Source organism: Oncorhynchus tshawytscha, linkage group LG13, assembly GCF_018296145.1.
Source record: "Oncorhynchus tshawytscha isolate Ot180627B linkage group LG13, Otsh_v2.0, whole genome shotgun sequence".
Lineage (NCBI taxonomy): Eukaryota > Metazoa > Chordata > Actinopteri > Salmoniformes > Salmonidae > Oncorhynchus > Oncorhynchus tshawytscha.
The window spans coordinates 40,396,572-40,684,929 of NC_056441.1; the positions used below are offsets into that span (position 1 = coordinate 40,396,572).

The window sequence follows — 288,358 nt, forward strand, 5'->3', positions numbered from 1 at the left end:
AATTATTGAAAGCAGCAACTTCCCTCAATGTACATTTCAAGACTAGGGCCAAGAAAGTGTATTCAAAATAGCCCGATGTCTCATAATTGTGTTCTCGTTAATGGGAAATAAGGTATTTTTTTCCTGAACATGTTTTCATCAGATAGTGACGATATAAACATGACTAAAGAGTCAAGGCATGTTGGACCAATACTATTTCTATATTGTCAACATAAAGTCTATAAATTCCATTGAGCAGCAAGTTTTCCAATATTAGTCACTGTAGGAGGTACTAAGACGTAGCAGATTTTTACATTTTCTTTATTCCTGCCGAAGCTGAAATCACAAAAACCCCTTGTGTCTCAGTCATGATGTGTTTAGTAGGCTAACTTAGGTCGCATTTACATTATCAGACTTAGCACTGGTGTTTTGGCCTAAAGACAGAGGCTTCATCGTTACCAAAATGTTTTAGATAGCAAGATAACATTTAAATGTTATCTGAAGGAAGGCTAACATTTGGCATTGCATTTGGAATGGTTAATAATTTTTTAAAAATGGACATCAAAAAGGATTCAACACCAAATTACATGGATGATAATACACAACAGGAGACGAAGGCATTAGTAGAAAGAAACAATCCCATTGTGTATGGAGAAATAATCTGGAGGGAAATAAACAAGTAATTGTTCAGAATTATCAGGACAACACAAAATAAGCTTCAACTATAATCTCTCTGGAATGATGATTCTGACATGGCAGACAATGACATACCAAGTGACAGACGTAAATATCTCCTAGAACAGGCAAATTCAAACCTGGACCTCAAAGCCAGTTCCACTGCTGATTTCCATTCTTCCCACCTAATCAAGGACTGATTTAGACCTGGGACACCAGGTGAGTGCAGGTGATTATGAGGTAGAACAGACAAACAGCAGTACTCTGGACCTCCAGGCCTGGATTAAAACACTCCTTTACTAGAGCAATAATAATGATTGGATACACAACAGTGCATGATAACAACCCCACTCAGCAGCAAAACCAAATCATATTTTTACTAAATAATTTTACTAAGTAAATCAAAACTTGAATGTCAATTCATTAAATGGCTGCCCTTGATTTTAGCAAAGTGGACAGCATTTGTATTAAAAAAAGAACAAGCAGAGGACTAAAATTAAACATTTCAGTCTATGGCTGAAAGTGAATAGCTTCCAGTTACATTTTAAATCCTTCAATGGCACGGATAAAATGATTTACTTGTATCCATTAATTGTTGGTCAGCTCTGGATAGGTATTTATACATGAGAAACAGTAGTATTAAAACCTGTCTATAGCTAGGTTTCCATCCAAATATGAAAAAAACCTGCATTTAAAAAATACTAAATAATTCCACCAGTGGTATGTTTCCACCAAACTGACTTGTTACTTGTTGATAAAAAAGAGGTGCGCACACAAAATGTACGTTTTCATGTAACAAATAAAAACCTAAAGTACAATGGGTTTCCATCGCATTTTCAAATACTCTAAACTCTCCGATAGTCGTCACAAAAACTGTTGCGTTAAATAGCAAATGTGCCTACTCTGGTCTTTGTACGTACCAACATTCGGCAGATACAGTGCGGACAGGCTGTGCGGGTAGGCTAGTCCACATGAGATGATTATGAATAAGAGCGAGAATCTGTTAATTTGTCAAACAACATTCAAGCATTGATCATCATGTCACCAGAATAAGATAAAGCATCAATTTCACCTTGCACTTTCACAATCCTGTGAAGTTCATCATTTATAGCCTAATTTATCATTTGTAGCCTAATGAACTGCACGGTTTCTCCAAGACGTAGTGGGAGGACCACACACCATATCATCCCAAGTTGACTTCGATATGATGATTGTCAATATTTGCCATTTCTCGCATTATTAATTTTAGACACAAAGATCCCACCTTGTCGAACTAGGAAATGATCGGTCAGCATTTATAAAATTGTACCGACCTGTCCTGTTTCCATCACAGCTGTCATGATTTTTGTTTTAAATGATATGACTTTAAATCACATGAAAGCTGTGGATGGAAACATGGTTTTTGAGTTTCATAGGGCCACTTTCCAAGTCAAAGTATAAGCCCTGTCCAGGACTCTCTGCATTCTCTGGAGATCTCCGTTGAGCATGCTTTTTAGTCGAGGACTGGGCTTCTTCTGTCTCTCTGAAACTGGCCATTAATGTGTTTGTTTCTTACTTCTAAGGCCTGGGGACAGCCAAACTGGATGAATGTGTTATTGATTCAGTCCCTGATTAAACAAGTCTTGTCACATGATTTAGTGGAAAAACATACCGGTAATAGCAGCTCCTTCAGCAAACCAAGAAACTAGATCAATAATTTTAAAAATCCCCTGCGGCACTGCATCACAGGCACTTACATCCCCTTAACCAGGACACAGCAACTCAATGCTCCCATTACCCCTGGAATGCCTTTCCTCAGCCCTTACAGAACCCCCCCATCAACCCTTCTGGGCCTGGAAAGGGTGTTCCATCTTCCATCCCTGACGTGATCACCCAGCTGTGGTTCCTGGTGCCTAACTAACTGCATTTGTCCACACAGTCCTCAGACTGTGCAAATATGTGGTAAATGCTGACCAGGGGGAACATGGAGAGGGCTCCTATCAGTGAGCCAGCCTGGATGAAGACACCGCACCACAGCAGAGCAGCATGGCCAGCCTCGTGGAGCAGCGTCCCTATAACTACCTTCAGGTAAGAGAAGAGACCAGTGAAGATGATCCAGGACACCACCTGTGTAGAAACAAAGAGGTGACCGTGTGGAAATCGTTCGGGTTACAGATACTCTAAATCTGCTACACATTGTGTTGATCACACCAGACCTGGGTGTTATTTTCATTATTTTAATAACTTTCATATACATTTTAAAGTAAGCATTTGAATTTTTTGTTTTTTGAAAATAGAAATAGTTCAATATTGGAATGTATTTTGGTATGCATTTTCAAATACACTTGGAAAGTATTGGCATGCATTTTAAAATGCAAATATTAAAATACTCCCATAAAATCGATATCGGGTCTCTTTGGTCCTAGGGTTATTGGAAATAATGTATTTGGAAACAATTATTTGAAAATAGTTTCAAATTGCTGGTTATTTATAGATAATTAAATAAAAAAAAGACTTTAAAATAGTTCAAATAAAAGTAGTTGATTTGGCAATACATTATTTGAAAGCACTCAAATACACAGAATATAAGTATTTAAATGACAAATAGTTAATACACATGTATTGGAACTCAGGTCTGGATTACACCTAATCTAAAGCGATCTTAATTTCCTCATTACAGGTACACACACACTACACAAAATATTGGCAACCCAGCAAGTGAATGCACTTCAAGACAAAAAGTGATTTCATTATTAATAGTAGCCTCAATCAATGTTGTAGAGAACAAGGTCCACAATGATAGCACTGACGGGCCTAGTAGTTAATAGATGATGGTTGAAATGACTTACCACCAAGGATACACCAGCAGGGCTCCACAAGAGAGGAGGACAGGGGCTGAGCACTGCCAAAGCCATGAGGTAGGCTGCAAAGACCCCCCCTGCTACAGACATGAAACCAAGACCCACAGATGACCTGCAACACAGAGTGGGAAAACACACCCACAAGTAAGATCTCCTGACTTAACATTAATAAACCATGTACAATTATTCCAAACCATATCTAGGCCTAGTGTCCGTCCATACTTACATTATAATATTCATACATCAATATATTTCTATCAATAAATTACTGTACATGAGGGTGCAACACACAAGTGTGGTATAGGCCTACACACTAATCATGCAGTCGAACTCAGTCATATCCACTCACCTGCAAAGGACAAACATGGCCACAAAGCAGGCCAGTGGGTTTGCAATGTTGCCAAGGACCACAGAGAGGTGATAGGTCATGGTGCCGTAGGGCAGACAGGAGAAGCTCTGGACAGAGGGAAGGACTCCGTTGGTCAGGGCGTTGGACACACCTAGTAGCACCAGCAGGTAGATGTTGCGTGGCGTCCAGAAGGTTTGGACCGGGGATGCTTTCTCCAACTCCACCTGGTCCTCAGACAACAGTGTTCCTCCATTCTGGAGCGGGTGGGTCTCCTCCCCATTTTCCTTTGTCGTCACCACTTCAGGCTCTGGGGTCTCCTGTGATGCTGGCTCTGTTATTTCTCTACGCGTCAACGCCATGAAGCAGAGGGCTGAGATTGTCAGCATTACAAACAGGAACCAAAAGAAGTCCTGGGCAGGGAAGTTCTCTTCCAGGTAGTGTGCCTGTACTGTGCCATTGTTCAATTTGCACTCCAATTTCCCCACACCCTGCCCCAAAGCCACAACACATGGGAACAGGGCACTGAGCCCCTGGCCAACAAAGAATGTGCGGATGTATTGAGGGGGGTAGCGGAACATGAAGGGCAAGAAGGTGACATTGGATGTACAGCAAACCAGAGCCAAAATGAACGTGAGCAGCAGATATGGTACAGATCTCACTTCCCCTGCCACAGTGGCCACCTGTGACCAAAAGATGGCTAGGAAGATTGATGCCACCACTGCTAGAACCTGGATACTGTGGATGACCAGGCGCTCGTTTAACTGTCCTGGGGCACAGTGATGCATTATGGTCACAGCAATCGGACCTATATTCCCAAAGGCTATCAGTACTGACAGATAGACTGGCAGGCTCCACCCTGCATATATAAAACAATGGTCAGTGTCAATCAGAATACACTGCCGGATTAAGCTACTGTCTTTTAGCCTAGACTTCATGCAACAGTGCCTGTACTCAATAGTAATACTGTGAAAGGACAAAACAGTATTTCTTATAGAATGGTATAAACGAAGAGGGTACCATGCATTGACAACGAAAGAATATCAAAAAAAGAAAACATATTTAGAATCAGATACTGACCTTCAGGCAGAACTCTGACAACCACGGGTAGCTCAACCCAGAGACAGTTCACGGAAATCCAGGAACCCATACCGAAAAGAGCCACAAGGACGTGAGTAAAAGCGGCACTGTTCCACCAAGTACCCGCCATTTAGCCTCTCTGACAAAGAAGACAGACAAAATGTACGTTATGTATCGTTTGAAAAGTGGGGCCGATGTCTTATTAAAATGTCAGCCAGAAGGATGTTCGAGTTGAGTAAATGCGTCCGCAGCCTATGATTTGTGGCGTGTTATGTGAAGAGTAGATTCTCCTCCCCTTACCATGTAGCCATTCAGAGAGCTTCTAGGGATTGTGAAGGCGGGCATTCCTGCACATCAGAGGCTAAATACAGTGCATGCGATTTAGTTCGACGCGCATGGCACCGGAGAAGTGCGGCACATTTCCCTAGGCAGAGTGAACACTGATCCACCCGCTCGGTGCTTCGATTTAGTGTGCTGGTGTGAATATCGAGTGCACTGATACGTATTAGAGTTACTCAACAAGATGTGATCGATCATTTATAAATGCAATTGTATTGTAGTACGGTCTACATAAATGCACTGACATAATTGACTACAACTGCATTATAGTCGGTATGTCTAATACGCATTCCCTTCACCTTCCCAATACACCTTCTAACAAATAAATCATTTCATAATAATGAACTAATTGACCTACTGGGCTATATAACCACACAAACAAACCCTTCAGAATGTCCATTGATCCCTATAATAATATTCAGAACTGAGAGTTGATTCAGTAAAAGTGGCAATCTGCGTTTGGTGCATCTATGTGAGTTAAATGAATGATACCCATTGATTCTTGAATAATTTTACCTATTAATGCCTCATGACCTTAGTTCAACTGTCCTACCCTATCAGAACCCACAATAAGCTTGTTTTACTCCGTTTGTAAACAATATCATTTTAAAAATGACTAAAACTATCATTTTGATCTCATGCGTGGTCAGTCTGTATCCACAAGCGCACTATGAATTTGAGTGTGGTTACATTACTCCAGCCCCATCCCTCAGCATTTTTCCAAAACAGTGGCAGGTTGTGCTTTGTTCATATCTAAACAGCAGATTACCCAGTGTGACATAAAGGGGAAAACAAATTGAATACAGACACCCACTGTGCACCCTCTAAAGAATGTTTAAATGTTCATTCAATACTTTTAAATAGTCCAATATAGGTTGCATAAAAGATAAATGGCATCTCAGTGTAAAACCGTCAAACCTTACACCTGGAAATTGTGGCCTGATATTTATTTTTTTCCACAATGTTGACTTTTGGGGCAGTAACTCCCAGCACCACAAACAAGATAAGCTTGGTAGTGTGTGTGAGTGAACTATTCTATTAAGTTATAGTGTGGTAGACAGAACAAATGTAATGTTTTTGCTCATCTTTATCAAGGGTGCCAATAATAATGGACCTGACCGTATGTGCATGTATATCAATTAACACTGTGACAAAAGGGAAAGTATACAAAACTTTATTATATTGCATTCCATCCTCTCTTTCCAGGTACAAAATATACATCTAGGTGAAATCATACAAAAACTTTCACATCACATTTGATTAGAATCCAAACAGAAATATTGATGATTTATAAAAATAAAAATAAATTGAGGGGGGGGGAATAGAAAACATGTCACTTACAGGAGTTGCAACACACGTGATAATGTCTGTTCAGATTAAACATCAAACATACAATTTTATGATGGTAAAAACATGTCTTGAACACACATTTCCCACAAAAAAAAATGTCCCTGCCTAAAATGGCAAAGGGCATATAGGACCAACCAATACAATTGGTGTGGGTGACGTATTGGGCATGTACCATTTACAAAGAGCAATGACAGTCATCAGCGATCAATAAGCTCTGTCAAACTCAGGGAAGATGCTTTACTTGCTTCTGCTCCAATATTGGGGACATATCAAGCTGGCCTCAACTAACGAGATTCGGGCGAAGCTAGGCTGTGTGCTATGGTTCTGGATGGCCAGATAGCTAGCAACAATGACAAGAAACTGTCATGTGGTGAATTGTAAGCTCGTTTGATCTCATTCTTGATACCATACCATGCCTTGTTTTGAGGTGTTTTGACTGATGTCTAATATATGCTAATATGGCTAAAATATTCTACCTAGCAGGCGAACCAAAAACTAACTAATGTATTTGAGACAAGTGCTCACTGAGAGACTTTGTTTTCAATAAACATAAGAGACAAAATATAGTTGACATGTTATCAACAGTCTAAGAAAACCCATCTGCTTTTCCCCATAGTTGCGCATGTGTCAGTTTTGTTGCTAACTTCCTACAATATCTATGGAAATTCATCAAAGTTACCTCTGTAGCTCTGGTAGGAAACAATGTTTTTGTTTCCACCCAAGTCAATACTTCTTTGACCCTTTCCCAAAACCCCTTTGTTGCTTTCATAGTCAACATTCTGTCCAGATTGAGCATCAGCAGGGGTTATAGTGACAGTGTCATGCTCGCTCTGTTGTTCATTGTCCTCATTGGCATGCTCATTCTCTTGTACAGAGGCTGAGACATCATCCAAACTACACACGTCGCCAGGCAACACACTTTTCAGCTTAGAGATCATGTCTGCGAGTGAAAAACCAATATGATTCAGGCTTGCGTCTCTGGAGTCCAGGACCAGTTTTTGGTAAGTGATCTCACAGCGGATTGCTTCGCGCTTTTGAGCATGGCTTGTCCCATCTAATCGGGCCAATAGTCTGTCTACATCTTGCTCACAGGTGCAAGGTCCTCCGTTTTTTGCAACAGCAGCAATGACCGTGTTTCTGTTTGTTTCGTCTTGCTGGTCCCTTGTCAATGAACCAGGATATTTTCTCGGACGTCCTACTGGCCTCTTCTGGGTCTTGCTTTGGTCAAGAGACTTTTTCTTGGAAGGAGGAGAGTACTCTTCTCTTGGAACAGTGTCGGATGTTGCCCTCTCTGCATTTGTTGCAGCAGCAGGAGAACCACTTTCAGATGGAATAGAGTGGCCCTCTGGTTCTTCGTATGTACTTGATGCAAGGTTCGTAAGTCGATCTGGCCTCTTCCTTTTGTATGGGTAGGCATGACCAAAGGGGTATTCGGCCATCAAGACGCAAAATGTGCAGGTTGTCAGCTGTGTGGAAATTTCCAGAGGGGGGTTGTGACAATGTGCGCCTCCAGGCAAAAAATCACTCAGATTGACCTCAGTGACAGCCGCAATTACTTTCACCATCTTCTGCAGACAGACCCTTATTAGGTCAACATGGATGTGTCCCGTGCCAGTTGTGAAGTATGAAAAAACCCCATCAAAGGTCTTCTCTTGCAGAGGCAACTGGAGAAACACATTTGCAATGGTATCTGGCTCAAGGAGGGCTGAGGCATCCTTAGCCCACTCAAGCAGTTTTTGGTAGAGGCAGAGTATATACTGGCTAAAAAGTGAGTACTCTCCTCCGCTCTTCAGAAGTTGCCAGTAAGGCCCCAGGATTTTGCAGTAAACAATGGCGAGAACGCATACAAGTGACTGTATGACGTCATCATTGGCATCATCAGTAACACTCTCCAGAATGACATTGGGGCATTCATCGTTGTTCAGTAAGAGCAGGTCGGAAAAGAAAAGGGCAATCTCACCATGATGGTGAATGAGACCCGCTGCTGCCTCAAAGTAGTTATTAAATCGGTTTGAGCGGTTGACTGTTAGTTTGGAGGGATTGTTCTTCTCTTCACAGAAAGCTATCCAGTGTTTTCTGTAGTTTTGCTTTGATGCAGCACGAGGACTCAAGACATCACAGGCCATGTGGATGTAGCGTGACGTAGCACTTTCAGAAAAGTTCACAAATCTTCGGAATTTTGGGTTCCTGTCACGGCCTAGTTTTTCTCCAGTAGACTGCATGATCTCATTTTCGAAGCTCATCATCTGCTGTTCAATTGCGTCATGAATGTCAACAAGAAAATGGGCATTGTAGTGTAGAAAACGCAAGGGTGATGCCATGGAATGTTGATCTTTAAGAGACGCAACTTTCTCTTCAAAGAATTTCATTGCTACATTTTCTTTACATGTTAGTGTGTACTGGTTTTTGAGAAGATCAAGGGAAACTTGTTTGGAAGCATCAGTTTTTCCACCATACACACTTGACAGTTTTTGGACAGAGAGCATAGCGATGTCAAGCAGTGTGAGGGCTTCTCCTTTGCTTGCATCAGGATTCTCTAGCAAATTGAGCGAGTTTTGGTTCATTGCATGAGGACTTTCTTCATTTGGAGACTCGTATTCTTCTTTCACTTTCACCTGAGAGTAAGGTTCCCATACACTCTCTTCGTTTGGTGTTATGGCAAAAGTCTCATTTTCTTCTTTGAAGACTTTCACCACTGGCGTATCAAGTTTTGACAAAAAGCCTCTTTTCTTTCTTCCTCTTTTGCCTGATTTCTTTCCGTCAGTTGGGTCTTTAACAAGTTCAAATGGACTTTGAAGGAAGGTTTCCATCTGAGCATTTCTTCTATGTCTGGTTGTTTGGTAATTGCGGTAATGTAGTCTGAATTTTTTTAGCTTTGCCTGAAGGATTTTGCTAGCTTTCTGGATGTTACCATCACTACAGAACTCTGGGTCAAATTGACGTAACCAAGACACCAAGACAATGGGGTCAATTTTCTCCCTGATGACAAAGTTACTCAACTCAAGTATTAAACCATTTGTGACCTCAATAGACTCTGCTTGCTCAGAAAAATCTGTAATTTCCAAAAGATCAGCTCTACCAACTCCAATGCTGTCACATATTGGGCCAACAAATTCAAAGTTAACATTTGACTCAAGGAAGGCTTGTCTTGCATCTCCACTCAAACTTAAAGTTGTTGCAATGCCTCTTTCAATCAGACAACGGAAATCTGCAGACTGATACATTGGGAAAATCTTTTGAAGCCAGTCTACCACTGCCCCCCAAGAGAGTTGGTTGTCTTCTCTCAGAAGTCCCACTTGGATCAGAAGTCTGTTTTTACATGGTTTTTCATTTAGATTCAATGTTTCCCCAGTCTGAGATCCAAAGTAGTCTGCAGCAAGCTTATCGAAGTTGTCATCCCCTGAAAGAAATTGATTTATATTAGAACAGAAAGTAATAAAATACAGATTCTCAAAGATAGTTCTTTAAAGTGGTGGTTCACTCCAAAATCAAAGATCGTAAGACATAGGGGTGGGCGATTTGGCCTGCATTTATCAGTGTTCTGCAAAGCTGAACTTCATCAGAATACACTGAAAGTGACCAGGAAGTAGTGACTTCCCCCTCAGACTTGTAATTGTTCAACTTTAGTACTTTTTTTGAATGGATCTTTAAATGAGCAAAAACGTAGCGCAGCGGCCTAAATGCACAAAAGCTTCATAAAAAGGCATCTGGTAGAAGTACATTCATCCACAAACACATTATATACACTACCGGTCAAAAGTTTTAGAACACCTACTCATTCAATGTTTTTTCTTTATTTTTTAAAACTATTTTCTACATTGTAGAATAATAGTGAAGACATCAAAACTATTAACTAACTCATGGAATCATGTAGTGAAATAAATCAAAATATATTTCATATTTGAGCGGGTGTTGAGCGTTCGTCAGTTATTCTGCGTTCTGGCAATCAGACAAAGAGTGCTCTGAAATCTGAGTAGATAGCCAGAGCGAATTTACCAGCTACCGTCTATCAACAGTTGTCACAGTGACATCAACATTCTATTGAAATAGTTACTTGCATAGTGAAGTCTTTTGTTTAGACATGTAGCTAGCTAGCTAAACAATTAACCATAATCCCAACTCATAACATTACCCTGTATGAATCTGCAGGTAGCTAACCAACCAGGTTCAATGTTAGCTAGCTAACATTAGGCTATAACTAGCAATGCAAATGGCTCTGAGCTAGCCAGTCAGCTAACATTAGCTAGCTAGCTAACATTACACTAACTTGAAATGAAAACGAATGACAAAATTAGAAACATGTAATATCTGAAATTGTTGCTAGCTAGACTATTTTACATGGATGGACGCTTCACCCTCTGTCACGCATGCCATGGTTGCCCTTAGTTTGAAGATGTTATCCAGAGACATGTGTTTTATACAACAGCTTTCTGCGTGTTCTCTTTTCGACTCAGTCTTCATATTTGCAATCAAACTCCAGAATTTTCTCCATCTCCTTAGTATCATACTCTAATTCCAATGATTTCAAAACTCAGTCCTCCAGTAAGTGAAGAGCAACAGTTATTCAGTTCTACTACATGATATCTTTCAAAAAAGCTGCATTAAAAAGGTACACATACTGACCATTTCATGACTATAGACAGAAGCATGCTACATGGCAGAACCATCCGAACACATCTCTCAGCATGTCCAGCCAATCATGGCTAGCGGGAAGGTTGTCTTTTTCCATGGCTAAACCAACTTGGCTCATAATTTAACAATTGTATTCGTATTTACAGATGGCATACAGGTTTCTTATTAAGGCACATGAAAGTTCACAAGTTCCAGAAGGCATTTCTGCCAAAAATCAGATTCTGTTAATGACATACGCCTAGTTTCCTGAAACAAGTCACTGATACACACAACCGTGTTTTCATGAATTTGATGATAAAATCCTGGTAGCCCATTCAAATCAGCAAGGGAAACTAAGCAAAGAAGAATTGGCTGTCACATTCACAGCTAATTATCAGTTAAACAAAACACGACAACCAATCAGAAGAGGGTCTCATTAGCTATCTTTGACACAGTGCTGGATAGGCTAAAACAAACAGTGCCGTTTTGAATGCTGTTCAGAAGATTCAATAAGTGATCTCAAAGGTGGTCTCGTGTCAAGAGGAGTCCACGTCCCACTCCATCTGTGGTCTATCCAGCACAAACCTTTCCTATTTGTTTGAAGAACAGCTTGAGCTACAAACTTGATGGACTACTATTGAGGTTTTAAACAGGCTGACACATTTTGATTTTGGAGCGAACTATCATCTTAATATAGTTAAGTACGTTTTCAGTTATTAACTGGAGCCTATAAGACTTGTAAAAAAATACTTCACTTGCTTTGAGGATTAGCTACAATAATTTGATTAATTTAAAATAGTACTTAAACTATATGCATCATGACATTGGACATTAAACTCTTAAAAAAGGCAATATTGTGCAACTGCAGTCCGCAATTAGGGGTTTTCCTGCATGTCGCCCCCGTCCCTTCTTCTGCGGGGTTTATAGGCGGCTGGCATTCAACTTTATAGTGCATTAACGCCACCTACTTTCCTGGAGCGCCCCCGCCTGTCCTAGTTTAAAAATGGACCAATACAAGTACAAAGAGGGATTCCTGCTTATGCAGTAATGCACCGAATTGCAGGCCGCAATTGCACATGTAGTTTGTCTTTAGCTAGATAAATCCATACTCACTCAGATCAGCATCAATACTGGCAGCATTTGGACCGCTCAAAGTAAAGTCCTGTTCTTCCTCCATGATATCTCAAGAATGATTTGGAGGCAGCTATACAAACATCTGGAGGAAAACCGAGGTAACTGTCACCTTTCTATGTAGTCGTGAATATGAGCTCGGCCAAACGAGCAACATAGCTAGTTAGCTAACTACACACGCCTGTTGACCAAGCTAACTGACTAGCTACCAAACAATGCTAGCTAATATACTAGCGCTACAAGCTAAAGGGGCAATAGCATGGGCTCACCTACTTAGCTGGAACTATATCGTTAACTATGAAAATAGCTTTATATAAAATAAGGAAAAAGCTAGTTGGCTAACGCGCTAGGCTACATACAGATAACTGTTAGCTAGCTAACGTTACCTTGAAATGTATGTGCGATTGTATTATTTTATATGAACGAGAACAGATTTTTCGGAATATCGACACTGCACTTCAAGCATACAATTTAGGACAAAACCGCTTACCGCGTATCTCCTTTTTAATTTTAATACTCGGGCGGCAGACTCGTCAATTTTTTCCATGAGTTTCAGACGCAATGCTAGTAACAGCTGCTGTGTTTCCCCTCCACAGAGTTAGCTAGGGATATCCTTCCTATGCCAATGCATGATGGCGTATGTGAAGCAGTGTCTTCTTCGATGAGGTTTAACGGTGGTCGGCATCCAATATGCTGCGTTACTGCCACCTACTAGACTGCAAGTCGATTTGTTAATAACCAGGAGGTTAAGAATACAAACAAGTTATAAATACTATTTTCTTCTGTTTTTGTTTTGTAAGGTAAAGTCCCACATCAAACTCCCTTATACTTTGCTTGAAAAATAAAGAAATACCCTACCATAACAATACTCACAACAAAAAAAAAATAACCCCACTATTTAAATCTATTTAGTCCTACCTCAGGCCAACAACCTGAAAGGATGGGACACCACCACTTAACACACCCTGAAACTCTTCTGATGTCAAGTCTCGCACACCCAAATACCTCTCTGCAGCTGCCACCACAACCTCAATTTCCTGCAATTTACGTTCCATCCCTGCAGTACAGTTGATAACCATTGCTATAAATGTTAAAAATCCAATCATACTGACACATATCACTTTTTGGTTTATCCCGCTGTACTGGTACAGATCTACTACTCACACCACTCTTCTCAGGATCCATCCCCCTTGACCCATCTTCCTCTACTTTCTTCACTGCCTCAGCATATGACAACTTCTGCACTACTCTAACCCTGGAAACCTCAACTTGCCTCTCTCGCACATTTCTGATCCCCAGCACCATGGGTACCCCTACAATTAACACGTACCACTACTTTCCCCAATGCTACACATTCCTTTGTCTCATGCCCTTCGACACACTTCTCACACCTAGGAACCTCCCTCCTACACACTGCTGCCACATGCCCATAAGCTTTACACCTGCAACAACGTAATGTAATCGGCACAAAAGCTCATACAGGATAACTTACAGTTGAAGTCGGAAGTTTACATACACTTAAGTTGGAGTCATTAAACTCGTTTTTCAACCACTCCACAAATTTGTCGCTAACAAACTATAGTTTTGGCAAGTCGGTTAGGACATCTACTTTGTGCATGACACAAGTACATTTTCCAACAATTGTTTACAGACAGATTATTTCACTTATAATTCACTGTATCACAATTCCAGTGGGTCAGAAGTTTACATACACTAAGTTAACTGTGCATTTAAACACCTTGGAAAATTCCAGAAAATTATGTCATGGCTTTAGAAGTTTCTGATAGGCTAATTCACATCATTTGAGTCAATTGGAGGTGTACCTGTGGATGTATTTCAAGGATGACCTTCAAACTCAGTGCCTCTTTGCTTGACATCATGAGAAAATCAAAAGAAATCAGCCAAGACCTCAGAAAAACAATTGTAGACCTCCACAAGTCTGGTTCATCCTTGGGAGCAATTTCCAAACACCTGAAGGTACCATGTTCATCTGTACAAACAATAGTACGCAAGTATAAACACCATGGGACCACACAGCCGTCATACCGCTCAGGAAGGAGACGTGTTCTGTCTCCTAGAGATGAATGTACTTTGGTGCGAAAAGTGAAAATCAATCCCAGACCAACTGCAAAGGACCTTGTGAAGATGCTGGAGGAAACAGGTACAAAGGAATCTATATCCACAGTTAAACGAGTCCTATATCGACATAACCTGAAAGGCCGCTCAGCAAGGAAGAAGCAACTGCTCCAAAACCGCCATAAAAAAATTCAGACTGCAGTTTGCAACTGCACATGGGGACAAAGATTGTACTTTTTGGAGAAATGTCCTCTGGTCTGATGAAACGAAAATAGAACTGTTTGGCCATAATGACCATTGTTATCTTTGAAGGAAAAGGGGGAGGCTTGCAAGTCAAAGAACACCATCCCAACCGTGAAGCACGGGGGTGGCAGCATCATGTTGTGGGGGTGCTTTGCTGCAGGAGGGACTGGTGCACTTCACAAAATAGATGGCATCAAGAGGGAGGAAAATATGTGGATATATTGAAGCAACATCTCGAGACATCAGTCAGGAAGTTAAAGCTTGGTTGCAAATGGGTCTTCCAAGTGGACAATGACCCCAAGCATACTTCCAAAGTTGTGGCAAAATGGCTAAAGGACAACAAAGTCAAGGTATTGGAGTGGCCATCACAAAGCCCTGACCTCGATCCTATAGAAGATTTGTGGGCAGAACTGAAAAAGCGTGTGCGATCAAGGAGGCCTACAAACCTGACTCAGTTACACCAGCTCTGTCAGGAGGAATGGGCCAAAATTCACCCATCTTATTGTGGGACACTTTGTGGAAGGCTACCTGAAGCGTTTGACCGAAGTTAAACAATTTAAAGGCCATGCTACCAAATACTAATTGAGTGTATGTAAACTTCTGACCCACTGGGAATGTGATGAAAGAATAAAACATTCTCTCTACTATTATTCTGACATTTCACATTCTTAAAATAAAGTGGTGATCCTAACTGACCCAAGACAGGGAATTTTTACTTGGATTAAATGTCAGGAATTGTGAAAAACTGAGTTTAAATGAATTTGGCTAAGGTGTATGTAAACTTCCGACTTCAACTGTATATATCCTAACATCATTGTCAAGCAAAGACTCAACATCAAACTCAAAAGAACAGACAATTACTCTTGTGTTTCACCACTCATGCCACCCTGTCTGCATCGCACCAAACGACGAGCGTCACAAACACTGACAGTCTTCCCCTTTATGTTGGTCAACTTTTACATTTACTGCTACCCCAGTATTCACTCCTTTCAATGGCACCCTTTTCTAGAGAGCAAAACAATTAGCATTTCTTGCCCCCATTAGTTTAACGCGGAGTGCCTTCTCCCTCTGACCAGCTGAAACACAAACAGTTATCACAAGACCACTTCTGGTTACCCTCACAGATTCCACAGTACCCGATTCTGTTTTCACCCAACCTGAAACCACAAATGGATCAGCCAAAAGGCAAGGGTCCACTTTTTCGCAAAAACTTCACTCCTACTGTTAGACTCATCTTTATCCTTACCCTCAGTGCAACTTCACCATACCTTCCACCTCCAATACTTCGCCCTCATTCACTTCCATTTCTCCTCCAGTCTTCAGCTCACTCTGCTTACACTTTCTACCATTCTTCTTTAACAAACCATGTCCCTTTTTACCGCCATTTTTATCCGACTCAAGCTCACCCTCTTAGACCTCCTCTGCCGCTCTTTTTTTCCTCCATTATTCCTTCGTATTCATCTCCTTATGATAATACTGCACTTCTCCTGACAAACATCTTGTTTTTGCCTTCCCAAGGGACACCATTTAACCGGCTATCACACTCTCCGTACAATCAGCACAAACTGAAGCACTGTCTCCTCAGAAACACAAAATAAGCACCAAATTTCATACATTTTCTTAATAAAAGTCCCCCACATAATAGTAGAAACGTGTCAATAACCTGTTTTTATTCCTGATATATTACAAATATATTCATGATATATTTTTTCATATTTAAGTGACATTTGTATTAAATGTGGGTTGTAAAATGTTCCACGGTCAAATAAATGGCCACAACGCGAATCACTGTATATGGAGTACATATTGGCTTATAGAGCAAAACCTATTCTGGGTGACACACTCATGCACACTGACACAGATCATGTAGATTACTACTGCCAGTTAGGCCTAATATTTTGGTGGTATATTGTATGTTCATACCTACTATAGTAGTCTAATTGGGGAAGGGGGATTCTGGGGAACATTTAGACACTAGGCTACTTGCAATATATCCTAACAAGTCATTAGATTGGCTTTTAATACATCGGTAAGGCAATAGCCACCTACTAGACCTTTAATCAGTGCTTTTTACTAAACACAAGTCATCATGTTTTACAATAACGGTACATTCGTGGACTGTGTTTTTTAATTGTGCTAAAAAATAGCCTATGTTAACGTTTGTAGCCTAAGAAACAAGGTTCATGAAATCGATAGCTTGCTAGTAACAAATGACATACATATTCTGACTATCTCTGAAATCCATGGTAGCAATACATGGTTATAACATCTACAGAAAATACATCAATGCCAATGGGGGCGGTGTTGTTGTCTATATTCAGAGCCACATTCCTGTAAAGCTTAGGATATTATCTCATGTTAAATGCTGTTGAAGTAATATGGCTACAGGTTCATCTGCCCATTCTTGTGGGAAGCTGCAATGGGTGACCTAAATATTTACTGGCTTTCATCAAGTGGCCCACCGTGTGGTGCAGCGGTCGAAGGCACTGCATCTCAGTGCTAGAGGCGTCACTATAGACCCTGGTTCGGGTTCCAGGCTGTATCACAACCTGCCGTGATTGGGAGTTCCATAGGGCGGCGCGCAATTGGCCCAGCGTAGTCCGGGTTAGGGTTTTGCCCAGCGTAGGCCTTCATTGTAAATAAGAATTTGTTCTTTGTTCTTAACCTGAACTGACTTGCCTGCAAGCCTGTTATCAGTCAACCTACCAGGGTATTTACAAACAGCACAGGAATGAAATCATCAACATGTATTGATCACATCTTTACTAATCCTGAAGAAACAGAACAGTGGGTTAACTGCCTGTTCAGGGGCAGGACGACAGATTTGTACCGTGTCAGCTCAGGGGTTTGAACTTGTAACCGAAAGGTTGCAAGTCCAACGCTCTAACCACTAGGCTACCCTGCCGCCCCTGAACGTCGTATTGCCCTTGCATCTGCACGGACCCGGGTCCCACTAATGAATTCGTACCACACCAATCTTAATTTAATATTTATTTACTAAAAAGCTAAAATGATGATAAAAGATACACATGGACAAAACACATTATAGGCTATTGATTAGAACTTAGTATAACGGGCCAACACACTATGGCGCGTGTTACCCACAATGGGAATTTCAAAAGGGGTACACGAGAAATATACATTTGGGTGAATTTGTCAGCTATGCTATTCTAACTCTAGCCTTGCCTCAAACTGCCGACCCTATGGGTGAGAGAATATAATGATGTAATACTGTGGATTCTCTGTTCGATGACGCACTTCTCCTGCGCACCTCCCTGCTCGTCCTCCCGGTGTCAGTGTCCCTTTTGGCCTAGGAGTCTGTTCCCTCACCCCTTTCTCTTGAAGGGGTCTTCTGAGGACAGACAGCTCTGTAGCTCAGAGCTCACAGCATAGGAATGAAACCCTGTAGATACCACGATTTGATGGGAGATGGAGGCTAGGTGGTTCGACTTGAATTCACCCGCTTAGACACAGCTACTCATCCATAGCTTGGGTAGAAAAGGATTTCTTTGTCCTCAAACTTGCGTTGCGTTCTGGGTTGTTTGACTTTTCAGACCCTGCTGCAGGTTTTATACCCTTGGGTCAGAAGTGGGCGTAACCGCCTTGAGGGCAATTCTCTGGACGTACCAAGTTAATGAGGCAAGGCTAGATTTTCTCAAATCCCATTTTAGACAACTAACTTAACATTTCATCTTCCCCAAAACATTCTCTTTGATTTGGATATTTTCCACACAACGTACAATGTGTAAACATTAAACATGTATTAGGAAAACCCTTCACATTACAATGTTTTTGTAAAAACGTCATCTATTAACCTTTAATAACAGAACAAAAATTACATAGTCCACCTATCGTCATGACCACCATTGTGGCTGACGGAAACCATTATTCCAAAGTCCCTTTATTTCATGTTTAATGTTCTGAGGCTGGTTCTCCATAGTGACAGGACAAAGGAATTTGTCTGTGGCCTGAGATTTACAAGGGGCGTGGGGCCATAAAAAACACCCACGTCTTCAGACCCACAGATCTCTCCTCCTCTGTTGTGGTAGCGCGTAAAAATAATCTGTCCTCGGTTGCAGCACCCACTATCAAGTTCTAAACTGCCCCTGGAAGCAGCCCCCCGTTGACTTGTCAATTTGCACTCTCGTCAAACAATAGCATGGTATATTTTCATTGCAATAGCTACTGTAATAGCTACTGTAAATTGGATATTGCAGTTAGATTAACAATAATTTAAGCTTTCTGTCCATATAAGACATGTCTATGTCCTGGGATGTTTTTGTTGTTACTTACAACGTCATGCTAATCACATTAGCTCACGTTTGCAAAACCGTCCCGCTGGCGACGCCGTAGAGGTTAATTTGTGGATATGATTTCATATGATATGTTACGATTTACAATTTGTATGAAATGTTTTCCAAATTTGCAAAATGTACAATATGTTACAAATTTCCAAAACATATATTTTAAGAATTCCAATTTGGTTAACGCTAGCTAGCTGGCTGACCTTAGCTAGGCTAGGGGTTACGGTTAATGTTAGGAGTAGGTTAAAGGGTTAGGGGAAGAGTTATATAACATGATAACAGATAATAGTTGCAAAGTAGCTAAAAGTATTAAGTAGTTCAAGTTGCTAATTAACTAAAATGTTAAAGTTGTCCATGACAAGATTTGAACACGCAACCTTTGGGTTGCTAGACGTTTGCGTTATACATTCACCCCGACCAACCACCCTCCTTTAGATTTGCCTTAAGTAACCTTCTGTATAATTAATGTAAATATACCAAATATAACATATCATCCTAGTATGATTATCCCAGATTTACATTTACTATGTTACTTCTGGCGTTACCAGACCAGTGAGTCACAGCTTGCTGTGTAGTCAGGTGGGTCGCATGTCTGCCAGGCTAAAACTATATTGAACAAAAATAAATGCAACATGCAACAATTTCAAAGATTTTACTGAAAAATGAATTAGGCCCTAATCTATGGATTTCACATGACTGGGAATACAGATCTGTTAAAAAAGGTAGCGGCGTGGATCAGAAAATCAGTCAGCATCTCGTGTGACCACAATTTGCCTCATGCAGCTCAACACATTTCCTTCACATAGAGTTGATCAGACTGTTGATTGTGGCCAGTGGAATGTTGTCCCACTCCTCTTCGATGACTGTGCGACGTTGATAGATATTGGCGTGAACTGGAACACGCTGTCGTACTTGTTGACCCATAGTAACCAAAACATGTTTGAGTATGCAGGCTGGGACATTTTCAGCTTCCAGGAATTGTGTGCAGATCCTTGCGACATGGGGCTGTGCATTATCATGCTGAAACAGGAGGTGATGGCGGCGGATGAATGGCATGATAATGGCCCTCAGGATCTCGCCACGGTATCTGTGTGCATTCAAATTGCCATTGATAAAATGCATTTGTGTTCGTTGTCTGTAGCTTATGCTTACACATACCATAACCCAACCCCACCATGGGTTCACAACATTGACATCAGCAAACCGCTCACCCACACAACGCCATACGTGTGGTCTGTGGTTGTGAGACCGGTTGGACGTACTGCCAAATTCTCTAAAACGATGTTGGAGAAGGCGTATGGTAGAGAAATGAACATTCAATTATCTGGCAACTGTTCTGGTGAACATTCCTGCAGTCAGCATGCCAATTGCACGCTCCCTCAACTTGAGACATCTGGCATTTTGTTGTGTGACAAAATTGCACATTTTTATAGTGGCCTTTTGTCCCCAGAACAAGGTGTACTTATGTAATGATCATGTTGTTTCATCAGCTTCTTGATATGCCACACCTGTCAGGTGGATGGAGTATCTTGGAAAAGGAGAAATGTTCACTAACAGGGATGTAAACATTTGTGCACAACATTTGTGATAAATAATCTTTTTGTGAATATTGAACATTTCTGGGGTATTTTATTTCAGCTCATGAAACATGTGACCAACACTTGACATGTTGCATTTATCTTCAGTGTAACTAGCCGTGAAGGGCTCATCGGGACTACTGACTGGCCCGAATCTGTTAGCAAAGATTTGTATAAGCCTATCGTTTCCAATGGGAGCAAATAATTATAGTGGGCAGAACAAGCAAAGGAGGTGAGCAGAGCCAACCACGAGCTAGTGAGATCCAACTGGGATATTTTAGCATTTATTTGAATATTTCAGTTAGGGAACATCTACTCAGAAGTGCGTGTGTGCAATAACTCATTTTGCGCTCCTAAACAACGTCTACAAAATAGTCTACTCTCTTACAAATTCTATTTTTGGAAACGGAAAACTGTATGGAGATCAAATGTTTAATCGATGAGAAAAGGGGCAGAATTTGGGCCAAAATCCATCTCGCGCTATCTTCTCCCACTGCCGGCAACTGGGCTTCCTCCTCATCGCCATATTTGGTAGTGAGTGCAAACGCCAACCAGATGCTTCACATTAATACATCCAGTGAAATATCTGGCTCATTGTTATGTCTGTCTGGTGCTTTCATGACAACTGGGAACTCGGAAAATACGAGTTCAAATCATTACATCGGTGATCTTCAGGTCGGAAACTCTGAGCTCGAGAAAGAGACCCGAGTTTCCAAGCTGGAATTTCGAGTTGGGTGGCCATTCAAAATAATTTTCAGTCGGAGCTCGTTTTTTCGGGAGTTCTCAGTTGTTGTGAACGCGGCAGTACCCCCCCACCCCACTCTCGCTGCGCGACGAACGTAATAAATGTGGGCACCAGGCAGGCGCGTACTGTATTTATAGCTTCTCCTTTATTGTTTACAAGTAGCCTAGCTAGCTACTCCACGACGTACCTCCTTTAGTTGATTAATTTAAGTAAAAATGTATGATGTGGCTCATTTAAAGGAAGATACATGCAGGTATGTCCACTAAATATTGGTTATATAAATTTGTAGCTTACTAGTTGTGCGGTTATGTTCAGCTAGCTAACGTTAGCCAGTTACCGGTAGCTACTGTAGCTAGCTAATCGTTTCTACTGTCGGTTCTATCTAACCCTGTAATTATTGGCATTGTTTTTAGCTAACTAAATAAACAATAATACTTTTAATGTGATATTTTAAATATTGCTGTTACATATGTTTGTTTACACTTACAGATTTTTTTGAAGATAAGTGAAGTTAGGAAACGTCAAGTGTTTGTGTAGACAAGGTGAAGATTGAGGACGAGATGGAAGATGGTACACCTCCAGGACGATCTGTGGGAATTGCAGACGCTGACGATGCTCCCTCAAGCTCATCAGCAGCATCAACGCGAAAGAGAAAGTCTGATGTGCTCCGAGATGCTAAGCCCAAGAAGAAAAAGAAGGCCAAAGTCAGCCGCCCCCCAAGGCTTGGCTACACTGTTGAACAAGGAGAGGATATGCTTCTGATCATATCGAATACAAATCAGTATGATAACATATGGCGGCCAAACACGAAAGGAAGAAAGAAAAAGAAAATCCTTAAAGGAAAAGCCAAAGTCACTCCAGCAAAGAAGAAGAATACGGTTCTTCCAAAGGGTAAAGCCACAAAGAAGCCACTGATCAAGAAAGGTGAACTGGAGCCCACAATGCAACACCACCAAGAGGAGGGCTTTGACAGCTGGGGTCAGAGCCTACCAGTGGAAGTGTTAGTTAATATTTTCAAGATTGTAGTTCACCAAGATGGTGCAGTACCATTCCTGTGCAGGTAATGCGATGTTTCATGTAGCCTGCCCTTCTCATGTTGCATTTCATTGGTGCCCCTGTCTCATCTCTCTTAAATGGGAGATTCTAGACATAAAACTTAGATGAAATAAACAATCAAGCTCAATACAAGCTGCAATGAACATGGAAACTATCTGAGCTAACTGATATGTACACATTCTGCACACGGTTTTAGGGTGGCTAAGGTGTGCCACCTATGGAATGCAGCTGCAGCCAGTCCTGCTCTGTGGCGCAGTGTGTCTGTGGGTTACTGCTGGTTGGAACCTGGTAAAACCCACTTACCTAAAACTGTACTGAAGATCAGGAACACTGTAAGCTGGCTTGCACAGAACAGGTCAGTACTATTTGGTAAAATTTCAAACAGAATAACATAGTTTCAGACAGTGTGGAGGACTCTATGTATGCCTGCTAAGTAAAATGTGGATCGTATAGGCTAGTTCTGGGGTTTCACGGACACTGATTAAGCCAACTCATGGAATAAGAAGCACTCAGTCCAGGGCCTAATTTGTCCATGAAACAGACTTGGGGCGGCAGGGTAGCCTAGTGGTTAGAGCATTGGACTAGTAACCGGAAGGTTGCAAGTTCAAAACCCCCGAGCTGACAAGGTACAAATCTGTCGTTCTGCCCCTGAACAGGCAGTTAACCCACTGTTCCTAGGCCGTCATTGAAAATAAGAATTTGTTCTTAACTGACTTGCCTGGTTAAATAAAGGTAAATATAAAAAATAAAAAGACTGACCCATAGAGTAAATGTATTCTAAGCCCTAACAACAATTTTAGTAATTGAAAAAAATAACATTAACTGACTTAACTATGCCTATAAATAAGTAATAATGGTACATTTCTCTTATTTTGTTTTTGAAGATTCTCCCAATTAAGAGACTTTTCTCTTAATCACTGGAAAAATAATGTTGACCATGTTGTGGAGGTAAGTTCTGATCTACACAATACAACTGTGATGTTACTGTTTTGCCATTTAATGCCTCAATGAGCCTGTTTGTTGCTTCATACCTGTTCTACATTTTTTTATTGGATCCATGTACTCTACTAATGTAGACTAATTGTAAGAAATAGTTTGACATAGAAAGGAAAGCTATCACTGTTAAGTGTTTGATAATAACTTCACACCATGAAAGTCTGTATGAAATTTCCTGTTTAAGTCTGATTGTGTTTCAGGTTTTCTTTATTGATTAACATCCCACTGTTTACCTAACAGGTTTTGTCCCAGTCCTGCCCCCATCTCCGCTCACTCAAGCTGTCATACTGTACAGGCGTGACTGAGAAAGCCTTTCAGAGCCTCAGTGGCAGCTGCCAGTCCCTGGATAGCATTAACGTCCAGTACTCTGAGGTAGGCCAAAAAGCATGTCAGTGGACATAATGATGGTTCACTCACACTATAGCACACAAAGGTCCAAATATTGCACCATAGGAGGCCAGATACTGTGCCGTCTGAAAGTATTCACACACCTTGAATTTTCCACATTTTGTTGTTTTACAGCAGGGGTTCCCAAACTTTTTTTTGTCCCAATTTGATTTAAAAAAATAACTATTTTCAACCCCACCATATAAAAAAAAATACTTCCTTCAGAATTGACCTTTCAGCAGGACAATAATCTAAAACACAAAGCCAAATATACAGTGCATTCGGAAAGTATTCAGACCCCTTGACTTCTTCCACATTTGTTACATTACAGCCTCATTCTAAAATGTATTAAATAGTTGTAATTATTTTGTATTGTGTGTAGATTGATGATTTAAAAAATAATAATACTTTTTTGACTAAGGCTGTAACGTAACAAAATGTGAAAGAAGTCAAGGGGTCTGAATACTTTCCGAATGCACTGTACAATGGAGTTGCTTATCTAGACAACATTGAATGTTCCTGAGTGGCCTAGTTATAGTTTTGACTTAAATCTGTTTTAAAATCTATGGCAAAACTTAAAAATAGCTGTCTAACAATGATCAACAAACATCTTGAAGAATTAAATTTGATTTCTGTATTTCATTCTCAATACATTTGCAGACCTTTATAAACATGTTTTCACTTTGTAATTATGAGGGGGAAAAAATGTATTTTATACATTTTGAATTCAGTCTAACACAATGTGGAATAAGTCGAGGGGTGTGTATACTTTCTGAAAGTACTGTACATGACAGTGGAGTGAGCTTATGATCTATACTTCTGCCTATTGATTGTATCACTTTTCATTAGACGTACCGTCATTAAAGTAGGTAGAACTTCTTTGTGTATATATTAAATGCCTAAAATCTTATACTCTCTCTTGTTGCTATAGATACAGGTTGAAGGGCTTGTCACCTTCTTGGAATCCTATGGCAGTCAACTTAGACAGATTCTGTTCACCCATGGGCCCAGGAATGACCGACTTCTCACTGCTATCTCCGTAGGTGGCATTTTATTTCTTACAGTATTTGACGACTTGCGTATAATACAGAGACCTTCAGGAAGAATTTATCCCCCTTGACTTTTTCCACATTTTGTTGTGTTAAAGCCTGCATTTAAAATGGATTACATGTAAATGTTGTGTCACTGGCCTACACACTATACTCCATAATGTCAAAGTGGAATTATGTTTTTAGAAATTGACAAATTACTGTTTTTTTTATGATTGCTTATCTTTGAAACTATAGGCTGATTTTGCAAAACTCTACACACTAACCACCAAACCTTACACCAAACCAGCAAACAATTCTTGCAAAACTCTTCAAACTCTTTTAAAATAAATTGTTTTTGCATCAGTACAGTACACACAAACCATCATTTGAATAAGCACATGAAGCACCAACTACGCACTGATAGTATAAATGAAAAACACTTGTGGCTTTTTCTGTGTGCAGGGCATAGCAATTTGCAATGAAGTTTTGTCATATATGTAGTAAACACACACATGCACACAGATATCCAAATGTGTAAAGTATGGATGTGTATTCTGAACATAGTGTCTTATCAATACAAATACGGGGGAAAAGGTTTTTAGTTCTCTCAATGTTCTAACACTCCTCAAACAACAACAGCACAGTAGGAGAAAAACAAACCATTTCTGCTAGGAAAAAAATAACATAAAAAAGTGTCTACATCTCGTGGGTCTGGCCATAAGACTTCATCCACATCACATGCCATGTTGTCTTGAGCTAGGAAGCGTGGAAAGTATGGCCTGGAGTGCTGTATCCAGGCCTGGCATGACCCCTGATCCATGCCTCCTCCATTGCCTGCAGATGGGGTATGTGTTGGTGGGGCTGGTGATCATACACCTTCTAACGCCATGCAGAGAAGAATTCTTCAATATGATTCAAGAATGGAGAGTATAGGGGGAGATTGAGTGCGATGAAAAGTGGGTGACCTGTGAACCAATTGTGGACCACAGCAGCCCAGTGGAAACTAACATTGTAGCACTGTAGAGATCAATGTTTACAGTTTTGCTAGAAGTGTGTTATTAAATTGCAAACTGAGTATAAAGCAGTGAGTTAGGTTTACAGTTTTGCAAAAAGTGTGTTTAAAATTACAACCTAAGTTTAAAGCAGAGAACGAGCATTCAGTTTGGCACATGTGGTAAATGCATTGGCTACAAGTGTTAATGGTTTCAGAGAGAGTGCTTCAAAAATCACTGTTAGTGTTTAAGCATTCATCCCATTTGTTATGGCAAGACAATAAGGTCAGGAGGCAAAAGGTGTAAAACAAGTCACATGATAAGTTGCATGGATTCACTCTTTGCGCACTAATAGTGTTTAACATAGAAAAATGTAATGACTACCTCATCTCTGTACCCCACACATACAATTATCTGTAAGGTCCCTCAGTCGAGCAGTGAATTTCAACCACAAAGACCAGGGAAGTTTTCCCATGCCACGCAAAGATGGGCACCTATTGGGAGATGTTTTCTTTTTTTTAAAGGCAGACATTGAATATCACTTTGAGCATGGTAAAGTTATTCATTACTAGGGTTGCAAAGGGTCGGAAACTTTCCGGTAATTTTCCTTTAATTTAAGCCTGGGAATTCTGCTTAAATTCATCAAAGTTAGCTTACAGTGAGGGGAAAAGTATTTGATCCCCTGCTGATTTTCTACGTTTGCCCACTGGCAAAGAAATGATCAATCTATAATTTTAATGGTAGGTTTATTTGAACGGTGAGAGACAAAATAACAACAAAAAAATCCAGAAAAACGCATGAAGGGTGTGCTCCTAATCTCAGTTTGTTACCTGTATAAAAGACACCTGTCCACAGAAGCAATCAATCAGATTCCAAACTCTCCACCATGGCCAAGACCAAAGAGCTCTCCAAGGATGTCAGGGACAAGATTGTAGACCTACACAAGGCTGGAATGGGCTACAAGACCATCGCCAAGCAGCTTGATGAGAAGGTGACAACAGTTGGTGCGATTATTCGCAAATGGAAGAAACACAAAATAACTGTCAATCTCCACTCGGCCTGGGGCTCCATGCAAGATCTCACCTTGTGTATTTGCAATGATCATAAGAACGGTGAGGAATCAGCCCAGAACTACACGGGAGGATCTTGTCAATGATTTCAAGGCAGCTGAGACCATAGTCACCAAGAAAACAATTGGTAACACGCCGTGAAGGACTGAAATCCTGCAGCGCCCGCAAGGTCCCCCTGCTCAAGAAAGCACATATACATGCCCGTCTGAAGTTTGCCAATGAACATCTGAATGATTCAGAGGACAACTGGGTGAAAGTGTTGTGGTCAGATGAGACTAAAATGGAGCTCTTTGGCATCAACTCAACTCGCAGTGTTTGGAGGAGGAGGAATGCTGCCTATGACCAAGAATACCATCCCCACCATCAAACACAGAGATGGAAACATTATGCTTTGGGGGTGTTTTTCTTCTAAGGGGACAGGACAACTTCACTGCATCAAAGGGATGATGGACGGGGCCATGTACCGTCAAATCTTGGCTGAGAACCTCCTTCCCTCAGCCAGGGCATTGAAAATGGGTCGTGGATTGGTATTCCAGCATGACAATGACCCAAAACACATGGCCAAGGCAACAAAGGAGTGGCTCAAGAAGAAGCACATTAAGGTCCTGGAGTAGCCTAGCCAGTCTCCAGACCTTAATCCCATAGAAAATCTGTGGAGGGAGCTGAAGGTTTGAGTTGCCAAACATCAGCCTCGAAACCTTAATGACGTGGAGAAGATCTGCAAAGAGGAGTGGGACAAAATCCCTCCTGAGATGTGTGCAAACCTGGTGGCCAACTCTGGTGGCCAACTACAAGAAACGTCTGACCTCTGATTGCCAACAAGGGTTTTGCCAGCAAGTACTAAGTCATGTTTTGCAGAGGGGTCTAATACTTTCCTCATTACAATGCAAATCAATTTATAACATTTTTGACATTAATTTTTCTGGATTTTTTTTTTGTTATTCTGTCTCTCACTGTTCAAATAAACCTACCGTTAAAATGATAGACTGATCATTTCTTTGTCAGTGGGCAAATGTACAAAATCAGCAGGGGATCAAGTACTTTTTCCCTCACTGTATGTGTATCCCACAAAGGTTCACTGTTATAAGGACATTTTAGGTCATGTTGCATATTTTGGTTAAACTATCCCCTATTCAATGGAATCGCAACCGTCTGCATGCACAGTGCAGTCTTCCATCACATGTACAGCTGATTCTCAAGATCTTGCACACTAATGTGATTATTGAGCTGCTATTGAGCCCACACTACTACACTCTCTGAGCCAAGGACTACATGCTTTCTGGTTAGTTTTGATTACAATACTGGGTGGGGTGGATATATTTTATATGACATGCATGCGTTTTTGTTAACTAGTAAATAGTAGCCTACAGCAAGGTGTGTTTAAATCATTTCTAACTTGTTAACAATTTCTGCTAGTTAGTTTTTGCTAACATGTGGTTTTAGCTTGCTTGAGCCTGCTAACTGAGTGTTAATTCACCTGTTTCCATACATGTTTCATTTTAAAACATTTATCTTTCAAAGGAGTTATCTGTACAGTCGTGGCCAAAAGTTTTGAGAATGACACACATATTAATTTTCACAAAGTCTGCTGCCTCGGTGTCTTCAGATATTTTTGTCAGATGTTACTATTGAATATTGAAGTATAATTACAGGCATTTATTGACAATTACATGAAGTTGATGCAAAGAGTCAATATTTGCAGTGTTGACCCTTCTTTTTCAAGTCCTCTGCAATCCGCCCTGGCATGCTGTCAATTAACTTCTGGGCCACATCCTGACAGATGGCAGTCCATTCTTGCATAATCAATGCTTGGAGTTTGTCAGAATTTGTGGGTTTTTGTTTGTCCACCTGCCTCTTGAGGATTGACCACACGTTCTCAATGGGATTAAGGTCTGAGGAGTTTCCTGGCCATGGACCCAAAATATCGATGTTTTGTTCCCCGAGCCACTTAGTTATCACTTTTGCCTTATGGCAAGGTGCTCCATCATGCTGGAAAAGGCATTGTTCTTCACTAAACTGTTCCTGTATGGATGGGAGAAGTTGCTCTCGGAGGATGTGTTGGTACCATTCTTTATTCATGGCTGTGTTCTTAGGCAAAATTGTGAGTGAGCACACTCCCTAGGCTGAGATGCATGACACAGGACTGATGGTAGCGCTCACCTTCACCGGACAAGCTTTTTTTCCAGATGCCCCAAACGATCGGATAGGGGATTCATCAGAGAAAATGACTTTACCCCAGTCCTCAGCAGTCCAATCCCTGTACCTTTTGCAGAATATCAGTATGTCCCTGATGTTTTTCCTGGAGAGAAGTGGCTTCTTTGCTGCCCTTCTTGACACCAGGCCATTCTCAAAAAGTCTTTGCCTCACTGTGTGTGCAGATGCACTCACACCTGCCTGCTGCCATTCCTGAGCAAGCTCTGTACTGGTGGTGCCCCGATCCCGAGCTGAATCAACTTTAGGAGACGGTCCTGGCGCTTGCTGTACTTTCTTGGGCGCCCTGAAGCCTTCTTCACAACAATTGAACTGCTCTCCTTGAAGTTCTTGATGATCTGATAAATGGTTGATTTAGGTATAATTTTACCGGCATCAATATCCTTGCCTGTGAAGCTCTTTTTGTGCAAAGCAATGATGACGGCACGCGTTTCCTTGCAGGTAACCATGGTTGACAGAGGAAGAACAATGATTCCAAGCACCACCCTCCTTTTGAAGCTTCCAGTCTGTTATTCAAACTCAATCAGCATGACAGCATGACAGAGTCTCCAGCCTCGTCCTCATCAACACTCACACCTGTGTTAATGAGAGAATCACTGACATGATCTCAGCTGGTCCTTTTGTAAGCAGGGCTGAAATGCAGTGGGATTGTTTTTTGAGGATTCGGTTCATTTGCATGGCAAAGAGGGACTGCAATTAATTGCAATTCATCTGATCACTCTTCATAACATTCTGGAGTGAGTATATGCAAATTGCCATCCTACAAACTGAGGCAGCAGACTTTGAAAAATTCATATTTGTCATTCTCAAACCTTTTGGCCACGAGTGTACATGGAATTTAGTTTTTTATATATATATATATATATTTTTTTTCTTTCTATCTTTACATGTATGCAACAAAGATCTAGAATCATCTGGCCAAGTGCATCAAGTTCCGTCAGCGCTCACAACAAGCAACCTCTGCCTAAAGTCCCTCTACTTCTATTCGAGGTGAACATGATGATTCGGACACCTTATCGATAGCAACAGGTCATGGTCCTCCTGGAATCAGAAGTTCTTTTGACTCAATGGAGGAATGTAGTCAGAGATGCTGACGAATGTCTTGCTCGAGCTGTGTATGGAACTGGTTCACCTCTGATGCTCACAGGCAATGTGTATTGGAAGAGATTTCTGAATGTTCTTCTCCCAGCATACACCCTTCCAACCAGACATGCCTTTTCTACTTTTCTACATTTGCTGGATGCAGAGTTCAACAGAGTTCAAGTGAAGGTCAAGCAAATCCTAGAGAAAGCAGACTGTATTGCAATCATCTCTGATGGGTGGTTGAATGTTCGTGGGCAAGGAATAATTAACTACATCGATCTCCACCCCTCAACCAGTATTCTACAAGAGCACAGTCACAAGGGACAACAGACATGCCGGTCTCTATATTGCCGATGAGCTGAATGCAGTCATCAATGACCTTGGACCACAGAAGGTATTTGCACTGGTGACGGACAATGCTGCAAACATGAAGGCTGCTTGGTCTAAAGTGGAGGAGTCCTACCCTCACATCACACCCATTGACTGTGCTGCTCATGCATTGAATCTGCTCCTCAAGGACATCATGGCACTGAAAACAATGGATACACTCTAGAGCCAATGAAATGGTTAGGTATGTGAAGGGTCATCAAGTTATAGCAGCAACCTGCCTCACTAAGCAAAGTGAGAAGAATGAGAGCACCACCTTGAAGCTGCCCAGCAACACCCGTGTCATCATGTTTGACAGTCTCTTGGAGGGGAAGGAGTCTCTCCAAGAAATATCATATCACAGTCTGCCGATATAGACAGCCCCATCAAGAGGACCCTCCTGGATGATGTATTTTGGGAGAGAGTGTTAAGCAGCCTGAAACTCCTGAAACCTATAGCAGTAGCCATTCCATGGATTGAGGGAGACAATGCCATCCTGTCTGATGTTCAGACTCCGCTTGCAGATGTAAGAAGAAATCCAAACTGCCCTGCCTACTTCACTGTTGCTCCAAGCAGAGGAAACTGCAGTTCTGAAATACATCAAAAAGCGTGAAGATTTCTGCCTGAAGCCCATACACACTGCAGAGTACATGTTGGACCCCAAGTATGCTGGCAAGAGCATCCTGTCTGTTGCAGAGATCAACAAGGCCTATGGTGTCATCACTACCGTGTCTTGCCATCTTGGCCTGGATGAGGGCAAGGTTCTTGGCAGTCTGGCGAAGTACACTTCCAAGCAAGGGCTTTGGGATGGAGATGCAATATCTCATCAGCCAACTGGTGGAAGGGACTTTGTGGATCTGAGGCTCTTTCTGCTGTTGCCTCCATCATCCTCCAAATCCCACCAACATCAGCCTCCTCAGAACGCAACTGGTCCTTGTTTGGGAACGCACACACCAAAGCACGCAACAGGCTGACCAATACAAGGGTTGAAAAATTGGTGGTCATCTGGGCAAATTTGAGGCTGTTTGAGCCTGACAATGAGCCATCCTCAGCAAGGTTGGAAAGTGACAGTGAGGATGATGCCTCAGACTCTGTTTAAGAGGTGGACATTGAGAAGACGTGGAAGCCTGAGAGGTAGACAAACACAGCTTTAGTTTCTAGACTAACATGTTTTTGGGAGATGTGATGGATCATTCAACATTCCCTTTTGTTGTACAATGAAATCGTCCCATGTGAAGAGTCAACTCATTTAATTAAAGTTAAAAAAAAAAACTTCTATTGGAAGGATTTAATAATTTGCAATTGTCTACTTATGATAAGGTAAAAGGTTTATGTTTTTGACTCCATATGATATGGTAAATATATCCAATGCAAAATATGTACATTTTTTAACGGTATTAATTTGAATATTTCCCATATATTCCCACGTAAAGTTACCACCTCTGAATTTTCCCTAAAATGTGCAACCCTATTCATTCCACTTTGAATGGTGTATCAATGCATCCAGTCACTACAAAGATATAGGAGTCCTTCCTAACTCAACTACCCTTCCTGGGGACCAGCAAAATTAAGGCAGTTATACATTTAAAAAAACATTACAATACATTCACAACAGATTTCGCAACATTAAGTGTGTGCCGAAAAGCCCCTACTCTACTACCATATATCTACAACACAAAATCCATGTGTACGTGTGTGTATAGTGTGTATGTTATCTTGTGTTTTGTATTCAGAGAGAACCCTGGTTCAGTCTGCTTTCCAACAGATATTGGGATACAAATTCATCTTTCAATAGGACAGTAACCTAAAACACAAGGCCAAATATACACTGAGTGCACAAAACATTATGAACACCTGCTCTTTCCATGACATTCACAGACCAGGTGAAAGCTATGATCCCTTATTGATGTCCCTTGCTACATTGCATTCGGAAAGTATTCAGACACTTAACTTTTTCCACATTTGGTCGTTACAGCCGTATTCTAAATTGGATTAAATAAATCCTAAGCAATCTACACACTACCCCATAATGTTTGCAAATTTATTTTAAAAAAATAAACACCTTATTTCCATAAGTATTCAGACCCTTTGCTATGAGACTTGAAATAGAGCTCAGGTGCATCATGTTTCCATCGATCATCCTTGATGTTTCTACAACTTGATGAGGGTCCACTTGTGGTAAATTCAATTGATTGGACATGATTTGGACAGGCACACACCTGTCTATATAAGGTCCCACAGTTGACAGTGCATGTCAGAGCAAAAACCAAGCCAAGAAGTCGGAGGAATTGTCCATAGAGCTCCGAGACAGGATTGTGTCGAGGCACAGATCTAGGGAAGGGTACCATTTCTGCAGCATTGAATGTCCACAAGAACACATTGGCCTCCATCTTTCCTAAATGGAAGAAGTTTGGAACCACCAGGACTCTTCCTAGAGCTCGCCGCCCGGGCCAAACTGAGCAATCGGGGTAGAAGGGCCTTGGTCAGGGAGGTGAGCAAGAACCCGATGGTCACTCTGACAGGGCTCTAGAGTTCCTCAGTGGAGATGGTTGTCCTTCTGGAAGGTTTTCCCATCTCTGCAGCACTCCACCAATCAGGCCTTTATGGTAGTGGCCAGACAGAAGCCAGCCACTCCTTAAAAGGCACATGACAGCCCACTTGGAGTTTTCCAAAAGGCACCTAGGGACTCTGACCATGAGAAACAGGATTCTCTGGTCTGATGAAACCAAGATGGAAATCTTTAGCTTGAATGCCAAGCGCCATGCCTGGAGGAAAACTTACACCGCTCATCACCTGACCAATACCGTCGATACGGTGAAGCGTGGTGGTGGCAGCATCAGGACAATGACCCTAAACACACAGCCGAGACAATGCAGGTGTGGCTTTGGGACAAGTCTCTGAATGTCCTTGAGGGGCCCAGCCAGAGCTTGGACTTGAACCCGATCGAACATCTCTGAAAATATCTGTGCAGCGTTGCTCCCCGTCCAACCTGACCGAGCTCGAGAGGCTCTGTAAAGAAGAATGTGAGAAACTCCCCAAATACAGGTGTGCCGAGCTTGTAGCTTCATACCCCAGAAGACTCAAGGCTGTGATCGCTGCCAAAGTTGCTTCAACAAAGTACTGATTTTAAAGGGTCTGAATTCCTGAGTAAATCGGATATTTCAGTTTTATTTTTAATACATTTGCAAAAATGTCGCAACCAGTTTTTGTCTTGTTATTGTGTGTGTAGATTTTTTTTAAATAAAAAAAAATTGAAAAGTGAAGTAACCGAGAGGATACTTTGGGGAAATTAACTCAATATTAGGAAGGTTGTTCTTAATATTTTTGACACTCGGTGTACACAAGTTGCTTACCAAGATGACTTTTCCTGAGTGGCCTAGTTACAGTTTTGAGTTAAATCGGCTTAAATCTATGGCAAGCCTTAAATGATCAACAATCAATTGTGCAAAGCTCTTAGAGATTTAACCAGAAAGACTCACAGCTATAGTTACTGCCAAATGTGATCCTACCATGTATTGCACTCAGGAGGATGAGTAGTTATGTAATTAAGATATTCGTTTTTTTATTTCTCGTCAAAGTTTTACCAATGTTAGAATTTTTGAGTGTTGACAAAAGAAAGACAATTCAATCCATTTTAATCCCACTTTGTAACACAAAAGGTGGAAAAAGTCAAGAGGTGTAAATACTTTCTGAAAGCAATGGATTTAAATTATTGCTGCCCTCAATTACTCAATTAATATTTGAAATATATGTCCCATACTGTATGTCATTTTACTAGAGAGGATGCTGCCCTGAGTTGCAATTGCTGGAAATTAACACGAAGCTGGACAGTGGATATTGCCAGCTTCCAATTTGCATCCAAGCTTTGCAAAATGGCTGTCCTAAACTGCAGGTATTTATTCTTTACCCAGTTGCTTATTATGATTACATCTTTTTATTTAGTCATTTAGCAGACGCTCTTATCCAGAGCAACTTAATGGATTCATCTTAAAATGGAACAACCATATATCACAGACATAGTAAATATACTTTTCCTCAATAAATTAGATATCAAAGTCAGAGAGGGGGTGGTTTATCTTATTGAATGGCTTTTTTTTTCTTGTGTAAAGGGACAAACACATTGCAGACCTTTTTGATTTGTTTTCTCTTGTGTCTCAGACTTTTCGGATGCTGAATGTCATTCCGATGCCTAAAATGACTCGTAATGGGTCGGGTTCCACATCTGGCTTCCCTTTACTGGAGGAGCTGTGTATGGCCACTACAGCTGTTTCCTTTATGACTGACCAAGACTTGACTAAGATTGTCTACGACTCCCCTAAACTGCGTGTGCTGGACCTGAGAGGTTGTTCTCGGATCACAGCAGCCGGGCTCTCTTCTCTACCATGTGAAGGTACAGTATATCCAGACAAACCCATCCATTGTTGATGCTGTGGATGGCCTTTTGTTTGTGCAATCAATCAAATGCAGAATTTGGCCAAGTCTGTTGCTACCCTCTTGGTTAGTTACAGTGGGGAGAACAAGTATTTGATACACTGCCGATTTTGCAGGTTTTCCTACTTACAAAGCATGTAGAGGTCTGTCATTTTTATCATAGATACACTTGAACTGTGAGAGACGGAATCTAAAACAGAAATCCAGAAAATCACATTGTATGATTTTGAAGTAATTAGTTTGCATTTTATTGCATGACATAAGTATTTGATCACCTACCAACCAGTAAGAATTCTGGCTCTCACAGACCTGTTAGTTTTTCTTTAAGAAGCCCTCCTGTTCTCCACTCATTACCTGTATTTACTGCACCTGTTTGAACTCGTTACCTGTATAAAAGACACCTGTCCATATACTCAATCAAACAGACTCCAACCTTTCCACAATGGCCAAGACCAGAGAGCTGTGTAAGGACATCAGGGATACAATTGTAGACCTGCACAAGGCTGGGATGGGCTACAGGACAACAGGCAAGCAGCTTGGTGAGAAGGCAACAACTGTTGGCGCAATTATTAGAAAATGGAAGAAGTTCAAGATGACGGTCAATCACCCTCGGTCTGGGGCTCCATGCAAGATCTCACTTCGTGGGGCATCAATGATCATGAGGAAGGTGAGGGATCAGCCCAGAACTACACGGCAGGACCTGGTCAATGACCTGAAGAGAGCTGGGACCACAGTCTCAAAGAAAACCATTAGTAACACACTACGCCGTCATGGATTAAAATCCTGCAGCGCACGCAAGGTCCCCCTGCTCAAGCCAGCGCATGTCCAGGCCCGTCTGAAGTTTGCCAATGACAATTTGGATGATCCAGAGGAGGAATGGGAGAAGGTCATGTGGTCTGATAAGACAAAAATAGAGCTTTTTGGTCTAAACTCCACTCGCCGTGTTTGGAGGAAGAAGGATGAGTACGACCCCAAGAATACCATCCCAACCGTGAAGCATGGAGCGGGGCGGCAGGGTAGCCTAGTGGTTAGAGCATTGGACTGGTAACCAGAAGGTTGCAAGTTCAAACCCCCGAGCTGACAAGGTACTAATCTGTCGTTCTGCCCCTGAACAGGCAGTTAACCCACTGTTCCTAGACCGTCATTGAAAATAAGAATTTGTTCTTAACTGACTTGCCTGGTTAAATAAAGGTAAAAAAATAAATAATAATTTTACAAAAAAATGGAGGTGGAAACATCATTCTTTGGGGATGCTTTTATGCAAAGGGAACAGGATGACTGCACCGTATTGAGGGGAGGATGGATGGGGCCATGTATTGCGAGATCTTGGCCAACGACCTCCTTCCCTCAGTAAGAGCATTGAAGATGGGTCGTGGCTAGGTCTTCCAGCATGACAACGACCCGAAACACACAGCCAGGGCAACTAAGGAGTGGCTCTGTAAGAAGCATCTCAAGGTCCTGGAGTGGCCTAGCCAGTCTCCAGACCTGAACCCAATAGAAAATCTTTGGAGGGAGCTGAAAGTCTGTATTGTCCAGCAACAGCCCTGAAACCTGAAGGATCTGGAGAAGGTCTGTATGGAGGAGTGGGCCAAAATCCCTGCTGCAGTATGTGCAAACCTGGTCAAGAACTACAGGAAACGTATGATCTCTGTAATTGCAAACAAAGGTTTCTGTACCAAATATTAAGTTCTGATTTTCTGGATTTTTGTTTTAGATTCCGTCTCTCACAGTTGAAGTGTACCTATGATAAAAAAAATAACAGACCTCTACATGCTTTGTAAGTTGGAAAACCTGCAAAATTGGCAGTGTATCAAATACCTGTTCTCCCCACTGTATCAATAATTACATTGGTTCATGTCAATGTTGTAAACTCATATGCTTCAAATATCAATGATTACATAGGTTCATGATAACATTGATTATGATTTATGCTACTATATTCTCTGCTGTGTTTTTTCTTAGAGCTTGAGTGTCTGTACTGGGGACTGTACTTCAGCAGCAATGTCACAGTATCGTTGTCCAAGAAGGGAATTCACCTGCTGACCCAGAAATGGAGTGGTACCTTGCAGGAGCTAGACCTTGCCAACCAGCTCTTCTCTGAAGAAGACATGGAGATTGCCATGGGCCATCTAGCTCAGAGAACTGGAGAAAACCCCCTACGTTCGCTCAATCTTAGCGGGACCAAGGTCACAACACCTGCCCTCCGGTAGGCAACACATTGGTCTTCTTTTCAACATAAAATTCACTATGAAATGCAATAGTCAATACATTACGCTTTATCTATTGTTTGCAGAATACCTTTTTTTAGAATTGTTATCAGAACAGATGCATGAATTTGTGATATAAAGTATTTGAATTTCTCTACCTAGTTAAAACAGGTCACAAGTAGGGGCAGCACATCAGTGGTGTACTGGAGGTTAAGCGCATGTCAACGCTGTGCACCTTTTTTTATTTTGCGTGTTTATTTTGAGTGTTCACCCACCTTTTTGTGGACAAATATATTGAAACTAAGTATAGGGAGTGTTACTTTATTCACTGTGAACCATGATCAGTGTTTACCCACTTTTTTTTACCACTACTTCACTGCAGTATATGATTGACCTAGATTGGCTTGAACTGGAGATCACATTTATTTTCTTTGTTTTGCAGGTTAGTTATAGGCCAGTCTACAGCACTCAATTACTTAAACTTGTCTTCCTGCCGTTACCTTCCAAGAGGTCTGAAGAAACTGTATCGTGGCCAAGAAGAAATCCACCAGCTGCTGGACAAATTAGAGTAATCTATTGGTCCAGTTATTTGTTCTAAGAATGCCTGCAAAAGGACATTGTCTTCAAACCAATCATAAAAGTGAATATGAATCCCCCCCCCAATAGCTTAGCTTTAAAACATGTGTAACAGTATAACTTTAGACCGTCCCCTCGCCCATACCCGGGCTCGAACCAGGGACCCTCTGCACACATCAACAACAGTCACCCACGAAGCATCGTTACCCATCGCTCCACAAAAGCCGCGGCCCTTGCAGAGCAAGGGGAACTACTACTTCAAGGTCTCAGAGCAAGTCACTCAATCCACAATTTATTTTTGTCATTTTTTTTATCTGTATGTTGGTTTTATTCTTGACTCTCTCAACATGACTGGAAAGCTCTAAGCTGATGTGTAAATATGTTGAATAAAATGTGGTTTCAATTACCTTGCTAAATATGTCTCAAATTCCTTGTTACTATTAAGAAAATGAACCTTGTGTACTTATTTGTCAACTTTAGAGCTGAATATAAACTTGGGCTATTCTGTAACAAAAACCCAGAGTATATATAATTGTGAATGTATTACAGGGGTTTCTCCTATTTCTAGTAGTGCCAAGTTATCCACAAGAGGGAGGAATAGTCTGTTCAAATGAGTATACCAGTATATACTGTATCTTGCTGCTTAAGTGGATGACTTGTCTTTGCTAATGGCTTTGTTTCATTTCAAGTGAAAAGACATCAGTCTGACAGACGAGGACAAAATGTGCTGGAATCGGGTCCAATTGTATATTTTATGCACACCCCACTCTTATTTTTACTCCGTCATTATTCCTGTTTAAGGGTACAGAGCTAAGCAAAACAATCTTGTGTGTGGTATATTGATATCAATAAGCATAACAGTTTTTAACCTTTTTGCTAACATTAGTGTCAGTATTTATTGCATGTACACAGTATCTCAGATACAGTATACCTGTGGATTATTTTACAATTATGAAATTCAGTTCAACACTTTTTTAATAATATTAATTTCAGATTAATTTGGTCCTAACAACACCGAAATGAATTATATTTAGTAAAATATAATGTAGTAGATTCAAAATGATATGAAAATAGTTTTGAATTATATCCACAGTTTTAATTACAACTAGGTTTTCTGCACAAATCATTATAAGAAGATCATTTTTCAGGGACAGTAAGCTAAGACCAGTATCTGGGTCTCTCACACACCTCTCCACAAGCAGCAGGTAGGTGTCGGGGTCATCGAGGATCTGGTTAATTTCCTCATCAAAGTATCCTCTCTGGTATTAGGGTGACTATATTATCTCACCCATTGTCAATGATCTTCTATTGCTGATCTCTCTTTAGTTTTGAAATATTTTCAGAGAGTAACACTTGTTTGCCTTCTAATTGACCTGCATTGATGACATCAGTTTTGTCTTTGCCTTCTCTGTTAATCTGTAAAACTCACCTCCAGCTTCTCCATCTAGTGGGAGAAGTAACAGTCCTGTCTCAGAATCCTTTTCACTCTGAAGGTATGTTTGTGTTTTCCTTGGTATTGGGGTCAAATAATCATTTCCTGCCATCGTTTGGATTGGACATTATTCCATTTGTTTCTTAAAGGTAGCCTTTTTTCTTGGCAACATGAACAGGTATCCTGTGGCTGTTGACTGGCTCAATTATTCCCCCTTTTACAATTTGTGCTTCTAGCAGATGCATCCCGTGGCCTTCCTCGATCAGATATTTTATTTTTTTATAGCTTCAAATAAAGATATTGTGGCATTTGTGAATGGATCTGCATATCCAGTGACTGTTTGTTCAGCTGAAAGTAGTTTTTCATGTATTTCTACTCCAATTAGCCGTTCTCTTGCGGCCTCATCAACAGATAGTTATTTGTTCTTGATTGGATCGATAAAAAACCCTGTTGCAGCCTGAGCCTCAAGCAGTACCAGTGCAATACCAGGTGTTAGCAAATCTTGCGTCTTTGCCTCATAAAAGCTCATTACTTTTTTGGATGGAAGAATCCAGATGTCAGCAGCACTTCCTGTACCCCTTATGTATTGCTTCAGAGATTCCAGTTGGTCCACTTGTTCAGTAGTTACTTTTCCTTCCTCCAAACTCTTGAAGGTACTGGCTTCAATTATGCTTGATTCCAATAGTTGTTTTGCAGAGACCGGCTTTCTCAGACCTGTTGTTTTCAGAGTTTGATTCTTCTCCAGTTTTGTAATAGTGAAATTTACCAAAGTGATGATTACTTGTATGGTTATTGTCTTTGTTCTGTATTTATCAAGGAACTGGAGTCTCTGATCATCAGTAAAGTATCCAGAGTGAATTAAATCCCAAAGAGAGACTATCATTCCTGAATAACACCCCACTAAAATGTTAACCGTTGTCTTTTCAAACTGTTTTATCTCAGCGTCTGAGTACATTTTTTCCGGTTTCTCCTGTGTTTTAGTTTTGTCCATCGGTGGCAGAAGAAACAGACCCGTCTCTGGATCCTTTATACACTGCTCCATCATTCCCATGTAGGTCAGGTTTGCTTGTGTCCTTGGGTCAAAGAATCCCTTGGTGTCATCACTAAGATGATGACTGTCAGGTTTTGATTAAGCTCTGCATCAAAGTATCCCTCTCTGTATGCAACTTCAAGGGGAAAATGAAGACACTTCAATGGGTCGATGATGCCAACTGTTGCAATCTGGGATTCAAGTAAATTAATGTCATGCTGCTGCAGGATCAGATATTTTTTCATGGCCTGGAAGAGTGAGATTTTTATCAGTGTAGGGGTCTTTGTAGCCAGTTACTGCCTTCTCTGCTGATAAGAGCTTTTTGTACAGTTCTGGGCCAATTACCTTCTATTTCAGAGCCTAGTCCACAGTCAGTTTCTGGTTCTGAAGAGGGTCAATGATAAAGCCTGTGGCAGCTTGTTCTTCCAGAAGAGAGAGGTCAATACCAGGAGTCAGGCTGCCCTTTTTCTTGGCCTCATAGATGCTCCGTTTTTGGTTGGAGTATCACACCGGCTACACAGCTGTTTCCTCTCTGATAGGTTCTAACAGTGTTTATCGTCATTATATCCTTGTTGGTCAGTTTCCCTTCAATCAGACGTTTGTATGTCTTTTCTGACCAACTTGTCATTTTATCTCCTTGCTTTCAATGATTTCCAGGATAATTACAATGATTTCCTCGACTTATCATCCTTGACTTGTACAGTTTTAATAACTCCTGCCTTTTGTCCTCACACAGATATTCAGAGTTGATGTGATCCCAGTGTTGCATGGTTGCAGCTGAACCTGCCATGCATAACAGTGACATTTGTAGCTTGGAATGTCTCCTTTATGTGATCTTGTAGGTTGACTCTTGTTGCTTTTGAGGAGAAGATGACAAATCCCTGTGCTGGGATCAGTGACACACCTGGCCATAAGCTGCAGGTATGAAAGGTTCTCATGAGTGTTGGGGTCAAAGAATCCCTTCGTGTCATTACCGGGATCATAAAGAATCGGATCCATTTCCTCATCGAAATAGCCCCTCTTGAAGGCTACATGGACAAGAATATGATGGCTGTTAACAGGGTCAATGATTCCTCCAGTGGCAATCTGTGCCACCAGCAGACAAATTCCATGGTCTTGTAAGTCTTGGAACAGAGAGATGGTTTCGCCAGTTATGGATCTTTGTAGCCAGTCACTGCTTTCTCTGCTGAACGCAGCGTTCCATGACGGTCAGGCCCCACTATGTTTACCTTCACTGCCTCATCCACCGAAAACGTTCTATGCCAGTAGAATCAGTGCAGATCCTGGCATCAGCTTTCCCTTTCATCTGGCCTGCTAGATTGTTATGATCTGAGAATCAGGAAGCAAAACACCTGCAACGCTAACTTACCCTTGTAAGTATATTTTAACAGGTTTATCCTCTGTGACCTCCTTCACTGTCTTCTTCCCACTGTTGAGTTCCTGCAGGACATCCTCGCTAATGATATCTGCCTCCACCAGCTGCATTGCTGTGACAGTCTCCCGGATACCTTCAAAAACGACATTGGTTGTTTTCACTGATTGCTCTATAACCTCCAGAATTATGATGATCGTCTTCATTGTAAGGTGTCCCTGCGTGTATTGCCGATTTATGTCTTTCCTCTGATGTATTCGTCGAAGTATTCTGACATCAGCCATTCTCAAAGGGATACAGACTTTCCCATGTATTTCCCAAAAGTCTAGTTTAGATCATAGAACACTTTGACCTCCTCAATCTGGTCAGAGAGTAAGCCTTTTTCATAGTGGCCTTTCTCAATTGCTGAGTCCACTAAAACATATTTATTTCCAATAGGGTCAAATAGGCCTTTTGTGGATACCTGTACCTCAAGCAACCGGGATCCATAATATTTTGGAATCACATGGCTTGGAATACAGATATTTTTCATTGGTGTAGGGATCTGTGTAACCACCAACAGCTCTCTCTGCAGCAAGGAGTTTCTCTCATCTCAGGTCCAACAATTCCTTCCTTGACATCTTCTTCTACTGGAACTTTCCAGTTGTTGATTGGGTCTATGATTCCCTCAGTGGCAGCCTGGGCCTCCAACAGGGCCACTGCTCTGCCAGGCTTCAGTAGACGTTTCCTCAAGGTTTGATATATTGCTATATTATGCTTTGTCTTCTCCAGGAAGACTCCAGCTACTGCACCGGTGCCTTGTGCATGGCCATTTTCCTTCCCTTCCATATCTTTAGTGATCAACTCCATCTTGACTTTCAAATCTGTGTAAAGACAGAGAATATTTTCTTAACGCTCTGGAAACGAAGGGTGTATTGCAATGAGTACTGGACAGCATACTATCTCAAGGCAATCTCTCAAACATTTCAATGCGAGCTAAAATCACCCGCACAGCTGATCTCAATTGCAACAACCATCATTAGCCACAGAATTGCCGCTTTTGTTAGTGTCAACTTTTAGTCCTGGTTGCTGTCAACATCATTGAAGACATTTTCACTTTGGTGAGTATAGAGCCCCACAGTAGAAGCATCATAATACCTATAAAACCTAGCAGTTAAACACAGAAATGGTTTCAATAATTGTTTCTATTTTTTTCAGAACCACTTTCATGTAGGCTTTCGCTGGCATGACATTTTGATAACTGAGGAAATATCTCTCGGACAAAGTTACTTTTATCAATGTATTCGGCTCTATTTACTCTCAGATTCGAAAATTCTAATTATTAGCATCAAAGTAGACATGCAAGACTATAAATCCCTGCAAGCTCCTGTACGCATTCTCGAGGTATAACTTTGCATTGGGACTTTTGATCAAATCAAATGTATTTATAAAGCCCTTCTTACATCAGCTGACATCTCAAAGTGCTGTACAGAAATCCAGGCTAAAACCCCAAACAGGAAGCAATGCAGGTGTAGAAGCACGGTGGCTAGGAAAAACTCCCTAGAAAGGCTGGAGCCTAGGAAGAAACCTAGAGAGGAACCAGCCTAGAGAGGAACCATGTCAGTTGGCTTTTCATAGCCGGTCATTTAGAGTAACTCTACCGCTCCTGCTGTCTCTAGAGAGTTGAAAACAGCAGGTCTGGGACAGGTAGCACGTCCGGTGAACAGGTCAGGGTTCCATAGCCGCAGGCAGAACAGTTGAGACTGGAGCAGCAGCACAGCCAGGTGGACTGGTAGACAGCAAGGAGTCATCATGCCAGGTAGTCCTAAGGCATGGTCCTAGGGCTAAGGTCCTCCGAGAGAGAGAAAAAAAGAGAGAGAGAGCATACTTAAATTCACACAGGACACCGGAGAAATACTCCAGATATAACAGACTGACCCCTCTCCCGACACAAACTACTGCAGCATAAATACTGAGACAGGAGGGGTCGGGAGACACTGTGGCCCCATCCGACGATACCCCCGGACAGGGCCAAACAGGCAGGATATAACCCAACCCACTTTGCCAAACACAGCCCCCACACCACTAGAGGGATAGCTTCAACCACCAACTTACCATCCTGAGACAAGGCCGAGTATAGCCCAAGTGATGCATATACAGTGGCAAGAAAAATTATGTGAACCCTTTAGATATACCTGGATTTCTGCATAAATTGGCTACAAAATTTGATCTGAACTTCAACTAGGTCACAACAATAGACAAACACAGTCTGCTTAAACTAATAACACACAACAATTATAAGTTTTCATGTATTTATTGAACACACTGTGTAAACATTCACAGTGCAGGGTGAAAAAAGTATTTGAACCCTTGGATTTAGTAACTGGTTGACCTTCCTTTGGCAGCAATAACTTCAACCAAACATTTTCTCTATGCTCAGAAGGAATTTGGACCATTCCTCTTCACAAAACTGTTTCAGTTCAGCAATATTCTTGGGATGCTTGATGTGAACTGCTCTCTTGAGGTCATGCCACAGCATCTCAATCAGGTTGAGGTCAGGACTTTGACTGGGCCACTCCAGAGGTGTATTTTCTTCTGTTGAAGCCATTTTGCTGTTGATTTACTTCTCTGTTTTGGGTCGTTGTCCTGTTGCATCATCCAACTTCTGTTGAGTTTCAATTGGAGGACAGATAGCTTAACATTCTCCTGCAAAAGGTCTTGATAAACTTGGGAGTTCATTTTCCCGTCCATGATAGCAAGCTGTCCAGGCCCTGAGGCAGCAAAACAGCCCCAAACCATGATGCTCCCTCACCATACTTTACAGTTGGGATAAGGTTTTGATGTTGGTGTGCTGTGCCCTTTTTTTCTCCACACATAGTGTTGTGTGTTCCTTCCAAACAACTCAACTGTAGTTTCATCTGTCCACAGAATATTTTGCCAGTAGCGCTGTGGAACATCCAGGTGCACGTTTGCAAACTTCAGACGTGCAGCAATGTCTTTTTTGGACAGCTGTGGCTTCTTCTGTGGTGTCCTCCCATGAACACCATTCTTGTTTAGTTAGCATCTTCCAGAGATTTCTGTAAGTCTTTAGCTGACACTAGGATTCTTCTTAACCTCATTCAGCATTCTGCGCTGTGCTCTTGCAGTCATCTTTGCAGGATGGTCACTCCTAGGGAGAGTAGCAACAATGCTGAACTTTGTCCATTTATAGACAATTTGTCTTACCATGGACTGATGAACGTAAAGGATTTTAGAGACACTTTTGTAACCCTTTCCAGCTTTATGCAAGTCAACAATTCTTCATCTGAGGTCTTCTGAGAACTCTTTTGTTCGAGGCATGGTTCACATCAGGCAATGCTTCTTGTAAATAGCAAACTCAAATGTTATGAGTATTTTGTATAGGACAAGGCAGCTAAAACCAACATCTCCAATCTCGTCTCATTGATTGGACTCCAGGTTAGCTGACTCCTGACTCCAATTTGCTTTTGGAGAAGTCATTAGCCTAGGTGTTCACATACTTTTTCCAACCTACACTGTGAATGTTAAAAATTTGTATTCAATATAGACAAGAAAAATACAATAATTTGTGTGTTATTAGTTTAAGCACACCGTGTTTGTCTATTGTTGTGACTTAGATGAATATCAGATCAAATTTGATTACTTATTTATGCAGAAATCTAGGTAATTCCAAAAGGTTCACAAACTTTTTCTTGTCATTGTACTAATGCAAATCCATATGTTACATGTGGTTAGGTTTATGCTACCTACCCTTCAATAGGTTACTGTGCATTTTCCAGGGGCTTAATGGCAGCTGGTCACTGGAAAGTTAATGTTTAATTTTCAATAACTTACTCAGCTTGCTGCAAGTAGTTGAGATTGGTTGGATATCATACAGTGTAACCCGTTGTAACAAATGTGAGAAGCATGTGCCTTCACATTAATTATTAAAAAAAAAAATGACTGGCGAACCTTCACAATTTATCCCTGAAAGCTGAAATCTACGGGATTACCGCACAGCGCGGGATTTCACTGTGAACAAAGGACAAATGGTTACTCTCCCTTTGATAGCTTAGCATCTAGTGCAAAGCTAGCCCTTCTTGTACAGGAATATCACTTTCAAGCACAACAGGGTTCCCTTCAATACGGGAACTAACAGCGTCTCATGTTCAACCCAAACAGTGTTTCTTTGCTAGCAATGTTTTACCGGAACATGTGGTAACATAAAGAAATACTCGCCTTGATCTACTCACGCTACTGAAACGCGAGAGATGGAGAGATAATAATTTTGCTTCGGTCAAACTAATATATCTACTCAAATTTCTTTAATTGGCCAGCCCGACTCATATGTCCTTAAGAAATTAATAACAACCGAGTCTGATCGCGCCTGAAACGCGAACGACAGAAATAGTACTTCGCTTTTGGCCCAACGAGTCTATTTCTCAGAATTCCTAAATCGGCCAGCCCATAGGCATAGGCTCATAGGCATTCAGTAATTCAGGATTCACTTACCCTACACACTGACTTTTCATCAGATGTACAACACAAGAGTCAATCTCTCCCTAGTATCTGGATGAAAAGGAAACACACACACCCCACTCTCAACAATAATCCTGCCTACAGTGCTTTTGGCGTATTACGTAATTTGCTACACAATTCATATAGACTGAATTCAACAGTAAGGCCTTGTTTTATTTTAGATTACTCGCACTGGGGCTCCAATATGTTGCGACGTACCTTTCATTAATCTGATGACTTATGTATCGAATCAACTATGTTTAGTTGTTACTCAATTAAATGAATCATGTAACAATTAACTCATTAGGATTTGGGGCACCACGGAAGAAGTTGTTTAACCAGTTACCATCTCTCAAATTAAACTCTAGATGATATAAGATAAATATAATTTATTAATCATTATCTCATATCAGTCTCATAATTCTGAACGTTACATACTTCTTGCATCTATACACATCCCAGTCTTACTGATCATTCCGTACCACACAAATATATTTAATTATTTATTTACTAACTATTGAAATGATAGCACAGGATACACACATGGCATATGTTATTGATTAGAAACTTCATACGGTGAAAACCGGTCCCTAGTGGACTACCGACAACATGACTGCTTGTTTATAAAAAGAGGGAAGAGTGGAGTTAAAGGGAGACACTTATACATTTGTAACTATGCTCACAGTAATCTTAGTACTTTGCTTCGAACTGCCGCCCATTTGGGTAAGAAATAATTAAATGTATTTGGCTAAGGTGTATGTAAACTTCTGACTTCAACTGTATCTATGTTGTATGTACATATATATGTTTGAATGTTTATGTATGTGTATATGGATATATAAAAAGAAACGTCCCTTTTTCAGGACCCTGTCATTCAAAGATAAATCATAAACATTTAATGAACATGCACCTGTGTAACAGTCGTTAAGACACTAACAGCTTACAGACGTTAGGCAATTAAGGTCACAGTTATGAAATCTTAGGACACTAAAGTGGCCTTTCTTCTGACTCTGGAAAAACACCAAAAGAAAGATGTCCTGCTCATCTGTGTGAACGTGCCTTAGGCATGCTGCAAGGAGGCATGAAAACTACAGATGTGGCCAGGGCAATAAATTGCAATGTCCGTACTGTGAGACGCCTAAGACCGCACTACAGTGAGACAGAACGGACAGCTGATCGTACTCACAGTGGCAGTCCACGTGTAGAACACCTGCACAGGATCACACCTGCGGGACAGGTACAGGATGGCAACAACAACTGCGTCACACCTTGAACGCACAATCCCTCCATCAGAGAGAGGCTGGACTGGGAAGAACAACTGATCTTTTAAAGAAGAAGTTACAGGTCTGTGAGCCAGAAATCTGGCTTGTTTGTAGGTGACCAAATACTTATTTTCCACCATAATTTGCAAATAAATTCATTAAAAATCCTACAATGTGATTTTCTGTATTTTTTTTTTTCATTTTGTCTGTCATAGTTGAAGTGTACCTATGATGAAAATTACAGGCCTCTCTCATCTTTTTAAGTGGGAGAACTTGCACAATTGGTGGCTGACTAAATACTTTTTTGCCCCACTGTAATCACTTGTGGAATGTTTTAACAGCAGTTGATAGTGATAAAGGTTGTGATTGATTACCTGGCACAATGGAGAGAGAGTTCCATCCCACATGGGTGTGTGGGAGGAACAGGTGGAACCAGGTGTTCACTTGCGATGTGAAAGACCGGTTCATGACAACACTTATGAGCCAATTGAAGTCTTTCATTTCGAAAGAAATTAGCACCAGGCTGGTGTTATTGCCTAGATTCATGGCACTGTCTGGGTACGTGTAAAGCATATGTGAAACAGTTATACAATGCCATTAGGAGTTTAGTGATTGAGGTATACTTTATTCCAAAACATTGCGTCAAGCCTACACTTTATCAGAAGTAGGATTGAAGTCAGAAGATTACATACACCTTAGCCAAATACATTTAAAATCAGTTTTTCCCAATTCCTGACGTTTAATCAGAGTAAAAATTCCCTGTCTTAGGTCAGTTAGGATCACCACTTTATTTTAAGAATGTGAAATGTCAGAATAATAGTTGGGAGAATGATTTACTTCAGCTTTTATTTCTTTCATCACATTCCCAGTGGGTCAGAAGTTTACATAAACTCAATCACTATTTGGTAGCATTGCCTTTAAATTGTTTAACTTGGGTCAAACATTTCGGGTAGCCTTCCACAAGCTTTCCACATTAAGTTGGGTGAATTTTGGCCACTTCCTCCTTACACAGCTGGTGTAACGGAGTCAGGTTTGTAGGCCTCCTTTCTCGTACACGCTTTTTCAGTTCTGCCCACAAATTTTCTATAGGTTTGAGGTCAGGGATTTGTGATGGCCACTCCAATACCTTGACATTGCTGTCCTTAAGCCATTTTGCAAGTATGCTTGGGGTCATTGTCCATTTGGAAGACCCATTTGTGATCAAGCTTTAACTTCCTGAGTGATGTCTTGAGATGTTGCTTCAATATATCCACGTAATTTTCCCCCTCCTGATGCCATCTATTTTGTGAAGTGCAGCAGTCCCTCCTGCAGCAAAGTACCCCCACAACATGATGCTGCCACCCCAGTTCTTCAGCTTGCAAGCCTCCCTCTTTTTCCTCCAAACATAACAATGGCATTATGGCCAAACAGTTCTGTCTTTTTTTTCATCCGAGGACATTTCTCCAAAAAGTAAGATATTTGTCTCCATGTGCAGTTGCAAACCGTAGACTGGCTTTTCTTATGGCAGTTTTGGAACAGTGGCTTCTTCCTTGCTAAGCGACCTTTCAGGTTATGTCTATATAGGGGAGTTATTTTACTGTGGATATAGATACTTTTGTACCTGTTTCCTCCAGCATCTTCACAAGGTCCTTTGCTGTTGTTCTGGGATTGATTTGCACTTTTCGCACCAAAGTACGTTCATCTCTAGGAGACAGAATGCGTCTCCTTCCTGAGCGGTATGACGGCTGCGTGGTCCCATGGTGTTTATACATGCGTACTATTGTTTGTACAGACGAACGTGGTACCTTCAGGCATTTGGAAATTGCTCCCAAGGATGAACCAGACTTGTGGAGATTTGTGGTATGGTTGAAAAACGAGTTTTAGTGACTCCAACCGAAGTGTATATAAACTTCTGACTTCAACTGTACACCAAGGTAAGTATTTGTCATGCATCATCTGAGCAGGATCAGGTGGTAACAGAGGTCTCATCAGGGTCAGGCAGCCAGGGAAGACCAGTCTGTGACAGCGCAGTGGTGAACTTTTGCCGATACAACACTTCATTCTCTCTGTTGAAGCAATCACTAGACAAGCAAAGACTGTCAGACTGCCTTAAAATAGTTTCAACCTTTAAAGTTGCTTCTCCAAAATGTATCAAGGGTTGATAGAGGCTTTTCCCAATGACACAAAACATGTAAAATAAAAATGTGAAGAAGACCTGGGAGACACTATTGATGATGATGAATGGATACAGATGTTAGAATTCCCAGTCATGTTCATATCATCTCAGACATAAATTACTGCAGTTTAAAACCATCCATAGAACATACTATATGCCAGTTAAACTGAATATCATTCACTCAGAAATTGTATTCTTCTGCTGGAGGTGTAAAACACAAAAAGGGGACATATTTGCACATGTTCTGGTCTTGTGAAGGCTGGCTGAATCCTGGCAAAGACTATGTTCTTTTATAATCTCAGTATGCAGATTCCTCCCTTCTCCCTGTTTTTGTTTGCGTGGAAATGTTAATAGGGGAGACCGTTATCAGAAGAAACTGTGTAACCTAGCATTTATAGTGGCTAAGAAATAGTGACATTAATTGGAAGGTTGGTTATCCACCAACAATGGATGGAAGAAATGTCAAGTTATGTATTACTATATTTAATTTATTACAACATTAAGGGTAAACTGTGCAACTTTCATAAGGTCTGGATTCCTTATATGGAATACTGTACAACAAAAGGAGTCTGTGTTGAAAACATCTCCACATCAGGGGAGATACCTATTTAGGCAGTCTGATGGCCTGCTGTTAGAAGCCGTTTGTCAGGTTCTCGGTCCCTGCTTTGATGCACCTGTACTGTCTCCGCCTTCTAGATGGAGCGGGGTGAACAGGCCATGGCTCGGGTGGTTGTTGTTCTTGATGATCTTTTTGGCCTTCCTCTGACATCGGGTGCTGTAGATGTCCTGGAAGGCAGGCAGTGTGCCCCCGGTGATGCGTTGTGCAGACCGCACCACCGTCTGGAGAGCCCTGTGGTTGTGGATGGTGCAATTGCCGTACCAGGCGGGGATACACCCCGACAGGATGCTCTCAATGGTGCATCTGTAGAAGTTTGTGAGGATTTTTGGGGCCAAGACAAATTTCTTCAGCGTCTTGAGGTTCTTCACCACGCTGTCTGTTTGAAGGGACCATTTCAGGTTGTCAGTGATGTGCACGGCGAGGAACTTAAAGCTTTTCACCCAGTTTGTTTTGTTCGTCAAGCCTACCAGCGTTTTCCCTCTTGCTCCTGTCTTTTTCTAGTTCCTGTTTTCTAGTTTTCCTGGTTTTGACCATTCTGCCTGCCCTGATCCTGAGCCTTCCGGCCGTCCTGTACCTTGCTTAATCCACACTGGATTATGGATCCTCAGCCTGCCCTGATCCTGAGCCTTCCGGCCGTCCTGTACCTTGCCCCACCACACTGGATTATTGATCCTCAGCCTGCCCTGATCCTTCCTGCTGTCCTGTACCTTGCCCCACCACACTGGATTATTGATCCTCAGCCTGCCCTGATCCTTCCTGCTGTCCTGTACCTTGCCCCACCACACTGGATTATTGACCTCTACCTGCCCTGACCCTGAGACTGCCTGCCATTCTGTACTTTATGGACTCTGATCTGGATTACTGACCTCTGCCTGCTGTTGACCTGTCATTTTTCCTGCCCCCTGTTCTAGTAATACACTTTTGTTACTTCAACACTGTCTCCATCTGGGTCTTCCCTGAAATGTGATATTGTTTGAGTGTAATTATCTACATGCGAACATATTTGCATCAGGAAAAACATTTAATTACTCAAGACATTGCATGGACTTTTGTGTTGATGCCTCATAAGTTTATTTACATTCTGTTAGGGGTTACATTAAAATACAATGTCACCCTTTCAAAACACCATTGTAAGCATGCTTGAAAACCCAACTTTAAAGTAAATCCTTCAAACATTTTTAAAAGGCTTCACAACCAAAAATGTATTCTCAAATGGATACAACTATTTATATTTTCAACCAAGTTAAATGTCCTGCAGCTTATAAAGGCTTCATAAACACTACATACATGTGTTACAAATCATCTACAAGTATATGTCATGCTTTATAAAGGGTTCATAAATGTGGCATAACTCTGTGTGACATAACCACCAATCTCACATGTGACATAACCCACGATGTCAAATATGACAAACCTGTACTTTATAAACGATGGCATAAGCACAGCTTAATAAAGGCTTTATAAATCATATTAAATTGAAGGTTCACAAAACATTTGATTTTCTGTCTTCACCACAAAGCTTAAGCCGCATCAGGGGATGACTTTTGAAGTATGTGAAAAATCTAAGAAACATATATTTTGAGTGTAGTTGCCCTTGAATTCAGTGCTCATGCCCTGCATTGTTGTTTGGTTAGAGGGCTTTTTGTTACGGAACAATCGCACATGTGATGATTATGTGCAGTGATTAGCATTATGACCACCAATGTACAGTGATTCGCATTCCAAATGTAATACAAATGTCACTTATATATGAACATATATGAATCATTGTTAATGTTTAGACAACTATTTTTCATATTATCATGAATACAGATTATTGACACTTTTATACTATGAATTCAATACATGACGTACTTTTATTTGGAAGAATTCCTAAATTCCGTGACCCGGAAGTATTTTTTAGCGTTACCGACAAGATGCTGATCATGTGATGAGTTTGCAAATCAAAATGCCCAATTGTCGTGCCACTGGACAGTGATAAACAAGTTAACCTTCATTCATTGTAATTTAAATGACTAGAGTTGAGTTAAATTCCATACTGTAGCTACCTCAGTCGTTATTTCAAATAATTTCAGTAACTTCACAGCAATTGCTAGCTAGCCAAAATGTTCCTAGCTAGCAGGCTCAGCTAAATAAAAATCTTAGATACAGACATGTCTCATAGTCATGTCATCACATTTGTACATTAAATAATAGAATAATAAGAATCAAATGGAGTTTCCCATCTCCCCATTTAGAGTTTCTGGCGCTGCACAGAAAAACAGACATGCTAACTTTCTTTGTTGTTACTTTTAAGGTTGGAACCAACATGCAGTACCTCCAGCAGGCAGAGAGGCAAGAACCATCAATCCACTAGCTCAGGGACAGGCTACAGTATTCACAGTCCTGTGTAATGTTCAATATAATTGCTTTGCTGGACTTTTTGAAACTTAATGTATTTGTCTTTAATGTTTATTTGTTTTAGCTTTTAGTGATAATTTCTTAAGTGTTAATACATTTGTGTTTACATCATTAAGCCTTTATGGGTCTGTTATGAATGACCATAGGTGTCTGACTTTATAGTCAGTACAGCTCCATATGATACAAGGCATTTATGTATGTGTTATAAATCACCAAAGGGGTCTGACTTGAGTACAGCGTCATGCAAAATAGAGTCTTTACAGGACTATGCAAGTATTACAGGACACTACAGTGTCAATAAATAGGTTATTAACGTTCAACTGAATTATGAAGGTTCTATCATGATCCAAAGGTTACTGTAGGATGTAAGAGGTATTTAAATGGGCTGATGGACTTGCAAAGACCTGATGGGCGCAACAACGCACGGTATGGCTTGTTTTTGTGTGTGCGTGTACTCAGGAACATGTAAATTGGCGCCAGAAGACAGCCATTTTCAATGTTTTTAGGTTGGGGGCTTTCATAAAGGTCAGTGTTTCTTGGTGTAATGTCGTCCCTAGACTATTGAACACACCACACATTTAAGCCTGTGATATCAACCATTCAAAGCTGGCCTTAGTGGAGTGACCACAGAATTCTATAGGAGTGACCTTACAGAATAAAGTACTTGTCATCATCACTAGTTAACACAGTTAAAAAGTCATAATTATTGCTAAACCCTGCCCATTTCCACAATTGATCTTCTTAAAATAAGATTTTAAACCTAACCCTAACTAATGAAGGCCAAGTTTAATGTGTTGGTCAAGCAGACCTTCCGCATATTTGGGCGGATGTGTCTGGGAATGAGATTAGGTGTAATGTGACTAACATGACTTCACTTTAGAGCGTATTCCAATCCCTTGACCCAACATGTCTCCCTTTATAAAGCACATGTTGCTATCATATTCCACATAGAGGGTTATGTCACATTTGACATGGGTGATTATGACACATTTATGAACCATTTACAAAGCATGACATACGGTGCTAGATACTTTGTAACACATTTATGTAGTGCTTATGAAGGCTTTATGAAGCCTTCATAAGATAAGCTGAATGTCATTTAAAGGGGGATCAGACATGCAAAGCAATAATAAAATATGTATGACAATATTATGGAAATTTCGATTTTTTTTACAAAGGAAAGCACTTTTAAGGAACAAAACAAACAATTGTGGTGGAAAATATGAACACTGGTTTAGGAGGCAACAAGTGATTAAGCTTAAAGATATTTTTCAAATTTACACTGACTGTACAAAACATTAGGAACATTACTCTTTCCATGATAAACTGACCAGGTGACAGGTGAAAGCTACGATCCCTTATTGATGTCACCTGTTAAATCCACTTAAATCTGTGTAGATGAAGGGGAGGAGACAGGTTAAAGAAGTATTTTTTAGCCTTGAGACAATTGAGACATGGATGTTGTGTGCCATTCAGAGAGTGAATGGGCAAGACAAAAGATGTACCTGCTTTTGAACGTGGTATGGTAGCAGGTGCCAGGTGCACCAGTTTGAGTGTGTCAAGAACTGCAACCCTGCTGGGTTTTTCACGCTCAACAGTTTCCCATGTATATCAAGAATGGTCCACCACCCAAAAGATATCCAGCTGACCACACAACTGTGGGAAGCATTAAGAGTCAACATGGGCCAGCATCACTGTGGAACGCTTTCAACACCTTGTAGTCCATGCCCCGACGAAATGAGGCTGTTCTGAGGGCAAACTGGGATGCAACTCAATATTAGGAAGGTGTGCATAATGTTTTGTACATTCAGTGTATAATACAGTGTACAGTACATAGCTTGTCAGTACATTTCAAATGTTATAATTATTTTTAGCTCTAAACATTTAAATATTAGCCCTGTACAAATGTTCTTAGTTGTATTATATAGAAATAAAAGGGTATGAATACTGTATGATGCATAAATTGTGTGATGAACTTGGGAAATACCTGATAATAATGATAATATATAATTTGAACTATGGGAACTGTGTCAGTTTTTTTCTCCAGTTGTGAATCACTCAATTTACTGTACAATTCACACCTTGTAATCGATGCAACCCTTTGATGCATTGAATATGCAGGCACTTACAAAAACATTTCAATACAGCAATTGTGGTTTGTGTGGAGGTGGTTAAAGACTGTTACTGCGATCAGGTGTAGGTGAGCAGGCAGAGGGTCAAAGTTAGACGCAAGGTTGTGGTTTGTGTGGAGGTGGTTAAGACTGTTACTGAGATCAGGTGGAGGTGAGCAGGCAGAGGGTCAAAGTTAGACGCAAGGTTGAAGACGGTCAAAGCAGTGATTCATTCTATTTTGCTCAGTTAACAACATCATCCTTTATTTTTTGAATAAATGGCTGAAAAATAAAAAGTCTAAAACAAATTATGGACATGTATGTCGGTGCAGTCTTGAACATTGCCGGTGATCTTCTTTTTGACTTGAGGTTCTCAGGATATTGGAAGACATCAAAGCATAAGCACACAAGAGGAGGAGTGGGGATGGCTAAGGGAGTCAAATACAGACAAAACTTAGATTTCAACAAAATGAAGAAAAAATACTTGAAGATACAGCATTTATTTAAGATTCACGTCTAGCAAAAAAATATCAAATCAAAGAAAGGATTTAGAGACTCACCTTTCAAAAGTCTCCAGAGAAGCAATGGTTCTGCTGAGAAGTTATTTCAGCTTGAGATGAGACCGAGCTGTTTCATGGTGATTTGGGGCATCTTTCACTTCAAGTGAGTTTGTCCAGGTTATATTATGTTGGGATTGCCATCCTTGGAATGCTCTCTCCATAAGGTGCTTGACTGTATAAAGACTGCATAGTTTTAACTGATTGGTAGTCCATTGTATATTACAAGAAGGGGATAGGTAGAATCCAAACATTAGCGGCACTGTAGCCGAGATGAGAAAAGATCTTGAAGCTTGGTTTTTGTTTAAGCATTTCTTCCAGTGTTATAATAATTAATTGTCCTGTGACTCCTTATTCTACTCTGCAGATTGGATGCTTTCCTTTCTATATATTTGTAATGACAGACATCCGTTTAACAGCGTTTACATCTAATTTGTTTTTGCCATAAAATGGTATACTTTATAATAGATATTGTTCTTTCTTTGATGGAATTTAACAGAAATATATAAAAAAAATCAAAATATAATTTTTACTCAAATGTCTGAAAATGTAACTATAGAAGTATAATGAATTAGAACTAATAACAAGCTGGCTTAAAAATGAAAAAAATATGTCAATATGTCTAACACTGAAAACGTTATTATCAATATAATTGTAGTTGCTAAAAATACAACTCTTCTGTATGTAAGCATATAAATAATGGCAACATTGCCAGACTACACAAAACAAAAGAGAGCAACCAAAAATGTACTTCAAAAAGATTTAACTGAATAAACTATGGACAAAATGTAAAGCCAGCAAAAAGATGTATAATATACTGCAGAAAAGCCCCATAATAACGACATGCAGAGCAGAATAAAGGTAGTCTATTTTTCTAATAAGAATTAGGCAACTGGTGAGTAATTGGGTTGTATTGTGGTGAATATTCTCTCTTCAGAACTGCAGTTCCTGCCCATTGCTAATGATGTCAGGGCCTGTGCTAGCTCATCCATGCTAAGTCCGCTTTGTAATCCTGCATTATATCTGCGCCCATAGCTCGTCGAGCTGAAGGAGGAGGGGGAAAAGTTAGTGGAGAAACCAGAGCCTGTGGCATCAAAGCTCCCTCGTCTGGAGCCTGACCTGGAGCCAGTTCTTGAGTCGGGCCGGGAACCGGATGCAGACCCAGAACCGCTAACACTGTAGGGACTGTAAAGGCCTTTACTTGATTGAGAAGAGGCTTCCAACAGACGCAGACCAGAACCCTCCTCAATCATGCTTCTATCCATGGCATCCTTGTATGAGATCTTAAGCTTGGTCTTTGGACAGGTGAGGTATTTGGAGTATCCACTGACATCTCGTAGCTTTTGTGCAGTACGTGCATCTAGGGTGCCCTTGTTGACTGCAACGTCTAGTGGAACTCTGCCAGTGACCTCTGGTTCGATCAAACCACCAGTTAGATATTGTACTTCCAGGAATCTCTGACCCGCCTCATAATACAACCACCCTTTTTTTAATGCTTGTGCGGCAGACATTTTTTTTTTGGTTCTGGGATCCTCAAATCCATTGAAGGCCTTCTGTGCCAGGTTGATTCGGTCAACCATGATCTTATCCACAAGTCCCATGTTCATTGCATCTGAAACTGAGAACTTCTCTCCAGTGTTTGGATCAATGATGCCACCAACGCAAGCCTGAGCCTCCAGCAATCTTTGACCTGTGATATTGTCCACAAGATTTCTGTGCATGGCTTCTGTGACAGACACCTTTTCCAATGTGTCAGTATCCAGTATTCCAGCCACAGGCACGGTTTCTTCTGTTGGGTCATTCCATATTGTTGCTGGGGGTTTGATAGAGGGAGCTGGGCTACTGGAGTAAGATGATGTGGACCCGAAAGAGGATGACCTGGATCTGGTGCCAGTTATGTTTCCGGACAACATGTCTGCAAACTCTGTGATGGACAGAGTTCCAGCACGGTATTGATCCAGAGCAGACTGGTCAATGAGGCCCTTTGTGATTGCATCATCAATGTCATACTGTCGGCCAGACCTCCTATCAATGATCATGGACTTCACAACACCATCAGATGAGGTTATAGTAATCTCCTCCCACTCACACTCTTGCTCTGCAAGCTCCATGTAGGTCTGTTGATCTATAAGTCCTTTGCGATATGCCTCATATACAGACATCTCTTTGCCCGTCTCTGGGTCAACAATGACTACCCTGCGTTTACGCACAGACGATTTAGAGGATGTCTTCCTCTCACGTTTCTTTTCTTTCAACAGTAAAAGTGCTAGTCCAGTTTCCGGGTCAATCATACATCGCTCCATCAGTTGCAGGTAAGTGAGGTTCTCCTCAGTGTTAGGGTCAAAGAAGCCTTTGGTGTCATCAGATGGGTCTGTAAGAATGCCATTCATCTCCTCATCAAACAGGCCACGTGTGTAGGCCATCTCGACTGGCAAGCGGTGACTCTCTTCTGGGTCAATGATCCCACCAGTGGCAATTTGGGCTTCCAATAGGCGAATGCCGTGGTCTTTCAGAATGAGACCCTTTTTCATGGCCTGGAATAGAGAGATGATCTTGCCAGAGTACGGATCCCTGTAGCCTGTAACGGCACGCTCAGCAGAGATGAGCTTGTCTTTGAACTCTGGACCAACAACTCCCATTTTAACAGCATCACCAACATTCAGCTTCAGGTTCTTTATCGGGTCAATTATATATCCTGTTGCTGCTTGAGCCTCAAGAAGTTCAAAGGCTGTCCCGGGTCTTATCATGTTCTTTTTCATTGCTTGGTAGATGGAGAGACGGTCTTTGCTGGATTCTACATATACTCCGGCAATGCAGCTTGTGCCCTCAAGGTACTTCTTCACTGCTCTGCTGACCTCCTCTACTGAGATAAGGCCTTCAGTGAGATCATTGTATGTTTTTTGGTCAATAATCTGTGAACGAAGCAGCTCATCTAAGGTGATTTGCTTTCTGAGACCCTTGAAAAGCAGCCTTCTGTCGGCCAGTGAAAGTAATCGCAGACCACTCTCTTTATCAGCTTTGCATCTCTTCAGCAGCTGGGCATAGGTCTGTCTCTCCTCTGTGGTTGGATCAACATAACCTTGTACATCACTGTTTGGATCAGTGATCCTGTCATACGTTTCCTTATTGATGTATCCGCGTTGCATGGCAACATCTGTGGGAAGGTGAAAGTAGTATTCTGGGTCCATAAGTCCCCCAGTGGAAGCCTGGGCTTCAAGGAGCCTCAGGGCATAGTCCTCAGGAACAAGGTCTTTTTTCATCGCTTGGAAGAGAGAGATTACTTTTCCACTGTAAGGATCCTTGTAGCCAGTGACTGCCCTCTCGGCAGAGAGAAGTTTGTCATGGATTTCAGGGCCGACTAGCCCTTTGCGCACAGCTTCGTCAACTGTTAGCAATTCTTCTTTCACTGGGTCAATGATGAATCCTGTTGCCGCTTGGGCCTCCAGGAGACTGATAGCAAAATCAGGCTTAATGAGACCTCTCTTCATGGCCTGGTAAATACTAACCTTAGAGGGGGAGTCTGAGAGGATTCCAGCAATACTGCCTGTGCCAAACAAATACTGCTTTACAGATGGCATTTCCATTACCTCCCGGATAGTTTTCTTCTCTTGCTTCAACATGTTGTATGTTTGAAGGTCGATAATGCGAGAACTATAGAGCTCCTCAATAGTGACTCTTCGTCTGATCACATCACAGGACATGCTCTGCTCTCCTTTCAGTATCTCCCTTTGTTCAATGATTTCAATGACGATGATGATCATTCTCTCCTTTGTGATTTGCCCGAGGCGATACTGCTCCAGGAGCCTTAGCTTTTCCTCCTCAGGGAGAAGGTTTGACCCCATGACATCCCATAGGGTCATTACCTTCCCTGCATAGCTCTGATGAGGGATATCCACTTGAGTGTTAGTCAAGTCTGTCTGTGCCATTTCTTCAGTGTATACGTATGACTTTTCCACGGGACTTTGAGCTTCAGCCTTTGATAGCGGCAGGAAGCACAGACCGGTATCTGCATCTCTTATGCATTTCTCTTGCAGTTGTTTGTAGGTGGAACTTTCATTATTGTTGGGATCAATGAAAGCTTTGATATCCCCTGAGGGGTCAGTGAAGTTATTAGCCATTTGCTTATTGAAATAGCCACGTTGGAAGGCCACATCATTTGGAACACAGTGGCTGCTGACTGGATCAATAATCCCTCCTGTGGCCACCTGAGCTTCCAACAGGGGAATAGCATGTTCTCGTAGCACAAGCTCCTTCTTCATGGCTTGGAAGAGGGAAATGGTGTTGCCCGTGTATGGATCTCTGTAGCCAGTCACTGCTTTCTCTGCTGACAGAAGTTTCTCGTGAACCTCAGGACCAACAACTCCTGCTTTCACAGCATCATCCACAGTGTACCTCTGGTTTTTGACAGGATCGATAATGAAACCGGTTGCTGCTTGTGCCATGAGCAACGAAAGACCTGTATTTTGTCTCAATATGTTCTTCTTCATTGCTTGATAAATGCTAACCTTTTCCTTTGATTCGCCCATATAGATGCCTACAATCTGTCCATCTGTTCCTTGCAAGTATTTTCTGACTGAGTCAATGTCACTGATTTCTTTGGGTTTCTTTTTACCCTGTTGGAGTTGATCATATGTAGCTTTATCAATTATTTTGGATTCAAACAATGAGCTGGCAGTGACAGATGACCTAAGCCCTTCAAAGCTGGCCTGTTCCTTTTCCTGTTTCTTAGCCTCCTTTTCATCAACCATTGTGACAATGATTGTAATCATTCTTTCAATAGTCACTGTTCCAGTTCTGTACTGTCGAATCAACTCGATTCTTTGTTCCTCTGTAATATATTCAGAGTTTATGATCTCCCAAATAGTGACTTTCCTTCCTTTGAAAGGTCCATACGGCAGATCCATAGTTGCCTGGTTCAGGGCATCTTTGATCTGGACCTCAGTGTATTGATGTTCCTCTTTTGACTTATAATGTCCCTCTTTTGACTTTTGAATTGCTTTCTCTGAGAGCGGAAGAAATGGAAAACCAGTATCTTTGTCAGTGACACATTTTTTCATGAGTTGTACATAAGATGCATTCTCCCACATGTTAGGATCAAAGAAAACTTTAGTTTCATCAGTGTTGCTGCTCAAGGTCTTGTTTGTTTCATCGTTAAAATATCCACGTTTGCAGGCAACATCATGTGGGATGTGATAACTTTTAACTGGATCAATTATACCTCCAGTTGCAAGCTGAGCCTCTAGCAGACGGATACCCTGGTCTTTCTTAATGAGGTCTTTCAACATTGCCTCAAATAGGGATAGATTCTTTCCAGTGTAGGGATCTTTGTACCCATTAACAGCTCTCTCTGCAGACATAAGTAGTTCATGCATCTCTGGGCCAACAAGACCTGATTTAACAGCCTCATCCACAGTGAGCTTCTGATTTTTGACAGGGTCAATTACAAATCCAGTCCCAGCTTGAGCTTCAAGAAGAGTCAATGCAGTCTCGGGAGAGAGCATCTGTTCCTTTACAGCTTGATAGAATGGTATTTTCTCATTTGTTGACTCAATGATCACTCCAGCAATGCTATGTGTACCCCTTAAGGCTTTCTTAACAGGCTCCATCTCAGAGATTTCTTTGACAGTTGTTTTACCATTATGCAATTTGTTGAACAGGTCTTTATTGAGGATCTTAGATTCTAGAAGTTCAGCTGCAGTGACAGGAATCCTCAGACCGTCAAACACAATTTCATTCCTCTTCTCTTTATCTTCCACAACGCTAATTACAATTTTGATAATTTTTTCCACAGTAATTTTTCCGGTCTTGTACTGGCGAATCAGATCCTTCCTCTGTGCCTCTGTGAAATACTCTGAGTTAATGATTTCCCAAATGGTCACAGTCTTTCCTTGGAATCTTCCAAATGGTACAGAGATATTCACTTTAGTGAGTACCTCTTTAGTTTCTTCAGTTGTGTAGGTCTTGTCACTTTGTGTAGCTTTCTCTGTGATTGGTAACATAAGTAGGCCTGTCTCTGCATCTGGGGTGCATTTCTCCAATAGTTGCTGATAAGTGAGGCTCTCCTGAGAGCTTGGGTCAATGAATAACTTTGAGTCATCAGTAGGGTTTGATAGAGTTTTGCTCATCTCAGCATCCAATTGGCCCTGCTTATAGGCTGTCTGGAGAGGCACACGGTGACTATTGACAGGGTCAATTATTCCACCAGTTGCAATCTGAGCATCCAGAAGTCTAACGGCCTGGTCTTTTTCAATCAGACCTTTTTTCATGGCCTCAAAGAGTGAGATTTTGTCTCCAGTGTAAGGATCTTTGTAACCAGTAGCTGCTTTTTCTGCAGAAAGCATTTTGTTATGGAGTTCTGGGCCTATTAATTCCTCCTTTACAGCTTCATCCACAGTGAGCATTCTGTTTTTCACTGGATCGATGATGAACCCAGATGCTGCCTGAGCTTCAAGAAGCATTGTGGCAGCGCCAGGAGAAAGTTTATTCTCTTTCATGGCCTGATACACACTCATTTTTTGCTTGGCTGCAGTCAAGACTCCACCAACACTATTCTTGCCTTTGAGACATGTTTTCACTTTCTCAGTCTTGCTCAGGTCTTTCACTGTGGTTTTGCCTTTTTTCAGCTTATCAAAGTCCTTCTTGTTCAGTATACCAATGTCATGGAGCCTGCTGGCAGGAACCTTCTCCCTAATCCCATCGAAAGAAAATGGTAATTCTTCGTTTTTCTTCTCACCATCAACTACTGCAGACCCATCGAATACTTTCTTTGTTGTTCCCACCATTGTCATTGCAATCAGCTGATCTTCAGGGACCTCATCCGTTTGCATCTCCATTTCTTTAGTGTGGGATTTTGCTGATGTTTTTAATGTAGAAAGTTGCTGCAGCTTCTCTCGAAGCTTTTCATTCTCCTCACCCAACAATTTCTCTTGTTCAAGCCTTTTCTTTTCAAGATCCTGCATCTCTTTCTGCTTGTTGCTCATCTCCTCCTCAGCATCCTTCTGCTTTTTAACAGCGGCATCCATTGTAGCGTGGAGTTTCTTCTTCTCCTGTTCCATCTGCTTCCTTTGACGATCCTGCTCATCTTTGAGATCTTTGGCCTTCTTAACCTCATCCTCAAACTGTTTCTCAAGCTTATTTTTCTCTTCTTCAATGAGCTTTTCTTTTTTCAACAACAATTGTTTTTCTGTCAGGAAAGTCTGCTCAAGAACGATCTTTTCCTTTTTAATTTGTTCCTGTTGGGCATTGGCCATCTAATTTGGAGAAAAAAAAGACAAAATTAATACAACTCCAAACATACCTTCTTCACATGTGCTTAACATTCTATTACACTGATTATAACTTCTAAATAATATAATCAATATATTTATATATAAATGTTATTGTATATACAGCATTTAACTGTATTCTGTATTCTATGATTGGAAATGTATTTGAAATCGGTTTAATTTTGAAATGCAATTATAAACATTTGCTAGAAAACATAATTGGATTTACAAAATGCAGCAACATTTGGTAATTCATGAGAAATTACTTAGTATTGTTGACAGTCTCTGCAATTCACATGAATAGTAAATTTGGACCTCCTTTATGTGTTAGTGTTTTTGAGAAGGTTATGGATATTTGCAAAGGGGTTTGCACTTTTTATTTCACAGGATTATTTCACATTCTGCAATACCTCTTTAGAATTGTTCTGTAGATCTGCAGCCTCTTTTTGTAATTTCTCATTTTCTTTCTGAAGGTCAGCTATGGCTTTGCGTAGGTCATCAGACTCTTTGCTGCTCTGTAATCTCTGCACCTCCAGTTTCTCTAAAATTACTTTTTCTGAAGCATGTTGCTCTTTCTCTTGGAGACGAACCCTGATCTCATCTGCTTGTTTCTTGAATTTCTTGGCCTCCTCTTCTGCTTTAGACTGAGCATCACTAAGCTGTGTCACCCTAAGCTTCAGTTTTTCTGCCTCCACCGTAGCTTCATGCTGCCTCTTGCGCTCAGCCTCTAGGGATTTTTGGAAGCCCTCTGTCTCCTCCTCAAAACGTTGCTGCATCTGCTGCTTGTCCTCCAGCAGTTTTTGGGCCTGCTTCTGAGCCTTGTCCTTTTGTTTCTGGAGATTCTCTGCCTCAGCTTTCAGTTTAGCTGCTTCTTGGATAGCTTGCATTTTCTCCTTCAGCATTTTGTCAGCAAGAGCCCTCTGTTCTTCAAGCTCGGACTCTGTAATCTGTCTCTCTCGGGCTGCCTCCTGAGCTTCTAAGCTTAGCCTGGCAGCATCCTCCGCAAGCTTCTTCATGTTCTCAGCTTCCTCTTCCAGGAATTTCTGAGTATTATCTTTGTCTTTACTCATGAGACGCTGGTTTTCATTCTCAATTCTAAGCTTAAGTTTGATCAGCTCCTCCATCTGGACCTTGATCTTGAATAGTTCATCCTCCACTTGAGCTTTCTGCTTGACAGCATTGCTAACTTCATCCTTCTGGCGCTGAAGCTCTTCATCCAAAACAGATTTCTGCTTATCAGTCTCATCCAGTCGTAGTTTCACCTTTGTCAGCTCCTGCTCAACTTGTTTCTTCTGCTTCACTGTTTGTTCAGCTAGCTTTTTGTGCTTGGCCATCTCTGCATCTGCCTGCTGTTTCTGTTTCAGAGCAGCAGCCTCAGCTTCTGCTTGCTTTGCAGCCTCCTGCTCTGCTTCCATCCTCAGTCTCTCAGCATCCCCCTGAGCCTTGGCCTGTTTGGCAGCCTCAGCTTCAGCTGCTTTCTTCTGCTTCTCAGCATCCTCTGCTTTTTGACGGAGTAAAGCAGCCTCTTTCTCAGCGTTTTCCTTCGCCTTCTCAGCTTCTTGTACAAGATTCTTAGCCTTTTCAAACTCCTCTTTGAGCTTGCCCTGGAAAAGATTGTCCTCTTTCTGCTTGACCAGAACAGCCTGTGCTCTCTTTTCTGCAGCACTACATTTCTGTGCAGCCTCTTTGGCTACACTAATCTGTTTCTCTGTTTCTTTGTCAGCATCCTCCTTTTGCTTGTTAGCATCAGCAGCAATCTTTTTAAGGCGCTCCACTTCTTTCTGAGCTGCCTGCCATTGTCGCGCTGCCTCTTCCTCTGCTGCAGTGATCTTTTTTACTTTCTCTTCAGCTTGCTTCCTTTTGTTCTCCTCCTCTAAAGCATGCTTTCTGAGTTTCTCTGATTCTTCCTCCGCCTTGACTTTGTTCTTATGTGTCTCATCTGCAATGCCTTTAAGCTTGTTCAACTCCAACTCAAGATCCAACTTGCCTGTTGATGCCTCCTCAAAGTTTAGTTTTAGTATGCGAATCTCCTCTTCGACCACCCTCCTCTGCTTAAGAGTTTCCTCTACAATCTTCTTCTGCCTCTCCAATTCAGAATCAGAAGTTTTCTTAAGCTGGGTGATCTTTTCATCAATGTCTTGCTTGTGCTGTTTTGCTTGGTCTTCCAGGACCTTTCTCTGATAAGCCTCATCTTCGGCTTTTCTCCTAAGTCGCTCATTTTCTGCCTCTTTATCCTTCAGGGCAATCTCAGCTTCAGTTTTCAGACAAGTTGCTTCATTAATGGCTGCCAGTTTTTCCTTGAGTATCTTCTCAGCCTCTCCTCTTTGCCGAGCTGCCTCATCCTCTGCTACCTGCCTCTGCTTCTTTGCGTCTTCAGCAATTGATCTCAGCTTAGTTGCCTCTTCAGCTAGTTGCCTCATTTTCAATGCCTCAGACTCAAGGAGATTTCTGCTTTTCTCTGTTGTAGACATGGTCTCCTTCTCAGCTTTGGACTTCATCTGAAGAAGAACTTCCATTTCACGTCTTACTTTGGCCAGTTCATCTTCTAGCTCTTTCCTTTGTTTTACAGCAGCATTCACCTCATTTTTCAGGCGCTGGAGCTCGTCATCCAATAGAGACCTCTGTTGCTTACCATGGTCAAAGTCAGCCCTTAGGCGAATTAGCTCTTGCTCTGCAGAGAGTTTCTGCTGGGCCATTCCCTCTGCCAATTTCCTCTGTTTCTCCAGCTCCTTCTCTGCCATTTCCTTTTGCTTAAGAGCAGCCTCTTCAGCCTTAGCCCTTTTCTTTGCCTCTCGCTGAGCGTTCTCTTTCTGCTTCTCTGCTTCCTCCTGAGCCTGGCTCTTCTTATGGGCATCTTCCTCAGCCTGGAGTCTCAAACGGAGTGCCTCGTTGGCCTTCTGCCTCCACTTCTCAAGTTCCTTCTCTGCTTCCTCCCTGGCTTTGTTGGCTTCCTCTTGTTGTTTCTTGAGGCGCTCTGCCTGTTCCTGCAACTGAATAACAGTGTCCTGTTCTTGTTTCAGTGATGCCTCAAGCTTTACTGCCTTCTCGTTAAAGGACATGCGTTTGGTTTGCAGCTCGGTAGCGGCACTCTTCTGTGCCACCTCCTCTGCAACCATGACCTGCCTCTGCTTCTCCTCCTCTGCCTGTTTCATGCGCCTCTCTGCCTCTTCAGCTTGCATCTTGAACTTCTGCACCTCATCCAGGGCCTTCTGCTTTTGCTTGGCAGCCTCTTGTTCTGCCTCCGCTTTGTGTTTCAGCTCCTCCTCCGCGTTGCGCTTTTTCTGAGTCTCTTCATTCACCTGCTTGCGAAGCTTCTCTGCCTCCTCCTGAGTAACTTTTCTCAGTCTCTCAGCCTCGACAGCCATGTCCCTGAGCTGCTGAACTTGGGCCTCAGCAGTGGCCTTCTGCTTTATGGTGGTCTCTAATTGGATTCTGATGATGTGGATCTCCTCTTCTATCTTGGTGTGACTGTACAGTGCCTCCTCAACCTGCTGGCTCTTGGATTGGATCTCTTGCTCTGACAGGTTCTTGAGTTCGTGCAGCTGCTGCTGTATGTTGTGCTTCTGTTTCTCAGAATCCACTTTCACAACCTCCCTCCTGCTGACCTCTTCTTTCATTTTCAACTTGAGCTCCTGGGCTTCTTGTTCCGCTTTAGCGATAGCTTTTGCGTGTGCCTCAGCTAACTGTCTTTGTTTGTCTAATTCAGCCTGCATCTCAGACAGCTTTTTTCTCTCCTCCTTCTTTAGTATTTCAGTAGCTTTCTGTATTAGTGGAAGCAAAAAGTAAAGGGAAAAACAATGTTAAGTATTACAGTGTTAGAATATAAATGTTTGAGTTGATTGAATTACTCAAAAAAAGTCAAACGTTTAAGTACATGTAGGTACACATACAGTGGGGTCCGAAATGATTGACACTCATGATAAAGATGAGCAAAACTGACTTAATAAATAAATAATTTAAAAAGTTCCAATTGTTTTTGAACATACAATATAGCTCAGTATTTGAATGATGTGTTTTAAACAGTAATTTCTGCTCATCTTTATCAAGGGTGTCAATCATTTCGGATCCCATTGTAGAACAAAACGTTACTTCAAATGAAAAAACATTTGTTATCTACTGAGAGAAATGTTTGTTATTTGCTTTAGGGAAATAATCACACATGTCTCGTCACATTTACTTAATGTATGGCACATATAATGAGACATTTTCACAACACTATTGGGATCTTGAATGGTATATCATGCCAATTAGGTATTTTACCTTGGGTCTTTTGAAGTAGCCATTTAATCTTTCATTACTAAGATAAAATACGAATCAATCAAATAACACTTTTCAATGTTCTGACTTGGCTACTACTCTTCAACTTTACCTTGGACTAAGATTGGAACTAAACTTGAAAGGACAAGAAGCTGAAAAATAATAATTTGCAAAGAGTGTATTACCCATAGAGAATATGCTTAGATTGAGTTAGGTTGGAAAATAAAGGGGCAAACAAAACTGGTCACTTGAAATAATCATTCTGAGGTGGTAGTTAGTCAGACGGCAGAGTCCTAATCACCAGATCAGAGAAAATGGAGTGTGCAGAAATATTTTGTTTCAAGAGTGAAACAACAAATTCAATTGCAGAAGAAAAAAAGGCTGGAGTTGAATGGGGAGCCGGATGTTTGCTTCAGATTTGAGTGGATACTGTAGGAACACTAACTTGCAAGTGTAATTTAAAGACTTATTACACAACCATGAACCACAGTATAGGGAGAATGAGAGACAGATACTGTTAGTGACGCGTTAGGGATGTGCTGCAGCACCGGAATTTGAAATGACTATTTTTTATTACTCACCTTCCATACTGCGATGAGCTATACTAAAACTAATTCATTTTCTCATAGACCACATCAGCTAAAATATATTGAACCCTTTAATTAATACATTAATACATAAAGAGAGTGTTTTATAGTAATTGTTGTTATCGCCTGGGTATTCAAGTCTGTTTGTGCCATCATGTCACTCCTTGACATGCCAAACATCTAAATAGTTGACATGGGCGCACAAACAGATCTCGGACCAGGCGATTGTTATTATGGTTGGTGGGTTTAATTAAAGTTGTCAGGAGCAGGGAGCTGCTGCCTGCCTTCAATGTGTCCCTCAATTACCTCCTCGTCCTCAAGGCGGCGCTGTGTCTCCGTGATAAACTTGATGTACTGGCTGGTCAGAGTCATTAGCTCACTGTAGCGGGTTCTCAGAGTCACATACTGAAAGACAATTTCAGATGTTTAGTAATCCCATATAATTGTTATCAACTTTAAAGCTACTGTAGCTGTAAAAGACTATTAAATAAATTCCCCATCGTGTCTATATGACCGACCTCTTGGATGATATTGTCAGATGCACACTCCATTTTGGTTTTCCTAAGGGGCGAAGCCAGGGGCTCCACCAGAGCTTTGTACGTCACCACCTGAAGCTCATAGTCCTGGGGAAAACACATGGACATAATATACTGATTTTATTAATGCAACAAATCTCCATATGCATGATCTTGTTTTAAGTGATTTGTATACGCACCTTGACCGCATCAATATATGCCCTTGCATGTTTTTGACACTCCTCAACCTTATCTTTGTTGTTCTCGATCTCTTCTAGGAGTTTCTACAATGATAAAAGATTGGAACACTGACTGTCATGATAATGTAACGTAACGTAACGTAACGTAACGTAACATTATATTCCATCATCGAGCAAAGAAGCTTCATCTCCACTATTTGTAATGGAAGCCTCCTGCTACCTTGTCCTGGGTGCCTCACATTGGTGGTGGATGAGGTGAGTTTCCCCTTTACTATGGAAAGCACTTTGAGCATCTAGGTAGAAAAGCACTATATAAATCCAACTAAATATTATTATTAGTTGTAGAGTACCTTCTCCTGTGCCAACTGTTGCATAAGGGCCTTGCTGTCGCCGATGGGTATGGCCTGGATCTTCTCCTGCCTTTGCTTGGCATCACCGAGCCATCTGATGAGCCAGTCATAGCTCTCGTGGTAGGCGCACATCTGCCTCCCCAGCAAGTCCAGTTCCTGTTGGCGCAGGTCTATCTGGGCAAACACGACCTGCCAGCGCTCCTCTAGCCCGGCCACTAGTTGGCGGTAGTGTTCCAGCTCGGTGTTGTGCTCACTGTGGACCAGCTTAATCCGCTCATTCACGGCCGCCGCCTTTTTCAGTTCCACCTGGAGATTGTCGAACGTCTTCTGGTCATCCTCTGCCTCGCCACGCATTGTCTACCAGAGTGAAAGAGGGAGACAAAGAGAGAGAGAGAAAAAGAGAGAGGAAGAGCGAGAAAGAAAGAGTGGGAGAGAGAGGAACATCACTACAAAGAAATCATTAAGTTACTGTCGGATAACCAGTCCATGTAAAAGCATTGTCTATTCACCAACGGATAGAATACAGTTCATTCTAACAGAGACACTGTACCTTTAGCTGGGTGTGGTAGTTCTCCACCTCTTTTTCATCTGTTGGCATCTTGTTTACGTCTCGTAAACGGGCTTCATACTTTTTGAGGGTGTCCTCTGCTCCCTTTGTGCTGCGGATCACTATGTCGATGGTCTTCAGTCTGAACAAGGAATGGTGTATAGTGTTAGCTGTATATGTAACATGACTCAGATCTACTATTTAGATTGAAGATGTTACTTATTGGTCCTATGGTTTTGATATGCATGTCGTAACAATCAGAGTCAGGAGGAACTCACTTGTCCAGGTACACGGAGGACAGGCTGTAGATGTGCTCCATCTTCTTCAGCGTAATATCCAGCTCAGAGCGCAGTACTGGGGTGGAGCCGGACTGCTGAGGAGATGCCAGCACCTCCTCTGTCTTCTCAGCCACATTGGTCAGGTCTTTCTTCAAGCCCTCCAACTCTGACTGGACTTTCTATGAGCAGAAAAGGGAATAATGGACCATAACTGGCTATTCCACCTGGGCATCCAAGCAGTCATGGAGTTGTTAACAAGCTAACCAGCAATGTACTGTAAAGTGAAATTAGGGACACAAAGGTCTTCTGAAACTTCTTACGATCAGAAACGAGCAGATGGAACATACTAAACAGCATGACTGATCTAAAAATGTTAGTTTGTCTCTTCTACTGTCTAACTTCATTTACTTGACACACAAGAACTTTAAATAGCTTCCTAAACAATAACCCCATGTTAAATGCGACCTGGCTCTGTTTAAATAGCTTCCTAAACAATAACCCCATGTTGAATTTGGCCTGGGTCTGTTTCAAATAGGCATGTTATCTAATTTGGGCTCAAACTTCATTACAGATCTACCATTAACTCTGTTTGCTTTGGGATTGGATGTGTGATTTATAGCAACCATTTACCAGTGGTCTGGCTACCCCTGAGTCTAAATTACATAGATACTGATTTTTTTCTGTCATGGTCGAGAAATAGCTACAACAGCAAATGTATCTTCCTCCATTGCCGTTAGACCCATAGTGAAGTGCCCTAAAACTCCCAAGGTGCCCCTATAATGTATTGTTGTATTGTCTTTGTGCTGTTCTTGTCTGTAACTGTTATGCACTGTGTCATCTATTTTGTGTGGACCCCAGGAAGACTAGCTGCAGCATGTGCAACAGCTAATGGGGATCCTTATAAACTAAACTAAAAAATGTCACTGAGGGGTGACGTCACTGCAGTACCTTCTGCTCAGCGGTCCTCTGGGCGCAAGCCTTGAGCGGTTCCTTGTCCACGGGCTGTCGCAGATGTGCGACGGTGCGAGTCTCACATCCCTCCAGCTTCAGACACAGGTCCTTGATCTTGGTCAGGTAGCTTCGGCACTCAGATTCATCTTGCTCACCTGAACAGAAGAAGATTAATTTACAGATCAATAGGACTAGAATTCTGGATCAGAAAATAGTGCTCTGTTCCCTGATTAATATTGAATGATACAAAGAGCATATAGCTATGTTTTTGCTGAAAATTATTTGGCTACATGGGCTGCATCCCAAATGGTATCCTATTCCCTATACAGTGCATTACTTTTGACCAGGGCTCATAGGGATGTGGTCAAAAGTAACGCACTATGTAGGAAACAGGGTGCCATTTGGGATGCATCCACGGTTATGGTACAATAGCACAGTCAAAATAAAATATTAGAAAATATAAAATATAATAAAATCACATTTTATTGGTCGCATACACATTTTTAGCAGATGTTATTGCTGGTGTAGTGAAATGCTTGTGTTCCTAGCTCCAACAATGCAGTAATAATCTAACAACACACAACAATGCACACAAATCTAAGGGTAAAATAATGGAATAAAAAAATATAAATATTTGGACGAGCAATGTCAGAGTTTGGAGTATAATATATATATATATATATATATATATATATATATATATATATATGTTGTGGCAGACGGCAGGGAGAGGTGAGGGGAGTGGTAATTGAGAGATATCTTGCAGGTAGCTTGCTCCATCCCCAAGCCTTATATGGACTTCCTGCCCCAATGAGGAAAAGCTGTGGGTCGTTAAGCCAGGGAGTGCTTGGGGATAAAGGAGGAAGCAGCCTGCACAAAGGGGGCAGAGGAGGTGAGAGACACGAGAGGTCCGAAGCGTGAGAGGTCCGAAGAGTGAGAGACACGAGAGGTCCGAAGAGTGAGAGACAAGAGAGGTCTGAAGAGTGAGAGACAAGAGAGGTCCGAAGAGTGAGAGACAAGAGAGGTTCGAAAGGGTGAGAGACAAGAGAGGTACGAAGAGTGAGAGACAAGAGGTACGAAGAGTGAGAGACGAGAGGTAAGAAGAGTGAGAGACAAGAGGTACGAAGAGTGAGAGACAAGAGGTACGAAGAGTGAGAGACAAGAGAGGTACAAAGAGTGAGAGACAAGAGAGTTACAAAGAGTGAGAGACAAGAGAGGTACGAAGGGTGAGAGACAAGAGAGGTCCAAAGAGTGAGAGACACGAGAGATCCTAAGAGTGAGAGACAAGAGAGGTACGAAGAGTGAGAGACAAGAGAGGTACGAAGGGTGAGAGACACGAGTGGTTCGAAGAGTGAGAAACAAGAGGTATGAAGAGTGAGAGACACGAGAGGTCCGAAGATTGAGAGACAAGAGAGGTACGAAGAGTGAGAGACGAGAGGTACGAAGAGTGAGAGACGAGAGGTACGAAGAGTGAGAGACAAGAGAGGTACGAAGGGTGAGAGACAAGAGAGGTACGAAGGGTGAGAGACAAGAGAGGTACGAAGGGTGAGAGACAAGAGAGGTACGAAGGGTGAGAGACAAGAGAGGTACGAAGGGTGAGAGACAAGAGAGGTACGAAGAGTGAGAGAAACGAGATCAAAAGCTCTGTGATTGCCCATTGTGACCTGGACTGTTGGACTACCCCCTCTTCAGCTATATATATATATATATAGCTGAAGAATATGTGGATAGTATATCTACAGCAATAGTTGAATAGAATGGACTTGACTAGAATACAGTATACAGTGCCTTCGGAAAGTATTCAGACCCCTTGACTTTTTCCACATTTTGTGACGATTGTTATACCGCATAACGACAAAGCGAAAAGTTTTTTTTTTTTTAATTGTTGCAAATTTATGAAAAACAACAAACAGAAATACCTTATTTAGATAAGTATTCAGACCCTTTACTGTGAGACTCAACATTGAGTTCAGCTACATCCTGTTTCCATTGATCATCCTTGAGATTTTTCTACAACTTGGGAGTCCACCTGTGGTAAATTCAATTGATTGGACATGATTTGGAAAGGCACACACCTGTCTATATAAGGTCCCACAGTTGACAGTGCATGTCAGAGCAAAAACCAAGCCATGAGGTCAAAGGAATTGTCTGTAGAGCTCTGAGACAGGATTGCGTCAAGGCACTGATCTGGGTAATGGTTCCAAAAAACGTCTGCAGCATTGAAGGTCCCCAAGAACACAGTGGCCTCCATCATTCTTAAATGGAAGAAGTTTGGAACCACCAAGATAATTCCTAGAGCTGAGCAATCTGGGAGGAAGGGCCTTGGTCAGGGAGGTGACCAAGAACCTGATGGTCACTCTGACAGAGCCCCAGAGTTCCTCTGTGGAGATGGGAGAACCTTCCAGAAGGACAATCATCTCTGCAGCACTCCACCAATCAGGCCTTTATGGTAGAGTGGCCAGACAGAAGCCATTCCTCAGTAAAAGGCACATGAGAGGCCGCTTGGAGTTTGCCAAAAGACACCTAAAGACTCACAGACTATGAGAAACAAGATTCTCTGGTCTGATGAAACCAAGATTGAACTCTTTGGCCTGAATGTCAAATGTCACATCTGGAGGAAACCTGGCGGTGAAGCATGGTGGTGGCAGCATCAGGCTGTGAGGATATTTTTCACCGGCAGGGACTGGGAGACTAGTCAGGATCAACGGAGCAATTTACAGAGATCCTTGATGAAAACCTGCTCCAGAGAGCTCGGTTCACCTTCAAACAAGACAATGACCCTAAGCACACAGCAAAGACAACACAGGAGTGGCTTTGGGACAAGTCTCAATGTCCGTGAGTGGCCCAGTCAGAGCCCGGACTTGAACCCGATAGAACATCTCTGGAGAGACCTGAAAATAGCTTTGCAGCGACACTCCCCATCCAACCTGACAGAGCTTGAGAGGATCTGCAGAGAAGAAGGGGAGCAACTCCCCAAATACTGGTGTACCAAGCTTGTAGTGTCATTCCCAAGAAGACTCAAGGCTGTAATCGCTGCCAAAGGTGCTTCAAAAAAGTCTGAATACTTATGTAAAAGTAATATTGAAGTTTTTGATTTATTTACATCTTTTAAAACCTGTTTTGTTTTGTCATTATGGTGTATTGTGTGTAGATTGACGGGGGGAAATTATTTAATCAATTTTAGAATAAGGCTGTAACGTAACATAATGTGAAAAAAGTCAAGGGGTCTGAATACTTTCGGAATGCACTGTACATATGAAATGTGTAAAACAGCATGTAAACATTAAAGTGACCAGTGTTCCATGTTTCTATGTACAAAGGGCAGCAACCTCTAAGGTGCAGGGATGAGTAACCGGGTGGTAGTCGGCTAGTTCCAGTGAGTAAGTTCAGGGCAAGGTAATGGGTGGTAGCCGGCTAGTTGTGGCTATTTAACAGTCTGATTTTGTTCTTGGTCATTTCGATCATGAATTCATTATTTATGCCCACATAATTATTATAATTTTCCTGAACTATATGTCTCATGAAATCCATATAATCACTCAAGCTTTTGCTCATCAACAAATAGTTTCAAAATCAAACTCAATCCACTGCCAGCTTCATGCAGGAGAAATGATTAAACAACATGATTATACAACACATGCAAACTCATGCGATTGGACAAGGTGGCTAATGCAATGAACAGAGAAGTTAGAGAAAATCTTGAATGATGGATAGGTTGAGTGAAGTTAATGGAGTGAAACGAATCAGAACTATCAGAGAAAAGGCTAAGCCAGTCAAGAAATGTGCTCAATCTGACACTGCAACTGGGACACCTTACCTCCAGAGGGTGACACATAGCCTGTAATGTGAATTTAACAGTTAACCACTATTTCTAGACAAATGGGCCTGTGATGAATTTCAACATCTACAACAACGAATATTGAAATCATGATGTTCATGAACGGAAAATGCAACGGCAACTCATAAGGTGTGCAGTGCAACAAAGTGTGAAATAAAATGTGCAACACTGATGTCATAAAAAAAAAAACATGGTTTGATGCTACTTCGAGTACTATATAGACCCTCTACCTGCCCAGATGTCCAACACTCACCTTTCTCCAGAGAGTGCAGCAGTCCTTCGTAGTGCTGGCTAGCCTTGTTGTAGCTACTCTCCACCTGCATGCGGTCATCTGCACCAAACAGCTGGGAGTCCTGGCTGTCTCTTAGGAACTCTTGGTAGTGGAGTTCCAGGTTCCTCAAAGCTAGCCTGTACTCCTCTACCCTCAGGGTCTTAAACTGTAGTGATGGGGAAGAAAGATAGGAAAGGTGAGTGTGGTTAGGTAAGAGTGTTAAATTCTCTTGGCTAAATTCCATCTGATCCCCCCCCTCCCCATTCCAGGACCTTTGGAATTGTATAGGTAAGAATAAATCATTCTGTGGGCCTAATACAACTCTACAACAAAGAATTGTTGTCTCCAAAAAGTATGTGTGCACATCCCAAATGGCATCCTATTCCCTGTGTAGTGCACTACCTTTGACCAGGCTGCACTACATATGGAATAGGGTTCCGTTTTGAGACACAGTCTGTGTGAAACTGAGCTCACCGCGGTGATGTTCCATGAGCTGATGAGGTGGATGTCTCTCGTCAGGTACTGCCAGGACATGAGGCTCTTCATGTCCACGTACAGCATCTGCCACAGGACCAGCAGGTTCTGGTGACTAGTGTCCAGACTGTGGGGGGAGGTTAGAGGTTAGTGAACCATACAGGTGCTGGGGTCAAACGCAAGAGCACAAAAAGACTTGGGACCAGGCTAATGTTGTTAATGGTATGGCTAAATCAAAAGTTTTGTCCATTTTGTTTCATGGTAAGGCTGAATCAAAGGCTTTTGCCATGGTGTTTTATTGCAAGGAGATGATTGGTTGCCTCACCCTGAGACGCCGCTCACTGCGTCATTATTGGTGGGAGGAACCAGGAAACAGATGGAGGGCACGGTGGCCTTGCTGCCTTTGGGGTTCTGCACCTTCCACTTGTACGGCTGAGAGTTGTCCAGCAGTACACACTCCTCCCCTCTGTGAACTGTGAGCTGGAAATAGGTACAAAATGGATGCCCACATTGTACTGTATCTGACCAGTTCTAATGACAAGCCTTCAAGCATGACTAATAAGACAAATAGAGAGAAAAAACTAAAACATATACTACTGCTTTTCTACTTCTAAGTGTCTACGCTGAGTGTACAAAACATTAGGAACAACCTTCTGCCCTCAGAACAGCTTCAATCCGTCGGGGCATGGACTCTACAAGGTGTCGAAAGGATTCCATGTTGACTAAAATGCTTCCCACAGTTGTGTCAAGTTGGCTGGATGTCCTTTGGGTGGTGGACCATTCTTGATACACACGGAAAACTGTTGAGCATGAAAAACACAACAGCATTGCAGTTCTTGACACGAACCGGTGCACCTGGCACCTACTACCATACCCAGTTCAAAGGCACTTAAATATTCTTATCTTGCTCATTCACTCTCTGAATGGCACACATACACAATCCATGTTTCAATTGTCTCAAGGCTTACAAATATTGTTTTTTACCTGTCTCCTCCCCTTCATCTACACTGATTGAAGTGCATTTAACAAGTGACATCAATAAGGGATCATAGCTTTCAGCTGTCACCTGGTCAGTCTGTATCATGGAAAGAGCAATGTTTTGTACACTCAGTGTATGCTTTGAATAAACACTACATTTCCACCGATTCTGATAGAATGTGCTTTTACACTGTAAAACCGGATAAGTCCTGGCTGCTCAAACATTTCTGAGGAAACCGATCACCTCAAATGAGCAGTACTACCTTCATATTAGTAATACAAATGCAGTTTTTTAAAGTAAGGTATACTTAAATTTAACAACCCCCACTAAGCCAGCGCCTCTAATCATTTCCCGTGTGCCTTGGCTCTTCAATTGAATTGTAGAGTTACCACCCATGACCGTATTTGTTAGTGACAGAGACATGGTTGATGAATTCATTAATTTTCAGTCAAGTGTCCTTCACCAAGTGAGTTCCTAGTCGAATATTATCACTATAATAAAACCATTACATATACATAAGGCCTTATACAGTAAGTAGGGTTGCAAAATTACAAACTTTCCCAAAACGAATTGTAAATAACATTATGCTGGCTTGCAAAGTGTTGTGTAATTCCTATTGGGATCTAGCCAGCATTAGGCTATGCAAGAATTTACATTTGTATTCACCAGCATCACTTAGGAGACTACCTAAGCTTTTAAACTGGAACAATCATTTCAGTAACAGATGTAATGATTGGATTCGCTTAGAAAAATGCTATTTATCTTTGTGTAGCATAACATTTAATCAATCAATACCACAATGTACATGCAACAACACTGATATAGTTGAAGTCGGAAGTTTACATACACCTTAGCCAAATAGATTTTTTTGACAATTCCTGACATTTAATCCTAGTAAAAATTCCCTGTCTTAGGATCAGCACTTTATTTTAACAATGTGAAATGTCAGAATAATAGTAGAGAATGATTTATTTCAGCTTCAATTTCTTTCATCACATTCCCAGTGGGTCAGAAGTTTACATACAGTCAATTAGTATTTGGTAGCATTGCCTTTAAATTGTTTGTTTAACTTGGGTCAAGAGTTTCGGGTTGCCTTCCACAAGCTTAACGCAATAAGTTGGGTGAATTTTGTCCCATTCCTCCTGACAGAGCTAGTGTAACTGAGTCAGGTTTGCTCACATACGCTTTTTCAGTTCTGCCCACACATTTTCTATGGGATTGAGGTCAGGGCTTTGTGATAGCTACTCCAATACCTTGACTTTGTTGTCTCCCACAACTTTGGAAGTATGCTTACGGTCATTGTCCATTTGGAAGATCCATTTGCGACCAAGCTTTAACTTCCTGACTGATGTCTTGAGATGTTGCTTCAATATATCCACCAGATTTTCCTACCTCATGATGCCATCTATTTTGTGAAGTGCACCAGTCCCTCCTGCAGCAAAGCACCCCCACAACATGATGCTGCCACCCCCGTGCTTCACGTTGGGATGGTGTTCTTCGGCTTGCAAGCCTCCCCCTTTTTCCTCCAAACATAATGATGGTCATTATGGCCAAACAGTTCTATTTTTGTTTCATCAGACCAGAGGACATTTCTCCAAAAAGTACGATCTTTGTTCCCATGTGCAGTTGCAAACCTTAGTCTGGCTTTTTTATGGCGGTTTTGGAGCACTGGCTTCTTCCTTGCTGAGCGGCCTGTCAGGTTATGTCGATATAGGACTCGTTTTCCTGTGGCTATAGACACATTTGTACCTGTTTCCTCCAGCATCTTCAGAAGGTCCGTTGCTGTTGTTCTGGGTTTGATTTGCACTTTTCGCACCAAAGTACGTTCAGCTCTAGGAGACAGAACGCGTCTTTTGACCAGCTGGAATTGTGATACAGTGAATTATAAGTGAAATAATCCGTCTGTAAACAATTGTTGGAAAAATGTGTTATGCACAAGAAGATGTCCTAAACGACTTTTTCAACCATTCCACACATTTCTTGTTAACAAACTATACATCTACTTTGTGCATGACATGACACAAGTCATTATTCCAACAATTGTTTATAGACAGACTATTTAACTTATAATTCACTGTATCACATATCCAGTGGGCCAGACGTTTACATACACTAAGTTAACTGTGCCTTTAAACAGCTTGGAAAATTCCAGAAAATGATGTCATGGCTTTAGAAGCTTCTGCTAATTGACATAATTTGAGTCAATTGGAGGTGTACCTGTGGATGTACACTGCTCAAAAAAATAAAGGGAACACTAAAATAACACATACTATATCTGAATGAATGAAATATTCTTATTAAATACTTTTTTCTTTACATAGTTGAATGTGCTGACAACAAAATCACACAAAAATTATCAATGAAAATCAAATTTATCAACCCATGGAGGTCTGGATTTGGAGTCACACTCAAAATTAAAGTGGAAAACCACACTACAGGCTGATCCAACTTTGATGTAATGTCCTTAAAACAAGCCAAAATGAGGCTCAGTAGTGTGTGTGGCCTCCACGTGCCTGTATGACCTCCCTACAACGCCTGGGCATGCTCCTGATGAGGTGGCGGATGGTCTCCTGAGGGATCTCCTCCCAGACCTGGACTAAAGCATCTGCCAACTCCTGGACAGTCTGTGGTGCAACGTGGCATTGGTGGATGGAGCAGGACATGATGTCCCAGATGTGCTCAATTGGATTCAGGTCTGGGGAACGGGCAGGCCAGTCCATAGCATCAATGCCTTCCTCTTGCAGGAACTGCTGACACACTCCAGCCACATGAGGTCTAGCATTGTCTTGCATTAGGAGGAACCCAGGGCCAACCGCACCAGCATATGGTCTCACAAGAGGTCTGAGGATCTCACCTCGGTACCTAATGGCAGTCAGGCTACCTCTGGCGAGCACATGGAGGGCTGTGCGGCCCCCCAAAGAAATGCCACCCCACACCATGACTGACCCACCGCCAAACCGGTCATGCTGGAGGATGTTGCAGGCAGCAGAACGTTCTCCACGGCATCTCCAGACTCTGTCACGTCTGTCACGTGCTCAGTGTGAACCTGCTTTCATCTGTGAAGAGCACAGGGCGCCAGTGGCGAATTTGCCAATCTTGGTGATCTCTAGCAAATGCCAAACGTCCTGCACGGTGTTGGGCTGTAAGCACAACCCCCACCTGTGGACGTCGGGCCCTCATACCACCCTCATGGAGTCTGTTTCTGACCGTATGAGCAGACACATGCACATTTGTGGCCTGCAGGAGGTCATTTTGCAGGGCTCTGGCAGTGCTCCGCCTTGCACAAAGGCGGAGGTAGCGGTCCTGCTGCTGGGTTGTTGCCCTCCTACGGCCTCCTCCACGTCTCCTGATGTACTGGCCTGTCTCCAGGTAGCGCCTCCATGCTCTGGACACTACGCTGACAGACACAGCAAACCTTCTTGCCACAGCTCGCATTGATGTGTCATCCTGGATGAGCTGCACTACCTGAGCCACTTGTGTGGGTTGTAGACTCCGTCTCATGAGAGTGAAGAGTGAAAGAGAGAGTCACTAGAGTGAAAACACCGTCAGCATTCAAAAGTGACCAAAACATCAGCCAGTAAGCATAGGAACTGAGAAGTGGTCTGTGGTCCCCACCTGCAGAACCACTCTTTTATTGGGGATGTCTTGCTAATTGCCTATAATTTCCACCTGTTGTCTATTCCATTTGCACAACAGCATGGGAAATTTATTGCCAATCAGTGTTGCTTCCTAAGTGGACAGTTTGATTTCACAGAAGTGTGATTGACTTGTCATTGTGTTGTTTAAGTGTTCCCTTTATTTTTTTGAGCAGTATATTTCAAGGCCTACTTTCAAACTAGGCAGAGTTGCAAAGAAAAAGCCATATCTCAGACTGGCCAATAAAAACAAAAAGATTAAGATGGGAAAAAGAACACAGACACTGAACATAGGAACTCTGCCTAGAAGGCCAGCATCCCGGAGTCGCCTCCTCACTGTTGACATTGAGACGGGTGTTTTGTGGGTACTATTTAATGAAGCTGCCAGTTGAGGACTTGTGAGGCGTCTTTCTCAAACTAGACACGAATGTACTTGTCCTCTTGCTCAGTTGTGCACCGGGCCTCCCACTCCTCTTTCTATTCTGGTTAGAGACAGTTTGCGCTGTTCTGTGAAGGGAGTAGTACACAGCACAGCGCTGTACCAGATCTTCAGTTTATTGGCAATTTCTTGCATGGAATAGCCTTCATTTCTCAGAACAAGCATAGACTGACAAGTTTCAGAAAGTTCTTTGTTTCTGGCCATTTTGAGCCTGTAATCGAATCCACAAATGCTGATGCTCCAGATACTCAACTAGTCTAAAGAAGGACAGTTTTATTGCTTCTTTAATCAGGACAACAGTTTTCAGCTGTGCTAACATAATTGCAATTGATGTCGTGATCTCATCAATTAGCCTTTTAAAATTATAAATTTGGATTAGCTAACACAACATGCCATTGGAACACAGGAGTGATGGTTGCTGATAATGGGCCTCTGTACGCCTATGTAGGTATTCCATTAAAAATCAGCCGTTTCCAGCTACAATAGTCATTTACAACATTAACAATGTCTACACTGTATTTCTGATCAATTTTATGTTATTTTAATGGACAAAAAATTTGCTTTTCTTTGTTATCATATCTTTAAAAAACTGAGTTGGTGTGACTTCTCATTTAGTTTTGAGTCAGTACCACATAAACATTTTAAGTAATAATGACTTTTAATTGACTAAGTACAACTTACTAGAAGTATTTGAGTTAAGAGTGTACTAACTAGTAGCCTAAGAATGTTTGCTTCTCCACTGGAGAGCTGGTCACATGAACATTAATATCTCCTCACCTCCATCTGTTTGAAGTCGCAGACGGCCTGGACAGGCAATTTGCCCTTAACTGGTGTTGCTGGGTTACGTGGCTTCAGCTGGACAATGGTCTTGGCCCTCCGGTTCAGCCCATCCAAATGGGTCTTAAACTCTTTCAGTTGCTCCTTCTCATCCTATAGGAAATATCACATTGTATTTAATAAAACAAACAATGACAGGTGCTATTGCTATTGTAATGTCACTGAAGTAGAGTTGCTGAATTTCACTTCTTCAAGTAGAGTAAGTCAACCTACAGCTGCGTCCTGTAACAAGTCCTCGAGTCGTGTCACAGTGATGTTACGGTTGCATGTGTATTTCTTCTTCATTGTCTTCTGCATCTTTTTCATCGTCTCCTCTGCCTCTTTCACGTCGGAGAAAAACTACAATGGGTAGAAAAGGAGGAGCACAAGCCATTTTAAAGATAGGATGATGTATTTTAAGAAGTGTTTTTATGCTCATTGGACCATCTGAGGGGGATATATGAGTCGGCATACTTGGAAGTAGGCAGTGTTCTCTTTGAGGTGGGACTCGATGCAACAGCAGAGCTGCAGGATCCAGCTCCACTGGGTCTGCAGTGCTGCAGTGAAGGCCTTTGGTGGAGAGAGAGAGAGATGGGTGTGAGACAACCATTGGCCTCTTTAAAAAAGCGCTTAAACAACCCACCGATCCTCATGTCCTCTGCTTTTTAGGCATGAAACACAAATCCCTGTTAAATAGATACTGTAATGCAGGGGTAGGCCACTAGATTTAGCCACAGGATGATTTTTGTCTGAGTATATGGTCAGGGGGCCGGAACATAATTTGAACATTGTAAATTAAACACAAGTAAGCCCAAAAACAGATTGTATTTAAAGATAACATGCTAATTTGGTACCTTAAATACATTGAGACACAATCACAAATCTTTATTTTTATTCATGGGAATACTTGAACATAATTACTCAATTAATTTTAGCTGAATTCCTGGTGATATAAATGTATTTTTTTCTCACCTCTACAGTCGTCTTGGCAGGGTGACCCTCCTTCAGTAGTTTGTCTCCTTGGACCTGGACACTGTTGACCCTCTTCTCCCTGTGCTCCAGCTCTTTCATCAACCCCTGAGATAAACCAAAGAAAACACATGAGTTACGGCAAGAGGGGGGATATTACTAGATATGCAAGTGCATCCCTAATCATAATAAACTAATTACTTTAATTATTTTTTTCATTGTCAAGATTAGCAAACTTAGGCATGACATGCCAGCAACAAACGCTGACACTACACATCCAAGTATAACTGATCAAATTATGAAAGACAAGCATTGTCATTTTGAATTCCGTTAAGTGAGTTTGGAAGATGTGAAAAATTATTGTTGTCTATAAACATTGACAAGCAATATCGTCCACTATTATCCTCAGTAATTTTCCATCCAAGTTGTCAGCCCCCGTCAACTTGACAACTTGGATGGAAAATTACTGAGGATAATAGTGGACGATATTGCTACACCTAGTTGCCATATCTTCAATCTAAGCCTACTAGAAGGTGTGTGCCCTCAGGCCTGGAGGGAAGCAATAGTTATTCCACTACTGAACAATAGCACAGCCCCCTTTACTAGCTCAAATAGCTAACCAATCCGCCTGATACCAACCCTTAGTAAACTTCTTGAAAAAATGGTGTTTGACCAGATACAATGCTAATTTACAGTAAACAAATTGACAACAGACTTTCAACACGCTTATAGGGAAGGACATTCAACAAGCACAGCACTTACACAAATGAGGGATGATTGGCTGAGAGAAATTGATGATAAAAATATTGTGGGAGCTGTTTTGTTAGACTTCAGCACAGCTTTTGACATTATTGATCATAGCTCTTGCTGGAAAAATGTATGTGTTATGGCTTTACACCCCCTGCAATATTGTGGATAAAGAGTTTCCTGTCTAACAGAACACAGAGGGTGATCTTTAATGGAATCCTCTCAAACATAATCTAGGTAGAATCAGGAATTCCCCAGGGTAGCTGTCTAGGCCCCTTGCTTTATACATTTTTTACTAATGACATGCCACTAGCTTTGGGTAAAACCAGTGTGTCTATGTTGGCGGATGGCTCAACACTATACACGTCAGCTACTACAGCGAGTGAAATGACTGCAATACTTAACAAAGAGCAGCAGTTAGTTTCAGAATGGGTGGCAAGGAATAAATGAACCCTAAATATTTAAAAACCTAAAAGCCTTGTATTTGGGACAAATCATTCACCAAACCCTAAACCTGAACTAAATCTTGTAATGAACAATGTGGAAATTGAGCAAGTTGAGGTGCCTAAACTGCTTGGAGTAACCCTGGACTGTAAAACTGTCATGGTCAAAACATGTTGATACAACAGTAGCTAAGATGGGGAGAAGTCTGTCCTTAATAATATGTTACTCTGCCTTCTTAACAAAACTATTAACAAGGCAGGTTCTACAGGCCCTAGTTTTGTCACACCTGAACTAATGTTCTGTCATGTGGTCAGGTGCCACAAAGAGCGATGTCAGAGAAATACAATTGGCTCAGAACAGGGCAGCACGGCTGGCCCTTAAATGTACACAGAGAGCTAACATGAATGATATGCATGTAAATCTCTCATGGCTCAAAGTGGAGGTGAGATTGACTTCATCACTACTTGGTTTGTAAGAAGTGTTGACATCCTGAATGTACTAAGGTGTCTGTTTAAACTACTAGCACACAGCTCAGACACCCATCCATACCCCACAAGACATGCCACCAGAGGTCTGTTTAAACTACTAACACACAGCTCAGACACCCATCCATACCCCACAAGACACCCCACCAGAGGTCTGTTTAAACTACTAACACACAGCCCACACACCCATTCATACCCCACAAGACATGCCACCAGAGGTCTCTTCACAGTCCCCAAGTCCAGAACAGACTATGGGAGGTGCACAATACCACATAGAGCCATGACTACATGGAACTCTACTCCACATCAAGTAACTTACGCAAGCAGTAGAATCAGATGTGAAGGGATACACAGGAACAGACACACACATACGCTAGCACACACATTCTACACACACACGTACATTGTAATATAGTTGTATGGTGGTATTATACATTTTTGTATTGTTGATATGTAGTGGTGTAATAATGTTATACATAATGTTATATATAGCGTTTTCTCTTTTGATTGATGTGTTTGGACCCCAGGAAGAGTAGCTGCTGCCTTGGAAGCAGCTAATGGGGACCCTTCATAAATACTTCAAAAAACAATTAAACAGAATCTGATCAAAAGCTAATTAAAGATGTCATTTTACTGTTCTGTAAAGTGCAATAGCTTTTTACTTTACTCTACAAGATACCGTACTATGCTTAACTCTTTTCAAATTTAAATTAAGTTGAACTTTCCAGGTATGGTGAGGATGAGAACAGCCATACCGAGTAGTTGTCTTTCTTGGCTGTCATGTTGGTGTTGCGTTCGCTCCAGTCATAGTTAACCTCCTCCTCTTCCTTTTCATTCAGCCACATCAACTCCTTGGTGGCTGCAGTGACAAAGGCATGAAGCCCGTCCAGGCTGTGCAGACGAGCCTTGGAAGAACTCTGGGGAGAAAATAATATAAATGAGATTGGAGAAGACACATTAGATAAATGTCAGATAGTTGAAAAGTTGTTGTTGCACGTTAATATCTTGAGTCCAGAACATACCATAAGCTTGCCATAATGCAACTCTAGCTTGGATAAGTTGTCTCTGTAGGCACCTTTGCTGACAGGGGAGAGCTGACTCTGAAGGGGAATAGAATAAGAGACTAAAGATTAGAGAAGAAGCAGGGTTAAAAAAAGAAACAGTCAGACTACTTTGAGCATTAACCAAAGAGGATCAATGATGGTATGACTGAATCAGTCCAACTCCAATCCCATCCCAGGTAGTTTTTCCAAAGTACCTCGTCTGCCTTTGCCCTGCCAATCTTAGCATGGAACTCCTCCACTGACTGGTGAAGGCCGCGGTGGCTGCCCAGCTGGGACTCCACGGTGGGCAGGTCCGAGCCCCATTCCCCCCGGTCCACCCGCCTCTGGTTCTCCTCCACCCAGGCCAGCAGGTCCTGGATGTAGCGCAGGGTCACCTCATCCAGCTCGGGACGCACCCTCATGGGTGCCTGCTGAAGGGTTTGCATCTGGGACATCTGGGTGATGGTTACCCCGGACTTCAGGCGCAGATTGTACTCACTGCGCAGGTTCACCAGCCGCTCGTGGAGACGGTACACTCTGGAGGTAAAACAGGAGAAACAATGATGACTTGTTCAATGACAACAAACCCACTTGTCATAAATATGTAAAGACATAGTAATAATATAATAATTACAATACAGTAAGAAGCTTAGGTGTCATCACGTGTCGCACAAGGCCTCACAATAACACAGTAATGCTCTGAGTGAATGACATGGCACTGAAATGGTTTTACTCCGTGGTTGTTCTGACCTGCGGTACATCTGTTCAGCTTGTAGGTGGCGTCCATCCTTCAGCAGCTGCACATCGTTGAAGAGGTACCGGATCATGCCCTCGGCCTTGTCCAGGTCTGTCTCTATCTCTGCTGTGTGCTTAGCAGGCTTTCCTGAGTTCAGCAAACGGACATCCTAGAACATAGATTACAGTATAAACACCATGACGCCATGTGTTCCATCTTGAATACAGCATCAGTAGGCATCAATCCATCAGCGTGAGAATGCTTTTGAACATCAGAACACAACCAATCTGCGGGGTATTAATTCACTGTATCATTGACTAGACTCAGTCTAGCATGGGCTTGTGGTTACAAATCTGTAGGGCCACAGACTGTACATTATACATATATTATCTATATTGGCTAGTGACTGTCTGCCCCAGCAGGGTATGAAACTCACCATCTGTAGCAGGCCCTCAACCTGGTTGAGCTGCTCCTCACACACCCCAGACTCCATCTGGACCTTACTGACAATCCTCTGCAGCCGCTCCAGCCTGAGGGTCAAAGGTCAACACATCAGTTGAGACATGTTCCACAGTCTCTCATAACTCGGCTCTTAGGCTGAGGTATTGTCTAATGAGGTAACGATTTAACTCAATGATAGAACTGTAAATCATGACCGACAATACTCTACTCAAAGACAACACTGGCCCCTTGGCCAGATCCCTTGTGAAACAAGCATTTTGACCTCAATGGGACAACCTGGTTGAATAAAGATATAATAATATAAATAAATAATACAAATTAAAAAATGATGTGGGTATGAATTCATTTCAATAGCTTTGATAAAATATCTGGAGAAAAAAAAACATCCAACAATCTTCTCAGAAACGTTATGCAGGCATGGTAAAACACTCACTCCTTCTCGATCTTCTTGCGAAGTAAATACTCTAAACCATAGCTCTGACTGGCAAAGGCCATGATGGATTCACTGACAGCTTGTCCTCCCCAGTAGATATGATGACAGTCCACAGGATGTTGTAAGGCGATAAGGTGTTGGGTGATTGGCTGTTGCGTGACTCAGACCACAGTAGCTTCTCCGACCGCTGCCCTGACTGCTTACTTCAAGACTGGAAGTCTTGTGATGAGAGACCAACCCTTACCAAAAACTACATACGCCCTGCTTGTGATTTGGAAAGGATTGTCCTATAATAACTTGCTTAGGACACAAATAATCACATTATTGAAAGGTTTTGAACTCTTTGCCATGGCAACGGCAGTGCATGGATCTTTCAGTGAGTCATGGTCGGGTTGTCTAGCTATCTTTATCTGACAATGTCTTCTCACATCTACCAAACTGGTTATAATCCACATAGTTACAGCAACCACATAGTTACAGACGCCTTTAGGGTTTAAATGCTATTTTCTCCAATGTTTTATGTCTCGTTTAATTTATTACTTCTAGTAAACATTGAGTTTGCTTTAACAACTGAAACACAACAGAAACACCATGTGACAGAGTCCCTAAATCCAGAATTTCTCTTGAAAACTGCATCTAACAAAAACACATGCAACAGATTTCAGCCTCATCTCAAAGATGAAGGTATAATCTCAAACACCATAGGCCCTCCGACCACAGTTTTGTGCATCTGTATAATGGCTGACCCACCTCTCAAATTCTGTCCTTAGAAGACGCTCTCTCTCCAATATGGCTACATGCAGACGACCCCACTCCTTCTCCACATCGATAGGGTGGTATCCAGGGGGCACCTTGACATGACCCACCTGAACTGCACCCTGCAAGGACAGACAGACAGGCACAGTCAGGAAAACGTTCAAAAAAAGGGCCAGCATCTATTTGATACAGTTAGTTGATTTAACTATTCACTCTGGGTGTTTCGGCTTCTCTTTTTAGGATTATTTACGAACCTCAAATGACTTGTAGACATGTTTGGATCGATTCTTGTCAGCTTCCTTTGCCGGCAGCTCTGTCTCCTTGAACTTCAGAAACTGGCGCCAAAGAACCTGAATATTTAAAACATTGCTGAATTAATTCAACATGACAACTGAACATAGTTCTTATTTCATCACATCCCTCAGACAATTTTCAGAAATCAGAGACAAACAGTTAGAGTATTTCCTCATCAAGCGAGACATAAGGTATTATGGAGGCTAGTACCACTTCCATAACTGCTACTCCACAGTCGCCCCAATATGAAAAATGTTTACATGTTGAAACATGTTTAATTCACTGTCACAACTGAACATAGCTTTTGTCATATACAGCATCAAGTCTCTAAGACAATTATTATAGACAATTAAATAAACAGACAATTAAAATATTCACTTACATGTATCAAGCAAAAGATTTCCCCAATAGGTGAGGAGACTTACCTCAATCTCCTCATAGCTGGTAGGGAACTTCCTCTCCTCAAACACGATGATGTGGTGTCTGATCCACTGCAGCAGCAGGGTCACCAGCTCATAGTACTCCTGCCAGCGCAGCTCCAGCTCCTGGGGGACACACAGGAGACAGGAGAAGGTTCATTAGAGAAAAGATTAATGAAACTATATTGAACAAAAATATAAACGCAACATTTAAAGTGTTGGTATCAGAAGTTTTCCATATGCACAAAAAGCTAATTTCTCTCAAATGTTGTGGACAAATATGTTTACATCCCTGTTAGTGAGCATTTCTCTTTTACCAAGATAATCCATCCACCTGACAGGTGTGGCATATCAAGAAGCTGATTAAACAGCATGATCATTACACCTTGTGCTGGAAACAATAAAAGGCCACTCTAAAATGTGCAGTTTTCTCACACAACACAATGCCAGAGATGTCTCTTGAGCCTGCAATTGGCATGCTAACTGCAGGAATGTCCACCAGAGCTGTTGCCAGAGAGTTGAATGTCATTAGCTGGGCCTGGCTCCCAAGTGGGGGGGCTTATGCCCAACCATAGATTATGGCTTAATGAATTTATTTCAACTGACTGATTTCCTTCTAGTAACTGTAACTAACAAAAAATGATTGAAATTGTTACATGTTGCATTTGTATGTTTTTGTTCAGTATAAAACAAATCCGGGAGTCTCCATACCACTGCATTAAAAATCACTCCACTGGTCAAACATGGTGTTGGGTGAAGTTCCCTCTAGATGCTAATCTTGGTTCAGTTTTGCATTTCCCCCACTATTGGTTAATGTTCGAATTGGGGGAGGGGAAGCTGATCCTATACCTGTACATAAGGGAAAATTCCCTCTGGAGCATCAAAGACATCTTAAAGTTTGGGAAGATGTGACCTCATAGGTGAGACCAGGAGGAAGCCCTTAGTGGTGATGACCTATACGGTTCCAAGAAGACAACACTCACATTGGCTTTCACCCCATCCTGGACGTCAGGTACACGGGGCATGACGTCATACAGGGAGGACACGTATGTGATGATGGACTTCTCGTCTGGGTGTGGCACATCCACATCTTAATAGAGCGGAGACAATGACAATGAACACAACAGTTCAAAACTGATTTTAGAAAAAGATAAATGCAAGTATTCATACAAATACAGATACCTGAGAATAGTATTGACAGTCATGGAGAAAACAATACTCGCACGTTCCGTTACCTTCTGGGTCGAGCAGCCGAGTGACACCCAGGTCTCTCTCTGCCACACTGAAGGCCTGCTCCAGGTTCTCTACATGGGTCTGTCGGTACACCTTACTCATGTCAATCAGAGTAGGCCTGGGGACAGAGCATAGAGAAGACTGTTAAAACTATGAAATTGAATCTCAGACACTGTATTTTCTTATAGAATATAGTGCAAATGGATGTATTATATTCATCTTTGCAATCCCAAAACATTTAGGTAAAACCATGAAATAAGAGTTCCTTTTCTAAAATCCTTTTTTTTGGCAAATGGTCGGGGGGTCTGAAAACAAGATTACAAATTGACCACAAGAAGTCCAAACAGATATAATATTTGACTAAAACATAACCATTTCAAACATGGCTTACATTAGTATATGATTACACGTCTCTCTATGATGCGTGAGAACACTTGTGAACAGATTTCCCAAATTAAAATCACTCGATTTCCTGGTGTTTTTAGTGTTTTATGTCCAACAATGATGAAGAACAAAATAAGTTGGGGAACCCTGCTGAAGGCAGTTTAATCATGATGGAATGACTGCATTAGATCCTGATCGACATGCCTCTCTCAGAGGAATGTGAATACAGGCAGGAGGAGGGCAGGAAAAAACAAGAGCTCCTACCAACCAGTAATTTAGAAATTCCCACACCGTTTCATGCACAAAACATGCAAGTAATTCCATGTACACTGCCAATAAAGGTAATTGCAGTCAAATAACATGCAGATACAAGCTTTGACTGCTTGGAATGAGCACAGGGCATCTCATATTTGCCAAGGGATTTAGTCTGGCATGGTTAGACAAAATACAGGGGTTTTGTAAACAAATTATAAAAAGGCATAAATTGCATAAATTGATATATTCCCTATTAGAAAGGAACTAATGTCTAGAAGTAGAAAAAAAGGAAACGGCTATCAAAGTTAATCCCAACCACCACCTTAATGAAAAAAATTACATAAACCCTCCATACCCTTGCACAACTCTTTGCACATTGTAGTCTCCATGGCCAGTGGGCTGGTGCTCCATATCAGAGTGTCTGTAGGAGTGTCTGTCCCTGCTCAGGTGCACTATGCAAAGTTCTGACCCTGCCTCCTGCTCCCTGTTCTGGGAGCCTCGGCTGGAGGAGGACTTCCCCGGGCTCTGGGACCCCTGACCCGAGTCAAAGGAGCTGCTCTCAGCTGGGATGTCCTCACACAGCATGACCACCCGGTCCTCCAGGTCACTGACGGAGCCCTGGGTGCTGCTGGAGGTGCTGTTCAACCGTCTCTTGGAGGAGCGGAACTTCTTCTTCAGACTGTGCATCATGGTGAGGGTGTGTGTGGGTGTCCTCAACTGCAACAGTGTCCAAACAGTGTTCAAACGCTCCCCTTGCAGTTTTTCCTTACAGTCTTACAAATCCATCCACGTATGAGACTGTGACAGATGTTTTCAAGATTTTACAAGGTTTATGATGCATTCTCACCCTCCAGATACGAGTAAATAGACGTTCATACTGTAGCGGCAGTCACTCCCCCAAAACACAACTATCGTTCAAGCTTTCCAGTCCTTTTTCAGTTCAGGGTCTCATGTATCCACATTGCCTTTGATTAAGCATCCCCTTTCCACAGCTAGATCATGTGCAAGCCTTGAGCGTTGACGGTCATAGAATTGAGAGATTACTTTCTCATGCTTTTCCCAAATTCAATTTGTTGTGTATGAGCCCAGACTACTTTGTTGATTTGTCGTTCTGCAGTGTGTTTCTGTCTTGCTCTTCGTCTGTGTGGAGTTTGTATGGCAGACACACCCAAGACACCTGGGCGTACCTGAGCTGTGCTGCTATCTGCTGACACTTAAAAGCACAGCCCTGTGGGCATCTTATTTTCAAATTCATGGGACACAAATAAAAAAAACTAAATACTACCTCAAAGCTGCCTCGCCACCACCTGTGCCTTTCTCCTGAGTCGTGTGTGTGTGTGTGTGTGTGTATGTGTGAGCCTACAGGGTGTGTGTTTATACAGTATGTGCAAACATGAAAAGTCTGTTGTCAAAATCTACCCTGACCTCTTATGGTAGTTGATATGTCTATTCTTTTACACAGGCGTTTAGCTAACTCTTTCAGTGTTGAGTGACTGTTACTGATATGTGACCTGTTGGACTTGTCCCTGCCTCTATAGATGACTGAGGAAGATCTTCCACCCAGAACTGTCAACAGGCTAACTGAAATGGTTTTGTTGTTTTAAGAGTCTGAGATTCTTGCTGTAATAAAAAGCGCTATACAAATTTAATCTATTATTATCATTATTATATTATTAAGAACACCTTCCTAATATTGAGTTGCACCCCCTTTTGCCCTCAGAACAGCCTCAATTAATCGGGCCATGGACTCTACAAGGTGTCGAAAGCATTCCACAGGGATGCTGGCTCATGTTGACTCCAATGCTCCCCACAGTTGTGTCAAGTTGACTGGATGTTCATTGGGTGGTGGACCATTCTTGATACACACGGGAAACTGTTGAGCGTGAAAACCCAACAGCATTGCAGTTCTTGACACGAACCGGTGCGCCTGGCACCTACTACCATACCCTCCCTGTTCAAAGGCACTTCAATCTTTCGTCTTGCCCAACCACCCTCTGAATGGCACACATACACAATCCATGTTCCAAGTGTCTCAAGGCTTAAAATTCCTTCTTTAACCTGTCTCTTCATCTACACTGATTGAAGTGGATTTAACAAGTGACATCAATAAAGGGGTAATTCACCTGGATTCACCTGGTCAGTCTATATCAGGGAAAGAGCAGGTGTTCATAATGTTTTGTACACTCAGTGTATTATTGCTATGTGCTTGAATGCTTACCTGGACATGCGGGAACGCTACAGCAAATAAAATGTTTTCATCAGTGAAACTGCTTCCAAATAAAATCATGAGAAGTACTTGTAATGTTTGACTGAATTTGATTGACGACTGATTGCATAACTATCTGAAGAGGTCAGGCTTTCTGCAGCGTGACAGTGAATATGAAATTCACATTTCTATCTTTGTATGTACAGTAATACATGTCAAATGTAACATGTAGGTGGAGCCTTACGAGGAGCACAGGGGTTCACTATGTCCCAAGGACATATATTATAGCAGGTCCAGGCAATCGCATGTATTCACAAAGTGGTTAGGCTTAAAAAAAACATGTTCTTGGATGTCCATGTATCCCCCTGGCACAACTTCCCCCCCTGTGACACCAAGGATGTCCTCAAGTCCCAGTCAGATCACCTCAATCCTTCAAGACTGCATCTCACCTGTGTTTGTGTATGACGGCGTTGAAGAGCTTGCCGTCCCTCCAGCTGGTGGTGAAGTTGTCGCAGCGCATCCCCTGGTATCCCTCCACCATGCGCTGGGACCACAGCAGCAGCTTCTCCTTGGCCGTCATGTCGTCTGACTGGCCATTCACCTGGATGTCGGAGATCTGGGGGAGGGGGGGTATTGGTGAGGCAGGCTATAAAGTGTTCTTTAATCCTGGTCCTGAGGATCCATAGGGTATACAGGCTTTTGTTCAATTCTAGTAGTACGAACACATCTTTATTTTTTTGTTGTTGAATCTTTATTTAACTAGGCAAGTCAGTCAAATTCGTATTTAAAATGACCCCGGACAAACCTACCCCGGACAAACCTTAACTCGGACGGTGCTGGGCCAATTGTGCACCGCCTTATGGGACTCCCAATCACGGCGGCTGTGATACAGCCTGGAACTGATTTAACTAATTTGATGATTAGTTAATTGTTTGAATCAGGTGTGTTAGAACTGGGCTTAAACAAAAGCTTGCACACCTTATAGGTCCCCAGGACTGAATAACAGTGTTATAGATGGTTCAAGGTGTGGTGGGTTGGAAAAAAGGCTGGAAAAAAGGGTTATGGGCTGTGCATAAAGGGAACATAATGGAAGAGAACTCTGCGTGCTTTGGTATAATCATAATGCATTGATTTCAAAGGCAGGGAAACCTTTTTCCAATAAGCAACTTGACTTGATCCAGGCTTAAGATGACTCACATTTTCAACCTCAAAAACAAACAGTCAGATGCAAAATTATTATAAAATCCATTGCAGTTTGCTGCTGTGAAAACACTCCAAACAGCTTTATGTTCCTGGTTGCAGAATCCAAGTTGTGAGAGTAAAAACATCCATGGGCCACAGAATTTAATAAGGTGCAGTGAATTCCTGCAGCGAATTCCTGTTTAAACGACGTTGGAAGATAAAGCTATTAGTCACAGGTACAGCCTTGAGAATCTCTCAGCAGTCTATTTCCTTCTGGAGAGCGAGATGATAACTACTGCATCTACAGGATGCTTCAACAATACTGAGGTAACTTAAGATAAATGGTGAAGCTGTGTTTACTTTAGTGTTTTGTTGCTGTTACTCAATGCTCAATACTATGTGTGCATTGCATACTGTGTTTGTTCAATGCATTGTTAAATAATGAATGTATTGCCTCCCCTCTCAACCACCAAAAATAAAACAACCAAATAAAAAATGGATGATCCATGGAGTAGTGGTTACTTTTAGTCATAAAAAGGACACTTTACAGAGCCTTATTGGAACAAGAAAGATTGCTTTATGACCAATGTGACTTTGTGGTTCTAATATCACTTTCAGGCTTTTTTGAAGGAAAGGGTGGAGAGAGGAAAAATGTAGGCCTTATCATCCCTCTCCCTTCTTCTCTGAAGTGGGGGAACCACACTTCTATGTAGGTACTCATGATGTGACTCACACACACCACACGGAAACATCAATTTGCCTTTATGAGAATCTAGAGATTCCTGCTTCCTTCCACTTCATCAAGGCATCCAACCGTAAACAATAGGATAATTATGTTGTGCCTGTGGGCCTAAGTAGTGAACTACATAGGGAATAGGGTGCCATTTGGGACGAAGTCAGATTCCTCGCATCAAAAAAAAGTATAGCCAATGGTGGGACTCGTTGAAATGCTTATAACCGCTACCTGCCACACCCAACTCTCTTTCTTGCCTCCCCACAGGAAACACTGAGTCACCCTGGAGTGGACGGAATTCCACATGATGGTAATCCCAGTATAACCAGTATATCCATTATAGAATCAAAGAATCTTCTTGCCCTTCTTTTTCCATATTTCAAAATACTCTCAACTGCTAAACAAATAACCAAATACTCCCAAGCATCTCCCATTTGGGGAGAATTCATTTCCATCCTTTATTGAGTTATATTGAGGATCAAAACCTCACATGGTATGAGAGTTTCAATATGTTTTTACGATGTTTAGTCTGAAATTCTTCAGACATATGGGAATAATGAGTAGCTGAGTTATGTATAGACAGCGGGTGCCAAATGCCAAAAGAAGCAGATTTTTTTGAATAATTTAATTGGACCCATATCTGCTCTATCAACAGAAGCGGTGGGCTTGGAGTTGATTAGTTGGCCCAGAAAAGTCATAATGTACTATTGTAGCTTTCCCTACTACTGCAGGCAAGGATCAGAAATGATCTTTCCAGGTGAAATATACACTACATGGTAAAAAGTATGTGGACACCCCTTCAAATGAGTGGATTCCGCTATGTAAGCCACACTTGTTGCTGACTGGTGTATAGAATCGAGCACGCATTCATGTAATCTCCATAGACAAACATTGCTTCCAACACTCTACTCAGCAAACTGGATGCAGTTTATCACAGTACCATCCGTTTTGTCACTAAAGCACCTTATACCACCCACCACTGCGACCTGTATGCTCTAGTCGGCTGGCCCTCGCTACATATTCGTCGCCAGACCCACTGGCTCCAGGTCATCTACAAGTCCATGCTAGGTAAAGCTCCGCCTTATCTCAGTTCACTGGTCACGATGGCAACACCCACCCGTAACACGCGCTCCAGCAGGTGTATCTCACTGATCATCCCTAAAGCCAACACCTCATTTGGCCGCCATTCGTTCCAGTTCTCTGCTGCCTGTGACTGGAACGAATTGCAAAAATCGCTGAAGTTGGAGACTTTTATCTCCCTCACCAACTTCAAACATCTGCTATCTGAGCAGCTAACCGATCGCTGCCGCTGTTCATAGTCTATCGGTAAATAGCCCACCCATTTTTACCTACCTCATCCCCATACTGTTTTTATTTATTTTATTTTCTGCTCTTTTGCACACCAATATCTCTACCTGTACATGACCGTCTGAACATTTATCACTCCAGTGTTAATCTGCAAAATTGTAATTATTCGCCTACCTCCTCATGCCTTTTGCACACAATGTATATAGACTCTCCTTTTTTCTACTGTATTATTGACTCGTTAATTGTTTACTCCATGTGTAACTCTGTGTTGTCTGTTCACACTGCTATGCTTTATCTTGGCCAGGTCGCAGTTGCAAATGAGAACTTGTTCTCAACTAGCCTACCTGGTTAAATAAAGGTGAAATAAAAAAATTAAAAAAATTGACAGTAGAATAGCCTTACTGAAGAGGTCAGTGACTTTCAACGTGGCAATGTAATAGGATGCCACCTTTCCAAAAAGACAGTTCATCCAATGTCTGCCCTGCTAGAGCTGCCCAGGTCAACTGTAAGTGCTGCTATTGTGAAATGGAAATGTCTAGGAGTAACAACGGCTCAGCTGCGAAGTGGTAGGCCACACATGCTCACAGAATGGGACCGCCGAGTGCTGAAGCGCGTAGCACGCAAACATTGTCTGTCCTTGGTTGCAACACACACTACTGAGTTCCAAATAGCCTCGGGAAGCAGTGTCAGCACAAGAACTGTTCGTCAGGAGCTTTATGAAATAGGTTTCCATGGCCGAGCAGCCGCACACAAGCCTAAGATCACCATGCGCAATGCCAAGTGTCGGCTGGTAAAGTTTGGTGGAGGAGGAATAATGGTCTGGGGCTGTTTTTCATGATTCAGGCTGGGCCCCTTAGTTCCATTGAAGGGAAATATTAACGCTACAGTATACAGCGCATTCGGAAAGTATTCAGACCCCTTGACTTTTTCCACATTTTGTTAAGTTACAGCCTTATTCTAAAACAGATTCAATTGTTTTCCCCCTCATCAACCTACACACAATACCCCATAAGGACAAAGCAAAAACAGGTTTTTAGAAATGTTTGCAAATTTAAAATACATTTTAAAATGAAATACCTTACATAAGTATTCAGAGGACACCTGCTGTCTCTAATACCTTCCGAATGCACAGTACAATGACATTCAAGACGATTCTGTGCTTCCAACTTTGTGGCAACAGTTTGGGGAAGCCCCTTTACTGTTTCAGCATGACAATCCCCCTGTGCACAAAGCAAGGTTCAAACAGAAAAGGTTTGACGAGTTTGATGTGGAAGAACTTGACTGGCCTGCACTGAGCCTCGACCTCAACTCCATTGAACATCTTTGGGATGAATTTACCATTTACATAACATTGCAAAAATCAAAAACGTTCTGTCCATAAATGATGCAGAAAAATGTATCCATGCTTTTGTCACCTCTAAACTCAGCAAAAAAAATAAATGTCTTCTCACTGTCAACTGCGTTTATATTCAGGAAACTTAACATAAATATTTGTATGAACATAACAAGATTCAAACTCTGAGACATAAACTGAACAAGTTCCACAAACATGTGACTAACAGAAATGGAATAATGTGTCCCTGAACAAAGGGGGGGTCAAAATCAAAAGTAACAGTCAGTATCTGGTGCGGCCACCAGCTGCATTAAGTACTGCAGTGCATCTCCTCCTCATGGACTGCACCAGATTTGCCAGTTCTTGCTGTGAGATGTGTTACCCCACTCTTCCACCAAGGCACCTGCAAGTTCCAGGATATTTCTGGGGGAATGGCCCTAGCCCTCACCCTCCGATCCAACAGGTCCCAGACGTGCTCAATGGGATTGAGATCCGGGCTCTTCGCTGGCCATGGCAGAACACTGACATTCCTGTCTTGCAGGAAATCACTCACAGAACAAGCAGTACGGCTGGTGGCATTGTCATGCTGGAGTGTTATGTCAGGATGAGCCTGGAGGAAGGGTACCCACATGAGGGAGGAGGATGTCTTCCCTGCAACAAGCTCAGTCCGATGATGCTGTGACACACCGCCCCAGAACATGACGGACCCTACACCTCCAAATTGATCCTACTCCAGAGTACAAGCCTCGGTGTAATGCTCAATCCTTCGACAATAAAAGCGAATCTGACCATCACCCCTGGTGAGACAAAACCACGACTAATCAGTGAAGAGCACTTTTTGCCTGTCTGGTCCAGCGACGGTGGGTTTGTGCCCATAGGCGACGTTGTTGCCGGTGATGTCTGGTGAGGACCTGCCTTTACAACAGGCCTACAAGCCCTCAGTCCAGCCTCTCTCAGCCTATTGCGGACAGTCTGAGCCCTGATGGAGGGATTGTGCATTCCTGGTGTAACTCGGGCAGTTGTTGTTGCCATCCTGTACCTGTCTTGCAGGTGTGATGTTCGGATGTGCCGATCCTGTGCAGGTGTTGTTACACGTGGTCTGCCACTGTGAGGATGATCAGCTGTCCGTCCTGTCTGCCTGTAGCGCTGTCTTAGGCGTCTCACAGTACAGACATGGCAATTTATTGCCCTGGCCACATCTGCAGTCCTCATGCCTCCTTGCAGCATTCCTAAGGCACGTTCACGCAGATGAGCAGGGACCCTGGGCATCTTTCTTCTGGTGTTTTTCAGAGTCAGTAGAAAGTCCTCTTTAGTGTCCTAAGTTTTCATAACGGTGACCTTAATTGCCTACTGTCTGTAAGCTGTTAGTGTATTAACGACTGTTCCACAGGTGCATGTTCATTAATTGTTTATGGTTCATTGAACAAGCATGGGAAACAGTGTTTAAACCCTTTACAATGAAGATCTGTGAAGTTACATGGATTTTTACAAATTATCTTTGAAAGAAAGGGTCCTGACAAAGGGACATTTCTTTTTTTTGCTGAATTTAGATTAGACTTCTGCAATGCTCTACTTTCCAGCTACCTGGATAAAGCACTAAATAAACTTCAGTTAGTGCTAAACATGGCTGCTAGAATCTTGACTAGAACCCACAAATTTGATCATTTTGCTCCAGTGCTAGCCTCTCTACACTGGCTTCCTGGTTAGGCTAGGGCTAATTTCAAGTTTTTACTGATAACCTACAAAGCATTACATAGGCTTGCTCCTACCCATCTTTCCGATTTGGTCCCGCCATAGATACCTACATGTACACGGCCTCCTTATTGTCCCTAGAATTTCTAAGCAAACAGCTGGAGGCAGGGCTTTCTCCTATAGAACTCAATTTTTATGAAATGTTCTGCCTGAGAGACCTTTAAGTCTTTATTGAAGACTCATCTCTTCAGTAAGTCCTATGATTGAGTGTAGTCTGGCCCAGGGGTGTGAAGGTGAATGGAAAGGCACTGGAGTAACGAACCACCCTTGCTGTCTCTGCCTGGCCGGTTCCCCTCTCTCCACTGGGATTCTCTGCCTCTAACCCTATTACGGGGGCTGAGTCACTGTCCTACTAGTGCTCTTCCATGCCGTTCCTACGAGGGATGCATCACTTGAGTGGGTTTAGTCCCTGACATGATCTTCCTGTCCGGATTTGCGCCTCCCTCGGGTTTGTGCCGTGGGGGAGATCTTCGTGGGCTATACTCGACCTTGTCTCAGGGTAGTAAGTTGGTGGTTGAAGATATCCCTCTAGTGGTGTGGGGGCTGTGCTTGGCAAAGTGGGTGGGGTTATATCCTGCCTGTTGGCCCTGTCCGGGGGTATAGTCGGACGGGGCCACAGTGTCTCCCGACCCCTCCTGTTTCAGACTCCAGTAATTATGCTGCAATAGTTTGTGTCGGGGGGCTTGGCTCTGTATGTTATATCTGGAGTAGTTATCCTGTCTTATCTGGTGTCCTGTGTGAATTTAAGTATGCTCCCTCTAATTCTCTTTCTTTCTCTCTCTCTCTTTCTCTTCTCTCGGAGGATCTGAGCCCTAGGATCATGCCTCAGGACTACCTGGCCTGATGACTCCTTGCTGTCCCCAGTCCACCTGGTCGTGCTGCTGCTCCAGTTTCAACTGTTCTGCCTGCGGCTAGGGAACCCTGACCTGTTCACGGGACGTGCTACCTTGTCCCGGACCTGCTGTTTTCGACTCTCTCGCTCTACCGCACCTGCTGTCTCTAACTCTGAATGATCGGCTATGAAAAGCCAACTGACATTTACTCCTGAGGTGCTGACCTGTTGCACACTCTAAAACCACTGTTATTATTATTTTTTGACCCTGCTGGTCATCTATGAACATTTGAACATCTTGGTACTGTTATAATCTCCACCCGGCACAGCCAGAAGAGGACTGGCCACCCCCAGTGCCTGGTTCCTCTCTTTCTAGGGAGTTTTTCACAGCCACCGTGCTTCTACATCTGCATTGCTTGCTGTGTGAGGTTTTAGGTTGGGTTTCTGTATACCTCTTTGTGACATCAGCTGATGTAAATAGGACTTTAGAAATACATTTGATTGAAATTTGATTGATTGGAACGCTGACTGCGAGCCAGGCCTAATCACCCAACATCAGTGCCTGACCTCAGTGCCCGACCTCAGTAATGCTCTTGTGGCTGAATGGAAGCAAGTCCTCGCAGCAATGTTCCAACATCTAGTGGAAAGTCTTCCCATAAGAGTGGAGGCTATTATAGCAGCAAAAGGGGACCAACTCATTATTAATGCCCATGATATTGGAATGAGATGTTCGACGAGCAAGTGTCCACATACTTTGTAGTACTTTGTTACACAGTGTAGTGTAACAAACAGGTTATAGGAAGTTTTACCTAGATCGCATCACCCTGGCCTAGGCCTATCATTTGAATAATAATAAACATATTGGTTTGTTTTATGTTATGAGTGAAGCATGACATACCTGGAAGTGAAGGATGATGGTCCATATCAGGCCCAGGGTCAGCTTGGGGTTTCCATCAGCGATGTCATCATTTCTGATGTTGACCAGTTTGACCTGTCACAAATGGGACACAAGTATGTACAACTATCTTATGGCCCTCTAGATTAATTTATATCTAAATGGTTAGCTAATGAATTATAAGGCAGAGGTGTGGACTCGAGTCACATGACTTGGACTCGAGTCAGACTCGAGTCACAAATATGATGACTTGCAACTCGACTTTGACATCAATGACTCGTGACTTGACTTGGATTTGAGACTTATGACTCGACCTGACTTCATACCCTCCCCAAGCCCAAATATTAAAAATTATGCTATTTAAAAACGTGTGCAGCGCATCAACTCTTCATTTAACGGATTACAGTTTGAATCGGACAGCAGCCAATCACATTATGCCAGCTGAGAAAATGTTGTGCGTTGCAGTGCAGAGGAATGTCGGCGGGTGAATTCAGGTGGAGCCCTTGGAAAGATGATCCCCAAAATTATTATTTTCGGATATAAAGACGATGCTGTATCAACAAAAAACGGATTGCAACTTGCAAAACATGCGGGAAGAAAATTACAGACGGAGGCGCAACAATTTTCAACTTTGTTCGACATTTGAAGCTGCACAAAGAACGGTAAGTCGTGGCTAATATAGCCGACAGCTATATAATTTATAACTTTACTAGTGTAGCATGTTGGCTAACCTAACGTTAAATCAATGAGCTTCCACACAGTCAGTCAGTGCGGGAACGTAATCATTGCACCCAAGATTGAGCTACACCTGGCTAGGCAGTTGGTAGCCTAAATCCTGCCTGATGTTACTGCTGTTCCTGAAACCATTGACATACGTTAGCCTACTGTAACCACACAGAGTGTGTGTGTGTGTTAAGATTGGGCGATTATGTACAAGCCTACATCGCTCGATTGCGCCCCATAGCGATCCTCGATAGTCGATCCCTATTGGAGGGGGGATCTTTCTCATGGCTACCCACGTTATTCCATGGAAATATGTTTATTTGGAAAGTAATAAATCTAGAGATATTTTTAAAAGCATTCATGATTTGTGTAAATGTAATATACTAACTATGACTCTTGTTAAAAATCTGAAATGGTATTACATTTGGTGAAGAGCACATTATGACTTGTTTAGGACTCGAAACTCAATGTTTAGGACTTGAGACTTGACTTGATACTTGACGGTCTTGACTTGGGACTTGACTTAGGACTTGAGTGCTAAGAATTGAGACTTACTTGTGACTTGTAAAACAATGACTTGGTCCCACCTCTGTTATAAGGTATTGGGACTGTTAGATTACATTATAAGAATCAGATCAAGTGAGAAGTTTTTTAACTTAAAAAACATAGATATATTGATCCATTTAATCATCACACTGTACCTGTCTGTGTTTGAGGAAGTCCAGTGCGATCTGTACATTCTGCAGTTTGTGGAAGCGCATGCGCCCCTTCTCCCTGGGCTGTGAGATGTGAGAAGAAATGTAACTTTAGAGGGAGATGAAAACACACATTCAGTACCAATAGGACAGGGAAGAGCAAGCCCCATGACTGGAGACATGGTATTTCTGACTGAGAAAATATTTTATATGGATTACAAGCAGCAGTCTTGGTCCTATATACAGTATATGATTTTTTTGTAGAGAAATGATACCTAAATGACATGATCACACTTTGATCTACAACACAATCCACTCTTACCAAGCAGATACCTGGAGCCAAGCAGCAGTGATTAGAGTCTTTATGCTTCTCAATCTCGAGAGATAATGGTCAAGTGTTCAGGAGACATATCTGGTCCACCATTACATGCACAGGTGCAGCAAGTCACAAGCTCTCATCCAATCACAAGCTCATCGACCCTACAGGTCGATCTCTTATTGGCTTGGTTTACAGTAAGTTGGGTCAAATGACCGGATGCCTGCATCTCTTTCTGAGACCTCAGACTAATATGCTAAGACTTGGATGGAACTACCAGACACAGATGGAACTAGCAGACTGGACATGAAATGATCTAATGCTGAAACTGAAGGAAATATCCCAGCTTTATTCATCATGTTTCTAATAAGTAACTAAAGATGACTAAATGCCTTCTAAAGCACCTACTCCACTCATAGGTTATCAACACACAATGACTAGGCACTACCTGTAATTTACCACTCAATATCCCCAAATCCATGGGAAAACACAAAAACGATCATCTTACATCTGCATTCCCTACTTAATGACCCAAATGGCACCCTATTCCCTATATAGTGTACTACTTATGAACATGGCTCATAGGGGTCTGGTTAAAAATAGTGCATTATGTAGGGAATAGGGTGCAATTTGGGACTCATCCCAAGTCTCTGAACGCTCTTCAACAGATGGAAGAGGACGACGACGTTGCGGACACAGAGACAAGGAGGTGACATCAACATGCACAACCCGGCAGCCACCTGGGGGAGTGACAGATGCCACGCCCGAGGAGGCGCTATACAGTCCAGGCCCACTCACCAACCGCGAGTTCCTGACAACGTCACGCTCCCTCGGCTATCACAGCAAGACCATAGCAAGAGAAGAGGCAGAAGCAAAGGGGGCAAAGGTCAGGGCAAGAAAGGAATTAGAAAAGGAAAAACAGGGGTCAAACAAGTGTGAAAAGGTTAGAGAAGCAAATTATGAAATTTGTGTTAAATTAATGCTATGAGATATTACTTATACCAAAAACAACTTCAAATCAGTGCCATGGATAGGTTAAGTCAAATCGTGAGGCATTCTTAAGCATGTACTGTATTGTTTGTGGACCACATACTGTATCCCAGCAAGTTTCAACACATGCAAGAAGGTGGTGAAAACAAAACCTACCAGCCCAGGTTGTGTATTACATCAAGTATAGGAAAGACTACAAAAGATCTAATGCATCATCATGACTAATTAAAATATTATAGTATAATGGACTGAAAAGCAACTGATGTGAGTAGGATGGGGGAAAGGGACAGAAGGAAATGAGAGGTTGGGAAAGAAGGTTGTAGCAGAAACAGAGGTCCTTCTTCCAGCCAGAGGGCAAAGGTTACAGGGACTCACCAGTGTCTCTCCAGAGAGCACCTCCAGCAGGGAGATGAGGTTGTGTCCATCTCGGAGGTCCTCGTACAGGTCAGTGATATGCCGCTGTGCCTGGGGAGGGGAACGGTCAAGAGAGACAGTTAGAGACTATTCACAGAGAGACACAGTGGATTCATTATGGTTCAATGCACTTGAAGGGTTTCTCTGTCATCTATATGCTGATCAGCTGTGAGGATGAGGAATGAATACTGCTTACGTACTGTAAATACTCGTGATCTAACAAGACCGGTGCTTAGAAAAGCTCTGTTCGTGAAGAAACAACACTGTTCTTGACAATATAATCAGGGATTAGGAATCAAACAGAGAGCCCTGCAATTTTCCATAATAACTAATAACCAAGATGTTTGCTATTTCTAAGTCATTCAGGCTAAAGACACTCCAGCAATCACTATTTTGGCAGACTGGAGTCCCCATTGTATTTGAAACTAAAGAAACCTCTAGTAATGTAACAGTATCTCTGTCTGTATCAGTTAGTATCTCTTGATTGTATTCACACTATACTACTCACACACAGCCAGTTTGTCTGAGAATCTGAAGATGCATTGCTTAGGTCAGTGGTTGCCAACTTTTTTGGTTACTGTACCACTAAGTGATATTTTCTCTGCCTGGAGTACCCTTAAAGTACCCCCTCATGTGCATTTTACATGTTCTATGTTCTCATGAGGCTTCTCAAGTACCCCCTGTGGATAGGCCAAGTACCCCTAGGGGTCCTAGTATCCCTGGTTGGGAACCACTGCCTTAGATGAGTGACCTGAATAGTTTACTTTAAACATTTTGATTTACAGATTGATTGATTTGGGGCGGCAGGTAACCTAGTGGTTAGAGCGTTGGACTAGTAACTAAAAGGTTCAAAGATCGAATCCCTGAGCTGACAAGGTAAAAACCTGTCCTTCTCCCCCTGAACAAGGCAGTTAACCCACTGTTCCTAGGCCGGCATTGTAAGTCTTAACTGACTTGCCTAGTTAAATAAAGGTAAAAATAAAACTACTTGTTTATCTTCTAATCCTAATTTGATATAAACTAATAGCTATGCAACTTATAAAAAGGGTCACACGACCTCCTGCTGTAGCAATTACAGTGACTTTGTCCAAAGTCAAACGTTTCAATGTTTTTGAGAGTTAATTTGATAATAGGGTATCTTTCATATGCCTCCTAATAAAATTGCACTTAGGCCTAAGCAATTGCCAGATTGGTTTGATGGGACATGCTCTGGTCAGCCACTTTACTCTGCAGAGAGGCTGAAGCAGTGATTACATTAGGAAGTTAAGAGAGGAGGGAAAGAGACACAGACAGGTTAGAGATTTAGGTGCCCGGCTAGAACGTCTAAGGAGAGGAGCAGCAAAAGAAACCCATGCAGAAAAGAATGCACGTCCACTCAGCACTCTGAACAGGCTCACAGACCGTCTGTACCTACCTCTGCTCTCCAGTGCTGATGGAAGGATGGAAAGACAGGATGAGAAACGGAGGAGAGGAAAGTAGAATGAGCAAAAAGGTGGACGGTCATTTGACTGACAGTTGGAGAGATGTTAAAAAAGACAGACTGTTTGGGTAAAACACAGTATTGCTGAATGATTTTGTTTTCGTGTCATGCCAATCAAATGTAAAATAGTTTGTCAGAGTAAGATGTATGCACTGAACTTGAATCTATATTTCACCATAGTGAAAAAGACCATAAGAAGAGTGCGATGTCCCATTTGACTTTGCATGAACAACAGCCCTCAGGAGTGTCTGACAGGCAATGATCCACAACTATACCTGTGTATCTCCCTCCCAGTTAATCCCATGGTCCTTTTCTGAACAAGGCCCAAACAGCCCGGGCCCAGCCAAAGCCCTGAACCACACAGGTCCACTGCATATACATGAGACGGATTTCCTTTACAATGGAGTACCGACTCAGGACAACCGTCCCCGTGCCAGAGGATATCTACGCCCCTATCGCATGAATCGCACAGACATTTCACACAGAGTTTGACACACTTGAGTTCACAGGTGAAAAACAAAAAGAAGAAGAAGGAAATAGAGATTCCTTACTTTGACTTCTCTGGTTCAGCAATGACATGCAGTACAGCAGAATGCTGTGATGGTTTAGTTAGTTGGTTGATTCCACATGGTTTCAAATATGTGAAGTCTCACATTTTCTGTTCACTGACACTTACGCAGTCCCTATAAACAGTATAATCCACCCTCTTCTGAGGAGGGTGGGATAGCAGCAGAAACTGTCTATCCATACTGTACGAGGCCCATAGAGTCCCTTGCTAGGGACCTCAGCATTTACTGAGAGTAACATAAACATCTCTCCAAGAGAAACTAATTGAAAACTCTGTAATGTGTCCCACTAGCCAGAAACCCTCAGGGGTCCATCACTATCCACCCTGGTGCTCTCTCGCTCAGTCTGCCCACTGCAGGGCTACGTCCCAAATACCACCCTATTCTCTATATTGTGCACTACTTTTGAGCTGTGCTCTATGGGTCCTGGTAAAAAGTAGCGCACTATATAGGGAACAGGGTGCCATTTGGGACGCACATAACAGCCCCAGAAGCCAGACTGTCTGTGGGCCAGATGTGTGCGGAACATGACCCATGCCCAAAACTCCAGCCCGCCTCGCTCTCCTTCATAGAGCTAAAGCGAGACCAGATGCTTGTGACTCATTCCCACACATAGCACAGAAATAGCATGCATGTACGTACTGCCATTGCGCTGAGAAGTAGGGTGTTTATTTTCCACGCAGCTCCAAATCTTATTTGGGAGACGATGTGAGTCACAATGGAAATGTATGGTGCATATCCATATTTTCCAGTAAAAGTACAGTGGTTTCCCAAGTCTTTTTTATGTAAACCAAGCTTCTGTTTGAGGAATGCCTGATGATTCATACTATTAATACAGCGCCACAGGCCTGTGTTTTCCTCTTCTTGCCATAGACACTACAACAACAGGCAACCAAAAATATGTTTTTGTGACTGCCACTATAGAAATATGAGAGTGGCCTGCATGGAAACCATTGTACAGGCTCTCTAGGACATCTCAGGCCATCCGAGGTCCTTTCACTTATCAAGAGTTATCGTTAAGTAGACCCCTAATAGTCTGCACTTAACAAACTGCTCAAGCAGTGATAATTGTAGTAACGGAGGGATGCAGTAATTTGGCCATTGGCATCGTTATACAGTATCATTATGGTACCGTCTACATCAAAAGTAGATTCAGAGATGGACGGTTGGACAGAACATCAAATATTTGACCAAATTTGCTTCTAATCAACCGAATGGTCAACATTTGTTTTTTTCCTATCTTGCCGTTTTCAAAGTCGCTATCATGTGAACAGCTGTGGGCTTTGAGTGAACCAAGATGAGTCAAAAAACATGCTGTAATTGCAGCAATGAAATAAAAAAAACTCTTTCCTGCTCATATGATCAATTGATGCATTTTCAAAAGCTTTTGTTCAACAGTTTGCCAAGAGGCAGAGAGCATGCATTAGCAAGAAGCTTTGCACCGCGTGCCCTCCAGTCAGTCAGAGTAGCGACTCATAACAGAAACATTAATCTGCGGCCACTGACAGAAAACAAGGCCCTCTGGCTACGTCCCAAATGGCACCCTATTACCTATATAGTGCTCTACTTTTGACTAGGGCATTCGGAAAGTATTCAGACACCCTGATTTTTTCCACATTTTGTTATGTTACAGTCTTATTCCAAAATGGATTCAATTATGTATTTTCTCATCAATCTACACACAACACCACATAATGATGACGTTAAAACAGCTATTTTAGAAATGTTTGCAAATGTATTAAAAATAACAGAAGTACCTTATTTGCAGAAGTATTCAGACCCTTTGCAATGAGACTCAAAATTGAGCTCAGGTGCATCCTGTTTCCATTGATCATCCTTGAGATGTTTCTAAAACTTGATTGGAGTCCACCTGTGGTACATTCAATTGATTGGACATGATTTGGAAAGGTACACACCTGTCCATATAAGATCCCACAGTTGACAGTGCATGTCAGAGCAAAAACCAAGCCATGATCTGGTGAAGGGTTCCAAAACGTGTCTGCAGCATCGAAGGTCCCCAAGAACACAGTGGCCTCCATCATTCTTAAATGGAAGAAGTTTAAAACACCAAGACTCATCCTTGACCTGGGGGAGAAGGTCCTTGGTCAGGGAGGTGACCAAGAACCCGGTGGTCACTCTGACGGAGCTCCAGAGTTCCTCTGTGGAGATGGGAGAAACTACCAGAAGGACAACCATCTCTGCAGCACTCCACCAATGAGGCCTTTATGGTAGAGTGGCCAGACAGAAACCACTCCTCAGTAAAAGGCACATGACAGCCCACTTGAAGTTTGCCAACCGGCACCTAAAGGACTCAGACTATGAGTAACAAAATTCTTTGGTCTAATGAAACCAAGATTGAACTCTTTGGCCTGAATGCCAAGCATCACATCTAGAGGAAACCTGGTACCATCCCTATGGTGAAGCATGGTGGTGGCAGCATCATGCTGTGGGGATGTTTTTCAGTGGCAGGGACTGGGAGACTTGTCAGGATCAAGGGAAAGATGAACAGAGCAAAGTACAGAGAGGTCCTTGATGAATACCTGTTCCAGAGCGCTCAGGAATTCAGACTGGGGCAAAGGTTCTCCTTCCAACAGGACAATGGCCGTAAGCACACAGCCAAGACAGCGCAAGAGTAGCTTCAGGACAAGTCTCAATGTCCTTGAGTGGCCCACCCAGAGCCCGGACTTGAACCCAATTGAACACCTCTGGAAAGACCTGAAAATAGCTGTGCAGCGACGCTCCCCATCCAACCTGACAGAGCTTGAGAGGATCTGCAGAGAAGAATGGGAGACTCCCCAAATACAGGTGTGCCAATCTTGTAGTGTCATTCCCAAGAAGACTCAAGGCTGTAAGCGCTGCCAAAGGTGCTTCAACAAATGGTCTGAATACTTATGCACAGTACCAGTCAAAAGTTTGGACACACACACATTTTTCTTTATTTTTTAAAAATGTCTACATTGTAGAGTAATAGTGAAGACATCAAAACTATGAAATAACACATATGGAAACCTGTAGTAACCAAAAATGTGTTAAACCTAAAAAATATTTTATATTTGAGATTCTTTAAACTAGCCACCCTTTGCCTTGATGACAGCTTTGCACACTCTTGGCATTCTCTTAACCAGCTTCATGAGGTAGTCACCTGGATTGCATTTCAATTAACAGGTGTGCCTTGTTAAAAGTTAATTTGTGGAATTTATTTCCTTCTTAATGCGTTTGAGCCAATCAGTTGGATTGTGACAAGGTAGAGGTGGTATACAGAAGATAGCCCTATTTGGTAAAAGACCAAGTCCATATTATGGCAAGAACAGCTCACATAAGCAAAGAGAAATGACAATCCATCATTACTTTAAGACATGAAGGTCAGTCAATCAGACAATTTCAAGAACTTTGAACGTTTCTTCAAGTGCAGTCGCAAAAACCATCAAGCGCTATGATGAAACTGTCTCTCATGAGAAACGCAACAGAACAGGAAAGGAAGACCCAGAGTTACCTCTGCTGCAGAGGATAAGTTCATTAGAGTTGCCAGCCTCAGAAATTGCTGGTCAAATAAATGCTTCACAGAGTTCAAGTAACAGACAAATCTCAACGTTAACTATTCAGAGGAGACTGTGTGAATCAGGCCTTCATGGTCGAATTGCTGCAAAGAAATAAAGGACACCAATAACAAGAAGAGACTTGCTTGGGCCAAGACACACGAGCAGGTGGAAATCTATCCTTTGGTCTGATGAGTCCAACTTTGAAATTTGTGTACCACCTGCCGTGTCTTTGTGAGACACAGAGTAGGACAACGGATGATCTCTGCATGTGTGGTTCCCTCTGTGAAGCATGAAGGAGCAGCTGTGATGGTGTGGGGGTGCTTTGCTGGTGACACGGTCTGTGATTTATTTAGAATTCAAGGCACACTTAACCAGCATGGCTACCACAGCATTCTGCAGCAATACGCCATCCCATCTGGTTTGCGCTTAGTGGGACTATAATTTGTTTTCCAACAGGACAATGACCAAAAAGACACCTCCAGGCTGTGTAAGGGCTATTTGACCAAAGAGGAGAGTGATGGAGTGCTGCATCAGATGACCTGGCCTCTACAATCATCTGACCTAAACCTAATTAAGATGGTTTGGGATGATTTGGACCGCAGAGTGAAGGAAAAGGAACCAACAAGTGCTGAGCATATGTGGGAACTGTTTGAAAAGCATTCCAGATGACTACCTCATGATTTGCTGCTTCAGTGTCTTTAGATATTTTTTGTCAGATGTTACTATGGAATACTGAAGTATAATTACAAGCATTTCATAAGTGTCAAAGGCTTTTATTGACAATTACATGAAGTTGATGCAAAGAGTCAATATTTGCAGTGTTGACCCTTCTTTTTCAAGACCTCTGCAATCCGCCCTGGCATGCTGTCAATTAACTTCTGGGCCACATCCTGACTGATGGCAGCCCATTCATGCATAATCAATGTTTGGAGTTTGTCAGAATTTGTGCGTTATTGTTTGTCCAACCGCCTTTTAAGGATTGACCACAAGTTCTCAACAGGATTAAGGTCTGGGGAGTTTCCTGGCCATGGATGTTTTGTTCCCCGAGCCACTTAGTTATCACTTTTGCCTTATGGCAAGGTGCTCCGTCATGCTGGAAAAGGCACTGTTCGTCATTGTTCCTGGATGGCTGGGAGAAGTTGCTCTCGGAGGATGTGTTGGTACCATTCTTTATTCATGGCTGTGTTCTTAGGCAAAATTGTGAGTGAGCCCACACCCTTGGCTGAGATGCAACCCCACACATGAATGGTCTCAGGATGCTTTACTGTTGGCATGAAACAGGACTGCTGGTAGAGCTCACCTTGTCTTCTCCGGACAAGATTTTTTCCGGATGCCCCAAACAATCGGAAAGGGGAGTCATCAGAGAAAATGACTTTACCCCAGTCCTCAGCAGTCCAATCCCTGTACCTTTTGTAGAATATCAGTCTGTTTCTGATGTTTTTCCTGGAGAGAAGTAGCTTCTTTGCTGCCCTTCTTGACACCAGGCCATTCTCCAAAAGTCTTCGTCTCACTGTGCGTGCAGATGCACTCACACCTGCCTGTTGCCATTCCTGAGCAAGCTCTGAACTGGTGGTGCCCTGATCCTGCAGCTGAATCAACTTTAGGAGACGGTCCTGGCGCTTGCTGGACTTTCTTGGGCGCCCTGAAGCCTTCTTCACAACATTTGAACCGCTCTCCTTGAAGTTCTTGATGATCTGATAAATGGTTGATTTAGGTGTAATCTTACTGGCAGCAATATCCTTGCCTGTGAAGCCCTTTTTGTGCAAAGCAATGATGACGGCACGTGTTTCCTTGCAGGTAACCATGGTTGACAGAGGTAGAACAATGATTCCAAGCACCCTCCTTTTGAAGCTTCCAGTCTTTTATTCGAACTCAGTCAGCATGACAGAGTGATCTCCAGCCGTGTCCTCGTCAACACTCACACCTGTGTTAACGAGAGAATCACTGACCTGATGTCAGCTTGCAATTCATCTGATCACTCTCCATAGCTTTCTGGAGTATATGCAAATTGCCATCATACAAACTGCGGAAGCAGACTTTGTGAAAAATGTATATTTGTGTCATTCTCTAAACTTTTGGCCACGACTGTACATGATTCCATATGTGTTATTTCATAGTTTTGATTTGTTGACTATTATTCTACAATGTAGAAAATAGTAAAAATAAAGAAAAACTCTTGAATGATTAGGTGTGTCCAAACTTTTAACTGGTACTCTAAATGTGATATTTCAGTTTTTTAAAATTAATTAGCAAAAAATAAATAAATCACAAATCTTTTTTTGCTTTGTTATTATGGGGTATTGTGTGTAGGTTGATGAGGGGGAAAACAATTTAATCAATTTTAGAATAGGGCTCTAACATAACAAAATGTTTCTGAATGCACCGTATAGGGAATATGGTGCCAGTTGGGATGCACGCACTTTACCTTGTAATGAGTAAACCTTCTCTAATATTTTATCAGCATATCCTATTCCAGTTGAGAATGTAATTCATCTATCCAGATCAGAGCCACAGAACACAATCACTTAGTTGCAAGTGATTTCCTCAATGAGCCTCTAAACTGGTATGTTGTCCTGTGTATCACATGTGTATGTGCACTGCAATGTTATAACTCCCGTGTAGCTGCTTTCCTACAAAATTGCTGAATGAATTATGGACCCCTATAAAATACACGGATGAGATGACCACATTGAATATCAATGAGCTGAATCTAGTTGTACATGTTTTTTGGGGAACACCCCATTACAGCTTCGGGTATTGTCAAGTTTAGAGTAGATGTGGGATGAGCTCAAGTGAAGTGTTATATGTCCTCATCTTACCTTCATCAAGTGCTTGTTGACCCATTTTGTGAAGGTCTTCTTCTGTACCCGGTCCCGTTCATCTATGGGACAGAGAGAAAGTGATGGTCTATATCAACAGCATACAGAGACTCAACTTCAACTAAGAGACCAAGAGTTACATAGCTACAGAATTCTGTCATCTGTGAGGTAATGTCTATGGGGGATCACGAAAAGTGTGGATAGTTCATACAGTTAAGTGGGGTGGTATGCTCACATTCATAACACATTTGTCCCAAGTGCTGGATCAGAGAGGACAATAATAGAACAAAAAAATTGTAACATAAGATGGGTGAGGGGGAGTACTTTACAGTGTTACCATTTGCTGCTCAACTGGGAAGAGCATCCTCCCTGAGTAATACCATTCTCAGGTCTGTGTTTGATTCCACCGTATGATTACTAACTCTAGGGGACTGTCAACGCATGTCTGATTATGGGCAAGAGTGAAAACTGTCCTGCTATCACTATCCACATCTACCAGCAGCAGACATGAGTAGTATCAGTACCTTCCGGCGCCGACAGAGATGGCCGCCTCGCTTCGCGTTCCTAGGAAACTATGCAGTTTTTTGTTCTTTTACGTGTTATTTCTTACATTTGGTACCCCAGGTAATCTTAGGTTTCATTACATACAGTCGGGAAGAACTACTGAATATAAGAGCAATGTCCACTCTCGATCAGTACGACCAGGAATATGACTTTCCCGAAGTGGATCCTTCCCGAAGCGGACCCAGGACAACGGAATGGATCCCAGCCTGCGACCCAAAACGAAGACGTTGTAAAAGAGGGAAACGTAGCGGTCTTCTGGTCAGGCTCCGGAGACGGGCACATCGCGCACCACTCCCTAGCATACTACTCGCCAATGTCCAGTCTCTTGACAACAAGGTTGATGAAATCCGAGCAAGGGTAGCATTCCAGAGGAACATCAGAGACTGTAACGTTCGTTGCTTCACGGAAACATGGCTCAATCGAGAGACGCTAACGGAATCGGTGCAGCCAGCTGGTTACTTCACGCATCGCACCAATAGAAACAAACATCTTTCTGGTAAGAAGAGGGGCGGGGGCGTATGCCTTATGATTAACGAGACGTGACCACAACAACATACAGGAACTCAAGTCCTTCTGTTCACCTGACTTCGATTATAATCACAGCCGTATATTTTCCCCCCCAAGCAGACACATCGATGGCCCTGAACAAACTTTATTTGACTCTTTGCACACTGGAACCCACATATCCTGAGGCTGCATTCATTGTAGCTGGGGATTTTAACAAGGCTAATCTGAAAACAAGACTCCCTAAATTGTATCAGCATATCAATTGCGCAACCAGGGCTGGTAAAACCTTGGATCATTGCTATTCTAACTTCCGCGATGCATATAAGGCCCTCCCCCGCCCTCCTTTCGGAAAAGCTGACCACAATTCCATTTTGTTGCTTCCTGCCTACAGACAGAAACTAAAACAAGAAGCTCCCGCGCTCAGGTCTGTTCAACGCTGGTCCGATTAATCTGATTCCACGCTTCAAGACTGCTTCGATCACGCGGACTGGGATATGTTCCGCATTGCGTCCAACAACAACAACATTGACGAATACGCTGATTCGGTGAGCGAGTTCATTAGAAAGTGCATTGATGATGTCGTTCCCATAGCAATGATTAAAACATTCCCAAACCAGAAACCGTGGATTGATGGCAGCATTCGCGTGAAACTGAAAGTGCGAACCACTGCTTTTAACCAGGGAAAGGTGACCTGAAACATGACCGAATACAAACAGTGTAGCTATTCTCTCCGCAAGGCAATCAAACAAGCTAAGCGTCAGTATAGAGACAAAGTAGTCACAATTCAACGGCTCAGACACAAGAGGTATGTGGCAGGGTCTACAGTCAATCACGGATTACAAAAAGAAAACCAGCCCCGTCACGGACCAGGATGTCTTGCTCCCAGGCAGACAAAATAACTTTTTCGCTCGCTTTGAGGACAATACAGTGCCACTGACACGGCCCGCAACCAAAACCGGCGGACTCTCCTTCACTGCAGCCGACGTGAGGAAAACATTTAAACGTGTTAACCCTCGCAAGGCTGCAGGCCCAGACGGCATCCCCAGCTGCGTCCTCAGAGCATGTGCAGACCAGCTGGCTGGTGTGTTTACGGACATATTCAATCAATCCTTATCCCAGTCTGCTGTTCCCACATGCTTAAAGAGGGCCCCCATTGTCCCTGTTCCCAAGAAAGCTAACGTAACTGAGCTAAACGACTACCGCCCCGTAGCACTCACTTCCGTCATCATGAAGTGCTTTGAGAGACTAGTCAAGGACCATATCACCTCCACCCTACCTGACACCCTAGACCCACTCCAATTTGCTTACCGCCCATATAGGTCCACAGACGATGCAATCTCAACCACACTGCCCTAACCCATCTGAACAAGAGGAATACCTATGTGAGAATGCTGTTCATCGACAACAGCTCAGCATTTAACACCATAGTACCCTCCAAACTCGTCATCAAGCTCGAGAACCTGGGTCTCGACCCCGCCCTGTGCAACTGGGTACTGGACTTCATGACGGGCCACCTCCAGGTGGTGAGGGTAGGTAACAACATCTCCACCCCGCTGATCCTCAACACTGGGGCCCCACAAGGGTGCGTTCTGAGCCCTCTCCTGTACTCTCTGTTCACCCATGACTGCGTGGCCATGCACGCCTCCAACTCAATCAAGTTTGCGGACAACTCTACAGTGGTAGGCTTGATTACCAACAACGACGAGATGGCTTACAGGGAGGAGGTGAGGGCCCTCGGAGTGTGGTGTCAGGAAAATAACCTCACACTCAACGTCAACAAAACGAAGGAGATGATTGTGGACTTCAGGAAACAGCAGAGGGAGCACCCCCCTATCCACATCGACGGGACAGTAGTGGAGAGGGTAGTAGGCTTTAAGTTCCTCGGTGTACACATCACAGACAAACTGAATTGGTCCACCCACACAGACAGCGTCGTGAAGAAGGCGCAGCAGCGCCTCTTCAACCTCAGGAGGCTGAAAAAAATTCTGTACTGTATACATATATACTGTACCCTATATCATCTACTGCATCTTTATGTAATACATGTATCACTAGCCACTTTAAACTATGCCACTTTGTTTACATAACTTACATTACTCATCTCATATCTATATACTGTACTCGATACCATCTACTGCATCTTGCCTATGCCGTTCTGTACCATCACTCATTCATATATCTTTATGTACATATTCTTTATCCCTTTACACTTGTGTGTATACGGTAGTAGTTTGGAATTGTTAGGTTAGATTACTCGTTGGTTATTACTGCATTGTCGGAACTAGAAGCACAAGCATTTTGCTACACTCGCATTAACATCTGCTAACCATGTGTATGTGACAAATACATTTGATTTGATTTGTATAATGTTTTCCACGCAGCCTAACAAGGCACCTGATCCAAGCCTGGCAAGTCCAATGCCAAAGCAACCCAACTCTCACTTCCCTATTCAGTCTCATTCTGTACAGTAACACAGCATTAAGATTATACAGTATAATACAGTATCTATGGTTGAACTATAGAGACGGCTTGAGAAAGTAAACATGGAGTACAACTCAACTGTATCAAAACACAGTCTAGCATGGGAATTTAAGCTATTATTCCTTCATAAGCCATCTGTGACTTGAGAAACAGCGTTTGATTTCATCCTCAGGATAAGCTCTTAGATCAAAGCAGATGTTGTGTGACAATGAGAAAGAACAGAACAATGTCAGGGACTGGTGAGTCATGGGGCAGGGAAACAGAGGAGAGGATGTGCCCCACCAATGCCAAATCCCTTTACTGGTACTGCCTGTGAGTCACACATGCATGGCGTCTTGGAAAAACTGCACCAACACAGAAGTGGCATCGTGAGGCACCACACACAAGCTTTCCTGTCGTGCCAATGCAGCATCCCCATGGTAGGCAGCCAAGTCAAATCCCCCTCAGTTATGTTTTTAACAGTAAGGCTACATCCAATTGGCACTCTATTCCCTATATAGTGCACTACTTTTGACCAGGACCCATAGGAATCTGGTCAACGGTAGTGCACTATACAGGGAATTTGCGACACAGACTAAGAGTTCCACTGCTGTGACACCGACTATGATCTACAGAAGCAAAGGTCAAGGTGTAACTGAAAAAAAAAAAAAAAAAACATTCCAGTTCAAAAAATAGCAATGGGAACTTAAATCCATTTATCCTGATTGTGTGTTCTTTGTTGAAAAGCTCATATGCAGTCTGGAACACTTTACTCCGAGACATGGCTATACCCTTTCCTAGTCTGAGAAACTGAAACAAGGCTTAAAGTTAAGGGTTAGCCTTTCCTAGTCTGAGATACTGAAACAAGGCTTAAAGTTAAGGGTTAGCCTTTCCTAGTCTGAGATACTGAAACAAGGCTTAAAGTTAAGGGTTAGCCTTTCCTAGTCTGAGAAACTGAAACAAGGGTTAAAGGGTTAGCCTTTCCTTGTCTGAGAAACAGACTGAGGTTAGATTAATTGGGGAGGTATCCGATCTCCTTCAAAACCTTCATAGTCTACTCCTACTGCCATAGTAATAAATAGTGCTCTCAAAAACAGCCAGACTATTTTTATTGGTCTATTCTCTCAGCAAATATGTATTTAGCAGTGGTGGAAAAAGTATACAATTGTCATACTTGAGTAAAAGTAAAGATACCTTAATAGAAAATGACTCAAGTAAAAGTGAAAGTCACCCAGTAAAATACTACTTGAATAAAAGTCTACAAGTATTTGGTTTTAAATATACTTAAGTATCAATAGTAAATGTAATTGCTAAAATATACTTAAGTATCAAAAGTAAAATTATAAATAATTTCTAATTGCTTATATTAAGCAAACCAGACGGCATCATTTTATATAAATGTTTTATTTACAGATAGCCAGGGGCACATTCCATCACATAATTTACAAATGAAGTGTGTGTGTTTAATTAATCTGCCAGATCAGAGGCAGTATGGATGACCAGATATGTTCTCTTGATAAGTGCGTAAATTTGACTATTTTCCTGTCCCGCTAAGCATTGAAAATGTAACGTGTACTTTTGGGTGTCAGTGAAAATGTATGAAGTAAAAAGTACATTGTTTTCTTTGGGAATGTAGTGAAGTAAAAGTAAAAATAGTCAAACATATAAATAGTAAAGATACCACAAAAATATATATATATTTACTTAAGTACTTTACACCACTGGTATTTAGTTATGGTCCACAACCTTATGTTTTAATTGACTTGTCCTAAAGTAATCTGCTAAAGAAAACTTGAGTGACACTTTAATAAACCAATAAGGCTGGACAAAGCCAGTGACACATAAAGGGGTGTGACATAACATGGCAGTGCTGTGACAGTAATGGACAATGCCTCTGTTTGTATATTTTACTTACATGAAACAAACTAACTTGGACTAGTTGTTTATAATTACATAGACATAAACTGTCATATCTGCCGACAGTTGGGTAATCACAGGTAATCCTACACAATACAATCTAACAAGCGAAAGCTAAATATTTCAACACAGTCACATAATTTGAGGAAATCATAACTCGGGAAAAAACATTAGTTACTCAAATCAAATAAAAGCTCAATAAAGTGAAGCATTTCGACCAGATGAAACCAAGCAAAGTTCTGTATTTCTTTTTGATAAAAATGAAAACTCCAACTAGACTAGTCAAAACTATTAGACACCATGATAATTCTACCTTTCCTTCCATCGGTGGCCTTGAGCATCCCCTGGTAGTAGTATCCGTCAGTGAAGACCCTGTCACTTCCCACACTGTCACTGGAGTAGGTTCTGTAAACCGGCTGCATTGACATCCCACTGTCAGGTAGGTGCAGTTAACTCAGAGAAGTAACAGTAACAAATACAGTTTGTAAGGTTACTCTGTCTAGTCTCTGAGACTTCTGCTTCTCCTTACTGCTCAAAACGCCGCTTCATAAAGAGCGTGTAGTCAAGTGGGTGTGTTCTAGCTCAAGACTGTCCCTGCACATGCCTTCTCTCCCCTTTATCCCTCTCTGTTCTCACTCTCTTGAGACTTTTTTTTCCTCTTGCTTTTGCAAAATGCATGCCTGCAGGCTACAATGTCAGGGCCCGTCATTCACTGCTCTGTGTTGTGTGTACTGAAAGGGAACATCCCATATCCTTCCAGCCCAGCCCACCCTGGCCAAACCTCTGCCTAGCTGGGCACCTCCCTGAGGGAACAGATAAGGAGGCTTACAGCTAGACAGATTTACTAGACAAAAATACAGAACCACAGGTTTCCCCCTGGAAGAAATGTTTTTGTTAAAAGCGCCATAGAAATAATTGTGAAGGTTTCGTATCCATACACAGTTTTCATGAAAATACTGATGCGCTTCACCTGCTAGACAGTGTATTCTGCTTAATCCTATTCCAACGACTTGACAAACTTTCACAGGACAGCCAAAAGAGCATTTGATTTTCTAAGTTTGCATACAGGAGCAGAAAAACAGCAAACAGTCAACGGAAGAAAAACAATCCTAGATGAGTGGACGTTCCCCTACTCTTACTCATGAAGGAAAGGTTTAGGAATGAATGCTATTCAATGACTACAGCTCAGTGTTCAACACAACAATACCCTCAAAGCTCATCACTAAGCTGACGATCCTGGGACTAAACACCTCACCTCACCAACTAACTAGAATGTTCCAAACACACCAAGGCAGTCGTGAAGAGGGCACGACAAAGCCTTTTCCCCCTCAGGAAACTGAAAATATTTGGCATGGGTCCTCAGATCCTCAAAAGGTTCTACAGCTGCAACATCGAGAGCATCCTGACTGGTTGCATCACTACCTGGTATGGCAATTGCTTGGCCTCCGACCGCAAGGAACTACAGAGAGTAGTGTGTACCGTCCAGTACATCACTGGGGCTAAGCTGTCTGCCATCCAGGACCTCTACACCAGGCAGTGTCAGAGGCAGGCCCAAAAAATTGTTGAGGACCCCAGCCACCCCAGTCATAGACTGTTCTCTCTACTACCACATGGCAAGTGGTACCGGAGTGCCAAGTCTAGGATGAAAAGGCTTCTCAACAGTTTTTACACCCAAGCCATAAGACTCCTGAACAGGTAATCAAATGGCTACCAGGACTATTTGCATTGTGTCTCCCCCCAACCCCTCTTTTATGCTACTGATACTCTCTGTTCATCATACTGTATATGCATAGTCACTAACCATATCTACAGTGCCTTGCGAAAGTATTCGGCCCCCTTGAACTTTGCAACCTTTTGCCACATTTCAGGCTTCAAACATAAAGATATAAAACTGTATTTTTTTGTGAAGAATCAACAACAAGTGGGACACAATCATGAAGTGGAACGACATTTATTGGATATTTCAAACTTTTTTAACAAATCAAAAACTGAAAAATTGGGCGTGCAAAATTATTCAGCCCCCCTTTAGTGCCACCTTTTTCAGATTACAGCTGTAAGCAAACAGTTTTCACATCGAGAGACTCCAGCAAAAAGTTCAGTGAGGATCTCTGAATGATCCAATGTTGACCTAAATGACTAATGATGATAAATACAATCCACCTGTGTGCTCCATAATCACCAGTCCCTCTCCGTGCCACCACCATGTTTGAAATGCACCTGCACTGTGATAGTCTCAGAGGTCCGTTAAAAGCGCAGTCTTGGTAGATTTGCAGTGGTCTGATACTCCTTCCATTTCAATATTATCGCTTGCACAGTGCTCCTTGGGAGAGCATCATGAAGAACAAGGAACACACCAGGCAGGTCCGAGATACTGTTGTGAAGAAGTTTAAAGCAGGATTTGGATGCACTGAAAGTAAAGGGGCTGAATAATTTTGTCACGCCCAATTTTTCAGTTTTTGATTTGTTGGGAAAAAAAGTTTGAAATATCCAATGAAATGTCTGAGACTTCCAGGTGCATTTTCATGATTGTGATTCCATCATTACTTGTCAACATTGATCATTGATTCTTCAGTTTGCTGCAAAAAATACAGTTTTATATCTTTATGTTTGAAGCCTGAAATTTGGCAAAAGGTCGTTTTATATCTTTATGTTTTCAATTTGGCAAAAGGTCGCAAAGTTCAAGGGGGCCGAATACTTTCGCAAGGCACTGTACATGTACATACTACCCCAATCAGCCTGACTAACCGGTGTCTGTATGTAGCCTCGCTACTACTATTTTTCACTGTCTTTTTACTGTCGTTTTATTTCTTCACTTACCTATTGTTCACCTAACACCTTTTTCGCACCATTGGTTAGAGCCTGTAAGTAAGCATTTCACTGTAAGGTGAACTACACCTGTTGTATTCGGAGCACGTGACAAATAAACTATTGATTTGGCCATACAACCATATAGTAACAGTCCACTAGAATCTGCTATAGCCACTCAGGGCTCCATGTGTTCTGGCCAGTGGTAAGTGTGTGGTGAGAGAGAGGAAGAGTGTACATGCAACTAAAACTACCACAGCCCATGCTGAATGAAAGGCCTGTATTATAGCAGACCAGACCAGGGTATAGTACAAGGCAATGGAAATAAGTCATCAGGCAATACATCAAATGGCACAATCACAAGGGAACCCTTAATTATGAACGGTCTGTTTCCATCAGTACAGAATTAGAGGGAAACCTCCATCAAGAAATGTTTTCATCAAGGAGTCAGTATACAGTGGAGGGTTGACTCGGAGCAGACTCCAAGTCTGTGTCCCAAATACCACCCTATTCCTTATATAAGGAAGCCAGTGTCTGAATTTAATGGAGGACATCAAAACAATAGTGTTTTGGTGCTGTGAGTGTGCCTCACTAGATAAAAACATCCCATATGTCCATAACTAACAAATATATATATCTGGTGAAAGTTGAAACTGGACATGGACTTCACTCAGAAGACAGTTATGATGATTTGGAGGGGTCAAGGCCATAGCACAAGTCCAGGCAGACATGCTAGCGGGCGGCAGAAAGCCCCCTTCTCCCTTCACAGGTCTCCACAGGTGTGTTGCATAGCACCCAAATACCTCTTACACCTTCAACCCTCTAGACCATACATATTTCTCTTTCAAAGGGGACATTCATGATCATGAAGAAGAGCAGAGAGAATACTTTGGATGCCTGCTTAAGACACTGGCTTGTTTGGGCTTGAGTAGTGGGAAGTGATGACACTGCTCTTCTGCCAAGTCCTGTATCTCCGCAGGGCAGGTAAACTTAGAAAGCATGAAAAGAGCATATACCGTTGAAGTCGGAAGTTTACATCCACTTAGGTTGGAGTCATTTAAAACTCGTTTTTCAAACACTTCACAAGTTTCTTGTTAACAAACTATAGTTTTGGCAAGTCGGTTAGGACATCTACTTTGTGCACGACACAAGTAATTATTTCACTTATAATTCACTGTATCACAATTCCAGTGGGTCAGAAGTTTACATACACTAAGTTGACTGCCTTTAAACAGTTTGGAAAATTCCAGAATATGATGTCATGGCTTTAGAATCTTCTGATAGGCTAATTGACATAATTTGAGTCAATTGGAGGTGTACCTGTGGATGTATTTCAAGGCCTACCTTCAAACTCAGTGCCTTTTTTCTTGACATCATAGGAAAAACAAAATAAATCAGCCAAGACTTCAGACATAGAAATTGTAGACGTCCTTTTCCAGTCAGCCTCTTATCGTATTGTATACTTATTTTCCACCATAATTTGCAAATTAATTCCTTAAAAATCCTACAATGTGATTTTCTGGATTTTTTTCTCTCATTTTGTCTGTCATAGTTGAAGTGTACCTGTGATGAAAATTACAGGCCTCTCATCTTTTTAAGTGGGAGAACTTGCACAATTGGTGGCTGACTAAATACTTTTTTGCCCAACTGTATGTAAACTTCCGACTTCAACTGTATACACCTAAGCCAAATACATTTAAACTCAGTTTTTCACAATTCCTGACATTTAATCCTAGTAAAAATTCCCTGTTTTAGGTCAGTTAGGATCACCTGTATTTATATATATATGAGAATTCAAAAAGGAAATGTAACTATTGAATATGAACAGACACACCCTGCCCTGCATGCAGATACAATGCCAAGACATGAGAGATGTGATAGCAGTTTTATTATGACTGCTTAGGTGGGAGGAGATGCCTGACACTCGATAGTACATTCCTGCTCAGGATGTAGGTGTGCGGTACCCACCCTCCCTACAGATGGGGAGCCTCCTTTCCATGATAACACACCAATGGCTCCATCTCAACTCCACCGACCCACCAAATCTCTCTGCATGCGATGGCCATCAATAATGAGGATGGGAATTTTAAGAAAACACAAGAGATAATATGGCTCACACACAGCTGGTTCTAATTTATGATGTAGGAATGCTATGAATCTTGGGGAGCTCCCTAAACAAGGCCAAGGTATTGAAGCCCGTGGGCATCGGAGGGCAGAAAATACTAGCTAGTAAAATTCACTACTGTCATTGTTATTGCTGCAGCACAGTCTCTTGGCTACGCAATATTTGAGTTGGAATTGAATCTTAGAGCATATATGTGCCCCTGGTTTTTCATGAGAAAAAAAAACTCCAGTACCCAAACTATATTCTCATCTCGTATATTATACATGCGTTATTGTATCCAAAACTACCACACAATCCTGTGACTCAAAAAAGCCACATGTGACATTGATCGGCCCACAAGCAAACATTTTTTTTTAAACATGGTTGTATGCGGTCTACAAAAATCTGATGTGTTGCATATTTTATTTATTAATGTTTAATTTTAATCATGTGTAAAAACTGCACACTTCCTAAATGCATCCTTCTCCAAATATACTGCAAGAAACAGATCTCAAATACCAGTATATTAGTATGGAAGACCATTAGTTTTGAAGAGGTCTATTGAGGACGGTCATTTTTAATGAGTGTAATTGATTGACTGTTTTATGAGGTCGTTTTGTTGGAAAATGTTGTTGCCCGTTTTTTCCGAGTAGGATAGAATACAGCACCTGAAACAGACTATTCCTTTTAGGGATACTATGGTTGGTGCATGTGCCTTTGTGTCTCTTAATGTGTTTAAAAAATATATATATGTGGTGGTTATTGTTGCATGTCCTGTCATTGATGATGCATGCTGTGTTAAAGCAATTTCCCAAATTGAGATTAATAAAGTAATAGTCTCTACTCTACTATAATCTCTCTACTCTCTCATATTTCAAGAATGATGAGGCCAAATTGTATCCCAGGCATAAGTGAGTGGAATTAGCTGTCTCCCTCTTCTGTTGAAAACAAGGCACTACAGAAACATGCCCTGTTGATCAGAAATTTTTATTGACACAATGAAGAATTTCAACAACAACAAAAAATCATCAAGCTAATCAGGGTTAATTAAACTTGAACTAAGTTCCCCTTAACTTTATTTAAATACTTTTTATTGAGTCGTCCAAAGACAGTTTATCCTTAACACCATAAAGAAACCTTTTATGTCTCGCTGTAACCTGTTCCTCTGCATGTCTAGTCTACCACCTAATCAGCATTATGACTACTAACATCCCAGGTCAACATTTAGTAGAGTTCTGGCAAATGTTATTCGACAGTCATGCAAGACTGTGGAAAATGAAATGTGAGAGCTGTTTCCAGGAAAACAGACCAAAACACACAGGAGCAGGGAGCCCCTTAACTAGATTTATAGATGTGTGGTTTTGTCCAAAAACCTCTGGAGCACCAGAAAGCCTGAGTCTGATAGAGGGGGGCAAAAACAAAAGGCAAAAAAAAAAGTAGGTTGGATGGGTGGGCATATAGCGCGGATGTCTAGCAACCCAAAGGCTGCGTGTTCGAAACACATTCCGGACATATTTTTCAACTTTGCAACTACTTATCATGTTAGCTAACCCTTCCCCTAACCCCTGGCTTAGCTAATGTTAGCCACCGTCTCATATATTTAGCAAATATTGTACGGATTGCAATTCATAACATATCATACGAATTGTAATTTGTAACATATCATACGAAATGGATGATGGACATCCACAAACTACTACATACCACACGAAATGTAACATACCATACTAATTGGAGTGTCTCAGACTGACATTTACTATATTACCTCTACCCCAGAGTCCAGGTTGTACTGTTATGCATTGGTCGACTTGCACGGGAATCATATAATCAACATACTATTTCAGACACACTAGTGAAAGTCACATACCATGAACAACACACACTGTAGGTCTAGATAAGAGGCTGACTGGTTTTTCACAAAAATAATAAAGCACTTTGTCATATAGTAACACCGCAATTATAACAATACACTCTATATAACTTGTATTTTAATATTACTGCAGAGATTACTTATAAGTTACTTATAAGGTTATTCTGAGAAGTCTCATTTTACAGTTGTGCTACCCTGAGCCAACAGTCCTTTACAGTCTTGTTTACTAATGATGGCATGGAATAGGTTAACGTTATCTGCCCGAACCAACGCTTCCCTGCCAGATCTCCTCCTCTCCAGTCCAGTAGTGCTGTATAGACGGAGTGTTGGACACTGCTTACCTGCGCAACACATTCTGCTGTACAAATGGGACCCCACTTCTCCACAGCTCATTTCATTGATGTAATTTGCACGTCCATAAATAATGTCCTGTTCGAAACCGCCATACCGAAAAGACACAGCGGCGGTACGAGTATCTTGAGCGTTCGCCATACCAAAACGGAGCACCCAGAAAGTTGTGTCGCGCGCGCACTCTGCTTTTGTCGAAAGAAGTGCCCGTGGAACTACGCGGCGTTCGAAACGAACGGTGTCTTTATTTTCTATCTCTTCAACATACAATGAAAAAACAAGGGGCTGTCGTATTAAGTTACAATGAGTCAAATCTTCACGTTCTCAAGCCCAGCCCACATTATTTTGTTTAGGAAATTACCCAGTGAGCGCAGTCTCCCCGTAGCTTCATTCTACACGCGCTCGCCTCTGCGGGACAATGCGTTCTTAATCGGTGCTATTGAAATGCGATACTAAAGGCCATCCCCAATATAACAATCTGTCTGGACTGTTTCACTTTAAACGGTTTCAGCCCGACATGCGATGTCTCTTTTACTAGCTGCTAGAGGGTGTTTCATTTCAACTTTGACATAATGATCCCTGAAGGAATGGTGTCAATAGCACTAGTCACCAATGCGCATATGATGTTGTCCCAGGTGAGATGCTTGTTAAACATCTCACATTTTCATTGGTAATTTCATATATATTAGACACTATTTATATATTAGACACTATATTAATATATTTTGGCACTATTTCTCTTCCCAACCTTTTCGGTTACTGTACCGTACCACCAAATGCATTTTGCTCAGCATTTTACCAGTAGGCCTATGGTCTCACAAGTCTTCTCAAGTACCATCTGTGGATAGGCCAAGGTCCTAGTACCCCTGGTTGGGAGCCACTGTGCTAAATTAGTCAAATGTACTACTATCTATTTTTTTACATACAGTACAAGTCAAAGGTTTGGACATACCTATTAATTCCAGGGTTTTTCTTTATTTTTACTATTTTCCAGGTTTTAGAATAATAGTGAAAACGTCACAACTTTGAAATGACACATAATGAACCATCCAGTAACCAAAAAAGGGTTAAACAAATCAAAATATATTTTCCATTCTTTCAAAGTAGCCACCCCTTGATGACAGCTTTGCACACTCTTGGCATTCTTCCAACCAGGTTCGTTCATGTACGGTATTACTCTCCACCGGTTTTCATCATGTTGACAAGGGCATTGTTTGACAGATAATAGAAGGTGTGATGATGTGTTCATTTCTTCCTCGCTGTGTTGGTTAAGGAAAACAGCAATGCATCATTTATTTTCCAGTGTCTTTTAATGATGTTAAAAATAAGACAAACAATAAGGGGTACATTTCCTGTGAGAATAAGCCATTCCCAAACACATTAATTCAAAACCATTTTAAATGGATAAAACCCACTAGGAGTCCGTTCATTTTCCAAACCTTATTATGCTTACTCAATGCATTCAGTGTAATATTGCCATAACCGACTGAAACATTGGGTGTACACGCATTGTGAGTTGTTGGTTGGTTTTAGACTCAGCATCTAAATCAGCCAGGATTAGATCATGGTTGCTAGACTGAGCATTGCACAAAATGTTGAATAAATTGGCTCTTTTTCCTTTTTAGATTTGTCATCATCCATGTCATTCAACTATTTTATAACATTTTTAACTAATAAATGAACTAACAGAGAATATGAAAAAGAAAGAAAAAGATGATAACAAAATGCATATTTAGGGTTCATGTACTTTTTGAGCCATAAAGAATGTTTGGCTGCATTCAATTATGAAAATATCTGACTGAACCGCTTACACATAGAGAGAGAAGGATGTAAAGAATGTATTAGAACCCGCCCCTTTCAGGTCACCTAATGCCCTAATGTACGTATGGACAATCTGATAGGATCAAGATATCGTGTGCTATAAAATAGAATTCAAACTTTAATAGAAAACTACAAACTATGTTTAAGGCGATAAGATTATACGTTTCACATTTCAAAACATTCCTAATGACTAGTCATATAATGTAGGCACTTATTGTCAATGCGGACTATAAATCTATTAATCCATGTATTTGGCATACTCCTTTTTCATCTTTATAAACTTTAAGGGCCGTTTTGTTGGAAGCTGTGAGTCAAGCGTTTCGCAGAGGTAGTTGATGGCATTTCGCTGAAAAGAGTGAGACAGTTTTGCTCTATGAGGGTTGTGGCAGGCCGGATCTTCATCCTATGAAACACAATTAGACAGTGCTCAGAGAGGCGGTGCCACCTGGACATGGAACAGTGCCATCCCATCAGCAAGGACATGCGGAAAATGAGCGAGGTTGAGGACATGCCAAGATGCTGGAGAGGGACAAAGATGTAGGCACATCTTTGCGCACACATGTGCATATGAAACTCTGGAATTGGAGTACTGTGTATTCGGTGGAGTATTTAGTATTGGTTGAATCTTGAATATTGGTGGAGTACATTGTATTGGTAGAATTGTGTGTATTTTTCGAGACCTAAATCGCATTAGATATTGCCAGGGTGTGTCATTTGTTACATTAGATCAGGGGTGTCGCATTGATTTTACACCGTCGCATTGATTTTTGCATTCAGTCTTCAACAAGGTCCAGAAGGTCGTACTGGAAATTGGTTATATTTCCTTGCTGTCAAAATGTGCAAAACATGTTTCTCTATCCATCATTTTTGGATTTTTCGATGCTCCCTGACTGTCTAGGATTATTAGCAAGCTAGACAGTCAAGAAACTGTTTGAATGTAGGACCATTGACTGTGCACTGTGATTATTAGCGAGCTAGACAGTCAAGAAACTTTATGAGTATAGGTCCATTATCATTTCTACACAGTTTCAATTTGGTTCTAGTCATTTTAACATATATTGAGTTAGAGTTTTTACTCAAACCACCCGTAGGACGTATGTTTGACACCCCTGGATTAGATAAAGATTCAATGAAGAACTGCTTATAAGAACTGATCAAGAACTGATGAAAAGTACAATACCAAAGTAATCAAGGATAAAGGTGCAGTAAAAGAATAACATCTGAGAAAAGAACACAACAGGAAGTATTTCTCATCTCAATGGAACTCGTAAACAAAGACAGTCTACCGCTTTGGCTGCATGAACAGACTGCTTTATTACCCACTATTACTATTAGGAGAAGCCATTGCCAAGATCAACTCAAAGCCCACGCCAAAGCTCTTCAATGTGGCCAAAGATTGATACATAAATACTGTTTCTTGGTCTGTGCAAGGTACAGTAAAAGCTGTACAAATACACACATTCAATCAGCAGTGACGCTAAGATCTTGCACTGTGGCTATGCTAATGGTTCTTTGATTATTAAAGCACACACACTGGATGTGTCTAAATTGCACCCTATTCCCTATATGGCTGTGCACTATGTAGGGGTAGGGTGCCATTTGGGACACAGCCACTGAATATCACACATGCCTACAGACCCACAGAGCCAGTCTGGGGAACTTCCAGTCTGTTATGGTGGTATCCAGGATACACACACACACACATCATGTGCACGGGATTGAGTAAGGCACTATCACCCAACCTCTGCTGTGTGTGTGTGTGTGTGTGTTGGCCAGTTTTGTTTTAACTGTTTGGGGGGGTAAACGCCCTTCGCCTGCTGCACACTCACCTCCCCTATAACTGAACTATGTCAAAGGCACCCTTGTCAATCAAAGCACTGCCTTATAGAAGTGCCAGGGCGGCCATGGTTGTCCCTCCACCGTCATCCAAAATGTGACCAATATACAGTTGAAGTCGGAAGTTTACATACACCGTAGCCAAATACATTTAAACTCAGTTTTTCACAATTCCTGACATTTGATCCTAGTAAAAATTCCCTGTCTTAGGTAAGTTAGAATCAATTAAGAATGTGAAATGTCAGAATAATAGTAGAGAGTGATTTATTTCAGCTTTTATTTCTTTCATCACATTCCCAGTGGGTCAGAAGTTTACATACACTCAATTAGTATTTGGTACCATTGTCCTTCAAACGTTGGGGGATATTTAGCCCATTCCTCCTGACAGCGCTTGTGTAACTGAGTCAGGTTTGTAGGCCTCCTTGCTCGCACACGCTTTTTCAGTTCTGCCCACAAATTTTCTATAGGATTGAGGTCAGGGCTTTGTGATGGCCACTCCAATACCTTGACTTTGTTGTCCTTAAGCCATTTTGCCACAACTTTGGAAGTATGCTTGGGGTCATTGACCATTTGGAAGATCCATTTGCGACCAAGCTTTAACTGATGTCTTGAGATGTTGCTTCAATATATCCACATCATTTTCCTCCCTCATGATGCCATCTATTTTGTGAACTGCACCAGTCCCTCCTGCAGCAAAGCACCCCCACAACATGATGCTGCCACCCCCATGCTTCACTGTTGGGATGGTGTTCTTTGGCTTGCAAGCCTCTCCCTTTTTCCTCCAAACATAACGATGGTCATGATGGCCAAGCAGTTATGTTTTTGGTTTCATCAGACCAGAGGACATTTCTCCAAAAAGTACGATCTTTGTCCCCATGTGCAGTTGCAAACCATAGTCTGGCTTTTTTATGGCGGTTTTGGAGCAGTGGCTTCTTCCTTGCTGAGCACCCTTTCAGATTATGTCAGTATAGGACTCGTTTAACTGTGGATTTAGATACTTTTGTACCGGTTTCCTCCAGTAACTTCACAAGGACCTTTGCTGTTGTCCTGGGATAGATTTGCGCTTTTCACACCAAAGTTCGTTCATCTCTAGGAGACAGAACGCGCCTCCTTTCTGAGCGGTATGACGGCTGCGTGGTCCCATGGTGTTTATACTTGCATACTATTGTTTGTACAGATAGTATGCTTGGCTGATTACTTCAGATTTTCCCATGATGTCGAGCAAAGAGCCACTGAGTTTGAAGGTAGGGCTTGAAATACATCCACAGGTACACCTCCAATTGAATCAAATTATGTCAATTAGCCGATCAGAAGCTTCTAAAGCTATGACATCATTTTCTGGAATTTTCCAAGCTGGTTAAAGGCACAGTCAACTACTAAGTATGTACACTTCTGACCCACTGGAATTGTGATACAGTGAATTATGATAAAGTGATATAATCGGTCTGTAAACAATTGTTGGAAAAATTACTTGTGTCATCATGCACAAAGTAGATGTCCTAACTGACTAATTTTTCAACCTCTCCACACATTTATTGATAACAAACTATAGTTTTAATGACACCACCCTAAGTGCATGTAAACTTCTGACTTCAACTGTAAGTATTTATTTTGAATGTGTAATATGTTCATCAAACACAGAAGCCATCCAATAATCTGCTAAAAGAAGTCCAATATGGTATGACAACAGTGAAAACAGTAGCATTAATTATTACTAAGGTAGCATTAGCAATGAAACCACAAATGTAATAGACTTCTGCCCTTCCCTATGCATTGTCTGCAGTGCAGTGCTGAAAGTTGACCAGGCCGAATGCAAAGCAGCTAAATATTAACACGCAGAGGTAGAGATAACACACAGTCTTTTTGTGCAAAGAAATGTTTGCCTGACATTTCACAGTCAAGCCAACATATTATCAGTTAGCATGTCTAGTTGTGGATTCAATAGAATAAAGTGTGAATTTAATACGATTTGGGTCATACTGTAAGGATATTACTTAACAAAACAAGTAGGGCTCACTTGAAAAAAGGGATGTCAATGTCAATGTGACTTCCCTGGTTAAATAAAGTACAACGCTGTAGAAATCCCTTATCTAAATAGGTGGGTCCTCTAGTGACTTCCTGTGAGACTCGTCAATCTGGACAGAGTCGCTTAGGGTCAAGAGTCATTACCAGCCAAGGTACGGTACCTGGCCAAGGTTCAGGAAAACAACAAATTAGACCCAAAAATGTCATTTAAAGAAGATGTGCATCAGATAAAGAGCTACTCAGACTGGTGCCGATTTTAGCATCCTCTTATGGCTAGCTGGCTGCATTACAACTTTACTTTATTGTCTCATCGATTTAGTGTACGGGTGTTTCTCATTTCACAAGTGCAGGTAATTATCCCCTCTCTCGCATGCGCGACATCTGCAGCCTTAGAATCAGGCATCCTGTAATTTGCCTACGGGTGTGGTTGTCCAACTGTTCTGCAGAGGAAAGCCTGACAGGCTCACTGTGACAAGCTGTGTCAACAATACATTACATTTGAAAGAGGTGTCTGTGCCACAGGTATAGGGACGTAGCAAGCTAAACTTTACGAGGTTAACTGAGCCAAATCGTGTGTGTGATATTTCTTCAGAGACCAGAAGGCCTGATAATAGCCCATGTCTATAACCATTAACATTGTGAACATTCCATATAGGACCAATGTGACAGTATGTTGCACATGTTCACAAACAAAAGGAGTCGTTCGAAGAAGAAAAACAAAACACAATTCAGGGCTTTTGCAATCACCTTGTATGCAAGTCTATACTGCAATTGCCTTGTATGCAAGTCTATACTACACAAGACCATTCAAATTTACCATGTAATAGATGAAACATTATTATTTGATCAAACTCTCTATCCCATATCACACCACAACACATAAATGTTTCACTCTCACAAATAGAACAAATGATCTTCACGTGAAACAAAATGATCATATCTGTCTAGAGGTTATTTTTCAATGATAGGGAATCATTTATTTATCCTTAGTGCATGTACCTTCATAACAACTTCAGATAAGTGAGACAAGACTGAGGCGGAACTACAAGTCGTGAATCCAACGTCAGTCAACAAAATACCACAGCATCATATTACAGCCAGCATTTACAGGGTTAACACCACCAACTTTACAGTCAGGAAATTTGAGATGAGAGGGAGAAGAAGAGGGGGAGCAGCATGCACCACAAAAGCACAGAGAGTAGAGAGGGAAGAGAGAGCAGACCATTTCAGACAAATGGTGACGACTAGAGACCTTCTGATCTCTATTCATGTGCCCCAAGGACATATTTACTGAAGTACAGTAAGCCTTGTAACAATTTTTTTTCCCAGCTGGTCTTACCTTCTCTTAACTGCCTCCTACGTTGCCTCCACTGCCAAACAGCGATCAAAGTGACAATATGTCCTACAACCACCAGGGTTGGGAACACGCTTCCAGGGGGCCTTTCCGGCATCAGGCCTGGCACCGAGTGGGGTCTCGCAGGATCCAGAGACAGCTGGGAGAGCCCGGGTGAAAGGTGAGGGTGTGTGGAGGAAGGGGGGGCCAGCCAGGGGTGTGGTGCCGCCGTCCTGGACTTCAAACCAAAGAGGAAGCCAACATGCTTGCAACTTACGAGAGAGCAGAGCGAAAGAGCACCGCTCCCACCTTTTTTTCTCCTTCTGACTCAGACTGCTGGCAAAAGTGGCCGAGCTCCCACCCACTCTCTCTTGCTCGTTCCCTCGCTCCCTTCCTTCCACAATCTCTCTGCTTCTCGTTCATCCACTCAGACTTGCATGATTTTGCTTCTTTACTTAGCCAGGTACATTTAAGTCTATTGATTGTAGCCTTCAGGTAACACAGTAAAGATTACATAGATTGACATCAGTAAAATATGTCGAGTCAGATCTCGCTCTTCAACTTCTCTGTTTACAATAGCCTTAGTTGGATGTGGTGTGGCCAAAGCCACATTCCTGCTTCATGTGTGGGAGCAACTATTAGCATACCGTAAATACCATAATATATAGACAAACACAATAATGATAATAATGTTTTTAAACCTAAAGATTTAGCTTAGTACCTCAGAACAAATTCTTATTTTCAATGACAGCCTAGGAACAGTGGGTTAACTGCCTGTTCAGGGGCAGAATGACAGATTTGTACCTTGTCAGCTCGAGGATTCAAACTTGCAACCTTTCGGTTACTAGTCCAACGCTCTAACCACTAGGCTATCCTGCCGCCCCAATATGTTGTGTTTACTATGTATGGTTCTTTCTTGTCTTTCTTGTGAAAGAGATGTACATTTCAATGTGACTTCTGATTAAATAAAGGATGAATAAAAAAATAAAACACCATCTCTGAAGGTAGTGTGGGAGACATCTCATAAAGTGAGATGTTGATCTAGATCTCTCTTTACTTACACAAGTATCTCTCCTGGACCTAGTTTCTGTCGTCAAAGTAGTGTGGTGTAAAGTGATCTCCTATTTGCTGTTGCTACTCCAACTGGTTTGCTCCATGGGAAGGCTCACAAACCTCTAGCAGTAAGCTACTCATTATTTTCCATCCTCCCCATGAGTCATGCAAACCAAGGATCTCACTTTTTTTCTCCAAAGGTTTATGTTCCTATTTACATTTTTTTTCTTCATTTTCCTAGAAGCTGTCTTAACTCCTTATTCATGTCCATAGGCTTTCCAGAAGCCTGGGTATTGTTTCTTGACCACTAACAAATAAAAATCCCCCAACCTCCAAATACCAACTCACTGTTTAAGCCTTCTGCCTGTCAATCCAAACACCTACCCCATTCTTTCTGGACAAAGAACGTCATTAAAGACCTGAAGGTGAAATATCTTAGAGAAAAGCCAACCCCGGAGTGGGAATGTTCCTTAAAACACAGATCCTGTTTTCATGGCTGTCTCTTTGTGAAGGTGCTCTCTTTGCAGAGCCACACAATGCATAAGTCCTTGACATTGGAACGTATCCCCCATCACAAAACAAACTATGACATGTAACCGTTCCAAAGCCACAAAACACACAAATAAAACCCGCAGACACACTTCACATGACACGCCCCAAAATACAACATCAAAAGTTTCATTCTGTGGGCAAAATAAGTGAGAGTATTGTAGCCTAAAACCACTGGAAGCAAACTGAACTACATACAGTATGCTCTAGCCAAATTAGCAAGCCTTCCGGTCGGTTACGCCTCTGTCAAAGGTGCGAAGCCTGGAACCGAGGCTAGTTTCCCAGTAACGATAAGCAACACACAGACACACTTATCAACCTACCAGGTATGATCTTCATCTATAGAAGATACCGCAAGAGGGATATTTAGCCTAAGAGGAGATATTCAGGATGTCAAAGACAGACCTGGTCTGAAGAGACAGAAAGGTGGTTTCTCTCGTATCTCTGTCTGATAACTCTATTATGAGAGGTGTCCCTTTCATGCTAATTTGAGGGTTGTCTATTTTACCCCTGCTGGTAAATGTCAACCAAAACCATAGTGACCAAAACTATTGTCAAGGGGATATGGAATAGGCCTACACATTTAAGTTAAAAGTGGACACTGAATGGGCAATATGGTCATGATGACAAGCTAGGAACCTGACAGAAGAAAATATTCTTCTAGCTTCGTGATGTCACATCAACACTCCCAACGACATAGGTGGAGTCTGCCCCAATGTTTACCACATTTAAACCACGTAGACAAGAGTGACTCATAAGAAATACATCTCAACAACAGGCCTCAACTACAGTGTCGTGAAAAAGTATTTGACCCCTTTCCGATTATTTGAAAAAATAATTGTGTGTGTGTGTGGGGGGGGCAGATTTAATATTGCAGACAGATTGTGGTTTCCATCACTGTATTTATTATCAATATATATTTTTTTGTAAATATATACAGTGCATTCTGTTCCATTACATCCTTATTCTAAAATATATATATATATTTGTATTGTCCCTCACCAATCTACACACAATACCCCATAATGACAAAGCAAAAACAGGTTTGTATGAACTTCAGCAAATGTGTCAAATAAAATAAACTGACATAGTCAGAGACCCTTTACTCAGTATTTTGTTGAAGAACCTTTGGCAGTAATTACAGCCTTGAGTCTTATTGGGTATTGACACTACAAACTTGGCACACCTGTATTTGGGGAGTTTCTCCCATTCTTCTCTGCAGATCTTCTCAAGCTCTGTCAGGTTGGATGGGGAGTGTCACTGCACAGCTATTTTAAGGTCTCTAGAGATGTTCGATCAGGTTCAAGTCCGGGCTCTGGTTGGGCCACTTGTCCCAAAGACACTCCTGCATTGTCTTGGCTGTGTGCTTAGGGTCGTTGTCTTGATGGAATGTGACTTCACCCCAGTCTGAGGTACTGAGTGCCCTGGGGAAGGTTTTCATCAAGAAAATAATACTTTGCTCCGTTCATCTTTCCCTCGATCCTGACTAGTCTCCCAGTCCCTGCTGTTGAAAAGCATACCCACAGCATGATGCTGCCACCACCATGTAGGGATGGTGCCAGGTTCTCCAGACTTGTCTCTTGGCATTCAGGCCAAAGAGTTCAATCTTGATTAAATCAAACCAGAGAATCCTGTTTCTCATGGTCTGAGAGTCTTTTAGGTGCCTTTTGGTAAACTGCAAGTGGGCTGTCATGTGCCTCGACACAATGGCTTGGTTTTTGCTCCGACATGCACTGTCAACTGTGGGACCTTATACAATGGTTCCTCCTTTAAAAGTTGTGTCATACTGCGGCACACCCTGCATGCTGCTGCAGCATTCTTTGGCACGTTATCTATTTGTCAGCCATTTCTTCTGTTACTGCAAGTTATTGCTAGTTTAACCACCAGAGGGCATCTTTTGAGAAGCATTTGATAGCATTCCATATTGGCATTACCAGAGAATTTAAAACCTTTTTTGTAATAACATAGTATATTTGATTGATTTGAAGAACTTTGGCTTAACTCATTTGATTAATATTTGGTGATTTGGTGTTTCCATTCAGAAAAAAATGGTCAGTTTGTAAATTCAGACTGTTTCACTCTCGGAGCGCACACTGGACGTTCGGGCCGAGGAGTAGGGTTGATTTAGCTTTACAGTGGCAGTCAAGCTAATATTTGCTCGCTACTTACAGACACAAATGAGACCACTCTGACCATTTTACTCACCCTAGCAGAGCTGGTAAGGCAGTTTTCGTGTTAACCAGAGCTTTGGTGACTGTAAATGTGGTGCTGGAAACAATTTAATTGTTGTCATGTGTAGGCTGGACACATGACATTTTTAACAATGTTCTTTTCAGATAAAAATGAGTTCATTGCATCCGTCGTGGAGCCCAGTTTCATAATATGACCATTTTCCAGCTGCTTGCCGTTGTTTTGAAGTAATTGCAAAAAAACAGGCCTGATTTTGTGCATTTTTCACCCTGCCAGCTCCTTTTAGTTCAATTGAGCACCGTGGCACCAACTCGCCTTCTGAATGTTCTATTCCCAGCTTATTGTTCAATGTCACAATGCTTGCTTCGCTATTGTTGGCAATGAGACCTGCTCACATTGTTTTATAGTTAAAATGTAAACAGCAAAATGTAAACAACAAAAATAATTTTGGAACTCTGCGGTATTCCCATTGTTTCCTATGGGGGAAATATAGGCATGTCTGTCTATTTCGCCAAATATATCGCAATGTGTATATTTGGATTTTTTTTCAAATTGGATGTAACCGGCTAGTTAGCCGGGTGCACGCCAATAGCGTTTCAATCGGTGACATCACTTGCTCTGAGACCTTGAAGTAGTTGAGGTCGTAACGATGCTTTGATGGTGGCTGTTGTCTATGAGTGCAGAGGGTCGCTGGTTCGAGCCCAATAAGGGCGAGGAGAGGGATGGAAGCAAGCAAAACTGTTACACGGGCACGATTTTAATCAGGAGAATCTCCTCTTTGTAATTATGTAGGTCTGGGCCGCGAGCTCGTTTGTCATCGATCGCTAGACCAGAAATAGTCAGAATTTTTATTTTTTCCCTACTTTGTCATTACACGGACATAAGCACAGTTGACACCATCGAGGTGCGGTTGTTTCCTTTCTACACAAGTTGTTTTTTCCCAGTTTCGTCTGAAGAACAAACTGTAGTGGTAAAATGAAAAGGGACACATTTAAATGGAATTCTAAGCCTCACTCTAGTCAAAACAGGCTCTGCAAACATTCGTTTCCATTCATTTGCTTTCGGCTTGCGTTCCTGTTTAGCCAACGTTCTTAAGCCGTTTTGACTCGTTCTATTGTCCAGCCTATAGATAGCCTAAGCGAATTTACAAAAGCACCCAAAATGTCCATTGAGAAAGCACAACGACTATACCATTTAGCTAAACTAAGAATGACGAGAATAATCAAGTCAATAAACATTGGGTAGTTAGATAGCCTATAGTTAATATACTGGCAAGATGTATAACTACTAATGTTAGGTAGCTAGCTAACATACCGGTACATACTGCTGTAATGATATGCTATGTGGTTCGTAAGGACAGCGTAGCTAACAAATTGTCAGCCAACATAACGTGTAAGGTAACTTATTTGAAAAGTCATTACTTTATTACATTGAGTAGCAAGCTACCCCTGGTCTCTGATGTGTGGGGGGGTTCACACCTAGCTCGGCTATTAGACTATTCTTTAGTAAAGGTTGAATAGTCCATTGCTCAGCCCCTCCCCAACTTGCAACAAATTGCTGTTCCCATCTCATTCCATTCCCTCTTCCATTCCAGTCTTCTTCCGTGGCTAAACCAACTGAACTTTATTGTGCCTTAATAACAAACTTGTATGACATTTGTAAATACGACTAAAATTGTTAAATTACAGGCATAGTTGGTTTAGCCAAGTAAAAAGACAGGAACCTTCCCGCTATCCATGATTGGCTGAGATAATGGATGGGCTGGACATGGCCTGCCATGTTGCACCGTCTGTCTATAACATGAGCTGGTCACTATGTGCAGGTAATCCTTTCTAACATAGCTCTTTTGAAAGATATCACGTAGAACTGCAAAAGTGTTGCTCTCCACTTTCTGGAGGACTGAGTTTTGAAATCAGTGGAATGCCCGATGGAATGAAAGTATGGTAGCAAAAGAGGTGGAGAAAATGCTGGTGTTTGATTGCAAATATGCAGAAAAGAGAACACACAGAAGGCCTGTCCCCAGATTACATCTTCAAACTAAAGGCAACCGTGGCATCCGTGACAGAGAGGGAGAAGGGTTAATCCATGTATACAGGCAAGAGAGTCGAGCTAGCTATATTTTCAGATATTATATATGTATCAAATTTTGGAAAAGTAAATTCATTGCAAGTGTATTGTTAGCTAGCTAGCTAATGTTAGATGGCTGGCTTCGCTAGCTAACGTTACGTGTATGATCTGTGTAGTAATATTAAATCATATCTCAGAGTCATTTGCATTGCTAGTTATAGCCTAATGTTAGCTAGCTAGCTAACATCGAACCTGGTTGGTTAGCCATCTGCAGATTCATGCAGGGTAGTAATGTTATGAGTTGGGATTATGGTTCATTGTTTAGCTAGCTAGCTACATGTCTAAACAAAAGACTCCACTATGCAAGTAACCATTTCACTGTACCGTTTACACTTTCTGTATCCTGTGCATGTAAGAAATAAACTGTGATTTTATTTTATATAATACAGTGGCTTGCGAAAGTATTCACCCCCTTGGCATTTTTCCAATTCTGTTATAACATGAATTATAACATGGAATTAACATGGATTTTTGGGGGGTTTGTATCAGTTGATTTGATCAAAAATATCAGTTGATCACAAAATATCAGTATCAGTTGATCACAAAATGCGTACCACTTTGAAGATACAAAATATTTTTTTATTGTGAAACAAACAAGAAATAAGAAAGAAAACTTGAGCATGCATAACTATTCACCCCCCCCCCCCAAAGTCAATACTTTGTAGTCCCACCTTTTGCAGCAATTACAGCTGCAAGTCTCTTGGGATATGGCTCTATAAGCTTGGCACATCTAGTCACTGGGATTTTTGCCCATTCTTCAAGGCAACACTGCTCCAGCTCCTTCAAGTTGGATGGGTTCCACTGGTGTACAGCAATCTTTAAGTCACACCACAGATTCTCAATTGGATTCAGTTCTGGGCTTTGGCTAGGCCATTCCAAGACATTTAAATGTTTCCCCTTAAACCACTCGAGTGTTTAACTTCTGTCCCCTCGCCCGACCCGTGCTCGAACCAGGGATTCTCTGCACACAGACAACAGTCACCCACGAAGCATCGTTACCCATCGCGCCACAAAAGCCGCGCCCCTTGCAGAGAGCAAGGGGAACCACTACTTTAAGGTCTCAGAGCGAGTGATGTCACCGATTGAAACACTATTAGCGCGCACCACCACCACCACCAACTAGCTAGCTATTTCACATTGGTTACACTAACACCAAACATGTTTGCTTATTTTTTCTTTAAGCAATGGCTTTTTTCTGGCCACTCTTCTGTAAAGCCCAGCTCTGTGGAGTGTACGGCTGAAAGTGGTCCTATGGACAGATACCCCAATCTACGCTGTGGAGCTTTGCAGCTCCTTCAGGGTTATCTTTGGTCTCTTTGTTGCCTCTCTGATTAATGCCCTCCTTGTCTGGTCTGAGAGTTTTGGCAGGTTTGTTGTGGAGCCATATTCTTTCCATTTTTTAATAATGGATTTAATGGTGCTCCGTGGGATGCTCAAAGTTTCGGATATTTTTTTATAACCCAACCCTGATCTGTACTTCTCCACAACGTTGTCCCTGACCTGTTTGGAGAACTCATTGGTCTTCATGGTGCTGCTTGCCTGGTGGTGCCCCTTGCTTAGTGGTGTTACAAACTCTGTGGCCTTTCAGAACAGGTGTATATATACTGAGATCATATGACAGATCATGTGACACTTAGATTGCACAGAGGTGGACATTATTTAATTAATTATGTCACTTCGGAAGGTAATTGGTTGCACCAGGTCTTATTTAGGGGCTTCATATGCATGCACCACTTTTCCATTTTTTTGAATTTTTTGAAACTTGATTTTTTTGATGTTGTTAAAAAACATTTAAATTACAGGTTGGAATAGGAAAAATGTAAAGGGGGTTGAATACTTTTACAAGGCACTGTATGTGTTTACCAGAGATGGTAATGTGAAGAACAACATGACCTGCACCAAAGTCAAATTAGGATATAACTTTAGGCAAACGAGACAGTGTCAAAGTTTAACGGTTAGAATGCCCTGATTTTATTTTGTCACACTCATATCCATAAGCTATTTTCTGTAATTGGCTCGCCATCAAACTTGTAAATAATGATGTTGTTGTGAGTTTATTTTCCTGCAATAATGAATACAAATGAGCTAAAGTGAAGACATTGTCAGCTACTGTATATGATATGGTCATTAATTGAACTGGCTAGCTAGCTAACTTAATGTAAGCTAGCTAGCTAAAAAGCTAGAAATAAACCAAAACATTGTTTAGAAAGTTGCTTTTAGTTGGCTGTTTTGATAGATTGACATATACTTAATACATTTATTTTTTTAAATACACCAGTTATGCTATTTTGGACCACCAGGCTGCTGATGTCATGCAGCCTGTCGTTTTTGTGTTCATACTTTTTCATAACGGCAAGTTTGATGACGGACGACAATAAAATGTTCATTCTAACGGCGACAACTGTCGATAGACGTATTATAAACCAGCCTTTGGTCTTGAAATCTTTGGTTTAGTACATGTGCATCCTTAAAGAGATGGGTGGGGCTAAGGCTTAAGAGGGTGTGAACGATGCTGAATGGGTGTAGACAAAGAAGAGCTTTCCAGTAGGTGTACCAAACATTGAAGGGCCATTTTCTCAAAAGTGGGGTAACAAGTTTACCAACTTTCAAAGCAGAATTACTTTCCCATGGTTCCTCCTGCAGTTTCTGATATACCATTTTCTAGCTTTGAGTTTCTACTTTTATCCAACGAAAAAAAAACACAATTTGAAATGTTGCTACATAAGACCGAATTGAGCCGGTCGGTCACATATAGGGAATAGAGTACAATTTTGGAAGCAGTCACTGGCTCGCTTACTGTGACGGCTAGCAATTACCCATACTGCCCCTGCATAGGAGTGCGACTGGCGGCATCCCAAATGGCACTCTATTCCCTATATAGTGTACTACTTTTGACCAGAGCCCTATGGCAGTGCTGGAAAAAGTACCCAACTGTCATTCTTGAGTAAAAGTAAATATACTTTAAAAGAAAATTATTCAAATAAAAGTAAAAGTCACCCAGTAAAAGTCTAAAAGTATTTGGTTTAAAATGTACTTAATTGTCAAAAGTAAAAGCATAAATAATTTCAAAATCCTTATATTAAACCAGACGGCACCATTCTTCGAATGGTGATCGTTTAATAAAGTTAGATCAAAGCTGAATCAATTTCTGCAAGATCACGTAATGATAGTAGGCTATTGTGCATAACAGAACCGAATATAATAGCATAGTATAACATTACTGTAACCCTAACCTTAACCCTTATTCTAAACCTAACCGTAACCTTAGCAAGCAGTTGCTTATCAGCAGATAGTTGGTTGGTAGTATGATGATCTCTAGAGCCTTTTGTGTACCTATTCAGGATATATCACCATGAAGAGAATGACATTCATAATTATGTATAGTACAGATCAGGGACCCATGGTGTCATTCTGTTACAATCATTCTGATACCGGGTCCAATCCAATTCACTTACAGTAGTTCAATAACCAAAATAGATTTTTTTTTTTCAAACTCAAGGTGTCAACTCAAGGTGTCAGCCCATTCTTTCCGAAGACATCATTAAAACTTAATTTGGAGTAGACATTTAACAGAGTTTTTGGAACAATGAGATCTAATAAAAACTGAGGGACATTTTACTGCCGTTCTGTTAACAAACCTGACATCTGCGTTGTTCTTCGAGTAAATGCGTTTTTATGAAATTGTTAAAGGTAGTACATATGCACAGAGTTGTATGGTTCATTTAACTTTGCAGTTAATGGTTTTTGTTTGGCATACTTTTAAAGTGAAAAAATGTTAGAGGCTGTGTCATTCTGTTACCGTAGATTTGCCCAAATGCATATCCCCATTAAACTGATTGAGAAGAGAAGGGGACCACAAAAATGCGTGCGTAAGGTAGAGGTAAAGAAAGACATGTGCAGAACGTGATTGCGCAGAACCTTCAGGTAATTTAGTGCTAGAGATACTTTTGAGAAAAAGGTCAGGGAAAAGTGGGATCCGCAGCCACTCTGGATAGAGAATAGGGTGCCATTTGGGACGCACACACTGCCCCTCATTGGGAAAAAAACAGGACAGGGAGTAGCCACTCAGAGGAGTTCATCCGGCTCACACCCCCTGGATTTAGCCAGCTCTGGGGGAACCTGATCCCTGGCAGAACCAGACTGTGTGAGTGGGAGGAGCCTGCCCTACAGCTCTTGGTCTTACCATAAAGTTTGTGCTACAACTCTGCTTCACAGTTAATACTTATTGTCAAGATAAATCAGCAAATCCAAATAGATGGAACGTAGGCTGTGTGTCGTTGGCTGGCAATTTATAGACCACAAATCTCAACTTTCACTAGTGAAACTAGTTTACCACATAATCGCATCAAAAACAAATGGAATTTAGCTAAATACATAATATGACCAAAAGTATGTGGACACCGTGGGTTGTGCCGTGGCGGAGATCTTTGTGGGCTATACTCGGCCTTGTCTCAGGATGGTAAGTAGGTGGTTGAAGATATCCCTCTAGTGGTGTGGGGGCTGTGCTTTGGCAAAGAGGGTGGGGTTATATCCTTCCCGTTTGGCCCTGTCCGGGTGTGTCATCGGATGGGGCCACAGTGTCTCCTGACCCCTCCTGTCTCAGCCTCCAGTATTTATGTTGCAGTAGTTTATGTGTCGGGGGGCTAGGGTCAGTTTGTTATATCTGGAGTAGTTCTCCTGTCCTATCCAGTGTCCTGTGTGAATTTAAGTATGCCCTCTCTAATTCTCTCTTTCTCTCTGAGGACCTGAGCCCTAGGACCATGCCTCAGGACTACCGGGCATGATGACTCCTTGCTGTCCCCAGTCCACCTGGCCATGCTGCTGCTCCAGTTTCAACTGTTCTGCCTGTGATTGTTATTATTTGACCATGCTGGTCATTTATGAACATTTGAACATCTTGGCCATGTTCTGTTATAATCTCCACCCGGCACAGCCAGAAGAGAACTGGCCACCCCACATAGCCTGGTTCCTCTCTAGGTTTCTTCCTAGGTTTTGGCCTTTCTAGGGAGTTTTTCCTAGCCACCATGCTTCTACACCTGCATTGCTTGCTGTTTGGGGTTTTAGGCTGGGTTTCTGTACAGCACTGAGATATCAGCTGATGTACGAAGGGCTATATAAATCAATTTGATTTGATTTGACCTGCTCGTCGAACATCTCATTCCAAAATCATTGGCATTAATTTGGAGTTGGCCCTTCGTTGCTGCTATAACAGCCTCCACTCTTCTGGGAAGGCTTTCCACTAGATGTTGGAACATTGTTGTGGGTACTTGCTTCCAATCAGCCACAAGAGCATTACTGAGGTCGGGCACTAATGTTGGGCGATTAGGTCAGGCTCGCAGTCAGCGTTCGATGGGGTTGAGGTCAAAGTTCTGTGCAGGCCAGTCAAGTTCTTCCACACCCATCTCGACAAACCATTGTTGCCACACAGTTGGGAGCACCGAATCGTCTACAATGTAATTGTATGCCGTAGCGTTAAGATTTCCCTTCACTGGAACTAAGGGGCCTAGACGGAACCATGAAAAACAGCTCCAGACCATTATTCCTCCTCCACCAAACTTTACAGTTGGCAGTATGCATTGGGGAAGGTAGCGTTTTCCTGGCATCCACCAAACCCAGATTTGTCCGACGGACTGCCAGACGGTGAAATGTGATTCATCACTCCAGGGAACACGTTTCCACTGCTCCAGAGTCCAATGGCGGTGAGCTTTATTCCATATGACGCTTGGCATTGCGCATTGTGATCTTAGGCTTGTGTGCGGCTGCTCAGCCATGGAAACACATTTCATGAAGCTCCCGATTAACACTTCTTGTGCTAACGTTGCTTCGAGAGGTAGTTTTGAACTCGGTAGTGAGTGTTGCAACCAAGGACAGACAATTTAAAGGTGCTACGCGCTTCAGCGGTCCCGTTCTGTGAACTTGTGAGGCCTACCACTTTGCAGCTGAACAGTTGTTGCTCCTTGACGTTTCCTCTTCACAAAAACAGCACTTACAGTTGACCTGGGCAGCTCTAGCAGGGCAGACATTTGACGAACTGACTTGTTGGAAAGGTGGCATTCTATGACTGTGCCCCCGTTGAAAGTCACTGAGCTCTTCTGTAAGGCCATTCTACTGGCAATGTTTGTCTATGGAGATTTTATGGTTGTGTGCTCAATATTATACACCTGTCAGCAAAGGGTGTGGATGAAATAGCCAAATCCACAAATTTGAAGGGGTGTCCACCTACTTTTGTATATATATTGTAGCTTAAATGTGAACCATATGCTACAGGTTTATCACAAAGAGATGGAATGCCACTACTGTTATGTGATACACTAGCAGCATTAGATCCCAGCTTTAGCAATGCAAACCTAATGCTGACACCTCTTGGTAAGAATACTGTACTGTACCTGTAGTTAAAACGTCCTACCTTGGCCCTGTTGAATCAGATCTTCCATGAAGGATCTACCATAATCAATCTTCATAATAGCTAATACAAAAATATATATATTCACAATACAACAACTGAGAGAAAATGATACCACTAGCTACTAGAGTCTAGTCTCTGTGTGCATTTACTCTTTATACACTTGTCTCCCTACTGTTAGAATTGAATATCTCCAGCAGCAACAGCCTGAACTGAAACAGGGAGTTGAGGTCAGATTAAAAGGTGGCTGCCACATGTTCCCATCTGAGCTCCATCGTGTAGGAGCTGAGGCTTCGCCCCATTTAGCAGGAAAAATGGCAGAAAAAGCAGTGTTCACTAATTGGACTCACATTTCCCAATATCTTTTTATTTTTACCTTTATTTATACAGGCTTTTTTTCTGATTGAGATAATATCTCTTTTCCAAGAGAGACCTGGCCCAATACAATCTTGCTGAGTCATTCTTGCTGAGTCATTTATCAGCCTGCAGAGAATGGAAAGTTCTCAGGGGGGCTGAAACAGGCCATGTGGAGGAAGCATCCACAGGCCAGGACTGAAACAAACAAAAAACAATCACCTTACTTTTCCCACTTAATAAAAACAACTACTTGAGTAGTTGAGTAGTTAAACATGAATGTACAATATGTCATGTTTTTCACTTGAATGTTTTGTTCTCTATTTATCAATGTAATATCCATGTATTTCAGTGTCTATGACAACTATATGGGTATTATTACAACTTTATCCATACTGTACACAGATGGGGAGTAGAGCTGTTACCCAGCAGATGGCAGCAGCAAGTCCAGCGAGTTTTACAGCTCGTGGACGCAGGTTGTGAGTGTGGACGTGTCGTGTGTGGATGCATATTGATGCAGTTGCCCCATGCAATTGCCTTTTTTTGAGGCATCTATCTTCTGAACTACATTTTAACAACAATGCATTAATTGTCCTATAAATGCATTGTAACATATAATTGTCACTACTTGCAGGATTCACACACAGGATCATCGGGTTCAGGTGAGTGCCTCGTTTATTGTCTGGCAATAAAGCAAACAACGTAGGTGTAAAGCAAACAACATAGGTGATCAAGTTGGAAGTGACAATTCTCCAGCTCTGTATTTGCCTTAATCATAAAGAAAAAAGGCGTTCAATTACACAATGCACTTGTATAGCTTTAATCTTGTGATTCTCTGCGCAGGCTCATATTTCTTCTGCCTCACGCATGCCGCTTAGAGGAAACATTGCTCAACACCATCATCCCAGACACCCGGGACCCACTCCTATGTGCATACTGCCCAAAAAGATCCACAGATGATGCAATTTCTATTGCACATTGCCCTTTTCCACCTGGACAAAAGGAACACCTACGTGAGAATGCTGTTCATTGACAACAGCTCAGCGTTCAACACCATAGTGCCCTACAAGCTCATCACTAAGCTCAGGACCCTGGGACTAAACACCTCCCTCTGAAACTGGATCCTAGACTTCCTGATGGGCCGCCCCCAGGTGGTGAGGGTAGGTAACAACACATCTGCCACGCTGACCCTCAACACGGGGGCCCCCCAGGGGAGCGTGCTTATTCTCTTCCTGTACTCCCTGATCACCCATGACTGCGTGGCCACGCATGTCTCAAACAACATAATTAAGTTTGCCAACGACACGATGGTGGCAGGCCTGATCACGGACGATGGTGCCAGGACAACAACCTCTCTCTCAATGTCAACTAGACAACGGAGCTGATCGTGGACTACAGGAAACGGAGGTCCAAGCACGGCCACATCCACATCGATGGGGCTGTAGTGGGGCGGGTTGAGAGCTTCAACTTCATCGGTGTCCACATCACTAAGGACCTATCATGGTCCAAACACACCAACACAGTCGTGAAGAGGGCACGGGCAATGCCTCTTTCCCCCTCAGGAAGCTGAAAGGTTTTGGCATGGGCTCTCAGATCCTCAAAAAGTTTGACCGCTGCACCATTGAGAGCATCTTGACTGGCTTTATCACCGCTTGGTATGGAAACTGCTTGGCATCTTACCGCAAGGCGATACAAAGGGTTGAGCCCCCTGTCATCCAGGACCTCTATACTACACGACCGGTACCAGATCGCCAAGTCTGGGACCAAAAAGCTCCCGAACAGCTTCTACCCCCAAGCCATAAGACTGCTGAAAAGTTCAGCAAATGGATACCTGGACAATTTGCATTGACCACCTTTTTTTTTGCACTGGCTTTATGCACACTCAATGGACTCACACAAAGACACACTTTCACACTCTTCACATACGCTGCTGCTACTCTGTTTATTATCTATACTGGTTGCCTAGTCACTTTACCCCTACCTACATGTACATATTACCTCAATTACCCCAACTACCTCGTACCCTTGCATATTGGCTCGGTACCGGTATTCCTTGTATATAGCCGCGTTATTATTATTTTATTGTGCTACTATATCCTTTTTTCCCTTATTTGCACATTTTCCGTACTTTTTAACTCTGCATTATTGGGAAAGGGCTTGTAAGTAAGCATTTCACGTTAAATAGCACTGCAAATAGTACTGCTGGATTGAAAAGTCATAGTCAAATCAAAAATATATCACTTTTAGCAAAATAAATGTATCTTTAATTTACAATCTGTAGAAACTATGAGATTATAAAAGGTTCAGAAATTTTATGAAACAGCACAGTTAAAAATATATCGGCAAATAGAAATCAAAACGGGATGCTCTTCAGAAATAGATGGGAGGAAAGAAAACTATTGAAAAATACATTGTGTCCGTAAAAAGTTTGGGGTCACTTAGAAATGTCCTTGCTTATGAAAGAACATTTTAAAAATTCTCCATTAAAATGTCAAATTGATCAGAAATACAGTGCAGACATTGTTAATGTTGTAAATTACTATTGTAGCTGGAAATGGCTGATTTCTATGGAATATCTACATAGGCTTACAGAGGCCCATTATCAGCAACAATCACGCCTGTGTCCCAATGGCACATTGTGTTAGCTAAGGGCTAATTGACTATTAGAAAACCCTTTTGCAATTATGTTAGCACAGCTGAAAACTGTTGTCCTGATTAAAGAAGCAATACAACTGTCCTTCTTTAGACTACTTGAGTATCTGGGGCATCAGCATTTGTGGGTTCGATTATAGGCTCAAAATAGCCAGAAACAATGACATTTCTTCTGAAACGTGTCAGTCTATTCTTGTTCTGAGAAATGAAGAATATTCATTGCGAGAAATTGCCAAGAAACTGAAGGTCTCATACAATGCTGTGTGCTACTTTCTTCACAGAACAGCACAAACTGCCTCTAACCAGAATAGAAAGAGGAGTGGGAGGCCCCGGTGCACAACTGAGCAAGAGGACAAGTACATAGGGGCATAGGCACGCACAGAGGGGCATAGGCACGCACAGTACAGTACAGGGTCAGCCCTCAGCACACTGCTCCAATCCTTATTTGAACACAGCTGGCAACAAAAACAGCACCAAAGCCACACTGGCTAATTATCTAATGTAAGGATACTGAGCTCCGTGCAAACCCTTCATAGACTGTGTGGTTTTTACCTACTAGTCTGATAATAGTGTCTAATGATCAGTGGTGTTTTCAGTGGATCTTTTCAACTAGGAGTGAATGTTGTGGTGTGTGGTTTTATCCTTGTGTGTTTTAAATATGTATTTCTCCAGCATTTTGGCAGTCCTCTGTACAATGGCACATCATTTCACACAGTGAAAACAAATACACAAAAGATGATTCAAATCATGCAACAGGTCAGGCATATAACATTGAAAAATTAAATGCAACATATACACTACCGGTCAAAGGTTTTAGAACACCTGCTCATTCAAGGGTTTTCCTTTATTTTGACTATTTACTACATTGTAGAATAATAGTGAAGACATCAACACTATGAAATAACACATATGGAATCATGTAGTAACCAAAAAAGTGTTAAACAAAAATCTAAATATATTTTATATTTGAGATACTTCAAATAGCCACCCTTTGCCCCAATGACAACTTTGCACACTTGGCATTCTCTCAATGTGCTTCACCTGGAATGCTTTTACAACAGTATTGAAGGAATTCCCACATATGCTGAGAACTTGTTGGCTGCTTTTCCTTCACTCTGTGGTCCGACTCATCCCATCTCATTTGGTTGAGGTCGGGTGATTGTGGAGGCCAGGTCATCTGAAACAGCACTCCATCACTCTCCTTATTGGTCAAATAGCCCTTACACAGTCTGGAGATGTGTTGAGTCATTGTCCTGTTGAAAAACAAATGATAGTCCCACTAAGCCCAAACCAGATGGGATGGCGTATCGCTGCAGAATGCTGTGGTAGCCATGCTGGTTACGTGTGCCTTGTATTCTAAATAAATCACAGACAGTGTCACCAGCAAAACCACCTCCACACCACACCTTCATGTCTTAAAGTAATGATGGACTGTCGTCTATCTTTGCTTATTTGAAGATGTTCTTGCCATACTATGAACTTGGTCTTTTACCAAATAGGGCTATACCACCCTAACCTTGTCACAACACAACTGATTGGCTCAAACACATTAAGGAAATAAATCCACAAATGAACTTTTAACAAGGCACACCTGTTAATTGAAATGCATTCCATTTCATGACTACCTCATGAATCCTATAGAGAGAATGCCAAGAGTGTGCAAAGCTGTCATCAAGACAAAGGGTGGCTATCTGAAGAATCTCAAATATAAAATATATTTGGAACACTTTTTTGGTTACTACATGATTCCATTTGTTATTTCATAGTTTTGATGTCTTCACTATTATTCTACAATGTAGAATAATAGTAAAAATAATAGAATACACTTGAATGAGTAGGTGTTCTAAAAATTTGACCGGTAGTGTATGTGTTCTGAGAATTACATTTCATGTTACAAGAAGAACTACATTTAGTTAAGTGCAAAGCAAGCAAGCCACAACCATGCAGTATCAGACTATTATGCATCCTCATGCATCCTGCATGTGACATATGATTTAGAGAGTCTGGTTATTGTTTCGCCTTATAGAAAATGACAAGTGCATTACTTGTATCATTATTGGATCTAATTAACCACAGATCACCCTCCCACACATTCACAAACAAACAGTACCCATAGAAACATCTGTGATGTCACTGATGCAGGAAAAGACTGTAGTCGAAGAAGGGTTAATAACTAGAAAGAGCTCAAACCTTGTAGAGCATCAGGCCAGATCTTCTTCACCTCCTCATCAGGTTCCTCTGTGAGAAAGGCCCAGTCATCCTGGGGAAGGGAACTTTTCAGAGCGACAACGGGGCACTCAGAGGGGGCGATGGGACACTCAGAGGGGATGACAGGGGCAGTACACTCAGCCCCAAAGAGAGGACTAGCCTCTTGCTCAAGTCCAAGCTGTGAGACAGTGCCTGCCATTCCAATGGAGGGAGGTTCCATGAAGGCCTCAGACTGGGAGATTTGGTTCTCAAACACTGTGGAATACACTGTGGAGCTTACTACCTGGGAGGTTACCTCAAGTGGCATCTCAGATCTGAAGGCTGCCATACCAGCTGGTATTTCTTGAGTGATGTGCTCTAGCACTGTCTGCTGATGGTACTCTGTGAGGTCTGTGAAGTCCTCTGTGACTGGGCGTAGAGGGGTGGGAAGGTCAGTGTCAGAGTCTGGCTCAGTGGAATCAGATTTGGTCAATGGGACGGAGGCCTTAACCTCCGGTATGGCTTCTGTAATTGTAACTGGTTTACTTTTGGCCTCTACGGCGCCTTCTGTTGTTGTAGATGGCTCACTCTCAGCTTCAATGTTTTCTGTGGTTGTAGCTGGCTCACTCTCAGCTTCAATGTTTTCTGTGGTTGTAGCTGGCTCACTCTCAGCTTCAATGTTTTCTGTGGTTGTAGCTGGCTCACTCTCAGCTTCAATGATTTCTGTGATTGTAACTGGTTCACTCTCGGCTTCAGTAGCAACTGCAGCTGTGATTGGTTCAGGCTCAGAGGCCTCAGAATCAGAAGAAGCCTCAGACAAAGAGGCCTCAGGCTCCTCATGAGTGGATGGTTCCTCCTCAACTTCTTTGGGCTCTTCGAATATCTCAATATCAGTATCATGTGGGTGGTCTTCGGGAGGAACTTCAGGGGCATCCCTGACAACCACCGCCTGAATGGCAGCGGCTTCTTCAACAACCACCATCTCTGTGGCAGTCACGTTCTCAACAACATCTTCCACCTCTTCAGTGGACTCTTGGATGGACTCTTCAGCAGACCCTTCAGTGGATTGTTTGGGCTCTTCTTCAAACTCTTCAACAGGTGCGGTGGCCTCAAGGACATCCTCCTTAATGGCCTCACCCACCTCAGGCTCTGGGGCCTTTTCAGCTGCTTCTTCTATCTTCTCCACAACTGGCTTTGGCTCCTCCTGTTCCCACACATCTGAGAGCACCTCTGCCGCTTCCACAGCGGTGATCTCTTCCTTTTGTGGCTCAGCCTCTTCAACAGGCATGGGGGCCTCAAATGACACTTCCTCAACTGTCACCTCCTCCATCACTTTCTCCAATTCTAGGGCTGGGGCCTCTGGTTCCACTGCAGGGATGAATGCTGGTTCAATGATCTCTGCAAAAGGCACGAGCACAGCAACTTCCTTGGTCTTCTCTTGCTTAATAGGAGCAGGGGCAGGAACTTCAGGCACAAATGGTTTGACATCTCCAGCTGGGGCAGGGGATCTGACAGGCCTAGCCTCCAAAGGAGGAGGATAAGCAGGGCCACGTGGAGCAAAGCCTCTCCTCTGGCCCTCTTCTGGCACATGCTGTTGCTCTCTGTGGAAACCTTGGCCTCTTCTGAAGAAAGTCTGGGTCTCAGCTCCAGGCTCCCCTACAGCTCCGCGTCCGTGGCCCTGGTAGGAGCCCCTAAACCTCATTGCGAGCCTCACACCCGAGGCCTCCTCCTCGCCGGGGAGTCCCCTCTTGTGGCGGTAGCCCTGGCGGTCTATCATGCCCTGCTGGCTCTCCTGTCCGACCCTGGGTTTGGGGGCGTAGAAGGGGGGGCCCTCCACGGTCTGGACCACTCCACGGCTGGCCCGACGCATCATGTTCAGGGTGGACGCGGGGCGACGCACGCGCTGCAGGGAGGAGGGCACGATCTCAGGTGGCAGACGCAAGTAGTCCCGCAGGTACACGATACCCTCGTTGGTGAGGTACCAGTAGGAATGCTTCCATGCAAAGGTCTCCCGCACAAAGCCTTTGGATTTGAGGGAGCCCATGGCCCTTATCACCTTCAGGTTAGCAACCCCCTGGATCTCAGGGTGCATGCACTGGGGACGCCTGTCCTTCTTGGCCACCATGACGCCATCCAGAAAGAGGAGCTCATAAATGGCCCTCAGATCTGCCAGGGGCATTACCATGCCAGCAACCATTTTGACTTCTTGGGTTTTCTTTTAAAGCCTAATTAACTTATTTTGTTTAATGCAGAGGAAACTGAATGCAGTCACTTCTGGTTATACAATAGCAGGACCGGCTGCCAAGTATTAAGACTTAAAATGTTTTAACAAAGTCCTACAGTCTTGTGTATTTCCTTATTTCTTCTAATGTGTTGGGGGAAAAAATATATATATTTCAGTCCCACAGAACACAGGAAATGTTCCCTATGAATCAGTTTCCCTTGGAAGTAAAAAGGCACTGATCTACCGAAGTGCCTGAGTCAGTGTGGCACAAAAAGCAAGCCCACAACCCCTCCTACCTTCTCTCTGGTCGGTGGAGAAACAGCCTGGCCGAGGCGAGTAGGGAAGAAAAGGGGAAAAGCGAAGGGGGTGTGTGCACACGCGGGATGCAGAGAAAAAAGGAAGGAAGCTAAGTAGGCAAGCTAGCAAGAGAGCCAGGAGTGACACACCTCTGCCGCACCATAGCACATGTGTTTGTACACTGTGTGCCTAAAGGGAACACCCCCACCAGAGCTCTGCCACTCCCCCTTTGGCTGCTGGAAGAAGAGATCTAGGCAGAGTGGGCTGGGCTCCAACGCATGAACAAAAGAACACATAGGAGACACCCTGTTCTGTACAGTCCGCAACAGCCAGACATTCACTCATCTTAGTGCAAACCTCTACAGCCAATCCAGAGCACATCTCTTGCACTCAGTGACATTTAGGTGTAGCCTATACTTTGCACTCCCACCCCTGTAAGTAATACCCAAGTCAAACCCTTTTCCCTGGGGCATATGGGGGGAGTTACAGAGTATTCCCCCTGTTTTCACTTACAGTATATTTTTTCTGAAGCTTACACACTCACATTTGAATATCCAAAAAGGGGGGCAAACTACTGCTTAAAGAGAGAGAGAAAAATTACATATTGACCGTCCAAACTCCAGGAGGTGTTTCACAAAACTGAGCAAGCATGTTGAACATACATGGAGCACATGTGTCTGCGTACGCACATGCGAGTCTAGTAGGGGAACAGTATGTCCCTCAGAGCACTTTGAGGAGGAATTATTATTGGTTCTTTGCTCCAGCACTCTCTACTGAATTTTCAACACTGCAATCCTTGATAAACTGCTCCCTCTTTAAAGGCCCAAAGCAGCCGTTTTTAGATCTGTATAATTTAACAACTAAGTACCTTACTGTAATTGATTTTTATTAACATTGGCAAAAATAGCTTTTTAGCACAATAATATTTATCAAGCAAGACTTTTTCTAGGACTGTCTGGAAGTGGTTTGTGTGGGAAGGTTAAAAATGAAAACTGTTATTGGCTGTTATTGGCAGAGAGGTTTGGAACGCTTGTTGCTATTGGTCTATTAACTAATTTACCACATGTTGATGTCACCATGGAAAGCTGAAACTCCTGTCCATGAAAACCTTCTGATTAGAAGTTCCTGCGTAGATTGGATTTTCAACCAGCAACGATCAGGAAATAACACTGATCAAATGTTTTCATCGGCTGTTGGACAGCTGTTCTACAACACAGGCAAAACAGAGCTTTGACTGCATTGGGACTTTAAAACTGCTTAATCTTTCATTTATTTATCTTGTGTTCATAAAACACCATGATTGCAATTAGTGGTTCGTTTCTCATTACTAGCCAAAATGCTGAGCATGTTTTTGAAAGCCATTATTGTAGTCTTAAAAGTTAAAAGTGTATTCAAAACCCTTAGGCTACTAGTGATTTAACAATAGGGAATTGTGCTGACTATGCGGTGCTCGTAGAAAGAATGACGAGAACGCATTCTCGATCTGTTGCTGTGTTGCACACTTTCACTAGATCAAATAGTGCAAATCTAGTGAAATCAAAACGGCTAACTACCGCTAACCATGTATAAACTGCTGTACTACTCTTTTTCCCCAATTGAGTCAGCAGCCAGGAACACCACATTTAATATCTAATGCATGTGAAGATCACATGTCAACTTGAACATGTATCTGTCTATGCATGTGCGCATGTGCAGTTCACTTTGTGGTTGCAGGGTATATGGAAGAGCTGGAGAGGGTCTGAGTGTTACCTGTTAAACTGGTCTAAATGGGGTCTCAGACTTAGGGCTGTGACGGTCATGGAATTTTGGATGAAGGTAAATGGCCAAATGACCGTGGTCACCATAATAACCATTGGAATAGCCCCCCAAAAGTTGTACTTAATAATTTTTTACACACACTTTCTCCTCTCCTCTGCTCCTGACCACATGTGCTACCTTATAAGAATTCCGGATATGCCCTCCGACGAACCATCAAGCAAGCAAAGTGTTAATACAGGACTAAGATCGAATTGTATTACACCAGCTCCGATGCTCGTCGGATGTGGCAAGGCTTGCAAACCATTACAGATTACAAAGACACTGAAACATGCATGAGAGCACCAGCTGTTCTGGAAGACTGTGATCATGCTCTCTGCAGACAATGTAAGATCTTTAAAACAGGTCAACATTCACAGGGCCAGACAGATTACTAGGATGTGTGCTGCGAGCATGCGCTGACCAACTGACAAGTGTCTTCACTGACATTTTCAGCCTCTCCCTGTCCAAGTCTGTAATACCAACATGTTTTAAGCAGACCACCATAGTGCCTGTGTCCATGAACACTAAGGTAACCTGCCTAAACAACTACCGATCCGTAGCACTCACGTCTGCAGACATCAAGTGCTTTGAAAGGCTGGTCATGGCTCACATCAACACCATTATCCCAGAAACGCTAGACCCACTCCAATTTGCATACCGCCCGAACAGATGCACAGACGATGCACTCCACACTGCCCTTTCCCACCTGGACAAAAGGAACACCTATGTGAGAATGCTATTCATTGACAACAGCTCAGCGTTCAACACCACAGTGCCCTCAAAGCTCATCACTAAGCTAAGGACCCTGGGACTACACACCTCCCTCTGAAACTGGATCCTGGACTTCCTGATGGGCCGCCCCCAGGTGGTGAGGGTAGGTAACAACACGTTCACCCCGCTGATCCTCAACACAGGGGCATGCTCAGCCCCCTCCTGTACTCCCTGTTCACTCATGACTCCAAGGCCAGGTATGACTCCAACACCATCATTAAGTTTGCCGATGACACAACAGTGGTAGGCCTGATCACCGACAACAACGAGACAGCCTATAGGGAGGAGGTCAGAGACCTGGCCGTGTGGCGCCAGGACAACAACCTCTCCCTCAAAATGATCAAGACAAAGGAGATGATTGTGGACTAAATGAAAAGGTGGACCGAGCACACCCACATTCTCATCGACAGGGCTGCAGTGGAGCAGGTTTAGAGCTTCAACTTCTTTTGTGTCCACATCACCAACAAACTATCATGGTCCAAACACACCATGACAGTCATGAAGCAGGCACGACAAAACCTATTCCCCCTCAGGAGACTGAAAATATTTGGAATGGGTCCTCAGATCCTCAAAAGTTTCTACAGCTTCACCATTGAGAGCATCCTGAATGGTTGCATCATTGCCTGGTATGGCAACTGCTCGGCCTCCGACCGCAAGGCACTACAGAGGTTAGTGCGTACGGCCCAGTACATCACTTGGGCCAAGCTTCCTGCCATCCAGGACCTCGATACCAGGCGGTGTCAGAGGAAGGCCCTAAAAATTGTCAAAGATTCCAGCCACCCTAGTCATAGACTGTTCTCTCTGCTACCACATGGCAAGTGGTACCAGAGCACCAAGTCCAGGTCCAAGAGGCTTCTAAACAGCTTCTACCCCCAACCCCCAAGTCATAAGACTCCTGAACATCTAATCAAATGGCTACCCAGACTATTTGCATTGCCCTTCCCCCTCTTTTACACCACTGCTACTCCCTGTTATTATCTACGCATCTATGCATATTACCTCAATTATATTGACTAACCGGTGCCCCCGCACATTGACTCTGTACTGATACCCTCTGTATACAGTCTCGCGATTGTTATTTTACTGCTGCTCTTTAACTACTTGTTACTTTTATTTCTTGTTCGTTTTTTTTTTTTAAACGGCATTGTTGGTTAGGGGCTTGAAAGTAGCATTTCACTGTAAGTTCTACACCTGTTGTATTCGGCGCATGTGACTAATAACATTTGATTGGATATGATTTGACATAGAATGAATAGAACGGGCGTCCCCATTCAAGTCCATGTTGGCATAATGGGTACTCATAGGAGCAAAGAAGGAAGTAAAATATGTCCCTATGGGCCCTGGTCCAAAGTAGTGCACTATACCGAAATAAGGTGCCATTAGGGACGCATCTTAACAGCAGTGGTAGTTGTGAGGAGGGAGGCGGGGATGTACAATCACACTAATGCAACACCAGACTCCATTAACAATAGTGTCTCAGAGTTCATCTTCTGACAGGGGAGGGAGAGGCTATACAGTAAGCCAGTCATCTAAGCTATACGCTCTTGTCGGGGATGAACAAGACACACAGATCATTTGAATGGACAGTAAAGAAACCCTCTGCTAAACAGGTGTCCACATAGTGCAACAACTGTAAAGTATCAAACATCTATAGCCAGTCATCCTGACAAAACACTGAATTACAGTACCAAACTATTAAAACACACTGCTTCATTATTCTAGCCATGACATGGAATGATGTAGCCTAATCAGTAAGATATGATGCAAATTCCTAAACTGTACACGATCACCTGTGTAAATCACATCACACCCTTCATGAGTCATTGGATACATTCCACAGTACCTACATCTCCAACCCTGCATATCCATCTCCACATTATTTTATCAACTCTTCTGCATCCCAAATGGCAACCTATTCCCTATGGGCCCTTATCAAAAGTAGTGCACCATGTAGGGAATAGGGTGTCATTTGGGATGTAGATCTGTCACACTTTATTAGTTATCACTATACTACCTACACATCTCCCCATTCTTTTATCAACTCTTGTCTCGCACAACACACCAGTCCCAGGACTCTGGCACAGTGTCTGTGTCCCAAATGGTACTATGTTCCCTACAAAGTGCACTACTTTTGACCAGAGCCCTATGGTCCTTGGTCAAAATAGGAAATAGGGTGTCATTTCGGATGAACACAGCCCAGTGATGCAGATGCCTGATGCTAATGAACAACCACCAGGGATGGCGCTGCAGCCAGAGGGAGGATTTCACGCACTGATTACAAACAAAGGAGTCTCTAACAACCTATCGCAGTGGATCTCTTCACCGTGTTCATGATTCCCGGCTACAGCCAGACTGGCATGCAAGAGAGCTTGTGGCCAAGTTAGAACCATCACGGAACCATTGAGTGCTAAGATTTTCCTCTCTCAGGACAGGATGGAAATGGAGAGATAGGACACCCTATTCAGCCTAGACTTGGACATGCACACAACTGCAGTAAACATGCATTATTAAATCAGGTCTATTGGATTGTATTACTTTTCATCAAAACAGTACAATATATTGTACAGCCCTATAGCAGGCACTGGAGCAATGCGTTTTGAAAAATCATCTGAGAATCGGCCAAAAGCTATGACTTTCTCCTATGTGGTCCACCAAAACCTTCGTAAACATGTAGCCACAGTTCATATTTGGATAGAGGACATTTTTTTTTGCACTTTTCGACAGAGGAAATATAGCACATTTTCAGACCTCGTTGAAGACCGAATTCGGCCCCCCGTGGGCAAAATGAGTTTGACACCACTGGCCTAATGGATCCCCTGAGCAACGCCTAGGTACACCCTTTCAGCCCTGTTGCTTCCATCCACCACCACCCAAAAAAGCAATGTCAGTGGGGGATGAGGGGCACTTGGCAACCGTACTCAGAGGAGGATGGATGAAGTTAATACCACCGGTCACGGTGGGCCGCCACTGCTAAATAATTGCCGCCATGACAAAAAAATATGATTAAGAAAATAATACATTTTAAGTGAAGGTCAAATGTTTTCAGTGGAAACTTAAATGACTAAACCCAGACAAAGTATGTAGAAAAAAAATAATGGAGCTTTATAAGATCATCTTAGAGCACTAACAACCACCAAAATAAAAACTGTAAAATCAGGGAGAATCCCCCCCCAAACAATGCCATGGCATGGGGCCCAAATTATTTTATTATAATGTTTGAGTCACTCAGATAGCATTAGAAAACACAGGGTGCCATGTGTAGTTACAGTTCATACAGTGAGAGAGAAAAGTATTTGATCCCCTGCTGATTTTGTACGTTTGCCCACTGACAAAGAAATGATCAGTCTATAATTTTAATGGTAGGTTTATTTGAACAGTGAGAGACAAAATAACAACAACAAAATCCAGACAAACACATGTCAAAAATGTTATAAATTGATTTGCATTTTAATGAGGGAAATAAGTATTTGACCCCTCTGCAAAACATGACTTAGTACTTGGTGGCAAATCCCTTGTTGGCAATCAGAGGTCAGACGTTTCTTGTAGTTGGCCACCAGGTTTGCACACATCTCAGGAGGGATTTTGTCCCACTCCTCTTTGCAGATCTTCTCCAAGGCATTAAGGTTTCGAGGCTGATGTTTGGCAACTCAAACCTTCAGCTCCCTCCACAGATTTTCTATGGGATTAAGGTCTGGAGACTGGCTAGGCCACACCAGGACCTTAATGTGCTTCTTCTTGAGCCACTCCTTTGTTGCCTTGGCCGTGTGTTTTGGGTCATTGTCATGCTGGAATACCAATCCACGACCCATTTTCAATGCCCTGGCTGAGGGAAGGAGGTTCTCACCCAAAATTTGACGGTACATGGCCCCGTCCATCGTCCCTTTGATGCAGTGAAGTTGTTCTGTCCTCTTAGCAGAAAAACACCCCCATAGCATAATGTTTCCACCTCCATGTTTGACGGTGGGGATGGTGTCCTTGGGGTCATAGGCAGCATTCCTCCTCCTCCAAACATGGCGAGTTGAGTTGATGCCAAAGAGCTCCATTTTGGTCTCATCTGACCACAACACTTTCACCCAGTTGTCCTCTGAATCATTCAGATGTTCATTGGCAAACTTCAGACGGGCATGTATATGTGCTTTCTTGAGCAGGGGGACCTTGCGTGCGCTGCAGAATTTCAGTCCTTCACGGCGTAGTGTGTTACCAATTGTTTTCTTGGTGACTATGGTCCCAGCTGCCTTGAGATCATTGACAAGATCCTCCCGTGTAGTTCTGGCCTGATTCCTCACCGTTCTCATGATCATTGCAACTCCACGAGGTGAGATCTTGCATGGAGCCCAAGGCCGAGTGGAGATTGACAGTTCTTTTGTGTTTCTTCCATTTGCGAATAATCGCACCAACTGTTGTCACCTTCTCATCAAGCTGCTTGGCGATGGTCTTGTAGCCCATTCCAGCCTTGTGTAGGTCTACAATCTTGTCCCTGACATCCTTGGAGAGCTCTTTGGTCTTGGCCATGGTGGAGAGGAATCTGGATTGGAATCTGATTGATTGATTGCTTCTCTGGACAGGTGTCTTTTATACAGTTAACAAGCTGAGATTAGGAGCACCCTTTAAGAGTGTGCTCCTAATCTCAGCTCGTTACCTGTATAAAAGACACCAGGGAGCCAGAAATCTTTCTGATTGCGAGGGCGTCAAATACTTATTTCCCTCATTAAAATGCAAATCAATTTATAACATTTTTGACATGTGTTTGTCTGGATTCTGTTGTTGTTATTTTGTCTCTCACTGTTCAAATAAACCTACCATTAAAATTATAGACCAATCATTTCTTTGTCAGTGGGCAAACGTACAAAATCAGCAGGGGATCAAATACTTTTTTCCCCTCACTGTATACTGTAGGTCTATACCGTTTGAAACAGACCTAGGCCTACATCCTTCAAAAATGCACAAATTCTGTTAGAACCACTTCAGGGTGTTGCCATGGTCAAAATTAGTGCACTATAGGGAATAGGGTGACATTTGGGATGCGGCCTGAGTGAAAGCAAAAGGAAATAATATCTACTCTGATTAATGACCTGTCCCATCATCTTCCTGATATTCTCCTCCTCCATTCTCAGAACCGCTTAGCTGTGGTGTCTGGCAAACCTATATTGTAACCAAGGGTTGTTAGAGTGTACTGTAGGTACATTTTTGTTGTCACTTGTACTTTCGTAACCTCGTCCCAATTGCTTCCGAGAGCCTGCTGGTGGAGGAGACTTTCATGAAATTGTTTGTTCATAACAAAACATGTTTAATCCTTTTTTCAATGCACTGAAATGACACTTCTCCTCACAAACTAGTCATCAAATCAGGTTTTCTGCAAAACGAAATCTGGTAAATATCAATTATGGGGATGATAGGGCCACATACTTCAAGTTGGGACTGACCAGACTGCATATATGGTGCAGATTAGTGAATGTCTTAGTGTTTTTCAGTGAGTTTGGTTTTGTACCAGTGAAACATTTCACAGAGGTGTAGCATGCCACTTAATGAGACATAGTAACAGTATTTAGTACCTATTCTAAAGGAGGACAGTGTCTGTGTCTCAATTGGCACTATATTCCCTATACAGTGCACTACTTTTGACCAGGGCCCTATGGGCTCTGGTCAAAAGTAGTGCACTAATTGTATAAGATTGCATAACAACATCACTAGGATAGCGACCCAAGTGGCACCCTATTCCCTAAATAGGGCACTACTTTTGATGGGCCCATAGGGCTCTGGTCAAAAGTAGTGCCCTATGTAGTGCACTATGTAGGGAATAGGGTGCCATTTGGGATGAAGCCCTAGTCTCTCATTTACGCATGATCCGTGCAGACACAAGCCCTACCATGGTGAAGACGATGCAAAGGAAGGCTCACCATTACTCAATAAATGTAATGTAATGACAGTTTTGAATTAATAATGCACTTATCTTTGGGACTCTGTGAGAACCACAGACATTTGGAACACAGCTGGGATTTGAAATAGAAAATATCTGCCTCAAATGTTTAAAAGAGAAAGTTGGCATAGCTAACCGCTGAGCTGTTAGGTAAATGAGGAGTAACCAAGTTGGGTGAGAGAGGCAAAGGGCCCACTGAAGGAGATGATAGTAGCTGACAGATAATCGGGGAGTTCCAGAATAGTGGTGCCAGGAACCACATGCCATCTACATTCAACAGCCAAAACAGACCTAGCCTGGGGGGAACCAGTCCCTGAGAAACAGCACAGACACACAAAAGGGGCAGTGTCTTTTGGCTTTTAACACAATTGAAAAACATTAAGATGTTGTTGATTATAGACCATGTGACCTGGCCAGGAAAAAGAGAGTTATAACAGACACCTGGTCAGGAAAAACACCCATTCCAAATATGAATTACATACCAAAGACAGATGCGTATGGCACACTGTTCTTAACGCCTCTTGCAGACTGTATAAAACACAGGTAAAAAATGTTTTTAAAAGAGCACCAGGAGTTGGAACTGATTCAGGGAACAGAACCAAAAACAGACATCTTTCGGGGAACAGAATCAGAAGCGGGAACGAAAGTGATCATATAATGTTCCGGAACAGAAACATTATTTTATGGGAGTATGGGAACCGGTTAATAATGTTATTTTACATTCCGGGCTTTTTTTCAGTCCCACCAAAAGACGTAAAACAAAGTGCCTATGCAAAGCCTTCAGTCTGTCACTCAGAAACTTATTTCAGTGTCTGCCTGCCAGCTGAAAATCTTTGCCAGTGTGTGTGTACATGTGTAGGGATTATACCCTGATGAAGACAGCTTGGCTGTCGAAACGTTGGTAATTACATTTTTGCATCTGAGCTCCTAGAGTGTGCGGCGCTCTTTCATTTTTACGTGTGTAGGATACCTGCCTCTCCCCCTCTGAAGCATAGCCTACTGAAGTTACAGGCGTGATTCAGAAATTAAGGAGAGTTTTTTAAATTACAGAATAATGGAGACACTTTTTCAATGCTAGTTAAGGATACTATAGATATCACATTTCACATTAGATTTATTAACTACTAAAGGTGTGTTTTTAATTCTGGTGCCTCTCTGCACACACAAGCTTGCTAGCTAGCTAGCTAGCACGGGTCCAACATTATGCCTGTTGGAAGTTCAAAGACATTCAAAGTTCCTCCATAGAAGCTGCTCCTCCGTAGGTATAATTCTGTGGGCCTAATTCAGATATTGCATGGCATAACAAGATGCCCAGTGCTTCAAGCCAAGCCTCCCACTCCACCCTCTCTTGCTGTCTCTACACCCGCAAAATTTCAAACGCATCTTGCATCCCTACACTTGTCTGGCCATTGCGCATGTAAACAACTATAGCTTGGTGAAGTAAGTTATTGTTGAGCTAAATCTACAAAAAATATATATTTCAGAGGTTTAAAAAGGAACGATACAAACAGCTACTTTTTGGGGGATGGAAAAGGTTCAGAACTTTATTTTGCAGTTCAGAACAGTGGAACCGAACGAAAAAAGAAAGGTTTGGTTCAGAACAAAACAAACTCCTGCAGAGTACTGACACCTGAGAAAGTCCTGAGAAAGTCCATAATCCTGCAGCTCTCACTCCCTTTTCCTCAGGGGTCACAAAACACTTCAACTGTGCGAACCTTAATGGAAAAGCCACAAAGTGATTTCTTTGCCTTTAGAAGGTCAATTGTGTCTGTGTTCCATTCAACATGAGTCACCCGTCATCCATGCCTCCCCTGAGAGAGCAGCGAATGTGGAAAGAAATATGGAGCCCAAGCAGGCACACTATGGACCCCCATTGCAGGGCTAAAACTATGCAGCAGGGGAATGATACAATTTTTTTATTTGTTTTCCTATTTTCTGAGAGTTAAATGGTAGAATTGTGCCTTCCTCTGACTCATGAAGTGCTTCTCTACTGCTATTCCACCAATTACAAGTCTGTAGAGCGGAGTGGACAAAACCATCAGTAGAGTGTGGTGCAGTATAGTGTGGTGTACCAGTAGCCTACATGTCAACTCACACTGCCCTCTATTGGAGACAGGACCCTAGTGGGGACAAGACCCAAAGCACTCGGAGGTTCAGGTGACAACACAACAAAGCGCCCAACAAGTATAAAGGTCCTAGAATGTGTTCCAATTCCAAATGGCAGCCTATTCCCTATATAGTCCACTACTTTTGACGAGAGGGTTTTGGTCAAAAGTAGTGCACTATATAGTTAATAGGGTAGAGGAGAGTGGGTTAGTTGAGCCAAAGGGGTAAGTTGAGCCACCCTTGTTTCTAGGAATTCATACACAAAATGTATAATTTTACCAAATATTTAGGAAGAGGTCTTAATTTCATGGATTTTGTCAAGGAAGAAACCACATGGAAAAAGAGGTAATCAAGTCAGGTACAGAAAAATAATTTTCACCAAATCAAAATGATTTATTGTGTTAGAGGTTTCACGATGCTTGTATCTAAACCAACGTAGATCATTTGAAGTATTGTTCTATACATCAGATGGGGTCTCTATAAGCTTCAATACGAGGTCCTAACAATGGCACCAATGGTGCGGTTTTATCGGCTCCTAACCAACGGTGCTATTTTGTGTGTTTCTCCACATTGTTGGTTAGTTATTTTGTACATAATGTTGCTGCTACCGTCTCTTATGACCAAAAAGAGCTTCTGGATATCAGAACAGCAATTACTCACTTCAAACTGGATTATTTTTTCTTTAATGAGTCATATACGAAGGATATACTGCTTCTCCGAGACCAGGCCCAAATCCTCGTCATTCTCGTGAAGAAAAGAAGGAAATACAAGAGGCGGAGATTGGGGTACCTTGTTAGAATTCGACAGCGAGTGGGTAACCTGCCTCTACCATCCATTCTATTGGCCAATGTGCAATCACTGGAAAATAAACTGGATGATCTCCGTCTACCAAAGGGACATTCAAAACTCTAATGTCTTGTTTCACGGAGTCGTGGCTGAATGACAACAGGGATAGTATACATTTAGCTGTTTAAAAATAAATAAAAATTCTACCAGCATGTCACATGTGCAACCAGAGAAAAAAAAAACTCTAGACCACCTTTACTCCACAAACAGAGATGTGTACAAAGTTCTCCCTCACCCTCCATTTGGCAAATCTGACCATAATTCTATACTCCTGATTCCTGTTTACAAGCAAAGACTAAAGCAGGAAGTACCAGTGACTCGCTCAATACGGAAGTGATCGGATGCTGAAAACTATTACGGACTACAAAGAGAAACCTCGCTTGGAGCTGCCCAGTGGTGCGAGCCTACCAGACGAGCTAAATCACTTTTATGCTCGCTTCGAGGCAGATAACACTGAAGCATGCCTGAGAGCACCAGCTGTTCCGGACGACTGTGTGATCACGCTCTCTCCATAGCCAATGTGAGCAAGACCTTTATACAGGTCAACATTCACAAGGCCACGCGGATTACCCGGACGTGTACTCAGAGCATGCGCAGACCAACTGGCATATGTCACTGACATTTTCAACCTCTCCCTGACTGAGTCTGTAATGTTTCAAGCAGACCACCATAGTCCCTGTGCCCAAGAAAGTGAAAGTAACCTGCCTAAATGATTACCGCCCCGTAGCACTCACGTCGGTAGCCATGAAGTGCTTTGACGTCGGTGACGTCACTTGCTCTGAGACCTTGAAGTAGTGGTTCCCCTTGCTCTTTGTGGAGCGATGGGTAACGATGCTTCGTGGGTGACTGTTGTTGATGTGTGCAGAGGGTCCCTGGTTCGCGCCCGGGTATGGGCAAGGGGACGGTCTAAAGTTATACTGTTACACGTCACTTGAGTGGGTTGAGTCACTGACGTGATCTTCCTGGTCGGGCTTGGCGCCCCCCCTTGGGTTGTGCCGTGGCGGAGATCTTTGTGGGTTGAAGATATCCCTCTAGTGGTGTGGGGGCTGTGCTTTGGCAAAGTGGGTGGGGTTATATCCTGCCTGTTTGGCCCTGTCCGGGGGTATCGGCGGATGGGGCCACAGTGTCTCCCGACCCCCCCGTCTTAGCCTCCAGTATTTATGCTGCAGTAGTTTGTGTCGGGAGGCTAGGGTCAGTCTGTTATATCTGGAGTATTTCTCCTGTCTTATCCGGTGTCCTGTGTGAATTTAAGTATGCTCTCTCTAATTCTCTCTCTCTTTCCCTCTTTCTCTTCTCTCTCGGAGGACCTGAGCCCTAGGATCATGCCTCAGAACTACCTGGCCTGATGACTCCTTGCTGTCCCCAGTCCACCTGGCCGTGCTGCTGCTCCAGTTTCAACTGTTCTGCCTACGGCTATGGAACCCTGACCTGTTCACTGGACGTGCTACCTTGTCCCGGACCTGCTGTTTTCAACTCTCTAGAGACAGCAGAATGATTGGCTATGAAAAGCCAACTGACTTTACTCCTAGGGTGCTGACTTGCTGCACCCGCAACAACTACTATGATTATTATTATTTAACCATGCTGGTAATTTATGAACATTTGAACATCTTGGCCATGTTCTGTTAGAATCTCCACCCGGCACAGCCAGAAGAGGACTGGCCACCCCTCATAGCCTGGTTCCACTCTAGGTTTCTTCCTAGGTTCTGGCCTTTCTAGGGAGTTTTTCCTAGCCACCGTGCTTCTACATCTGCATTGCTTGCTGTTTGGGGGTTTAGGCTGGGTTTCTGTACAGCACTTTGAGATATCAGCTGATGGAAGAAGGACTTTATAAATACATTTAATGTGATTTGATTCGTGAAGAGGGCACAACAACACCTTTTCCACAGCAAATTTCACATGAACAAGGAAAACATCTGGCCCTAACCATTTATACATAGAAACCTCAAATGATTTATACATAGAAGCCCTTTCATAATTTATCCATAAACGTAAATCACGTTTAAATGTCATAAACAACACAAGACAGGGCTCATTTGAGTTCTTGGGCTAGGTCCCAAATGATCCCCTAAAGTATATAGCTGCACTACTTTTAACCAGGGCCATAGGGCTATGGTCAAAAGTACTGCACTACATAGGGAATAGGGTGCCATTTGGGACGTAACCCACTGTGAATACAAAACAGGCCCTTGTATCCACTGGGAGTGGTATATCAGACTTAGGCACCACATCAAGCAGCGTGCCAGAGAGGCATTATGCCTTCTCTAGCAGATTTTAATTATTTATTACAACCTGGAGGACTCCAATGCATCTCATTCCATTTCAAACGACCAATCAAACGTACAGAGACACTTCTTCACAAGCCTTTTGTCAAGTCAAAACTTAAAAGACAAATCAGAAGTCATTACTGGGATAGTCTTAACTGGATATGCCTTTTCAGATTAGGATTTAAAATATACAGTAGAATGCCAGTTTAATCTGACACAAACTAAAATGCAACTTTTTCAACTCAAAAGAAGGTTGTGAACCCATCCATAACAATTGAGCAAACTCAACACGGATGCCAGAGGTTTCTCTGTCACAGAGTGTACTGCAGACCATGCCAGAGAATCCGTTTCCATCTGCTACCCATTGCCTCTCCTATGGATCCAATTTAAATGGGAGTAGAGCAACAAAGGCCTTTTGTTTGCATATACCAACTGACTCCCAGATGTAGCAAACAGAATCAATCTCAACCCCTGTCAAATATCTACTAGGTTGTGATGCGCACAAAACCCATATACACATACAGAGGCAAATATACAGTGACCAACAAAGCTACACATACTTTAATATTCATTCATAGTGTAGACTCTACTTGTATACAAGTTTGTTCCGATTGGCTGCATTGAACAAGCTTGACATTCAAACCAAATACAACTTATTTTCTAGCATTCCAGCTCTCAGTTTAAAGAGAGCAATTTATGCCACATGGTTGTATTCCAAGTCATTAAAACAAGCTTGGCATGTTGACATGTGAAGACTGAGCAGTGGGAAAAATGCTACGATGGATGTTCTTACAAACAACATAAGATGCACGCACACACACCAAACCGCTAATGGCCCAACCAACCCTCACACTTGAATAATGCCACTTTAATCATGTTTACATGTCTTGCATTACTCATCTCATATGTATATACTGTATTTTATACCATCTTGCCTATGCCGCTCGGTCATTACTCATCCATATATTTATTTGTATATATATATATATATATATATTTATATATATATATATATATATATATATATATATATATATATATATATATATTTTATTTGTATATATATATATATATATATATATATATATATTTATTTGTATATATATATATATATATATATATTTATTTGTATATATTATATATATATATATATATATTTATTTGTATATATATATATATATATATATTTATTTGTATATAGATATATATATATATATATATATATTTATTTTTATATATAGATATATATATATATATATATATATATATTCGTATTCCATTTCTTTGCTTAGATTTGTGAGTATTAGGTATTTGTTGTGGAATTGTTTGATTACTTGTTCGATATTACTGCACTGTCAGAACTAGGAGCACAGCATTTCGCTACACTCGCAATAACATCTGCTAAACATGGGTGTGTGACCAATAACACTTGATTTAATAAGAATGAGTAAGGAATCAGTGCATTTAACCATAGATTAAATCAAATTAAATAAAGTTTCAGTTTAACGAAAGGAACTTCTTCAGGAGAAAAGCTCAGGGCAGGAAATGTAGACAATTTGCAAGAAAGAAAAACCTTAATAAACTTGCATGGCACAGATTTGAGAAGAGGGTTAGACAAGTCTCCAGAAAGACAAGGGAACAGATATCAACATTCCTAGCATAACCTAACTACTGAAAGTCAGATGAAAGCAGCACCAGTACATTTTTTGCCAAAATGGCTGACCAGACAGACAGACAGAAAATGGCGGCTTGTTGCCAGACATGCCCTCTGGTCCCACAGGGCACGACAGAGTGGGAGAAACTGTATAATTCCTTCCTCTAACAGACACTGCTCACTCGGACACTGTTCACACATCTAGAGTGAGTCAACATCAAACCCTCAGCAGGGTGTGGTTAGTCAAAAATCCCCTGTTGTTGCCCTGGCAACATGACTCATCATCCTTACCCTCCGAAATATGAGTAAATAAATACCAAGGCCTGGCCAGGGCAGTGTTCAGAAATAGTGTGGTTGTTATCGGTAACATAAAAAATAGACACTGGACAATCACTCTTCCTGGAAGTGAGAGTGGCTCAAGAGCTCATCATGTGATGTGATCATAACATAAATATGAATAGCCATCTCTGTACTTTTATTGAGATAGATCAGATCATAAAAGCTGGAGGGTTGGTAGACTGGCAGTGCCAACAGGGTCTGGCACATACAGTCTGGATTAATGACGGTTATGAAAATAACAATTCTTTACTTCTGCAATTTGACGTGCGTGCACCCTGAGCTGTGGCCGAGAGCATTTTCCTAAAAGCCTTGGTCTGTTGCTTCCTTGTGACTGAAGATAGCACAACATTAGCTATGCCTCTCAAAGTAGTCTTGGAAATCCCAGACCTATGCTGGAACATTGGTTACATTGTGGGAGGCAACCCGTCGGTCTAGACTCTAGAGCAGGGATGGGCAACTTTGATATGGGTGGGGGCCACAAAATAACTGAACTTATCACGAGGGGACGCAGTGGCTCGTTGGTTTGCGTACCCCCCCACACTTCGTGGGTAAAACATTTTAGCGGCCCCCTTCGTGAAGCGAAGAAAAAACATTTAAGTTTTAAAGTTCAATTCCTGCAATTCCACACATTTTGCCATGGGGCAAAGAAGACTTGATTAGCAGTTTTAGAGCTAATTTCCTACAATTCTACACATTTTGCCATTGGGTGGAGGCAAATGTTGGCAGTTTTCAATATGATGACTGATGATAAATGGGTCCCACCCCGGTCGGTAATTTGACCGTGCTTACTAGCAGTTTTGATAGCTGCCCGCAAGACTAACTTGCAAATTTCAAAAATGTTTGCTGACATTGGCTGACTGATTTCGAAATTGCACCTTGTGTATTGTATTATAGTAACTCTCAACAGTAAGTTGAGACCCCGACTGAGTTCCCCTAAAAATGAAGCAGACTTGAAGCACAACACCTTCAATCACAACATGACTGCGCTTGGCAAGAGTCCAACAGAGTCACGGTAACAGGCTGAGAAAAAACGTTCATTCATTGAGGTAGCTATGTAAAGTGATTGTCTACTCTCTATCCTTTTGCTTTGTCACTTTACCCCAACCTATATGTACATAGCTACCTCAATTACCTGGTACCCCTGCACATCGACTCGGTACTGGTGCTCCCTGTATATAACCATGCTGTTTTTACTCGTTATAGCTATTCCTTATTCACCGTGTATTTATTCCTCGTGTCACTATTTATATTTTTTTATTGCAAATTTTATCTTTAAACTCTACATTGTTGGAAATGACCCAAGTAAGCATTTCGCTGTTAGTCTACACCTGTTGTTTACGAAGCAAGTGACAAATAACATTTGATTAGATTTGATTGATTTGAGACTGAAGAACCCATTCGTACATACAAATGAGGGAGTACAGTAGTTGTCAAGTTCTGCTGGCTTCCACTAAGCTTTTGTTTATCTATGGGATGGTCAATGTTTAACTTTTTTCACATAGTTAAACTTGGTACTCCATTTCTCCATGACTGTTCTGGGGCCTCCCACGCCAACATCCTCTCTCTGCTCTCGCTGCGGAGAATGAAGCGCCTAGTCATGACACATTAAAGAAGATGGATATCATCACTTTTTGTGGTGGGATGGACACCATCACTCAGGAGCACCATCTGGCACACAAAGCAAAGGACGTATGTTTTATCCACTCAGTCTGCATCCCAAATGGCACCTTATTCCCTATCAAGTGCCATGGGGGCCCTGGTCAAAAGTAATGAGCTATATAGGGAATAGGGTGCCATTTGGGACAACTCCTCAGTCAGAGGATGTTTTGGAGCTGCCACTGCCCAGTCTTGGGGCGATACTTGGTGGGACTATGGTGCTTGAGACTGATGAATATGCTAAATAAACAACCAAGGGACAGTATTGCTGTCCAAAACAACAGTCCCTGACTTACAACCCACCTCACCAAAGCCATAGACATGTGATGTGGTCTTTTTCTTGGCTCTTCATTGATAGATGGCCATTAGCAGGGTCATATATAACACCTTTCCCTCCTTGTGAACCCAGCTTTTGACAGTGTGAGAGCCCACTCCTTTAAAAGACCCCTTTTAGTCTAAACCCCGCCTACCAGACCCCATGGACCCACAACCCACCCCCTTCACGGTCTGAGTTGCATTTGCACAGTACTCCTAGACTTGACACCCCTATGAGAGAAATCCTGGATATCCGCGATGATCTGCCTTCCATAACATAGGAGAGGAGTGAGAAGGGCCTCATTGGTAGATTGCCCATTTTTTGTACTCTGAGTGAGGCGCCTCCCTGGGCAGTGGTCCATGTGGTAAAGGCTTGGCAAACAAAGTGTCTCTGAGTTTTTTTTTATAACAATCAGCTCATGCCAGGGGAGCATCAGGGCTGAGAATGGCACAGGGTTGAAGGCTATATAACTCAAAACTGACAAGTTAAATGTTAATGTCAGTGGGAGAAAAACTCAAAACAAATGTGAGTTACTGCAACTAAGTGGAGGCAGAAGTGAAAAACAGCCTTACACAAGAGCAGATGGCACATCTAAAATACGCAGTAGAAGTCTTCAAATTGTCACTTTGTCTCATAGTGCCATTCTTTTGACCAGAGCCCTATAGTGTCATTTGGGACGCAGACAATGTTTCAAACCTTTCAGCTTCAAACTGACCCAGTGATCACCTGAATGGCTCACGAGTGTCAGCAGTGACTTGAGTTATCCTGCACCCTTCACTCAGTATCACCCAATTTCATCTGGGATGCAGCTGTAAGGAGGCTGACAGTGCAATAAATACACAAATAAATAAAGAGGATGGAAGACACGCCATTGGTTTCTCAGAGTTGAAAACAAGACCAATCTGTGTGCACATATAAACCAGCGGGTAATAGAGTATATAGTGTGTGTAAGGATCTTGAGAAATAGGTGGAATCATTCTGTCCGACCAGACCACATAAAGATCACTCCTCCCTGCCTCTGGGTGAGAGAGAAAAACCTGACATACGTTCTTCATTTCTATATTCGAGAGACAGGCAGTTGTGGTAATCTTTCTCAAAGTACACTTCTGCACGTCTGGCGACTTCATGTTTCGTTGTCACATACATTTCACTGCACCTATCCAGTGTGTTGTTTTACAGGGTCAGCCATAGTAGTACGGCGCCCCTGGAACATTGTCCGTTTCTCATTAAACACTTTGGGACGTGTGCATTTCCACAGTTTTAAACACTGCTGCACTTTACCCTCTCTCTGACCCCCATTCATTACCTTGTTCCATGTTGACCTTGCCACACCCAAAGTCATACAACAGCACTGGAACAGCAGCTTACCTGCAAATGAAAATAAACAAGAGCACACACGTTGTTAGGCCTTGTTCACACTGCAGGCCTTAACGCTCCAATCGGGTTGTTTTTCTTCTAATCGGTTTTGAATACTGCCTGTCCAAACAGCAAGTTACAAGTGACCAAATCAAATTTGTGTGTTCAGACAGCCATTACGGGGCGGCAGGGTAGCCATGCGGTTAGAGTGACTCGAATCCTATTTTTTGGCATTTCACACAAGATTTTAGACACAATGCAAACATTACAGTATTGAGATAGAATCAAATCATTGTCGCGTCTTTACGACCACAGCCCAAGGAAGGGCATAAAAAAAACTAAGATCAAAAACACCTCCTCCCAAATGTTGAGTGTTAATGAATTAAAAGCTAAACAGGTTTATAGGGGGGGAAAGTGTTATTTTACGACATGAGACAGGAGGACACACCCACGCAATCTGCAAACTATTATAAAAAAAAATAGAGGAAGGATCAAACAAAAGACACATACACCTCAGGAGGAAGTTGCAGAAAATGTACCATGGAGAAGTTAGACAGGGAATGGCAATCCACATCATAACAGTTCAACTCAACAAAAAAAAATGATGTAGAATCTTAAAGAGAGGCCTCGGCTGGGGGGGGGGGTATCACATGGTGAGCTGTGTTGCAAACCAGAACGGTCTGCAGTAGCTTTAGTAACAGTGCCACCTTCTGGTTGGTTTAAGATCACGTTTGCTGAGAGGCATGGCAATCCGTTACAGTATGTTTTGTGAGCTCCGGGGTAAAGTATCCCCTTTGTACTGGTCAGCATTAGGGGCAACTTCACCATACCCCCCTACTCCTTGACAAAATACAGTGTGAGCAATGCGATTACATCCCAATGGGTCAGGAATTAGAAGAAGGAGTGGATAATTGCAGGGGATGTGTTGGATTACGGAGTTACAGCAGACCTGGAGTTGATTAGATTAAGTAGTAATCACATCTAATAACACAGCTGGGACAGAGCCCAGACCAACCCTTTAACCAACATGAGTGGCAGGCTGTCTCACTGATAGACAGACACACTGACAGGATTACTCAGATTGCCACTGAGGATTAATGACTCAAAATCGAGATTCTCAAAACACCTATATGAGGAGTTTCAGATAATTATACAGTAAGAGGTGAAAGCAACAAATTGCACAAGATGTCAATTGAATTTTAGATGATAGCTATAAGATTGTGCCGCAAAATGGATACTGCCTTTGACAAATTTGGACTTGTTGGAACATTTAAACCTGTCTTCATCCCTAACATATCAATCAATTGGAACACATTAAAGTTATCCATCATCTTAAATCGACTCCACAGAGCACCATTTCAATCACGTTTTTAAAAGTGCTGCCGTTGATAGCTCTACACGATGCGTCAGTTCCTGAAATGGCACCCGCCACATCCCTCTTGCACAACCCTCACTGCCACCTGCCCAAGACCCATGATGCAGTTGGGCTATGTCCCACCAAGCAGCTGTCATGCGAGATGCAAGTTCTTCTGTCTTAAAATAGATCGATGTCACTCTGCATTCAGGAATCCTGAGGAGGTGGATGGATATCTAGAGCAAGGATTCCACTCTCAGGAGCTAGTATAAACTACTGATAGAGGAGGTATTCTATTTGTATGTGTGATAAAAATAGTGTACTACATGACCCGTCCATAGGTTTGACTTTTCGTTAGAGCAAATTTTAAAAAACTTTTGAGACTGTATGATTGGTCCTACCGATAATTATTTGAACACTTTATTACCAGAGGAGAAGGACTGCCTATCAGTCAAAGTCAAGGGTCACCCAAATGGGGCTAGTAGGCGATAGCAGCAGAGAGTAGCTTAGACAGGGGGTTCCTAACAGGCCTATGGCTCCTGATTTTTCCTATGTATCAAGCGTCTCAGATTAGGAGTGATGATTTAGGATCAGTTTTGCATTTTAGATCACAATGAATGAGACTGCACAAACAGGTGGTACCTGATCTTAGATCAGCATTTCTACTATTAGACACTTGATACATACTGTAAATCCCTGGAGAAGAACAGGAAAGGAATCCTAACCGTGCATACAACATGATCACTGCTCTAATTCCCTATGGGCTCAGATAACTACAGACAATTCTTTAAGCTGACTGCAGCTACTGAAGTTGCTCACAGGCTGTGTGACTACTTGTCTGATTCAATTATAAATCAGTAACGTAAACAACATCCCACTGTTTAAACAGGCAAAAAGTTACTAAAAGAACACAGCAAATAAGAAGAGATTTTTAACCAGAGACTGGATGACTGGGTGTATTTGCATTGCCTTCTCTCTAGTCAGAGATGCTATTTGAATTCCAGCCTTTAGAAAGAGGAGGAGAAGAACATGTGTGACACATTCAATGATTGGGACTGAAAACTCAAGATAAACTAAGATAAATGATTGCAATAAAAAAAAAAGCTAAATCTCTACATACACGTACATGGCTGCTATTTACGGTTGCTTCCTTCTGATCCGACTGTGGCCTCCAACAGCAGAAATCTATGGATCTCTCATGTCCTCATCTCATTTCATGCTGGGAAAGCAGCCTTTCTTGGCATCCAAAAAGTGCAGCGAGGGAGAAAAAAAGAGAAAACGCTGATAAAATACTGTCTCCGCATCCCAAATGGTACTCTAGTGCACTATGTAGGGAACACGTTTGACCAGAGCCCTATGGGTGCCATTTGGAATGCAACCTGTACCTGAGTGTAATATGCTGGATCAAGCAGAGCGTGACCATGACTGTCTGCATGTTGCCAACAGGAATCCGGCTCATAACAAGAGCTAAAGTATGATTGTTTTTTCATACTTCGCAGGGCTTGACATTAACCTTTTTTAGACACATGTCCTTCGGACAAGTAGAACATATTTTTTAATTGTCCGAAAGCTTCTTAAATTGACATATTGGTATGATATGAGAGGCAAAGTTGAGTTCCAAACAGATGCCAAGAGGGTAAAACAATCCCATTTTAAAGAACCAATATCTAAATATTCCAGGAACAGAAAAGCAGCAGTTCTTTGAGTTCCAGTAAAGTGAGTGTCTAACACAGAGGATGTCACAAATACCCCTCTCCAAAACAATGATGTAATGCTAATCATCATCATCATTTATAAGCCCTCCGTCCCTCTGAGCTCTCTGCATCCCAAATGAACCCTATTCCCTACACAGTGCACTATTTTTGACTAGGGCCCTAGTAGTGCACTTCGTTGGGGCCCTGGTCAAAAGTAGTGCACTATGGAATAGGGTACCATTTCAGAGGCTGGCCATTAGTACTGTATCTAACAAAGTTTTTTCCTGCGGGTAGGTGGGAGCAGTTATAATACAGATCTGGTGTCTGGGCCCTGGGCTGGATAGCCACTGCTCACAGAGTCAATGTCTGTGTTCCAAATGGCACCATATTCCTTATGCAGGGCACTACTTTTGACCAGGGCCATAGGCTATGGTCCAATATTCATTCCAACGAACGTGACAGGAGACCTGGGGTCATCAGCTGTCGCACAGTTTCCTCTCCAGAGGCCATCTCAATGGATCACATGAGGTGTATGTCCCAAATGGCACCCTATTCCCCACATAGTGTACTTATTTTGACCAGAGCCCTTTAGGCCCTTATCAAGAGTAGTGCACTATGGGGAATAGGATGCCATTTGGGATGCAACCCTGATGAACTCGGATGTCGAAAAAGACACGCATGAACATTTCCCCCAAAACAAAGCCCTTCAAAAATGGGTCAATCAAAACAAAATATACGTTTGGAATATATATGTTTGGAAAAACAAACTGATAAGAGGCTAGACTGGACACTGGAGTGTTTTTATTTTTCACGCCAGACCCACTGGGATAGACGAAGCATTGAGCAATCATAGATGTAGACAAAACCTTTTTAAAGCACAGGTAAATAATAATGTTCGGTATGTTATGCTGCATTTCCATGGTCAGGCCTTGCACCAGTGTTTGGAGCACCAGTGTTTGGAGCACCAGTGTTTGGAGCACCAGTGTTTGGAGCACCAGTGTTTGGAGCACCAGTGTTTGGAGCACCAGTGTTTGGAGCACCAGTGTTTGGAGCATCTGACATAATGACAGCCTTTGTACCTAGTAAACAACCGATTTGTCAACCCTGTAATAACTAACTTCACCCTAAATTCCTGTACCCCTCCCACAGTTTAGAAGGTAAAGCAGGCACCCACATACAAACACTGGCCTTAAAAGCCTGTTACCTAGGCTGATTAGAGAGCTGCACTAAGCTCAGAGAATGTAGGTCAAGACCCAGAACTGGTCATGAGAGTGGTGTAAGACGGGCAAAGCTGAGAGGAATCTGATGCTATTCTACTTGGAGACAGAGCCAGACTGTGTCACAAATGGCACCGTATTCCCTATACAGGGAATAGGATTCCATTTGGGACACAATCCCAGTTTCTGTGATGCCAACCCCCACTATGACGAATGTGAACACCTCTCCCCATTACAAAACATATTTGGTGGGTAATATAGGTAAACATCTTCAAAACTGCATAGCTGCTGGCCTGATGGTCAGATTTTTAGGATGTAATGTAGCATGACACCTTAAAAAGCTGAACATCAGGCCAGCAGCCATGCGGTGAACTCTCCTTGGTGAGGACATGCTTACAAACGAACCAACTGAGCAATCAATGTCAAACATATTAAGTAACTCCAATAGGCAGTGTTCAATAGCGTGAGTAAGCTTTTGTCTCATCCCCTCTTGGTAAAACATTGACTGCGTACCAAATGGCACCCTATTCTCTATATAGTACACCATGTAGGAAATATGGTGCCATTTGGGACACATCCATTCTCAGCAGGTCCAAGTGCTGGAGAAATCTTAAGCTGCCCACATACTAGTTTTGAGTAGGCAAAGTGAATGTCTGTATCTCGCATACTCTGTAACAGACCCTGATCTGAAAAACTGCAATATTATCGTTTGTCCCTCTTGAGATGCCGTAGCAACAACATAGCCAGTATACACGTCTTCAAAATAGTCTGAAGATAAATCAAGAAATCTGTAATAGATGTTGATGTTTTTGCCGAGATCTTAGTCACACAATTTTACATATAACTACACATAATACAGTATAATAACAAAGCAAAAACAGGTTTTTAGACTTTTTTGCACATTTGGGTATTATGCTACAAGCTTGGCAGACCTGCATTTGGAGAGCTTCTCCTATTCTTCTCTGCAGATCCTCTCAAGCTCTGTCAGGTTGGATAGAGAGCGTCGCTGCACAGCTATTGTCAGGTCTCTCTAGAGATGTTAGATTGGGTTCAAGTCCGGGCTCTGGCTGGGCCAATCAAGGACATTCAGAGACTTGTCCTGAAGCCACTCATGCGTTGTCTTGGCTGTGTGCTTAGGGTCATTGTCCTGTCGGAAGGTGAACCTTCGCCCCAGTCTGAGGTCCTGAATGCTCTGGAGCAGGTTTTCATCAAGGATCTGTCCTTTGCTCTGTTCATCTTCTCCCTGCCGCTGAAAAACATCCCCACAGCATGATGCTCCCACCAGGGATGGTGCCAAGTTTCCTCCAGAAGTGATGCTTGGAATTCAGGCCAAAGAGTTCCATCTTGGTTTCATCAGACCAGAGAATCTTGTTTCTCATGGTCTGAGTCTCTTTAGAGGTGCCTTTTGGCAAACTCTAAACGGGCTGTCATGTGCCTTTTACTGAGGAGTTCTGTCTGGCCACTCTACAATAAAGACCTGATTGATGGAGTGCTGCAGAGAGTATTGTCCTTCTGGAAGGTTCACCCATCTCCACAGAGGAACTATGGAGCGCTGTCATAGTGACCATTGGGTTCTTGGTCACCTCCCTGACCAAGGCCCTTCTCCCCCTATTGTTCAGTCATGGCTTGGTTTTTGCTCTGACAACTGTGGAACCTCATAAAGGCAGGTGTGTGGCTTTCCAAATCATGTCTTATCAGTTGAATTGACCACAGGTGGACTGGAAACAGTATGCACCTGAGCTCTATTTCAAGTCCCATTGCAAAGGGTCTGAATACTTCTGTTTTTAATTTTTCATACATTTAAAAAACATTCTAAAGACCTGCTTTGTCATTATAGGGTTTTGTGTTTAGATTGATGAGGATTTTTTTTTAAATGTAATCAATATTAGAATAAGTCTGTAACGTAACAAAATGTGGAAAAAAGTAAAGGGATCTGAATACTTTCCGAATGAACTGTAACTGAAGAATCCCGTCCATAGGGCCCACTCCTAGTAAGAGTAGTGCTGTTGAACAATAACCGACGAAGGGGCGTAGACTTCGGCAACCGAACTTCGACTTGCCCCAAGAAAAAAAATGTGTGTGCTCAAATAGTCCAAAAAAACCTGCCAAACACCAAAATGAACAACAACGTCACAAAATGTCATCATAATATATGCGCAAACTGTTTCAACTGGGAAGCATGAGACAGGCTTTAGCCCTAGTTCAAGCACTGTTCCATGGCCACACCGAACAAAAAAAATAAGTAAATTTCTCTTTCGAAGAGCGGTGATAGAATGTCGTCTGAAACCACGAAGTGGGCCTGGTCAGACTTAACGATAGTTTGGCAGCCTCTGCCGCTCTTTCAGTGTGGTGCGGGTGAAGCGCAGCTCAGTTTCATGCAGCGGTACTGAGCAGTTCCAACCACTGTTGGGAAAACTGGTAATGCATATTAATATATGTTAAGTACATGCAAATAAAGGTGACTTTGTGTTAAGGGAATTTTAATCAATGATGACTAATTATGTATACATTTCAATCAGGACCGACTAATCAGAATACTATTATGTTACTGTATATGTATGAATTTTCTTTTTAATCCTAGTACTGAATATAATGTGTGTAAATATAATCAAGAATTAGAACAATGACTGTCTGTACCATGGTAGAAATGAATGAACTTATAGCCAGTCTGGCTAGAAGGCTTATCTACACTATAACCTTGGCTCGGTCATTTATTATCTTAATAGGGAGAGACATGTGAGAACCATACAGCCATTGTACTAGAGCGGAGATGACACGGGCTAGTACTGAAACTAATGACGTCATTTTCAGTTTATAACCTGTGGTAAAATGTGTAAGGAGCAGTACTCTCGTGAATAAAAGCTGCTGGTTGACTTTAAGACTGGGCTCTGTCCATTTTATACAAATAAGGGTCATACAAATCCTTATGAATTGACAGAGTGTTTGATTTTAATTGGGTATTAAAACAGAGGAATTTAATTCCACCAACACTTTGCTACCACATCCACAACAGAAGCACAATCATGGCCTCGGATTCTCAGGTGGACACGTTAGAACAGACCCAGGGTCTGTTTCTGTGGCGGAAGAAACGCTAAAAGTTTCATGGTTAGTGTAGTTTTTGGTGCTCTTTGAAACCAGCAACTGACAGTAAAAACACAACTTCCCAACACAGAGGCTGAAACATTTATAACATTCATAATCAACACGCATTGTTTTGCAATCTCAGGGGAAAATAAAACATCCTACATTGTACAGTAATATCGCCATCTCAAACTCATGGTTTATTTAAGGGATGAGGAGACTCTTCATGATTCCGTAAGCGAGTTATGAAGTCTGAAGAAACGTTATGTTAACCGAGAAACATTAAACTGATCATATTCAGTGTTTCAAACATTAACTACCGCGCTTCACAGGTGTGTGAAACTTATTTCTTTGCCTTTTAAGTACAATAAACTTTGTGGTTTCTTTAACACAGAAGAGGTTGCAGTTATGCCTGATTTCGACCCAAAACCTACCATCTGCAGTGTTGAGCGCGGGTATGAAACCAATCGGTACGTCAAGAAAAGCTCTCAACCATACCAGCCCGCTCTTAATTTCTATAAAGTTTGACTTGCCATAAGTTCAGGGTCTGAACTGTGTTTTAGATCCGTCACCCGCACCATTTAAGTGGCTTGGCTTCCAGAAAGTGATTTAAAAGTCCAGCCGCAAAGTTTAGGCCAGTTTGTTTGCCCCCAAAAAACTCAAATTACCCAGGTTTTTCACACCAGGCCTGTTGTTTAAAAAAAACAAGTATCAGCTTCTGGCTAGGCTAGCTCTGCCAGCCTGGCCTGGTATTCATCCCTTTAAAAGGGACACCACATGAAAATGTGTCTGTTTTTCTTAATATGTTTTGTCATTTTGTATATTGTATGCTTTTATGTATTTATGCAGGGATCATCTGTAAAAGAGACCCTAGCCTCAGTATCCCTTCCCTGTCAAAATAAAGGTTAAATAAAAATAAATACAAATGTCAGGAAGGATCTCTTAAGGGACCCTTTTCTTAAAGTTACAGTAAGCATTTCAGGAAAAACAACAAAATGGCAGTCCAACCACTTGTTTTGAGGAATGGGGTGGAGAAATGTATCCACTCTCCAATTCATGGACAGAGCTATGGATGCAAAGACTATCCATGAGATAAAATTATAGTTTTCAAAACCATGTCTTGAAGCTATACAGTGTTTGTTTACAATTATATAGTTTACAAACAATGGAGTAAACAAGCTTATACTTTGGATTCTGGGGTACGACAGTTGAACTAAGCCTATGATACATTTATATTAAGCTATATTCTTCAAGAATCAATTACTATATATCATTAATTTAAAAGTCCAAAAATGGATGTACCAATCCCAGATCGATAGATCGATAGATCGATAGAGTCTGAATAAATTAAGAAGCACTGGAAGGTTCAATCTGAGACACAAACTCCCTAATGCACCCTTAAGGCTGGGTTTGGATGCCATGACGCCATTACAAATTACACTCAGCATTTTTATTGAAACTATGGCCTCAACAGAGTGAATGCATAACTAGGTCTAAATCCAGACTTACTTCTTGCGACTAACTAACAGGTCTAGGCGATAACATTAGACTTGTGTTCTGAACTTAATTAATATTCTCAATTAATATTACTGTAACCCCCACTAAGCCAGTTGTGCTGAATGTTCACCATTTTCTGCTCTCACAGCAAATCGGTTGGCTGTGCTAGGCTAGCAAGAAATCCCAAAAGGTTACACCAGGGATGGACTGATTACAACCTAGCAGAGACTCAAGAGAGTCTGTCAAGAGCCGAATGTAAACTATCATTATCATCCTTTTTAGATTGAGAGATTATAAAGAGAATAAAATGAGTTATATACTGTCAGTATCCTATAATTATCATTACTCAATTACTACAAACAGAAGAAAATAACACATGGAAACATTTCCTAACAGGTCTTCTTCACAGTAATCTTGAAAGTCTCATTTAGTGCAAGTGGTTGATGATCAGTGAGATAATCATAGAGTAGCAGTCGGGTGGGAGGGGGGTGCAGTGACTAACACCTCTAGGATGTAAACAAATGCAGCATGAAGTGAGCTGCTCCATGACACACTGCAGTGCATCAAGTCAAAATGAACTGAGCCGAAGAAACATTTCCATACATTATAGGGTAGATTTTTACAAAATGTAATGGTTTTATATGTTATTTGTCCTGTGTCCCAAAGGATCCTCTCCGGCTACAGGCAGGGATATCCCCAGCCAAAGGGCAGGGTCGTGGTTGGCCGGATCGTAGCGTTGTCGCGGCGATGCAGCAGCACTCTGCAGACCCCAGCGTAGCGCAGACGCACTGTGTGCCGCATGCAGCAGCGGTAAGCTCGCACCACTTACCCTTCACACCAGTGCATTCAGAACACAATCACACAAATAGTATGAACACACGCACAAAAAACACACAACATGAAGCGGTCTACAACAATACCAGCTCAACTACACAATCATCAATACCAATACTATCACCAGCCCCAACCGAGCTCCTCCAGTCACGCTATAACACGTAAGCCATTCTCTCCCTTTATTCTCAACAAAATGCAGAGAGAGAGGGAGAGGGGAAGATCATTTGATCAAACTTTCTCCACAGATTCACAAAATGAGGTATTCCTCTGCAAGGGGTTGTGGGAAAATGAGGCGGTCCTGTCCTGAACATCACACTTGATAAAGAGGGAGACAGAGAGGAGAATACCTTTGAGAGAGGTGATCTCATGCTGGATAGACCTTGCGGTGTCCATGCTCTCCCTCCCACTGCTTCCTTCTGTCCCAGTCAGGCTGTGAAGCTGCCTGCCCCTGAGTGAGCGCTCCTGCTCCGTCTGGGAGGCTATGAACTGCAAAGTCAGCCTAATGCTACACAGCACACTGCTGGAGGAGGTGGAGGATTTTGCTCTATAGTACCAGAGTTGTTGCGGCTGCTAGCTGGCTGGGCTGCGTAGCTGCTCTGTTTTGATTCTCTCTCTCTCTCCACCTCTCTCATTGCTCTCCCTCTCAAACTGAAAGAAATTAAGTACACCTCCCTCCTTCCCTCCTCCTCCCCTTCCCCCCTCTACCCCATTCCATCCCCTATGCTTTTAACAGACCAATCACAGCTCAGCCATCACATCTCACAGATGTGTAGGATGGCTTCGCATAGCCATCGCAGATCCTGTAAAAGTAAAAAGTGTCTTTTAAGTGACAGACAAAGGAAGAGAGAAAGATTCAAATGAATATGCTATACATAGGCCTATACTGTATAGCATATATAATCGGTTTGTTCTTTATCAATGGAGACTTGGTGAAGACGTGAGATGAAAAATTGTCACCAATAAATCACATGGGAGCATAGATTGCAGTGTGCAGTCTTTTTTCACCCTGTCCTTCCCTTGCACCCACATGGATGACGCTGTGAGTCGATAGAATCCGAATCTCCTAGAAAAGTGTGTAGTCACTCAATACTACTCTATATTTTATGCCAGTGCTGCAGAGGGGCGGGGAGCTCAGACTTACAGCAATGTAGGATGATGCAGCACCTTTTAGTGAGTGTGTTCTGACGCAGCACCTTTTAGTGAGTGTGTTCTGACGCAGCACCTTTTAGTGAGTGTGTTCTGACGCAGCACCTTTTAGTGAGTGTGTTCTGACGCAGCACCTTTTAGTGAGTGTGTTCTGACGCAGCACCTTTTAGTGAGTGTGTTCTGACGCAGCACCTTTTAGTGAGTGTGTTCTGACGCAGCACCTTTTAGTGAGCGTGTTCTGACGCAGCACCTTTTAGTGAGCGTGTTCTGACGCAGCACCTTTTAGTGAGTGTGTTCTTACGCAGCACCATCAGAAAGTATTCCTACCCCATAACTAGTTCCACATTTTGTTGTGTTACAACCTGAATTCAAAATTGATTCAATATATTTTTTTCTCACCCATCTATACACAATACCCCATAATGATAGCTAATTTTTTCCCCAACATTTTTGGCATATTATATGAAAATTCAATGCACAAATATCAAATTTACATAAATATTTAAACCCCTGACTAAACCAGGTATTCCTCTAGCATTTTGACTGTGCTTAGGTCCATTTATTTTCTTTTTTAGCCTGAAAAACTCCCGAGTCCTTGACGACTACAAGCATACCCAAAATATGATGCAGCCATCACTATACTACTATTGCTTTGCCACAGTTTTGCAGTATTACTTTAGTGTGTTGATACCAACAGGATGCATGTTTTGGAATTCTTCCTTCTGATCAACCTGTCATTTAGGTTAATATTGTGGAGTAACTACAATGTTGTTGATCCTTCTTCAGTTCTCCTATCACAGCCATTAAACTCTGTAACTGCAACTTTTCAACTTCCTACTACTTTTTAGCTACTTTGCAATTTCTTAGCATGCTAGCTAACCCTTCCCCTAACCTTTAAACGTTTTAGCTAAACCTTCCCATAACCCTGACCTTAACCCCTAGCCTGGCTAACATTAGCTACCTAGCTAGAATTTGTAACAAATAATACATGAAGCTAATTCTTACCATTGTATGTTTAGCAAATGTGTAACATATAATACAAATTATAATTTGTAACACAACATACAAAATGGGTGATGGACATCCACAAATTAATATATACCATACAAAATGAAACATATCATACTAAATGGACTGTGTCGGATTTATGTACAGAATTATACGAAATGCTCAGACCAGGTTGGGCCCAATCTCCACAGGGTGTCACAGCATCTAAAGGCTTGTGTGGGGGATGAGACCAATAAGACAAAATTCCTTAGAGGACCATAAATGCCCTTTGCATAGTGTAATTCAGAGTTTACCCTGTACAGATACAAGTGACCACAGAGATAATACATCCATAAAGATACAGTAGCTTCAGAGTCTGCTTTAGGGGACAAGTTTAGCATACGAGCTAATCTGCGTTAATACCATTGTTACGCTTTATTACAACAAAACCTGGTTGGAAATTAGATTGATGGCACTTGAGGCAACGACTAACTGTAGGCACCAATGCTGAGATTTCATCAGGCATGAAGTATGTGTTCATTAATGTATCATCACTAGTTATATATGGGGGCGTCAATGGGTGTGTCTGAAATGGGCCCTGGTCAATGGTAGTGCATTTTATAGGGAAAAGGGTGCTATCTCAGACTCAAAACAACACAAGTGCACACTGACAATCCCCCAGACAGAACACAGCTGTTTAGGGACTGTTTGATTTGGCTGTGAGCTTGTCTGAGGTTTGGACCTGCATGGCCTTGCTTGATGTTGTCACGGATCCCTCTGGAACTTTTATCACGCACACTTGTCCCCTATTCCCATTGATTAGTACTTGTATAAGTGTGCCCTTTGGTTTCCTTGTCTGTCGATTATTGTTACAATGTCCGTTGGTGCGTGTCAGTACCTGTGCTGTGTATTTTGGCTTTCATGCCCTTGTGGATTGCCAGATGATTACGGGTCTCGTCCCGTGGGTTAATCATTGTGCGAGTGTGTATTTAATCGAGGTACACCTCACTCTTTTGCTTGGGTTTCAACCCTGTGTGTTGTATATGTGTTTGCTTGGTCTTCGTCCCTGTGCCCTTATACGGCACGCTGTAATTTGGGGCGTAATAAAAAAAACTATTACGCTTTCCTGTGTAAGTTTTTATTTATTTTACCTTTATTTTACCAGGTAGGCAAGTTGAGAACAAGTTCTCATTTACAACTGAGACCTGGCCAAGATAAAGCAAAGCAGTTCGACACATACAACAACACATAAGTTAACAAAGATAACAACACATAACATAAGTTACACATGAAGTAAAACAAACATACAGTCAATAATACAGTAGAAAAATAAGTCTATATACAATGTGAGCAAATGAGGTGAGATAAGGGAGGTAAAGGCAAAAAAAAGGTCATGGTGGGAAAGTAAATACAATATAGCAAGTAAAACACTGGAATTGTAGATTTCCAGTGGAAGAATGTGCAGAGTAGAGATAAAAAAATAATGGGGTGTAAAGGAGCAAAATAAATAAATAAATACAGTAGGGGGAGAGGTAGTTGTTTGGGCTAAATTATAGATGGGCTATGTACAGGTGCAGTAATCTGTGAGCTGCTCTGACAGCTGGTGCTTAAAGCTAGTGAGGGAGATGAGTGTTTCCAGTTTCAGAGATTTTTGTAGTTTGTTCCAGTCATTGGCAGCAGAGAACTGGAAGGAGAGGCGGCCAAAGGAAGAATTGGTTTTGGGGGTGACCAGAGAGATATACCTGCTGGAGCGCGTGCTACAGGTGGGTGCTGCTATGGTGTCCAGCGAGCTGAGATAAGGGGGGACTTTACCTAGCAGGGTCTTGTAGATGACCTGGAGCCAGTGGGTTTGGCGACGAGTATGAAGCGAGGGCCAGCCAACGAGAGCGTACAGGTCGCAGTGGTGGGTAGTATATGGGGCTTTGGTGACAAAACGGATGGCACTGTGATAGACTGCATCCAATTTTTTGAGTAGGTTATTGGAGGCTTTTGTAAATGACATCGCCGAAGTCAAGGATCGGTAGGATGGTCAGTTTTACAAGGGTATGTTTGGCAGCATGAGTGAAGGATGCTTTGTTAAGAAATAGGAAGCCAATTCTAGATTTAACTTTGGATTGGAGATGTTTGATGTGAGTCTGGAAGGAGAGTTTACAGTCTAACCAGACACCTAGGTATTTATAGTTGTCCACATATTCTAAGTGAGAACCGTCCAGAGTAGTGATGTTGGACGGGCGGGCAGATGCAGGCAGCGATCGGTTGAAGAGCATGCATTTAGTTTTACTTGCATTTAAGAGCAATTGGAGGCCACGGAAGGAGAGTTGTATGGCATTGAAGCTCGCCTGGAGGGTTGTTAACACAGTGTCCAAAGAAGGGCGAGAAGTATACAGAATGGTGTCATCTGCGTAGTGGTGGATCAGAGACTCACCAGTAGCAAGAGCGACATCATTGATGTATACAGAGAAGAGAGTCGGCCAAAGAATTTAACCCTGTGGCACCCCCATAGAGACTGCCAGAGGCCTGGACAACAGGCCCTCCGATTTGACACACTGAACTCTAACAAAGAAGTAGTTGGTGAACCAGGCGAGGCAATCATTTGAGAAACCAAGGCTATCGAGTCTGCTGATGAGGATGTGGTGATTGATAGAGTCGAAAGCCTTGGACAGGTCAATGAATACGGCTGCACAGTATTGTTTCTTACCGATAGCGGTTAAGATATCGTTTAGGACCTTGAGTGTGGCTGAGGTGCACCCATGACCAGCTCTGAAACCAGATTGCATAGCGGAGAAGGTATGGTGGGATTCGAAATGGTCGGTAATCTGTTTGTTGACTTGGCTTTCGAAGACCTTAGAAAGACAGGGTAGGCTTGATATAGGTTGTAGCAGTTTGGGTCATGAGTGTCCCCCCCTTTGAAGAGGGGGATGACCGCAGCTGCTTTACAATCTTTGGGAATCTCAGACGACACGAAAGAACAGGCTAGTAATAGGGGTTGCAACAATTTCGGCAGATAATTTTAGAAAGAAAGGGTCCAGATTGTTTAGCCTGTCCAGCTCTTTCAGAACATCAGCTGACTGGATTTGGGAGAAGGAGAAATGGGGAAGGCTTGGGCAAGTTGCTGTGTGTGGTGTAGTGCTGTTGACCGGGGTAGGGGTAGCCAGGTGGAAAGCATGGCCAGCCGTAGAAAAATGCTTATTGAAATTCTCAATTATAGTGGATTTATCGTTCGGAGGTCGTTTGACCGCTGACCCATTATGGATGCAGGCAATGAGTCAGTGATCGCTAAGAACTTGGTTGAAAACAGCAGAGGTGTTTTTAGAGGGCAAGTTGGTTAGGATGATATCTATGAGGGTGCCCATGTTTACAGCTTTGGGGTGGTACCTGGTAGGTTCATTGATAATTTGTGTGAGATTGAGGGCATCAAGCTTAGATTGTAGGATTGCTGGGGTGGTAAGCATGTTCCAGTTTAGGTCGCTTAGCAGCACGAGCTCTGAAGATAGATGGGGGGCAATCAGTTCACATATGGTGTCCAGAGCACAGCTGGGGGCAGAGGGTGGTCTGTAGCAGGCGGCAATGGTGAGAGACTTGTTTTTAGAGAGGGGGATTTTTAAAAGTAGAAGTTCAAATTGTTTGGGTACAGACCTGGATAGTAGGACAGAACTCTGCAGGCTATCTTTGCAGTAGATTGCATCACCGCACCCTTTGGCCGTTCTATCTTGTCTGAAAATGTAGTTAGGGATGGAGATTTCTGAATTTTTGGTGGTCTTCCTAAGCCAAGATTCAGACACAGCTAGAACAGAGTGTGCTAAAGCAGTGAATAAAACAAACTTAGGGAGGATGCTCCTAATGTTAACATGCATGAAACCAAGGCTATTACGGTTACAGAAGTCCTCAAAAGAGAGCGCCTGGGGAATAGGAGTGGAGCTAGGCACTGCAGGGCCTGGATTCACCTCTACATCACCAGAGGAACAGAGGCGGAGTAGGTTAAGGGTATGGCTAAAAGCTATGATAAGTGGTTGTCTAGATGGACAAGGCATATTGCCATTAAAAAGAGGCATGCTTAGTCGAGTGATCATAAGGGTCCAGTGAGTAGTGAGGTTGGTTGGGGTAACGGCAATTCAGACAGCTAGCCGGGCCATCGGTAACAAGCTAGTATAGGATAGAGGTCTGTTTTTGCATTTCCGTCGGTAGATTAGTGGGGTTCCGTGTGGTAGAGGGGATCAATCCAATTGGCAAAATATATATAGTTATAGTGACCCAAGAAAAATTGTCCGATAGACCTATTCTGATAGCAGCTGATAAGACAGCTAACAATTAGCGGGCCGCAGATGGGCGTTCAGGTAACGTCGCGACGGAGGGGCTAGTTGGATAACTCCCTCGGGCAGATAACGTCGGTAGTCCAGTCGTGAAGGCCCGGTGGGGCTCCGCATCGGCAGTAAAACGGGTCCGGATAGGTGATTGTAGCCCAAGTGTTGCTGATGGAACTCTTCAGCTGGCTAGCTTCGGAATAATTGATGTTTGCTCCGGGATCGACGTAAGCCAATAGTCACACGGATAGCAACTAGCTAGCTGCGAGATCCAGATGTAAATGTCCAGAGCTTGTGGTTGAAATCCAGGGATATGGAGAGAAAATTAGGTCCGGTATGCTCTGGTCTGAGTCGTGTTGTACAAAACTGGCGATAGCTTTTCGAGCTAAAGGATAGCTGACGACCACAAACCGTGGTTAGCTGAATACTAATGTTAGCCAGTAAACTGGCTAGCTTCTGGCTAGCTTCTATTGTGGATTTCAGATTTGAGGTAAATAATACTTGTACCAACCATCTGTCTTTATTCACACATAGCCAGACTAGTTGGCCATTTGCATGGACATCAAAACAGGATTCACTTGTAAGAGAATAATACAATTAAACGGATCACGGAAAGTTACACAAGATTAGTTTGATCACCAGCCAGAGCAAGATGCAGAGAACAGATGCTAGGCAAATTAATAACAGTCCCAAATATTTTTCAGTCAGAGAAAAACATTTTAGCAGCAAATAAAGAACAAAATAGATATATTTGTTGTGACATGATATCAGTGAGGACAACTGTGCTTCGATCAAATATTATTTCTGACCTAGATGGATGTAGCAATGGACGAAGCAATTGCAGATTTGGACATGAACAATGAACAATTCTAATATTGGGGATATTGACTGTGCCACAAATGCTAAAAAGCTCTCATTTGGAGAAAGTGTCCAGGTAATTACTGGGAAACCAATATGTAATTTTGTAATTTGGGTGAACTATCCATTTAACCCTCATCATACTCAATGGAAGATAAGTAGGAAGATTCACAGCGGAATTACTGATTGACCGCTACAGCCATTTTTTGTAAAAAAACAACAACCCTAAACCCCGCATTTCTCTTTCTAGCATGCTTTGGACTTGACATGACACACCTGGGTAAGAATCTTATTTTCTCCTCTCACAAAACCCTGTTGAATTCAGCAGACCGTCTCTGCTGGTCCACTTTTTCATACACTTATCTCTCATCCTGTCCTCTTGTCCAAACGAGCCAGGAGAGAGGCTCGTAGGACGGTGAGAAAATGGCAAATACGGCACACCTCCAAATGCGTACATTTGTGTGGAAGGTGATGTGTGGCATAATGACTATGCAGCTTTCTTCGCCAATCACTATGCTAAATCCTGCACTTACAACAGCCTTCTCTTCCAATCAATATGAATGGCTGTCAAGCTGAAGTTAAGCTGAAGTTATGGCATGGATCGTGTTCCAACTTCTAACAATCTGCAGAGATGGGGGGAGAGTAAAGGGGGTGAGGGTTGATATTCGAATGGGATAGGGGTGGTGAGTAGGGAATTGAGAATCTGGGAGGAGTGAAATAAAGAATTGACTGAGCGAGGGGGTGATGGAGAGAGCGATGAGGAGGGGGGAAAGATAAGCGAAGATGGGAAAAACTCTACTACAGTGACAGCGGTCCATCTGAGGGACACAGTGGTTGCACAGTCCAGTCAGGCAAGGCAACGCCCCAAAGCTCCAGCCAACAACATTCCAACCCAGTGATGTCACAGAGGGCTGTAAATCTTGCCCTGTGGCGTCTCTATTAGCACTGCCCACAGCACAGACATGGGATGCATCCCAAGTGGCACCCTATTCCCTATTTTTGACAAGATCCCTATGGACCCTGGTCGAAAGTAGTGTACTATAATGGGGATAGGGTGCTATTTGGGATGCAGCGGGACATGGGGGACAGAAAGGGTTCCGTGTCAACCATGTCACAAACAACACCACACCACAGAGTGGCTCTGTTGGTCCCTCATAAGAACCAAAGAGTGGGTGGGTGGGGGCAGGAAAGCCATAAAAATCAGCTAATCAACATACAATTGATAAATACCAGTTTGATCCTTTGGCAATGGCATTGGAGAGGAGATATCGCATCAGGGAAACACAAGTAGAAATACAGCTGCAAGCAGCAATAACTTGGGTATCTAGTATTTTCGCCAGTTTCACCCGCTCAAATATTATGCCCTTATTTTACAAGTCATCAAATTCAGTTCAGGCACAACACCAACAATACCTCACTGTCCAGGGATGTCTATCTGAAAGCCTCAGTGGTGGGATTTGAACCCAGACTCCTATGGGTTGGTATGTATTACAAGACAAAGGCACTAAGCCTCTGAGCCATTCTCGCATAAAAGCAAAAGTCAGGGCAAAAGTTCACACTATGGAAGAGCATGCATGTATGAATTGAAGGTTCCAGTCTTGACTCCATCGCTTTCACTTACATAAATATTATAACATACAGTATAATAATGTAACATATGCCATTTAAGCAGGTCACTTTTATCCAAAGCAACTTAGAATAATGTGTGCATACATTCTTTACATCTGGGTGATTACGAGAATTGTGCCCACTATCCTGGCATTGCAAGCGCCATGCTCTACCAACTGAGTTACAGCCGGCCACCACGTGTGTAGTAGACAAGTGCACACTTCAGGAAAAAGCATAGAGTATTGAGAGTGTGAGCCGGCCGGGAGCTCCAACCGTCCAAGAGCCCAAACATAGACACATATTTGGTTCTACTCTACTATACTGTGCTCTAGTGTATTTGTATTTATTATGGAAATAGGGTGCAGGCCAGGCAGCAGGCTGTTAGCCAGCCTGCCAGCTTAGTGGAGTCTGCCACTAGCACAGTCAGTGTAGTCAGCTCAGCTATCCCCATTGAGACCGTGTCTGTGCCTCGACCTGGGTTGGGCAAAACTAAACATGGTGGTGTTCGCCTTAGCAATCTCACTAGAATAAAGACCTCCTCCATTCCTGCCATTGTTGAAAGAGATCGTGATACCTCACATCTCAAAATAGGGCTACTTAATGTTTAGATCCCTTACTTCAAAGGCAATTATAGTCAATGAACTTATCACTGATCATGATCTTGATGTGAATGGCCTGACTGAAACATGGCTTAAGCCTGATGAATTTACTGTGTTAAATGAGGCCTCACCTCCTGGTTACACTAGTGACCATATCCCCCGTGCATCCCGCAAAGGCGGAGGTGTTGCTTACATTTACGATAGCAAATATCAATTTACGCACAAAAAATACATTTTAGTCTTTTGAAGTTCTAGTCATGAAATCTATGCAGCCTACTCAATCACTTTTTATAGCTACTGTTAACAGGCCTCCTGGGCCATATACAGCATTCCTCATTGAGTTCCCTGAATTCCTATCAGACCTTGTAGTCATAGCAGATAATATTCTAATTTTTGGTGACTTTAATATTCACATGGAAAAGTCCACAGGCCCACTCCAAAAGGCTTTCGGAGCCATCATCGACTCAGTGGGTTTTGTCCAACATGTCTCTGGACCTACTCACTGTCACAGTCATACTCTGGACATAGTTTTGTCCCGTAGAATAAATGTTGTGGATCTTAATGTTTTTCCTCATAATCCTGGACTATCGGACCACCATTTTATTACGTTTGCAATTGCAACAAATAATCTGCTCAGACCCCAACCAAGGAGCATCAAAAGTCGTGCTATAAATTCACAGACAACACAAAGATTCCTTGATGCCCTTCCAGACTTCCTCTGCCTACCCAAGGATGTCAGAGGACAAAAAAACAGTTAACCACCTAAATAAGGAACAAAACATTTTTTTGCCCTTTTTCTCCCCAATTTCGTGGTATCCAAATGTTAGTAGCTACTATCTTGTCTCATCGCTACAACTCCCGTACGGGCTCAGGAGAGACGAAGGTTGAAAGTCATGCATCCTCCGATACACAACCCAACCAAGCCGCACTGCTTCTTAACACAGCGCGCATCCAACCCGGAAGCCAGCCGCACCAATGTGTCGGAGGAAACACCGTGCACCTGGCAACCTTGGTTAGCGCGTGCTGCGCCCGGCCCGCCATAGGAGACGCTGGTGCGCGATGAGACAAGGATATCCCTACCGGCCACGCCCTCCCTAACCTGGACGACGCTAGGCCAATTGTGCGTCGCCCCACGGACCTCCCGGTCACGACCGGTTATGACAGAGCCTGGTGGCACAGCTGGCGGTGCAGTACAGCGCCCTTAACCACTGCGCCACCTGGGAGGCAGGAACTCAATTTAACCTTGCGCAATACCCTAGATGCAGTTGCACCCCTAAAAACTAAAAACATTTCTCATAAGAAACTAGCTCCCTGGTATACAAAAAATACCCGGGCTCTGAAGCAAACTTCCAGAAAATTGGAACGGAAATGGCGCCACACCAAACTGGAAGTCTTCTGACTAGCTTGGAAAGACAGTACCGTGCAGTACCTCACTGCTGCTCGATCATCCTACTTTTCCTACTTAATTGAGGAAAATAAGAAAGTATCAAAAATAAATAAACTAAACTATAAACTAAACTAAATACTAACTAAATAAACTAAATAACTAAAAAGCAGCATTCCCCAAGTGAGGATGGCTTTCACTTCCACAGTAATAAATTCATGAACTTCTTTGAGGAAAAGATCATGATTATTAGAAAGCAAATTACAGACTCTTCTTTAAATCTGCGTATTCCTTCAAAGCTCAGTTGTCCTGAGTCTGCACAACTCTGCCAGGACCTAGGATCAAGAGAGACACTCAAGTGTTTTAGTACTATATCTCTTGACACAATGATGAAAATAATCATGGCCTCTAAACCTTCAAGCTGCTGGACCCTGTTCCAACTAAAATACTGAAAGAGCTGCTTCCTGTGCTTGGCCCTCCTATGTTGAACATAATAAACGGCTCTCTATCCACCAGATGTGTACCAAACTCACTAAAAGTGGCAGTAATAAAGCCTCTCTTGAAAAAGCCAAACCTTGACCCAGAAAATATAAAAAAACTATCGGCCTATGTCGAATCTTCCATTCCTCTCAAAAATGTTAGAAAAGGCTGTTGCGCAGCAACTCACTGCCTTCCTGAAGACAAACAATGTATTAGAAATGCTTCAGTCTGGTTTTAGACCCCATCATAGCACTGAGGCTGCACTTGTTAAGGTGGTAAATTACCTTTTAATGGCATCAGACCGAAGCTCTGCATCTGTCCTTGTGCTCCTAGACCTAAGTGGTGCTTTTGATACCATCGATCATCACATTCTTTTGGAGAGATTGGAAACCCAAATTGGTCTACACGGACAAGTTCTGGCCTGGTTTAGATCTTATCTGTCGGAAAGATATCAGTTTGTCTCTGTGAATGGCCTGTCCTCTGACAAATCAACTGTACATTTTGGTGTTCCTCAAGGTTCCGTTTTAGGACCACTATTGTTTTCACTGTATATTTTACCTCTTGGGGATGTCATTCGAAAACATAATGTTAACTTTCCCTGCTATGCGGATGACACACAGCTGTACATTTTAATGAAACATGGTGCAGCCCTCGCTAGAAGCTTGTGTTTCAGACATAAGGAAGTGGATGGCTGCAAACTTTCTACTTTTAAACTCGGACAAAACACAGATGCTTGTTCTAGGTCCCAAGAAACAAAGAGATCTTCTGTTGAATCTGACAATTAATCTAAATGGTTGTACAGTCGTCTCAAATAAAACTGTGAAGGACCTCGGCGTTACTCTGGACCCTGATCTCTCTTTTGACGAACATATCAAGACTGTTTCATGGACAGCTTTTTTCCATCTACGTAACATTGCAAAAATCAAAGCTTTCTGTCCAAAAATGATGCAGAAAAATTAATCCATGCATGCTTTTGTTACTTCTAGGTTAGACTACTGCAATGCTCTACTTTCTGGCTACCCGGATAAAGCACTAAATAAACTTCCGTTAGTGCTAAATACGGCTGCTAGAATCCTGACTAGGACCAAAAAATGTGATCATATTACTCCAGTGCTAGCCTCCCTACACTGGCTTCCTGTCAAGGCAAGGGCTGATTTCAAGGTTTTACTGCTAACCGACAAAGCATTACATGGGCTTACTCCTACCTTTCTCTCTGATTTGGTCCTGCCGTACATACCTACACTACGGTCACAAGACGCAGGCCTCCTAATTGTCCCTAGAATTTCTAAGCAAACAGCCGGTGGCAGGGCTTTCTCCTCTAGAGCTCCATTTTTATGGAATGGTCTGCCTACCCATGTGAGAGACGCAGACTCAGTCTCAAGCTTTAAGTCTTTACTGAAGACTCATCTCTTCAGTGGGTCATATGATTGAGTGTAGTCTGGCCCAGGAGTGTGAAGGTGATCGGAAAGGCACTGGAGCAATGAACCGCCCCTGCTGTCTCTGCCTGGCCCATTCCCCTCTCTCCACTGAGATTCTCTGCCTCTAACCCTATTACAGGGGCTGAGTCACTGACTTACTGGTGCTCTTTCATGCCGTCCCTAGGAGGAGTGCATCACTTGAGTGGGTTGAGTCACTGATGTGATCTTCCTGTCTGGGTTGGCGCCCACCGTTGGGTTGTGCCGTGGCGGAGATCTTTGTGGGCTATACTCGGCCTTGTCCCAGGATGGTAAGTTGGTGGTTGAAGATATCCCTCTAGTGGTGTGGGGGCTGTGCTTTGGCAAAGTGGGTGGGGTTATATCCTTCCTGTTTGGCCCTGTCTGGGGGTATCATCGGATAGGGCCACAGTGTCTCCTGACCCCTCCGGTCTCAGCCTCCAGTATTTATGCTGAAGTAGTTTGTGTCGGGGGGCTAGGGTCAGTTTGTTATATCTGGAGTACTTCTCCTGTCTTGTCCGGTGTGAATTTAAGTATTTATGCTCTCTCTAATTCTCTCTTTCTCTCTCTCTCTCAGACGACCATGCCTCAGGACTACCTGGCATGATGACTCCTTGCTGTCCCCAGTCCACCTGGCAGTGCTGCTGCTTCAGCGGCTATGGAATCCTGAAGTGTTCACCAGACGTGCTACCTGTCCCAGACCGTGCTGGTCATTTATGAACATTTGAACATCTTGGCCATGTTCTGTTATAATCTCCACCCGGCACAGCCAGAAGAGGACTGGGCACCCCTCATAGCCTGGTTCCTCTCTAGGTTTCTTCCTAGGTTTTGGCCTTTCTAGGGAGTTTTTCCTAGCCAACGTGCTTTAACACCTGCATTGCTTGCTGTTTGGGGTTTTAGGCTGGGTTTCTGTACAGCACTTTGAGATATCAGCTGATGTACGAAGTGCTATATAAATCAATTTGATTTAATTTGACCAAGGCAGCAGCTACTCTTCCTGGGATCCGGCAATATTAAAGCAATTATACAGTTTTAAAAACATTACAATACATTCATTAAAAGATTTACCAACACACTAAGTGTGTGCCGTCAGGCCCCTACTCCACTACATAAAATCCATGTGTGCGTGTATAGTGCGTATGTTATCATGTGTGTGTATGCATGTGTCTGTGCCTTTGTGTGTCTCTTCACAGTCTCCGCTGTTCCATAAGGTGTATTTTATCTGTTTTTTAAATTCTACTGATTCTACTGCTTGCATCAGTTACTTGATGTGGAATAGAGTTCCATGTAGTCATGGCTCTATGAAGTACTGGGCACCTCCCATAGTCTGTTCTGGACTTGGGGACAGTGAAGAGACCTCTGGTGGCATGTCTCATGAGGTATGCGTCGGTGTCTGAGCTGTGTGCTAGTCCTTAAAAACAGACAGCTCGGTGCTTTCAACATGTCAATACCTCTCACAAATACAAGTGTACTGTACTATACTCTATGGAACAGTGGAGGCTCCTCATAGGAGGAAGGGGAGGACCATCCCCTTCAGTGAATTTCATAAATCTTAAAATTGTAAAACATTTAAAAAGTTAAACTATACTAAATATAATCATATGTCACCAAACAATTGATTAAAACACACTTTTTTGCAAAGAAGGTGTACAATAGCCTCAACAGCACTGTCGGGTAGCACCATGGTGTAGCTGGAGGACAGCTAGCTTCCGTCCTACTCTGTGTACATTGACTTCAATGCAAAACACAGGAGACTCATGTTTCTCACCCACTTCCATAGACTTACACAGTAATTATGACACCTTCTGGAGGATGTCCTCCACCCTATCAGAGCTCTTGCAGCATGAACTGACATGTTGTCCAAAGGATCAGAGAATGAATCTAGTACTGGAAGCATAAACTACAGTTAGCTATCACTGCAGTGTATAATATGTGGTGAGTAGTTGACTCAAAAGAGAGAGAAAGACCATAGGTTGAACAGTTTTGAAAAAATGTATTTATTCCAAAATGAAGGAGAAGCAAGAGTGAAGGAATACAACATGGCTGCTATGAAAGTGAACAGTGTTTATGCATGATCAGGAGTGTATTCATTCCGCCGATTCTGAACAACATTTCTTAAACGAAAACAAACGGAACAAAATGGGAATAAACATACCTGAATTTGTCCAATAGAGACTCTAATTTGCAACTGTTGTACTGATGATTAGACCCGACATCAGTTAGATGCAGGCAAGAGTCTGCAAGGCAGTATTGAATGTCACTGTCTGTCATCTAAAATGTGTCTCTCGACCTGTGTGCACCTATGTTGTAAACTTTCATTCATAGGCTAGGTTGTAGCAACCTCATGATGGTTAGGTACAGAGAAAATGTAAGTATCATGTAGTAGCCTAAACCCATCGCTGTTACATTAAACTGGGTGAATGGAATATGAAATAGAATCATCCAATTTGCTGTAATAGAAATATGGCCATGCTCATGAAAAAAAAAAATAATCCCCCCTCATCTTAATCGGCGCTGACCGCCACTGCTACGAAACTATACTCGACAGATCTATACTCCACTATATCTTACTGTATTGTATTTTACTATCACTCTCAAATACCTTGGAGATAATAAGCTATATGCACTAACTAAAACTGAGGCAATTATTTTTGGGCCCAGAACTAAATTGTGTATGTCCTCTGAAATCAGTGGAGTTATGGGGTGAGGTGCTGACTACTAAAACCTCTTAGCTACCTGGGATGTATCCTTGATGGAAGCTTGGGATGTGTGAGCATGGTCAATAAGGTGCTAGGGAAGGTTAATGCAAGGACTAAGTTTTTGTCCAGAAAGTCCAAGCTGCTTGATAAGGACTCTGCCCTCATTCAATGCCATTTTGACTATGCTAGTACTTCCTGGTTTGGGGGCTTATCTAAAAATATGAAGGGGAAGCTCCAGATAGCCCAGAATAAGCTGATCAGGGTAGTATTGAAGGTGTGTCCATGTACACACATAGGCAGGAGCTGCTTTCAGGAACTCAACTGGCTGCCTGTTGAGGCTAAGGTGTCACAGATCAGACTGGGTTTGGTTTACAGGAGTATTTATGGTTCTGCATCCAGATCTCTAACCGATTACTTTCCCCATGTTAGGGATGCAAACAATCACAGCACCAGATCAGGTGTTGCTAATGTGTGCTTATACAGGTTCAGGAGTAATGCTGGGAATTGTACTTTCTTGTATACTGGAGCTTCAGAGTGGAATGTGTTGTCTCTGCACATAAAAACAACATCCTCTCTGGGCAGCTTTAAAAAAAAAATAATAATCAAATAAAACTGTTTGATGTCTTCGGTGCCCATTTCAATGTACCTTACGATGCAACTGAAATGATGAGATAGTAAAACATAAAAACAAAGAAGAAAATCTATCTCCCTGTCATACTGTGTGGAACTGTGTTGGATCTTGACTCAAGAGGACCACAATGGAAGTCCCAGACTTTATTGTGAGTTATCCTCAATGATTTTACTCATGGCTTTTCAAGTAATGTGTGCTTTATATTTTAATTACTAAATGTGCGCTTAAAAAAAAAATCTAAATGAAACACTCTACTCGAGTTTACTATACTGGATCTTGTTTTGCCACATTTCAACTGGTCATTGGTCTGGTCATTGTCTCAATACCCTGGTCCATGATCTAGGTATAAGAAAGTCTTGGTCTGGATCTAAAGGGTTCTGGTCTTCATCTCTGGTACTCGCACCACTTTTATACTTTTGAATCCATGTGGGTAGTGGTCAAGTGCACACTTCAGGAAACACTGTAGAGTATTGAGATGCAAGGCCAGCAGGGGGCTTCATTCCCTCCCAGAGCAGCTTGAATTGTCAGGCTTAATTTGCTCACAGCAACCATGATGTTTCAGACAAACTGTCACACACTGATCTGTTTCACCTGTCGTTGTGATGGTCTCCAACCGCCTCCAAGTGTCACCCATCTTCCCCATTATCCCCTGTGTATTTACTGGATTATTAACCTCTGCCTACCCCGAACCTGCCTGCCGTCCGGTATCGTTGCCCCACCTCTGGTTTTCTGACCCCTGCCTGCCTTGACCGGTCTATTGCCTGCCCCTGTTGGATCACAGGGGCAGGCTATAGACATTAAACCATTGTTAATTAAATGTTGTCTGCATCTGGGTCTTACCTTCATACCTGATATCAACTTCATTTATATTGCATATCAAGATCTTGGTCTATAGATGCTGAACACCAAGTTTATGAAAAATTGGTTTAATGGTGTCTGATGGGATGCTAAAGAATTTACACAATTTTCAAAATGGCGGATGATCCATCACGGTGACATCATTGGTCCAAATTTGTTCCTCGGGTAGAGAGGAACCTCTAACAAATTCCGAAACTCTAGGTCAAAGGAGGAGGCGGGGCTGACCTTTTGATGTCAAATGTTTATAGCGCCACCATGTGCAACCAGATGTATTTGTGCACCAACTTACACCATCCCACTTAGTTTGGTCTCTGTAGGTCTTACCATTTAAGAACTATAGCTCTCCAAAGATTGGATAATAATAATAATAATAATAATAATAATAATAATAATAATAATAATAATAATAGGGCTCCAGCCAATGTTCCCTCTCTCGGAACTGCCGCACAGAAGAAATACCAGCCGGTGCAGAGAAGCACGAGATTGAACTTCATTCAACTTTCTAAAGTTTTCCGTCTTAGTTAACACTATCAACGTTTCTCTTTACTGTGGGAATTGTGATTGAAACAATGCAATATTAGCCACTTTCAATGCAACAAAACAAACTCTGCAAGATATTTAGTTGTAGGCAGAACTCATCGGAGTAGGATTCTATTGAATTGACACGCACTACTCAGCCTGTACTCTACTCAGACTTGTGCAGCATAACTATTCAGAGCTGCAGTAGGCCTATATGCAAATAAACCATTGCCACATATGGCTCTTTGCCCTTCTATTTAAACTGGACTGTGTTTACAGCATGTGCGGCAGGTAGCCTAGTGGTTAGAGCATTGGACTAATAACTGAAAGGTTGCAAGATCAAATCCCTGAGCTGACAATGTAAAAATCTGTCGTTCTTCCCCTGAACAAGGCAGTTAACCCACTGTTCCTAGGCAGTCATTGAAAATAAGAATTTGTTCTTAACTGACTTACCTAGTTAAATAAAGGTAAAATAAAAATGAGGTCATGAGTAGATGCGCTTGTTTTGAAATCAAAGCCAAAAATGCATGTAGCCACGTGTTCATATCCTTTGCTAGTTAGTGAATTATTATCCCTGTTATAGATCATTTGTAGGCAGCAATAGGGGAGTGATTGCTTCCGACAAGAGCACAAAACGTATACATTTCTAGACATCTTTGAAAAGGGAGTCAGGTTAAGAGCTTTTTTTTGTCTTAAATGGGCAATGTCTTTTGAGACAAGCTTGAATAAGCTAAGTAGCCAATAGGCAGAGGGTAGCATAATTTGTCTAATTCTTTTGTAATAATGGTATGGGAATAATAATGCATTTCGTTTTGTAAAGTAGTTTCTTGTATCAAACTAAAACATTTTCAGTCACCTTCTTGTCTGAAGGACAAGTGGATAAACAGGTTAATGTCAAGCCTTACGGTTTTTTTTAAAATCAAGAATCTCATGGAATGTAGGCCTACATTTAACAACACATATTGGCTGCTACTGTACTGTAGGCTGAATGATAGAACAGCTATTTCCATGTTAAAATGTTATGGGATGCATTTTCTCCATATTTATTTTATTTAAGGCCACTCTGGTAGGCCTACACTATGATCAAATAGCCACAGTAGCCTACTTGACCACTGTCTGAAACTGTAACTTATTAAAGCGGGTACAGCCTCAGTGTTCACTGATGACAGGCAGTAAACATCATATACCAACTGAAAGGACATTCCCATCATACAACACAAGACAAAGCAGGATATCAGAACATCAGTCAAGTGCATCAGATATCATCAGAATAGACACCGAGTTCCATATCAAAATCATGTTACAAATACTGTTGTGATTAACCTGACCAAACTTCCAGGAAGTGATATGTCATAACTTATAAGTGTTTTCATTGAGGATGCTGTTTCGATGAAACTGTTCAAGTCCATACTTCCCATCTGAACACACAGGGGGTTGTAGGACCTCATATACACCCGTGTACTGGGGTGTGGTTTGCCCCAGTCCGTCCACACACTCATCAGTTCCAGAATGAGAGCTTGGACCAGGACCAGCCCACTCCCACACTGACGGGGGCAACTGGGTTAGTTCAGGCTGTTTGGCTCAGATGTAGAATGTGATGTCTGATCTTGGCTGTGGTCTAAAGAGGCCTGATAATGTCTGGAGTGCCATCTAAACTTAGCAAAGATTTATCAATTTCCAAGTGCAGTTGTTGACATTATCACTCCACTGCGCACACTCACCAATAAATACAAACCCATACATCACTGACAGAGACTCTTGAAATGTATCCCCAATACAAAGACACTGAATGTGAGGAGAAATGTCCTTCTGAACAATATTACAGGAGAGACAATATTACACGAATCAAGGACTAAAGATGTTTTCCCGAATCCATGCAACAACTGCAACTCGACTGTCATTCATTGATTATATATTGATTGGAAGAGATGTCTTGTCTGAATCATTCTAAGGCTGTTCCTCTTGTAGTGAAGGATTTAGCACAGGGATTGGTGAGAAATGCTACATAGTAAAATTATGCCATCCATCACTTTCCACACAAAATGTACAGGTGGGATTTCTGTAGCTCAGACAAAGCTCCACTAGGGGCTGTTCTAGGGCCACCCTGAAGTAGATGTTACAGGGGTGGAGATTGGGAACAACACTTCCGTTATCTGTGTGAGATGGACCTTCTGACAAAGGCCATAGAAGAGCAGAGGTTGGGACAGGTGATGTTTTGTTTCTGATGGTTTGATTTATTAATTACTCATTTCCAAAATGATTATCAATATTATAGCATCCATTTATATTGTAAGTCTTTGACAGGTTTCCAATATTATTAAAATCAACTGGTGAAAATGTGTTTTGGCACCCTCGTTCACCTTGACATAAACAAGATCAGACATTTCTGTTTATTTTATAAGCTGTTGAATTAACTGGCCAGCAGGATGGAGTGACAGTGGAGGGTGTATGTATAGCACTAGCATGTTTGGGCACTAGCATGAGCTTGGAAATGAAAGGGGGCACCAGCAACAGTTGAAGTCAGAAGTTTACATACACCTTAGCCATATACATTTAAACTCCGTTTTTCACAATTCCTGACAGTTAATCCTAGTAAAGATTCCCTGTCATTAGGTCAGTTAGGATCACCACTTTATTTTAGGAATGTGAAATGTCAGAATAATAGTTGGGAGAATGATTTATTTGAGCTTTTATTTATTTAATCACATTCCCAGTGGGTCAGAAGATTACACACACTCAATTAGTATTTGGTAGCATTGCCTTTAAATTGTTTAAAATTGGGTCAAACATTTTGGGAAGGCTTTCACAAGTTTTATACAATAAATTGGGTAAATTTTGGCCCATTCCTCCTGACCGAGCTGGTGTAACTGAGTCAGGTTTGTAGGCCTCCTTGCTCAAACACGCTTTTTCAGTTCTGCCCACAGATATTCTATTGGATTGAAGTCAGGACTTTGTGATGGCCACTCCTATACCTTGCCTTTGTTGTCCTTTAGCCATTTTGCCACAACTTTGGAAGAATGTTTGGGGTCATTATCGATTTGGTTGACCCATTTGCGACCAAGCTTTAACTTCCTGACTGATGTCTTGAGATGTTGCTTCAATATATCCACACAGTTTTCCTCTCTCATGATGCCAACTATTTTGTGAAGTGCACCAGTCCCTCCTGCAGCAAAGCACCCCCACAACATGATGCTGCCACCCCCATGCTTCACGGTTGGGATGGTGTTCTTCGGCTTGCAAGCGTCGCCCTTTTCCCTCCAAACTTAACGATGGTCATTATGACCAAACAGTTCTATTTTTGTTTTTATCAGACAAGAGGTCATTTCTCCAAAAAGTACGATCTTTGTCCCCATGTGCAGTTGCAAACCGTAGTCTGTCTTTTTTATGGTGGTTTTGGAGCGGTGGCTTCTTCCTTGCTGAGTGGCCTTTTAGGTTATGTCGATATAGGACTCGTTTTACTGTGGATATAGATACTTGTGTACCCGTTTCCTCCAGAATCTTCACAAGATCCTTTGCTGTTGTTCTGGGATTGATTTGCAATTTTCGCACCAAAGTACGTTCATCTCTAGGAGACAGAACGTGTCTCCTTCCTAAGTGTTATGACGGCTGCGTGGTCCCATGGTGTTTGTACTTGCGAAATATTGTTTGTACAGATGAAGGTGGTACCTTCAGGCATTTGGAAATTGCTCCCAAGGATGAACCAGACTTGTGGAGGTCTACACTTTTTTTCTGAGGTCCTGGCTAATTTCTTTTGATTTTCCCATGATGTCAAGCACTGAGGCACTGAGTTTGAATGTAGGCCTTGAAATACATCCACAGGTACACCTCCAATTGAATCAAATGATGTCAATTAGCCTATCAGAAGATTCTAAAGCCATGAGGACATTTTCTGGAATTGTCCAAGCTGCTTAAAGGCACAGTCAACTTAGTGTATGTAAACTTCTGACCCACTGGAATTGTGATGCAGTGAATTATAAGTGAAATAATCTGTCTATAAACAATTGTTGGAAAAATGTATTGTGTCATGCACAATGTAGATGCCAAAAAGTGTGTATGTAAAGTGTATGTGTATGTAAACCTAAGTGTAAACTTCTGACTTCAACTGTAAAGCCTCCAGCCGACCTGCTATGACATTCCTGCCGTGAGTTTGTTTTAGCGCACCAGTGTGTTAGTACTATTGTTCAAATCAAATCAAATTGTATTTGTCACATACACATGGTTAGCAGATGTTAATGCGAGTGTAGCGAAATGCTTGTGCTTCTAGTTCCGACAATGCAGTAATAACCAACAAGTAATCTAACTAACAATTCCAAAACTACTGTCTTATACACAGTGTAAGGGGATAAAGAATATGTACATAAGGATATATGAATGAGTGATGGTACAAAGGAGCATAGGCATGCTCCTCTGTACCATCACTCATTGTGTTCCACATGCCTGGATGCCACACAGCACTAGATTTTCACTGCTGCAGATACCGGTATGCAGAATAGCTTAATAACGGGTGGTCTAACACATGCATGCACACACACACACATTTAAACAGTGAATCACATACTGTACACTTGGGTAGCTCTCAGCTTGAGCTCCATCTGCAATTATATTTTCCTGATTTACAATTCTGATATGCTGTATAGGTTAGGTCTACATTGTGATATTTTTGTGAAGCCAAACTTAGCACCCCTTGCCCCCTTTTTCTCCCCAATTTCGTGGTATCCAATTGGTAGTAGTTACTGTCTTGTCTCATCGCTGCAACTCCCGTACGGACTCGGGAGAGGCGAAGGTCGAGAGCCATGCGTCCTCCGAAACACAACCCAATCAAGCCACACTGCTTCTTGACACAACGCACATCCAACCCGGAAGCCAGCCGCACCAATGTGTCAGAGGAAACACCGTACACCTAGTGACCTGGTCAGCATGCACTGCGCCCGGCCCGCCACAGGAGTCGCTAGTGCGCGATGAGACAAGGATATCTCTGCCGGCTAAACCCTCCCTAACCCAGACGATGCTGGGCCAATTGTGCTCTGCCCCATGCAGCTAGCACCACAGTGCAGTGCCTTGGACCACTGCGCCACCCGTGAGGCCTGCACCCACCTTTTTAATCGACTATTTGAGTAGAGAACATAGGAAGGCGATAAATGACAGGATACAGAGTTTGTATCAGACAGTAACCCAGAGAGACTGACATATCACACCACCATGGCAAATGTCTCAATGTGATGTCATCATAGTAGACAGATTAGAAACGCATCCCTCTGGCCTCCCAAGTGGCGCAGTGGTCTAAGGCACTGCATTGCAGTGTTGCGGCGTCACTACAGCCTGGGGTTTGATCCCCTTGTCATTACCGGCTATGACCGGGAGTCCCATCGGGTGGCGCAAAATTGGCCTAGCGTCGCCCAAGGAAGGGGAGGGTTTGGCCGGGTGGGCTTTACTTGGCTCATCACGTTCTAGCGACTCCTTGTGGTGGGCCAGGCACCTGCAGGCTGACTGTTTCCTCTGACACATTGGTGCAGCCAGATTCTGGGTTAAGCGAGCTGGTGTTAAGAAGCACGGCTTGGCGGGTCATGTTTTAGAGGACGCATGACTCGACTTTTTCCCGAGCATGTTGGAGTTGCAGCGATGAGACAAGGTTGTAATCACAAAAAAGGGGTAAAAAAAATAAACATCCCTCTCAGCGCCCATGCAATCAATCAATAACCTTAAGTTGCATCCCAAATGGCACCATAATCCGTTTATAGTGCAATATTTTGACCAGGGGTTTGGACAAAAGTAGTGACCTATGTAGTTAATAGAACGCCATTTGGGAGCTAGACCCAGTAAACCTCAGTCGTACTGTATCTCTAGTCACTGTGGAAACTCAAACAGAGACCACTCAATAATCTCCGATCTCCACTGGTTAATCACCCTGTAGAGGGCCCATATGGCTCTGTTCAAAAGTAGTGCACTATAGGGAATAGGGTGCCATTTGGGATGAAACTTGTGTCAAGAAGAGTTCGGGTGGGAGAGGATTATTTCACTGCAGACTCAATATTCATCAGACATATCCAACAATAGGGGCATGGAGAGCCTCACAAAAATTGCTTAGCAAAAAGGAACAAAGTAAATACACTATTTTGAACTTGTTATATTTCATAAAGGCCAAGTCATTACTGGCAAAGCAGCGTGGCATGACCAATTGGAGCTATGCTGACAAATCACTTGTGGTGCCTAATGTAACAAGCATGCAACAGGGAAAGACCCAGTAACACCAAGATTGGAACACGCACGCGCACACACACACCTCAAAATCACAGGAGATTGGTGGCACCTTAGTTGGGGAGGACGGGCTCGTGGTAATGGCTGGAGCGGAATGAGTGAAATGGTATCAAATACATCAAACACATGGCTTCCTCCACTGCTCAAAATATGCCTATGTATGAGAGAAGCCATACTATGGCATGTGACAGAACAGGCATACCTCAACTCATTACACCCCATAAGCCACCATGTAATAAATCACCCTGTACATTCAGGTTCACATGTGAACAGCAAGACAAATGGGGCTTCTGATCTGACAGGACCATGTGAAATAGCAGAGTAGTGAGGAAGGCCCTGTATGTCCCGGGACTATCCTACCTCATCACCCTCTGACAGTGAGCCAAAACAAGGCAATTTATTTTTTATGTACACTAATCAGGGTTTAGGACTGGGCATGAAATTTTACAGCAACCAATTTAGTTGTTAATTATCTTGTAAACCATTCAGCCAGCCCTGACCTTGAGCCTGCCTGCCTCACCGTACCTTTCGGACTCTGACCTGGTTAAAGAACTTCTGCCTGTCCTCAACCTGCATATTGTCTGCCCCTTCAATTCTAATAAATATCAGACTCAACCCTTATGCATCTGGGTCTAGCCCTGTGTCGTTATAAGTTCCAAGATTATCTTAGTGACAGAACTCAGGTCATCGTGATTGATGGGGTTAAGTCAGAATTTCTTGAAGTGCATAATGGTGTACCACAGGGGTCTATGTTGGGACCTGTTCTCGTCACTTTTTATATAAACACCATTGGTAAATCTGTTAAAAATTGCAAACTTCATCTAAATGTGGATGATACTATTATGTATGCTATTGCCCCGACTGTTGATCTGGCTTCGTCAAACTACAGTCAGATTTGATAGCTGTGCAGGAATCCCTTGCTGGTTTAAAACTTGAACTTAATACAAGCTAAACTAAATGCATGTTGTTTTCAAACTCTCGTAAGTATGTTTCAGATGAACTACATGTTCACTCATTAGATGGTTCTCCAATCGAACAAATTCCTGCATATAAATACTGAGGCATTTGGACTGATATGGTTTTGACGTTTAAAAATTATCTTAGCTGTTTAAGAAGCTAAGATTTAAAGTTGGCTTTTTCCACAGAAACAGATGGTGCCTTTCTCTAAGCAGTAGGAAGCCGATTAATTATTCAGTCAACCTTTTGATCTGTTCTTGATTATGGTGATGTTATTTATCTAAGTGCAGCCTCTACTACCATAGTTCCCTTCGTTTTGTTACAGGTGACAGTTTTGATACTCATCACTGCATCCTGTATCAAAAGGTTGGCTGGACTTCACTATAGACCCGTAGATCTCTACATTACTCCCCTTTTTTGTTTACAAGTCTCTACTTCATAAAAACTTACATCTTATCTACCTTTGCTATTGAAGTATAGACACCTGAGTAGCCTAACCAGTACACAGGATTGGTTAACTCTTGGAGGTTCTTAGGGTCTCCACCAAGCTAAGTAAATCTTATTTTAGTTTTAAAGCACCGTATTACTGGAACAAAATTAAAAATACATTTCATCTTAATGTTCTGGTATGTATGAATGTGTCTTCTGGCACCTTAAATCACCTTAAATGTCTATGACATGAACATTATTCATAGGGTGCCATTTAGGACACAGTCTGTGTATATGTATTCATTAACCTTTTACTGCAGTGGGATACATCGGGGTCACACAGTGTTTCTTGGTAGTCTTAAACAAATCTACACCTCTCACACATGGTTATGGGCTTAAAAAAAATATCATCTGTACCATGTCAGATATAGAGTTGAAAGGTATTACATTCTCATTTACAGCAACAACCTGGGGATTGGTTACACTGCAGAGGAAGGGGGATGAATGAACCAATGGGAAGCTGGGGATGATTAGGTGTCCACGATGGAATGATGGCCAGATTGGGAATTTAGCCAGAACACAAGGGTTAACACCTCTACTCTTACAATAAGTGACATAGGATCTTTAGCGACCACCGAGAGTCAGGACCACCGTTTGAAGTCCCATCCAAAAGACGCCACTCTACACAACCACTGCCCTGGGGTATTGGGATAGATAGATATATTATTAGGGCTCCCGAGTGGCACAGTGGTCTAAGGCACTGCATCTCAGTGCAAGAGGCGTCACTACAGACCCTGGTTCAATTCCAGGCTGTATCACATCTGGCAGTGCACAATGGTCCCAGCGTGGCCGTGGTAGGCCGTCACTGTAAATAAGAATTTGTTCTTAACTGACTAGTTAAATAAATAATATATTCTTTGGGGACCAGAGGAAAGAATGCCTCCTACTGGCCCACCAACACCACTTCCAGCAGCATCTGGTCTCCCATCCAGCAACCAACTAGGACCAACCCTGCTTAGCTTCAGAGGTAAGCCAGCGGTGGTACGCTGCTGGTGACTAACTGCAGGACAGGGGTACAGATACCCCATTAGATGCTGCCAAGGCAGCAGCTACTCTGTGGTCCAAACAAGGCAATTACATCATACAATTATTTTATAAAACAGTACATCATACAACACTACATATCTACAAAATGTGTGTGTGAGTCTGTTCTGGACTTCAGAACTGTGAAGAGACCCCTGGTGGGATGTTTTGTGGGGTATGCATGGGTGTATGAGCTGTGTGCTAGTCATTTGAACAGACAGCTCGGTGCTTCACAAAGACGAGTAATGACGCAGTCCATCTCTTCCCTGCAAAACAACAGTTCAGTCCAGATAGAGAAAGAATACAATTCCATTACTGAAAATGTCCCCTTCAACTAATAGCTAATATCCAGTAGGACTGCTTCCAAAGCCATAGCAGAGAGGGAGGAGAGGACTCCAGGAAAATAGCCCTTAAATGTCACATATCCTCTCTTCTTTTCCAAGCAATGATTCAACCAATGAGGCCAGGCTAAGTCGGTTGCCCCCAAACTAAAAACGCTTGGTCGTCATTCATTGGTTTCAATCAACAGTTTTAGTGTCAAGTGGCCAGGATATTGCTTTGGGGGCCTTTGCACCCCGCCTACAGTTAGGGGAAACACTGATTTCAACAGCTAACTTGGTCTCAAATGGACAGGAAGGATTGTCATGCACTGTCAATTTTTGGTGAGCAATTGGAGACAAATGGGCAGCACATTGTCCACATGGATGCACTCTCATTAGATCACATTGAATGATTGCCAGTACAGAGTAATTGCTCCCACTGTGGGGTCCATACAACCACCCACTATTAGGCCTGAAGCATTTCACCTAAAGACACCCATAGGGTACTGTAAATACAGTACAGACTGAGTAATATGAAACTTTCAGGCTGACCACAAGCAAGCTACTAAAGTCTTATGGTATACTGTAGCTTGACAAACATGGACACCCAGCTGAGAATACGATGAGATAAAAATCAGGCCTACATTCATTTTCACTGGTTCAATAGCTTTGAATAAACTGCTCTGATTGTTAGTCACAACCACACTCCAATAATATTTACACCATGTCTCACAATGTGGCAGTGCCAACAGGATCTGAGAGTGCTCTCCTTTCCCACGACGAACAGGTGTGAGTGTATGCTATATTGTAGGTGTGCATGCGTGTATACATGTGTGGGTGTACACTGAATGAGACATACCATATCTGTCTATTGAACAGTACAGTGTATGCATTTCCTTTCATAGGCGTGTGTGTGTGTCTTTAAAAGGATACTATTTTAGAGTGCAAGGTCATGTTGCATGAAACTGATCTTGGACAAGGACTGGAAATGAGGGAGGAGGACTGCTCTGCTTACTGTACTAGTCAGCTGTCCAAACACAGTGATTCACAACCATACGAACCTATCGATCCCTTTAATACTACAAAAATCATCCCTTTTGCTATGTACATGCACATAGCCTAATTCACAGTCCAAACTCAAACCAGAATTTCTAACAGCAGTGTTTTGCACCAGACTGTTTTGGGTATTTAAAAATCTAGGTGGGACGGGGGCGGAATTCCATTGAAATGACCCTAAACTGGATGCTTAGAACTAAGCAAACAAAGATCTGTACAACCAGTGAGAGTGACAGGACATCCTTTGTCCTCTTCAACCTGGTCGTGGTTTATCTGGGGGCTAAAATGACCTGACTGAAACTGAGGCATGGTGGGAGATGAGCTCACTAACTTCCTGAGGGACGGAGTCCACCCGAGATGGCATGCAAGCCAGGGACTAAAGATGTTTGGGTCGGCATTTGTTTGTGGTGCAGTAGTGAACTACTGGACTTACTTCAGGAGTTGATTAGCCTAATATTTTAAGTGCAGGAATCATTTTGATCTATAGTTACCTTGCCTTCCGGGTGAGAGTTATGAGTGATTTGAAATCAGGTTTGGGTGGCAGGCAAAAACATAATTGTAGTTTAACAAGTTAACAGATTACACTTTAGCAAGTCGGCCTGAACACCTTGAGGGGGCGGCGATGCATGTCTACTGTCAAATCAATACCAGCTCGCTGGAGATGCAGTACTGTAGTGTTAGTCATATTGCAACAGGCTTGACAAGGGGATTGTTGTACTTAAGATTTACTGTTCTATAGATAGAGGTAAATACCAAGCCTGAAGACTGTACTGTTATTAAACATGTAATAAGACAAACTAATATTGAAGATACTGAAATCTACAAGTAAATAGCATGCCTAGAGACTACTGTTCTCATTGATCAATTGTTCTTAAATCATGTAATAAGACATCAATAACACGCCTACGGACTGTACTGATGTCGTTGAAAACCCACAAATACAAAATTAGGGTGGCCATCAATAGAGGTCAGAACTAATCACTGGAGAGCCTTGCGGTTGTGGGCGGTGCAGTTGCCATACCAGGCTGTGATACAGCCCGACAGGACGCTCTCAATTGTGCATCTGTAAATGTTTGTGGGTTTTATGTGACAAGCCACATTTCTTCAGCCTCCTGAGGTCTTCACCACACTGTCTGTGTGGGTGGACCATTTCAGTTTGTCCGTGATATGTACGTAAAGGAATTTAAAATATTCCACCTTCTCCACTGCTGTCCTCTCGATGTGGATAGGGGGGTGCTCCCTCTGCTGTCCACGATCATCTCCTTTGTTTTGTTGACGTTGAGTGAGAGGTTGTTTTCCTGACACCACACTCCACGTGCCCTCACCTCCTCCATGTAGGTTGTCTTGTCGCTGTTGGGAATCAAGCCTAAGGGCCTCCTGAAAATGCAAGCCCCTTGGGTGCTGCCATAGAGTTACATTAGAAGTGCCCATCCAAGAAGGCTCAAGGTCATTGGCTGTGCCACTAGAGATTCTGGGCTCGAGTCCAGGCTCTGTCGCAGCTGGCCACGACCGGGAGACCCATGGGGCGGCGCACAATTGGCTCAGTGTTGTCCGCGTTAGGGGAGGGTTTGGTCGGCAGGGATGTCCTTGTCCCATCGCGCACTAGCGACTCCTTTTGTGGGCCAGGTGCAGTGAATGCTGACAAGGTTGCCAGGTGCACGTTTCCTCCGACACATTCGTGCGGCTGGCTTCCGGGTTAAGTGGGCATTGTGTCAAGAAGCAGTGTGGCTTGGCTTGTCTGAATTATGTCTCGGAGGATGCACGGCTCTCGACCTTTCTCTCTCCCGAGTCCGTACGGGAGTTGCAGTGATGAGACAAGGCTGTAACTACCAATTGGATACCACCAAATTAGGGAGGAAAAAAAGGGGTAAAATATTTAGATATTTTTAAAGTCTTCAAGCCCACTACTGTTGTGTCGTCTGCAAACTTGATGAATGAGTTGGAGGTATGCTTGGCCACAGTCTAGGGTGACAGGTAAGGTGGAGGTGCTATGATCCTAGACGTTCAAAGCACTTCATGATGAAAGAAGTGAGTGCTACGGTGCGATAGTCATTTAGTTCAGTTACCTTTGCCTTCTTGGTTACAGGAACAATGGTGGCCATCCTGAAGCATGTAGGGACAGCAGACTGGGATGGGGAGAGATTGAATATGCCTGGAAACACACTAGCCAGCTGGTCTGCACATGCTCTGAGGACGCGGCTAGGGATGCAGACTTGCGAGGGTTAACACGTTTAAATGTCTTACATCGGTCACAGAGAAGGAGAGCCCAGTCTCTGGTAGCGGGCCGCGTCGGTGGAACTGTATTCTCCTCAAAATGGAAGCCAATGACCTTGAGCCTTCTTGGATGGGCAATTCTGTAACTCTATGGCAGCACCCAAGGGGCTTGAATGTTTGAGCTCTCCCCGTATATTTGCGGTGATGTAGTGTCCCATGCCTGACCGTGCACTGAACCAATCACGGCACAATTGGAGAACAGTACCAACCCCTATGCTCCGTATTGTCCGCTGGCTGCCCCACCACCACAGAAAGCACTGAGCTAGACCCCACCTGCACTGAACGACTGGTCGCCACCGTCTCTTATAATTATCTGTGATTTATTTTTGATGATTTCTTTTCACTTTCGTTTCGGTAAAACCACATGCGATTATTATGAAGACGACAACATCTAATGTTGGCTTCAACTTGGCTTTCCATGCAAATCCTTCCATTAAGAAAGGAACCTGGTTTTTGGTCGCTTTCTCATTATAAAAACAGTGACGGTGAGATTAATGCTACCACTGTTTATGGATTTTTTATGTGTGCCTGTGTCGGCCACAGACTACAGAACAATCGCCATAAATCCAAGTTATTTCGTCGGGCAATGTCCACATATATTCTAGAATGTAATAATAATTTTAATCTCAATGCATGTGCAAGGCCTAAAAAATGCATTATTCTTAAAGTGGTAATGGCCTACTTTATGACACTTTGCATGCTTTTGGGGAGAAGTGGGGGTTCCATATTGGGGGGCTCTATATGGTGGGGGGCTCTATAAGTACAATTATATGAATTATACCATTGTATAACATTGAAATCCCTTGAATTTGACTTTTGGTCTGTATGAACCCTCTTTAAAAGGAAGTATAGTCTTTGTACACACTTTTGTATACACACAGCCTTTGTATACACTTTTAAAAGGTATATAAAGGCATAGCTCAGCACTCCTAATAAAGCAGATAGGGTGTGTCCCAAATGGCACCTTATTCCCCAAAAGTGAATTGATCTACTTCCTCAAACGTAGTGCACTATAAAGGGAATAGGGTGACATACGGGACGTATCCATACTCTCATTTCATGTACAGTAAACTTTGGTAACTATGCCCCCTGAGATGGAGAGAAACCCAGCCAAGGCATTGTACAACTCTTTCTGGTGGACTGAACTTCTCTTTCTCTGTGATAACAAATTGGGCCTGTATTTTTAGAAATCACTTTCATCCCCAACATTGGGATGAAGCAGGGGAGGATATGAATAATAAACAGCAGCCAACGCCGCAGGAGGGATGGGATCCATGTAGGTTTTACTTTAACTTGTTTCTAAGTTACGGAGATACAAATGTCAACAACATTGCCAAAGGTATGAAAAAAGTTATGTTGAAAGGTAGGCTATGTAATTGATGGTACACAGAGATTTTATCAACATGAAAGCACTGGATGAGCAACAACATTATCTTACTGACTTACTGAAAACACATCACTGAAATGTATTATTGAAATACACATGCTTAGAATAGTAACTGTGGGAACTTTGCAGTGACACATATGATTTATTATAATGCAATCTGGAATACATCACAGTCAGACATGGAGCAAACAATGTGAAGTTAAGTCTTTCCCAGGTGATTGATGGACAGCTGAGTTGGGGTCAACTCCATTTAAAATGGTCTCAGTCTACAGTATCAATAGTCTATGTGCAGGGGAGATAGGGTCAGTCTGTTATATCTGGTGTAATTCTCCTGTCTTATCTGGTGTCCTGTGTGAATTTAATTATGCTCCCTTTAATTCTCTCTCTCCTTCTCTCCCTCTCCTCCCGGAGGACCTGAGCCCTAGGACCATGCCTCAGGACTACCTGGCATGATGACTCCTTGCTGTCCCCAGTCCACCTGGTCGTGCTGCTGCTCCAGTTTCAACTGTTCTGCCTGCGGCTAGGGAACCCTGACCTGTTCACCAGACGTGCTACCTTGTCCCGGACCTGCTGTTTTCGTCTCTTTCGCGCTCTCTCCCGCACCTGCTGTCTCGACCTCTGAAAGCTCGGCTATAAAAGCCAACGGACATTTACTCTTGAGGTACTGACCTGTTGACCCTGCAGGACATCTATGAACGTTTGAACATCTTGAAGAACAATCTGGTCTTAAATGGCCATGTACTCTTATAATCTCCACCCGGCACAGCCAGAAGAGGACCGGTCACCCCTCAGAGCCTGGTTCCTCTAAGTTTCTTCCTAGGTCTTTCTTGGGAGTTTTTCCTTGCCACCATGGTTTTACATCTGCATTGTTTGCTGTTCGGGGTTTTAGGCAGAGTTTCTGTATAGCATTTTGTGACATCTACTAATGTAAAAAGGGCTTTATAAATACATTTGATTGATTGAATTCCAGTCAATTCAGAAAGTAAACCAAATTCCAATTCCAAATGTTCCTAATTGAAAAGCATTGAAGATAATTGGAGTTTCAGTGTTGTAAGAATATTTTGAAGATAAATACATAAAGAAGAGGACGAGAGGTCAATAGATTACTAATGATCAATGGAAATAGTGTTTTTCCTGTAATAGGGAATTAATGTCAATGGGTAATAGACATGGGAGGAATTTCAGTCTGGGACTCATAGCTACAAGGCAAGTTCTCATTGGTCCAAATTGTTTATACATTGAATCTGAAATAGGGTACTTGTTATTTGGCCATTGGCCCAGTTTTATTGCAAGGAATTCTAATTGGTCAACCACAGGCTAGGGCTGGATTATAAAACTACATCCTGTCCTTTTGTTCTGGGGAGAGAATTACAGAAGAGAATCACTGAGGACAGGGGAGTATGAACATCTACCATCTACCTCCCCGTATGATGATTTGATCTCTTTGAATAAACCTATTCTTTCTCCCCCTGGTTTGCTTTGGGGTCTGTGTTATTGAGGAAAACTCATTAACTGCTAACAGTGTACTTCCTGAATTGACAGGGATTTTAATGTAATTGACCCCAACCCCGGTGGACAATTTGGCAGGTCCGAGAAGGGAGAAACATCAACCCCTCTTACTCATGTTACCATTCACCAGACACAAAGGATCAAATCAAATTGTATCGGTCGCGTACACATATTTTGAAGATGCTATTGTGAGTGTAGCGAAATTTTTATGTTCCTAGCACCAACAGTGCAGTAATACCTAACAATACACTTTCAATTCAAAAGAAAGGAATTAAGAAATATAGAAATATTACAATGAGCAATGTCAGAGTCCGGAATATAAATATATATGGGGGGGATGTTTTTCAGCAGCAGGGACCGGGAGACTAGTCAGGATTGAGGGAAAGATTAACAGAGAAAAGTACAACGAGATCCTTGATGAAAACCTGCTCCAGAGCGCTCAGGACCTCAGACTGGGGTGATGGTTCATCTTCCAACAGGACAACGACCCTAAAAACACAGCCAAGATAATGCAGGAGTGGCTTTGAGACAAGTCTTTGAATGTCCTTGAGTGGCCCAGCCAGAGCCCGGACTTGAACCCAATCGAACATCTCTGGAGAGACCTGAAAATAGCTGTGCAGCGACACTCCCCATCCAACCTGACAGAGCCTGAGAGGATAAGCTTTGACTAGAATAAGGTGCATATACATGAAGTGGGTAAAACAGTATGTAAACATTATTAAAGTGACCAGTGTTCATATGGCAGTAGTCTCTGAGGTGGAAGGGTTGAGTACGGGGTGGTAGCCGGCTAGTAACAGTGTCTACAGTTCAGGGCCGGGATACTGGGCAGAGGCCTGCTAATGGTGACTATTTAACTGTGTGATGGCCTGGATGTAGAAGCTTTGATGCACCTGTACTGTCTCCGCCTTCTAGATGGTAGCGGGGTGAACAGGCCATGGCTTGGGTGGCTGAGGCCTACTGTACAGGGCATTGTATAGCCTACCTTCTGATACATTGTGATCAATGATGTTACAAGATTATAAATAACAAAATACTTGCAATGGCTGAATGTTAATGTACCACTATTGACAGCACACTTGTGGTAGAACAGCTTACCACTATTCTGATGAGGAACAATACAGTAGGTGCAGTTTCCCATTGCACTGAGAGCAGCCCTGAAATAGACCACATCCGTGCCAATCAATATGGAACCACTTAACGCCAGTCAGCTACCCGAGTTGCCCACACACACACACACACACACACACACACACACACACACACACACACACACACACACACACACACACACACACACGCCCCCTTCCCAACCAACCCTGTACCTCACATACCCTGACATACAGAAGTGATTACAATTCCCGCCATTAGCGCTGTACCAGCCACTCTGGGATATTAGAGGGGGTCGTTACCTTTATATTTCTCCCTGACGTTCTCATATGCCTGTACATAGTTCTGCTCCTCTGCATGGGCTGGCCGGCTGGCTGGATCATACATGGACATGGCCCTGGCTGCCACTGTAGTAGGGTCAGGTCACCCTCTCTCGTTCCTCTGATCCTTCTCTTTATTCCCACTGTCTGCTGTCCAGTAACTTTTCAAAAGTACAGTGGTATCTGCTGGTCCCCCTTTCCTTCTCTCACGCGCACTCTCTCAGTGGAGCGCATGTAGCCTAGTAGTTAAGAGTGTTGGCCCAGTAACCGAAAGGGCGCTGGTTCGAATCCCTGAGACGACTAGGTTGTGCTCTTGAACAAGGCGCTAAACCCTAATTGCTATGGATAAGAGCGTCTGCTAAATGACTAAAATGTAGGCTATTCCCTTTAAAGCAGTGGATTTGATTCCAGACCACTAGCACCACCACTCCCCTCCTCTCTCTGCTTGAGAAATACCAACACACACAACAGGCCCTCCTCTTAAAGGCACAGAGGCAGACACTGAGATCTCCCACACAAATCACCCCTCCCATACAGACACTCACACAGCTACCTCAACGAGAAACAAGTGACTAAGCTACATGGGGCTACACAAGTTCCTCTAACAGAGGGGAAACAGAGAGCACACCGGGGGTATCAGATGCATCACAACTTCCCATCCACACATTGCTTTAACACCCAGCACTCTACACCACACTTTCCCAGAACTGGATGACGACAGATTACATATAAAGACTGATGCCAGAGAACCACACCTCTTCAGAAGAGGATAACCCTGATACATCTTGTAGCTGTAGTACACCGGAGATAATGAAACTATGCTGTCCATTTCAGAAAAGTCCCCAGAAGGATATTGGATTTAAGAATTTCAGCTGCAACTGAAGCAGCACCATAATACAATGGAGAGATACAAAACATGAACTGCATTTTCAACAAACAACATGATCGCATGCTACAGCTCCGTTACAAATCATTCACATGATATGCAAAAACAAAACATGTTTTGTCTATGTGCTTGAAGAGCTAATGAACTTAAATAGCCATTTTATTGACAAATGTTTGTTTCTTTCCCTTCTCTGTGAGTTTTAGCCTGCTGGAAAATCCAATGCAAACCTAATCTTGATAGTAAACAGAAAGACTCAAGAAATCTGTGCAAGTACATCAAAACTAAGAGAGCCACTGTGGATGCCAAGACATGTTGCATCATCAATGGAACCTTCCTGAAAGGAAACTGCGCTTGGGAAGTATGTCAGAGTTCTCTCCATCAGGAAAAGAGAGAGCGAAATAGGAGGAAATGCACTAGAATGACCCTATTACGGGAGGAAATGGAAACATTATGGCACTGCACTGACAGAACATTCTTCTTCTTCAAGGTGTCTGTGTGTGCATGTTTGCATTGTGTATTTGTGTGTGTGCAAGTGTGTGCACCCCCGCATGTGTGTTCTTAAAACATCATTACAGCGAAGGGTATGTAAACACATATGGATGCAATGTGATCTGCATCCTGACAGACTTCATTCGGTGATTAGGAGAGGAAGTCGTCACCAAGTTCAAACTAGTAAACAAGATCAACGGCCCGAAATGTACTGATTGCAAAATATATACCATGTCTGGTATGTGAAAATATTTCAACATTATGATCCACTAACCTGGTGCATAGCAAGGTAACTAGTTGACATGTAGCCTAGCCCAGATAACCAAGGTCATTATGACCTCAGAGGAAGAAGAGTCTCCTTTTGTTAGAGAGCCTGCCTTGGGCTCTCATGACTGACTGTGCTGCCAGGCAGCTAACCCTCCCATGCCTCAGTAACTACATTGGCTATGGAGCACAGTAGTTCCACTGTCTTATCTTAAAACATTAAAAGAAGGCAGGAGGATCAAACTAAATATTTAAGGTGGACACTGTCCTCAGTGGTCATCGATTGTAGCCATGTATTCTTTGTGGTCTGTTCGGTAACAACACACTTTTTTACGGCCTCTGTAGTAAGTCTGTTTGATGTATCCTAGCAGGCTGAATGCTAATAGAGAGGAACAGCTGTACACTTACATACATTTCTCAGGTTTTGCTTGGCTTTCATTACCTAGGTCCCCACACAGCAAATGAAGGGAATGTTGTTTGTAAGGCTATACAGTGGGGCAAAAAAAGTATTTAGTCAGCCACCAATTGTGCAAGTTCTCCCACTTAAAAAGATGAGGCCTGCCATTTTCATCATAGGTACACTTCAACTATGACAGACAAAATGTGAGAAAAAAAAATCCAGAAAAATCACATTGTAGGATTTTTATTGAATTTATTTTCAAATTATGGTGGAAAATAAGTATTTGGTCAATAACAAAAGTTTAGCTCAATACTTTGTTATATACCCTTTGTTGGCAATGACAGAGGTCAAACGTTTTCTGTAAGTCCTCACAAGGTTTTCACACACTGTTGCTGGTCATTTGGCCCATTCCTCCATGCAGATCTCCTCTAGAGCAGTGATGTTTTGGGGCTGTTGCTGGGCAACACGGACTTTCAACTCCCTCCAAAGATTTTCTATGGGGTTGAGATCTGGAGACTGGCTAGGCCACTCCAGGACCTTGACATGCTTCTTACGAAGCCACTCCTTTGTTGCCCGAGCGGTGTGTTTGGGATCATTGTCATGCTGAAAGACCCAGCCACGTTTCATCTTCAATGCCCTTGCTGATGGAAGGAGGTTTTCACTCAATCTCACGATACATGGCCCCATTCATTCTTTCCTTTACACGGATCAGTCGTCCTGATCCCTTTGCAGAAAAACAGCCCCAAAGCATGATGTTTCCACCCCCATGCTTCACAGTAGGTATGGTGTTCTTTGGATGCAATTCAGCATTCTTTGTCCTCCAAACACGACGAGTTGAGTTTTTACCAAAAAGTTCTATTTTGGTTTCACCTGACCATATGACATTCTCCCAATCTTCTTCTGGATCATCCAAATGCTCCCTAGCAAACTTCAGACGGGCCTGGACATGTACTGGCTTAAGCAGGGGGACACGTCTGGCACTGCAGGATTTGAGTCCCTGGCGGCGTAGTGTGTTACTGATGGTAGGATTTGTTACTTTGGTCCCAGCTCTCTGCAGGTCATTCACTAGGTCCCCCCATGTGGTTCTTGTGATCATTTTGACCCCACGGGGTGAGATCTTGCGTGGAGCCCCAGATCGAGGGAGATTATCAGTGGTCTTGTATGTCTTCCATTTCCTAATAATTGCTCCCACAGTGGATTTCTTCAAACCAAGCTGCTTACCTATTGCAGATTCAGTCTTCCCAGCCTGGTGCAGGTCTACAATTTTGTTTCTGGTGTCCTTTGACAGCTCTTTGGTCTTGGCCATAGTGGAGTTTGGAGTGTGACTGTTTGAGGTTGTGGACAGGTGTCTTTTATACTGATAACAAGTTCAAACAGGTGCCATTAATACAGGTAACGAGTGGAGGACAGAGGAGCCTCTTAAAGAAGAAGTTACAGGTCTGTGAGAGCCAGAAACCTTGCTTGTTTGTAGGTGGCCAAATACTTATTTTCTACCATAATTTGCAAATAAATTCATTAAAAATCCTTCAATGTGATTTTATGGAGTATTGTTTTTTCATTTTGTCTGTCATAGTTGAAGTGTACCTATGATGAAAATTACAGGCCTCTCTCATATTTTTAAGTGGGAGAACTTGCACAATTGGTGGCTGACTAAATACTTTTTTGCCCCACTGTATATGCTATAAACAAGGTAGTTTGGGTCCTGGATGCTGATTGGCTGAAAGCCGTGGTACTGTATATCAGACAATAAACTATGGGTATAATGCAAAATTACTTGTTTATTGTTGTAATTACATTGGTAACCAGTTTATACATGTAACAGCAATAAGGCAACTCAGAGGTGTGTGGTATATGGCAAATATACCATGGCTAAGGGCTGTATCCAGGCACTCTGCGCTGCGTTTTGCATGCCGTGGTACAGTATATTGGTCATATACCACACACCCTTGGGCCTTATTGCTTAATTAACTGTAGATCTAGTCTAAAGTTGGAGTACAGCTGAAGTTGCCGCCCTGAAACGTATTTTTAAGATGGACAGCTGAGTTAGGTTGGCATAGAGCACAGAACAACGACCCCAAAGCATGCCTATCTGGGTATCAACGCTTCTTTGAGACCTGAAGCCACTTTGATGCATAACATCTTGAACAGATATCAAACAAATGATACTAGAGATACTTTAGCTTTGGCTACTGTCCTCTTGTGGCATCAGTGAGCATTACACGGGTGAGCAGCCTCTGTAAGCACAGCAGAATCCCCCTCACTGCACTTATGTACAGTATGTATGAGATTCCCTATTATGTATTTTCCTGCACACAGTGAGGTGGACATTATGACATCTTGATGAACTAAGACCCAGTGGGCACAGAGAGAAGGGCTACATCCTATTCACTATAAATTGCATTTTTTTTTTTTACCTCTGGTTAAAATGAGTGCACTATTCAGGGATGCCATTTAGGACATAGGTTTGACTTGTGTGAAATGACCTTACATTGCAGGTTCTGATGTATGGTTATGTCACGAGTCCGACCGAGGGTGTTTCCTTTTCCCGGGCGGGTGGCGCTCGGCGGTCGTCGTCACCGGCCTATTAGCTGCCACTGATTGTTTTTTTCCTCCCCTCCTTGTATGTTTAGTGGTAGCACCTGTGTAGGGTTAATTAGTTTGTCTTTATTAGACAGCCGGCCCGCCTGGTTGTTGTGCGGGATTATTTCATTGTAACCTTCGGCTCTGTTGTGTTTTGTATGTTACTTTTGTGAGCACCCTGTGGTGTGTTAAGCGCGATTAAAAAGACGCACAGCATTGAAATTCTGTTTCCTGCAGTTGACTCCACACCCACGACACCCGGAGCATTACAGAATCCCGCACCTATCAAATTGAATGGAGTCAGCAGGAGCAGCAGCCAACCCTCTCCCATCGATGGAGGAACGGGTTCTCCACCACACCACCGTCCTCCATCGGATCGGAACCGCGATGGATCAAGTGATGGAGAGAATGGACCGATGGGAGAGGAGTGGTCTCCTCTCTCCACCTTCGGCACCCACGGTTCCGGACTCTCCATCTCCCGACTCCAGCACCCTCCGTCTGACGCTACCGAAGGCTTATGATGGAGCTGCGGCGGGTTGCCAGGGGTTTCTGCTTCAGCTGGAGCTATACCTGGCCACCATCAGACCCACTCCCTCAGGAGCAGAGAGGGTGAGTGTCCTCATCTCCTGCCTCACGGGTCGTGCTCTGGAGTGGGCGAACGCAGTCTGGAATGGCCCAGACTCAGCGCGGGAGCACTACCCAGAGTTTTCCCGCCGCTTCCGTGCCGTGTTTGATCACCCTCTAGACGGCCGAGCGGTGGGAGAACGACTATTTCATCTCAGGCAGGAGAGGAGGAGCGCCCAGGATTACGCGCTGGAGTTCCGGACCTTGGCAGCCGGATCTGGGTGGAACGACAGGGCCCTCATGGACCATTACAGGTGTAGTCTCCGAGAGGACGTCCGCCGGGAGTTAGCGTGTCGGGACACCACTCTGTCACTGGATCAGCTGATTGACATGTCCATTCGACTGGATAATCTGCTGGCTGCCCGCGGGCGTTCAGAGAGGGTCCTGTGCATTCCACCACCCAGCCCCTCCGCTCCCATTCCGATGGAGTTGGGAGGGGCTGCGCCGAGGGGTACCGGAGGAGGAGGCCTTCCCTGCACCAACTGTGGTCGGAGAGGACACACGTCTGATCGGTGCTGGGGGGGTCCGTCTGGGAGTAGAGATGGCAGGCGGAACGCTTCTCGGTCACCCCAGGTGAGTCAGCATCAAACTCACCCAGAACCCCTTGTTGGCCACATGTTTGTCTTAACTTTTTTCCTTTACTTTTTCCCTCTTCCCAGCATAGGGCGCTAGTCGATTCAGGCGCAGCTGGGAACTTTATGGATCGCGGACTCGCCCTTAAGTTAGGGGTTCCGCTGGTGCCGATAGATTCTCCCTTCCCCGTGCACTCCCTAGATAGCCGGCCATTAGGGTCAGGGATGGTCAGGGAGACCACGGTCCCACTGGACATGGTGACGCAGGGGAATCATAGGGAGCGTATCAGTTTCTTTATTATTGATTCGCCTGCGTTTCCAGTGGTGCTGGGGACTCCCTGGTTGGCCCGGCACAATCCTAAAATTTCGTGGAGACAGGGGTTCTCCAGGGGTGGTCAGAGGAGTGTTCTGGAAGGTGTTTGGGAGTTTCCATCGGTGCCACGTCGGTGGAGAGTCCAGACCAGGGTTCCACGGTGTGCATTCCCCCCGAGTATGCCGATTTGGCAATCGCTTTCAGTAAAGTGAAAGCGACTAAATTACCACCTTATCGACCGGGAAGGGATTGTACGATAGATCTCCAGGTAGACGCTGCGCTTCCCAAGAGTCACGTGTACCCGCTGTCCCAGGAGGAGACGTTGGCAATGGAGACATATGTCACGGAGTCGCTGGGACAGGGGTACATTCGGCCCTCCATTTCACCCGTCTCCTCGAGTTTCTTTTTGTGAGGAAAAAGGAGGGAGGTTTGCGTCCGTGTATCGATTATAGAGGTCTAAACGCCATCACAGTGGGGTATAGTTACCCTCTACCTCTCATCGCTACGGCGGTGGAATCGTTCCACGGAGCGCAGTTCTTCACAAAACTGGATCTCAGGAGCGCGTATAGTCTGGTGCGTATTCGGAAGGGAGACGAGTGGAAAACCGCATTTAGTACTACATCAGGCCACTATGAGTACCTCGTCATGCCGTATGGGTTAAAAAATGCTCCAGCCGTTTTCCAATCCTTTGTAGACGAGATTCTCAGGGACCTGTGCGGGCAGGGAGTGGTTGTTTATATCGATGACATTCTGATCTACTCGGCTACTCACACCGCGCATGTGTCTCTGGTGCGCAAAGTGCTTGGTAGACTGCTGGAGCATGACCTATACGTCAAGGCTGAGAAATGCGTGTTCTCTAAACGAGCCGTCTCTTTTCTGGGATATCGCATTTCCACCTCGGGGTAGTGATGGAGGGTGACCGCATTAGTGCCGTGCGTAATTGGCCGACTCCGACCACGGTAAAGGAGGTGCAGCGGTTTTTGGGTTTTGCCAACTACTACCGGAGGTTTATCCGGGTTTTGGCCAGGTAGCGGCTCCCATTACCTCACTGCTGAAGGGTGGCCCGGTGCGTTTGCAGTGGTCAGCCGAGGCGGACGGAGCATTCAACAGGTTGAAGGCGCTGTTCACTGAGGCGCCCGTGTTGGCGCATCCGGACCCCTCTCTAGCATTCATAGTGGAGGTGGACGCGTCCGAGGCTGGGGTGGGTGCCGTGCTATCACAGCGCTCGGGTACGCCACCAAAACTCTGCCCCTGCGCTTTCTTCTCAAGGAAGCTCAGCCCAGCGGAGCGTAACTATGATGTGGGGGACCGGGAGTTGCTAGCGGTGGTTAAGGCACTGAAGGTGTGGAGACACTGGCTTGAGGGGGCTAAGCACCCCTTTCTCATCTGGACCGACCACCAGAATCTGGAGTATATTCGGGCAGCTAGGAGACTTAACCCACGTCAGGCAAGGTGGGCCATCTTCTTCACCCGGTTCCGGTTTACTTTGTCTTATAGACCGGGCTCCCAGAACGTAAAGGCTGACGCACTGTCCCGCCTTTACGACACGGAGGATGGGTCCACCGAACCAACTCCCATCCTTCCCGCCTCAAAGTTGGTAGCCCCAGTGGTATGGGAGGTGGACTCGGACATCGAGCGGGCGTTACGGGCTGAACCCGCGCCTCCTCAGTGTCCAGCGGGGCGAAGGTACGTGCCGCTTGGTGTTCGGGACAAACTGATTCGGTGGGCTCACGTCCTACCCTCCTCGGGTCACCCTGGGGTGACGAGGACAGTGGGAGCCTTCGGGGAGGTATTGGTGGCCTACGTTGGCTAAAGACGTTAAGGGTTATGTCTCCTCCTGTTCAGTGTGCGCTCAGAGTAAGGCTCCTAGGCACCTTCCTAGAGGGAAGCTACAACCCCTCCCCGTTCCACAGCGGCCATGGTCACATCTGTCCATAGATTTCCTGACCGATCTTCCGCCGTCTCAGGGGAACACCACGGTTCTAGTGATTGTGGATCGGTTCTCTAAGTCCTGCCGTCTCCTCCCGTTGCCCGGTATCCCTACAGCCCTACAGACTGCGGAGGCGTTATTCACCCATGTCTTTCGGCACTACGGGGTGCCGGAGGACATCGTTTCTGATCGGGGCCCCCAATTCACGTCTCGGGTATGGAGAGCGTTCATGGAACGCTTGGGGGTCTCCGTCAGCCTGACCTCCGGTTATCACCCCGAGAGTAATGGGCAGGTGGAGAGAGTGAACCAGGAGGTGGGCAGGTTTCTGCGGTCGTATTGCCAGGATCGGCCAGGGGAGTGGGCACGATACATTCCCTGGGCTGAAATGGCTCAGAACTCACTACGCCACTCCTCTACTAACGTGTCCCCTTTTCAGTGTGTGTTGGGGTACCAGCCGGTCCTGGCACCATGGCATCCGAGCCAGACCGAGGCTCCTGCGGTGGAGGAATGGGTACAGCGCTCCAAGGAGACCTGGAGGGCCGTCCAGGACTCTCTACGACAAGCGAGTGGACGGCAGAAGAGGAGTGCTGACCGCCACCGCAGTGAGGCCCCGTGTTTGTACCGGGGACAGGGTCTGGCTCTCGACCCGAAACCTACCTCTCCGCTTGCCCTGCCGGAAGCTGGGTCCGCAGTGTGTAGGGCCCTTTAAAGTCCTGAGGAGAATAAACGAGGTGTGTTATCGATTACAACTCCCTTCCTATTATCGTATTAACCCCTCGTTTCATGTGTCTCTCCTCAGGCCGGTGGTGGCTGGTCCCCTGCAGGACAGTGAGGTACCGGAGGTCCCTCCCCCCTCTGGACATCGAGGGGACCCCGGCGTACAGGATCCGGGCCATTCTGGACTCAAGGCGCCGGGTGAGGGGCCTGCAGTACCTCGTGGACTGGGAGGGGTACGGTCCGGAGGAGAGGTGCTGGGTACCGGTGAGAGACATCTTGGATCCCTCCATGTTGAAGGATTTCCATCGCCTCCATCCGGATCGCCCTGCACCTCGTCCTCCGGGGGCGACCTCGAGGCCGGTGTCGGCGCGCTGCGGGAGCCGCGCGTCAGGGGGGTACTGTCACGAGTCCGACCGAGGGTGTTTCCTTTTCCCGGGCGGGTGGCGCTCGGCGGTCGTCGTCACCGGCCTATTAGCTGCCACTGATTGTTTTTTCCTCCCCCTCCTTGTATGTTTAGTGGTAGCACCTGTGTAGGGTTAATTAGTTTGTCTTTATTAGACAGCCGGCCCGCCTGGTTGTTGTGCGGGATTATTTCATTGTAACCTTCGGCTCTGTTGTGTTTTGTATGTTACTTTTGTGAGCACCCTGTGGTGTGTTAAGCGCGATTAAAAAGACGCACAGCATTGAAATTCTGTTTCCTGCAGTTGACTCCACACCCACGACATGTAGCACAGGGGTGCTTTTAGTAGGGTTGAAATAACTATTTGAATCTTATGATGAATAATTCATTGGACATCAGAATGTTCAGAGGAGCAAGTCATGGTCTTCAGTAAATCATGGTTTATAAGTCAGTACATTTACAGCATGTTGACTGAAGTTTTTTTACTCCAAGCTTTCTATGAGAATGTTTGAGAAAAACACCAAAATAAGGATTCTCTCTATCATATACTGTAGTGTACACAAACCTAGGAAAACACCTGTTTGGCAATGCCTCCTCTGAAGGTATAGGGGCAGTCTCCAGAATAAGCAAGGCAGTGGGCAGAACAAGCAAGGTGGTGGGCAGATCCAAGCATGAACTAGCGAGATCCTATTGGCGCATTACAGCATGTATTTCCACATTTCCATTTGGGAACGTGCACGTATGCAATACTCAATTCACCCTTGCTCTCCTTCTCAACAACATTTTTATAAACTTTGACAAAAGGGTCAAGTCTAAGTTTCATCTATAGCTCCATCTTCTCCCAACCTCTGAACTTCCTCTCCTCACCATATTTGGTGGCGAGAAGTTCTGAACGGATGCTTCAGATTTATACATTCTGTGAGATGTCTGTCTCCTTCTTCCATCGGTGGCCTAGTACTGACTAAAAGTTATTTTCCGATGGAGATTGTCCACTGAGCTATCTTTTTAGTTCAGGACTAGGCTTAATCTGTGTCTGGGAAACCGCCTCTTAGTGTTAAACTAGTTCTCTCTTCAGTGAAGACTCTGGATGGTATTTGGACATGGGATACCATGGTACCACACTAACACCAACATTGCATTCCTCTCATAGGCTTAACCTGTCCTCTGTCACATCACTCCAGAAGGAAGGGTTAGTGTTTAATGTGTCCTTATAATTAATCACTGACTAAGGTCACACACCAACAGGGGTGTCATTTATGCAGATAAGTCTGCACAGTTGGAAAATGGGTAATAATTGTCTACACTGGCACCATTAAGTCACCTCCCAAAACCTTGTAAATTTCCCCAGGGTCAAATGCCTGGTATTCCAGGCATAACTGGAAAGTGAAGCATTTGAGATATAACAGACTGCCGATGGCTTGCGTAAAAAGGAACTGGTTTAACTCGCCCAAACCATCTACAGTACCCTCTGATACGTAGGGGTCAATTGAAGAGGCCTGCTCCACCAGGGTCAGAGTTCAGTGAAATGTCTGTGGGAAAGTAGGCTACCACACAACGCCCTCAACAAAACATAAGCGTACAAAGTGGTTCTGCTAAAAATAACTTGAGAAAGCTATCCACTACCAGTAAATGGAGACTATATTCTGCAGTCTTTGCACAAAAGGCTTTTGTGTACAGTACTACTACGTGCAAATGAATTCGCCTGTATGGCCGGCAGCTATAAAAGCAGTGGGATAACAAACGGTCCTGTCTCCAGTTGTTGTGAGTTAAGGTTGCTGTGGCCTAGCTTGTCAGACACACAGCTGATGTACGAGACCAGTGCTATTGTGACTGCAAACCTGTGAGTCATATAACCACCTCCTTTATCTAAATGCAGCTTATGTTTGGCAGCATCCTTCACTCATGCTGCCAAACATACCCTCGTAAAACTGACTATGCTACTAATTCTTGACTTCGGCGATGTCATTTCCAAAATAGCCTCCAACACTCTACTCAGCAAATTGGATGCAGTCTATCACAGTGCCGTCTGTTTTGTCACCAAAGACCCATACACCACCCACCACTGCGACCTGTATGCGCTCGTTGGCTGGCCCTCGCTTCATATTCGTCACCAAACCCACTGGCCCCAGGTCATCTATAAGTCTTTGCTAGGTAAAGCCCCGCCTTATCTCAGCTCACTGGTCACCATAGCAGCACCCACCCATAGCACACGATCCAGCAGGTATATTTCACTGGTCACCCCCAAAGCCAATTCCTCCTTTGGATGCCTTTCCTTCCAGTTCTCTGCTGCCAATGACTGGAACGAACTGCAAAAATCACTGAAGCTGGAGACTCATATCTCCCTCACTAACTTTAAGCACCAGCTTTCAGAGCAGCTCAGAGATTACTGCACCTGTACATAGCCCATCTGTAAATAGCCCATCCAACTACCTCATCCCCATTCTGTTATTTATTTTTCTCCTTTGCACCCCAGTATCTCTACTTGCACATTCATCTTCTGCACATCTATCACTCCAGTGTTTAATTGCTATATTGTAATTATTTCACCACTATGGTCTATTTAATGTCTTACCTCCCTTATCCTACCTCATTTGCACACACTGCATACTTTTCTATTGTATTATTAACTGTATGTTTGTTTATTCCATGTGTAACTCTGTGCTGTTGTTTGTGTCACACTGCTTTGCTTTATCTTGGCCAGGTCGCAGTTGTAAATGAGAACTTGTTCTCAACTAACCTACCTGGTTAAATAAATAAAGGTGAAATAAAAAAATCAAATACAATTTTTAGATGCCCTGGTCATACCATTTAATTTCAATGAGCATCTGTCTGGGTGCTTAGTCTACTTCTGTATGTACTAATTACTCTCAGCCGACTTCATTAGCCAACACATTAGTCAGTCAAAACCATATTTCCCTCTATCACACAGAATATAAATATTCAACAGCCATATACATCCTTATCTACGCCATAGCTGTGAAGCATAATTCCCTGACACTCTTCACTGCAGGGAGACCACCATGCTGCACTACTCAATAAGAGCCACAGGGTGTTAGCCAAGAGAGCCTACTTGTAACACAAGGGCTCTCCCTGTACAGGACAGAACTAGCAGCAAGTTATAATTAAACAGACATAACTAAGCAGATTAGAATAGATAATAGCTTTTAAATAAATGTTTGATACAGTTAGTAAAATGTGGGTCACAAACGGCGTCCTTGGAGAAATTGTGGTTAAGTGCCTTGCTTAAGGGCACAACTGCCCAACATTGTAACCTCGAGGCTACCTGCTGCGGTGCAGCTGAGTGAACATAAATAAAAAGCTTTCAAAAGAAAACAATTTTAATCTCCAAACTGCATCTTCCAACTCTTGTTGTGCTGACCAATAATAATATCCAGCCACAAAGCTACCGCTGTCTAAGGACTCCACCCCACTGAATCAAATCAATACGGTTTATTCCAAAGAGAGAATCTGAGAGTCAGTGCTGATACAGCAACATAATCACACCACAATATCAGTGGCCAGACACAGACTGTCCCCCAAATGGCACCCTATTTCCTATATAGTGCACTTGTTTTGAAGTCACAGTGTCATATAGTAGACTTCCTTGGAGCCAAGGAAGGAGAGCCCTGAGATTGACAGAGACAAGCTCTGACAGCCTAATACACCCTTTGGAATTCAAATGGGAAACTTAGAGTTGTTACCGTAATAGCTTAGCTCCTAAAGCCTCATTAGCAATGCAATGGCAATGTCATTACTGAATCACAAGCTGTATAAAACACTTAGAGAACATTTATGAGAGCACCTGTTAAAGTGAATGTATCAGTCTTCTGCTCTTGTCCAAAAGTGTGCGATGTGCGGCCTAGTATAGTGTATCGGATTAATAATCTCTGTGTGTATACGTGTATATTTTACCAGGCAGGTCAATTAAGAACAAATTATTTCTGACTCAGTCCTCTGTGTGCGCGTCCCACGCTCTTTTAGTCCAAGCTTACCTGCGATACGGAGAACGGCCCTCTCCGCCGAGTCCAGCACATGCACATCTCCGGAGGTAGACTTGGAACGTTTGATCTGGTGGTGTTTGGAGAGGTTCCAGGGCATGGTGTCTCCAGGGAACGGAGAGCTGCTCAGCTCACTGGAGCTCTCCTCAGATGCAGCCCGCACCAAAGGATACCTCTTAGTATTCTCCTTAAGTTCCTCCATGGCCTGCATGAGCAACAAAGGAATAATGAATATGTGCAGTATAAGATGGTGAGAAAACACAAGGGTTTGTTGTGCTGTGGACTCCAAGTTCAATGGAGCATCTTGGTACCTAAAATAGTAAATTCTCCTACTAGGTGATAACATATAGACTAGATGGATTACATGCCTAGTGTATATTAGTACTGGGGGGGAACACAGAAAATCAGGTTCAGAAACTGTACAAAAGATAACCACTTCAACCAGATAAAACTAAAATATAACCTTGTACAGATACAGTCGACTGTAAATGGTCCGAGAGAGAAAGTGAGCATTCTTAAGCTACACTCTCCGTGATGATGCACCAAGTCAGCTAGCCTCCTTTTCAGCTGAGTCACCATACAGTAATCAGGCTGCTCTCCACAGGGGCGCTGGCTGCCTCACCAGCCCGGCACTGATTGGACGAGAGCAGACAGGACCATGTTCCCAAGGGTAACCAGGCATAGAGCGCATCAGGCACGGTTTACACAGTGGCTATGATATCAGTGTAGCCTATCCCTCCACCGGCTAGGACAGCAAAGTGACAGCAACAACACACTTTAATAAAACCTATGCTACATACAGTATCAACACATAGGCTATGAAGCATCACAAGACAGCCTGCTGTAAGATAGCTTACTATATTCCTGTCTAGTAGGAATCTTCAATAATATAGAGCAATGGGCACGTAATGAACATGCAATAAATCACCAACTTTGGTAAGTAAAGTGATAACACTGATCACTATGTTAAGTAAAGTAATACTGTGAAGGAAAATGTTACGCTTGTGTTTTTCTAATAACTAATTCAACTGGGTTCATGCAAATAACTGATTGATGCCTGGGAGGAATCCTCACTATCAGCATAAGCAATTTAGCAGGACGCTCAGAACATTGTTTTGAGAACGGAAAGGGATGTTTCAAGGTCTCAGTTTGGACAGAAGAAGTCTCGTGAGGTATTGGTCAGTCACATGCATGAACCAAAAGTTAATGATGAATTAATGAATCATGTAAATCATGCACATATAAGCAGTATATAAGAGAAAAACGGGACTGCCCCGATGGAGCTCACTTCAGACCGATACTTGAGGCAGATGAATCTGTAGCCATATTACTTCAACGGTATTTAACATGAGATCCTCTCTAAGCTTTACAGGAATGTGGTTCTGAAAATAAACGGAAACTCCACCTTTGGCATTTTTGTGTATTCTGTAGATGTTGTAACAATTTATTGCTACCACTGTATCATCAAAGGTATCATCTAAGTGAGTTTCAGAGATTGTCAGAATATAAATGTCATCTGTTACTAGCAGATTACTGATATCACGAATCTTGTTTCTTAAGGTACATATGTTAACGTGGGCTATGTTTAGCACTTTTCTGGGATGCTTGATTGTTTTCATTTCTTTACTGGGAAGCTTAACAGAAGTAGACATGCTCATGTTATTTATGTTAGTGCTGGGTGAGCTGCATACAGTGGACTTCCTACTAGGGCACACCGCCTCAGTGCTAACAGTATAACTCTGGTTCATATGTAAATGATTACTGCATACAATAGCTATAGGATCAGCAGAGGCATTCAGGGCAGTTAGAGGGACATAAATTAGGTGACTTACATTGTGTCTTCCAACACCACGCCAATGGGATAATGTACATTTGCTGAATCATTATGACAACTCAGTGAGACAAATGGTAGGGATTAACTGAGCTGGGCTTCAATCTCTGATAAGTCATTGTCTCAACGCAGCCTTATAATGCTGTGAAAGGATCCAGGAACACAAATGGTTTGTGAGTACCTCATAATAAGCTGTAGACCACACTATCTACCAAGAGAGTTCTCATCTATATTATTCGTAGCAATCTCTATACCACCACAAACCGATGCTGGCACGAAGACCGCACTCAACGAGCTGTATAAGGCCATAAGCAAACAAGAAAATGCTCATCTAGAAGCGGTGCACCTACTGGCCGGAGACTTTAATGCAGGCAAACATAAGACCATTTTACCTCATTTCACATGTGCAACCAGAGGTAAAAAAAAAAAAACTCTAGACCACCTTTACTCCTCACACAGAGAGACGCATACAAAGCTCTCGCTCACCTTCCATTTAGCAAATATGTCCAGTATTCTATCCTCCTGATTCCAACTTGTAAAAAAATAAATGAAGCAGGAAGTACCAGTGACTCGCTCAATAGGGAAGTGGTCAGATGATGTGGACGCTACCAATGGCATTGAGGAGTATATACCACCTGTCACCAGCTTCATCAATAAGTTCATCGACGACGTCCACCCCACAGTGTCCGTACATACAGTGGGGCAAAAAAGTATTTTGTCAGCCACCAATTGTGCAAGTTCTCTCACTTAAAAAGATGAGAGAGGCCTGTAATTTTGATCATAGGTACACTTCAACTATGACAGACAAAATGAGAAAAAAAATCCAGAAAATCACATTGTAGGATTTTTAATGAATTTATTTGCAAATTATGGTGGAACACTTTCGTTATTGACCAAATACTTATTTATCTCAATACTTTATATACCCTTAGTTGGCAATGACAGAGGTCAAACGTTTTCTGTAAGTCTTCACAAGACTAAAAAGATTTGTCATGGGTCCCCAGATCCTCAAACAGTTCTACAGCTGCACCATCGAGAGCATCCTGACTGGTTGCATCAATGCCTGCTATGGCAACTACTTGGGATCTGACCTTAAGGTGCTACAGAGGGTAGTGCATATGGCCCAGTATGTCACTTGGGCCAAGTTTCTTGCCATCCAGGACTTCTATACCAGGCGGTGTCAGAGAAAGGACTAAAAAATTGCCAAAGACTCCCGTCACCCAAGTCATAGACTGTTCTCTCTGCTACTGCACGGCAAGTGGTACCGGAGCGCCAAGTCTGGGACCAAAAGGCTCCTTATTAACAGCTTCTACCCCCAAGCCATAAGACTGCTGAACAATTAATCAAATGGCACCTGGACTATTTACATTGACACCCCCCTTTGTTTTTACACTGCTGCTACTCACTGTTTATTATCACTTTACCAATACCTATACAAATTACCTCTACTAAACCCCGCACATTGACTTGGTACCGTTAGCCCCTGTATAAAGTCTCATTATTGTTATTTTATTGTGTTACTTCGTTTTTTTTAAATAGTTTTTTTTACTTTGGTTTATTTTGTAAATATTTTAATAAATCTTTCTTGAACTGCATTGTTGGTTAAGGTCCTGTAAGTAAGCATTTCTCTAAGATAATACCTGGAGTACCCCTCGCAGGAAGATAATTACTTCCCATTATTCCTAAACTACATCATTTTTATTCAGAGCGGCATTGCCTTCTGCCTGGATAGCACCCAAGCATGTCCAAGGTGAAGGCAACTGTTTGAGTTACTAGGCAACCCCGAGGAGTTTTAAAGGGTATGCTACTCCTGAAGGTTCTCTGGATGTAAAAGAAACAGGGAAAGTCATCAGTGTTTGCTCATTTGAATAGACTTTGGCAGTGCATGAATCACTCTCAGATCATTGGGTGAGGTTAAGAAGTTGTAGAAAGTAGGTGTGGATGTGTCTGTACAGTCTTAGACAACTCCCTTTCCTTCTCTAATTTCCTTTATGCTTTAAATGACTCAACCTGGTCTCAGAGCAGATACAACCTGGTCTCAGAGCATTTTGCAATGTCCTGTGTTTAACTCCCCACACCCATTTAGTATGTATTCATTTGTGGGTGTCCATCACTTATTCCGTATGATATGTTACGAATTTGCAAAATGTACAATTTGGTACGAATTTGCAAAACATGTGATATATATTGAATTCTAGCTGGGTGGCTAGGTGGCTAACGTTAGCTCACTGGCTAATGTAAGCTAGGCTAGGGGGTCAGGATTAGGGGTTAGGGTTAAGGTTAAATTCAGGAGTTAGGTTAAAGGGTTAAAGTTTCTTAAAAAACAACATTTGGGAACCTCGGCCTTAAATGAAAACTACACCCAAAAACTATATTTTGGTATTTGTTTCATCCCAAAATGTTTTGCTTGTCAGCAATCAAGTTTTCAAGATATGTAACTTTCAAAATACAGAAATCATCCCGTTTGATGTATTTTGAAACAAATACCAAAAGATCATTTTTGGGTGGGAGTTTTCCTTTAACACTATAACTGCTAAAGCTGTCATTTTGACTGCTCATTAATTAATTAATTGTATTACTCTTCCATTTTTAAAGGCATGCCCCCCTTCATCCTTGACTTTCCCGAATAAGTCTACATAAATCACTGTCGTTGTTAGAATCATAATATCAAAACAGAACTGCTGTTATAACCAGTTTTATTTGAATGATTTTCCCATTTACACCCAACATTAGGGCCTGCTCCACCTATTCTCCCGACATTGGAAGGTGCAGTGGCCAGTTGATCAACACCGATAATTTCCTCGAAACTGAACCTAAACTATTTTCACACATATAACAACAGATTAAATAAATGAAGTAAAGTATGATGGGGGAGAAAGGGAGAGAATGGGTGAGTTGATGACTGAGGGGAAGCGGATAATGCATAATTATGGAATCACCAATTGTGAATGAAGAACAGGGCGGGCAATTCTATTATATTGGTATATTCTAATTATTATCTCAAAATGGTACGTACCCTATTTCAGTCCATCAAATCCAAGCAGTCTTACCAGTCTACTCTGGCCTACTTGTAATACACAGTGAGAGCATTCGTCATTTACAATGGCAAGAAGACTGGATGCACATGCTGTGTTAGCGCTGCTACAAGATCTGAATGAAAACGACTCAGAGCCTCAGTCAGAAGGCTCAGACGAGGCCTAAGCACAAAAAAAACAGAATGGTAAGCACGGGAGCTGATGCCCGCGCCACCACCAAACGATGAGACAAGAGAAAGGATCCACATTGGGAAACAGGTGAGCAAGTGTCGGAGAATGTGGGGATGAGGCTTGTGGAACCTTACGTTGGCAAGGGGAAAAATGCCACTGTGTGTCACGTGTGCTCCCTCCCCGGCCTCTAGGTCACCAGGCTGCTCGTTATGGTGGACACCTGCACGGCGGACACCTGCATGGCGGGTTCAACTGGTTCACTTGTCTGACCGCTTGCATGATGACGAGTTTCTCGCACGACTGCACTATCTGGATGATGTTTCTTCTCGCCTGAATGATCTGAATCTAGGACTCTCAGCAACTACATTCAATGTGCGGGACAAAATTGAGGCTATGATTAAGAATTCTATGTCTGCATTAACAAGGACAACACACAGGTCTTTACATCATTGTATTTTTTGTGTCCAAATTAACTCAAGCTTACATGTCAAATGTGATATAGCGAAGCACCTGAGCTAGTTGACTGTGCAATTATGCAGGTACTTCCCGAAACAGATGACACAAACAACTGGATTCGTTATCCCTTTCATGCCCTGCCTCCAGTCCACTTACCGATATCTGCCTCGTCAAAATTGCAACAAGCGGTTCTGTGAAAATTGAATTTAATCACTAGCCACTGCCAGATTTCTGGATTGGGCTGCGCTCAGAGTATCCTGCCTTGGCAAATCACACTGTTGAGACACTGATGCCCTTTGCAACCATGTACCTATGTGAGAGTGGATTCTCAGCCCTCACTAGCATGAAAACTAAATACAGGCACAGACTGTGAATGGAAAATGATTTAAGACTGCGACTCTCCAATACAACCCAACATTGCAGAGTTATGTGCCTTCTTTCAAGCATACCCTTCTCATTAACCTGCGGTGAGTTATTCACAATCTTTTTATAAACAAATAAGGTTTAAAATGTAAGCTGGTTAAATAAAAGAGCAAAATGATTTATTATTAAGAGAGAAAGAGAGTATCTGCGACTTTGCATACAGTTACCACTCCCTGTGCAGAAGGTGGAAACCTGGCATTGAGGAGGAAGAGGTCATTATGTTAATCTTGAAGAATATCAACCCTATACTAGCCAGTCAACTCCAAGAAAGAGTCACCACTGTTGATGTACTGGTTCGACTGGGACAGCAGTTCGAGAAGGACAGAGAACGCCAACAACAATATGAACAGAGAGAGAAACAGACACCCAAACAGTTACCAAAGCCAGACCATCAACAACAGCCAGAGTCTCCAGCCAAGACCCTTCCCATGTTCTGTTGGAGATGTAGCCAAAAGGGATATTCTTCAGCCACATGTCCAAGACCGTATCAAGTAAACCCTTCCAGAAACCACAAATCACAACAGGCTAACAGACCTAACTCCCATCGCAGGAACGGCCATCCTACTCTGGGTGCTTTGACCAGAGCTGAAACCCCAAGAGTCACTGCCTATGCCCCCCTGTCAACATCCCCTTCCTTTCAGTTAATACCGCACCAACTGGTGTTACCCCTGTCCATAGGCCCGTGGAAGAGCCATCCTGGACACCGGGTCATCCTACAAACGGCTCATTGAGAAACTGTGGAAGGAGGTTAAAGGTCCACAATACAACTTGAAGCCGTGGACAGAAGGTCCACTCTAACTGATGGTGAGGCTAAACGACCACTTGGATGAAGTGAGGTAGAGTTCTGCCTGTGTAACCGCTCCGATATGATTCCTTCCGTTATCCTACAAACCAAGAACCTTGCTTTTCCTGTCGTGTTGGGAATTGATTTCATGTACTTCAGTGGTGTCCAGATTGATATCGCACACAATTGTTACTGGTTTCCACACAATCAGAGCAAGAAGCATTTCTTCCAATCAGAAGCTACGAAGTTACATGAATGGGGACCAAAAGTGGCAGTCTTCTCTGCCTTTGCTCTAGTACCACTAACCCTTGGTAATCCTTCTGATGATCTCCTTTTACAGGCTGTGAGAAGAGCTCAGCTGGAACAGCCAGAGGAGTTAAGGCTGTTAGAACAGCTGCAGAATAACTGATGTATGTACTTCAAAGCTGGGACGCACCGGGCTCCTGAAGCACAAGATATTCCTTACACAGAAAATGCCGATCAACTAGAAGCCATATCGTTTGTCCCCAGTGAAGCTAATCATTCAAAAGGGACTCATTGATGATATGTTGACACAAGATATAATTGAACATTCCTCCTCTCTCTGGGCTGCTCCTGTTGTCCTCATCCAAAAAAAGACCGGTGGTCTTAGATTTTGTGTGGACTATAGGAAGACCAACAATGTTTCCCAGACTAATGCCTATCCTCCGTCCACAAGATCCTGGAGTCATTGTCTGGCGCTGTTGTGTTCACTACCCTTGACCTCAATAGTGGCTATTGGCAGGTTGAGATGGACAATGAAAGCAAGGACAAGACTGCTTTTGTCTGTGCTGAGGGCTTGTTTTCCTTTAAGGTGGTGCCTTTTTTTATTAAAGAATGCACCTGCCACTTTCCAAAGACTGATGGAGATTGCATTAGGTGAGCTCAAAGGGAAGATCTGTTTTGTCTACCTGGACAATATACTTATCTACTCCCAGACCAGAGAACAACACTTTCTAGATCTTCAAGCAGTGTTGGATAAGCTAAGAGAAGCTGGTCTGACATTTAACATGAAGAGGAGCAACTTCTGCAAAGACTCCTTGAAGTTCCTTGGCCATATTGTGTCTTTTGATGGCATTCATGTGGATCCTGAAAAGACCAAGGCGGTACAAGACTTCCCTGTGCCAACCACACTCAAGGCCCTTCAATGGTTCCTTGGAATGGCTCAATGGTACCATCGTTTTGTGTCGAACTTCTCCCAGGTGGCAGAACCCCTCAATGCATTGAAGCAAAAAGGAGCGAAATTCCGATGGACGGCAGAGTGCCAGACCTCCTTTGAAACCCTGAAACGACACCCTGTCACCACTCCCATTTTGGGTCATCCCAACTGACTGCCTTTTTGTTGTTTACACTGATGCAAGTGATGTTGGACTTGGTGCTGTCCTAGTCCAACAGACTGGACTTGGCACTGAAGAAGTGCTAGCGTTCGCCAGTCGGAGATTGGATGGAGGAGAACGGAACTACTTCACAACCGAGCAAGAGTGCCTTGCAGTTGTCTGGGCTTTGGAAAAGTGGAGGTATTACCTGGAGGAAAGACACTTCACTCTGGTCACTGACCATTCCTCCCTTGTGTGGGTGTTCAAGACCAACAAACCAAGCACCAGACTCATCAGATGGGCTCTACGGTTGCAAGAGTTCACCTTTGCAGTAGAATACAGGAAAGGAAAATACAACACTGTTCCAGATGCCTTATCCAGAGCTCCTGCTTGTGGTAATGGTGGCCCTCATCTTACATGTGCTACTGTGCTGTCTAGCAGTTGAGACTCACCCAAAATGGACTTTCCCATCTGTGATGAGGCCATATGGAAGGCCCAACAGGATGATCCAGAAGTACAGGCTTTGTACCAGACTATCCTGGAAGACGGAGAAAAGATGGTCAATCCACCACCAAGCTGACCATCATTGAAGACAAAGTCTACCGAGTTTTACAACTACCTCACAGAACACTCTACCAAATGTACACATCTGAAACTATATGCCTTCAACTGCTTTAACATTTCCATGAAGACCCATTAGCTGGTCATTTGGGCAGGTTCAAAACCTACAAGCGGTTGCAAGCATTACTGTACTGGCCACATCTGAGCATGGTCACACGTCCGAAACTGTCATGTTTGTCAAATGTACAAACCAGAAAGTAGAAAACCTGCTGGCAAGTTGCAGCAAACGGTGTTTTCCCGACCTTGGGAAATGTTAGGAGTGGATTTGATGGGTCCATTTCCTAGAAGCTCCAATCAGAAGGTGTACATGCTTGTTTTTGTTGATTACTATTCAAAGTGGGTGGAGCTCTTTGCCCAGCATCAGGCCACAGCGAGGACCGTCTCTAACATCCTCACGAAAGAGATCCTGACTCGCTGGGGAGTGCCTGATTACATCCTGTCTGACCGAGGTTCCCAATTCGTCTCTGATCTCTTTGAGGAGACCTGACAAAGATGGAACCCGAGACAGAAGTTGACCACGGCCTATCACCCACAGACGAACTTCACTGAGAGAGTTAATCGAACCTTGAAGACAAAGGTTGCTTCCTATGTAGGGACCCAGCACAAACACTGGGACAAGAACATTCACGAGTTTCGATTTGCCCCGACTTCTGCTGTGCAAGAGTCCACTGGAGTCACAGCTGCAGAGCTGAACCTGAGTCGTCCATTCCGAGGACCCTTGGATATGGTGCTACAGCCCCAGCAGGCTACTCCAGACTCTGCATGCTATGACCAGGTAGTCCCTCTCCACAACTTGAGAGCTCTTGTCTCAAAGAACATGATCCAGGCCCGACTCAAGCAGAAGAGAAATTATGGCAAGAAGAGACATGCAGTTCCAGGTTAGTGATCGGGTGTGGCTTCGCTCTCATCCTTACTCAAAAGCTGAACAATTCTTCTCGGCCAACCTCACTCCTAAATGTCAAGGACCATATAGGATTTTGGAGCAGATGGGCCCTCTGAACTACCGAGTGGTGAAAGACGACACAGGTGAAGATATGCGCATTGTCCATGTCTCAAGCCTTAAGGCCTGTTACCCCTCAGCTGAGGAGAGTGAGTGCCACAAAGTTATGAATATTTTTGTAGAGGAAAGTGATGAGAAGAATTCTCGGTTTCCCAGATATGCCTTCCAGGGTAATGGTCGGATTTTTCCAGGGGAGGGGGTGTGTGACGGCCCTAAATTTGTCTGAACAGTCTCAGTGCTTCTCCTTCCAATAGGGCGCTTCCCCTTTAATTCCCAATGAAATAGCCAGCATCAGCTGCGCAAAAAGGGGTTTGTGATGGAGACGTGAATGAGGATGTGTTCAAACCTCAGTTCTCAAGCTTCTCTATTCTGTTTGTTTTGTTGCCTTTTAAACATGTGTTTTGTAGCCTAATAGAGTTTACCCAGGATCGGATCCCCTCTTTGCGTCCGTTGACTACACATCTCCGTTGTTCTTCGTGGCCTTTCTCTGCTGAAGATCTGTTGGCGGATTAGATTGTCTGACTGACTACAACCTTTTTGTATACCGTATTTCATTTGTTTTGGTGTGATGTATACCGTGATGATTTATGTGGTCAGTTGTAGTTGAAGACTTATTGAGATTTGATACTCTTTATGGTTGTGTGGTAAAAGAGTTGATATTTTGATTGTATGATTGAGACTGGGTTGAGACTACACTTTTATGAACAGACAAACATTGCGTGACTAAGGTCACTTGAGTTCCCTAAACTCCTTTACCAGGCTGGACTCTTTTAGGCCAAGTAGTACAGGACTTTTCTGGAGGAACCAGAGCTCATTATTTGTTATATTATTATGTGTGTGCGTGTGATCATTTATGTTGGTAATTACAACCCACGCAAAAGGAGACAGTTGTTTTAAAGTTATTTCCAATCTTTTAAGGGTTTATGAAAAGTGTATGTCCATCCTGACTTTTACATGAGTCCTTTTGTATTGGTGTAGACTTGACGGACCAGACGGGACTCATTCCCTCACAAACCAAAAGGAGAAATCAATATTTTCTCTGGTAGGCACAACCTACCTGGCACCCCTACAAACAATAAACTCAAGTCAAAACCGTTACAATATACTGCAGTTGAGGAACAAGTTGATAAACTTGTAACACCACTTTTGAGAAAATGGCCCTTGAATGTTTTGGTACACCTACTGGAGAGCTCTTCTTGGTCTACACCCATTCAGCATTGTTCAAACCCTCTTAATAAGCATGTTCCTTATTTATTTGTATTGAACATTTAATTAGGCAAGTCAGTTAAGAACAAATTCTGATTTACAAAGACGGCCTATCCCAGCCGAACCCTAACCCGGACGACGCTAGGAAAATTTTGGACCGCCCTATGGGACTCCCAATCACGGCTGGTTGTGATACAGCCTGGAATAAAACCGGGGTCTGTAGTGACGTCTTTAGCACTGAGATGCAGTGCCTTAGACCGCTGCGCCATTCAGGAGCCCAATCCATTAGCCCCACTCATTTCTTTAAGGATTCACATGTGCGACCATGTGGTAAACAAACCCTATATCAAATAAGATATTTGTCACATGCACAGGATACAGAAGGTGTAAACGGTACAGTGGAGTGTTTACTTGCATAGTAGCAATATCAAAAACAAAAAGTGTCCAGATAAAAATATTTTAGAATTATTAGATGACGCTTACCTGACACACTTGTCTAATTTGATGGGTCATGTGAAGGAAATGCTATAACCACCCCCAGCCACATCTAGCTAAGTGGAAGGGTCACTATTGTCTAGACATGTACACATAGATGGCCGTAATCACCCCCAGACACACCAGGCTCATTTGATAGGTCATGTAATGATCCGTCCGAAGTGAAGTCTTTTGTTTAGCCATGTAGTTAGCTACCTAAGTAGCTAGATAAACAATGAACCGGTATAATCCCAACTCACACTACTAATACAAACATTGTCGTAGCTGTAGTATGAATCTGCAGGTAGCTAAAGCTAACAAACTAGGTTCAGAGTTAGCTAGCTAACATTAGGCCATAACTAGCAACGCAAATGGTTTTCTGATTCGAATAATATTAGTGCACAGGTCATACACGTAACATTAGCTAGCGAGCCAGCAAGCTAACGTTTGCTAGCTAACTAACAGTAAGCTTTAACTTGCAATAAAAACAACTTTCTGACAAAATTAGAAACTTGTATCTGAAAATGTAGCTAGACTCGTCCCCGTATCCATAGATGAACGCTTCACAGTAGACTGGAACCATTTATCTCCGTTTTGTTTGTAGTTACATCTTGTTCGACCAGAGTTGTGTCAAGTCACTCTGGTTCACACTGACCGTGGTGTGTGCAGGAAGTAGCCCGTTACTTTTTCCAACTGATCTCTCGATAGCGCCCGCTAAATTCAGGGCATCAATGTTGTTGAGTAAAGTAGCAAACCTTTTGTAGTTCTCGATGGCTAACATTATATCTTTCAAAAACAGTGCGGTAGAAAGGACTGTCAACACTTACTGAACAGCTCAAGTTAGACAGAAGCATGCTACATGGCAGACCAATCCAACCTCATCTCCCGGCATGTCCAGACCATCCATTATCTCAGACAATCATGGCTAGTGGGAAGGTTCCTGTCCTTTTCCATGGCTAAACCAACTAGGCTCGTAATTTACCAATTTTATTTTGTATTTATGGATGGAATACAAGTTTGTTAGTAATGAACGTTCGCATTTTGATTTTTAAAAAAACAAGTTTACGTTCAAATGCCGCACCTGTGAAACAGTGATGTGCGACATGTGCGTAGTTTCCTGAAACTAGTCACATATGAAATGTATTAATTACACTGTTAGAATGTTGCAGTCAGATTGACTGCTCGTTAGCTTGAAGGAGTGTCCCTCGAGGCCCAAGCAGTTCTAGTGTTGATAACCATCTGTGTTATGTAACCATACCTAACCGCATACTAATTTGAGTAGCACAGATTTACATGTACTATTTTACGTTTAGTCTATGAGACCAGGCTGGGCAAAGACAGGGCAAATGATTGGATACTGTAGACAGTCTGTAGTGGTCCTTTGACATGGGAAAGGAGTGTCCATTTTATTACCTGTGCTGTATTATAGAGGTAACAGTGGGAGCGAAAAGGTCCTACTATTTATTATGTTCTATTAAAAACTAGAGAGAAGCCTGACCTCAACAGTGACACCACTAGGAAATGACACGCCCACTGATCGCTTTGAGGGAACTACTGCACCACAACTTTCTGTTGGTTATATCTGCACTGTTTTAAATTGCCAGTGGTTTGTATTTAATTTAATCTTCCCATTGATTACATTTTCAAGGACCCATAACTTTGACTCCTTCAAATTATTTAAAAGACGGTACTCAAATCAATAAACACTTCCCTAAACAGTCGCAGGACATTCATGAAAAGGCTTCTTTTTTTTCATACTGTATCATTACAGGTGCATGATGCCATGACGTTAGTTTGTAGCGAAATTACATGCTGGATGTTATTGATGCTACTGCATGGTCAAAGTCATCCTCCAGAAACGCAAATGATAACTTGTCAACAATATGGGAGAAGTCATAACAGTTTCGATGACACAAGCGCACATTATAGCTTACTAAACCACATCGATGATGCGGCAAGATAGCCCCAGGATGATATGAGTCATTCGGTAAAACAGTGGATGCTTTTATACTCACGTTCAACCTTGACTGCACTGGTCCAACCGCAGTATCGCTCCACGACGTGTTATACAGCAATAAATTACGCTACCAGGTTGAATTGAGAATGTCCTCCCGCCCGTTTCACATAAAAATTAAAGGCCATCGAAAGGCAACTCCTTGGTCTGTATCCCGCGTTGGGCTGTTTAAGTAGATGGTCCCTCGAGACATACAGGTTCGGGGAAGATAACCGAGGCTGCCACACACCACTCGCCAAGTAATGGTTGAATCAAGCAGTGTAAAATACCTAGTTTGAAGTTGTATTAGTCGTATGTACGAGATACACATGACATGTTATATAGCCTCCTTACACCGTCGAACAAAATGCTTATTTGCAGGTTCCTTCTCAATCTCACTGATAGATTCACAGAGGCGCATGGGCAAAGTTATGAGATCAGACTGTATCGCTACTTCTAGAAGCACTATGGAATCCACTAACTAGTTAACGGGATGATGAATATGATTAGGCAAAAAAATGCAAACGACGCAAAATATGCCACTTTACGGCACAGGACACTAAACGCAGTCTGCCCCGGTCATCATCAACTGGTCTTCTCAGTGGAAATAACAGTGTCAACACATAAATTACTTCCCAAACGGCACCCTGTTCCCTTCATAGTGTTGATCTCTGGTCAAAAGTTGTTTTTTTAAAACATTTATTTAACCCTTATTTTACCAGGTAAATTGACTTAGAACGCATTCTCATTTACAGCAACGACCTGGGGAATAGTTACAGGGGTGAGCAATAAACCGATTGGATGCTGGTATAAAAGCCAAATTGGAAATTTACAATGGGGTTAACACCTCTACTCTTATGAAAAGTGCCATGGGATCTTTAGTGACCACAGATAGTCAGGACACCTGGAAGACTGCACCCTACACAGGGCAATGCCCCCAATCACTGCCCAGAGGAAAGAGTCCCTCCTACTGGCCCTCCAACACCACTTCCAGTCTCCTATTCAGGGACCAACCAGGACCAACCCTGCTTATCTTCAGAGACAAACCAACAGTAAGAGGCAGTGTGGTATGCTGCTGGCTAAATGTAGTGCACCCAGTGCACTACTGGCAACCTGTCGTTCAGGGCAGGCCAGAGCCCCACCTGTTTTGAGCCCCACATTTTTAGCAAAAAATAATAATAAAATAAAAAACATGCAAAATAGGGGGCTTGCCTGTTTTGCATGTTATTTTGGCATTAATATGTGTCACATATCAGTTTTCAAGCAATGTAAAAAAAAATATATATATATGTCATTGAGTTAATAAATGGTCTCTTGATTTCTTGAGTAAGGCAGCTAAAATGCAGGCTAGCTCAGTGCTTTCTGTGGTGGTTGGGGAAGCCAGCAGAAAATACAGAGTGTATTTGGCTCAGTGTGATTGGCTCAGTGTTCTGTCACTCATGGGGACACTACGTCACCACCAAGTCTAAGGGTAGAGCTCTAAAATTCTAGCCCCTTGGGTGCTGTTATAGAATTACATTAGAAGTGCCCATCCAAGAAGGCTCAAGGTCACTGGACACAGATAAAATAACATCAAATTACGTTATATCTACAGTAGCTTTGATTGGACTGTCAACATCATACTTTAAAAATCTTAGCTAGTAGTGCTGTGCTGTGCTGTGTGTGCTGTGCTTAAAACAATTGTTAACTCGGAACTATAAAATCTGACTTTCGTGAGTTCAAGACAACTGGGAATTCAGGGAAAAACGAGCTAGGACTGGGAAAATACGTTTTGAACTTTCATCCAACTGTAAATCAGGAACTCAGGCCTCTTTATAGAGCTACAACCTGAAATTCACTGACATCATCATGATTCAACTTTTTTTTAATTTTTCAAGTTCCCGGTTGTCTTGAAAGCACCATAAATCCAGAGAATGCCAGACTTTGATGACAAAGTTTGATGACAAAATTTGCCCACGAAGGACCGCCTTCCTGTTCAAGTGAGCACAGCACAACAAGGTGACTCCAAAAATGTCTTGTATGCTGCTGCATAAATTATGTAATATGCCAGGGAGATATGTATACTGTAGGTAAGTAAGTTTTAAACTAAGTGTATGTTGTCGAGTAAGCTGTTAGTAGCCCATGTGCCTCACCCTAATAATTTGGTCTATTTTTACCTCTTAGTTTCGCCTACTGTTTTGACTTGGTGTTGCACATAACCTGTAGCCTATAACCTGTTTTTGAGAAATTTAATCATTGAATATTGTAAGAGCTTTCAGCTTTCTGACTTGGTGTACATGGAGAACACTGTAAGAACGGTCCATGTTCTGAACTCTGTCGCTGCACATTTCAAAAGTGCTAAACAAATTGTTATATAGTGATATAGACTCATTCTTGCTGACCTCGGCTAAATCAGCATGTCTGTACATGAGAAAGACTCTTTTTACGCCACTTTTATATGGAACTGACTTATTCATAGCAGGTTAGGAGAATTAACGTAGCAGGTTAGGAGACTGAGGGTGTTTTCAACTTGGACCTTTCAGACAATTTTTGTGAATTCAGTGCGGTTTTGTGCAGTGTGAACACTCCAAAGGAACACTGACCCCTCAAAAGAGACCTTGAGGCGAACCGAACTGAGACCATCTTGAGTGGTCGGTTTGCTTGAATTCTGCGGTCCGGTTCCCTTTTTTAGGACAATGTGATTAGCTTGTCATTATTCCCGCACCACACACTAGACTACTGCAACACAGTTTCCCCTGCCATTCTCTTGCCATCCCCTGCCGTTTTTGTTGCTGTTTTTGTATATTGATTATCGAATGTCAAGGACGCCTATGAATTCCAAAATGTGTGGATGTTTTTGTTTGCAATATGTAAACTGTAAGCTAACGTAGCTTCATAAGCTGTTTATTGATTGTGGGGTTTGAATAGTGTGAAAATACAATATATTTGGTGAGAATCTATTCTAGCTCTTAAAGGGGCAGTAGCCTACCTTGGGTGTACAATGTTCAATTGCAGCGTTATTTATTCTGCAGTTATTCTATTGCTATTTATTCTGTTACCAATCAAATTTTCATGTTAATGGCATCTTCTGGTTACCATTATTATCTCATATTTTAACTAAATGCAAGCTATTAGGTTCCAAAATGTAAGTAGGGGGCATCCCAAGTGGCGCAGCGGTCTAAGGCACTGCATCAAAGTGCTTCAGGTCACAACAGACACGGGTTTGATCCCAGACTGTGTCGGGCACCTGCGGGCTGACTTCGGTTGTCAGTTGAACCGTGTTTCCTCCGATGCATTGTTGCAGCTGGCTTCTGGGTTAAGCAGGCGGATGTTAAGAAGCACAGTTTGGCGGGTCATGACTCGACCTTCGCCTCTCCCGAGCCCTTTGGGGAGTTACAGCGATGAGACAAGTTCCCAATTGGATATCACAAAAAGGGGGGTAAAAAATATAGGTAAACTCAGCAAAAAAATAAACGTCTCTTTTTCAGGACCCTGTCTTTCAAATATAATTCACAAAAATCCAAATAACTTCACAGATCTTCATTGTAAAGGGCTTTAACACTGCTTCCCGTGCTTGTTCAACGAACCATTAAACAATTAATGAACATGCACCTGTAGAACGGTCGTTAAGACACTAACAGCTTACAGACGGTAGGCAATTAAGGTCACAGTTATGAAATCTTAGGACACTAAAGAGGCCTTTCTACTGACTCTGAAAAACACAAAAAGAAAGATGCCCAGGTTCCCCGCTCATCTTCGTGAACGTGCCTTAGGCATGCAACAAGGAAGCATGAGGACTGCAGATGTGGCCAGGGAAATAAATTGCAATGTTCGTACTGTGAGACGCCTAAGACAGCACTGCAGGGAGACAGGACGGACCGCTGATCATCCTCGCAGTGGCAGACCACTTGTAACAACACCTGCACAGGATTGGTACATCCGAACATCATACCTGCGGGACAAGTACGGGATGGCAACAACAACTGCCTTAGTTACACCAGGAACGCACAATCCCTCCATCAGTGCTCACACTGTCCGCAATAGGCTGAGAGAGGCTGGTCTGAGGGCTTGTTGCCTGTTGTAAGGCAGGTCCTCACCAAACATCACCGGCAACAACATCGCATATGGGCACAAACCCACCGTCGCTGGACCAGACAGGACTGGCAAAAAGTGCTCTTCACTGATGAGTCGCGGTTTTGTCTCACCAGGGGTGATGGTCGGATTCGCGTTTATCGCCGAAGGAATGAGCATTACACCGAGGCTTGTACTCTGGAGCGGGATCGATTTGGAGGTTGAGGGTCTGTGATGGTCTGGGGCGGTGTCACAGCATCATCGGACTGAACTTGTTGTCAGTGCAGGCAATCTCAACGCTGTGCATTACAGGGAAGACATCCTCCTCCCTCATATGGTACCCTTCCTGCAGGCTCATCCTGACATGACCCTCCAACATGACAATGCCACCAGCCATACTGCCCGTTCTGTGCGTGATTTCCTACAAGACAGGAATGTTAGTGTTCTGCCATGGCCAGCGAAGAGCACGGATCTCAATCCCATTGAGCACATCTGGGACCTGTTGGATCGGAGGGTGAGGCCTAGGGCCGTTCCCCCAGAAATCTCTGGGAACTTGCTGGTGCCTTGGTGGAAGAGTGGGTTCAAATCAAATCAAATCAAATCAAATCAAATTTTATTTGTCACATACACATGGTTAGCAGATGTTAATGCGAGTGTAGCGAAATGCTTGTGCTTCTAGTTCCGACAATGCAGTAATAACGAGCAAGTAATCTAACTAACAATTCCAAAAAAAACTACTGTCATACACAGTGTAAGGGGATAAAGAATATGTACATAAGGATATATGAATGAGTGATGGTACAGAGCAGCATAGGCAAGATACAGTAGATGATATCGAGTACAGTATATACATATGAGATAAGTATGTAAACCAAGTGGCATAGTTAAAGTGGCTAGTGATACATGTATTACATAAGGATGCAGTCGATGATATAGAGTACAGTATCAACGTATGCATATGAGATGAACAATGTAGGGTAAGTAACATTATATAAGGTAGCATTGTTTAAAGTGGCTAGTGATATATTTACATCATTTCCCATCAATTCCCATGATTAAAGTGGCTGGAGTAGAGTCAGTGTCATTGACAGTGTGTTGGCAGTAGCCACTCAATGTTAGTGGTGGCTGTTTAACAGTCTGATGGCCTTGAGATAGAAGCTGTTTTTCAGTCTCTCGGTCCCAGCTTTGATGCACCTGTACTGACCTCGCCTTCTGGATGGCAGCGGGGTGAACAGGCAGTGGCTCGGGTGGTTGATGTCCTTGATGATCTTTATGGCCTTCCTGTAGCATCGGGTGGTGTAGGTGTCCTGGAGGGCAGGTAGTTTGCCCCCGGTGATGCGTTGTGCAGACCTCACTACCCTCTGGAGAGCCTTACGGTTGAGGGCGGTGCAGTTGCCATACCAGGCGGTGATACAGCCCGCCAGGATGCTCTCGATTGTGCATCTGTAGAAGTTTGTGAGTGCTTTTGGTGACAAGCCGAATTTCTTCAGCCTCCTGAGGTTGAAGAGAGGTTAACATCTCACAGCAAGAACCGGCAAATCTGGTGCAGTCCATGAGGAGGAGATGCACTGCAGTACTTAATGCAGCTGCTGGCCATACCAGATACTGACTGTTACTTTTGATTTTGACCCCCCCTTTGTTCAGGGACACATTATTCCATTTATATTAGTCACATATCTGTGGAACTTTATGTCTTAGTTGTTGAATCTTTTTATGTTCATACACATATTTACACATGTTAAGTTTGTTGAATGTAAACGCAGTTGACAGTGAGAGGACGCTTCTTTTTTTGCTGAGTTTAGGTATATCTAGTTGTCAACACATTCTGATGGAATGGCTCGTCCTGCACTTTGTAAAAACCCAGAGTGCATGCTGGAAAAAGATCTGGGTTCCTTTCTAAACATAACAATGTGAATTCAAAGAGGACTCGGCCCACAAAATAGGTGAAGTGAACTAGCAAAACAGTCGAGTCCTCATTCAAAGGCAAGGGAAGTGTCAATAGAACAGATAAGAGTTATTTTGCGTTTTGTTTTACACCAGAGTTCACTTTAAAGAGGACTGAGATCATTTCTTTTAAAAAGGACTATATGTGAAAACCCCCTGAGGTTAAGGTTAGGAAAAGGGTTTCCCATAATGCTCTCCTAACCTCCTTTGAAAATCACTTCGTATCGAAGTGGCGTGAAAAGAATGTATTGTGTCAGTACATGGCCATACCAGAAGAGGGACTGTTTAGGTCATCTTTGCCATACACCTGACCAGGGCTACAATGCACATTATTTGGAATTCTCCCAGTGCATTACTGATATTGCTATAGGTCTATATTGTTAAAAAAAGTGCCTTCAATAATTACATTTCAAACCATTGAAGCCCTAGACATCTTGCCAGACGTTCATCTCCCTAGCCAGCGAAACCTAGTCTGGCTAACTCAAAGTCCTCCTGACTTCAGTCTGGAAAGGCTATTTTGATGTTGCCTGCAGGATGCGTCGATTATGAAGAGGATCTGCTGTTTTATTGATTGGTTCTCCTCTGTGTCTTTGTCACTGAAACCCACGCTGACAGCCCCTCGAGGGTCACCCCCTTCCAATACAACTGTTGGATTTTCAAATCCAAACAACGCAAGTTCTCAACCCCTCAGCAGAGAAAAACAAAACATTTGACAGAACCAATTAAAGCTAGCCAGAAATAAGCAAACTCTTTGTGAATACTGCATTTACAATGGCCTTCTGTCCAGACCAGTGTGTCACAGCTCTTCTTCGCTGTGAGTCACGTGAGTTGCGTCAGCCATCATATGATATCCAAAATGGCCATGGCAAAATGGCAAATAACACAGTTCTTGAGTAAATCCTGTCCAGACAATTTGATTAAATCATCTACTGAGGGTTTGACACTCTAAGCCCTTGTGCCTACCATTTGAAAGGAAACACTTTGAAGTTTGTGGAAATGTGAAATTAATGTAGGAGAATATAACACATTAGGTCTGGTAAAAGATATTACAAAGAAAAAAAAACATGCATTTTCTTCCATCATCTTTGAAATGCAAGAGAAAGGCCACAATGTATTATTGCAATTTAGGCACAATGTATATTTTGGCCACTATGTGGCAGCAGCGTATGTGCAAAGCTTCAGACTGATCCAAAGAACCATTGCATTACTGTTTAAAATGTTGTATAAAGTCTGCCCAAATGTGCCTAATTGGTTTATTGATACATTTCCTGTCCAGAGGGCACTCTGCTACAGATGTGACATGCTTCTCTTTTGTTTCTTCTTTCACTATTGTAGTACACATACAATATAAAAGTTATGTTGAACTAGGAACAAAACTGTGGTAAATTTCAATTATCACATTTGAAGTAATTGAACGATTTCAGGTAGCTCATTCTAAACTATTATTGAAAGCTCATTACACACTGTGGCTAGAGAGATCTCTACATCAGTTTGAAATAATAACAATGACAGTCCTCTCCATTGGAAAACTATTATGATGATTTCTAGCATGTCGTCTCTAGATCAGACAAAGACATCCTTGTTGAGAAGCCACTAATTGCGATTGCAGTTGTCACTTTAACAAATTATGTTGAGTCTCTCCAGTGATGGGGGAAAATAATGCATCCAGCAACAGGCTGGATCATCATTATGCAGTATCAATCATATTCCTATTGAACAGAGAGGGTTGTGTCCCAAATGGCACTCTATTCCCTTTATAGTGCACTACTTTTGACCAGGGGCTGTAGGGTGTCATTTGGGACACACATGAGTAGATCATTGGCCAAGTATGACAGTACCATAGAGGTCAGTCAGGGCCCTTATTCATAAAGCATCGGAGTGCTGATAGAGGATCAGTTTAGCTTTTCAATCATAATGGATACGATAATATGGACAGGGGGACCTGATCCTAAGTCAAAACTCTTAGACGCTTTATGAACACAGGCCTAGAGGTCATATGCAATTATTCCTACATATATTCAACAAATATTTCTTTGCTGTGATCCCAAAAATATTTTCTCATTCAGAAAAGACACTCACGCACAATCATATATAATGAGATCACGCATCCGTATGATATTTCATCACAGATAGGAATGTGAGATCATGCCTTCTACAGTTGCAAACAGCCATGCGTCATTCTTTCTCTGAAGCTCGTCTTTTCTCTCCGCATGCATCCTAACTGGCATCCTATTCCCTACATAGTGCACTACTTTGGACAAGAGCCCCATGGGCCCAGGTCAAAAGTAGTGCACTATATATAGGAAAATACTGCCATTTGGGATACAACCTCTGTGTCCACCCACTTGGTTTAGTCAGTGGGAGGAAATGAACCGTAGCTTCCTCATTACTGAGAGGAAACACAAAGGCTCTCCCTCAGAGCCTAGGCCTGAGCCATCTCAGAGTGTCTTTGTCTATCCAGCACTACATCAAACTGCATCTCAGCAGACAATGGGCTCACAGTGCCTTGATTCACAAGAGCCATTGATACAATGCTAGCTGTGCTGGACTGAACATTGTTAGGATTCTGTGACAGTATCAATAGTAATGCTCCATGAGTGGCATTGCAGAGGACTTGGCAGATTACTAAACAAGGCACATGGGTGGTCTACATGTTAAAATCGATTCTACATGTTAAACCCAGCATTATTCAACTGTTAGGGGAGAGCAAGAGATTGGGCTTGCATCCAAAATGGCACCCTCTTCCCTATAGTGCACCACTTTGACCAGGTCAGGGCCCTCTTGCACTCATTATGACTGTTGAATTGACACCTAGTCAAAATAGTCACTCGCAAATTGTTAAAGCTGGTAAAAGATTAAAAGCATCTTGAAAGGTGCTGCCTAGTTTCTTCCCTATGGGCCCTTGTCAAATGTAGTGAACGATATATTTACAAACATTTGACCTGAATACGATGATTAAGGTCAAATATCTTGAAAAATATATTTAAATAAGATTACTTGTATTTAGCCTTTTTTAGTTTAAAATAAGCAAAATTATCTGCTAATAACATTAATTTGGTTTTAAAAAATGTTTAAACTCTGTCGTGACTCTATAAGATATTTACCCATAACATCAATAAACAGTCATCTTATTAATCATTACCTCTTATAAAATACTCATTCTGAACGATCGTAACCATCTTGGATTTGCAAAAACCCAAGTCTTGAGCAATATTCAGAATTACACACATTTTGTTTATTTATTTACAAGCTAACTAAATAATAACAAAGAATACACATACATGCTTACATGAGACAAAGGTGGACTGACAAGATATGACGGCTTCTTACACATAGAGAGGGGGTGGGAAAAAGAGAGAGAGAAAAAGGGACACTTATCGTGGATACATTCTAGGACTGTTATCACATTAATCATATACATTGCACGCGAACCACCGCCCGTTTGGAATAAGAAATAATGAATGTATTTATGTGTTGAATGTCGTTTGCCGTTTCTCTGTTGGAATGAGCCCTCTTTCGGAAGAATGTTGGTTTGGTGAGCCTTTCCTGTGGGCCACTTGTACATGCTCTGATTGTCCACCAAAGGTCACAATGTCCTTCTTCTTAGTTGTCCGGTCTCCAATGGGTTGTTTCCTAAGAACAGCTACTTAGCCGTACCAGTGATTGTCTGAGAGGGGAGTTTTCTTCTCCTCTTACTCCTCCTGTTGGCATTCAGGATTTGGACCATGATGGACATGAGCTGAAGCTCTTCGTCTCTCTGGTCTAAAGGAAGGTGAGTTTATTTCTTCACCTCGTGTTGAGGTTCAAAGTTTCAACCATTTTAAAAACATGTCGCTCTCGCCTCATGTTTCCTGGTCTGATATTAATTTCTCTTTCAAGCATTTATACTCTCTGCATAAAAGGGGAGTTCCATCATCCTGACACGATCTCTGCGCTCCCTCAGGGTGTGGCTTCTTACTGGTGCAAAGTATCACCAAAACTATGATCTTGTTAGAAAACTAAAATCACATTCCTTTTCTTAAACAAAAACCTTTCTTTAACAAAAATCCTTTCATCATGTTTCATTCCTCATGCACAACATATACGATGAAAACCAGACATATACAGTGTGTATACTTTTCAAGTTACAGTATTTTTTATGAATTTTTTAATGACATGACATTTTTTTAATGACAATCCACATAGACGTTTCTTATAAATGCCTACAGACTGTTGTCAGCAGGGCTTTCCATGGGACTGTTACACCATCGCACTAGTCTTCTCATAAAACTAGTGAATAGCCTCTATAAGACGATGGTGGCACAGTACCATGGAAAGACCTTTTTTATACCCACCTTGATTTGATTTCTTACCATTTTATTTTATACAGGTTAATTTAAATTGATTTCCTGAAATCAGTTGCTGTCCCTCGATTGTTCGCAGATGATATGGCTCCTCCTGGGCAGCACACAGAAAGGGTCTAGTCTGCGTGGGTCTCGTCTTTTGGTCAGATGGGTATTTCCCTCACGCTCATAAAATGCACCATTGGTTTTCCTCACAGACCCCTACTGGAAAGCTCCACAGGCAGAATCAATCATCTTGTTCATTAACGCCAAATTGTTGTGGAATTTCTTACACAGGGACAAAGTTAATCTTAAATTAATCATTGTTTATTGTCAGCGCGCTAGAGAGGTTCCAACAAACTTGATGCATAAAAGTGAATGTCTGTCAGGAGCTCTAATGCGGCAGTCCCGTTTAGTTCACTTATATACCTCAGACAAGTCATATTTGCATGATTTAGCTTATTCATAATGAGTTAGTCATTAACGTTTGCTTCATTCATGTGACCGACCTGTACTGGGTCATGCATGTGACAGGCCAATACATCACAAGGCTTCTTCTCTCTAAGCTGCGACCTTGAAACTGAAATATCCCTTTCTCTAAACAAGGTTCTGGGTGTAATGCAGACATTGATAGTGAGGATTCATTCAATCAGTCACTTGCACGAACACAGAAATTGGTTCACAGAAAAGCACAAACAGAGAGCACAGAAATGTATAAATAGAAAAGCACCAACATAAAATGTTCCATCTCCTTGAGCATTAGAGCCATTTAGAGAGTTTGGACATTGAGGTTTCTGTTTGTGTATTTTAAAGTACCTTCTTATTCAGAGTATTAAAATAGTTATTGTCATTGTATCTATACTGAACAAAAATTTAAATACAACATGTGTTGTATGTTTCATGAGCTGAAATAAAATTTCCCAGAAATTTTCCATAGGCGCATGAAGTTTATTTCTCTCAAATGTTGTGCACAAATGTGTTTACATCACTGTTAGTGAGCATTTCTCTTTTGTCAAGATAATCCATCCACCTGACAGGTATAGCATGTCAAGAAACTGAATAAACAGCCTGATCATTTCATAGTGTTGTGTCTTTGGCATCATTAAAAGTGAAGACTTATTTCATCAAATCAATTCTCTGTAATTATTATTACGTGATTAAACTAAATCATGTAAATGTAATTCAACTAGGATGTCAGGGCACCACGGAAAATCTTCAGATTACAAAGTTATAATTTTCTGAATATAGCGCTTCAGATATTTTTTATATCTCATCAATTAGTCTTCTATTAATGAATTTTCTTTACCTCACATCAGTCTCATTCCAAACGTCGCAAATTGTTAAAATTGGCATATATATTACTCTTACAGAATTTCCACGTGGGCTAGAATATTGGAAATGTAATCAAAGCCTACTGGATGATAACTTGTTTCTAACTGGGATGGAAGAATTTATAACTCACTTTCGGTTATTTGAAAAAGAAATAATCTCCAAATATTATTTTTTAAACAAGCCTTAGAAAGTTGGTTGCAATTTCACTTTAATCCACCAGAAACGATAGAACAAATAGTACAACAAATATTGTGGTTAAACTCAAATATATTAATTGATTGATATATATATTTTTTTTTCTTCGATATGTTTAAAAAAAGGTATAATTTTGTAAATTATATCATAAATAGGACTGGTTCAGTTATGTCACACATGCAGGCCATTAAACAATAGGAGGAAAATTTGAAATCATCTACAGTATAATCACTGCAATCATCCACATGCAGCTAGTACAGACATGTCATCAAATTACCATGTCATCAAATCAAACTACATTTTATTTGTCACATACACATGGTTAGCAGATGTTATTGTGAGTGTAGCGAAATGCTTGTGCTTCTAGTTCCGACAGTGCAGCAATATTTAACACGTAATCTAACAATTCCACAACAACTACCTAATACACACAAATCTAAGTAAAGTCAAATCAAATCAAATCAAATGTATTTATATAGCCCTTCGTACATCAGCTGATATCTCAAAGTGCTGTACAGAAACCCAGCCTAAAACCCCAAACAGCAAGCAATGCAGGTGTAGAAGCACGGTGGCTAGGAAAAACTCCCTAGAAAGGCCAAAACCTAGGAAGAAACCTAGAGAGGAACCAGGCTATGTGGGGTGGCCAGTCCTCTTCTGTCTGTGCCGGGTGGAGATTATAACAGAACATGGCCAAGATGTTCAAATGTTCATAAATGACCAGCATGGTCAAATAATAATAAGGCAGAACAGTTGAAACTGGAGCAGCAGCACGGTCAGGTGGACTGGGGACAGCAAGGAGTCATCATGTCAGGTAGTCCTGGAGCATGGTCCTAGGGCTCAGGTCCTCCGAGAGAGAGAAAGAAAGAGAGAAGGAGAGAATTAGAGAACGCACACTTAGATTCACACAGGACACCGAATAGGACAGGAGAAGTACCCCAGATATAACAAACTGACCCTAGCCCCCCGACACATAAACTACTGCAGCATTAATACTGGAGGCTGAGACAGGAGGGGTCAGGAGACACTGTGGCCCCATCTGAGGACACCCCTGGACAGGGCCAAACAGGAAGGATATAACCCCACCCACTTTGCCAAAGCACAGCCCCCACACCACTGGAGGGATATCTTCAACCACCAACGTACCATCCTGGGACAAGGCTGAGTATAGCCCACAAAGATCTCCGCCATGGCACAACCCAAGGGGGGGCGCCAACCCAGACAGGATGACCACATCAGTGAATCAACCCACTCAGGTGACGCACCCCTTCCAGGGACGGCATGAGAGAGCCCCAGTAAGCCAGTGACTCAGCCCCTGTAATAGGGTTAGAGGCAGAGAATCCCAGTGGAAAGAGGGGAACCGGCCAGGCAGAGACAGCAAGGGCGGTTCGTTGCTCCAGAGCCTTTCTGTTCACCGTCCCACTCCTGGGCCAGACTACACTCAATCATATGACCCACTGAAAAGATGAGTCTTCAGTAAAGACTTAAAGGTTGAGACCGAGTTTGCATCTCTGACATGGGTAGGCAGACTGTTCCACAAAAATGGAGCTCTATAGGAGAAAGCCCTGCCTCCAGCTGTTTGCTTAGAAATTTTAGGGACAATTAGGAGGCGTGCATCTTGTGACCGTAGCGTACGTGTAGGTATGTACGGCAGGACCAAATCAGAGAGATAGGTAGGAGCAAGCCCATGTAATGCTTTGTAGGTTAGCAGTAAAACCTTGAAATCAGCCCTTGCTTTGACAGGAAGCCAGTGTAGACAGGCTAGCACTGGAGTAATATGTTCAAATGTTTTGGTTCTAGTCAGGATTCTAGCAGCCGTATTTAGCACTAACTGAAGTTTATTTAGTGCTTTATCCAGGTAACCGGAAAGTAGAGCATTGCAGTAGTCTAACCTAGAAGTGACAAAAGGCATGGATACATTTTTCAGCATCATTTTTGGACAGAAAGTTTCTGATTTTTGCAATGTTACGTAGATGGAAAAAAGCTGTCCTTGAAATGGTCTTGATATGTTCTTCAAAAGAGAGATCAGGGTCCAGAGTAACGCCGAGGTCCTTCACAGTTTTATTTGAGACGACTGTACAACCATTAAGATTAATTGTCAGATTCACACATAAAGGAATGGAATAAGAATTTATACATATAAATATATGGATGAGCAATGATAGAGCGGCATAGGAAAGATGCAATAGATGGTATAAAATACAGTACATACATTATCGTTCAAAAGTTTGGGTCACTTAGAAATGTCCTTCTTTTTGAAAGAAAAGCACATTTTTTGTCCATTAAAATAATATCAAATTGATCAGAAATACAGTGTAGACATTAATGTTGTAAATTACTATTGTAGCTGGAAACGGTAGATTTTTTATGGAATATCTACATAGGCATACAGAGGCCCATTATCAGCAACCATTACTCCTGTGTTCCAATGGCAAGTTGTGTTAGCTAATCCAAGTTAATCATTTTAAAAGGCTAATTGATTATTAGAAAACCCTTTTGCAATTCTGTTAGCACAGCTGAAAACTGTTGTTAAAGAAGCAATAAAACTGGCCTTTTTAGACTAGTTGAGTATCAGGAGCATCAGCATTTGTGGGTTTGATTACAGGCTCAAAATGTCCAGAAAAAAAAACTTTCTTCTGAAACTCGTCAGTCTATTCTTGTTCTGAGAAATGAAGGCTATTCCATGCGAGAAATTGCTAAGAAACTGAAGATCTGGTACAACTCTGTGTACTACTCCCTTCACAGACCAGTGCAAACAAGCTCTAACCAGAATAGAAAGAGGAGTGGGGGGCCCCGGTGCACAACTGAGCAAGAGAACAAGTACATTAGAGTGTCTAGTTTGAGAAACAGACGCCTCACAAGTCCTGAACTGGCAGCTTCATTAAATAGTGCCCGCAAAACACCAGTCTCAACGTCAACTGTGAAGAGGCGACTCCGGGATGCTGGCCTTCTTGGCAATTTTTCTCATGGAATAGACTTAATTTCTCAGAACAAGAATAGACTTCTGTGCCAGGTGGATGCAGTCAACTATTTATATTTATTTTTTTATTTATCTTTTTATTTAACAGGGAAGACATATTGAGACCTAGGTCTCTTTTAAAAATACACCCTGTATAATACAAATTGGAGTTTTTACAATAGTAATTCACTCGTCAGTTAACTGTACTAGCAGGGCACCCATTCTAACGTCTGGCTCTGTCCGTCTGTCTCGGTCCATCTGTCTGTATATCTATCTTCAGCAGGGCTACTATGGGATGAATCTGTGCTCAGGGAGGCACAGCACAGCAGATACAGCAGCTGGAACAGCAACAGTAGTAGAAACAAATGGGTAACAGCTGTTTCAGATGGGAGCCCTCAGACCTCAGCCCACATCACCTCTGACTCATGCTGTGTGTACACGTGTGTGCTCAGACTGTGTGTGGATGAAGCGAACTGCACAACGAAGGAGTGATGAGGCTATATAGCAGAGAGAAAACACACATACTAAATGCACACACAAAAAAACCTGAAAGGATGCCTGTGAACGTGGGCCTGCCTGTCATTCCTTAAAGTATCTTTCCTGGCCTCCTCCCTCTGCCTGTTCAGTAAGTATGTTTTTTTTAACCTTTTATGATGAAGTACAATATGCTACTGGAGTTGACAGGTTTCACCAGAACTAAACATAACGCTACTATTTACAGAAAGATCTAGGTTGTGTCCATAGGCAACTGAGTGTGGAAAGTAACCGCTGGTACAGTGTGGTTAAGTAAAGCATATCTGGTTCCTCTGTAACTTGTGAGTCACTGTCACAAGAAACCAGGAGACTTTCCATTCCCGTTTGTTTCTATGACAACAGCAGCATGACATTTCAAAGATCTAAAATGACCTAAACCTGCCAAACGCCAGACAAAGCTTCCCACATTCTGAGGTTGCTTTGAGAGCCAAAAGGCAATCTGTCCATGTCTGTACCACAATAAGAAACGTTGATATGATAACCTTGTGAAATTGAGAAACGCAAGCCATTTTGAAATTGGCATGTGAAATAGTTTATGCAGCACATTAGTTGAGGGAACGTAGAAAAACGGACAATGCTGCCATCTAGTGGACAGAGGAGAAACTGTTTTACATACAATGTTAACAAACATCTGGTGTAGTTTCAGTGAATGAGAGAAAAATCAGTATTGATAAAATCATTGTTTTGGGAATTTTCAATTCTCCCTGACTACCTAGCTTTCACTTAGGTGATTATGTTAGTTATTATTATATAAAAATAGGTCCACTATCTTGTCTACAGACTTTATAACTGGTTTTAGTCTAAGTTTACACTAAAAGCGTTTTTCCGTCCCGAAAAGTAATTTACTTCAAGAAAAATGAAATGTTTTTCGTGTCAGCAATCACTTTTCAAGATATTTAGCTTTCAAAATACATCCGAAATACAGCCGTTATGATGCATTCTGCATCATATAATTAAGCAATAAGTCACCTCTGGGGTTTGTAGTATATGGCAAGAATATCACGGCTAAGTGCTGTTCTTATGCACAACACAAAGCGGAGTGCCTGGATACAGCCCTTAGCCGTGGTGTATTGGCCATATACCACAAACCCCCGAGATGCATTATTGCTATTATAAACTGGTTACCAATGTAATTAGAGCAGTAAAAATAAATGTTTTGTCATACCCGTGGTACACAGGCTGATATACCACAGCTGTCAGCCAATCTGCATCAGGGCTCGAACCACCCAGTGTATAATGCAAAACGTATCATACTGGTTGTATTTCGCTATTTTTACAGTTTTACAAAAGTTTGGGGTCACTTAGAAATGTCCTTGTTTTTTAATTAAAAGCACATTTTCTGTCTATGCAGTATCTTGTCTGCATAAACAGTAACACCTGTGGAACTTGGATAAGTCCTTCATTTGATGAGAAAACATATTGAAGCCTTTGAAAATTGTTGTCAAGATGGAACCCTGAAAAGTTCCACTGCTCTGCCTCCTCAGGCGTCATGTTGAGCTTGTCTGCCAGCATGCTGAGAGAATAGAGAGAGTGTAATGTTTACTGTTATTATCTATTTCACTTGCTTTGGCAATGTAAACATGTTTCCTTTGCCAATAAAGCCCATTGAAGAAGGAGAGAAAAAGAGAGTGAGAAAGAGAAGAAAGAGAGAGAGAGTGAGCAAGAAAGACAGCGAGCAAGAAAGAGAACGCGCGAGAGAGTGCTAGCAAGAAAGAGAGAGAACGGGAGAGAGAGAGCGTGAGAGCGAGAGAGGGTGAGAGCGAGAAAGAGAGGGAGAGAAGGAGAGGGAGAGAATAAAAGAGAGCGAGAGAGAGAGAAAGAAACAGAGACAAACAAAGAAACAAAGAAAGAGGGAAAGAAAGAGAAGGAGAGAAAGAGAGAGAGAGAAAGAAAGAAAGAAAGAAAGAAAGAAAGAAAGAAAGAAAGAAAGAAAGAAAGAAAGAAAGAAAGAAAGAAAGAAAGAAAGAAAGAAAGAGGGAGCGCGAGAGAGAGAGTGAGCACGAGAGCGAAAGAGAGCGAAAGAATGACTTTTGGTCTTTCTTTAATGAAACATTCTCATTTCATTAAAACCTCACCACCCCCCTTAAAAATAAAACACCAACAACCGTATATCCAAAACATCTTCCCCAACTATACAGACAGCCCCCAACACACCATATCTCCTGAAACATCTCCACACTTATCATTCTATACAGCTCAAATTCAACCCTAAGGCATGCAGAGACCATCCCATCAGATAATAGTAAAGGATCTGTTTTACTCTTTGGGCTGAGATCCCACTAACGGGATTGATATGACAACAGCCAGTGAAAGTGCAGGGCGCCAAATTCAAAACAACAGAAATCTCATAATTAAAATTCCTCAAACAGAGAAGTATTTTACACCATTTTAAATATACACTTCTTGTTAATCCCACCACAGTGTCCGATTTCAAAAAGGCTTTACAGCAAAAGGTTAGGTCAGAGCCAAGTCACAGAAAAACACAGCCATTTTTCCAGCCAAAGAGAGGAGTCACAAAAAGCAGAAATATAGATAAAATGAATCACTAACCTTTGATGATCTTCATCAGATGACACTCATAGGACTTCATGTTACACAATACATGTATGTTTTGTTCGATAAAGTTCATATTTATATCCAAAAATCGCAGTTTACATTGACGCGTTATGTTCAGTAGTTCCAAAACATCCAGTGATTTTGCAGAGAGCCACATCAATTTACAGAAATACTCATAATAAACATTGATAAAAGATACAACTATTATGCACGGAATTATAGATACACTTCTCCTTAATGCAACAGCTGTGTCAGATTTTTTAAAAACTTTACGGAAAAAGCACCGCATGCAATAATCTGAGTACAGTGCTCAGAGATCAAAACAACCCAAAGAGATATCCGCCATGTTGTGGAGTCAACAGAAGTCAGAAATAGCATTATAAATATTCACTTACTTTGATGATCTTCATCAGAATGCACTCCCAGGAATCCCAGTTCCACAATAAATGTTTGTTTTGTTCGATAATATCCATAGTTTATGTCCAAAAACCTCCTTTTGTTAGAGCGTTCAGTTCACAAATCAAAATTCATGAGGCGCGTTCACTAGGAGCAGACGAAAAGTCAAAAAGTTCCATTACAGTCCGTAGAAACATGTCAAACGATGTATAGAATCAATCTTTAGGATGTTTTTAACATAAATCTTCAATAATGTTCCAACCGGAGAATTCCTTTGTCTGTAGAAATGCAATGGAACAGAGCTCTCACGTGAACGAGCATGGCCAGCTCGTGGCACTCTGCCAGAGCCCTGACTCATTCCCATCTCATTCGCCCCCACTTCACATTAGAAGCATCAAACAAGGTTCTAAAGACTGTTGACAGCCTCAGGATGTGCAATATGACCAATATCCCACTGTGTATTCGATAGGCCAAGTGTTGAAAACCTACAAACCTCAGTTTTCCCACTTCCTGGTTGGATTTTTCTCAGATTTTTGCCTGCCATATGAGTTCTGTGATACTCACAGACATCATTCAAACAGTTTTAGAAACTTCAGAGTGTTTTCTATCCAAATCTGCTGATAATAAGCATATCTTAGCTTCTGGGACTGAGTAGCAGGCAGTTTACTCTGGGCACCTTATTCATCCAAGCTACTCAATACTGCCCCCAGCCATAAGAAGATTTATCCCCCACCTTTGACCCTGTTCCTCCTTGTTAGCCAAATAGCCAACTTTGCCTGAGAAAACAGAACATTCAACAAAGCACATGTGGCCTTCTCCTTATTTAAATACCTGTACCCCATTATAAACATCCCAACAGTAAAAACCGCCCCCAACCTCTCACACAGACATTCCAACAGAGACATTAATGGCATTAACCTTATGCACACAGAAAACACATGAATCACAGTTTCTTTCATAACACAGAAAGGACACCCCTGCCCGATTCCTGGTTCAACCCGTGCCAACCAGCTGTTAGTGGCCCGGGCTCCATGTAGAACCCTCCACTGGAGGTCCCCTGACCTCTTTGGAACTGGGGGTTTGTAGATCCCCCTCCATCTAAAACACACCATACTCTCCGCCCCACATACCCCTGCCACTGATGTGCCTTCACTCCTGTTAGGCACCTAATGTTCCTAACCTTAACGCAGAGGTTGTAGGGGGCTTTACCTCCCACCCCTTCAAACTCCCCAGGCTTGGAGTGTTAAAATCTAACAAGTCCTCCAGACCCCCTTGCCAGTCTCCAGTCTCAGAACATTGGACGGCGGAAACATTGGTGGCCCCTCCCCCTTTGGCCGCTCAAACACCCCCTTACCAGCTCAGACAGTGTCTCCTGGACCTCCTCCAGGAATATCTTCAGCAGCCTAAGAGATGTTATTCCTGTTTGTTGTGCCAAGACTTCCAGGGTTTTCCACCCCTCCTCTCCCAGCAGTCTCAGGTCACCCAGCCTTTGTAAACCCGCTGCCATCAGTTGCCTCTGCAGGATGGCCGACTGAACCGATTTCAAAGGGATGGCTGTGTTGTGGAAGATAGGCTCCTTCCACAGCCCAGGCTCCACACCCCCTTCTCGTGTGGGCCTTAGCAGCTTAGGCCCTCAGCACTGCAGAGTAAAAATCTGAGAGACCTGCTGTACTCAGCCTCTCCAGCTTCATGAGGAACAGCTGCCGGTCCAACCCTAATCCGCCAGCTCTCCTCAGCAGCGCATGCTGGTTCCCTCCAGCCGACATCAGTATGTTGAAGCAGTCTCTGCGCCGCCTTTAGCCGGAAAGCAGCCATCCTGCTCTCCAGTTACACCAGGCCCTGTCCTCCTGCCGCCCTCAGCCAGTGATGGCCCGACCAGAAAAAGTCCACCAGTCCACCACCAGGGGGGGGTTGAGGACAGCCAGTTTATGCCACAGGAGCCACCTCCACCTGGCCAGTCTTGACACAACTGCCTGTGACAACCCCTCCCAGTTCTTTCTGACCCACTTCACCGAGCTCCGAGCCCAGGTACACCCCTAACACTTTAAGCCCTTCACAACCACACTGCAAACCCCTGGAAGCAGAGGGGTCCTATCCCCACATGCCCCACATAAGAGCTTTGCTCTTGCCCCAGTTTACCTTAGCTGAAGAAGCTCCCTCGTACACCTTCAGACTATTCTCTAGTGCCTGCATATCCTGACCATCCCTGACCATCACAGAAACATCATCTGCATATGCTGACACTGCTATGCCTGTCACCATATCAATGCCTGTCCAGCACACTCTCTACAGTCTCCTGCGTAGCAGTCCCAAAAAAGGCTCAATGGCTAGTGTGTATAACTGCCCAGATAGAGGGCATCCTTGTCTAATGCCCCGTCTCACCCAGACTGGCCTACTGAGCCCCCTCCCACCTTGACCATACATGACGCCCCAGCATTCAACAGCTTCACACAGGTCCAAACCCAAACACAGACATCACATTAAACACATACTCTATCAAAAGCCTTCTCTTGATCTAAAGAGACCAGTCCAAAGTTCACATTAGAACCACTTAACAAGTCCAACATTTCCCTGATTAAGAACAAGTTGTCCGTGATTGAGTGTCCCGGTACACAATATGTTTGGTCCTTATGTACTGTTATGTTCTGTTAATTACTGATGTCCCCTTTAAGGATGGAGCACCCTTGGTCATGCGCAGTGTTGTTCTATGTTATTCTGGTACTAACTTGTTTGAGTAAATGTGAAGCTCCTGTTCAATTGCTTGTATTCAGAGTCTTTCTTATTACATAAATAAGTACTAAGTGTTAAGACACTACAATGGTGACGAGCATGATTACCTGCAGTGTGCATCACGAATACAGATGGAGTTCGTAGGAAGAGAGGAAGATTTTGACCCTGTAGCACAACAGCTAGCAAGCAGTGAAGACGAGGGGAGAGCTGACGAGAACGAGGCGGCAGATCAAAGACCCGTGGAGCCGGAGGTAAAGAGAATGGCTAGCATCGGGAAAATAGATGTGTTTGATGACACGCAAGAAAACTGGGCAACTTACATTGAACGACTGGAACAGTACTTCATTGCAAACGACATTGCTGATAACAAAAGAGTACCAGCGTTGTTGAGTTTAATTGGCCCAAAAACACAGTTTGCTAAGAGATCTGACTGCCCCTCTGAAGCCCTCAAATAAAACATTCACAGAGATTGTGGAGATATTGCAAAATCACCTATCACCTAAACCACTCCTCATCGCGGAACATTTTCGTTTCCACAAGAGAGATCAGAATGAGGGGGAGGGTGTTAGTACATATGTAGCAGAGTTGAAGAAACTGTCTGAACATTGCCAGTTTGGAGAGAACCTAAATGACACATTCAGGGATAGATTTGTTTGTGGACTGAAACATGAACACATTCAAAAATGTTTGCTCACAGAATCAGAGCTCACATTTACAAAGGCTGTTGAAATTGCTGTGGCTATGGAAATCGTGACTAAAGATGCATTTGAGTTGCAAATTAAAAGAAGTACTGACCTGTCAGAAATTTCCCTGCACAAGTTTTCACGCAGTCGACAGCGCCCCTGTGTGGCCGAAAAATGTGTGACAGAGATGGTCACAGAGCAGAGGACTGCCGTTTCAAAGATGAAATTTGTCACAAATGCAGTAGAAGGGGTCACATTCAAAGAGCATGCAAAGCAAAATTCAGTCACAACAGGAAAACTGAGAAAATTAAAGGGTCTGTGAATGCACTAGCAGAGAATAGTGGCAGGATTCAGATGAACGATTAATTGGTACAATGGAGTTAAACACAGTGACTTCTCCCAGCAGTAGCATAATATGGGTGACACCAGATATCAAAGGCAAACCCCTCAAAATGGAGCTGGACACAGGATCTGCAGTGTCTATAATTTCCACTACCGTCTACAATGAGCACTTTAAGGCTATCAAGCTGAAGAACACAAATGTGTTGCTGAAGACATACTCAGGAGAGAGATTGAGCCCAATGGGGGCGTTGCAGGTCAGAGTGCATTATGGGGGCAAACACAGCAGTTACAGATGTATGTGGTGCCTGGAACTGGCCACCCATTATTTGGCAGGGAATGGCTTTCAAAAATAAAGCTGAATTGGTTTGACTTGGAAATGCTCCACACGTTCCAATCCAAAGAGAATGGCACAGACCAAGCACTGGAACACTTGCGGAAGAAATACAACACAGTGTTCAGTGATCAGATGGGAACAGTAAAAGGCTTCACAGCAAAACGTGTACTAAGAGATGACGCAACCCCAAAATTCTGCAAAGCCAGATCTGTTCCATACTCCATGAGACCAAAGGTGGAAGTGGAAATCGATCACTTGCAGGATACAGGGATCCTGACGAAAGTGGACAGAAGCGAATGGGCCACACCCATAGTTCCTATTGTGAAGAAAGACGGGTCTGTTAGAATGTGTGGGGACTTCAAGGTAACTGTGAATTCAATGTTGCATGTGGACCAGTACCCCTACCACGCCTGGATGACATCTTTGCAGCACTAGATGGTGGGAAACACTTCAGTAAAATCGATCTGAAACAGGCTTACCTGCAGCTACCGGTTGAAGAGAGTTCCAAACAGTACCTGACAATAAACACACACAAAGGTCTATACAGGTATAACCGCCTGGTTTTTGGCATTGCAGCCCCAGCCATTTGGCAACTAACTATTGACCAGATTTTGCAAGGAATCCCAGGAACCCAGTGTATCCTGGATGACATGATCATAACAGGACGCACCGACAAAGAGCACCTGGCTAACCTGGAAGAGGTCCTGAAAAGACTGAAAGAGTATGGTCTACAGGCAAACTTAAAGAAGTGTGAGTTCTTCAAAGACAAGATTGTCTCCTGTGGACATGAGATTGACTGCAATGGATTGCACAAAACACAGGACAAAATCGAGGCAGTGGTACAGGCACCACGACCACAAAATATCACAGAATTGAGATCTTTCACAGGACTGATCAATTACTACAGAAGATTCCTCCCAAACCTTTCAGCAGTACTCCAGCCTCTAAATCAGCTCCTGGAAAAGAATAGGACATGGCGGTGGACAGAGCAGTGTGAAAATGCATTTCTGGAGGCAAAACGGCTCATAACATCTGAACACATCCTGATGCATTACAACCCTGAAATGCCAGTGAAGTTGGCTTGTGATGCGTCCCCTTATGGATTAGGGGCCGTCCTTTCACACACACTGAAAGATGGGTCAGAGAGGCCAGTTGCATTCGCGTCACGAACATTGAATGATGCAGAGAAAAACTACTCACAAATCGACAAAGAAGCACTGGCACTAGTGTGGGGCGTCAAGAAATTCCACGCATACCTATATGGCAAGCGTTTCACACTGGTTACAGATCACCAGACGTTGCTTTCCATTTTCAGTCCAAAGAAAGGCATTCCGGCAATGACAGCAGCCAGGTTACAGCAATACGCCTTGTTCCTTGCTAGTCATATGTATGACATTGAGTTTAAGCCGTCGTCCCTCCACAAAAATGCAGATAGATTTTCCAGACTGCCGTGTACAAGAGAAAGACAAAGGAGGGTGGATGCAGTGGACATGTTCCATACCGCTCAGCTCAAGGCACTACCGGTCACAAGCACAGTTATCAAACATGAGACAAGGAACGATGTGACCTTGTCAAAAGTGTACACCTACACCATGTCAGGATGGCCAGCTACTGGCAGAAAGGAGCTGACTCCGTATTTCCCGCGGAGAAACGAAATTACAACATACCAAGGATGTTTGATGTGGGGAATGAGAGTCATGATACCCAGAAATGCCAACATCTAGTCTTGCAGCAACTACATGAAGGTCATGTTGGAATTGTCAAAATGAAGCTGCTCGCAAGGAGCCACTTCTGGTGGTCAGGTCTGGACTAGCAGATAGAAAATATGGCAAGAACTGTAGCGGATGTTTGGAAACCCTTCACATGCCTGCTTCCCAGTCCACCCATGGGAATGGCCCGCAGAGCCATGGCAGAGAATTCATGTGGACTACGCTGGTCCCTTTGAAAAGCACATGTTTCTGGTTATAGTTGATGCCCATTCCAAATGGCCAGAGGTGTTTTGCACTGACTCCTCCACCTCAGCTCAGACGATAGAGTGTCTCAGAACAATGTTTGCACGCTTCGGTTTGCCACTGCAGCTGGTAAGTGACAACGCGCATGCTTTTGTAAGTGACGAGTTTACAAGATTCATGTTAGTAAATGGAATCAAACACTCAACCTCAGCTCCGTACCACCCTGGGTTGGCAGAACGCTTTGTGCAAACCCTAAAGCAAGGACTCCGTGCAGCAAAACGAGACGAAGGGACTTTGCAAACAAAACCTGCCAAGTTCCTGGCCTCCTACCGAAACACCCCACATGCAACGACAAATGAAAGCCCAGCCGCACTGATGTTCGGGAGGCCTCTCCGCACACAGCTGGACATCATGAAGCCAAACAGGCGTAATGAAGTGCTGAACAAACAAGCCAAGATGCTCTCCGGTGGCCGGGAGCGCCATCTCCAAACAGGACAGGAAGTGATGGTGCGAGACTACAGAAGAGGAGGGAAATGGACAAGAGGGACCGTACACACACAAACGGGACCCAGAGCTTACCAGGTTCAAGTGCGCCCAGACATAATGTGGCGGCGTCACATTAACCAAATGCATTCCACGGAAAACAGCACAATAATGGAGAGAGAACAGGCACAGAGAGATCGTGAGAGTGACACACGGGGAACTGTAGAGGACGGTGGGGCAGTAAAGAGACCCCAGGCTGAAAGAAGGGAACGTGTTGATGAAGGTGCTGCTATAGCAGAAGCTATAATGGAACAAGCACACACTGAGGATGTTCAGGAGCCTCCAGACAATCCGAGGCGCTACCCAGAACGAAGGCACCGTCCACCAGACAGACTAGACTTATAAACAAACAAACAAAAACGAACTGTTCAAGTTCAAATTAAAAGATGCAAAATAACTACAACAAGTTCTGGGAAATGTTTCAGTTGTGGTTTGGTAAAAGTAACTCTGAATGTATAAGAAAAGGAATGTTATGTTCTGTTAATTACTGATGTCCCCTTTAAGGATGGCGCACCCTTGGTCATGCGCAGTGTTGTTCTATGTTATTCTGGTACTAACTCGTTTGACTAAATGTGAAGCTCCAGTTCAATTGCTTGTATTCAGAGTCTTTCTTATTACATAAATAAGTACTAAGTGTTAAGACACTACATGTACTATCGAGTCCAAATGGAACTTCAGTCTGTTAGAGGACCTTGGCAAAAATGTTGTAGTCCGTACAGAGTAATGCCACAGGCCTCCAGTTCTCAAGTTCACACAAGTCCTCTTTTTTAGGCAGGAGAGTCAGAGCCGCCCAACGGCAGCTCATCGGCAACTCTCCTACCCCGACGCATTCACGCAACGCACAAAAGAAGTCCTGTCCAATTATTCCCCAGAATTTTTTATAAAACTCCACTGGGAGTCCACCGACCCCCGGTGCACGACCGGGGGATATCTGGGTTACGGCCTCTGCCAGTTCATGGGACAACAGAGGAATGTCCATTTAGCTTAGAGAGTCCTGCGAACAAGACCTGAGCACACATAGGATCACACACTTCTGCCCTATACAACTCAGTATAAAACTCCACAGTCCGCTCCCACATCTCACCCACCACAGAGGTCATCCGCCCATCAGACAGCTGTAGACAATGCATACCCTTGGCTTCACTGCTCTGTCTTTCCAAACCAAAGACGAAGGAGCTGGGAGCATCCATCTCCTTGAGCATGGAGAACCTAGCTCTTACAAGTGTTCCCTTTGCTTTAACCTGGAAAAAACTGCCCAGGTCCCTACGTAATTCAGCTAAATTAGCCTGGAGGCCCTAGAAAGGCCAAAACCTAGGAGGAAACCTAGAGAGGAACCAGGCTATGAAGGGTGGCCAGTCCTCTTCTGGCTGTGCCGGGTGGAGATTATAACAGACCATGGCCAAGATGTTCAAATGTTCATAAATGACCAGCATGGTCAAATAATAGGTCTGGGAAAGGTAGCACGTCCGGTGAACAGTTCAGGATTCCATAGCCGCAGGCAGAACAGTTGAAACTGGAGCAGCAGCACGGCCAGGTGGACTGGGGACAGCAAGGAGTCATCATGCCAGGTAGTCCTGAGGCATGGTCCTAGGGCTCAGGTCCTCCGAGAGAGAGAAAGAAAGAGAGAAAGAGAGAATTAGAGAGAGCATACTTAAATTCACACAGGACACCGGATAAGACAGGAGAAGTACTCCAGTACATCATACTCCCCTCTTCGCTGCCCCCACCTTTCCCAAAAGGTCTGGAAACCTGAGCAAAAAGTGGCATCTTGTAAGAGCTTTACATCGAACTTCCAATTTGATGCCTGCCGGGCCCTGGTGAAATAGACAGCCGAGCCATGGTTATGTGGTGATCCGAAAACCCCTCCGGGAGAATGGTAGCGCCCAACAAACATGTCCTAGACATGTAAAACCGATCAAGTCGGGCTGTACTCACCCTAGCCCCAAAAACCTTCATCCATGTATACTGTCTTGTGTTGGGATATTTAGTTCTCCAAACATCCACTAGGTCGAGCTGATTAATGATGTCCCTTAACACTCCCACTGACACTGAATGAGGCTCTTCCCCATTTGTCTTTTGTTAAATCCATTGTGCAGTTCCAGTCCCCTCCGACCACCAGTGTCTCCTCAGACGCTCCCTGTGAGAGTTCCTGTCTAAGACTCCCAAATAGAACCTCTCTCTCTCCCTGTATTAGGAGCATACCCATTTATAAAGACAAATACCCATGTCATTAGTTTCTGCTTTAACAACAAGCAGCCTACCCCTACACACCTCCTTTGAGGAGCAAAGTTTTACAGACAGACCCGGTGCAAAAAGGACTGCCACACCTGCACTAACATTAGTCCCCTGGCTCAACACACTTGACCCTATCTACCAGAGCCCCCAATTGACTTCATTCAACACATCACTATGCGTCTCCTGCAGAAACAACACCTGTACTTTTTTTGTTTTACATATTCATCCAACACACTCCTCTTTTCCGCATCTCTTTTTAATTTTAATTTTTTTATTTCACCTTTATTTAACCAGGTAGGCTAGTTGAGAACAAGTTCTCATTTACAACTGCGACCTGGCCAAGATAAAGCATACTTTCCAGGTCCATACCCAAACAGTTCGAACTACTAATTTTGAAAATTACTCTCTCCAGAAATAAGTCTCTCACTGTTGCCGCCTGCTACCGACCCCCCTCAGCTCCCAGCTGTGCCCTGGACACCATTTGTGAATTGATCGCCCCCCATCTAGCTTCAGATTTTGTTCTGTTAGGTGACCTAAACTGGGATATGCTTAACAACAAATCAGCTGGGCTTGACAATCTGGACCCTCTATTTCTGAAACTATCCGCCGCCATTGTCGCAACCCCTATTACCAGCCTGTTCAACCTCTCTTTCATAATGTCTGAGATCCCCAAGGATTGGAAAGCTGCCGCAGTCATCCCCCTCTTCAAAGGGGGAGACACCCTGGACCCAAACTGTGACAGACCTATATCCATCCTGCCCTGCCTATCTAAGGTCTTCGAAAGCCAAGTCAACAAACAGGTCACTGACCATCTCGAATCCCACCGTACCTTCTCCGCTGTGCAATCTGGTTTCCGAGCCGGTCACGGGTGCACCTCAGCCACGCTCAAGGTACTAAACGATATCATAACCGCCATAGATAAAAGACAGTACTGTGCAGCCGTCTTCATCGACCTTGCCAAGGCTTTCGACTCTGTCAATCACCATATTCTTATCGGCAGACTCAGTAGCCTCGGTTTTTCGGATGACTGCCTTGCCTGGTTCACCAATTACTTTGCAGACAGAGTTCAGTGTGTCAAATCGGAGGGCATGCTGTCCGGTCCTCTGGCAATCTCTATGGGGGTGCCACAGGGTTCAATTCTCGGGCCGACTCTTTTCTCTGTATATATCAATGATGTTGCTCTTGCTGCGGGCGATTCCCTGATCCACCTCTACGCAGACGACACCATTCTATATACTTCCGGCCCGTCCCTGGACACTGTGCTATCTAACCTCCAAACGAGCTTCAATGCCATACAACACTCCTTCCGTGGCCTCCAACTGCTCTTAAACGTTAGTAAAATCAAATGCATGCTTTTCAACCGTTCGCTGCCTGCACCCGCACGCCTGACCAGCATGACCACCCTGGATGGTTCCGACCTTGAATATGTGGACATCTATAAGTACCTAGGTGTCTGGCTAGACTGTAAACTCTCCTTCCAGACTCATATCAAACATCTCCAATCAAAAATCAAATCAAGAGTCGGCTTTCTATTCCGCAACAAAGCCTCCTTCACTCATGCCGCCAAACTTACCCTAGTAAAACTGACTATCCTACCGATCCTCGACTTCGGCGATGTCATCTACAAAATTTCTTCCAACACTCTACTCAGCAAACTGAATGCAGTTTATCACAGTGCCATCCGTTTTGTCACTAAAGCACCTTATACCACCCACCACTGCGACTGGTATGCTCTAGTCGGCTGGCCCTCGCTACATATTCGTCGCCAGACCCACTGGCTCCAGGTCATCTACAAGTCCATGCTAGTTAAAGCTCCGCCTTATCTCAGTTCACTGGTCACGATGGCAACACCCATCCGTAGCACGCGCTCCAGCAGGTGTATCTCACTTATCATCCCTAAAGCCAACACCTCATTTGGCCGCCTTTCGTTCCAGTTCTCTGCTGCCTGTGACTGGAACGAATTGCAAAAATCGCTGAAGTTGGAGACTTTTATCTCCCTCACCAACTTCAAACATCTGCTATCTGAGCAGCTAACCGATCGCTGCAGCTGTACATAGTCTATCGGTAAATAGCCCACCCATTATTTACCTACCTCATCCCCATTCTGTTTTTATTTATTTACTTTTCTGCTCTTTTGCACACTAATATCTCTACTTGTACATGACCATCTGATCATTTATCACTCCAGTGTTAATCTGCAAAATTGTAATCATTCGCCTACCTCCTCATGCCTTTTGCACACAATGTATATAGTGTCCCTCAGGCTATAGAGAAAGTTTACTGCCATCAATCAAACATAAAAAATGTTAAACGGGGCCGGGATTCAGGTGGAATCCACATTTCGCACTGAATGAATTGAAAAGAGGTACGAATCACATTTGGATAAAACTCAACCTCTTGAGACTAGGGGGCAGTATTTTGATGTTTGGATGAAAAACGTACCCAAATTAAACTGCCTATTTCTCAGGCCCAGAAGCTAGAATATGGATATAATTGGCAGATTTGGATAAAAAACACACTAAAGTGTCCAAACTGTAAAAATATTTTCTGTGAGTATAACAGAACTGATATTGCAGGCGAAAACCTGAGGAAAATCCAATCAGGAAGTGCTGTTATTTTGAATCCTCTCTGTTTCATTGCAAGCCTGTCCTCCATTTAAAGGGATATCCTTTCCCTATAGCTTCCACAAGGTGTGAACAGTCTTTAGACATAGTTTCAGGCTTTTATTCTGAAAAATTTGCAAGATTGATCACATCACGTCAGTGGATAGCTGTGTGTTCCCAGAGTTTTGAATGCGCGAGCAGCATGGAGCAGACATTTTCTCTCTCTCTCCTATTGAAAAGGCTACCACACAGTTGAAACATTATTGATTATTTATTGGAAAAGCAACCTGAGGATTGATTATAAAAAAACGTTTGAAATGTTTCTACGAACCTTACGGATACTATTTGGAATTTTCGTCTGTCCGTCGTGACCAGCATGAGCCTGTGGATTACTAAACAAAATGGACCAACCAAATGGAGGTTTTTGGATATAAAAATAATCTTTATCGAACAAAAGGAACATTTATTGTGTAACTGGGAGTCTCGTGAGTACAAACATCCGACGATCATCAAAGGTAAGCAATTAATGTTATTGCTTTTCTGAGTTGTGACCAATCTACTTTGCTGCTAGCTGTTCATAATGTTTTGTCTGCTGAGAGAGCTGTCCTAACATAAACGCTTGGTTTGCTTTCGCTGTAAAACGTTTTTGAAATCTGACACTCCAGATCGATTAACAACAAGCTAAGCTGTGTTTTGGTATATTGCACTTGTGATTTCATGAAAATTAAATATTTTTAGTAATTTAATTTGAATTTGGCGCTCTGCAATTCAGCGGATGTTGACGAAAATGATCCTGCTAAAGGGATCGGTGCGCCAAGAGGTTTAACAAAGGTACAATCTATTGTGACAATGATGTTTACATATATGCAGCTTATGCTCCTCCTTCAGATTCATCATATTATGATGATCAGTGTTTTGACAATCTCCATACAGAAATCATTACAATTCAGACAGAGGGTAAAGTGCTTCTTTGTGGAGATTTCAATGCAAGAACAGGTTCTAAGCCTGACTACACTGATGCGGGATGTAACCACCACATATTTGGACACCCCTTCTTGTACAATAGCCCTATTATAAATAATAGAAACAGTCCTGACCAAAAACTGAACAAAAATGGGATAGAGTTAGTGCATCTCTGTCGAGCCTTAGGCCTATACATGCTTAATGGTAGAATCAGAGAGGACTCTAGGTCAGTTTACTTACTGCTCAGCTCTTAGGACAAGTGTAGTCAATTATGCCATCACTGACATTGACCCCTCCATTCACTGTCAGACCACAGACACCATTGTCAGATCACAGTCAGATCAACGCGTTTCTGAAGAAATTAAGTGAAAATGTTAATATAAAAAAAAACAGCACAAACTCTACCAATCGTACAGATGAGCTCTAAACAGTGCAGAGAGATAAATTGAAACATTGAACTGAAATCAAACAATGAACTCTATACAGTTCTTCAATAACTCACAATACCAAAACAATAAAGAAGGTGTCAATTCGGCTTCTCAAAACATCAACTGCATATTCCAAAAAGCAGCATTGAAATCAAATTTGAGAAAACCAAAGAAATGCAACATCAGATACAAAATACAAAATGTTTCTGAAAAATGGTTTGATAATGAATGTAAAACAATTAGAAAACACCGAAGACAAAAGTCAAATTATAAACATAAGCAGCAAAACAACCCAGAGCTACGCTATGAATACTTTGAAACAGAATAACTATACACTGAAATGCAATATATTGAATTATATCAGCAAGACACTTGATGAAATTGAAAACGCAATTGACCAAATTCAGTTCTGGGACATGTGGAACAATTTAAGCACGACGAAGCCACAAGAATTAGCCATACAAGATGAAGGAATTTGGAAAACTTATTTTGATAATCTATACAACAACATCCCACAAAAAGACAACAGAACCAATTAGAAATGAAAGAAAAATTTAACATCCTTGAATCTGTCACGAATCCCGCCGAAGATGGTGCCTCTTCCTGTTCGGGCGGCGCTCTGCGGTCGTCGTCGCCGGCCTACTAGCTGCCACCGATTCCCTTTTCTGTTTCATTTAGTTGTGTCTGATTAGTTGAACCTGTTTCGTGTTTAGGTTTTGGTTGTGGGCTATTTAAACCCGGTAGGCCCGCCGGCTTTTGTGCGGGCTTGTTTTATCTGTTTATGGTGCGTGAATATTTTGTGGATTCCATTTTTCCCAAACAGTTTTGTCCTGTTTGTTGGACTGGGTCTTTATGCGCCCTTGTGTGTGTGGCGTGACCGTCTCTCTGTTTTTTGAAAATAAAATATCTACATCTTTGAACTACCCTGCTCTCTGCGCCTGACTCCTCCACCCACTACCTCTAGAAGCCGTTACAGTTTTCGGGCCGTGTTCCGACCACCCTCCGGAGGGCCGAGAGGCGGGTGAGCAACTGTTTCACCTCAGACAGGAGACGAGGAGCGCACAAGACTTTGCCTTGGAGTTCCGGACCTTGGCTGCTGGTGCGGGGTGGAATGACAGGGCCCCGATGGACCACTACCAATGCAGCCTCCGGGAGGACGTCCGCAGGGTGATTGTGGTGTCCCGACAAGCTCTCTCCCTCGACGAGCTTATAGACATGTCGATCCGACTGGACAACTTGCTAGCTGCCCGCGGGTGTTCCGAGGCGGTCCTGTCAGTTCCACCTCCCAGCCCTCCCGCTCCAACTCCAATGGATCTAGGGGGACCGGGTGAGGAGGCTCCTCCTGCACCTACTGCGGCCGGAGAGGACACACTTCGGACCGGTGCTGGAGGAGTCCGTCTGGGAGTCGAGATGGCAGGCAGAACACTTCTCGGCCATCGCAGGTGAATAGGCACCAAACTCACCCAGTGCTCCCTGTTGGTCACATGTTTTATTTTTATTTTTTCCCTGCATTTTTTCCCTCTCTCCAGCATAAGGCGCTAGTCGATTCAGGCGCAGCTGGGAGTTTTATGGATCGCGGACTCGCCCGTAAGTTGGGGATTCCATTGGTGCAGATAGACCCACCTTTCCCCGTGCACTCCTTAGATAGCCGACCGTTAGGGTGTATGACTTAATAAAATGTATGTACACAGAAAACAAGTGTGCAATAAAAACCAAAGAACAGAATTCCATTCACAACATCGAGGTGTGAGACAAGGCTGCAGTTTGAGTCCAAATCTTTTCAACATTTATATCAATGAATTAGCAGACATGTTGGACCATTCAAATCAAATCAAATTTGATTTGTCACATACACATGGTTAGCAGATGTTAATGCGAGTGTAGCGAAATGCTTGTGCTTCTAGTTCCGACAATGCAGTATTAACCAACAAGTAATCTAGCTAACAATTCCAAAACTACTACCTTATAGACACAAGTGTAAGGGGATAAAGAATATGTACATAAAGATATATGAATGAGTGATGGTACAGAGCGGCATAGGCAAGATACAGTAGATGGTATTGAGTGCAGTATATACATATGAGATGAGTATGTAAACAAAGTGGCATAGTTAAAGTGGCTAGTGATACATGTATTACATAAAGATGCAGTAGATGATATAGAGTACAGTATATACATATACATATGAGTCTGGTCTAGGGGTTTTTGTATGTTTATGGGTCTGTTTACCTTTCTAGGTAATTTGTATGTCTATGGTTGCCTAGATTGGTTCTCAATTAGAGGCAGCTGTCTATCGATGTCTCTGATTGGGAACCATATTTAGGCAGCCATATTCTGTGGGTACTTTGTGGGTGGTTGTCTTCTGTCTTTGTGTCATTGCACCAGATAGGACTGTTTCGGTTTTCACATTTGTTGTTTTGTATTTTGTAGTGTTCTCTTTTAGCGTCTATATTAAACACGTTGAACACTAACCACGCTGCATTTTGGTCCTCCTCTCCTTCAACGGAAGAAAACCGTTACAGAACCACCCACCAACCAAGGACCAAGCGGCGTGGTAACAGGCAGCAGCAGCAGCAGCAGGAGAGGCAACACTATTTAGAGACATGGACTTGGGAGGAGATCCTAGACGGGAAAGGAACCTGGGCACAGCCAGGAGAATATCGCCGCCCCAAAGAAGTGCTGGAGGCAGCGACGGTGGAGAGGCGCTGGTATGAGGAGGCAGCCCGGCTGCGCGGATGGAAGCCCAAGAGTCAATCCCAACAATTTCTTGGGGGAGGCACACAGGGAGTGTGGCGAAGACAGGTAGGAGACCTGCGCCAACTTCCTGTGCTTACCGGAGGGCGAGAGAGACCGGGCAGGCACTGTGTTATGCTGTGGAGCGCACGGTGTCCCCAGTGCGGGTGCATAGCCCGGTGCGGTACATACCAGCTCCTCGTATCGGCCGGGCTAGAGTGGACATCGTGCTGGCACCACGCACCAGGCCTACAGTGCGCCTCGTCTGTCCAGAGCTGCTAGAGTCTCCCGCCTGTCCAGAGCTGCTAGAGACTTCCTCCTCTCCAGCACCGCCAGATTCTCCTGTCTCTCCAGAGCCGCTACATTATCCCGCCCGTCCAGAGCTGCTAGTCTCCCGCCTGTCCAGAGCTGCTAGAGTCTCCCGCCTGTCCAGAGCTGCTAGAGTCTCCCACCTGTCCAGAGCTGCTAGAGTCTCCCGCCTGTCCAGAGCTGCTAGAGTCTCCCACCTGTCCAGAGCTGCTAGAGTCTCCCGCCAGCATGGAGCCGCCAGAGTCTCCCGTCAGCATGGAGCCGCCAGAGTCGCCAGTCAGCATGGAGCCGCCAGAGTCGCCAGTCAGCATGGGGCCGCCAGAGTCGCCAGTCAGCATGGAGCCGCCAGAGCCGCCAGTCAGCATGGAGCCGCCAGCCAGCCAGGAGCCACCAGAGCCGCCAGCCAGCCAGGAGCCGCCAGAGCCGTCAGTCAGCCAGAAGCCGCCAGAGCCATCAACCAGCCTGAGCTACCTCTCAGTCCTGAGCTACCCCTCAGTCCTGAGCTACCCCTCAGTCCTGAGCTACCCCTCAGTCCTGAGCTACCCCTCAGTCCTGAGCTGCCCCTCAGTCCTGTGCTGCCCCTCAGTCCTGAGCTGCCCCTCAGTCCTGAGCTGCCCCTCAGTCCTGAGCTGCCCCTCAGTCTGGAGCTACTCCTCAGTCCGGAGCTGCCCCTCAGTCCGGAGGAGTTTGTTAAGTCCAGTAGGGCCCTTTAGTAGGGTTGCCAATCCTAGGTCGGCGGCGAGGGTTGCCGTTCCTATGAAGAGACTAAAGCGGACAAAGACTATGGCGGATCGGGGTCCACGTCCCGCGCCAGAGCCGCCACCGTGGACAGACGCCCACCCAGACCCTCCCCTATGGATTTAGGTGTGCGGCCCGGGAGTCCGCACCTTTGTTGTTTTGTATTTTGTAGTGTTCTCGTTTATCGTCTATATTAAACATGTTGAACCCTAACCACGCTGCATTTTGGTACTCCTCTCCTTCATCGGAAGAAAACCGTTACTGTCAGATCAAATTTATTTTGGGATATTGCAAAATTTGACCTTTCATTCAAGACAGGATGATATTGTTCCAGGTGATAATAAAACATGTTTTGTTACTTTTTCATCAACTTGTTTCTAACATTATAACAAGTCAAGTTAGCTTGCACTGCAGAGCAGCTAGCTAGCTAAAAGCTAGGCCAGGCTGAAGATACCATTGTAGCTAGCGACCTCCACCTAACAATGATCAAAAACAGATGTCATTACATCGCACTAAACTTAAACGGGAGGCAACAGTCATATAATATAATTGTCTTAACAGGCAATGTGTATTCTTTTTTTTACATTTTATTTTTTTGTTGAATTTACCCCCCTTTTCTCCCCAATTTCATGGTATCCAATTGTTAGTAGTTACTATCTTGTCTTATCGCTACAGGAGAGACGAAGGTCAAAAGCCATGCGTCCTCCGAAACACAACCCAACCAAGCCGCACTGCTTCTTAATACAGCGCTGTTGTGGAATAATCAGAATTTGTTGGTAACTTAGGTAAGATGTTTTATATTCATCATATGTTTGTAAGTTACTTCTCATCAGTATCTGTTCTATGTCAAGACTAAGTTGCATGGGCCGCAGAGAGGGGAGAGGTCAAAGTATCATCATGTGTAAACATATCTTTTGCTCCACTGTGTTTGTGTGCCAGTCACTCCCTACTTTTCCCATCGGGGAAAGGAGGATGGCAGTGTCTGGAATCATTCTATCCTCTCCGTGAGCTTGTCCAGGATTGGTTGTATTTTAGAGTTGGTTGTATCTAAATGACAATTTGATATATGCCTGTTGATATGGAGGGTTGGTTTATCGTTCTGGGGTTTGAGTAAGGAGACAAAGCTGAACGATTTATTATGTCTATGCTGTCTGACTATGTGTGTTCTTTGCTATTAAAGGATCTCAGTTGCTTTGTAGTGGGGCTCTCAGAGAATTCATTGAGAGACACTGAATTGCCTGAGAGTCACAGGGTTGTGATAAAGCTCATATAATTAAAGATGGACTTTGATAACTAACTCTGACTTGTGTTGTGGTTTGCGCTCATGATTTGGTAAATAGAGGAAATTTCCACAACAGCGCACATCCAACCCAGAAGCCAGCCGCACCAATGTGTCGGAGGAAACACCGTGCACCTGGCAACCTGGTTAGCGTGCACTGCACCCGGCCCGCCACAGGAGTAGCTAGGATATCCCTACCGGCCAAACCCTCCCTAACCCGGACGACACTGGGCCAATTGTGCGTCGCCCGACGGACGTCACGGTCGCGGCCGGCTGCAACAAAGCCTGGGTGCGAACCCAGTGTCTCTGGTGGCTAGCACTGCGATGCAGTGCCCTAGATCACTGCGCCACCCAGGAGGCCCCTCAATGTGTATTATTTAAACATTATTATTAAAATAGTACACACACATATATGATTGGGTAATTGTTTAGAAGTTGCTAGCTATCCCATAAAACCATCACTGAAAACCACATATTTTCATCTTCTGTGGTTTGGTAACTTACTGTTCTTTGACTGACTCTGGCTGGACTGAAGACAATCCAAAGTGTGAAAAACTTAAAAGTATGCTGCATCCATCTAGAGCCTTCAACCGCAAGGGGGCTTTGTGTTTTCACTCCATTGTGGACGTCCCCATTGAAATGCATGACATCCGGTGCAATGTAACAGAGTGCTTATGTGTAATGTGAAGTAGGCTTTACCCGGTTGTTCATAGCATGGATTTTGACAACTGATGCGTGATGTACATGGAACACGAGAGATGTGCTTTTCTTGCCAGTAAACCTCATATTTAGAAACAAACAAATGTTTTTCCCCACTTAGTTTAATTAAAAACCAAGCATAGCCTCCCCTCCTCTCAATGAAGGCTGTTTTTTTTGTCATGCTCAATGCATTCACCAAGTAGGCCTAGTCAAGACTACGGATACAGGGTTTGGCTCGTGAGACCGCTTTGAAAATAAATCTTAATCACCAAAACTTTATTACAACATCAAGTTTGGTAGCAGTAAAGTGAGAGGACATCCCTGTTTTATATGTGTAGGCTACTACATTACTTTAGCCAGATCCTCCATGTAGGCTTATAATGCCCTTCATGGAACAAGAGATTAGATAACCCTGTAACAATAGCTTGTTTTCTGTTTTGTTAGATTAAAAAACAAGCTCTTAGTATGCTACCCTACTATAATGAAGGCTGGTTCAACAGCGTCTGTTGTCTTTCTTATCCTGGCCATGCGTAGCCATAAAGGGGTTTCTTAATGGCCTACTGCGTTATTCACAATTCACATAGTGCCTTCAGAAAGTATTCACACCCCTTTACTTTTCTGCATTTTGTTGTGTTACAAAGTGGGATAAAAAATGTATTTAATTGTCTTTTTTGTCAACGATCTACAAAAAACACGTCAATGTGGAATAAAAATGTTAAATACAGTTTTTCTCAATTGCTAAAACACAATTTCTGAAACCTTGCTCCATTTCCTGAAAACATTAAACACATAACCTCATCTTCAAGCACTATTTAAATAACCTCTGACTCCTCTCGCAACATTCACCTCAAAACAGTTTCGCCTGTGTTCAAAATCAAACACTGCTCTCAAATCATAAACAAAGTGATCAAAATGATATACACTCTCAAGCAGTCAGTAAACAATACACCGAAAAATAGAAAACACATTATTCAAAACATACAATTCTCAGGGAGAAGTACATTTTTAATCTAAAAAAAAATATTCATATTTTTCCATCATTGTCTTTTGATGAATGAAAACATGTTCTATCATAGTAGCTCAAAATTGATCAGAAATTACTACTCTGCAATTTAGTTTTTCGTTCTTCCTCCTCCTTGTACCCCTGTTTTTACAGTACTGTACCCTGCACCTCACAAACTTGTCATTCGTCTCTGTGATACTGTAATTCTTGTTCTATGTTGATATGAACCTGCAACCAGTCAAAATCTATTGAGTAGTCAGTACTGTTAATAAATGGAAAGCACAATGTTCAGGGCCATACAATTTGTCCATTGTACAGCCTACAATGCACTGTACTACAGCATACAATACTAAAAGTGACAAAAATGAAAGGAGTAAACGTGATCAATTTGCTTCTTCTTGTCTTTGGGCTGGGTCAGGCCAGAGCACTGAGGCAATGGGGGAAGAAGCCTCTTGTGTGCCGTATCCAGCCCTGACATGATTCCTCACCTATATCACCACAGGCTAAATCCATGGTTTGCAGCAGATTTACTCTGGTGTAGGGTTGTCTATCATACACTTTCCATCTCCAAGAGGAGAAAAACTCCTCAATCGGATTCAGGAAAGGCGAGTATGGAGGGAGGTACAAGTTCATAAACTGCCCATTGATGTTAAACCATTCCCTTACCTGAGCAGCTCGGTGGAAACTGACATTGTCCCACACTATCACATAGGTGAGAATGGGATTCTCATTTAGCTCTTGACCCTGCTGCTCTTGAACCTGCTGCTCAAATTAAATATCTCTTAGATTGGCAATAAAACTTAGAAGGTGCTGGGTGTTATTTGGCCCGAGTGTAACATGGTGATGTAGAACACCATGGTTTCTGATAGCAGCACAGATTGTGACATTGCCACCTTGTTGACAAGGTACTTCAGCAATGGCCCGCTGTCCAATCATGTTTCGGCCTCTCCTTCTCCTCTTTGTTAGATTGAAGCCTGCTTCAACGACAAAGATTAACTCATGGGGTCTGTCCAAGGATTCCAAGTCAAATATTGTCTGTGTAGAAATACAATATACTGTATGTAGGATTTTGTAAGTCGTACAGAGACAGTGCTATACTGTAGAGTACAATTAGGCTTCTGATTCACATACATTGTATGTCATTCACATAGTATGTGTTAGTACTGTCGACAATCTGGATTACAGTAAATGTTTCTGAATGTACACTTACTTGCACATACTGAGCTCGCAGTTCTTTCACCCTTGGTGAGTTGCACTCAAAAGGTACTCTGTATACTTGTTTCATTCGCATCCTGTTACGAGTGAAGGACACGGTCAATTGTGGAAATGCTCACACTGTCGATTCCCTGGAAGTGTGTGTTGTCTTGTATCATCGTTCCTGGATTTCTCTGAGTTGTATTGCATTATCTTGAAGGACCATGCCAACTATAACGGCCTCTTGCTCCCGAGTGAATATAGCTGTCCTTCCACCTGCATGTGGCAGCCTTGCAATTCTACAAAAAGTAGTTGTGCAGTTACAAAACATATTCATGCAGTACAATACATACAGTGATTAACTTTACAAATGTCTATTGAAACACCTGCATATAGTGTTATACAGTAAATTTGCAATTACAAAAATACAGTAGTATACTGTACCTGTTCTCTTCTCTGAATGTCCTTACTATGGTGGACACAGAAAATCAGCTCAAATTGGGTTGCACTCTAAGTCCTGCTTCCCTCATTGTCAATCCATGGACAAGAACATGGTCTATAACTGTTGCTCGAATTTCATCAGATATTTCCACTCTTTGTCTTCCTCTTCCTCTTCGTCATCCTCTTCCTCTTTCTTGCCCTCCTCCTCCTCTTCCTCCTCATCCACCACCTCGCATATGCACTCGTCCTCATCCTCTCACATTGTTTCTTCTATCCATTCTCAGACTTTCTCCTTCCCACCTTCAACAACCTGTTTGCTCTCTGAACTGGCTTATATTGGTTGTGTCGCATCATTTGAAACAGGTTAAATCAATTTTGAGTGGTTGTGTTCAATCAATGACATGTGTTCTCTATTTGTATTTGATTGTTGCCACTTGTGTTTACCAGTATGGATGACATGTGCATTAGAGTGCAGAATGTGTTTTGAGAATGAGAATGTGTTTAGAGTTTTGCTGAAATGTCTAAGTGAGATCTGCAAATTGTGTTTTACCATTTGAAATGGTTTAAGATATTGACAACAGACTGCATAATTAGCTAAATGAGTCCAGGAAACTGAGAACTTTGCTCAGCCAATGTGTTATAGTGTTTTATTAATCGAGAAAAACTGTAATAAAACAATGATATATGTTGCTTAGATAAGTATTCAACCACCCATGTTAGACTCACCTCTGGCAGATATTACAGCTGTAAATCTTCCTGGGTAACTAAGAGTTTTGCACACCTGGATTGTACAATATTTGCACATTATTCTTATAAAAATTCTTCAAGCTGTGCAAAGTTGGCTGTTGATGATTGCTAGACAGCCATATTCAAGGCTTGGCATAGACTTTCAAACCAGTTTAAGTCTAAACTGTAACTAGGCCACTCAAGAACATTCCATGTTGTCTTGGTAAACAACTCCAGTGTATATTTGGCCTTGTGTTTTAGGTTATTCTCCTGCTGAAAGGTGAATGTCTCCCAGTGTCTGTTGGAAAGCAGATTAAAACAGGTTTTCCTCTAGGATTATGCCTGTACTCTATTCCGTTTCTTTTTATGATTAAAAAAAACTCCTTCGTCCTCGCCGATGAGAGGCATACCCATTACATGAGGCAGTCACCACTATGCTTGCAAATATGAAGAGCGATGTGTTTTTTTGTGTTGGATTTACCCAAAACATAATTCAGGACATAAAGTGAATTTATTTGCCAATTTTTTGGCAGTTTTACTTTAGTGCCTTATTGCAAACCGTATTGTTACTTGTATTCTGTACAGGCTTCCTTCTTTTCACTCCATCAATTAGGTTAGTATTGGTGCCAGAGGGAATGGCTGCTGTCTTATCGGCTCTCAACCAACCACGTTATTTTGTTTGTTTTTTTGCGTTGTTTGTACATAATCTTGCTGCTTCTGTCGCTTATGACTGAAAAGAGCTTCTGGATATTAGAACTGTGATTACTCACCTCAAATTAGAGTTTTCTTCAATGAGTCGGAGGGGAAGGGTATACTACAGACACCCGACCAGGCCCAGATCCCTGTCATTCACTGGAGAAGGAAATGGAGATTTCGCAGTGCCTTGTGAGGATCAGGCAGCGAGTGGCCTTTGCCTTCCGTCCTGCTTGCTAACATTCAATCGCTGGAAAATAAATGGGACGAACTGAAAGCATGTATATCCTACCAACGCGACATTAAAAACTGTAGTATCTTATGTTTCACCGAGTCGTGGCTGAACGACGACATTAAGAACATACATCTGGCGGGTTATACACTCTATCGGCAAGATAGAACAGCAGCTTCTGATAAGACATGGGGCGGGAGCCTATGCATATACGTAAACAACAGCTGGTGCACAATATCTAGAGTCGAGTATCTCATGATAAACTGTAGACCACACAATCTATCTGGAGAGTTTTCATCTGTTTTTCGTAGCTGTCTACGTACCCCCACAGACTGATGCTGGCACTAAAACCGCACTCAATGATCTGTATACCGCCATAAGCAAACAGGAATCGCTCATCCAGAGGCGGCGCTCCTAGTGGCCGGGGACTTTAATGCAGGGAAACCTAAATCAGTTTGAACTAATATCTATCAGCATGTTAAATGTGCAACCAGAGGGAAAAAACCCTGGACCATCTTTACTCCACACACAGAGACGCATACAAAGCTCTCCCTCGCCCTCCATTTGGAAAATCTGACCCAAAATCTTAATCCAACTGGCGTGTCAGATTTCAAAAAGTCTTTACGGTGAAAGCAAACCATGCGATTATGTGAGGACAGCTCTCAGCAGACAAAACATTACAAACAGCTAGCAGCAAAGTAGATTGCTTTTCTGACTTTCGTGACCAATAAAATTAATTGCTTACCTTTGATGATCTTTGTATATTTGCACTCACGAGATTCCCAGTTACACAATAAATGTTTGTTTTGTTCAATAAACATTCTCTTTATATCCAAAAACCTCCATTTGGTTGGCGCGTTTTGTTTAGTAATCCACATGCTCGTGCGGTCACGACCGCGCAGACAAAAATTCCAAATAGTATCCGTAAAGTTCGTAGAAACATGTCAAACGTTTTTTTATAATCAATCCTCAGGTTGTTTTTACAATGAATAATAAATAATATTTCAACCGCACGGTAGCCTTTTCAATAGAAGAGAGAAAGGAAAGGTCTCGCTCCAGTGGTGCGCACATGCACAAATCTGAGGACACCTAGCTATCCACTGATGCGATGTGATCATTCTCGCTCATTTTTCAGAATAAAAGCCTGAAACTCTGTCTAAAGACGGTTCACACATTGTGGAAGCCATAGGGAAAGGAATCTGGTTGATATCCCTTTAAATGGAGGATAGGCTTGCAATGGAAAAGAGAGGTTTCAGAAAGGTTTTCGCCTGCAATATCAGTTCTGTTATACTCACAGACAATATTTTGACAGTTTTGGAAACTTTAGAGTGTTTTCTATCCTAATCTGCCAATTATATGCATATTCTAGCTTCTGGGCCTGAGAAATAGGCAGTTTACTTTGGGCACGTTTTTCATCCAAACATCAAAATACTGCCCCATAGCCTCGGGCTTGTAAGTAAGCATTTCACTTTAAGGTCTACACCTGTTGTATTCGGCACATGTGACAAATACAATTTGATTTTGTTTGATTTGAGTGTTGTTGATCCATCCTCAGTTTTCCCCTATCACAGCCATTAACCTCTGCTATAGTCACCATTGGTCTCTTTGTGAAATCCCTGAGCGGTTTCCTACTTCTCCGGCAACTGAGTTAGGAAGGACGCCTGTATCTTTGTAGTGACTAGGCGTATTGATACACCATCCAAAGTGTAATTACTAACATCATGCTCAAAGGGCAATTCAATGTCTGCTTTTTTATTTTTACCCATCTACCAGTAGGTGCCTTTTGCGAGGCATTGGAAAATCTCCTTGGTTTTTGTGGTTGAAATTCACTGCTCGACTGAGGGACCTTACAGATACTTGTATGTGTAGGGTACAGAGATGAGGTAGTTATTCAGAAATCATGTTAAATACTATTATTGCACACAGTGTGAGCACATGCAACTTATTATGTGACTTGTTAAACACATTTTTACTCCTGAACTTATTTAGTGGTTCAATACTTATTGACTCAAGACATTTCAGCTTTTAATTCCACTGACACTATGGGGTATTGTGTGTAAGTCAGTGTAAAATAATTTAAATTTAATTCATTTTAAATTCAAGGGCTGTGAATACTTTCTGAAGATACTGTAGGCCTACCTGTAGTGCATACTCCATTTGGCTTATATCCATCCCTATTTGCAAAGAGCTTTTCTTGTCCTGTTACCAAACATAGGCTATTCAAAAATGCTAGTCCTATAACACCATATCAATGTTAGTCCTATGGTATATCTTGTTTATTGAGACTGTGAGCCGAGAAGTGCGATGCGTGAAGGCCTATCCCACTGGACAAGAACTGGTTGAATCAACGTTGTTCCCACGTCATTTCAACCGTTTTTTTTTTTACAAGATGACGTTAAATCAATCTAAGGGAATTTAGTACCTTTCCATCCAACTTTGAACCTAAATCCAATAACAGGGTGACATTTTTGGTTGAATTCAAATTAGTTGAACTGACCTCTGCGCCCAGTGGGATACTCGTTGAAGCCAATTAAAACAATGTTTACTGTCAACAATCCAAACATATTGAGCAAAGACTGGATGTTTTTTCTTTTACTGTTGCTATCACTTGTGACTGTAGCCTATTCTATTTAATAAACTGTAGTATCAATCCACAATGGAATAGGACAAGAACATTCCGTGCCCCCAGCCAAATTAGAGTTGAAGACCTACAGAACTTGAGACATGCATTTTAAGCCATGGAATGCCTTGATTGGCCAGTGAGTGGCCAAGCCCTCATCACACCTACAACTTATTAATTTCGCACCACCGCCATCTATTGCTCTCTTAATAACTGCTGTGAAAATAGCATAGAATATTTCTGATACACCCCCTGACCTATTGTGTTACCGCCAACGCTTAGATTTACCACTTAACAAACATATAGCCCAATTTATGATGACAAAAGTATAGACAAAATGATATTATCGAATAATATTCTGACAAATCATATATTGGCAATAAAATAGTGATTTGATTTGTAATGGAACGAACCATAATGGCTGATCCATGAATGGATACAAGAGGTCTACACTGGAGGGATATTTGTGTAGCTAATAGCCTTGTCAGTATACGGTGGTATTTTCAATACATTTTTATATCTGTAGCTACTTTTTCATTAAATATCTGCAGTCAACTTGTGCAATACGTTAGACGAAAAAGCAGATCACGTTCTTCATTTTATCTGTCATATTGTTTTACATTATGAAGCTTTCCTTACTTCCCCAGAACAGTAAAGTCAAGTGTTTGTTTGCAAACAGCACAATAGCACAGGTGAGTCCAGCTGTGTTTTGACATGGGTTGCGTTTTATATTGAAAGTAAAGTTGTTTTTGCTTCAATAGAGTGATCAGGGACGTGCAACAATAGTTTTCTTTCACAGAAAATACATCAGTGCAACACATTTGGCAGTAAATAACTTCATTTTCATCAGATGACAACAGAAGTGCCACTCTATTTGACTGGCAGCCACACAAGTAAATCAGCTTACAATGAAAAAGCAGTAGAGGTGTATGGGTAAAATCACCGGGGAAGCCAATCCAGAAAAAGACTTATTAAAACCTCTGTGTTGTTATATTTGCATTAAATTCAACCACGCATTTGTTTCATTACAAAATCTGAGAGCAACATCTGTCCGGTGAACTCCACAAAACATATTGCATGTAACAAACAGTTACATGACCTACAGCATGGTCAAGCAAGGTAATGTTTCAGACATTTTACTAAACAACTACTACAACTTGATTTAGAACCACGGAGTTACCGCAAAGAAAACCAGAGCTGCCTCCACCATTTCAACTTCAACGTTTCTAAATCATCTAATCACCTATGCTTAGTCTAAGACAGTGACCACTAAAATATTGTTTACAACTATTCAGCCCAATCAATGTAAGCTAAATAGGATGTGGCGGTCCATGATACTGATGTGTGTGTGCATGCGTGTGTGCAAGTAGAAAAAAAACATGTTGACTCAACTTAACTTGTAGAGAAACGCCAATGCCATCCTCCTCTTTCACGTTGCATTTGCCTAAACAGTCTATGACTCTGTGATACAGTACATGCTTTACATTTTAGTTGCCCTAGGCTACCTGGCCAAAATACTTGCTGGCTAGCCTAACTTCCTTTCATGGGCAAAGACGCCAGGCCAGCTAGTACATCTAGCTACATGTTGAACTTCTAAACTCTCAGGCCAAGGGCACAATGTAATGAATTAATGGTTGGATCAGAATTGCCATTATAATCATTGGCCAGTATGGAGATTTATGTAAAACCACAAGTCCAAATCACTATCTCCATCGATGGCTAATTTAGGAAAGGGACAATTTTAGCAAGCTAGCCCCTGGAGGAAAACAACACAATGAGATGCAACAATTCAATTTGGGTTCTGTCAATCATAAAACTTACATGGGCTTGTAACGTGATTGGTCTGAAGCCAAATCCAAACTGGCTTCCCTCAACAGTTTTTTTTGGTGCGCCAGGACCATTCACAGCTGAGCTCACTCAGTTTAGCTCAATGCTGATTGGCTATTATTTTATGAAGGGAGGCCAAATGCTCACAGGCTTCCTTATATTCAATGCTACTGGTGGCAAAAATGTCATACCCTACACATACAAAGCCAGAAGGGCTCTGTTTCGTTTTCTCTGATCCTTTCTCAGGTGAGATACATTTAGCCTCTTGTGAATTGAAGGACATTTTTTGGGGAAGCCTGTGAAAAAGCAAAAACAATGCATGGTCATTATTGCTCCCGAGTGGCACAGCAGTTTACAGCACTGCATCTCAGTGCTAGAGGCATTGCTACAGGCACCCTGATTCGAAATACAGGCTGTATCACAACCGGCTGTGATTGGGAGTCCCATAGGGTGGTGCACAATTGGCTCAGCGTCGTCCGGGTTTGGCCGGTGTATGCTTCATTGTAAATAAGAATTTGTTCTTAACTGACTTGCCTTGTTAAATAAATGAAAAAAAATAGTCTGAGGCCAAGCAGAAAATACAATAAGAAGCATTTTAGATCTGCATTTACAAAACACAGCAAGAGATTTTACATGTTATATTTTTTCTCTGCATGAAAAATGAAGACTTCTGCGCTAACACGACCCCTAAGATTAACTTCCTAGTTATCTAAGTAAGTTACTGAATTAATAAGGTGATGGGGCATCATATTTTGTAAGCTTTCTGCCCTGTTTGAGAAGTCAAAGCCCTTTGGATGAGTTATCTTGATTTCCTTGCGTTTCTCTCCTCCATTCTCGGCCCCTCTGCTCATCCCCCATCTTCTCCAAGCAGAGCAGGCTGAATTAATAAAGTGTCCTAGACAGACACACTCCAGACAGACACAGCGTGTACACGTCCTGCTTCAGAGCAGTCAAGTGTGCATCAAAACTTTGTTCATTTGAACAATGTCTCTTGTTCACAGTCGTTTGGTAGCTCCTACCTGTATAACCTAATGGGCTGGATTGCCTATCTTTCCACACTTTAGCATATATAGCTAGCAGCCTCCATGGAAATGTGCTATTACTTGTGCTAATTCTCTTAACATTCTGGTTAGATGCTCAACAGTCTGCGTACACCTCCTTGTGTACTAAACCGGTATTACAGTAAATCCTAGAATGAGAGAAGGACTGTATCAAAATGTGAAAATCTGGGAACTTTGCAACCCTAGTCGCTAACAAGAACTGTGTAGTTTTTTAAAATTGTAATTTCATCAATTCATAGTTCAAGAACAAGTTCTGAAGATAAAGTGCTCTGCATGTTGATTGCGTTTGTTTGTAATTTTCTATATGACCTTCCACAGACTAACTACACAACAAAAAATAACTACAACGCTCAGCCGATCATTCCAATAAACTTGACAGAGATCAGGCTCAAATGTGGAAACAAATGTGTACACTAAAACTAATGCGAGAGTCATACTCTACAGTTTCAGCAATTACTCAGCTGGAGGAAAAACATGAGAGGGAAGAGGAGAGACTGAGATGAGATCATCTGCATTACAAGGGAGGTAAACACAAACCTGAGACTCAATAAAGTCTGAAGTTGCCAGTGCTGCCTGTAGAGTGTGGTGTGTGTGTGTGTGTGTGTGTGTGTGTGTGTTCATTAGTTTCTCCATGTTCTTGCTGTTTCCATTCCAGCAAAAACTGAAATATTTTTTATACACAATTGTTTGTTCACATGATCTTTTGAAGTAAGATAGTATCATTCATTCATCCCATATGGGAGGGGTGACTAAAGAAAGATCGCTAAGAAAAGAAAGATCGCTAAGAAAAGAAAGATCGCTAAGAAAAGAAAGAGCGCTAAGAAAAGAAAGAGCGCTAAGAAAAGAAAGAGCGCTAAGGAAAGAAAGAGCGCTAAGAAAAGAAAGAGCGCTAAGAAAAGAAAGATCACTAAGAAAAGAAAGATCACTAAGGAAAGAAAGAGCACTAAGGAAAGAAAGATCACTAAGGAAAGAAAGATCACTAAGGAAAGAAAGATCACTAAGGAAAGAAAGGGCACTAAGGAAAGAAAGGGCACTAAGGAAAGAAAGCTCACTAAGGAAAGAAAGATCACTAAGGAAAGAAAGAGCACTAAGGAAAGAAAGAGCACTAAGGAAAGAAAGATCACTAAGAAAAGAAAGATCACTAAGAAAAGAAAGATCACTAAGGAAAGAAAGATCACTAAGGAAAGAAAGATCACTAAGGAAAGAAAGGGCACTAAGGAAAGAAAGGGCACTAAGGAAAGAAAGAGCACTAAGAAAATGTGCCTTTTTTTGTCCCTGCTGCTGGCAGTGCTTTAAAGGGCACATTATGTATTCAAACCTAGAAACAGCAATTACTCAGTCACCATATTTCATTAAATCAGCACAAAATTGTTGCCTCACACTAATTAGATCATAATAATCATAGCAATTGTTACAGTAAATGACAAATGAATTAACACTATCAAAACTTGGGAGATATACCTTTCGTACCACCCATTTGGATGAAGCAATAGCCTTATAACCAGCACAGTCATACAGGCATTCAATTATTAAAATGATTAAGAAAGAAAACTAAGAGCTTGATACATAGGGCACACAATCAATTTGTTCCAAATAGAACACCGTAACAGCTTGTAAGCCTTCCAAGGCTTTTGTAGTGTCTGTTACCCCGAATATTCCCTGTAATGCCACATTGGGCTGCTGGCAAGGATGGAGTT

General features: G+C 42.7%; 5 protein-coding genes across 16 annotated transcripts; 1 reads left to right on the forward strand and 4 right to left on the reverse strand.

The window, feature by feature from the left end:
- Positions 1 to 282: 282 nt before the first annotated feature.
- slc52a2 (solute carrier family 52 member 2) lies at positions 283 to 13,041 on the reverse strand. The gene is made up of 5 exons (XM_024441872.2): positions 12,842 to 13,041; positions 4,921 to 5,059; positions 3,844 to 4,699; positions 3,483 to 3,606; positions 283 to 2,760 (listed from the first exon to the last, which is right to left on the reverse strand). The coding sequence occupies exons 2-5, from the start codon at positions 5,048 to 5,050 to the stop codon at positions 2,551 to 2,553; spliced, it is 1,320 nt and encodes a 439-aa protein (XP_024297640.1). The 5' UTR covers positions 5,051 to 5,059; positions 12,842 to 13,041; the 3' UTR covers positions 283 to 2,550.
- Positions 6,418 to 12,436, reverse strand: LOC121838614. Its single transcript, XM_042295735.1, has 2 exons — positions 12,334 to 12,436; positions 6,418 to 10,009 (listed from the first exon to the last, which is right to left on the reverse strand). Exons 1-2 carry the CDS (start codon positions 12,395 to 12,397, stop codon positions 7,266 to 7,268), a joined length of 2,808 nt encoding a protein of 935 aa, XP_042151669.1. The 5' UTR covers positions 12,398 to 12,436; the 3' UTR covers positions 6,418 to 7,265.
- Positions 12,313 to 38,108, forward strand: fbxl6 (F-box and leucine-rich repeat protein 6). 2 transcript variants are annotated; one of them, XM_042295736.1, is made up of 10 exons: positions 12,313 to 12,452; positions 21,786 to 22,356; positions 22,549 to 22,707; positions 23,237 to 23,300; positions 23,589 to 23,720; positions 24,667 to 24,774; positions 34,267 to 34,380; positions 34,647 to 34,878; positions 36,882 to 37,125; positions 37,569 to 38,108. In XM_042295736.1, the coding sequence occupies exons 2-10, from the start codon at positions 21,857 to 21,859 to the stop codon at positions 37,696 to 37,698; spliced, it is 1,683 nt and encodes a 560-aa protein (XP_042151670.1). In that variant the 5' UTR covers positions 12,313 to 12,452; positions 21,786 to 21,856; the 3' UTR covers positions 37,699 to 38,108. The 2 variants fall into 2 exon arrangements, with proteins under 2 accessions (XP_042151670.1, XP_024297641.2); XM_024441873.2 differs by lacking the exon at positions 12,313 to 12,452 and adding an exon at positions 20,878 to 21,549.
- Positions 38,109 to 54,824: 16,716 nt separating this feature from the next.
- On the reverse strand, positions 54,825 to 213,951 carry LOC112264953 (plectin). Of its 10 annotated transcripts, none has more exons than XM_024441885.1 (35): positions 213,490 to 213,951; positions 110,980 to 111,041; positions 103,990 to 104,004; positions 102,537 to 102,626; positions 100,862 to 100,939; positions 99,441 to 99,533; positions 91,852 to 92,018; positions 88,560 to 88,675; positions 88,308 to 88,414; positions 87,331 to 87,450; positions 86,866 to 86,961; positions 86,606 to 86,733; positions 85,397 to 85,490; positions 84,975 to 85,129; positions 84,440 to 84,761; positions 84,204 to 84,281; positions 83,937 to 84,098; positions 81,509 to 81,613; positions 81,011 to 81,106; positions 80,771 to 80,896; positions 80,498 to 80,650; positions 74,993 to 75,147; positions 74,668 to 74,794; positions 74,176 to 74,359; positions 73,902 to 73,922; positions 70,082 to 70,239; positions 69,134 to 69,312; positions 68,859 to 68,997; positions 68,309 to 68,665; positions 67,959 to 68,042; positions 67,762 to 67,866; positions 67,550 to 67,648; positions 62,810 to 66,160; positions 55,138 to 62,384; positions 54,825 to 55,005 (listed from the first exon to the last, which is right to left on the reverse strand). In XM_024441885.1, exons 1-34 carry the CDS (start codon positions 213,578 to 213,580, stop codon positions 56,019 to 56,021), a joined length of 13,779 nt encoding a protein of 4,592 aa, XP_024297653.1. In that variant the 5' UTR covers positions 213,581 to 213,951; the 3' UTR covers positions 54,825 to 55,005; positions 55,138 to 56,018. The 10 variants fall into 10 exon arrangements, with proteins under 10 accessions (XP_024297653.1, XP_024297649.1, XP_024297644.1 ...); XM_024441881.2 differs by lacking the exon at positions 213,490 to 213,951 and adding an exon at positions 130,576 to 131,339; XM_024441876.2 differs by lacking the exon at positions 213,490 to 213,951 and adding an exon at positions 123,548 to 123,948.
- LOC112264955 (fibrous sheath CABYR-binding protein) lies at positions 124,846 to 150,930 on the reverse strand. 2 transcript variants are annotated; one of them, XM_024441888.2, is made up of 2 exons: positions 148,088 to 150,929; positions 124,846 to 125,778 (listed from the first exon to the last, which is right to left on the reverse strand). In XM_024441888.2, exons 1-2 carry the CDS (start codon positions 150,279 to 150,281, stop codon positions 125,774 to 125,776), a joined length of 2,199 nt encoding a protein of 732 aa, XP_024297656.1. In that variant the 5' UTR covers positions 150,282 to 150,929; the 3' UTR covers positions 124,846 to 125,773. The 2 variants fall into 2 exon arrangements, with proteins under 2 accessions (XP_024297656.1, XP_024297655.1); XM_024441887.2 differs by lacking the exon at positions 124,846 to 125,778 and adding an exon at positions 147,110 to 147,150 and having other exon boundaries at positions 148,088 to 150,930.
- Positions 213,952 to 288,358: the final 74,407 nt, after the last annotated feature.

Coding starts and splice junctions, on each gene's coding strand:
- slc52a2 (XM_024441872.2), bottom strand. CDS start 5,050: ATGGCGGGTACTTGGTGGAACAGTGCCGCTTTTACTCACGTCCTTGTG. Junction 4,700..4,920: donor TGTCAGAGTTCTGCCTGAAG/GTCAGTATCTGA, acceptor TTATATATGCAG/GGTGGAGCCTGCCAGTCTAT. Junction 3,607..3,843: donor GCCATGTTTGTCCTTTGCAG/GTGAGTGGATAT, acceptor TCTGTGTTGCAG/GTCATCTGTGGGTCTTGGTT.
- LOC121838614 (XM_042295735.1), bottom strand. CDS start 12,397: ATGGAGGAAGAACAGGACTTTACTTTGAGCGGTCCAAATGCTGCCAGT. Junction 10,010..12,333: donor CAGTATTGATGCTGATCTGA/GTGAGTATGGAT, acceptor AATTTCTTTCAG/GGGATGACAACTTCGATAAG.
- fbxl6 (XM_042295736.1), top strand. CDS start 21,857: ATGGAAGATGGTACACCTCCAGGACGATCTGTGGGAATTGCAGACGCT. Junction 34,381..34,646: donor ATGGCTGTCCTAAACTGCAG/GTATTTATTCTT, acceptor CTTGTGTCTCAG/ACTTTTCGGATGCTGAATGT. Junction 37,126..37,568: donor GTCACAACACCTGCCCTCCG/GTAGGCAACACA, acceptor TTTGTTTTGCAG/GTTAGTTATAGGCCAGTCTA.
- LOC112264953 (XM_024441876.2), bottom strand. CDS start 123,698: ATGGCGAACGCTCAAGATACTCGTACCGCCGCTGTGTCTTTTCGGTAT. Junction 88,415..88,559: donor TCGGCTGCTCGACCCAGAAG/GTAACGGAACGT, acceptor CGCTCTATTAAG/ATGTGGATGTGCCACACCCA. Junction 75,148..80,497: donor GCGACTTCAAACAGATGGAG/GTGAGGAGATAT, acceptor ACCTATTTCCAG/CTCACAGTTCACAGAGGGGA.
- LOC112264955 (XM_024441887.2), bottom strand. CDS start 150,281: ATGGTTGCTGGCATGGTAATGCCCCTGGCAGATCTGAGGGCCATTTAT.